Source organism: Pituophis catenifer, unplaced genomic scaffold (genome assembly GCF_029215685.1).
Source record: "Pituophis catenifer annectens isolate HBS135680 unplaced genomic scaffold, rPitCat1.0.hap2 SCAF_7, whole genome shotgun sequence".
NCBI lineage: Eukaryota > Metazoa > Chordata > Lepidosauria > Squamata > Colubridae > Pituophis > Pituophis catenifer.
The window spans coordinates 86,782,422-87,070,779 of NW_027256887.1; the positions used below are offsets into that span (position 1 = coordinate 86,782,422).

General features: G+C 43.0%; 5 protein-coding genes and 1 long non-coding RNA gene across 7 annotated transcripts; all 6 read right to left on the bottom strand.

Annotated features, from left to right (window-relative positions):
• Positions 1–5,831: 5,831 nt before the first annotated feature.
• Positions 5,832–15,453, bottom strand: LOC139319580 (TRPM8 channel-associated factor homolog). The gene is made up of 7 exons (XM_070947483.1): positions 14,837–15,453; positions 12,701–13,716; positions 12,166–12,260; positions 9,454–9,667; positions 7,693–7,936; positions 6,727–7,060; positions 5,832–6,083 (listed from the first exon to the last, which is right to left on the bottom strand). Exons 1-7 carry the CDS (start codon positions 15,451–15,453, stop codon positions 5,832–5,834), a joined length of 2,772 nt encoding a protein of 923 aa, XP_070803584.1.
• A 5,679-nt stretch (positions 15,454–21,132) lies between these two features.
• LOC139319462 (TRPM8 channel-associated factor homolog) lies at positions 21,133–40,786 on the bottom strand. Its single transcript, XM_070947347.1, has 9 exons — positions 40,652–40,786; positions 38,298–38,592; positions 33,098–33,284; positions 31,077–32,077; positions 30,572–30,666; positions 25,571–25,784; positions 24,415–24,654; positions 22,297–22,634; positions 21,133–21,384 (listed from the first exon to the last, which is right to left on the bottom strand). The coding sequence occupies exons 1-9, from the start codon at positions 40,784–40,786 to the stop codon at positions 21,133–21,135; spliced, it is 2,757 nt and encodes a 918-aa protein (XP_070803448.1).
• A 15,606-nt stretch (positions 40,787–56,392) lies between these two features.
• On the bottom strand, positions 56,393–75,821 carry LOC139319863 (TRPM8 channel-associated factor homolog). The gene is given in 7 exon segments (XM_070947913.1): positions 56,393–56,644; positions 57,290–57,627; positions 59,013–59,252; positions 60,182–60,395; positions 62,705–62,799; positions 63,207–64,222; positions 75,205–75,821. Coding segments are annotated over 7 exon segments (2,772 nt in total).
• On the bottom strand, positions 65,134–68,838 carry LOC139319545 (TRPM8 channel-associated factor 2-like). Its single transcript, XM_070947440.1, has 3 exons — positions 68,222–68,838; positions 66,653–67,285; positions 65,134–65,770 (listed from the first exon to the last, which is right to left on the bottom strand). Exons 1-3 carry the CDS (start codon positions 68,836–68,838, stop codon positions 65,134–65,136), a joined length of 1,887 nt encoding a protein of 628 aa, XP_070803541.1.
• An 18,400-nt stretch (positions 75,822–94,221) lies between the features above and the next one.
• On the bottom strand, positions 94,222–100,470 carry LOC139319277 (endonuclease domain-containing 1 protein-like). Of its 2 annotated transcripts, XM_070947063.1 has the most exons (4): positions 100,250–100,470; positions 99,043–99,426; positions 95,802–96,105; positions 94,222–94,754 (listed from the first exon to the last, which is right to left on the bottom strand). In XM_070947063.1, exons 3-4 carry the CDS (start codon positions 96,084–96,086, stop codon positions 94,233–94,235), a joined length of 807 nt encoding a protein of 268 aa, XP_070803164.1. In that variant the 5' UTR covers positions 96,087–96,105; positions 99,043–99,426; positions 100,250–100,470; the 3' UTR covers positions 94,222–94,232. The 2 variants fall into 2 exon arrangements, with proteins under 2 accessions (XP_070803164.1, XP_070803163.1); XM_070947062.1 differs by lacking the exon at positions 100,250–100,470 and having other exon boundaries at positions 99,043–100,195.
• Positions 100,471–108,240: 7,770 nt separating this feature from the next.
• LOC139319698 (uncharacterized) lies at positions 108,241–235,009 on the bottom strand. Its single transcript, XR_011600642.1, has 6 exons — positions 234,418–235,009; positions 224,178–224,343; positions 204,487–205,428; positions 142,847–142,982; positions 111,919–111,976; positions 108,241–108,805 (listed from the first exon to the last, which is right to left on the bottom strand). It is a non-coding gene; the product is annotated as an uncharacterized lncRNA (long non-coding RNA).
• Between the last annotated feature and the right edge of the window lie 53,349 nt (positions 235,010–288,358).

The following is a 288,358-nucleotide window of genomic DNA, read 5'->3' on the forward strand; positions in this document are numbered from 1 at the left end:
CTGTATATATCTTTGACATGCTACAGTCTGGCAAAAAATATCATTTATGGTCATGATATTCTCTGGAATGCAGAATCGGTTTTTCTAAACTGAATCTATTTTTACTCCAGTATAATTATGTATGTATAGTTTTGGAATACGCATTACCAACTGATTTGCAAACACTGATGGAAAGGTAGATTATAATATACGGATGGATGGATGGATGGACGAGTTTTGTAGATCGCTAATGTCAAGTATGGGAAATGAGGAGTCCAGGCAATTCAAATGAATATAAAAGTTTATGGCACGCTTAAGCTCTGTACAAGAATCTGAACTACTAACAGTCAAAGCAAATTGGCGGTTGAAAAGAGACAAAGGAATTCAAGGTGGGCTGGGCTTAAATCTCTCAAGAGACTTGAGACCGATGATGCATTTGACCCCTCCTTCAGGCTCAGCTTGGTCACCTTCTACTTCTAACCATTAAATAGAAATAATTATTGAAATGTATTTACTACTCTCCTTGTATTCATTTGGAACAGTTCTTTTAGGTCACATTCTGCAGGGTATTTAAATTAACTTGGGCTCAGAGGATTGGAAATATTTATGTTTGACTGAGGGGCAGAAGGCTCTACATTGTCCCAGAGGAAAAACTGGGTGATTGGGTCCCTCCATTTTCCCATATATTTGACCATGAAAAGACGGGAAGGAGATCTTTGAGAGTTACAGCCAGGATATTTCCACCTGAGGCCCTTTTCCTACAACAGGTTGGCAGCTAAAGGTAAGGAAAGACAGATGTCCTTTACGTCCATTTTATGATGACCCTTAATTCTATGATATGTTGGGAAGTATTATTCCCACCAGGTCCTTTCATATACAGTACAGGTAGCTCTTCAACTTATGACTGTAATAGAGCTGCCCATTACAGTCATAAGTTGCGACACTCGTAAAATGGGTCACGCACCTGACCATCCTGATTTTACAACCTTTTTATGGCAGTTATTAAGCGAACAGTATAGTCATTAACATTTATTAAGAGCTCACTTAATGACTATAACAAGCAGTTTTTAAGCGCTTGTAATTGTTCATTATGGGTAAAGTTTTGTCCAAAACTGGAAATGCAGGTAGTCCTCAACTTACAACCAGTGGTGGGATTCAGCCGGTTATCTCCGGATCGGGCGAACTTACAACCATTGCAGCATCTTCATGGTCATGTGATCAAAATTCAGATGCTTGGCTGCCGGCGTGTATTTATGATGGTTGCCCTGTCCTTCTGACAAGCAAAGCCCGTGGGGGAAGACAGATTCTTTTAATGACCAATTGATTCACTTAATAATGCAGTGATTCACTTAACAACTGTGGCAAGAGAGGTTGTAAAATGGGGCAAAACTCACTTAACAGTTGTCTTGCTTAGCAATGGGAATTTTTTGTGATCGTAAATTGAGGACTACCCACAAATGCCAGGTTTGGGCTAAAATGTCATAAACAGTGGTCATGGGACCATGGGACACCGCATGCTAGTTTCCAAGTGACTGATATGTGGTCATGGGGTGTGAGCCCTAGTCATCAGAACTTCAGAACCAAGTTGTTCAGAACTTTGGACAGGTCCATCGTAACTTTAAACAGTTGCTAAGTGACCAGTCATAAGTCGGGAACTACCCCTATATGCTGGGTGGTTATCTTCTTATCCAACACACACAAACTCTACAGTGGATAAATTACAGATGCTCCATCAATTCTACCTTGGTTGGGGAGAGAGCAGTGGTGGGTTCCTCCCGGTTCGGCCCAGTTCGGCCGAGCCGGTAGTGGTGACAATATGACGTCACCAAACCGGTTCTCTCTCTTCGGGAGCTGGGCCCTCCCGCCCGCCCCCGTGTTATTCCTACCTTTTATTTCTTTGTTTGTAGCTCAGCTGAAGAGTGTGGCAAGGTGGATTGCCGCACCTCATCTGGGCAGATTTGTAACGCCCTTGCGCGGAGCACGAGTTCAGCACGCATGCGAGCGAAGCAAAGTGCGTGCACGAAGAGAACCTGTAGTAAAGCCGGTTAGAACCCACCACTGGGAGAGAGGGAGGGAGGGGGTGTCCACAGTCTGCAAATGGAATTTGAGGAAGGAAGATCATCCCATCCATTCTTTGAAAGGGGGTCTCCTCCCTCTCATTCTCCCTCCCTGTTCTCTATTTTGTCTCTCCCTTACATTCTTTTTCTGCTGTTCTTCCTCTTCTTCTTTGAGTAAACCTTAAAAAGGTGCTTGTGAGTTTAATTAATTGGTACGGTGCTGCCACCTTCTGACTTCAATTTAATGCCAACAGATGTCCTGGAAAGTGCTGAGTAGCCATTTTTTTATCTGCACTGTATCTTCTAAGGTCAAATCAGGATTTCTAATTGCAGGTTGATGGACATCCACATGGAAACGGCTAACAAGAATGAGGCATTTTAGGCTCAGTGAAATCTTGCATAAGTTTTTGCATTTTGCACAGAGAGAGAGAGAGAGATGAGTGGTTCTTATTGGCTATAAACTGGATGAGAGCACCCAAATTTATCCAATCCCAGAGAAACTCCCTGTCACCTTAGGATAAAATAGAGGGTAGGAATCAGTGGTGAAATCCTCTACGGATTGCCACCGCTTCGCTGCTGGGAACAGCTGTGCAGTGCGATTTAGATTCACTAGAAAGCAGGATTTCCAGTAGCATTTCCGGTAGTATTTCACCACTGGTAGGAGTTCAGTTTACTTTGGATGGATTTATCACCTCAAGAGAGGGACAAGTGAATCGCAGTGGGCCTTGTCTTGCTTTACGTTTGAACCTTCTCAATTTAGAGGTCCTCGAAGCGAGGCGAAATTCACTTGTTCCTCTCTTGAGTTATCCCACACTGAATTGTCCTGCGGCGAGTTGGCCATGGAGAGTTGGCTGTGGCAAGTCAGCTGTGGTGATGCCAGGACAAGTGGGCCGGGGCGAGTCAGCCGCAATGCGTTATCCCAATGTGTTGGTCATCACCTTTAAAGCGCTCCATGGCATAGGGCCTAGCTATCTTCGAGACCGCCTGCTGCTACCGACAATCTCCCATCGACCCGTGCGCTCCCACAGAGAGGGCCTCCTCGGGGTGCCATCAGCCAAACAATGTAGGCTGGTGAACCCCAGGGGGAGGGCCTTCTCTGTGGGGGCACCTACCCTCTGGAATCAGTTGCCCCCAGAGATAAGGAGAATCCAAGACCTCGGTGCCTTCCGCCGTGCCCTTAAAACCCATTTTTTCCAGCAAGCCGGGCTGGTTTAAGAAGAAATTTTTGAATGTTTTTAATTGGTTTGTGATTTTTAATTTTTGAGCCAAATTTATATATATTTTAATTGTTTTTTAATATTTGTATTTCATGTTCTTAATTCTGGCTGTACACCGCCCTGAGTCCTCAGGGAGAAGGGCAGTATATAAATTGGAAATAAATAAATAAATAAATAAATCCTATTCCGAATGTGAGAGGATGCTCCAGAGGCTAGATGTCAGGTTCCGGAATGGCTCTTTGAAATAAGACTCCAGGTAACTTGGTTCCTAGTTGTAGGGATCTTTATCAGGCCCTCCGGCACGTTCCAACAATCACCAACTTTCCAAGTGAGATATTGTCAGCGCTTTCGCGCAATGCTCCCCACCACCGTTTTAAAGGCTCCCGTGCTCTACTTGTGACTCCACCCATTGGCCCCATCCCCATCTTGCATTTCTTGTACAGTTAACCCACATTTGAACAAGCAAGCCAACCTACACCAAACCTAGCCTGCTTTAACTCCGCTTTTCCTCTCGGCTCATCAGACCAGCCGAGGCTCGGCTTGGCTTGTCTCTGCTCAGGCAAGGCCCCAAACTTCAGCTGCTTCTGGGGCCTGCCTCTCAGCTATGCAGCGGCAGTGCAGGCTTTGGTGGCGATCATAGCGGCAGCTGACGCCTAGACTGGGCGACCGGACATACTTCTGAGTGTCGCCAGGTCAGCTCCTCAGTCCTGCCTGAATGACAGCCCCAAGCCACGAGGCGAGATCTCCTGGGATCTCCTGGTGGTCTCCTATGCATGTTCTTCTTACCACAGACCTGCTTTGTTTCTGACCTCAGACAAGTTCCTTCAGCAGTGCCATCTGCTGAGGCATTTTGGAACAATTACACATTTTATAAAATGGTATTTCCAAATTTTCTAAAAGCACACAGAAAGATGAAAGCATTTAAAATTTTATTCTTTACACAGTCATCGAGTGACAATATAAACTGGGGTTGGAGATATAAAATAACATGATAGAATCCAGAATCCACTCAATTCAGGAAAGATCAAGTAAATCAGAAGGAACAAGCCACAAGCCACTGAGAAAGATCAAGCAGATACATTTCTTAAAATAAAATACAGTGATTTAAAGATGCAAAGAGCTTAATAGTAATGTGTGCCATTATCAAAACCAACACCAATTTGGGAACTAAACATAATATAATATTAAAGATTATAATAAAAACATGAGTTTCTCTTTACTTTTAGCTTCATATAGCTAGCAAATACCCTGTTTCCCCAAAAATAAGACATCCCCTGATAATAAGCCCAATCGGGCTTTTAAGCACATGCGCTAAAATAAGACATACACACCCCTGGAAAATAAGCCTTCCCTGAAAATAAGCCCTCCCCAAAAAATATTTAAATGCATGCGCTACTGGTCCTCGCCATTTCCTCTGGTTAGGGTTAGAGAGACAGAGCTGGAAATCAGGTAAGACGGCAAGAGGAGCCTCGTCTTGCTCCATGCGCCCCAAAAGAATAAGACCTCCCCAGAAATAAGGCCAAGTTCAAAACAATATAAGACAGGGTCTTATTTTCGGTAAAACACGGTAGCTCATACGTCCATTTCCTTATATAGAATTAATGATTAAAATAAGGTTAGGTTATGGTTTTTTTCAGGGGTGAAATGCTCCCGGTTCGGACCGGATCGCCCGATCCGGTAGCGATGGCAGCGGGTGATTCGGAGAAGCAGTAGGAAAAATCCCTCCCCCCCCACCCATGCCCAGCTGAGCTGCGCGATCATCAGAGGCTATTTTTTTAACTTTTAAAAGCATTTTTTCTACAACCTCTTTAGAGGTTGTTTAAAAAATGCTTTTAAAAGGCTCTGACAATTCCAGCTGAGTTGCCTGATCGTCAGAGGCTTTTTTTTTCCTTTTAAAAGCAAAAAAATAATAATACTTTTAATAGTAAAAAAAAAAAAAAAAAGTTGGCCATGTCACATTACCCCCCACCAAACCATGCCCACAGAACTGGTAGTAACAAATTTTACATTTCACCACTGGTTTTTTTTTCCCCACTTTAAAAAAAAAACACCACTTTTTTCACTTTCATTTCCACTTAAAAATTCTAAAGATTACAAGAATAAAGATTCCCCTCCCGATTTAAGGCCTAGGGTGTCTGACAATATAAAAGATGCTTTTTAAAAAAAGGTAGCAACCAAATAGTGGAGCTGAAATCCTCAATGTGTAACAGCTAAATAGAAAAATTCATTCATATTATCAGACTCAGTTTTGAGTATAACATCCCCCCCAATAGAGCCTTGATAGTACAGTGGTCTAAGCACCCTGTTATTAACACAGCTGCCTGCAATTACTTGCTGGTTCGAATCTCTCCAAGGCTCAAGGTTGACTTAGCCTTCCATCCTTTCTAAGATAGGTGAAATGAGGACCCAGTTTGTGGGGGCAATAAGCTGACTTTGTATAAATATACAAAAGGATGAAGGCTATTGCTTAGCGCATTGTAAGCCGCCCTGAGTCTCCGGAGAAGGGCGGCATATAAATCAAATTAAAAAAAAAAAATTCCAGTGTTCTCTGATGACGATGATCTTGGATTCTGGTCCTTCAAGAGTGCCGATACTCTATCATGGGATCCTCAGCCCAAGCGGGGTAGAATAAGGCCAGCTTCTCAGAGACAGTGTCCTCAATGGGCCACCCCCAGGTTTTGAAGAAAGGAGCCAGGTTTCTGTTGACTTCCTGAGAGAAGATTTCTGCCCACAGGTTCATCTTGTATCGATTGTCATTTGGGATGTTGCTCATGGTTTGGTATTTCGCTAAAATGTGAATGTAGGAATCCCAACCAAAGGCTTCCTGCAGCTGAAGAAAAATAAGGCAATTGCATAGATCAGTGACAATCTATTACATTATTTTACACTGAATGACCTTATGTTGTCTGGATCAAAGGCCACCAGTATAAAAACAGAGAAGTCACAAACCTATTTTTTACACTTTTAATCAATTGCAGGAATTGACTTCAACTGATAGCATTTTCTTCCCCTTTTTGAGAAAGATTTCCCCCCCAACCCTACAATCCTACATCGAGGTACTCTTTGACTTACCACCACAATTATGCCCCAGATTCCTGTTGCTAAGTGAAATATTTCTTAAGTGAATTTTGTCCCATTTTTTGACTTTGCTTGCCACAAGTAAATCACAGTTGTTAAGTCAGTGACATGGTTGTTAAGTGAATCTGGCTTCCCCCATTGACTTTGCTTCTCAGAAGGTCACAAAAGAGGATCACATGATCCCAGGACACTGCAGTCATCATAAATATGAATCAGTTGCCAAGCATCCGAATCTTCATCAACGGACCATGGGGATGCTACAACTGTCATAAGTGTGTAAAACAGTTAAAAGTCACTTTTTTCAATGCCATTGTAACTTTGGTCACTAATTGAACTGTTGTAAGTCGAGGAGTATGTGGATTACGCCAGTGGCCTCCCATGAACAGCTTTCTTACCTGCAAATAGGGTTCAAGTGCAGTGAACTTTTCAAAGTCGTCCAGTTTAGCTCCATTTCTAATGTAGTTCTCAATCCTCTCCTTTCTTGCATGCAGTTGAAGCTCTGAGTGGGCTATTTCTCGGGAGATGCTCAGCACAGTCTCATTGACGTAAACGGACCAGAGGTTGCAGGTGGCTTCCGTGGTATGGGGTGGGAAATTCCATCCACTTTTCTGCTGGTTATGACCCAGTTCGTGGATTGGGCCCCAGGTTCCTTTGGCGTAGAAATCTTGCACATCTATGATCTCAGGTAGGGCACGTACTTTGCTCATGACTGGATAGCCAGCATGCATCCTACCTAAGGAAAGAGTTGGGATAGATACAGTTACATAGATCCTTCATCACAGAGGGGGGAAAAATAATAAGCTTGGGTGGGCAAACTTTAGCCAAGAACTAACTGATTTGACCTTTGGTCTACTTTCAAGTATCGGCTGCAAATAATCCCTTCAAATTTCTGATAATGGTTATCTATCTGTTCCCTGCAGTCTCCGTATAAACTGAATTTTTCAACAAAATGGAAATGAAAGCCCATGGTACACTTGTGAGTTTGCTGCAGTGTGTTGGGAAACGATGTGAATTGCAACATTAGTACAATAATTATATTATAGCCATAGCACTTAGACTGATGTACCGCTTTACAGTGCTTTACAGCCCTCCCTAAGCGATTTAGAGAGTTAGCATATTGCCCTGAACAATCTGGGTCCTTATTTTACTGACCTTGGAAGGATGGAAGGCTGAGTCAACCTTGAGCTTTGTGAGATTTGAACTGCCAAATTTCAGGCAGCCGGCAGTCAGCAGAAATGGCCTGCAGTACAGCACTCTAACCACTGTGCCACCGTAACACATTTTGACCAGTAAATTAAGAAAGCAGACCAATAATATTTTAGGGTTTTCCTCTAAAATGTGTGATGTGAACTAGTTTATACTTGCCTGCTGCTATCTGAACATCTGCCACAATCCTCTCTGGTCTGGGAAAAATAGAAGGGATGGCTGCTAACTGGGTGATGGCCCTCATCATCTGATCCCAGGTCTGGAGTAGGAAAGCGATCCCATCGTGACTACATACAGCGTCTGATGGCAGTGTGAGGATGATATTTTCGGTTTCTAGTTCCGCCCAGGGAGCAGGATAGTGGCGGATAGTATCTTGCCAATCCTGGATGTTGGTTTCACCTAAAGAAACATTTAAGACAGAACACCTGGGTATAATATTTTCTTAAACCAAAAATAGGTGGAAGGAAGAAAAATGTTTTCTTAATCACAATCATAGATGTGTCCAATGATACATTCCATGAAAAGGCAAAGAAGTACAGAAATTTCTTTAAGAAATCTCTGCTGCATCTATAGTCTTGGGAAATGTTTTTTTTTTTTAATTAATTGTTGGAATATATTTCTCTGCAATACAGTAGTATTCATCCAGTAGATGGCAATGTTTACAAGTTTGATTCTATGCTATATATACTCTCTGCTCTTTTGTTCTAAGTAGAATTTCCAGTTTTTTCTGCTACAGTGTAAAACAGTTGAGCAGTAAAGCACATGGTGACTGTACTCATTGCTCTGTGGTGCTATATATAAACAGGATTTCTAACATTTTTACCATAGAAAGATCAATTGTTTACAATTGTGAGGAATCACCCATTTTTAAAATGAAATTTCCAAGATACCCTGATTAATTTATTTCACTATTTCTAATTTTTCATTGCAGAGCAATGATTGCATAAAGAAATAAAATAATAATTATGCCTTCAAAGGCCTTGAATACAATATTCTGTAGTCTCCTGGTTTAAATATGAACTTTTCAGGATGATATTGACAAAAGTGATGCTTTGGCTACCCTTTCACAACATCTGCAGGCTGTGGGGAGATCTGGGTGGGGGATAATAGGCTTCAGCTGAGCCCTGGTAAGACAGAGTGCCTGGGGGTTTAAGGTGCCTCAAGCTCCTATTGTTTATTATCTTTAGTTCTGTATAGGGTATCACTACCCCAGACAGACCAGCATGCAACCTGGGAGTCTCAGGAATTCTGAGAGTTGAAGTCCACAGGTTGTAAAAGAGCCACATTTGCCCCCCCACCCCCGTCCTAGACTCACGATTCCTGCTCAAAGAGCATGTGGCAGTTGCAGCTATGAGGGCCTTTGTGCAACTTTGTGTTGTGTGCCAGTTACACCCCTATCTGGATCATGAGGCTCTGTGCGCACTGCACAGTCACTCACACCCTGGTCATCTCTCTCAGATGGATTACTGCAACGGACTCTACATGGGACTATTTTTCAGGAGCATTCTGCTGGTGTGCATAGTTCTGGGGCCTTTAGAGTGGTACATAAAACACCACTGTTCAGCACATAAAACACCACAGGTCCAGTTCAAGGTGGTGGTTATTACATTTAAAGACCTATGTAGGAATATATCCTATAACCATCTTTTTATTGTTTGCAAGCCACCCAAAGTCATCTTGCAGATAAGAGGGGCAGCATATAAATTAATTAAATAAATAATAAGCAAAATAAATATTTAAATGGAAGACATACAATGGTGCAGTTTATTTCTTGTAAATATTAATCCATAACATTTCTCTGAATTCCTCCAGAAAGTTTGCTAGCTTCAATGCCTTTTGGAGCCAAATCAGTTCGGAACCAACCAGCAAAGCAGAAAAGTTTTCAACTTCATAAATTGAGGAAGGAGTTGTATTACCATGCTTGAAATAAGGAGCCTGGGTGGCCCCTTTGATGGTGACAGAGAAGTAGCCCAACGAAGAGTTCTCTGGTACAATGATGTACAGGAGGCCTCCCCACAAACTGGAGACTTCCATCCTTTCCCTCTCCACTGGAAACCGCCTTGTCACCACTGGAGGACGCTTCCATTCCTTGTGATTAACTAAACTATCAGTGTGGCACCCAATCTGCACCTGTGGAAAACAACCTCCATTGAAATGAACAAGTCACAATGAAGAGAAATGGCTTAATGGTGACTTTGAATGAGGTGGTGTGTGCTTCGAGCATCTAAAAAAGGAAGGCTAACTCTGATTTTGATTAGAAGTGTTATTCATTTGATTAGAAGTGTTATTTTATAGCTACACCTGGAACTCATATTTTTAGGATAATTCGCTATATATATATGTGTGTGTGTGTGTCGGAGTGGGTTATACTTACCTTTACTACTGGTTCACAACGGGATTGTGTGCGCGTGTGAGCGAAGCGAGCGCACATGCCTTGCTTCTGCACATTTGCAGAAGCTTCTGCACATGCGCAGATCGCCGATGGTGACATCTGGGGTGGTGGGCGGGGCCTCCCGCTGGTTTTACTACCAGTTCTTGCGAACCGGTCCGAACCAGGGGCAACCCACCACTGGGGTGTGTGTGTATGTGTGTGTGTCTGTGTGTCTGTGTGTCTGTGTCTGTGTGTGTGTCTGTCTGTCTGTCTGCCTGTGTGTCTGTGTGTCTGTGTACGTGTGTGTGTATACACACACAGACACACACACTAATATAACTGTATATTATAATCATATTAAAACTATTTTTAATATAAAATATAAATTATATCTAAACTATACAAATATATATATATATATATATATATATATATATATATATATATATATATATATATATATATGTATATATATATATATATATTTCTAATAAATAATAGTCTCCTTTTTCTTGTACATTGTGCCCGCTTCAATATTCGAGCACCTCCAGGTACATTTTTGAAATGAAAAAACATTGGGAAAGAGTTTAAATGCTTTTAGGATGAAGGGCAGAATTTATTTATTTGAGACCTGTAGAAGGACAACATACCTGAGCAGGTGAGAAACACCTGTGTTCCTTGTTGGCCCTCCCCCATTGTCAGGGACATCCAAGCTGCCAATCAAACAGCAGTGACCAATCAAACAGAATCATTGGGCAGGAGGCAGTGGGAAGACAAGATGGCTGCCTGGGAACTCTGCAGCCAAAGGACTCATGAAGACAAGGCCAAATAAACAGAGTCAAAGCTCAGGAGCAGGGCCGGATTTAGATGAAAAGAGGCCCTAGGCTATTCCACTTATGAGGCCCTTTCACCTATAGTGAAAGTGTAATTTTAATTTTGCTAACAATTTGAATGTAGGCCCCTCTTGATCTTGAGGCCCTAGGCTGAAGCCTGGTTAGCCTATAGGAAAATCCGGCCCTGCTCAGGAGTCAAATAAAAAGGCAAATTAAAAGATAAGAGTGCCTTGATGAGGAGAGGCAACCAGGAAGGAGGCTACAACTAAGGAAACTGAGGAGAAAGGGCCGGGTTTTTTTCGTTCCCTCAGGATCTGGAATGAGGGAAACATTTTTCAAGCCATTTCCCTCAGAAGGAGCCAAGATTCAGAAGAGAAAAGTCATAAAGCCCGTCCAGAAGTAAATAAAGAGAAAAGATGAAGCCAAAGACAAGCCAGGGGCCAATTAAATAGAAGTGCCAAGCAGGAGGTGGGAAGGAAGAAAGACAAAATGGCTGCCTAAAGCTCTTCTGTCACAGGCCTCATGAGGATACAACTGAATAAACCAAGACAATGCCAGGAATCAAATAAACAGGCAAATTAAGAATTAGGCAGCTTTGATAAGAAGTGGCAATGGAAGAGCAATTGAGGAAACTGGGGAGAAAAATGTATTTTTCCTTTCCTCAGAGCTGCATGAAGGGAAAATTTACCTTCAGGTGGAACTAAGACTGGGGAGAGGTGAACAATCTTTAAGCCCTGCCAAAAAAGGGCGAAGAAAAAGCCAAAATGTGAATAAAATAGGAAGCAGAAATTAAAAAAAAATGATCAAAGACAGATCAAATTCTGGTGAAAAAGTGTAATTAGAGTGACAAATTAAGACAAGAGAAATAGAGAAGTTGGCCATTAATAAATATTTTGGACATAAAGAAAATATATAAATGAAAACATACTGAAGTTGGACTTTAAAGAATGTTGTGTAAATGTAGTGTAAGAGCCTGTAGAAAAATACTTAAAATAGAAAATCTTTTTGTTATTGAGATTAATTTCTGCTCTACTTGAAAGCACTATAATTGTTTTTGCAAGCTTTATTTTTCAAAAATAAAAATATTCTTCCTTTTTTTTCCCCTGCACTTGCCCTTTTCTCTGAGATGCAACAAAATCTCAACATTCATTTGTCATCAGGTCATCTTTATTTTATCTTCATTTATTTATTCAACTTCTATGTGGCTCTTCTCACCTGGACATGACGTTAAGTGGCTTACAATTATGTAAAAGAAACATTAAAACATCAGGCAAAATGGTAATACTCAATTAGCTTAAAATGGACAAAGATGTGGGAAAAGGAGATGCATGGGAGGAGAGGAGGTGGGGGTCTTATCTTAGTGTGTTAAGGACCTGCAGAATCTTAACTATATATCATGATGTGTAATTTAGAATGAGTATTACCTGCAATTTTGCATTGAGAGTGGAGGATGAGAATAATAAAGTGACTGTTGTTGCTGGAGGAGCATACATGCCAGTGCTTCTCCAAGCTTCATTTCCTAAAAACAAAGTAGACAATTTTTCAGAAAGTCATGTCTATATACATAAATGAAAAATAATTTGTGGAGTGTAAAATGTATGGAGTATATGGAGTGGAATAAAAATGTATATAACATGAATGTAGAAATGTGTAATATTAAAGATATAATTAAAATATATAGATCTCTATGGGGGGAGGGGGGGAAAAAGGAAAATGAGGGGAAGAAGAAGGAGTAATAGATTAAGATATAGGAGAAGAAGAATAAAGTAACAGATGGAAAACCACTATGAAACAATGCTTAAAAATGATAAGATATTTATATGTTGTGTAAATGTCAAATATGTGTTTTAATAAAATTACAATTTTTTTAAAAAAAAAGAAAAATAATGACCTGCACACACAGATCATTATCTTGAAAGAAGAAGCACTATATTCAAAATTAAGAACAACATTTCATACCTTTATTGCTTCCATTTACTTGAATGTTTTGAGGAGGTGCTGTAGGATAAGAGCTTGGGTCAAATGGCTTCAAGCTGGGTACTAAGGCTTGAAACTCTGGCAGAACATTATAGAGCACAGAAGCTATTTGAAGTAAAATGGCTTGGTCTGAATTAGCTTGGATTGGGTTATGTTCACTGACCTCAGGAATCCCTTTAATCTTAACCAACTCTAGAGCTTCTTCATGAACTGAAGAGAAAGGATGGGAGTTCATAGCTGGGATCTCAAGGAATATTGTAATGTCTTGCACCAACTTCTGGAGCCACAAGGAATATGGTGGTTGTAGAATCTCCTTATTTTGAATATGTTCCTTGAACTTCAAGAATGCTTTCCGGAAATGATAAGTGGAAGCTATTTTGCTGGGCTCTCCGGCAGGACAGCTGTTTTCAGCTACTTTCAAATAGTGTTGAATAATCCCAATTCCAAATTTATTCAGGATCTTATTTCCTGGATATTCTGCAATAGCACTGGAATCAGGATTCACAGAAGCCCAATACCAAGACTGACCCCCAATTAGGAGTCCTCCTCCTTCAGAGACAAATTCATGGATGCACTCCCTCTCTTTGGCATCGTAGGCTGTACAACAGTATATGCCTAGGTGTTTTTTAAAGTTGGTTAGCTCACAGGGAATCTTTACTTGTTTTAGCATGGAGTAAAGTTCCTGTAAGTTGTCTCCAATGCCCACCTTTCTTTCCTTTCCAGCAGAAAGCCAACTGATGGCATTGAGGAGGAAAGATTTCATTGATGATATGTTGAGTAAGCCTTCGTGAGAGGCAACTACAATGCGTCCTCGACCGTAGTATGCAGCTGCCAGGAAGGAGTGGTAGGTATCAGTTATACCAACTGGAAATGCCAAGGCTCCATGGATAAGCAAGGGAGATGGAACCATTTTATTCTGGAGGTCATCACCCTTTACATTGAATCTCTCCACTCCTTTCAGAAGAGCTTGTAAATCCCTTTGAATATCTAATCCATGTCTTAAAAAAAAACAGTAAAATTATATTTTTCATGCGTATGATAGTCTTCAGACTAGAATCCTAACATTGGAAGGGTGGCTTGACTAAATATGAGCTGTAATATCAAGTATCAGCAATGCAGAGTGGAGGAGGAGGAGGAAGAGGAGGAGGAGGAGGAGGAGGAGGAGGAGGAGGAGGAGGAGGAGGAAGAAGGAGAAGAAGAAGAAGAGGAAGAGGAAGAGGAAGAGGAAGAAGAAGAGGAAGAGGAAGAAGAAAAGATGCTAGTTTGCTGCTAAATGGATACTAGATGAGAAAAGCATTGAAGATTGAATGGACACTTACTCAGATTTTTGTGCTGAAGCTCCCCAAATTGAAGGCAATGCTTGCTGACATAATTTTATTGGAAGAATTGGATGGACGCCTCATAGATCTTCCATAAAACCAAAATAACCTGTCTGCTTAAGAAGCTACCTGTTGTTCTATTGGTCCTATCTCATTTGTAGTGTGTTTGTCATTTCTGACAGGGAAGAAATATAAATTTTCTTTTAACTCTGAATATGTTTTGTTCAGGTGGAATTTAAAGAATCTGTAGAAATAATTCCAAAATAAATGCATCACATGTTTTTGTTTTTGTTAAATAATTGAGGAATCCAATAAGGCTGGATGCATTTTCCCCAGTCCACTCAGTTCAAGCTGGGTGAATGAAACTAATTTATACAGTCATGATATATGAAACTGAACGTCTTTTCGTTCAGTTTGAGGGACATTGGACTTTATTGTAAAGTTCAATATCTTTGCTTCTAAAGCATAAATAGAAAATACAACAATTAAAACATCATTCTCAATCAATCTCCTTGTTAATGACTAAATTAGATATATGATAGTTTGTCCCTTCCCAGTCTAGAAGTACAATAATCCCATTCTTCATGGAGACTGCTATACAAGTTAGCAGCCAACATATTTGTACAAGCACATGGCATACAATCCAACATTCCCAAAAATAATTTTTGGAATGAGACAACTGCTTAATCTGGGGTAGTCTATTTTGCAAACCTTAAATAATTGGGACATGGGTCACAAAAAAATCCGCTGTTATATATAGGATTAATAACCATAGAAATAGAGATGGAGTAATACTTACTCAGTGATGAGGGGAATCCTGGGAATTTTTTCAGGCACAGAGAAAACACTATTTTCTCCCACATTGGCAGTGAAATACACTCCAGCCACACTGGTCACCAGGTTTCCAGGAAAACGAACCAGAACTGCCTCCTTCCCATGTTGATATGACCAGTGCCAGGCCTGGCCACCAATGAGCAGTCCACCACCTCTCTTTACGAACTGCACAAGGTCATCAGCCTGCACATCATTGTAGGCATCTCTGCAGAATACTCCAAGGGAGTCCCCAAGTGTTGCATCTGGTTGAACTTTAATACCACTACTGTGGAGCAACTCGGAGAGGGCATCCAGGCTTCTATGGACTCCTATGAGTTCCTTTGGGGAAGGCCTGAGCCAGGACAGAGCATTTTTAATGAACGGCAAGAACTGGGGAAACTGTAACATGGCTTCATGCGCAGTGACCACGATCCGGCCTTTCCCATATTGGGATGCAGCTATAAGAACTTGCCCCTTGGAATCTACAAGCACTGGGAATGCTCGGTCTCCTGTGAGCAAAAGCTCACAAGGGTTGAAATCTCCTGTGACATCGATGGACAGAATGCCCCATACTAAAGAATCGTAAGAATGTTGGGAATCCATTAGAAAGTTGTGCTGCTGAATCTGAAAAAGAAAGTTTACATTTCTGTCAATATATTTTATGTTGCATATAATGCTGCAAGAGGTAACAGGACATGCAAACACTCACAAAACATTCAGATACCTATGTGGTATCAAGTGGTGGGCTGTGATTTTTCTTGCAGTATTGCTGGACATTATTGTACAGCTACAGTATGTCGTTTTCTAAACTACTGGCTGTGCTCATTTTCCAACAGATTTTTTTTTTCATTCGGATGGATGTTACCTTAGAGTCCCTTGTTGAGAAGTCAAAGATGATCAATGATTGCAAAAGGCAAATGTTTCTATCTTCAAAAACACAGAAGGGCAAACGCCCAGATAACTACAAAATAGTACGACTCATTGATTGATACCAAGAAAAATTCTGGAAAAAGATTACTTATGAGGCAGTTAGAAAAGAATACAATGCTCTGCATTTTGATTTAAATATGAATGATTTAGCTTACCTTCTCAGAAGCTCTTGCAACTTAGGTATGAGTCTTTCAAGTACCTTCCTGTAAAGTGAGGCTAAGCATTCCTGGGAACATTATTTATAGACTGTTGGAATGAATATTGTGGGTGGATGACACGTTCATTTTATTAATTGGAACAAATGGAGAAGAGTGTTTCAAAATGCAAGGGAGGAGCCCGGAGTTCAGATTTCCACAGAACTGTTTTGAAATCCAAAGACAGGATTTCTGTCTTGATCCTTAGCAAACTTTCCATTACTGTTTTGATTTTACTCTAATTGATTGTGGTATTTTCCTGAGCCAGTTTCCGGGACTGAGAACAGACAATACTTTATTGTGCTGGCTTTACTCCTATCTCCACAGTCAGTCCACTTAGTGTTGATTGAGGGAGTGAGATCCAGCTCACAGCTCCTACATTGTAGGGTGCCTCAGGGTTCGATTCCCTCTCCCCTTCTATTTAACATTTACATGAAGCCGCAGGGTGAGGTGGTCTGTTGTTTTGGATGAGATATCATCAGTACGCTGATGACACCCAGCTTTATATCTCTAACCTGGGCCCCTTGAGTGATGGGGTGAATGTCCTATCCCAGTGTCTGAAGGATGTTGGGGATTGGATAGAGTGAAACAGGCTCTGACTCGATCCCAGCAAGACCGAGTATCTGTAGTTATTTGGACCCTCTGGAGATAAGATTCTTCCATCTTTAGTTCTGGATGGGGTTGCACTATCCCGGACAGATTCAGTGCACAATCTGGGGATCCTCCTAGAATCATGGCTCCCGCTCGAAGAGCAAATAGCAGCCATGGTTAGAAAGGCCTTGGCACAGCTTCATATTATATATCAGTTGTGTCCCTTTATGGACCAAAAGGCTCTACTCAGTCGCTTATGCCCTTGTAACCTTTCATTCAGACGACTGCAACACAGTCTACATGGGGCTGCCCCTGAAGAACATTCGGAAACTTCAACTGGCGCAGAATCTAGTAGTGCAAGTGGTAAATGGTGCCAAATATACAACACAGATAATACCACCACTACTGCATGGGCTGCATTGGTTACTGGCATGTTTTCAGATGGAATTCAGGGTGCTGTTGTCACCTTTACAGCCCTGTATGCCTTGGGAACAGATTACTTGAGGGCATTGGTGGGATCCTGCCAGTTTAACAACTGGTTTGGTGATTGTGCGCTTTGGGCGTGCGCTCTGCACATGTGCGTGCGTGCTCAATTTTACGAAAATTTACCTTCCGCATTACTGCTGGGGAGTAACACAGCTGAGGCGTGGCAATCTGCTCTGCCGCGCGAATCAGCTGAGAAGATGATACAGAGAAGTCAATAAAGTGCAGGGGTAGGCGGGCAGGCCTACCTGATCATCAGAGCGAACCGGTTCACTCCCAGCTGATCGTTGGAGCTACCGGTTTGCGGAACTGGTCTGAAATGGTAGAATCCCACCCTTGCTTGAGGGGCTGCCTCTTTCCGAAAGTCTGTACCTGTCCAATTAGATCTAGCAGACTGGGCATGCTGTTGGTCCCATCAACCAAAGAGTATCCACTGGCCAGAATGCCTATTCTGCAGTAGCCCCTACCTGTGGAATATCCCCCCACCTTGGAGGCTCAGGGCAAAGGACATTGGCTGAAAATCAACATATGAAATATTTAATGTTTGCTCATATCCCCGTACAAACTGAATCCACTTCTGGTTAATAAGATTCATTGTCTGTAAAGAAGACTAGATGAATCTGAGGCAGAGAGAAATCAGTGGAAAATTAAGTTCCTTGTAGGAGACACTTATAATTGATTTTCTGGTGATTGTGAGAACTTATCTATTTTATGTATTCGATTCATGCTTATAATTATATAAATTACCTAATACGTTCTTGACAAATCAATCAATCAATGGCCTATTGTGACCTCTTTAAGTTTCTGTTTTGTGTCACTATCTAGTAACCATCACTGAATTCAGCAAATGCAGATGTCCCTATTGTTTAGGTGTTAGAATGATTCCTGGTGTCACTCACACAAAATATTTAAGATATAAACAAGGTAGGTAATTCATGCAGAACATGGATTTTTGGAATTCTGGAGTGGTGCGGTGGCCTAGAGGTGGAGCTGTCACCTCACCGGAGGCTGTGAGTTCGATCCCAAGTAGAGGCAGATATTTCTCTCTCTGGGCACACTGAGAATAAATCTGTTGAACAAAACTCCGGATTGGTGACAGGAAGGGCATCTGGCCATTAAAACACTCTGCTAGTTCCATTCAGTTGTCCAGACTCTACCCCGCAAGGGATTATGGGGTCATTAAAAGATGATGATGATGATGATGGGTTTCTGGAATTCTCTCTAACCCTTTAACAGCAGTGGCCACAGGAAACCTCTATATATTCCCCTTGTGTAATGAACTAATATGAATGTCAGCCTCAGCTTTGCCTGCTTCAGCTGCCATAAGAAACGGGGGAGGGATTAGTTATGGGGCGAAGGGAGGGGGGAAGATGCAAGAGGTGTTTTTTTTTTCTTTCCACTGTAGGACGTGTCTTCCGAGGAATCGAAAGTGGATCTTCAAAGGGAACGGCTGACCAACTGCCCTACATTCCTGATGAATGACGCTGCCAGACGTGATGCCACCTGACCTTTGGGAGACCTTTGGATTGGCTGATGACCAATGGACACCGGGGGGGGGGGGGAGAAGCTTAGTAGATGCTATTTCGCGCGTTTTGCTCACTTCCAGCTTTACCTGGGTTACTATCATTTCATATTAGTACTAAAGTACTAAATTCTTCTAAAGTACTAAATTCTTCAAAATGCTTGAGTTTGGGGTTTTCTTTCCTGGATACTGAAGGAAGCATACCTGACAATGTTGCATATGCTTTTTTTGTGGCTACATTTCTGTTCTTTCTCTTGAAAGGCTAATCAGTGTGTGTGTGCATTTTACCTGTGTGGGTCTAATCAGAGGAGGTGCATATGCGTTACCTCTGAATGTGGGGATTATGCTCTTCTCTCATGCTGTGTTTGTGTGTATCACCCAATGGAAGACGGGGCAAATGAGGAAAGCAGTGTGTGTGAGCCTTTGCAAGACAAATTCAGCTTTTCTCTGTGTATCGTGGCATGGCACATAGACCCAAAAGGCTTATGCTGTAATGGACAATACCAAAAATGTGGTATAGAATAGAATAGCCTCCTCTGCTTAACATGCTTTCCTTCCTCATAAGTGAAAAGTTATTGTTTCCTCTCTTGCTTTTTTTTTTTCTTCCAGAGAAGTCTGACTCTTTCTTCCAGAGAAGTCTGAGTAAGCCTCCCAAATGTCAGCTGCCAATTTCAAGGGGGAGGAGATGAAGTAAGAAAACATTTCTTTTTTTTTTTCAATGACTTCCTCTCCATGTGCAGCCCGTTGCTTTGAATTGCAGGGACAACTTATGGTTTCCTTATTCACAGGGAGATGACCAACACACTCAGCCACCAGGACATCTAAAATGACAGTGGGCACCCCCCCCCAAACATTATTAGGTTGTGCCCACTGAGTAGGTGGCTCAGTGGCTAAGACACTGAGCTTGTTCGTGGCAAGCAGGCAGTTCGTCGGTTCGAATCCCTAGTATAGGTCTCCTGCGTGAGCAGGGGGTTGGACTACATGACCTCCAAGGTCCCTTCAAACTCTGTTACTGTAACCATATGGCATCTACCCTAGCAGTCATTTTGCTGTGAAAGAACATGACACTCTGCTCTTGTATTTAATTTAAAAAAGTGTTTGCCCTCCAGGCATGGCTAACTGAAGGATGCAAAGGTTTTCCAGAAGAGAGTTAAAGGTAAAGGTAAAGGTTCCCCTTGCACATATGTGCTCGCCGTTCCCGACTCTAGGGGGCGGTGCTCATCTCCATTTCAAAGCTGAAGAGCCAGCGCTGTCCAAAGACGTCTCCATGGTCATGTGGCCGGCATGACTCAACACCAAAGGCGCACAGAACGCTGTTCCCTTCCCACCAAAGGTGGTCCCTATTTTTCTACTTGCATTTTTTTACGTGCTTTCGAACTGCTAGGTTGGCAGAAGCTGGAACAAGTAACGGGAGCTCACCCCATTATGTGGCACTAGGGATTCGAACCGCTGAACTGCTGACCTTCTGATCGACAAGCTCAGCGTCTTAGCCACTAGACCTGCCAATTAGCACGGAAGTCTAAGAATGTGATTCAGTCCTGGGGAGAGCTGGTGGTTTGAGGGCATTCCCTTTACCTTCTTCACCTTTTAGCCATTTGAATTTTTTACCTTTGTTTTAAGAGCATGCTCCAGAATAGTCATTTGATTTACTAGATTTGCACAGCCCTGGGCTTTGCTGGTGGTCTCCCATCCATGTTCTTATTACTCTGCTTAGTTTCTGACCCTAGAGAAGTTCATTCAAGGGCTGCCACCCATGGAGACATTTTAAAACAATTAAACCTTTTATAAAATAGGGTTTCCAAGTTTTCTAAAATCACAAAGAAGGAAGCATTCAAAAATTTATTTCATACATTGTCAAAACGATAGCAGAAACTGGAAAAAAGTAAACTAACATGATAAAATCCAGAATCCACTCAAGAAGGGATCAAGTAAATGGGAGGGCACAAGCCACTGAGAAAGATCAAACAGTTATATTTTTAATAGACACAATTTTTATTTAGAGCAGCAAAGAGCTTAATAATCATCATTTATGTTTTAAAAAAATTAAAAAAAACTTTAAAAAAATAATCATCATTTCAAATGTGTGGCATCATTAGAGAGAGTTCTTTGTGAAAAATACATGAAATGCCAATTTGGGAACTAAACTTAATAGAATATCAGAGGTTTTAATGAAAACATGAGGTTCTCTTTACTTTTAGACTGATATGGCTAGCAAATAGTTTACTAGTCCCATTTCCCCATATTGGATCGGTGATTAAAATATGGTTGGATTGTGTGCGTGAGACATGTGTATTTGTGTTTTCATGTGGGCTTAAAATCTTCACTTCTAAAAATTACAAGAATCAGGATTCTCCTAAGAAAGAGATTTTTTTTTTTAAAAAAAAGGTAGCAACCAAATAGTGGAGCTGAAATCCTCCAAAGGCAACAGCTGAAGAAGACTTGATGCTGCAGCTGAAGACTCTTCCAAGTTCATTCATTTTATCAGGCTCACTTTTGAGTATAACATCCCCCCAATTGCTCCCCCAGTGTTCTCTGATGAGGATGATCTTGGCTTCTGGTCCTTCAAGAGTGCCGGTACTCTATCATGGGATCCTCAGCCCAAGCAGGGTAGATTGAGGCCAGATTCTCGGAGACAGTGTCCTCAATGGGCCACCCCCAGGTTTTGAAGAAAGGAGCCAGGTTTCTGTTGACTTCCTGAGAGAAGGTTTCTACCCACAGGTTCATCTTGTCATTTTTCTCATATGGGATGTTCCTCATGGTTTGGTATTTTGCTAAAATGTGAATGTAGGGGTCCCATCCAAAGGCTTCCTGCAGCTGAAGAAAAATAGGTAATTGTATAGATCCGTGCTCTATACCTCGGTGATTACATTATTTTTTTAATGTTATATGACCTTAGGTTGTCTAGATCAAAGGCCACCAGTATAAAAACAGAGAAGTCACAAACCCATTTTTAACATTGCAGGAATTGACCTCGACTGATAGCATTTTCTTCCCCTTTTTGAAGAAGATTCCCCCCCCCAACCCTACAATTCTACATCGAGGTAGCCCTCAATTTACGGCCACAATTGCACCCCAGATTCATGTTGCTAAGCAAGACATTTGTTAAGTTAGTTTGACCCCATTTTACGACCTTGCTTGCCATAGTTCTTAAGTAAATCGGTGCAGTTGTTAAGTTAGTAGCATGGTTGTTAAGTGAATCTGGTTTCCCCATTGACTTTGCTTCTCAGAAGGTCACAAAAGAGGATCACATGATCCCAGGACACTGCAACCATCATAAATATGAATCAGTTGCCAAGCGTCCGTATTTTGATCAAGGGACCATGGGGATGCTACAACCGTCGTAAGTGTGAAAAACGGTTATAAGTCACTTTTTTCAATGCCATTGTAACTTCAAACAGTCACTAAATGACTTTGCTTGCCACAAGTAAATCACTGCAGTTGTTAAGTCAGTGACATAGTTGTTAAGTGAATCTGACCTCCCCCATTGACTTTGCTTCTCAGAAGGTCACAAAAGAGGATCACATGATCCCAGGACACTGCAACCATCATAAATATGAATCAGTTGCCAAGCATCCGAATCTTCATCAACGGACCATGCTACAACTGTCATAAGTGTAAAAAACAGTTATCAGTCACTTTTTTCAATGCCATAGTCACTAAACGAACTGGTGTAAGTCAAGGACTACCTGTATTACACCAGTGCCCTCCCATGAACAGCTTTCTTACCTGCAAATAGGGTTCAAATGCAGTGAACTCTTCAAAGTCATTCAGATTAGCTCCATTTCTAATGTAGTTCTCAATCCTCTCCTTTCTTGTATGCGGTTGAAGCTCTGAGTGGGCTATTTCTCGGGAGATGTTCAGCACGGTCTCATTGACGTAAACGGGCCAGAGGTTGCAGGTGGCTTCCTTGGTATGGGGTGGGAATTCCCACCCACTTTTCTGCTGGTTATGACCCAGTTCGTAGATTGGGTCCCAAATTCCTTTGGTGTAGAAATCTTGCACATTTATGAAGGCAGGCACGGCCCGCAGATTAATTATGATTGGATAGCCAGTGCGCACCGAATCTAAGAAAAAAGTTGGGAGGGATATAATTAGATGGAGTGTCTAAGGATGGCTAACCTTTTTTTTTTAAAATTTGATTTATATGCCGCCCTTCTCCGGAGACTCAGGGCGGCTTACAATGCGCTGGAGCTGAGCTAGGGCAACGTTCGGGTGCCCACAGATATGGCTCCGTGCGCCACCTGTGGCACTCGTGCCATAGGTTCGCCATCACAGGTCTAGGCTCTGCAAAGGCAAAAAACATCGCGATATGTCACAATACGTCAAGTGACACAATTGAGTTTGACACCCCTGGTCTAGGACAACTCGTTGCAGCCAACGCACCGTGCCCATCTCTCCAGTGTCAACTCACCACGGCCAAGTCGCCACGGGACAATGTGCCGTGGACAATACCATGAGGATTGTCTGTCACTGTTTCTTCGATATTATTTCCACTCTTGTCAATGGAAGTAATGTCAAAGAAACAGTGACCGGATAACATTTAAGGCATTGAGTTATTCGGCATGGAATTGTTCTGCAACAAGTTGTCTTAGTAATTCCAAAATGATGTGCTGCAACCCAAGGAATCAAAGCAAACTCACATGGGAACTGTAAAATATTTTACCAAAGTTTAATAAACAGTCCTTTTAATTCCATTCATTAAGTAGTAAAATATCCCATGGTGCACCTGTCAGTTTGCTGCGGTGTGCTGGAGAATTGTGCAAACTGCAGCATTAACAGAATAACAGAGTTGGAAGGGACTTTGGAGGTCTTCTTGTCCACCCCCACGCCCCCCCCCCCGGATCAAGCAAGAGACCCTATACCACTTCAAACAAATGGCTGTCCAATCTCTTCTTGACCACCTCAAGTGTTGGAGCACCCACAACTTCCACAAGTAAGCTGTTCCACTAACTCAGGGGTGGGCAACTGTGGCCCTTTTACAACCTGTGGACTTCAACTCCCAGAATTCCTGAGACAGCTTGTCTGACACAGGAATTCTGGGAGTTGAAGTCCACACGTTGTAAAAGGGCCACAGTTGCCCATCCCTGCACTAACTAATTGTTCTAACTAAACAAATTTCCCCTTAGTTCAAGGTTTCTTCTCTCTTTGATTAGTTTTCATCCATTGCTTCTTGTCCTGCCTTCAGATGTTTTGGAGGATAGGTTGATTCCTTCCTCTTTGTAGCAACCCCTCAGATATTGGAACATTGATAGAATAGAATAGAATAGAATAGAATAGAATAGAATAGAATAGAATAGAATAGAATAGAATAGAATAGAATAGAATAGAATAGAATAGAATAGAATAGAATAGAATAACAGAGTTGGAAGGGACCTTGGAGGTCTTTTAGTCTAACCCCCTGCCCAGGCAGGAAACCCTACACCTCTTCAGACAAATGGTTATCCAACATTTTCTTTAAAATTTCCAGTGTTGGAGCATTCACAACTTCTGCAGGCAAGTTGTTCCACTTATTAATTGTTCTAACTTTCAGGAAATTTCTCCTTAGTTCTCAGTTGCTTCTCTCCTTGATTAGTTTCCACTCATTGCGTCTTGTTCTACCCTCAGGTGCTTTGAAGAATAGTTTGACTCCCTCTTCTTTGTGGCAACCCCTGAGATATTGGAACTCTGCTATCATGTCTCCCCCTAGTCCTTCTTTTCATTAAACTAGACATTATAGCATTAGAACAATAGTATTAGAACAATAGTTCTATTAAAAGACATTTTGACCTGTAAATTAGGAAAGCAGACCAATGATATTTTATAGTTTTCCTCTACAGAGTGTGATGTGAACTAGTTTATACTTGCTTTCTGATATTTGAACATCTGCCACAATCCTCTCTGGTCTGGGAAAAATAGGAGGGATGGCTGCTAAGTGGGTGATGGCGCTCATCATCTGATCCCAGGTCTGGAGCAGGAAAGGGATTGCATCGTGATTACGTACAGCATCTGACGGCAGTGTGAGGATGATATTTTCGGTTTCTAGTTCCGCCCAGGGAGCGGGATAGTGGCGGATAGTATTTTGCCAATTCTGGAGGCTGGTTCCACCTAAAGAAACATTTAAGACAGAACACCTGGGTACATTATATTCTTAAACCAAACATAGGTTGGAGAAAGAAAAATGCTTTCCTGATCACGATATTTTGAAAGGTGTGGCCAATGATACATTCCAAGAAAAGGCAAAAAGGTGCAGGAATTTCACCCTTATTTTCCACTGGTTTTCTTTAACAAATCTCTGCTGCATCCATTGTCCTGAGAAATATTGATTTTGTTGTTGTTGTTGTTGTTGGAGTTCATTGTTGGAATGTATTTTTATGCAACAACTACAGTAGCATTCATCCAGCAAGTTTGGGTCTACAGTATATACTCCCTGATCTTTTGTTCTAAGTAGAGTTTCACGTTTCCTGTTACAGTGTAAAGAGCAGTAAATCACATGGTGACTGTACTTTTTGCCCTGTGGTGCTATATATAAATAGAATTTCTAACATTTTTGCCATAGAAAGAGCAATTGTTTAGGATAGTGAGGAATCACCCATTTTTAAAATGAACTTTCCAAGATATCCAAATGAATTGATTTCACTATTCCCAATATTTCATGGCAGAGCACTGAGATTTATTAAAACACAGACTGCATAAAGAAATAAAATAATAATAATAATAAGTAAGCCTCCAAATGTCTTGAATACAATATTCTGTAGCCTCCTAGTTTAAATATGAGCCTTTCTTGACTCCACTACAATTTCAGGATGATATTTAAACAGAAGATATACAGTGGTGCAGCTTACTTCTTGTAAATACTTGGTGTGCAACATTTCTCTGAAATACTAATGGATACTAAAGGGTAGCCATTTTTCTGCTGGGTTTCTAAATGGAGATGGACTCCTGACTTTTGGAGCCAGATCAGAATCAATCAGCAAAGTAGAAAAAATTTGAACTTCATAAATTGAGGAAGGAGTTGTGTTACCATGCTTGAAATAAGGAGCCTGGGTGGCCCCTTCGATGGTGACAGAGAAGTAGCCCAATGAAGAGTTCTCTGGTACAATGATGTACAGGAGGCCTCCCCACAAACTGGAGATCTCCATCTTCGCAGTCTCCACCTTAAAATGCCTTGTTACTACTGGAGGACGCCTCCATCTCGTGTCTTTGACTAAATTATCAATGTGGCACCCAATCTGCACCTGTGGAAAACAACCTCCATTGAAATGAACAAGTCACAATGAAGAGAAATGCCTTCATACAAGTAGTCCTTGACTTACAACCATTAGTTTAGTGACTATGTGAAGTTAGAACGGCACTGAAAAAAGGGACTTATGACCATTTTTCATACTTATGACCATTTCAGTATCCCCATGGTCATGTGATTTACATTCAGATGTTTGACAACTGGTTCATATTTATGACAGTTGCAGTGTCCAGGGGTCATGTGGTCCCCTTTTGCAAACTTCTGACAAGCAAAGTCAACGGGGAAGCCAGATTCACTTAACAACCATATTACTAACTTAATGATTACAGTGATTCGCTTAACAAATGTGGCAAGAAAAGTTGTAAAATGGGGCAAAACTCACTTAACAACTGTCTTGCTTAGCTCAATTGTGGTTAGGACTACCTAACCACAACAAAAATTGAGGACTACCTGTAATAAAATTAAGGTTGACTCAGCCTTCCTTCTTTCTAAAGTCAGTAAAATGAGGACCCAGATTATTGGGGACAATACACTGACTCTGTAAACCATTTGAGAGGGCCGTAAAGCACTGTGAATGGTATATAGTCTAAGTGCTATTGCTATAATGGTGTGTGTGTTTTAAGCATGTATGAAATTGAATCACAGAATAAGAGAATTGGAAGGGACCTTATAAGTCCTCTGGTTCAACCGCCTGCTCAAGCAGGAAACCGTATGCCATTCCAGACAAATTGTTGTCCAATCTTTTCTTTAAAACCTCCAGTGTTGAAGCACCTACAACTTCTGGAGGCAAGTTGTTCCACTGATTCATTGTTCTAACTGTCAAGAAAATTTTCCTTAGTTCTAGGTTGGTTTTCTCCTTTATTAGTTTCAATCCATGGCTTCTTATGCTGCCTTCAGGTTCTTTGGAGAATAGGTCAATCCATTCTTTTTTGTGGCAGCCCCTTAGCTCTGATTCTGATTAGAAGCAGTAAATAAATCAGCATTTCTCAACCTTATCAACCTTAAAGTGTGGATTTAAACCTCCAGATTCCTCAGAATGACTGGCTGGGTAATTCTGGGAGTTGAAGCCCACACATTTTAAATTCTTCAAGGCTAAGAAACACTGATATTAATGATAAATTATATATAAGATTTATATGTATAATTTAATTCTACTATATTCATACTAAATACTAAATTACCGGATTACTGTATTATATATTCTATAACAAAACTAATAGTCTTGTAGTTTATTACACTAATACTGGCTATATTTAATATAAAATATAAATTATATCTAAAATTATAAATACACATATACAGAATATAATTCTAATAAATAATAGTCTTTTTCTTGTATTTCATGCACACATCAATATTTGAGCATCTCCAAGTATATTTCTGAAATGAAAAAGAAGTAGTGCTTTTTAGGATGCTTTTAGGATGCTTTAGGTGCTTTTAGGATGGAGGGCACCATTTATTTATTTAAGGCCTGTGGAAGGCCAATATATCCGAGCAGGTGAGAAGCACCTGTGCTCCTTCTAAGCCCTCCCCCATTGTCGGGACAACCGAGCTGCCAATCAAACAGCAGTGACCAATCAAACAGAATCATTCTGGAGAAGGAACTCAAGATGGATGCCTAAGAACTCTGCAGCCAAAGGACTCATGAAGACAAGGCCTAATAAACAGAGCCAAAGCTCAGGAGTCAAATAAAAAGGCAAATTAAAAGATAGACTGCCATGGTGAGGAGAGTTAACCAGGAAGGAAGCTATAACTGAGGAATCTGAGGTGGAAGAGAGAGGTGTTTTTTATTTTTTCTTCCCTCAGGATCTGGCATGAAGGAAACATTTTTTCAAGCCTTTTCCCTCAGATAGAGCTAAGATTGATAAGAAGAAGAGAAGAATTAAGAAGCCCATCCAGGACCAAATAAGGAGAAAAGATGAAGCCAAAGATGAGCCAGTGGCCAAACAAACAGAAGTGCTGGGCCTGAGGCTATAGAAGGAGGGAAGACAAGATGGCTGCCTGGAGCTCTTCTGTCACAGGCCTCTTGAGGACATGGCTGAATAACCCAAGCCAAAGCCAGGAGTCAAATAAACAGGCACATTAAGAGATAGGCAGCCCTGATGAGAAATGGCAATGGAAGAGGAAGGAGCAATTGAAGAAACTGGGGAGGAAAATGCATTTTTCCTTCCCTCAGAACTGCATGAAGAAGAAAGTGTTTTTCAAGCCATTTCCCTCAGAAGGAACAAAGATTCAGAAGAGATAAGTCAAGAAGCCAGTCCAGAAGCAAATAAGGAGTAAAGATGAAGCCAATTCAGATGAATATAAGGAGAAAAGATGAAGCCAAATCCAGAAGCAAATAAGGAGAAAAGATGAAGCCAAAGACAACCCAGGAGCCAATTAAACAAAAGTGTCAAGCAGGAGGTGGGAAGGAGGAAAGGCAAGATGGCTGGCTGGAGCTTTGTCGTCACAGGCCTTCTGGGGACTGAATAAACCAAGCCAAAGCTCAGGAGTCAAATCAATAGGCAAACTAAAAGGTAGGCAGCCCTGATGAGGAGAGTCAAAAGAAAAGGTGGCAACAGCTGAGGAAACTAGGGGAGAAATAAGCATTTCTCTCAGAGCTGTATGAGGGAAAGGTTTCCTTCAGGTGGAATTAAAACTGGGAAGAAGCAAAGAGTCCAGAAGCCCTGGAAAGAAAAGGTGGAGAAGTCCAAAATAGGAAGCAGAAACTAAAAAAATTATCAAAGGCAGATCGAATGGTTGGTCTACAGCAGAGGTGGGTTTCAGCAGGTTCTGACCAGTTCTGGAGAACTGGTAGCGGAAATTTCTCCGAACTACTCAAAATTTCCGCTAAAAATTCTGACTGGCCCCGCCCCCATCTATTGTATGCCTCCCAAGTCCCAGCTGATTGGAAGGAAATGAGGATTTTGCAGTAACCTTCTCCTGGATTGGGGAGGGAATGGAGATTTTACAGTATCCTTCCCCTGGAGTGGGGTGGGAATGGAAATTTTACAGTATTCTTCCCCTGCCATGCCCACCAAGCCATGCCATGCCACGCCCACCAAGCCATGCCATGCCACGCCCACCAAGCCACGCCCACAGAACCGGTAGTGAAAAAATTTGAAACCCACCACTGGCTACAGAGAGTGATAATGGAGGGATTAAGACAGCAACAATAGAGAAGTCAGCAATTAACAAACTGAAGACAAATAAGATAAATATACAAAAATGTACTAAAATTGAATATTAAAGAATGTAGAGTAGATAAAGAGCCTATAGAAAATAGTTAAAATACACTTTTTTTGGTGACTTGAGATTAATTTCTGCTGTACTTGAAAGCATTATATTTATTCTGTTTTATAATTAAGTTATATTTTAATCTTTTTTTGCAACCTTTGTTCTTGGAAAATATAAATAACCTCTTCCACTTCCCCAGTCACTGAGTTGAGTTACAAAAATGCAATCCAAATTTCTGGTACTTTGTGTCTATTGAATCTGAGTCAATCTAGTTATTGGTTGTTCAAAAAAGAACTTGTAACATGGCCAAGACATTGGACAGGAACTATCTGAAATAAGTCACCAAAACCAGGAGGAGATTAGTCTCTTTTGCCCCCAGTCGTGGAGGCATTCAGCCAAATTCAGTTGGCTGTATTTAACTGATAAGAGCCTGAGCAGATGGGAGGAAAGGAATTTCTCATAGGAAGATTTCCCAGAGGACAAAAAAGGCAGAAATTTAAAAAAACAAAAGTTGACTTGAATGGGGGGAACTGGAAAAGGGAGGTGGTGTTGGCCAGCAACTAAAGACGGATTTTGCCAGTAATGGCTGTTGACATTTTCTAGTTGATGTTGTAAAGATCAAGGCTGATAGATGAACCTGAGATGAACTGGGAAATGCTGAAGATTTGCTAATCTGAGTGCAGCCTGTAATGATCCATGGCATCACCAGAGAACAGCTGCAGGTTCAAGTGTGGTCTGAAGACTACAAAGAGGACCTTCTCTATCCTTCACAGAAGGCCTCTGGGGAAAGCTGATGGACTCAGATGGGTTTCAGAGAGAGCCAGGGGTTGTTCTTTCTGGTTTGCTGCAAAATGCATCTGAAACTTTGGTCACTTTGGTCACAGGGTTCCAGTACTGACAAATTCTTCCTTAAGTTAGGGGTGTTGTTTCTTTACCTCTTAAGGAAGCCTTGGTTCACTCCCTCACTGGCCTCCAATATACATGGTAATTTTCATCTGGTATTTAACCTCCCCTTTCTGGGGAAGATGCTTGAAAAGGTGGTTGTGCAGCAGCTTCCAAGAACCTTGGCCGAAGCCAATTATCTGAATCTCTCTCAACCAGGATTCAGGCTTGAGTATGGGACATGGTAAAACCCAATATGATCTTTTCTCCTGCTACCATCTTTGTTTTGCCCTATCATGTTGATAGGTTGGAGATGTGGATCTAAAGCTGGAGAATAAACTGTTTTAGTGCTGCAGGAATCTCAGTGTATGATTATATTTATCTCTTGCAATCTGAAAGGAAACTATTATCCTGAAATTGAAAGTTCTGCATAAACATTTTGATGGAGTAGAAATCTGAACACAATCTTTATAAACTGATAAGAGGCTCCCAATCTTTAAAAACTGATAAAAAAAAACATTAAAACAATAAATAGTAACATTCAATTAGCTTAAAACTGACAAAGATGGAGAGGAAGGGAACAAAAGGCATGAGGGTGGGGGAGACTGGGTCTTATCTTAGTGTATATAAGACCTGTAGAATCTTAACTATATATCATGATGTGTAATTTAGAACTAATATTACCTGCAATTTTGCATTGAGGGTGGAGGCTGGGAATAATAAAGTGACCGTTGATGCTGGGGGAGCATACATGCCAGTGCTTCTCCAAGCTTCATTTCCTAAAAGCAAAGTATAAAATCTTTCAGAGGTTCATGTTTGTATACATAAGATTACTGAAAAGTCTGCATTCTTGAGATTTGATGCTAGTAACTATGTCAAGGATATGCTAAAATAAATGTTCTTTGTGTTATCAAAATGAAAGGATGTCTTCTCTAAAATCAACTCTAACTGCAAAATAGCATAACTAATTTGATCATTTGGATCTTCTTGTAGATTTAGCTTACATTTTATCCTTCAATCAAACAGCTTTTCTCAGTTAACTTACATGCTTGTCTTCCTCATGAATAGTCTAGTATTGGAAGATTTGAAACAGTACTGAATATTGCTTGATAAAAAAGAATGTCCTGCACACATACGTCATTACTCTGAAATAATAACCATTACATTCAAAATTGAGAACATTTCCTACCTGCATTGCTTCCATTTACTTGAATGTTTTGAGGAGGTGCTATTGGATAAGAGTTTGGATCATTTGGCATCAGGCTGGGTACTAAGCCTTGAAACTCTGGTAGAATGTTATAGAGCACAGAAGCTATTTGAAGTAAGGTGGCATGGTCTGTATAGGCATGGACTGAGTTATGTACAGTGATTGCAGGAATCCCTTTAATTTGAACAAACTCTAGAACTTCTTCATGAACTGAAGAGAAAGAACGGGAGTTCATAGCTGGGATCTCAAGGAATATCGCAATGTCTTGCACCAACTTCTGGAGCCAGAAGGAATATGGTGGTTTTAGACCCTTCTCATTTCGGATATGTTTCTTGAACAGCAATAATGCTTTCCGGAAATGATAAGTGGAAGCTATTTCACTGATCTCTCCGACAGGAAGGCTGTTTTCATATAGTTCAATAAATTTTCCAACAATCCCAATTCCAAACTTATTCAGGATCTTATTTCCTGGATATTCTGCAATAGCACTGGAGTCAGGATTCACAGAAGTCCAATACCAAGCTTGACCCCCAATTAGGAGTCCTCCTCCTTCAGAAACAAATTCATGGATGCCTTCCGTATCTTTGATATCGTAGACCGTACAACAGTATATGCCTAGGCCTTCCTTAAAGTTGGTTAGCTCACAGGGAATCAATGCTTCGTCTAACATGGAGTAAAGTCCCTCTAAACTGTTTCCAATGCCCAGATTTCTTACAGTTCCAGCAGAAAGCCAATTGATGGCATTGAGGAAGAAACATATCATTGATGGCATTTCGAGGAAGCCTTCACGACCGGCAACTATAATGCGGCCTCGACCGTAGTATGCAGCTGCCAGGAAGCAATGGTATTTATCACTTATGCCAATTGGAAATGCCAAGGCCCCATGGACAAGCAAGGGAGATGGTAAGAGTAGACCCTTTACGTTGAGTCTGTCCACTCCATTCAGAAGAATCAGTAAATCCCTTTCTATGTCTAATCCATGCCTTTTAAAAAAAACAACAGTAATTAATTTATAATATTTTCCATGAGTAAGATAGACTTCATATGACAGACTTGGATCCTAATATTGGACCTGTGGCTTGACAAAATCGGACTGTAATATCAATATCAGTATCAGAACTTGGAGGGAGAGGAGGAGGAGGAGGAGGAGGAGGGAGTTGTTTTTTTATAAGTCATGAACCTAAGAACTTTTTTCCCCAAATTAAAGACAAGGTTTGCTGATAGTATTTCCTTGGAATAATTGGATGGAAGACTCAGATTTTCCATAAAACCAAAATAATCTGTCTTCTTAATGAGCTATCTGCCGTGGTACTTTAAATTTTTTAACACTATCTTAAGTATGTTTGCCATTTCTGACAGGAAAGAAGTATACATTTTGTTTTAAATTTGAATAGGTTTTGTTCAGGTAGAATTTAAAGAATCTATACAGATGATTCCAGAATAAATGCATCACGTCAGTTTCTGTCAAATGATTAAGAAAAGCAATAAGGCTGGATGTATTTTCCCCAGTCCACTCAGTTAAACTGGGTGCATGAACCTAGTTTATACAGTCCTCACATGTGATACTGGCAAAGTCTTTCAATTTGAAGGATAAAGACTAGTACCCTATTTTGTTATTAATATAGTTTATAGATGACAGGCTAAAATTTTTAAGTAGATTTAGTACCGGTAGTTTAATAGTTTAAAATTCTGTTCGCAAGGAGTGGGAAACCAACATTGCTGTATTATACTAATCAGCATTCAACTCAGGAGGATGCTATGTGTATATATGTTAATCTTTATTTTCTTTCTTAAAGACACTTTCTCTTTTGAATGTCCCTTCTTTTGTTTTTTATTAATTTTTAAAAATATTTTAACATTGTGCACTTTAACCTTCTTTGGATAAACTAAAAGATTCAAAAATGAAAAATAACAATAAAGACCTTGCTTCTAAATTCACCAAAAATCCATGATTGTATATAGGATTAATAACCATTAAAAAAAAGCAGTGGAGTAATACTTACTCGGTGATCAGGGGAATCCTGGGAATTTTTTCAGACACAGAGAAAACACCATTTTCTCCCACATTGCCAGTGAAATACACTCCAGCCACACTGGTCACCAGGTTTCCAGGAAAACGAACCAGGACTGCCTCCTTCCCATGTTCAGATGACCAGTGCCAAGCTTGGCCACCAATAAGCAGTCCACCACCTCTCTTTACGAATTGCACAAGGTCATCAGCCTGCGCACTATCGTAGGCATCTCTGCAGAAGACCCCAGGAGAGTCCCCAAGTGTTGCATCTGGATGAACTTTAATGCCATTACTGAGGAGCAATTTGGAGAGGGCATCCAGGCTTCTGTGGACTCCTATGAGTTCGGTTGGAGAAGACTTGAGCCAGTCCAAAGCATTTTTAATGAACGGCAAGAACTGCTGAAGCTGTATCATGGCTTCATTCGTAGTGACCACCATCCGTCCTTTCCCATATTGGGATGCAGCAATCAGAACCTGCCCATTCGAACCTACAAGCAATGGGAAGGCTCGGTCTCCTGTGAGCAAAAGTTCACAAGGAATGAAAGGTCCCGTGACATCAATGAACTGAATACCTTGCAACAGAGATTCGTAATCATATTGGATGTTGATGGAGCTATTTGTTGGTCTGAAAGAGAGAAAGAGAATGAGATGTCTCCTCCATATTTACTTTTTCCTGTACTGTCAAAATCTTTTGTGGTACAGATTTGAACAAGTTCTATTACTGAAGGAATGTGGCATTGAAAATGCCCTACCTTTCCTTGTCTACTGAAGCATATTTAGAAAAAACAGGTATCAAAACGCACTGCGATCAAGTATTGATGATAGCAATGGCACTTAGACTTATATACCGCTTCATAGTACTTTACAGTTTTCTCTAACTGGTTTACAGAGTCAGCCTTTTGCCCCCAACAACCTGGGTCCTCATTTTACAGACCTCAGAAGGATGGAAAGCTGAGTCAACCTTGAACTGCTGAGGATTGAACCCTTGGCAGTCAGCAGAATTAGCCTGCAATATTGCATTCTAATGTTACCCAGGTTGGGTAACGAAACGTCTGCAAGAAAACCACCAACCTAAGAGCACCAAGGGTCCCTAATTTCAACCTTCAGCTACAAATTTATTTGAATCTCCTTTATTGGCACTGCAACTATTCTGAAACTATTTATTCACACAAGAAGGTTTGATTTCTCTATCTGTCTGATTAGAGTGTTCAAATGTTACCTGTATTTGAAATTGGCAGAGGAAATGGAAGAAAATGAGAAAAAAAAAGTTGGGAATCTGTACTGAAAGTACTTCAGTGGCAGTTGATCCTTTGTCTTAACTGGATGATATTCCCTTTACAATCACGCTTTGATTCCAGCCCCCTAGTGAGATTCTTTGGCACAGCAAATATATATTTGAATCGGAGGACCTGACTAAGCTGATAGATCATTAGGCTAAAATATTTTTTATATGCATAAACATTTCCTTGCTCTTATTTTGCTTTGGGGACTTTGCTGAAAGATGTGAGAATCTTGGGACAACAATCATAGTAAACAAGCTATTTGCAGGTAGGATTATTAAAGGCAGATAAATAGGTAGAATTATACTTACTGGGTGGTGCTGGGATCATTCCATACTTTTTCAGGGACAGAGAAGATCCCATTTTGTCCCTTCTTGGCAGTGAAATACACTCCAGCAACACCAGTGACCAAGTTTCCAGGAAATTGAGCCAGGACTCCCTCCTTCCCATGTTGATGTGACCAGAGCCAGGCTTGGCCACCAATGAGCAGACCCCCACCTCTCTGTACAAACTGGACAAGGTCATCAGCCTGTGCACTATCGTAGGCATCTCTGCAGAATACTCCAAGGGAGTCCCCAAGTGTTGCATCTGGATGAACTTCAATACCACTATTGAGGAGCAACTTGGAGAGGGCATCCAGGCTTCTGTGGACTCCTATGAGTGCCGTTGGAGAAGACTTGAGCCAGTCCAGAGCATTTTTAATGAACGGCAAGAACTGGGGAAGCTGTATCATGGCTTCATGGGCAGTGACCACCATCCGGCCTTTCCCATATTGGGCTGCAGCAATGAGAACCTGCCTATTCAAATCCACAAGCAGTGGGAAGGCTCGGTCTCCTGTGAGCAAAAGTTCACAAGGATTAAAATTTCCTGTGACATCGATGGACTGAATGCCTTGCAATAGATAATTGTAATCATGTTGGATATGGATCAGGCTATTTGTTGGTCTGAAAGAGAGAAAGAAAGGGAAATATCTCCACATTTCATTTTTCATATACATGTAGTCCTCGACCTACAACAGTTCATTCAGTGACCATTCAAAGTTACAACAGCACTGAAAAAGGTGACTTTTGGCAGTTTTTCACGTTTTATGACCGCTGCAGCATCTCCATGGTCACATGACCAAAATTCAGATACTTGGCAAGTGGTTCATATTTATGACAGTTCAATGTCCTGGGGGGAAGGGGCGGTGTCATAGGACCTCCTTATGCAACCTTGTGACAAGCATAGTTAACAGGGTAGCCAGATTTAACAACCATGTTACTAGCTTAACAAGTGCACTGATTCATTTAACAACTTTGGCAAGAAAAGTTCTAAACTGGAGCAAACTCACTTAACATATGTTTCACTTAGCAACAGAAATTTTGGCCTCAATTCAACGCTGGGGACCAGTTAAAGCTAAACTGAGAACCAGTTAAATATAAGGTAAGGAGTGGAGGAAAGCATCCCTGGAAAATAGCATATTATGCTGTGATCCAGCAAAAATAAACCTAGGAGGAGAGAGGAGACATATTGGGGAGCAGTTAAAGCTAAACTGTGAACCAGTTAAATATAAGGTAAGGAGTGGAGGAAAGCATCCCTGGAAAACAGCTGAAAAGCTGTTATCCAGTTAAAAATAAACCTGGAGGAGTGAAGGAGAAAATGCTGGAAGCAGTTAAAACTAACTGTGATCCAGCCAATAAATAAGGTTAGGAGTGGAGGAAAGCATCTCTGGAAACCAGCTAACTAAGCTGCAATCCAGCCAAAAATAAACCTAGGAGGAATGAAGGAGATACTTTTGAAGATGGATATTGACTTTAAAATGTTTTTCAGAAAGGAATGAAATATTTTATATTGGTTATTAGATGTATTTTAAAAGAAACATTGATTTGATTTGGGTCTTTGAAGTACAGAAAATACATGAAATACTGATGGCTTAAAATGATAAATGAATATTATAAAGTGCTGTTTGGATTTGAAGTTTAAGAATTAGGGCGACTACATAAATAAAAACTTAAATGTTAGAATAAGATGTTAGATTGGATGACAAAATTGGGTTTAGATTTGGGGATTTTGTTGTTGTTGTTGCTGTTGTTATTTTTGTTAATTTTTGTTTGTCTTAAGATGTTAATTGATGAAATTGGGAATTTATATCTATGTTATACCGGGCCAAACTCTTGCTCCAAAAAGATGTTGTTTTATGTTTTATGTTTTAAAAATAAATAAAAAAAATTTCCAAAAAAAAAAAAAAGAAAGAAATTTTGGCCTCAATTGTGGTTGTAATTCAAGGACTACCTTGTACTCTAGAAAGCTATTATCAGTGGTGGGATTCAAATAATTTAACAACTGGTTCTCTACCCTAATGACCGGCTGGGTAGGTATGGCTGAGTGGTCATGTGGCTGGGTGGGTGTGGCCAACTGAACATCACTCACATCGAGGGGCCCTTCGCCTCACCCGGCCTCTCCACACCATGCCTGGCCATGGAGGGGCCATGCCTGACCCCTCCCCTCTTGTCACACCCAGCCTTGCCTCGCCTGGCTTCTCTTCAACGTATGACCACAATTGAGCCCAAAATTTATGTTGCTAAGTGAGAAATTTATTAAGTGAATTTTGCCCCATTTCACAACTTGCCACATTTGTTAAGTGTATCACTGCAGTTGTTAAGTTAGTAACACGGCTGTTAACTGAATCTGGCCTTCCCATCAACTTTGCTTGTCTGAAGGTTGCAAAAGGAATCACATGACCTGGGAGACTACAATCGTCATAAATGTGAGACAGTTGTCAACCATCTGAATTTTGATCACGTGAGCATGGGGATGCTGCAACAGTCGTAAGTGTAAAAAATGGTCATAAGTCACTTTTTTCAGTGCCATTGTAACTTTGAATGATCACTAAACAAACTGTTGTAAATCAAGGATTACCTGTACAAAAATACAAGAAGCTGCTCGCAAAAGCTGCCTTAAATACCAATCATTAGATTAGAAAGGGGGGAAATACATGTTAAAGATAAGCAGGATTAACAATACACACCAGAATGCTTCCTTCCTGCCTTCCTGACAGGATTAACCCCATAAAGTGGGAAAAACAAAAGGCTGTTGGAAGGAGATTTCTTCCAACAGCCGGTTTGCTGAATTACTCAGAAAGTTAGCTATTGGTACTTGTGAACCGGTGCGAACCGGATGAAACTGGCTATTATGATATAGAAGCCAAGTCTGAACAAACTCTTATTACTAAGGTTATGTGACAATGAAGATACCTTGTCCGTTGAAGCAGATTTAGAAAGTACAGCTATCAAAATGCACTGAAATAATTTGTTAACACTAATATTGATAACAACAACAATTTGTTATCTAATTGGAGGATTAAAAGTAAAGCTATATTTCGATTTGGTAGAGGAAATTGTGGGCAAGGAGAGAAGATATTGGGAAACTATTTTGAAAGTGCTTCAGCGGTTGTTGATCCTTTGTCTTAACTATGGTAGATGATTTTCCCCTTGCAATCAGACTTTGAGTCTATTCCCATCATGTGATTCTTTGGCACATCAAATGAATGCCTGAATCAGAGGACCTGACCAAGATGATAGATTAGGCTAAAATAGTCTTTATATGCAAATTCATTTCTTTGGTGGGGGGTTTTGTTTTTGAAATTATACCAATAGGCATGATAATCTTGAGGAAAGGACTACAGTAAACAAACCATTTCCCGGTAAAATTATTAAAGGAGGATTAAGAGGTAGAATTATACTTACTGAATGATACTAGGATCATTTCGTATTTTTTCAGGGATAGAGAAGATCCCTTTTTCTCCCTCCCTGGGAGTGAAATACACTCCAGCTGCACCAGTCACCAGATTTCCAGGAAAACGAACCAGGACTGCCTCCTTCCCATGTTGATGTGACCAGAGCCAGGCTTGGCCACCAATGAGCAGACCCCCACCCTTTTTTATGAACTGCACAAGGTCATCAGCCTGTGCACTATCGTAGGCATCTCTGCAGAATACTCCAAGGGAGTCCCCAAGTGTTGCATCTGGATGAACTTCAATACCACTACTGAGGAGCAACTTGGAGAGGGCATCCAGGCTTCTGTGGACTCCTATGAGTGCCATTGGGGAAGGCCTGAGCCAATCCAGAGCATTTTTAATGAACGGCAAGAACTGGGGAAGCTGTATCATGGCTTCATGGGCAGTGACCACCATCCGGCCTTTCCCATATTGGGATGCAGCAATCAGAACCTGCCCATTCGAACCCACAAGCACAGGGAAGGCTTGGACTCCAGTGAGCAAAAGTTCACAGGGAATAAAATCTCCAGTGACACCAATGGATTGAATGCCTCGCAATAGAGAATTGTAAGCATTTTGGATCAGGCTATTCATTGATCTGAAAGAGAGAAAGAGAGAGAGACCTGTAAACCTGTAGATTTAATTTTTCATTTACTGGAGAAAGCTCTTGTGACAGATAACTCTAAACACACTCTATTCCTGAGGTAGTGAGGTGCCCTACCTTTGTCTGCTGAAGCACATTTAGAAAATGCAGATATCAAAATCCAAAGTGACTATTCTGTAATTATTTACTAACACAAGAATGTCCGATTAGAGTGTGAAAATTATACCTCTCTTTGAATTTGCTGGAGGAAATTGTGGGAAATGAGAGAAAATGTTGGGAATCTATACTGAAAGTACTTCAATGGCTGTTGATCCTTTGTCTCAACTGGGCCATGCTCCCACCGCACTCAGACTTTGAATGTGGCCCTCGTGTTCAGTTCTTTGGCCCAGCAAATGATTGTCTGAATCAGAAGACCCAACCAAGCTGATAGGTTAAGCTAAAATAATTTTTATATACATAATCATTTCCATGGTGGGGTGAGATTTTTGTGGGGGATTATCCAAAAAAGTAATAGAGGAAGCGAATGCAATGACTCAGTGGTTAAAGTCGCTGAGCTTCTCAGCTGGAAAACTGACTGCCTGGGTTTGAGACCTGAGTGCCCAAATTAGGTGAACTCCCGTTCCTTGCTCCAGCTCCTGCCCACCTATCAGTTCGAAAGCATGCAAATGCGAGGTACCACTTCAGTGTCAGCATTCCAGTGCCTTTGACATATAGCCATGCTGGCTACATAACCATGGAAATTGTCTTTGAACATAGCTAGCTCCCTCAGCCAAGAAAAGGATATGAGCACCACGCCCTGGAGTGGAAAACTTTTACCTTTTTTATCCATAAAGGTGGAAGAATCTTCGGATAAGGATCAGAGTAAAAAATATAATCTGGACCTGGGTACTTGCAGGACCGCCTTCTACCACCAATAGCCTCCCACCGGCCGGTACGCTCCCATAGAGAGGGGCTCCTCCGGGTGCCGTCAGCCAAACAATGCCGACTGGCGGCCCCCAGGGGGAGAGCCTTCTCTGTGGGGGCACCTACTATCTGGAACGAGCTCCCCCCAGAGATACGGAAGATCCCGGATCTGCGCTCCTTCCGCCGCGCTTTAAAGACCTTACTATTTCACCAGGCCGGCCTGGCCTAATTTTCCCCCTCTTTTATAAAAGATTTTTAATTTTTAAATATCTTTTAGTATTTTATATATTCAATTTTAAATTGGTTTTAAAAGTTTGGGGTTTTAAATTTGTCGGGGCCAAAATTATTTAATTTGATTTTATTCTACTTTTAAATTTTGTATGTATGTGTTTTTATTGTTTGGCTGTGCACCGCCCTGAGTCCTTCGGGAGTAGGGCGGTATAGAAATCAAATCAAATATAAATATAAATATAATCTCAGACAGCATTATTAAAGGCAGATAAAGAGTTAGTATTATACTTACCGGATGATAACAGGATCCCTCCATATTGTTTCAGGGACGGGAAAGATCCCATGTTCTCCCACAGTGGCAGTGAAATACACTCCAGCCACACCGGTCACCAAATTTCCAGGAAAACGATCAAGAACTTTCTCCTTCCCGTGTTGAGATGACCAGTGCCAGGCCTGGCCACCAATGAGCAGACCCCCACCCCTTTCTACAAACTGCACAAGGTCATCCGCCTGCACATCATCGTAGGCATCTCTGCAGAATACTCCAAGGAAGTTCCTGAGTGTTGCATTCGGACGTACTTTAATATCTCTACTGAGGAGCAATTCAAAGAGGTCATCCAAGCTTCTGTGGACTCCTATGACTGTCACTGGGGAAGGTTTGAGCCAATCCAGAGCATTTTTAATGAACGGCAAGAACTGGGGAAGCTTTAACATGGCTTCATGCCCCATGACCACCATCCGGCCTTTCCCATATTGGGCTGCAGCTATGAGAACTTGCCCCTTCGAATCCTTAAGCACCGGCTGGGCTTGGTCTCCTGTGAGCAAAAGTTTACAAGGATTGAAATCTCCCGTGACATCGATGGACTGAATGCCTTTCACTAACAAATCGTAAGAATGTTGGGAATCCATTAGAAAGTTGTGCTGTTGGAGCTGCAAAAGAAAGTATACAATTTTTTTTTCAGGGTATTTTATGTTGCATATAATCCTGCAAGAGATAACAATACATGTAAACTTTCATGAAACCTGTCAGATAATTATCAGGTGTTAGGTGATGGGTTGTGTTTGGGTCTTGCAACATTGCTGGATATTATGTCATCAAAGGAGCACAAGAAAGCATGTTCCTCCTGCGCCAACTCAGAAAGCTCAGACTGTCCAAGGAACTGCTGATACGTTCTACAGAGGAATGATTGAGTCTGCCATTTGCACCTTTATAACTGTCTGGTTTGGCACTGCGGCCAAACAAGAACAGACACAGACTTCAGTGGAAGAAAAAAGCAATTGCTACCAGCCTGCCTTCCATTGAAGAGCTGCACGAGCGATAAAGAGAGCTGTGAGAATATCTACAGACCCCTCACATCCTGGACATAAACTGTTTCAACTTCTTCCCTGAAGATGACACTATAGGGCATTGCACGCCAAAACAACTAGACACAAGGACAGTTCTTTCCCCCATGCCATCGCTCTGTTAAACAACTAATTCCCACAATACTGTCAAACCACCTAGAAGGGCTGTATTATCCTTCTCATCTTTTCTATTATCTATTCCCATGATGGCGAAACTATGGCACGCGTGCCACAGGTGGCACGCAGAGCCATATTGGTGGGCACGCAAGCGTTGCCCTACCTCAGCTCCGGCGCGCGCATCTGATTTTTGGGCCTTCCGGGCCCGCTGGAAGTTGGCAAATGGGCCTTTTCCAGCCTTCAGAGGGCCTCCAGAGAGTGGGGAAGCCTGTTTTCGCCCTCCTCAGGCTCCAAGAAAGCCTCTGGGACTGGGGTGATATAACTCTGATTTTACAGCTCTTTAAGGAATGTCCGAGGTTATGTAGCTCATTTGCTCTCTCAGTATGATTCAGAAACTACTCTTTGTTTTAAAGTCCTAATGTTCAGCCACCAAGCAAGAAACAATTAATTTCTCTTCTAAAATAGGGTTTTTTTCCTCCTATAAGCACTCAGCGTTTTTGTGCACTTGAAGGACATAGTCACAGCACTATCAAGAGCTTCCACTTCCAACCTCCCAACCCCAGATATCTCCAGATATCACTCACAGTGTTGCCAAGTTTCCTTCTTGTTAGTATCTTTTATTCAATGTTATGTTTGTCTCTCTTCAAGCCCATTCTTGTCACATACGTTCTGTTTGGAGAATCACAAGAAAACATAGTGGTTAACAAGCAGGCAGTATCAAAAGCAGGAAATGAAGGAAAATAAACACGAAAAACAGAGAACTCGTTTGATCAGAGCTAGAAAACCTGTTTATTCTACCAAAACTATTTTCCAAATTCCTCTAAGGTCTTCTGCTGTTGCAGAGATGAAACTTTTCCAAATTGGTTGACGGTGTCCCTTTCACGGCAGCAGAAATTAGCAGATAAAATGGCTCGGATAGCTCTTTCAATCAGCTTTATATTATAAGGCCAGTCCCTAGACTCCCTAAGAAATTTCTAGAGAGGGACTCGAATCTCTTCTTGGGCCTCTGAAGAGAGTTCAGTTTCACTAAAAATTATTGCTGACTGTTCTTTTCAACCTTTTGGAGCTTTGAGCCAGCATTTTTACCTGCCCTACACCTGATGGAGCTGGAAGTAGCATTTTGGTGATTTTAAGAAGCTAAAGAAGGCTAGAGGAAGAAAAAAAAAAGGAGCAATGGACTTGCTGTTTTATGGAATTTTCAGTGCTCCTGAAAACCCACTGAACCATATCTATGGGTATTTAGCAAAAGCAGAATACAGGACAAGAAAGATGGATGGGCTGAACCCACTTCAAGGCTCCATGGAAGCACAAACCCCTTCAGAGAGTCAGAGGGGTACCTAGTGGTACATTTGTACACATCAGGGTATGTTTAGTGGCTAGTTTGAGGTTTGTTGTATCTCAGTATATTGTGCAAAGCTGGCCCATTGGATTAGGATTCAAACTTATCGCTCAGTGCATCATGCAAACCCAGAATGTGGGTTAATTCAGATTTCCACAACATGCTAAATCAGGGGTCACCAGGCTCCATGTTACTCTAATTTTTATTGCAACTAGGCTCAAGATCTCACAGGAGGTGCTTGGTGCAGGGACTTCTAGTTTCTGCTCCTGGAACCAGAAGTCCCAGGCCTTTCTCAGGAAGGGGTTTTTCTCTCTCTTCCTGTTGCAGATATGATTGCTACCGTCTTTCTCCTACATGTTCTCCATGTTAGGATCATAATCTCAGGAGTTGCACTTTCTTCTCAGCTCTTAAAAAGCCTGGGCCTCTCACACTTCCCACTTTCTCCCTTTACTCTCTCCACTGAAACTAGTCCTACCTAGAAGGTCAGAGCTGTCAATGGTCAGTTGACCACTAGATGGCACTAAAGATCCCACTGCAGCACCCAACTTTAAGACCCCCATATGTCTTGGGTTTTCAATGCCAGGAGTTGTCATTGCTAAGAGATGTGGGCGTGTAACGTCATGCTTTATGACTGTATCACTTAGGAACAGCAATCCCAGTTTGCGTGCTTGGCAATGGGTATATATTTGTGATGGTTGCAGTATCCTGAGATCATGGAATCACCATTTGCACCCTTCCCAGCCAGCTTCCGACAAGCAAAGTCAATGGAGGAAGCTGGATTCGCATAAGCACCATTGAACAATTGCAGCAATTCACTTACCATGGCAAAAAAACCCGGTCATACATTCAATGTGTCCGACTCTTGGTGATATTCTGGGCCAGGACTCCCCATATCCTCTGATCTTGCATTACTTCTTTGAGTTGTTCTATGCTGTGGCTGAAGTCAGCTTTGATGGTGTCCAGCCTTCATGTTCTTTGGCTGCCTGGTTTCCTTTTACCACTTAATCTTCCTGACAAAATTGATTTTTCTAGTGAATTCTCCTGCACGACACTGCCAAAATAAGTTACAAATATGTTCCTATGATCCTATTTATTTATTTATTTATTTATTTATTTATTTATTTATTTATTCAAATTTATATGCCGCCCTTCTCCCTAAGGACTCAGGGCGGCGAACACAGGTTAAAAACATACAATAATAAAAGGAAGCGTAATTAAAACCAATTTAAAACAGCGACAATAAATAATAAAACCCAGGAATCAGAATCAACCCATTTGTTGAAACAGCCAAGTCTTTAGGTCTCGACGGAAGGAGCGGAGGTCAGGCGCCGTCCGAAGCTCGGTGGGTAACTCATTCCAGAGGGCAGGAGCGCCCACAGAGAACGCTCTACCCCTGGACGTCGCCAGCCAACATTGTCTGGTCGATGGTACCCTGAGGAGGGTAGCCCTGTGTGAGCGGACAGGATGGTGGGAGGCGGGTAGGAGATGGTCCTGCAAATACCCCGGACCTAAGCCATGTAGGGCTTTAAAGGTAAGTACCAGCACCTTGAAGCGGATCCAGAGGACCACTGGTAGCCAGTGCATCTATCTAAACCTATGTAGTTTCAGATTAACACATTCCTGGTTAGCTATTAATTTGCCTTTTTCTCCTTGGGAACACATCATATGCTGCGCCTCTATTCCCTTGTCATTACTCCATTCAGAGGAGAAAATTATTGTTGCCAGAACCATTGAAAACACAAACTGACTTCCAGTAGCCTTGGCATAGCTGACTAACGGATGGAAACTAATCAAGGAGAGAAGCAACTTGGAATTAAGGAGAAACTTCCTAACAGTAAGGACAATTAACCAGTGGAACAGCTGGACTCCAGAAGTTGTGAGTGCTCCATCACTGGAAGTTTTCAAGAAGAGACTGGACAGCCACTTGTCTGAAATGGGTATAGAGTCTCCTGCTTGAGCAGGAAATTGGATTAGAAGACCTCGAAAGTCCCTTCCAGCTCTATTCTGATCCTGATTCCCTGACGTCACTCTGCCCACCCATCCCATCTGTACAGGTAGTCCTCGATTTATGACCACTTTCTGTTGCTAAGCAAGGCAGTTGTTAAGTGAGTCGTGTTCAATTTCAGCTCTGCCTGTCTTGCCTTTGTCCTGTCCTTAATTTTTTTTTAAAAAAAATTATGGTTTAAATTGTCTTTAAAATGCCCCTTCCAGCTCTATTCTGATTGATTGATTGATTGATTGATTGATTGATTGCAGCAGGCCAAAAGTCTGTAAATTATGGTTCTGTCTTTGCTCAGGTCTGGCCATCAAGCTGCCTATTGAAATCATGTGGCATCTGTTTTGGTTGCTTTAACTGAGCCGGCTTTGACCCAGAACCAGGTCCTCACACAAAGAGTGCAAATTACACAGTGGACATTGTTTGCCTGCTGACATCATGATGATGATCCTCTACTTACAATCACTTTCAATTGCTAAGCAAGGCAGTTGTTAAGTGAGTCATGTTCAATTTCATGACTTTTTGTTGTGGTTGTTAAACGAATTACTGTAGTTAAGTGAATCACATGGTCACTAAGCGAATCTGCCTTCCCCTGTTGATTTTTGCTTCTTGGAAGCTGGCTGGGAAGGCGACCCCGGGGATTCTGCCACCGTCATAAATGCATGCAAAGTGCTCAAATTGTGATTATGTGACTGTGGGGAATGCCGCCATGGTTGTAACTGTGAGGACCAGTTGTAAGTCACTTTTTTCAGTGCTGTTGTAACTTTGAACAGTCCCTAAATGAATGATTGTAAATCAAGGATTACCTGTATTGCTTTTGATGGTGGCAGTCAATAAGATTCAGCAATGGTTAGAGCAGGGTTAATAGATTATAAATAGAATAATAACTAGAATAGAATAATAACTTTATTGTCAGTTTGAATGTAGACTAACTGGCATATATTAAAAAGAAATTTTGTTGCATGCAGCTCTCCAAGAGTCACCACCTCCAATATACACTACAGAATAGAATAGAATAGAATAGAGAATGGAATGGAATGGAATGGAATGGAATAGAATAGAATAGAATAGAATAGAATAGAATAGAATAGAATAGAATAGAATAGAATAGAATAGAATAGAGAATGGAATGGAATGGAATGGAATAGAATAGAATAGAATAGAATAGAATAGAATAGAATAGAATAGAATAGAATAGAATAGAATAGAATAGAATAGAATAGAATAGAATGGACGTTGTCTTACCTGAACGTCCCTTTTCTGGGCGCTGCGTACACTATCCATGCATGGGTTAATCCTTCAGTGCTTGGCAACAACTGAGTGAAAACAAAAGGCTTTTGTTCCCCTTTCCGGCTCCCAAGCCACGCCTCTGGTCCCATGATCCCCCAGTCTGAACGAAGGCGCAGCAGACAGGAATCCATACTATAGGTAACTTATAACTCAACTTTATTAACTCAAATCAACTTAAGGAAAGAACGTAAATTCAGCCATAACGGTGGCAGGCAGCCCTAACGGGCGGGATATGGATAGTGTACGCAGCGCCCAGAAAAGGGACGTTCAGGTAAGACAACGTCCATTTTCCTGTGCGCTGCTCCCACTATCCATGCATGGGATATACCCAAGCTTAAACTCCCTGGGTGGGGAGCTGACTGCCTCCAGAGTCCTCTTCTGTCAGTACTTTCTGCAGGACTTTGCGGCCAAAGGATGCCTCCGCCGAGTTGTACTCATCAATCTTGTAGTGGCGGATGAACGGTGTGAGGGACGACCACGTCGCCGCTCTGCAGATGTCCACGATCGAGGCTTGGGTGGACCAGGCCGCCGTGGTGGCTGCACTGCGCGTCGAGTGCGGTAGGATCTTGTCGGGAGTCGCTATGGCATTCAGGTCATATGCCAGGGCGATGCAGGCCTTGATCCATCTGCTGACTGTGGCTGCTGATATCTTCTGACCCATGGACTTCGGGTTGAAGGCGACCAGGAGTCCCTCTGTACGGCGGAAAGGAGCAGTCCGTCGGATGTAAGTACGGATGGCACGTCGCACATCTAGGGTATGCCACTTCTCCTCTCTGGGGTCACGAGGTGAAGGGCAGAAGTCCGGCAGTATGAGCTCCTGAGCTCGGTGGAACCATGAGTTGACCTTCGGGATAAATGCCGGATCCAGGCGCAGGGTCACCGTGGATTCGTGGAAAATGCACAAGTCCTTGCGGACTGACAGGGCTGCTAGCTCTGAGACCCTCCTTGCTGAGGTGATTGCCAGCAGGAAGGTCACCTTAAGCGATAGGTACTTCAGAGATGTTGAATCTAGGGGCTCGAAAGGGGGTCCGGTCAGTGCCCGCAACACTAGAGGTAGATCCCATGAGGGGTATCGGTGCACTGTGGGGGGTCGCAGGTTGGTGGCCCCATGCAGAAACCCCTTGATGCGCGGGTGTTGCGCGAGGGATTGGTATGGAGGGCACGCGATGATTGTTGACAATGCCGCTGTCTGTCTCCGTAGGGTTGCGGGGGCCAAACCCTTGTCTAGGCCGGCCTGTAGGAACCGCAGGATGTCCTGAATGGTGGCTGATGTGGGGTCGATGTGCTGTTGGGCGCTCCATCGACAGAACGCCTGCCATGACGACTCGTAGATGCGGGTCGTAGCTGGGCGTCTGGCCGCCTGGATAGTGGCAACCACCTCGTCTGGTAGGCTGTCCTTCTTCAAGATGACCCGTTCAAGTGCCAGACGGCTAATTGGAGCCACTGGGGCTCTGGGTGCGTGACTGCTCCTTGGCACAGGACGAGCTGCTGTGGTGGGATCAGCCATGGCTGTTCTACGGACAGTGCTACAAGATCGGCGAACCAGAGTCTCCGGGGCCAGTTCGGGGCTACCAGGAGTAGGTCGGCTTTTTCTGCCAGTAGCTTCCGAATGAGTCGCGGGAGCAGCGGGACTGGTGGGAATGCGTACAAGAGACCCTCGGGCCACCTGCAGCGCAGCGCATCGTGGTCCTCCGCTTGTGGTGTCGGGTAGCGTGACACGAAGCGGGGAAGCTGAGCGTTGGTCGGGGTTGCGAAGAGATCTACGACCGGGCTTCCGAAGCGTGAAGAGAGTTCTTGAAACAGGTGAGGATGGAGCTGCCACTCCGCTTGATCTATTGTTTCGCGGCTGAGCCAGTCCGCCCTCACATTCGTTGCCCCGGAAATGTGATCTGCTCTGATCGAGAGCAGGTGTCTCTCTGCCCAGCTGAACAGCTCCACGGACTCCTTCATCAGGGTACGGGACTTCGTGCCCCCCTCCCTGTTGACGTGTGCCTTGGCCGAGATGTTGTCGGTCAGGATTAGGACGTGATGCCCCTGCACCGTCGTCTGGAAGCTGCGGAGTGCCAGTCTGATCGCTCGAAGCTCTAGGAGGTTGATGCTGCGTTGACGTTCTTCTTGCGACCACCGACCTTGTGTGACTAGGTTGTGGAGATGGGCTCCCCACCCCTGAAGGCTGGCATCGGTGGTTAGTATCAGACGGTCTGGCTCTAGGAAGCTGGAGCCCTTGAGGAGCGACGGTGACGTCCACCACCCGAGGGACCTGCGGACCTGTAGAGTGAGGCGAACCTCCCTCTTGGAGTTGGCCCTTCCCGTTCGCTGGAACGGAAGGAGGAACCACTGCAGGGGCCTCGAGTGTCTGCGTGCCCACGGTACGATGCCGAAGCAGGATACCATCTTCCCGAGGAGGGTTGAGAGGTGGCTCAGAGCAACTTTCCTCCTCGTCAGGCCCTGCCGTGTTAGGGTTCGGATGCTTTGGACTCTGTCCGGTGATAAAAATACCTGCCCGCTGGCCGAATCTATCTGTGCCCCCAGGTGGAGAAGTCTGGTGGTGGGCATGAGCTGACTCTTTGCAAAGTTTATGGTGAAGCCGTGATCCTGAAATACCTTGATCACCATCTCCATGTCCTTGTAAGCTTGGTCGGGCGTGGACGACAGGACCAGAATGTCGTCCAGATAGCATAGCACCCGGATCGGGACGGCCCGGAGCTTGGCCGCCACCACCGCTACCAGCTTGGTAAAGGTGCGCGGGGCCGAGGAAAGTCCGAATGGCATCGCCCGATATTGGTAGTGACGGCCCGCGTACGCGAACCTCAGGTACTGCCGGTGAAGCGGGTGAATCGGCACGTGCAGATAAGCCTCCCGGAGGTCGACTGATTGAAGGAGGTCGCCCTGTCTCACTCCCGCAAGGATGGTCTTGAGGGAGTGCATCTTGAACCTGTGGTATTGTACCGACAGGTTCAGGCGCTTTAAATTCAGTATGCCCCTCCAGCCTCCGGAATTCTTGGGGACCAAGAAGAGGGTCGAGTAGAATCCTGAGCCCCGCTGGTTGTGCGGAACGGGCTCTATGGCCTCGACCTCCAGGAGGTGGGCGATCTCCTGCGACATCAGGTCCTGAAGCTCCGAGGATCGAGGGGTTGGACAACTGACAAACCGGTGGGGCGGCTGGCCGGAGAATTCGATGGACAGACCTAAAGAGGTCGTACGCCTTACCCAGGAGTCCGAGGTCGATCTGGCCCATTGTTGATGGAAGTGGATGAGCCGTCCCCCTATGGGCCCCGAGGGCCTGAAGTCATTTCCCCCTTCTGGCGGGCTTAGGGCCGGCCCCGCGGAAGTTGCGTTTGGGCTGTTGGTGTCTTCCTCGGTCTCGGAACTGTTGTCTGTCGTTGAATCTGTCTCCCCCTTGGTAATGGGAGCGATGCGAGAAGGACCCCCTGGGTCCGGCGCCTGCACGAAAGGGCTGATGGAGCGGGTAAGGCGTGTACCTGCGTTCCTGGCGCCTGTAGGTTGAAGGGAGGATCTTCCTCTTGTCCTTCCCTTCAATGAGTAGGGGTTCCAGCGAGGCACCAAACAGATCTGGTGCTTTATATGAGGAAGCCGCCAACTTCCATTTGGCCTTGAAGTCGGCTTTCCAAGGTCGAAGCCAGAATAGCCTCCTCGCTGTAAGGGTCGAAGCCAGCGCCCTTGAGGCGAACTTGGCTGAATTCAGGGAGCTGTCGGCGGTGTATTCGGTAGCAGCTATTATCTTGTTTAGATCCTGATGCAGCCTAGTGTCCTCAGGTGGGAGCCTGTCTTGCAGGTGCCGAAGCCAGATAAGCGAGGCTCTGTTGAAGAAGGACGAGGCTGTCGCGGATCTGATTGCCCAGCCCACGGCCTGGTGCGCTTTGCGGAAGGCCCATTCCATCCTCTTTTCCTCCGCCTTGAGCGAGTCTAGAGGGTCGGTAGAGATCAGGGAGCTGGCAGCTAGGGTAGCCACTGGTTGGTCTACTGAGGGGAGCACCAGCAGGTCTTCTAACTCTGGGGCTGAGCAGTAGAGTTTTTTATCGAGGTTGCTGGGTGTTGCCATGGAGGCCGGCTGCACCCAGGGGTTCTGAATCACCTCTGTAAATAGCTGCGGGCAAGGGATGTAGTCCTTCTGCGGCTTTGAGGACTTGAAGAGGGCGTCGTGAGGGCCCGCCGTTGAGGTGGAGGGCACTGCGATATCTCCTGGCACTCCAAGGTTGGTTGTAAGTCGTGCCTTGTGGAGGAGCGACTTGAAAAGGGCTGGGCGGAAAAGACCTGTAAAGGCCGGGGTGTCCGGCGCTAGTCCTTCGTCCTCGGATAGCTCCATCTCCTCTGGGCCCTCCTCTGCTTGGTCTGATTCGTCTGAAGAAGAGTCCCGACTTCGCTCTGGGAGGGGCTGGGGCTGAGGGTGGACCGGCCGCGCCTGACTGGGTGCGGTTTGTATGGGCACCTGGGCCGCCTGCTGCATTGTTGTGGTGAAGAAGGATGATAGGGCCGCCGAGAACATGGCCTGGAAGTCCACTGGGGGTGGCAGGCCCAGTCCGCCCTGACCCTGTGGGTCTACCCTTGAGGGTGTGGAACTTGCCTCCCTGGCCCGGCGGTGCTGACTTGGCGCAGGGGAGGCTGGAATCTCCCATCCGGCCCTTGACACTGTCTCGTTGCGATGCGTTGTGCGAGCGGGCCCAAACCCCTCCGGGGTATTGGGGGTGAGTGTGATGTCGGCCACAGATGTTAGTCCCCGCTCCGCCTCTCTTGGGGAGAGGGGAGTAGGCTCCCCAGGTGCAGGGTCCCTGGACGTGGTTCCTGCAACCGCCTTGTGCGCCCTCTCCCACTGCCGCTCTAGGGTGTTATGCCTCCTCGGGGCGTCCCTATCCTGGAAGGGTAAGGAGCCTTCTGAGGCCGCCTTGCTGGCCGAGCTGAGGTGCCTCTTTTTTGATTTCTTTTTCCCCCTTTTTTCGTTTGTGCGTGGGGGGCTTAGCTCCAGCTCCATGTCTGACGATGGGGGGGAGTGAGACATGGCTGAGGCGGCTGGGAAATTGAATTAGGAGCCTTGTCCTGCAGCTCACGGGTGATCGCTGAGTGAGCGCCCCAGGGCCTTACCAAACCTCTTCAGACGGTGGTGGTAGAGGCGGTTTGATGCCCCTCCAGCTGTGTGGGGAGGGGGGGTGCAGGTCTGTAGCTGGCTCCCCGTGGGTTGGGGAGGCACGAGCTTGAGGATCTCGCCCAGGTGGCGGCCCGAAGGTCCACCAATATGGCGCTGTCACGTGTTGCAAGGCAGACCTGGCAGCGGACTTACAATGGCGGCCCGAGGGTCCGGCCAGACGCCGCGCAATCCCTTAACGAGGGGCTTTCCGTAGTGCAGGGAGGGCTGCCTCCTTCATCCGGCGCTTTCCCTGTCTCGCGCCCTCGCTCCGGTGCAGCCCAGCGACGCTCCGACTTCAGCGTCGGCTTCGGATCTTCGCCGCGTGGGCGGCCCGCGCTTCCGGCTCCGCCGGCCAGCTGATGAGCGCGGCGCCCTCTATTTGAATTTCGGTGCGTGGGCGGCCGGCGCTTGGGGCTCCGCCGGCCAGCTGAAGAGCGCGCCGCCGCTAGTCTCCACGTGGGCGGCCGGCGCTTGGGGCTCCGCCGGCCAGCTGATGAGCGCGCCGCCGCTAGTCTCCACGTGGGCGGCCGGCGCTTGGGGCTCCGCCGGCCAGCTGATGAGCGCGCCGCCGCTAGTCTCCACGTGGGCGGCCGGCGCTTGGTGCTCCGCCGGCCAGCTGTGATTCCGGCGTGGGGCGATGAGCCACGAGCTCCCTGTAGCTTAGGCTAGGAGGCCGGCGAGCGAGCGTGTGAGCGCTCTGCCCCACTCCCCCTCCTCCGCTCCAATCGCCCCACACAGCAGTCAAGGTAAAAGAAAAAAGGAAAAAACGCGAGGGGGAGCTACTCAAAAATAACAGAAAAAAACTAACGCTCAAAGGAAAGGGAAAAGCCAAGAAGATTATAGAATTAAAAGGAAGGAAAGCCCCCACAGACTCACCAATACCAGCAATCTGTGGAGCTCAAAGAAATCACTACAGTGTTTGCCAGCAACTGAGTGAAGACTGGGGGATCATGGGACCAGAGGCGTGGCTTGGGAGCCGGAAAGGGGAACAAAAGCCTTTTGTTTTCACTCAGTTGTTGCCAAGCACTGAAGGATTAACCCATGCATGGATAGTGGGAGCAGCGCACAGGAAAATAGAATACTTTCTTGGCCAAGTGTGATTGGACACACATGGAATTTGTCTTTGGTGTATATGCTCTCAGTGTACATAAGGAGAATAAAATACATTCATCGAGAATAAAAAGATACAGCACTTATTAGTCAAGGTTACTAATAAGCTATCATATCATACTAGGAAACAAATAAAAACAATATAAATTGAAAGATACAAGTAACATGGTTATACTCATAAGTGGGAAGAGATAGATAGTAGTAAGGAAGAGAAGAATAATAGTAATACAGTCTTTATAAATTATTTGACAGTGTTGTGGGAATTATTTGTTTAGCAGAGTGATGGCGTTTGGGGAAAAAACTGTCCTTGTGTCTAGTTGTTCTGGTGTGCAGTGCTCTATAGTGTCATTTTGAGGGTAGGAGTTGAAACAGTTCATGTCCAGGATGCGAGGGGTCTGTAGATATTTTCCCAGCCCTCTTTTTGACTCGTGCAGTAGACAGGTCCTCCATGGAAGGCAGGTTGGTAGCCATTGTTTTTTCTGCAGTTCTAATGATCCCCTGAAGTCCGTGTCTGTCTTGTTGGGTTGCAGAGCCAAACCAGACAGTTATAGAGGTGCAGATGACAGACTCAATCATTCCTCTGTAGAACTGAATCAGCAGCTCTTTGGGCAGTTTGAGCTTCCTGAGTTGGCGCAGGAAGAACATGCTTCGTTGTGCTTTTTTGATGACATTTTTGATGTTAGGTGTCCATTTTAAGTCTTGAGATATGATAAAACCTAGAAACCTGAAGGACTCTACTGTATGTAAACATAAACATGACAAAATAAATACTTGAATACAAAATTATGTATATACCCACATATATTATATAACATGGAGAAACAACACAGTCTAGTCCATCTGAATAAATGCACATGGGGAAAAAAAAGAATCTTGCGAGTTTACCAGACAGATGGCATATAGGGAACAAAGCTGTTGCAGAATCTGGTAGTCCTGCTAGAAATACTCCGAAACCTCCTCTCAGAGGGGAGCAACAGAAACAGTGGGTGTATGGGGTCTCTAAAATATAGTTTTTCCAAGGACTGTGCAGGCCAATGAAGAACCATAGGTTTTTCAGCAACATGTAGTAGGGAATGCAAGCAGAAAGAGAAATGAACAGGACGGGTTACTCGGCTATGTGCAAAAGAGAATTATTACATACATAGAAAGAAACGTATTAGCAGGCAGGGATTAAAATCAGAACTCGGGACAGCTCCCAGAGATACCAGCATTTACAACTGAGTTTTTAAAAGCGAATATTTCCTGGAGGACATGATAGCACTGTGTTTTCCTTGGCGATAGATTGAAAATCATTTTTTCACTGTTTGCTTTGTAGCTTTGTGGAAACCTTTGCAAGAAGCAATTTTTGGGACTGTCACTAATTCGGGAAGGTGATTTCAAAACTGCTGGGTCAGGAAAAGGGAAGAGTTATGCATATTTTCCCTTTTTTACCCTCATTTGAGAAATGCTGTAAGGATTTGCTGAATTCACCTCATATCTTAGTGCACTTAGGTTGGGTCAGGGGTGAAATGTAAAATTTGTTACTACCGGTTCTGTGGGCGTGGCTTGGTGGGGGGTAATGTGACTGAGTGGGCGTGGCTAACTTTTTTTTTTAACTTTTAAAACCATTTTTTCTACAACCTCTTCAGCCGAAGAAGTTGTAAAAAAAATGCTTTTAAAAGCCTCTGATGATCCCAGCTGAGTTGCCTGATCGTCAGAGGTTTTTTCCTTTTAAAAACATTTTTTCTACAACCTCTTTAGCCAAAGAGAAAAAATGCTTTGAAAAGCCTCTGACAATCCCAGCTGAGCCGCACGATCATCAGAGGCTTTTTTTTTTTTTACTATTAAAAGCATTTTTTTTCGGCCAAAGAGGTTGTAGAAAAAATGCTTTTAAAAATTAAAAAAAAGCCTCTGATGATCACGCAGCTCAGTTGGGCATGGGGGGGGGGCAGGGATTTTTGCCACCGGTTCTCCGAACCACCCACCACCATCACTACCGGATCGGGCGATCCAGTCCAAACCGGGAACATTTCACCCCTGGGTTGGGTGTGTTGTGTGGGATGGCTTCCATGCATACTTTCGCTAGTTTTGGATCTATGGACACAAAGAGTACAGATAGTCTTCAACTTCTGACCACTTCTTCTTCTTCTTCCTAATGTATTGTCACAGGTTCAGGGTCCGCTTTTCGGATCATTGTATGCCACTTTGCACAGTCAGATGCATCTTCAGGGCGCAGGCCCACGACTTCCTCTGCATGTGCAGCCCGTTGCTTTGAATTGCAAGGACAACTTATGATTTCCTTATTGACAGGGAGATGACCAACACACTCAGCCACCAGGACCCCTAAAATGACAGTGGGCACCCCCCCCAAACATTATTAGGTTGTGCCCATATGGCATCTACCCTGGCCATCATGTTGCTGTGAAAGAACATGACGCTCTGTTCCTGTATTTAACTAAAAAAAAATGTCTGCCCTCCAGACATGGCTAACTGAAGGATACAAAGGTTTTCCAGAAGAGAGTTAAGACCTGCCAATTAGCACGGACATTTAAGAATGTTATTCAACCCTGGGGAGAGCTGGTGGTTTGAGGGCATTCCCTTCACCTTCTTCACGTTAGCCATTTGAATTCTTTACTTTTTTTTAAAGAGCATGCTCCAGAATTGTCATTTGATCGACTAGACTTGCACAGCCCTGGGCTTTGCTGGTGGTCTCCCATCCTTGTTCTTATTACCCTGCTTAGTTTCTGACCCTAGAGAAGTTCATTCAAGGGCCGCCACCCACGGAGACATTTTGGAACAATTAAACCTTTTATAAAATAGGGTTTCCATGTTTTTTTAAAATCGTAAAGAAGAAAGCATTCAAAAATTTATTTCTGACATAGTCAAAACAATAGCCGAAACTGGGGGAGGGGGGGAGTAAAGTAACATGATAGATCATGGCATCTGGCCCTCTCAATTCCTGGCAAGTAGATGGGGAAGAAATGGAGGTAGTGACAGATTTTATTTTCCTGGACTCCAAGATCACTGCACATGGGGACTACAGCCAAGAAATTAAAAGACGTTTGCTCCTGGGGAGGAAAGCAGTGGTGGATTGCTACCGGTTCACCCTGGTTCGGGTGAACCTGTTGCGGCGGTGGCAGGAGGCTCCGCCCACCTGCTCAAATGCTTCTGCATATGCGCCCATGAGCAAACCGGTAGCAATGGGATTTGAAACCCACTACTGGAGGAAAGCTATGGCAAATCTAGGCAGCATCCTAAAAAGCAGAGACATCACCCTGCCAACAAAAGTGCGTATAGTCAAGGCTATGATTTTCCCACCTGCAATATATGGCTGTGAAAGTTGGACCATAAGGAAGGCTGAGCGCCAAAGAATGGAGGCCTTTGAACTCTGGTGCTGGAGAAGACTCCTGCAAGTCCCTTGGACTGCAAGGCGATCCAACCGGTCAGTCCTAGAGGAGATCAATCCTGATGGCTCTTGAGAAGGCCAGATCCTGAAGATGAAACTCAAATACTTTGGCCACCTAATGAGAAGGAAGGACTCACTGGAGAAGAGCCTAATGCTGGAAACGATGGAGAGCAAAAGAAGAAGAAGGGGACAACAGAGAATGAGGTGGCTGGATGGAGTCACTGAAGAAGTCGGCGTGAGCTTAAATGGACTCCAGAGGATGGTAGAGGACAGGAAGGCCTGGAGGAACATTGTCCATGGGGTCGCGATGGGTCGGACACAACTTCGCAACTAACAATAACAAACGTGATGGAACCCAGAATCCACTCAATTCAGAAAAGATCAAGTAAATCAGAGGGAACAAGCCACTGAGAAAGATCAAACAGTTATATTTTTAATATACACAATTTTTATTTAGACCAACAAAGAGCTTAATAATCATCATTTCAAATCTCTCTCATTAAAGAGAGTTCTTTGTGAAAAATACAGGAAATGCCAATTTGGGAACTAAACTTAACAGAATATTAGAGATTATAATGAAAATATGAGGTTCTCTTTACTTTTAGCCTCATATTCGTAGCAAATAGTTTACCAGTCCCCTAAGAAAGAGATTTGTGTTGCACATGGAAATCCTCCATGTGCAACAGCTAAATAAAAAAAAAAATTCATTGAAATTATCAGACTCAGTTTTGAGTAATACATCTCCCCAATTCCAGTGTTCTCTGATGAGGATGATCTTGGATTCTGGTCCTTCAAAAGAACCGATAATGTATCATGGGATCCTCTGCCCAGGCAGGATAGATTAAGGCCAGATTCTCAGAGACAGTGTCCTCAATGGGCCACCCCCAGGTTTTGAAGAAAGGAGCCAGGTTTCTGTTGACTTCCTGAGAGAAGGTTTCTACCCACAGGTTCATCTTGTATCGGTTGTCATTTGGGATGTTGCTCATGGTTTGGTATTTCGCTAAAATGTGGATGTAGGAATCCCAACCAAAGGCTTCCTGCAGCTGAAGAAAAATAAGGCAATTGCATAGATCCGTGATCTATATCTCAGCTACTACATTATTTTACACTGAATGACCTTATGTTGTCTGGATCAAAGGCCATCAGTATAAAAACAGAGAAGTCACAAACCTATTTTTTACACTTTTAATCAATTGCAGGAACTGACCTCAACTGATAGCATTTTCTTCCCCTTTTTGAGAAAGATTTCCCCCTCAACCCTTCAATCCTACATCGAGGTAGTCTTTGACTTACCACCACAATTACGCCCCAGATTCCTGTTGCTAAGCCAAATATTTGTTAAGTGAATTTTGTCCCATTTTTTGACTTTGCTTGCCAGAAGTAAATCACTGCAGTTGTTAAGTTAGTGACATGGTTGTTAAGTGAATCTGGCTTCCCCCATTGACTTTGCTTCTCAGAAGGTCACAAAAGAGGATCACATGATCCCAGGACACTGCAACTTTCATAAATATGAATCAGTTGCCAAGCATCCGAATCTTCATCAATGGACCATGGGGATGCTACAACTGTCATAAGTGTAAAAAACAGTTATAAGTCACTTTTTTCAATGCCATAGTCACTAAACAAACTGGTGTAAGTCAAGGACTACCTGTATTACACTAGTGACTTCCCATGAACAGCTTTCTTACCTGCAAATAGGGTTCAAATGCAGTGAACATTTCAAAGTCATTCAGATTAGCTCCATTTCTAATGTAGTTCTCAATCCTCTCCTTTCTTGCATGCAGTTGAAGCTCTGAGTGGGCTATTTCTCGGGAGATGCTCAGCACAGTCTCATTAACGTAAACGGACCAGAGGTTGCAGGTGGCTTCCGTGGTATGGGGTGGGAAATTCCACCCACTTTTCTGCTGGTTATGACCCAGTTCGTGGATTGGGCCCCAGGTTCCTTTGGCGTAGAAATCTTGCACAGCTATGATGCTAGGCACGGCCCCCACATTACTCATGACTGGATAGCCAGAGTGCATCCAACCTAAGGAAAAATTTGGGAGGGATACAATTAGATGAGAGGCTAATGGGAAATCCTGGGTCTGTAGGTTAGCCTAAAAAGTTGAGTAAATATTTCGGAAGCAAGCCATAGCAAACCACTTTGGTATTGTTATAACAACACAACATGGATGTCTCCATGGAGATAACCAGAAGTTCACCTCAAATTTTCCTTAGGAGTTTAATTTAAAGGACACAAAGTGAATTTTGCTCAGGAAGGATGTCAAGTACCAGTCCTATAATAGAAAATTCCCTGAGTGACGTTATGTTTCTTTGTGGGACTTCTTGCTTCCATAATTTTCTGCCCATCCACCTGTTGTCACAGGACGGGCATCATCCAGGTCCCCTTCTTGGCACAATGTCATCTGATGGGATTTAGAGCCTACAGTAACTTAGTAAAAACACTATAGTTTTTATTCGAAGCGTGCAGCCCAAAGCCAAGATTATGCAAATTGAGTAGATATAATTTTTTTGTATGGGTAAAAATAAATGATTTTAATGATGGGTGGATATATCTTGGAGAAAGATGAAATCCTTTATATCCCAGATCCTGAATTGCAGTGGCTCCCAATCTTTTGGGCAGTAGGGACTGGTTCCATGGAGAGAGGTTTTTATGTGGACCGGAGGGGACGTGGTTTTGTGTGCTGCCTGCGTCCCACGGATGGGGTATCGCTTACTTGTGTGGCCCAGTTTCTGGTATGCCGTGGCCGTGTGACAATCCACGAACCAGGGGTTGGGGACCCCTACTGTATTGTATTATGTTTGAAAGGTGAACAGGGAACAGGACTAGACAATATTGGTTCAGCCTTAGAGTGAAATTCTTTCCCACATCAACCCTGATTTGAGGACACTCTTCCATAGGAATCATAGCCAAGGTGAACTCACAGGTGAACTGTAAGATAATTTACTAAAGTTTAATAAACAGTCCTTATGATTCCATTTATTAAGCAGTGAAATATCCCATGGTGCACCTGTCAGTTTGCTGAGGGGTGCAAACTGCAGCATTAACAGAATAATAGGAAGGGACTTTGGAGGTCTTCTAGTCCAACCACCCGATCAAGCAAGAGACCCTATACCAGTGATGGCTAACCTTTTTGTCATCGCGTGCCAAAAGCGGGGGGAGTGTGGTGGGGTCACACGCACATATGCCCACATCCATAATTCTATGCGCCCTGCTTTGCCTATCCAAAGAATAGGTTGACTCCCTCTTCTTTGGGACAGCCCCTTAAATATTGGGACACTGCCAAATAAATAAATATTGGGACACTCATAGTTCTATTAAAACACATTTTGACTTACAAATTAGGAACAGACCAATCATATTTTATGGTTTTCCTCTAAAATATGTGATGTGAACTAGTTTATACTTGCCTGCTGCTATCTGAACATCTGCCACAATCCTCTCTGGTCTGGGAAAAATAGAAGGGATGGCTGCTAAGTGAGTAATGGCCCTCATCATCTGATCCCACGTCTGGAGTAGGAAATCAATCCCATCATGACTACGTATAGCATCCGATGGCAGTGTGAGGATGATATTTTCAGTTTCAAGTTCTGCCCAGGGAGCGGGATAGTGGCGGATAATATCTTGCCAATCCTGGATGCTGGTTTCACCTATAGAAACATTGAAAACAGAACACTTGGGTATATTATTTTCTTAAACCAAAAATAGGTTGGAGAAAGAAAAATGCTTTCCTGATCACCATATTTTGAAAGGTGTGGCCAATGATACATTCCAAGAAAAGGCAAAAAGGTACAGAGATTTCACCCTTATTTTCCACTGGTTTTCTTTAGCAAATCTGTGCTGCATCCATTGTCCTGGAAAATGTTGTTGATTTTTTTTGTTGGAATTCATTGTTGGAATGTATTTCTATGCAACACCTACAGTAGCATTCATCCAGTAGATGGCCGTTTTTACAATTTTGGATCTATGGTATATAGTCAATGCTCTTTTGTTCTAAGCAGAGTTTCCGGTCTCCTGTTACCGTGTAGCACAGCTGAGCAGTAAAGCACATGGTGACTATACTCTTTGCTCTGTGGTGCTATATATAAACAGAATTTCTAACATTTTTACCATAGAAAGAACAATTGTTTAGAATTGTGAGGAATCACCCATTATTAAAATGAACTTTCCAAGATATCTAGATATATTGATTTCATTATTCCTGATCTTTCATTGCAGAGCACTGAGATTTATTAAAACACAATTGCATAAAGAAATAATAATAATTAAGTTTCCAAAGGTCTTGAATACAATATTCTGTAGCCTCCTAGTTTAAATATGAGCCTCTCTAGACTCTACTACCATTTCAGGATGATATTTAAACAGAAGACATCCAGTGGGTGCACCTTATTTCCTGTAAATACTTGGTGTGCAATATTTCTCTGAAATATGAAAGAGTATCCATTTTTCTGCTTGGTTTCTAAATGGAGATGGACTCCAGAAAGTTTGCCAGCTTCAATGCCTGTTGGAGCCAGATCAGAACCAACCAGCAAAGTAGAAAAGTTTTGAACGTCATAAATTGAGGAAGGAGTTGTATTACCATGCTTGAAATAAGGAGCCTGGGTGGCCCCTTCGATGGTGACAGAGAAGTAGCCCAATGAAGAGTTCTCTGGTACAATGATGTACAGGAGGCCTCCCCACAAATTGGAGATCTCCATCTTCTCAGTCTGCACCTTAAATCGTCTTGTCACTACTGGAGGACGCTTCCATTCCTGAAGATTAACTAAACTATCAGTGTGGCACCCAATCTGCATCTGTGGAAAAGAACCTCCATTGAAATGAACAAGTCATTCTAAAGAGAAATGGGTTCATATAAGTAGTCCTTGACTTACAACCATTAGTTTAGCAACCGTTTGAAGTTAACACGGCACTGAAAAAAAATTGACTTATCACTGTTTTTCACATTTACAACCGTTGCAGTATCCCCATGGTCATGTGATCAAAATTAAGACACTTGGCAACAGGCATGTATTTATGATCGTTGCAGTGTCCCAGGGTCATGTGGTCCCCCTTTGGCAACCTACTGACAAGCAAAGTCAATAAGGAAGCCAGATTCACTTTAGAACCGTGTAACTAATTAACAACTGCAGGGATTCACTTAACAGCTGTGTCAAGAGAGGTCGTAAAATGGGGCAAAACTCACTTAACAACTGTCTTGCTTAACAATGGGAATTTTGGGCTCAGTTGTGGCCATAAGTTGAGGACTACCTGTAGTAAAACTAAGGTTGGATGGGCATTCCATCCTTCTGAGGTCAGTAGAATGAGGATCCAAATTGTTGGGAGCAATATGCTGACTCTGTAAACCATTTAGAGAGGGTTGTAAAGGCACTATGAAAGGTATATAGTCTAGGTGCTTTTGCTATGTTGTGGTGTCTGCTTTAAGCATCTATAAAATTGAATAACAGCATAACAGAGTTGGAACGGTCCTTGGAAGTCCTCTAGCTCAACAAGGAAACCCAATGTCTTCCCAGACAAATTGTTGTCCAATCTTTTCTTTAAAACCTCCAGGGTTGAAGCACCTAAAACTTCTGGAGGCAATTGATTAATTGTTCTAACTGTCAATAAATTATTCCTTAGATCTAGGCTGGTTTTCACCTTTATTAGTCTCGATCCATTGCTTGTTATGCTGCTTTCAGGTGCTTTGGAGAATAGGTCAACCCCTTCTTTTTTGTGGCAGCCCCTTAACTCTGATTCTGACTGGTAAATAAATCGGGATTTCTCAACCTTATCAACCTTAAAGTGTGGATTTAACCCTCCAGGATTCCAGCAGCATGACTGGCTGGGGAAGTTGAAGCCCGCACATTTTAAAGTCTTCAAGGCTAAGAAACACTGATATCAATGATAAATTATATATAAGATTTATACATATAATTCAATTCTACTATATTCATACTAAATACTAAGTTACTGGATTACTATATTATATATTCTATAACAATACTAATAGTCCTATAGTTTACTACACTAATACCGGGTATATTTAATATAAAATATAAACTACATCTAAAAATATAAATATACATATACAGAATGTAATTCTAATAAATAATAGTCTTTTTCTTGTATTTGAGCACTTCCAAGTATATTTCTGAAATGAAAAACATTGGGAAAGAGTTTAAGTGCTTTTAGGATGGAGAGCATCGTTTGTTTCTTTATTTAAGGCCTATGAAAGAATAAGCTACCTGAGCAGGTGAGAAGCACCTGTGCTCCTTCTCAGCCCTCCCCCATTGTCAAAGTGACCCAGCTGCCAATCAAACAGCAGTGACCAATCAAACAGAATCATTTTAGGGAAGGAAGACAAGATGGCTGCCTGGGAGATGTCAGCCAAAGGAGAGGCTGAATTAACAGAGCCACAGCCCAGGAGCCAAATAAAGAGGCAAATTAAAAAAAATAGACTGCCCTGGTGAGGAGAGGCAATCAGGAAGCAGGCTGCAACTGAGGAATCTGAGGAGAGAGTGGTGTTTCTCCCACCCACCCACCCTTCCCACAGGATCTGTCATGAAGGAAACATTTTTTCAAGCCGTTTCCCTCAGATAGAGCTAAGATTGATAAGAAGAGAAGAATCAAGAAGCCCATCCAGGACCAAATAAGGAGAAAAGATGAAGCCAAAGATGAGCCAGTGGCCAATCAAACAGAAGTGCTGGGCCTGAGGCTAGAAAGAAGGAAGACAAGATGGCTGCCTGGAGCTCTTCTGTCACAGGCCTCGTGAGGACATGGCTGAATAACCCAAGCCAAAGCCAGGAGTCAAATAAACAGGCAAATTAAGAGATAGGCAGCCCTGATGAGACGTGGCAATGGAAGAGGAAGCAGCAATTGAGGTATCTGAGGAGAGAGAGGTGTTTTTTTTTTTTTCCCCTTCCCTCAGGATCTGGAAAAGGGGAAACATTTTTCAAGCCATTTCCCTCAGAAGGAGCCAAAATTCAGAAGAAAAAAGTCATGAACCAATTCAGAAGCAAATAAGGAGAAAGGATGAAGCCAAAGACAACCCAGGGGCCAATTAAAACGAAGTGCCATGCAGAATCTTAACTATATATCATGATGAGTAATTTAGAACTAATATTACCTGCAATTTTGCATTGAGGGTGGAGGCTGGGAATAATAAAGTGACCGTTGATGCTGGGGGAGCATACATGCCAGTGCTTCTCCAAGCTTCATTTCCTAAAAGCAAAGTATAAAATCTTTCAGAGATTCATGTTTGTATACATAAGATTACTGAAAAATCTGCATTCTTGGGATTTTATGCTAGTAGCTGTGTCAAGGATACACTAAACACTGTGTTATCAAAATGAAAGGATGTCTTCTCTGAAATCAACTCTAATTGCAAAATAGCATAACTAATTTGGTCATTTGGATCTTCCTGTAGATTTAGCTAATATTTTATCCTTAAATCAAACAGCTTTTCTCGGTTAATTTACATACATGTCATCCTATTGAACATAGTCTAGTGTTGGAAGATTTGAATCAGTACTTAATATTACTTGATAAAAAAGAATGTCCTGCACACATAGGTCATTACTCTGAAATAATAACCATTAAATATCAAAATTAAGAACCAAATTTCCTACCTGTATTGCTTCCGTTAACTTGAATGTTTTGAGGAGGTGCTGTAGGATAAGAGTTTGGATCATTTGGCATCAGGCTGGGTACTAAGCCTTGAAACTCTGGTAGAACGTTATAGAGCACAGAAGCTATTTGAAGTAAGATGGCTTGATCTGAATTAGCTTGGATTGGGTTATGTTCACTGACCTCAGGAATCCCTTTAATCTGAACCAACTCTAGAGCTTCTTCATGAACTGAAGAGAAAGGACGGGAGTTCATAGCTGGGATCTCAAGGAATGTCGTAATGTCTTGCACCAACTTCTGGAGCCACAACAAATATGGTGGTTGTAGAATCTGCTCATTTCGAATATGTTCCTTGAACTTCAAGAATGCTTTCCGGAAATGATAAGTGGAAGCTATTTCACTGGCCTCTCCAACAGGACAGCTGTTTTCAGCTACTTCCAAAGAGTGTTGAATAATCCCAATTCCAAATTTATTCAGGATCTTATTTCCTGGATATTCTGCAATAGCACTGGAATCGGGATTCACAGAAGCCCAATACCAAGACTGACCTCCAATTAGGAGTCCTCCTCCTTCAGAGACAAATTCATGGATGCTTTCCATCTCTTTGGCATCATGGGCTGTACAACAGTATATGCCTAGGCCTTCCTTAAAATTGGTTAGCTCACAGGGAATCTTTGCTTGATTTAGCATGGAGTAAAGTTCCTGTAAGCTGTCTCCAATGCCCACCTTGCTTCCCTTTCTAGAAGAAAGCCAACTGATGGCATTGAGGAGGAAAGATTTCATTGATGATATGTTGAGTAAGCCTTCATGAGAGGCAACTACAATGCGTCCTCGACCGTAATATGCAGCTGCCAGGAAGGAGTGGTAGGCATCACTTATGCCAACCGGAAATGCCAAGGCTCCATGGATAAGCAAGGGAGATGGTAACAGTGGACTCTGAAGGTCATCGCCCTTTACATTGAATCTGTCCACTCCATTCAGAAGAATCAGTAAATCCTTTTGTATATCTAATCCATGTCTTTAAAAAAAACAAAAAAAAAACAACAACAGAATGTATGATCGATATTGAGTACACTGTTATCTTTATGTATATAAATCAATATTAGAATTACCAGTTTATGTATAAATGGCAAATTGAAGTAAGGGAGAAAAATGGATATGTAAGAAATGTTTACTGATGCGAAATTGTTGAAAAGAAGAAAATTGTAAAAATTTCTTTTTTTGTTTTTTAAGAAAAACTGTTTAATAAAAATTATTTTTTTTAAAAAAAAACAGTAATTAATTTATAATATTTTCCATGAGTAGGATAGTCTTCATATGAAGGACTAGGATCCCAATATTGGACCTGTGGCTTGACTAAATTGGACTGTTATATCAATATCAGCACTTGGAGGGAGAGAGGGAGGAGGAAGAGGTTGTTTTTGTAAGTCATGAGCCTAAAAACTTTTTTCCCCAAATTAAAGGCAAGGTATGCTGACAGAATTTCCTTGGAATAATTGGATGGAAGACTTAAAGATCTTCCATAAAATCAGAATAATCTGTCCTCTTAACGAGCTATTTGCTGTTAACACTAACTTATTTGTAGAGTACGTTTGCTATTTCTGACAGAAATATACATTTTGAATAGGTTTTATTCAGGTGGAATTTAAAGAATCTATACAGATGATTCCAGAATAAATGCATCACTTGGGTTTCTATCAAATGATTAAGGAAATCAATATGGCTGGATATATTTTCTCCAGTCACCGTATTTGAAAAGCCCATGCCATACGATCTAAAATTCTCAAAAATAATTTTTGGAATGAGAGAATTGTTTAATCTGAGGTAATTTATTACGGACAACTTTGAATTATTGGGACAAGGGTCACCAAAAAAATCCACTATTATACGTAAGATTAATAACCATAGAAAAAAGAAGTGGAGTAATACTTACTCAGTGATGAGCGGAATCCTGGGAATTTTTTCAGGCACAGAGAAAACACCATTTTCTCCCACATTGCCAGTGAAATACACTCCAGCCACACTGGTCACCAGGTTTCCAGGAAAACGAACCAGGACTGCCTCCTTCCCATGTTCAGATGACCAGTGCCAAGCTTGGCCACCAATGAGCAGTCCACCGCCTCTCTTTACAAACTGCACAAGGTCATCAGCCTGCACATCCTCATAGGCATCTCTGCAGAAGACCCCAGGAGAGTCCTCAAGTGTTGCATCTGGATGAACTTTAATGCCATTACCGAGGAGCAATTTGGAGAGGGCATCCAGGCTTCTGTGGACTCCTATGAGAGCCGTTGGGGAAGACTTGAGCCAGTCCAGAGCATTTTTAATGAACGGCAAGAACTGCAGAAGCTGTATCATGGCTTCATGGGCAGTGACCACCATCCGGCCTTTCCCATATTGAACTGCAGCAATCAGAACCTGCCCATTTGAACCCACAAGCAGTGGGAAGGTTTGATCTCCTGTGAGCAAAAGTTCACAAGGACGGAAATCTCCCATGACATCGATGGACTGAATGCCTTGCAACAGAGAACTGTAATCATATTGGATATGGATCGGGCTATTTGTTGGTCTGAAAGAGAGAAAGAGAGTGAAATCTTTTGTGGTACACCTTTGAAAATGTCCTACCTTTTTTTGTCTCCTGAAGCATATTTAGAAAAAAGCAAGTATCATAGCACACTGTAACGAGCACTGAGGATAACAATAGCACTTAAACTTATATATCGCTTCACAGTGCTTTACAGCCCTCTCTAAGCTGTTTACAGAGTCAGCCTATTGTCCCAACAATCTGGGTCCTCATTTTCCCAACCTCAGAAAGATGGAATGCTGAGTCAACCTTGAACCAGTAAGAATTGAACCCGTGGCAATCAACAGAATTAGCCTGCAATACTGCATTCTAACATTACCTAAGTCGGGTAATGAAACGTCTGCAAGAAAACCAGCAAACTCAGAGAGCACCAAGGACCCTTCAACACTAAGCTACAAATAGTCTCCTTTATTGGCACTGCAACTATTTTGAAATTATTTATTCACACAAGGAGGTTTGATTTCTCTGCCTATCTGATTAGAATGTTCAAATGTTACCTGTATTTGAAATTGGCAGAGGAAATGGAGGAAAATGAGAAAAAAAAGTTGGGAATCTGTACTGAAAGTACTTCAGTGGCAGTTGATCCTTTGTCTTAACTGGATGCTGTTCCCTTACAATCACGCTTTGATTCCAGCCCTGTTGTGAGATTCTTTGGCACAGCAAATGTATATCTGAATTGGAGGACCTGACTAAGCTGATAGATCATTAGGCTAAAATATTTTTTATATGCATAGCCATTTCCTTGCTCTTATTTTGCTTTGGGGACTTTGCTGAAAGATGTGAGAATCTTGGGACAACAATCATAGTAAACAAATTATTTGCAGGTAGGATTATTAAAGGCAGATTAAGAGGTAGAATTATACTTACTGGGTGGTGCTGGGATCATTCCCTATTTTTTCAGGGACAGGAAAGATCCCATTTTGTCCCTCCTTGGCAGTGAAATACACTCCAGCCTTACCGGTGACTAGGTTTCCAGGAAATTGAGCCAGGACTCCCTCCTTCCCATGTTGATATGACCAGTACCAAGCTTGGCCACCAATGAGCAGACCCCCACCTCTCTGTACAAACTTCACAAGGTCATCAGCCTGTGCACTATCGTAGGCATCTCTGCAGAATACTCCAAGGGAGTTCCCAAGTATTGCATCTGGATGAACTTCAATACCACTACTGAGGAGCAAGTTGGAGAGGGCATCCAGGCTTCTATGGACACCTATGTGTGCCGTTAGGGAACGCCTGAGCCACTCCAGAGCATTTTTAATGAATGGTAAGAACTGGGGAAGCTGTATCATGGCTTCATGGGCAGTGACCACCATCCGGCCTTTCCCATATTGAGCTGCAGCAATCAGAATCTGCCCATTTGAACCTACAAGCACTGGGAAGGCTTGGTCTCCTGTGAGCAAAAGTTCACAAGGATTGAAATCCCCTGTCACATCGATGGACCGAATGCCTCGCAATAGAGAATTGTAAGCATGTTGGCTGTTGATGGAGCTATTTGTTGATCTGAAAGAGAGAAAGAGAAATATCTCCTCCAGATTTAATTTTTCATTTACTGGAGAAAGCTCTTGTGACAGAAAACTCTAAACACACTCTATTCCTGAGGTAGTGTGGTGCCCTACCCTCGTCTGCTGAGGCACATTTAGAAAAAGCAGATATCGAAATCCAAAGTGACTATTCTGCAATTATTTACTAACAGAAGAGTGTCCGATTAGAGTGTTAAAATTATACCTCTTTTTGAATTTGCTGGAGAAAATTGTGGGAAATGAGAATGGTGGGAATCTATACTGAAAGTGCTTCAATGGCTGTTGATCCTCTGTCTTAACTGGGCCATGCTCCCCCTGCACTCACACTTTGAATCTAGCCCTGTTGTGCAATTCTTGTGTGAATCAGAGGTAATGGATACCAAGATAACCAAGATAATGGATTAGGCTACAATAATTTTTATATAGCCATTTCCATAATGTGGTGCAGCCTTTGTGGGGGATTATCCATAAAATAATACAGGAAGGGGATGCGATGATTTAGTGGTTAAAGTCACTGAGCTTGTCAGCTGGAAAATTGACTTGGGTTAGAGACCCAAGTGCTGCACAATGGGAGTGAGCTCCCGTTCTTTGCTCCAGCTCCTGCCCAGTTCGAAAGCATGCAAATGCAAGTAGATTAATAGGTACCACTTCGATGGGAAAGTATCAGCATTCCATGTGCCTTTGGCATACAGCCATGCTGGTCACATGACCGCGGAAATTATATTCGGACAACGTTGGGTCCCTCGGCCAGGAAAAGGAAATGAGCACCACGCCCTAGAGTCAGACATAACTGACAGGGAAACCTTTACCTCTTTTATCCATAAAGGTGCAAGAATCTTGGGATAAGGATCAGAGTAAACAATATAATCTCAGACAGCATTATTAAAGGCAAATAAAGAGGTAGCATTATACTTACTGGGTGATAACAGGATCCCTCCGTATTATTTCAGAGACGGGAAAGATCCCATGTTCTCCCACAGTGGCAGTGAAATACACTCCAGCCACACCGGTCACCAGATTTCCAGGAAAATGATCAAGGACTGCTTCCTCCCCATAGCGATATGACCAGTGCCAGGCCTGGCCACCAATGAGCAGTCCACCACCTCTCTTTACGAACTGCACGAGGTCCTCCGCCTGCACATCATCGTAGGCATCTCTGCAGAATACTCCAAGGGAGTCCCCAATTGTTGCATCTGGACACACTTTAATACCACTACAGTGGAGCAACTTGGAGAGGTCATCCAGTCTTCTGTGGACTCCGACGACTGCCGTTGGGGAAGGTTTGAGCCAATCCAGAGCATTTTTAACGAACAGCAAGAACTGGGGAAGCTTTAACATGGCTTCATGCGCAGTGACCACCATCCGTCCTTTCCCATATTGGGCTGCAGCTATGAGAACTTGCCCCTTTGAATCCTTAAGCACCGGCTGGGCTCGGTCTCCTGTGAGCAAAAGCTTACATGGATTGAAATCTCCCGTGACATCGATGGACTGAATGCCTTTCACTAACAAATCGTAAGAACGTTGGGAATCCATTAGAAAGTTGTGCTGTTGGAGCTGCAAAAGAAAGTATACAATTTTTTTTTCAGTGTATTTTACGTTGGATAAAATCCTGCATTAGATAACAATACGTGTAAACTATTATGAAACCTGTCAGATAATTATCAGGTGTCAAGTGATGGGTTGTGAGTGGTTCTTGCAAAATTGCTGGATACTATGTCATCAAAAAGGGACAACAAAGAATGTTCTTCCTGCGCCAACTCACAAAACTCAGACAGCCCAAGGAGCTGCTGATCCAGTTCTGAAAAGGAATTATTGAGTCTGTCATCTGCACCTCTATAACTGTCTGGTTTGGCATTGCAACCAAAAAAGAACAGACATAATTCTTCCCAGGATGAAGACATTTAATGCTCAGCAGCCGCTCGAGCAGTTGAAGGATTTGCACTTCTAAAATACTTGTGATTTCCATTTTCAGAAAGGGTTTCTCTTTTTTTTCCCCTGACTGCCACACTGGCCTCTCCTCTACTGTTGTAAATCTCAACATTGCCCATGATAACCCACTCTGTAATTATTTCCCATAACTTGGCTTCTTTTTATTTTTCTTTCAGATAATATCCCTCCTGTCTCCATCCACTGCTTTGGATAATGGAGGTTGCTTCCTTATCGGTTAAGTGTGCAGAAAATTGTCGCCTTTATCTTGGAATAAAGCTGAAGGGTGTTCCAGTCTTTACTGAAAGGTGAGTCAGAAAAATCTTTTTCCTTGACTCTTCCCTTCCCCGTGCCACACCTAACAACCTGTGCATTAAAATCAAGATACAGATTAAAGTGCATTAATTATGTCCAAGGAGCATCAGATAAGGTTACACAGAATACCACATTACCATATTTGTAAGAACTGTCTGCTGAATCACTGGTTCTTCCCTTTCATATGATCCTTCCATACCTGACCACTTCTCAAAGTCAGAGACAATTGTATTATCTCTTGAGATTATTTCCTAGAAAGATTGGAATCTGGTGGTTTCCCAAATTATTTCTAGCTAGGTCTCTCAGTTTGCATTTCTAAGAGATTTAAGTCAGCCCAAGATTTCAAGTACCTGCGGAATGTCTCAAGGTCATCGAAATGAAATAATTGGAGCTTGAGTTATATATCTACTACATTACAGAACAGACAAAACCCAAAACATAATTGAATCTTCAGTATATTCAATGAAATACACGTACTCCTCGACTAAGCGCCACAATTGAGCCCAACATTTCTGTTGTACAAAGGGGCAAAACTCGCTTAACAAGTGATAAGTTAATAATCCGATCGTTAAATGAAACTTGCTTTCCCATTGATTTTGCTTGTTAGACAGTGGCAAAAAGAGGTCACATGACCTTGGGCACTAAATGAACTATTCTAATTCAAAGACTACCTGAACAATATAAAGTAAAATCTTTGCAATTACTTGACCTACTAAAAATAAGGGTAGGGTTGAAGTAGATGTTAAAAAAGCAGAATATTTGCAGCTCAGAGTTCAAATGAGGGGTCCTTGTTGCTCTCTGAGCTTGTTTTCTTGTAGATGTTTCATTACCCTAATTAGGTAATATCATCAGTGCTACAGTAGCACTGATGAAATTACCTAGTTAAGGTAATGAAATCAGAGGTGGGTTTCAGCAGGTTTTGACCAGTTCTGGAAAACCGGTAGTGGAAATTTTGAATAGTTCGGAAAACCGGTAGTAAAAATTCTGACTGGCCCTGCCCCCATCTATTCTCTGCCTCCCAAGTCCCAGTTGATCAGGAGGAAATGGGGATTTTGCAGTAACCTTTCCCTGCCACGCCCACCAAGCCATGCCCACCAAGCCACGCCCACAGAACCTGCAGTAAAAAAATTTCAAACCTACCATTAAATGAAACGTCTGCAAGAAAACAAGCAAGCTCAGAGAGCACCAAGGACTCCTGAAGTAGATATCCCCATGCATTCAGGCCCAGATTTTTCTAAATGACGCTTTGCAAACCCTCTGAAATTCTGGAAAGCTGTGCCCAGTTAGCATAGACAGTATTCACCTATTCTATATTGTTATCATTTTCTTAATACCAAAGATTTAATCTATCTGCTATAAATCAGTAAATTTCCACTGATTTGCCTTACCTTTTCAGCAGCTCTTGCCTCTTAGATGTGAGCCTTTCAAGGGCCTACCTGGAAAGTGAAGCTAAGCACTCCTGAGAATATTATTTATACACTGTTGGGAGGGAAATTGTGAGTGGGTGACATGTTGCTGCTTTCGTTAAATGGCACAAATCCACAGGAGTGTTTCAAAGTGCAAAGGGGGAACCAAAAATTCAGATTTCCACAGACCACTTTTGAAATCCTAAGACAGATAAAAAAAAAATCTGACTTTGTCCTTAGCAAAACTTCCATTTTTACATCCTAGGTTATCTAGCTTGTTTGCTCTCTCAGTATGATTCACAAACTGGCTGTTATCTTAAAGTCCTAATGTTCAGCCACCAAGCCAGAACAATTGATTTCTCTTCTAAAATAGGATTGCTTTTCCCTCCTATAAGCACTCAGCATTTTTGTGCACTTGAAGGACATAGTCACAGCACTATCAAGAGCTTCCACTTCGAACCGCCCAACCCCGGATATCTCCAGATATCACTCACAGTGTTGCCAAGTCTCCTTCCTCTTGTTAGTATCTTTTATTCAATGTTATGTTTCTCTCTCTTCAGGCCCATTCTTGTCACATACGTTCTGTTTGGAGAATCACAAGAAAACATAGTGGTTAACAAGCAGGCAGTATCAAAAGCAGGAAATGAAGGAAAATAAACACGAAAAACAGAGAACTCGTTTGATCAGAGCTAGAAAACCTGTTTATTCTACCAAAACTATTTTCCAAATTCCTCTAAGGTCTTCTGCTGTTGCAGAGATGAAACTTTTCCAAACTGGTTGACGGTGTCCCTTTCACTGCAGCAGAAATTAGCAGATAAAATGGCTCGGAGAGCTCTTTCAATCAGCCTTATGTTATAAGGCCAATCCCTAGACTCCCTAAGAAATTGCTAGAGAGGGACCCGAATCTCTTCTTGGGCCTCTAAAGAGAGTTCAGTTTCACTAAAAGTTATTGCTGGCTGTTCTTTTCAACCTTTTGGAGCTTTGAGCCAGCATTTTGACCTGCCCTACACCTGATGGAGCCAGAAGTAGCATTTTGGTGATTTTAAGAAACTAAACAAGGCTAGAGGAAGAAAAAAGGAGCAACAGACCTGCTATTTTATGGAATTTTCAGAGCTCCTGAAAACCCACTGAACCATATCTATGGGTATGTAGCAAAAGCAGAATACAGGACAAGAAAGATGGGTGGGCTCAACCCACTTCAAAGCTCCATGGAAGCACAAACCCCTTCAGAGAGTCAGAGGGGTACCTAGTGGTACATTTGTACACATCAGGGTATGTTTAGTACCTAGTATGAGGCTTGTTGTATCTTAGTATATTGTGCAAAGCCAGCCCATTGGACTAGGACCCAACTTATCGCTCAGTGCATCATGAAAACCCAGAATGTGGGTTAATTCAGATTTCCATAACATGCTAAATCAGGAACCACCAGGCTCCATGTTAGCCTACTATATTGTGCAACTAGGCTCAAGATCTCACAGGAAGGCTTGGTGCAGGGACTTCTAGTTTCTGCTCCTGGAACCAGAAGTCCCAGGCCTTTCTCAGGAAGGGGATTTTTTTCTCTCTTCCTGTTGCAGACATGATTGCTACAGTCTTTCTCCTATCTGTTCTCCATTCTAGGATCATAACCTCAGGAGTTGCACTTTCTTCTCAGCTCTTAAAAAACCTGGGCCTCTCATACTTCCCACTTACTCATCTTTGCTTTTCTCCAGTCTAGTGAGACTAGTCCTGCTGCTCCAAAGAAGAAGGGGGGGGGTCAAATTATTCTCCAAAGCACCTGAAGGCAAGACAAGAAACAACGGATGGAAATTAATCAAAGACAGAAGCAACCTGGAATTAGGGAGAAACTTCTTAACAGTGAGGACAATTAACCAGTGGAACAGCTTGCCTCCAGAAATCGTGGGCGGTCCATCATGGAGGATTTTAAAAAGAGACTGGACAGTCACATATCTGAGATGGTATAGGTTCTCTTGCTTGAGCAGGGGGCTGGACTAGAAGACCTCCAAGGTCCCTTCCATCTCTACTCTACTCTACTCTACTCTACTCTACTCTACTCTACTCTATTCTATTCTCAGAGCTGTCAATGATCAAATGACCACTAGATGGCACTAAAGATCCCACTGCAGCACCTACTTTAAGAACCCCTTATGTCTTGGGTTTACAATGCCAGGAGTTGTCATTGCTAAGAGATGTGGGCGTGTAACGTCATGCTTTATGACTGTATCGCTTAGCGACAGCAATCCCAGTTTGGGTGCTTGGCAATGGGCATGTATTTGTGATGGTTGCAGTATCCTGAGATCATGGAATCACCATTTGCACCCTTCCCAGCCAGCTTCCGACAAGCAAAGTCAATGGAGGAAGCTGGATTCGCATAACCAGCATTGAACAGTTGCAGCGATTCACTTAACAACCATGGCCAAAAAAAAAAAAAAAGGTCATACATTCAGTGTGTCCGAATCTTGGCGAATCTTTGAGGCAGGACTCCCCATATCCTCTGATCTTGCATTACTTCTTTGAGTTGTTCTATGCTGTGGCTGAAGTCAACTTTGATGGTGTCCAGCCATCGTGTTCTTTGGCTGCCAGGTTTCCTTTTACCACTTAATCTTCCCCTCAAAATTGATTTTTCTAGTGAATATGAGCCTTGGTAGTACAGGGGTTTAAGGCACCCTGTTATTAAGCTGGTTATTAAGACCAGCTGCCTGCAATTACTGCAGGGTTCGAATCTCGCCAAGGCTCAAGGTTGACTCAGCCTTCCATCCTTTCTAAGGTAGGTAAATTGAGGACCCAGTTTGTGGGGGCAATAAGCTGACTTTGTATAAATATACAAAAGGATGAAGGCTATTGCTTAACGCACTGTAAGCCGCCCTGAGTCTTCAGAGAAGGGCGGCATATAAATCAAATTAAAAAAAAATTTTTTTCCTGCACGACACGGCCAAAATAAATTCCAAATATGTTCCTATGATCCTATCTAAACTATATAGTCTCGGATTAACACATTACACTTAATCTTCCTGACAAAACTGATTTTTCTGGTGAATTCTCCTGCACAACGTGGCCAAAATAAATTCCAAATATGTTCCTATGATCCTATCTAAACCTATGTAGTCTCAGATTAACATATTCCTGGTAAGCTATTAATTTGCCTTTTTCTCCTTGGGAATACATCATATGCTGCACGTCTATTCCCTTGTTATTACCGTATTTTCCGGGGTATAAGATGACTTTTTAACACATGAAAATCTTCTCAAAAGTCGGAGATCATCTTATACGCAGGGTGTTGTTCTCCTGTAACCAGGCAGACCAGCCTGAAAGGCTCTGACGAGCCTTAAATGGCTCTGGCGATCCAAGATCTGATGATCTGCTAATCAGGCAATGCAGCTGGGATCGCCAGAGCCATGGAGAAGGAAAAAAGTTTTCCCCCTCCAGCTTGCTTACCTTAGCTGCTAGTTGCAAGCTTGTCTTGCTTCGCTTGCCTGAATCCATTCCATCAGCAAGCCACGCCCTGCCTGCAATCAAGCAGGCAGGGAGTTGTGGACTTCAACTCCCAGAATTCCTCAGCCAGCAAAACAAAGCTGGCTGAGGAATTCTGGGAGTTGAAGTCTACAAGTCTTAAAGTTGCCAAGGTTGGAGAACTCTGTTCTATTGAGTAAGTTTTTTTCCCCTTTGGGATCTTTTAAAAAAATAGTTAATTGGGGGGTTTTTTAGTTGTTCTTTTTTAGACCTAGCCATTTAAAGTTTAGGAAGTTTTAAATTTAGCTTTCATATAAAAATAAAAATAAAATAAAATAATATTTGTGCAGCTTTCTGAGATTTAGTGTGTTTTTGTAGTGTTTCACTCTAACTACACAAACACACAAAATCTCACAAAGCTGTATGTGGAATTTTGTGTGTGTAAAGTGTGAAAGTTGGGTTTTTGGACTTTTTGTGGCTGTGTGAGGTTCCTGCTTGTTGCAGGGGCCATTTTGGGTCTAGCACAGCTGCTTTTACATTGTGGGTGAGCCAGTTGTGTTGTGTTGTGTTGTGTGTGTGTGAAGTGTGAGAGTTGTTTTTTGGGGGGCTTTTTGTGGCTGTGTAAGGTTCCTGCTTGTTTCAGGGGCCATTTTGGGTCTAGCATAGCTGCTTTTTATTTGGTGTGCGTTGGAAGAGGGGTAGTCTTATATGGCGAGAATAGCCCAAACCCTATATTTTAACAGGAAAATTTGGGGGTCGTCTTATACGCCCAGTCGTCTTATACGCCGGAAAATGCGGTACTTACTCGGTGATGAGGGGAATCCTGGGAATTTTTTCAGGCACAGAGAAAACACCATTTTCTCCCACATTGCCAGTGAAATACACTCCAGCCACACTGGTCACCAGGTTTCCAGGAAAACGAACCAGGACTGCCTCCTTCCCATGTTCAGATGACCAGTGCCAAGCTTGGCCACCAATGAGCAGTCCTCCGCCTCTCTTTACGAACTGCACAAGATCATCAGCCTGCATATCATCATAGGCATCTCTGCAGAAGACCCCAGGAGAGTCCTCAAGTGTTGCATCTGGTTGAACTTTAATTCCATTACCGAGGAGCAATTTGGAGAGGGCATCCAGGCTTCTGTGGACTCCTATGAGAGCCGTTGGAGAAGACTTGAACCAGTCCAGAGCATTTTTAATGAACGGCAAGAACTGGGGAAGCTGTATCATGGCTTCATGGGCAGTGACCACCATCCGGCCTTTCCCATATTGAGCTGCAGCAATCAGAACCTACCCATTCGAACCCACAAGCAGTGGGAAGGGTTGGTCACCTGTGAGCAAAAGTTCACAGGGAATAAAATCTCCCGTGACATCAATGGACTGAATGCCTTTCACTAACGAATCGTAAGAATGTTGGGAATCCATTCGAAAGTTGTACTGTTGGAGCTGCAAAAGAAAGTATACATTTTTTTTTCAGGGTATTTTACGTTGGATGTAATCCTGCAAGAGGTAAAAATGCATGTAAACTTTCGTAAAACCGGTCAGATACTTATCTGGTGTCATGTGATGGATTCTTGCAAAAATGCTGGATATTATGTCATCAAAAAAGCACAACAAAGAATGTTTGTCCTGTGACAACTCAGGAAGCTCAGACTGCCCAAGGAGCTGCTGATCCCATTCTACAAAGGAATTATTGGGTCTGTCATTTGCACCTCTATAACTGTCTGGTTTGCCACTGCACAAGCCAGAAGGAGGGCCGTGAAAACATCTTCAGACCCCTCACATCCTGGACATGTTACAGGGCATTTTGCGCCAAAACAACTAGACACAAGGACAGTTTTTCCCCCCATGCCATCACTCTGCTAAATAACTAATTCCCACAACACTGAACTATCTATTACTATTCTTCTTCTCATCTTTCCTATTACCTATCTCCTTATCTTCTTAAGACCATAACTTTGTTGCTAGTATCTTATGATGTATTATTTTATTTAGTATCAGTATGATTTATGGTTGATTGCTTATTTAGTATCCTATGATTATCACTGAGTGTTGTATCTTATGATTTATGGTATTTCATTATTATAATCATGATTTATCACTTGTTGCTTGTATGTACACTGAGAGTTTATGCACCAGAGATAAATTCCTTTTGTGTCCAATCATACTTAATCAAGAATTCTATTTGTCTATTTCTATCTACTTATTGTACAGGTTTTTTTTTTTTTTTTCATTTTCTACAATATTGGCTGTGCTCAGTTTCCAACAGGGAATTTTGTTCAAATGGATGGATGTTAATTTCAGAGCCCCTAACAAGAAATGATAGAAACTCAAAACAAATCTGATCCAGGATATGCTTGTCATTGGTTTATATATGTAAAACAGATTTATTTTAGATAAGAAAAGCTGGGGATTTGAAGTTGTTAAAAATAAATTGGAAATTGTACACATTCATATAATAAATATCTTATACAAAATGTGTTTGAATTTAGAAAGTGATTATGTTAAGTATTGTATGATTCAATTGGCTATAACATAATGCTGGAGTAGTGGGAAATAAAGGACTGAAAAAGTGAATCTTTCACTTCAAACATGGAGTCGAGGGTCTTTCTTTCCCAACAACTGAGTTGGGACAAGTCTGACACAAAAGTAGCCCTTGACTTACAACAGTTTGTTTAGTGACAAAGGCACTGAAAAAAGTGACATGACCATTTTTCAAGCTTATGACTATTCATGGTCACACGATATACATTCAAATGCTTGACAACTGATTCATATTTATGATGGCTGCTGTGTCCTGGGGTCATATGACCATCTTTTACAACTTTTTGACAAGCTAAGTCAATGGGGAAGTCAGATTCACTTAACAACCGGGTTACTACAGGTAGTTCTCGACGTACAACCACAATTGAGCCCAAAATTGATGTTGCTCAGTGAAATATTGCCTTGATAGTACAGTGGTCTACGCACCCTGTTATTAACACAGCTGCCTGCAATTACTGCAAGTTCAAATCTCACCAGGCTCAAGGTTGACTCAGCCTTCCATCCTTTCTAAGGTAGGTAAAATGAGGACCCGGATTGTGGGGGCAATAAACTGACTTTGTATAAAATATACAAAAGAATGAAGGCTATTGCTTAACACACTGTAAGCCGCCCTGAGTCTCCGGAGAAGGGCGGCATATAAATCAAATTAAAAAAAAATTGTTAAGTGAGTTTTACCTCATTTTACGACCTTTCTTGCCACAGTTGTTAAGTGAAGCATTGCAGTTGCTAAGTTAGTGATACGGTTGTTAAGTGAATCTGATTTTCCCATTGATTTTGCTTGTCAGAAGGTTTCAAAAGGTTATCATGTGACCCCAGGATACTGTAACTGTCATAAACACAAGTCAGTTGCCAAGTTTCTGAATTTTGATCATGTGACATGAGGATAGTATCTCCAATACTGTTGTAAATCTCAACACTGCCCATGATAATTAGTAATTATTTCCCATAACTTTGCTTCTTTTTATTTTTCTTTCAGATAATATCCCTCCTGTCTCCATCCACTGCTTTGGATAATGGAGGTTGCTTCCTTATTGGTTAAGTGCAGAAAATTGTCGCCTTTATCTTGGAATAAAGCTGAAGGGTGTTCCAGTCTTTACTGAAAGGTGAGTCAGAAAAATCTCTTTTTCCTTGACTCTTCCCTTCCCCGTGCCACACCTAACAACCTGTGCATTAAAATCAAGATACAGATTAAAGTGCATTAATTATGTCCAAGGAGCATCAGATAAGGTTACACAGAATACCACATTACCATATTTGTAAGAACTGTCTGCTGAATCACTGGTTCTTTCCTTTCATGATCCTTCCATACCTGACCACTTCTCAAAGTCAGAGACAATTGTATTATCTCTTGAGATTATTTCCTAGAAAGATTGGAATCTGGTGGTTTCCCAAATTATTTCTAGCTAGGTCTCTCAGTTTGCATTTCTAAGAGATTTAAGTCAGCCCAAGATTTCAAGTACCTGCGGAATGTCTCAAGGTCATCGAAATGAAATAATTGGAGCTTGAGTTATATATCTACTACATTACAGAACAGACAAAACCCAAAACATAACTGAATCTTCAGTATATTCAACGAAATACACGTACTCCTCGACTAAGCGCCATAATTGAGCCCAACATTTCTGTTGTTAAGCGAGACATTTGTTAAGTGAGTTTTGCCCCATTTTATTACCTTTATTACCTTAAGTGATAAGTTAGTAACCCAATTGTTTTAAGTGAATCTTGCTTTCCCATTGATTTTGCTTGTCAGAAGGTCGCAAAAAGTGATCACAGGACCTTGGTCACTAAATGAACTGAATTGTAAGCCGAGGACTACCTGTATAAAGTAAAATCTTTGCAATTACCTGACCTACTAAAAATAATTGTCCCAGATAGGGCTGACATAGATATCAAAAAAGCAAATTATTTGTAGCTCAGGGTTGAAATGAGGGGTGCCCTTGGTGCTCTCTGAGCTTGTTTTCTTGCAGATGTTTCATTGCCCTAACTAGGTAACATCATCAGGGCTACACTACCACTGATGAAGTTATTTATTTATTTATTTATTACATGTATTTATATGCCGCCATTCTCCCGAAGGACTCAGGGCGGCGAACACAAGTTAAGAAACAAGTACAATAAAATCATAATTTAATCCAAATAATTAATTAGTAGTAAATAATGAATCCCGGAATCAGTCTCAGCCTATTTGTTTGAAAAGCCAAGTCTTCAAGTCCCGACGGAAGGAGCGGAGATCAGGAGCCATCCGGAGCTCGGTAGGTAATTCATTCCAGAGGGTGGGAGCACCCACAGAGAACGCCCTACCCCTGGGCACAGCAAGGTGACATTGGCTCGCCGTTGGAACCCTGAAGAGAGCGGCCCTATGCGAGCGAACAGGACGGTGAGAGGCAGGCAGGAGAAGGTCATGCAAATATCCTGGACCTAAGTCATGAAGGGCCTTATAGGTGAGGACTAGCACCTTGAAGCGGACCCAGAGAACCACTGGTAACCAGTGCAGCTCACGCAGGAGGGGTGTTATATGGGAGTAAGGAGGGGCTCCCATAACAACCCATGCAGCTGCATTCTGGATCAGCTGGAGTCTCCGGGTGCATCTCAGGGGCAGGCCCATGTAGAGGGAATTGCAGTAATCCAAGCGTAACCAGGGCATGAGTGACTGTGCAAAGGTCATCTCGGTCCAGGAAAGGGCGCAACTGGCGCACCAGGCGAACCTGTGCGAAGGCCCCCCTGGTCACGGCCGTTAGATGGTCTTCTAGGGATACCTATAAGTTACCTAGTTAGGGTAATGAAACATCTGCAAGAAAATAAGCAAGCTCAGAGAACACCAAGGACCCCTAAAGTAGATATTCCCATGCATTCAGCCCCAGATATTTCTAAATGATGCTTTGCAAACCCTCTGAACTTCTGGAAAGCTGTGCCCAGTTAGCATAGACAGTAAACTATTCACCTTTTCTATATATATCATTATCATTTTCTTAATACCAAAGATTTAATCTATCTGTTATAAATCAGTAAATTTCCACTTAAGCACGAATGATTTGGCTTACCTTACCTTATAACATTCAGTGTGTCCAACTCTTGGCGATAATCTGAGCCAGGACTCCCCATATCCTCTGATCTTGTATTGCTTCTTTGAGTTGTTCTATGCTGTGGCTGGAGTCAGCTTTGATGGTGTCCAGCCATCGTGTTCTTTGGCTGCCTGGTTTCCTTTTACCACTAAATATTCCTGACAGAATTGATTTCTCTGGTGAATTCTCCTACATGACATGGCCAAAATAAGTTCCCACGATCCTATCTAACCTATGTAGTCTCAGATTAACACGTTCCTGGTTAGCTATTTATTTGCCTTTTTCTCCTTGGGAACACATCATATCCTGCACCTACATTCTCTTGTCATTACTCCATTCACAGGAGAAAATTCTTGTTGCCAGAATTATTGAAAACACAAACTGACTTCCAGTAGCCTTGGCATAGCTGATCCTCCAACTAATTCTACAACAAGCTTATTGATAGAGGTCTACTACTAGTCATGATGTTGTCCTGATAAAAGGGACCTCCTTCCCTGTACACATGAGCCGGATTTACTACCAAACCCCTCATCATACGTGTGAATTGCTGAAAGTGTCCTTGTAAGAAAACATTCACAATAAGCTGACTTGACCCTGGGTGGCAACAGGGAGAAAATAATCAGTCAGGAATCTAATCTGTGGCCCAGTAAATAGAAATATTTAAATTTGCTGATCATATCTCAGCGATAATATAAGGAGAAACAATGAGAAAGTCACCCAGATGGGTTTATCAAAAACATTGCAACCGTCATGCAGAAACATTGCAACATCATGCAAAAAACACTGCAGAATCATGCTGCAGTGTGCTCCAGGTCTGCCTGTCTTGTTAAATTTTTTTAAAAAAATTAAATGTTTACATTGTCTTTAAAATGTCCCTTCCTGCTCCATTCTGATTGATTGATAGATTGCAAGGGGGCCAAAGGTATGTAAATCATGGTTAAGTCTTTGCTTAGGGCTGGCCATCAAGCTGCGAATGATTCGCTGGGAGCCCAGCGTGCAGCGTATGCCTAATGAAATCATGTTGCATCTGTTTTGGTTGCTTTAACTGAGCCAGCTTTGGACCACAACCAGGTCCTCAAACAAATGTTGCAAATTATACAGTGGATATCATTTGCTTGATGACATCATGATGTCACTCTGCCCACCCTTCCCATCTTCACAGGTGATCCTCCACTTACAACCACTTTCAGTTGCTAAGCAAGGCAGTTTTAAGTGAGTCGTGGCCAATTTCATGACTTTTTTGTTATGGTTGTTAAACGAATCGCTGTAGATAAGTGAATCACTAAGCGGATCTACCTTCCCCCACTGATTTTTGCTTCTTGGAAGCTGGCTGGGAAGGCGACCCTGGGGATTTTGCAACCATCATAAATACATGCGAAGTGCTCGAATTGTGATTATGTGACTGTGGGGAATGCCGCCATGGTTGTAAGTATGAGGACCAGTTGTAAGTCATTTTTTTCAGTGCCGTTGTAACGTTGAACAGTCACTAAAGTCGTAAGTCGAGGTTGTAAGTCGAGGATTACCGGTATTGCTTTTGACAGTAGCGGTCAATAAGATTCAGCAATGGTTAGAGCAGGGTTAATAGAATATAAATAGAATAATAATAACTAGAATAGAATAATAACTTTATTGTCACTTTGAATGTAGACTAATCGGCATACATTAAAACGAAATTTCGTTGCATGCAGCTCTCCAAGGATCACCACCTCCAATATACACTACATAAAAATGACAAAATGAATAAATAATTAAATACAAAATTATGTATATTCTATTATATTTTCTATTAACCACCTATAATATTATATGACAAAGAGAAACAACACAGTCTAGTCCAGTTGTATAAATGCTCATGGGTGAGAAAAATGAATCTTGTGAATTTACCAGATGGATGGCCTAGGGAACAAAGCTGTTACAGAATCTGGAAGTCCTGCTAGAAATACTTGGAAACCTCCTCCCAGAGGAGAGCAACAGAAACAGTGGGTGTGTGGGGTCTCTAAAATATAGTTTTTCCAAGGACTGTGCAGGCCAATGAAGTACCATAGGTTTTTCAGCAACATGTAGTAGGGAATGCAAGCAAAACGGAAGAAATGAACAGGAACGGCTCCTAGACTATCTGCACAAGAGAGAATTATTACATACGGTACACAGAAAGAAATGTATCAGCAAGCACGGATTAAAATCAGGACTCAGGACAGCTCCCAGAAATACCAGCATTTATTATTTCCTGGAGCACATGAAGCACTGTGTTGTTTTCCTGGCAATAGGTTGGAAATCAGGGGTGAAATGCTCCAGGTTCGGACCGGATCGCCCGATCCGGTAGCGATGGAGGCAGGTGGTTCAGAGAACCGGTAGCAAAAATCCCTGGCCCCCCACATGCTCAGCTGAGCCTCACAATCATCAGAGACTTTTTTTTTTTTACTTTTAAAAGCATTTTTTCTACAACCTCTTCGGCCGAAAAAATGCTTTTAAAAGTAAAAAAAAAAAAGCCTCTGATGATCGCGCGGCTCAGCTGGGATCGTCAAAGGCTTTTAAAAGAAAAAAAACCTTTTTTTTCTTTTAAATGCCTCTGACGATCCCAGCTGAGTTGCCTGATCGTCAGAGGCATTTAAAAGAAAAAAAGCCTCTGCCGATCAGGCAACTCAGCTGGGATCGTCAGAGCCTTTTGAAAGCAATTTTTTACCACCTCTTCACCGAAGAGGTTGTAGAAAAAATGGTTTTAAAAGTTAAAAAAAAAAATTGGCCATGCCCACCCAGTCACATTACACCCCCACCCCCACCAAGCCACGCCCACAGAACCGGTAGGAACAAATTTTAGATTTCACCACTGTTGGAAATCATTTTTCACTGTTTGCTCTGTGGCTCTGTGGAAACCTTTGCAAGAAGCAATATTTGGGACTCTCGCTAATTTGGGAAGGTGGTTTCCCAGTCTATGTCAGAAGAAACTTGTGAGACAATGAGAGAATAATTTGGCTATATTTGTGAGACTGGGAAAGATAATACTGGCTTTTTAAGAATCGAACGTATGCTGACACATATTTTTCAGGGATTTACATGCATTCAATGTCTATAGTCCAGAGCATGAATTTGTGTGTGTTTATTTTGTACATCAGGTTGCATAAATCCAGCTTAATATGCTATTCCTGGCATGTGATGTTTTGTTTACATACAGAGAAAGAAGCACTCTTGCGATCTTTTACTTTTACGCTTGCTGTCAAACATCAGCCATAATACTAATTACTGTTTTGAACAATATGCAGGCTGTATTACACGAATGGCTATTTTATAAGTGAAATTATGAGTGAAATATTTCTGCACCTATATTGGTTCTCGCTGTCAGGAAGTTTCTTCTTAGTTTTAGGTTGCTTCTCTCTTTGTTCAGTTTCCATCCATTGCTTCTTGTTTTGCCTTCTGATGCTTTGGAAAATACATTGCCGCCCCTTTCTTTCTTTCTGGCAGCCCCTTAAAAGCCTGTTGCCTATCATACCCTTGGGCAAAGCCATTTCCTCTTTTCAGGGGTCCATGAAAGTGCATCTATAGTATGTAAATAATTAAGTTGGAAAAAGGTGAACAACATTTTTACAGAACTATAGATACGTTGAGGCTGAGTGTGACAAGGAATGGCTGGGAGGGGAGGGGCCAGGCTAGGCACCCCTTGACATGAGTGACATTGAGTTGGCCATGTCCACCCAGTCACATGACCACCAAGCCATGACCACCCAGTCACATGACCACCAAGCCATGCCCACCCAGTCACATGACCGCCAAGCTACGCCCACCCAGTCACATGACCGCCAAGCTACGCCCACCCAGTCACATGACCGCCAAGCCAAGCCAAGCCCAACAAGCAAGCCATGCCCACAGAACCAGTAGTAAAAAATTTTGGAACCCACCCCTGGCATTGTTATCTGTGGTGTGCTGATATTTGTCTAGCCTGAGATGAGTGTCCATGATCGTTAGTCATATCATTGCACAAATATTCTGCTATCCCCTCTAGCAAAATTGACACTGACGTTCTCTGCATAATTGAAACAAGGCTTATTAAATACTTGAAGGGCCACCACAAAGAAGAGGGGGTCAATTAATTTTCCAAAGCATCTGAAGGCAGAACAAGAATCAATGGATGACAACCCATCGAGGAGAGAAGCAACCTGGAATTAAGGAGAAACTTCCTAATGGTGAGGACAATGAACCAATGGAACAACTTGCCTCCAGAAATTGTGGGTGCTTCATCACTGGAGGTTTTTAAGAAGAGACTGGACAGCCATTTGTCTGAAATGGTATGGGATCTTCTGCTCCAGCAGCGGGTTGGACTAGAAGACCTCCAAGGTCCCTTGCAACTCTATTCTATAGAGTCAGTGGCCGGAATCAAGAGCCACCTTCCAATCTTGTTCTGGTTGGAGGGGCTGGAAGAGAATGAGGCCAAGCTCCCCTTTTTGTACCCAAGGAACAGCCCACCCCACTTTCGTGCCAATTCTGTGCATCCAGCAGTTCCTGCTGAGGACCTGGGAACCTTGCTCGCTGCCTACTCTGCAGGGCAACTGGAAGAAGCCATGATTTGCAGCAGCTGTTTCACAAGTGGGCTGCCGACTAAGGTGTAAGGTGGGCATCATGCTACCTTCTGGGACTCCACAGATACTTCACACCTCTCCACTTAGACTCATTCAAGAAAACAGGATGGGAAGCCAACCTGCTGCTTTATCTTTTGTTGCCCAAAGAGACTCTGGATTTATGAGGAAAAATAAATGCATACAAGCATCTAGGGGGTGCCAGGGAAACAATTGACTCATTCCCTGAAAGGGATCTCTCTCTTGCTTTCTCCCTGATTCTAGGACATCAGGAGGATTTCTCCCTAAGAGTTTCTGATGTAATTTCTCCTCCTCCTCCTTTTTCTGAGACTATCTTTATCCTTTTTTAAAGGCAGGGTTACACAGTATTTGTTTATTCATATGACCTACCCAGTGGTGGGATTCAAATTTTTTTACTACCGGTTCTGTGAGCATGGCTTGTTGGGCATGGCAGGGGAAGGTTACTGCAAAATCCCCATTTCCTCTTGGTCAGCTGGGACTCAGGAGGCAGAGAATAGATGGGGGTGGGGCCAGTCAGAAGTGGCATTTACCGGTTCTCCGAACTATTCAAAATTTCCGCTAACAGTTCTCCGGAATGGGTCAGAACCTGCTGAAATCCACCTCTGGACCAACCAACATCATTGATAGGTTGACTGGCTGTTTATAATCAGAATAGGGTTGGAGGGAACCTTGGAGGTCTCCTAGTCTAGCCCCCTGCTCAATCAGGAAACCCTAAACAATTTGAGACAAGTGGCTATCCAGTCTCTGTTTAAATACCTCCAGTGATGAAGCACCCACAACTTCTGGTGGCAAGGAGTTCCACTGGTTAATTGTCCTCACTGTCAGGAAGTTTCTCCTTAATTCCAGCTTGCCTCTCTCCTTGATTAGTTTCCATCCGTTGTTTCTTGTCCTGCCCTCTGGTGCTTTGGAAAATAAGATGACCCCCTCTTCTTTGGGGTAGCCCCTCAAATACTGGAATACTGCTATCATGTCCCACCTAATCCTTCTTTTCTCTAGACTGGCCACACCCAGTTTTACCATGAAAAGATGAGAAAATATTTGAGAGATCCAGGCAGGATTTTTCCACCTGAGGCCTTTTTTCTACGACAGGTTGGCAGCTAAAGGTAAGGAAAGACAAGTGTCCTTTACATCCATTTTATGATGACCCTCTGTGCTATGTTGGAATGTATTATTCCCACCAGGTCAGGTTCTTTCATAGATTTGCTCAGTAATTATTGTGTTATGCAACACGCATAAACTTTATGCTGGATAAATTGCAGCCACTCCATCAATTCTGCCGGGTGGAGAAGGAGGGAGGGGGTGTCCACAATCTGCAAATGGAATTGGAGGAAGGAAGACCATCCTGTCCATTCTTTGCATTTTCCCTCCCTGTTCTCCATTCTGTCTCTCTCTTACATTCTTTTGCTGCTGTTCCTCCTTCTTTTAATAGGCCTTTAAAGGACGCTTGTGAGTTTTATTAGACAGTATGGTGCTGCCACCTTCTGCCTTCAATTTAACACCAACAGAGATCCTGGAAACTGCTGAGTAGCCATTTTTATCCACACGGTACTGTATCTTCTAAAATCAAACCAGGTTTGATACATAGACCTTCAGAGGACAGGGAACAGTCAGCTCAGCCATAAAGGGTTTAAAAGGCTAAGAAAAGTTGCTAGGCTGGGGGAAGTTAATAAGAGCAAAGATAGGCTCTGAGATCGAAAGGCAATTGAAAATAAACCCTGTAACAATAACTCTCCAGAAAGAAACTACGTGACGTACTGCCTCTTTGTTCTCTCAAAACTATCATGGTCTTTGTTGTGCTGCCCTCGCGTACCTTACCGTTTTTCCCTAACTGTTTCACCTGTTGTATCGAACAATTTAATCAAATACTTGGCTGTTGCAATCAATCACACATATATTCTGAGTCAAGTTGGAACCGTTTCTGAACCACTTGAACACTTACCACTGTTCAACTTGCTGAAGAACTGGTGGGGAGATATGGGTGAGAAGGAATGCAGACGATCCAAGAATAGACTATGTGAGCCAAGAACCAAGGTCACTATTGCAGGTGTCCGACAAAGAGGGGAACTGCTCTCAAAACAAAAGACTGATTCAGAATTGGACAGTGTCATCCCTCTGGGTGGGAAGAAGGGGAAGCCAATGTTTAACTACGTGGCATTGCGCAGGAAAATCTCAGAGCCGGCTTTTATTCTTAAATGCCGAAATGGTGTGCTCAATAAAGATTCACTTGGGGAATTTTAAAGTTCCTGAGAGTGGCTGCTTTCCTTGGGTGAGCTAATCGGACGGTTGACATTCCAGTCATCCTCAACTTACAGCCATTCATTTAGTGATCATTTGAAAATGCTTACAAGGATCATTTGAGGATGCATCACAGCATCCTCACGGGTCATATGATCCAAATTCAGGCCGTTGGCAACCGGTATATCTTTATGAGGGTTGTGGGGTCATGTGATCACCCTTTGCAACTTTCCCAGCTGGCTTCTGATCAGCAAAGTCAATGGGGGTGGGGAGCTGGATTCGCTTAACAACCATGTGATTCACTTAACAACTGTCATGATTTGCTTAACAAATGTCAAAAAAGTCAATGAAATTGGTCCTGACTCACTTAACAACCCATTTGCTTAGCAATGGAAATTCTGCTCCTAGTAATGGTTGTAAGTTGAGGACTACCTGGACTGTATAGAGAGAGGAATTGCATCCCCTGCTCCTTTTTTTAAATTAGTTTCAGCTGCCTCCAGTACTGAAATAAAGCAATTTGCACTCCAGTGAAATTTATTTATATATTTATTTCATTTCTGTTCTTCCTTTGTTATTTTTGCATCTGCTGTTCTTTGATTTAAATGCATGCATGTAGCTTTTCTTGAAGGTTTTTATAGCAGACGAAGCAAAGGACATTGATAAAGCAAGCAAAAAAACAAAATCATGTGTGAGCTTTCTATGCAGGGTTGTTCTGCTTTAATTTCTCGAACTTCCAGTTACGTAAAACCAGGCAGGCTCAAGACTGGCTCTGTTTTCTGGATGTGAAAGTCGGTTTGCAGAGTCAGTTCAGCTGAAGGAGGAAGAAAAAAGCAGCAGTTCATCTGAGATTGTCAGAATGGAGCTGGAAGGGATCTTGGAGATCTTCTAGTCTAACCCCCTGCTGAAGCAGGAGACTCTATGCCATTTGACACAAGTGACTGTCCAGTCTCTTCTTAAAAACCTCCAGGGATGAAGCACCCACAACTTCGGAAGTCAAGCTGTTCCATTGGTTAATTATCCTCACTGTTAGAAAGTTTCTCCTTAATTCCAGGTTGCTTCTCTCCTTGATTAATTTCCATCCATTGTTTCTTGTCTTGCCTTCAGGTGCTTTGGAGAATAAGTTGAACCCCCTCTTCTTTGGGGCAGCCCCTCAAATACTGGAATACTGCTATCATGTCCCTTCTAGGCCAGCCAAACCCAAATCCTGCAACCGTTCTTCCTATGTTTTAGTCTCCAGGCCTTTTATCGTCTTACTTGTTCTTCTCTGCACTTTTTCCAAACATCTTTTTTGTGGTGACTAAAACTGGATGCTGGATGTTAACCAAGGTAAAACAGCAGGTGGCAGTTCTTCCCATGGATTCCATAGAACAGCTCTTTAACTAGTTGCCCACCAAATCTTGCCCTGAAGAACTTAAACATGCGGGTCATTAGATTCGGTTCCTTATTTCACACACCACAAAGCTGATTTTCTTGTCATTCTAGCAGGATGTTAGTTGAAGGCAATGAGTTGATGCTGTGCAAAATACACTTTTATGACTGTAACATCTCCATTGCTTAATGGGTGGGAATATGCTGCTCTCACAAATAGCAATAGCCCTTAGACTTATATACCGCTTCACAGTGCTTTACAGCCCTCTCTAAGCGGTTTACAGAATCAGCATATTGCCCTCCCCACCCCCAACAATCTGGATCCTCATTTTATCCCCTTCTGAAGGATGGAAGGCTGCGTCAACCTTGAGCCAGTCAGGATTGAAGGAACCGAACTCCTGGCAGTGAGCAGAGTTAGCCTGCAGTACTGCTTTCTAACCACTGTGCCACCATGGCCAAAGAAAACAAAGAAAGGGAATCATGAATGCCAACTAAAAATGCCAAAATGCACAGGTTAAGAAGAGAGAATGGGAATGTAGATGGTTAATGCAATGGTTTTGGCAGTGAAATATGTGTTTATAAAGCAGTTGAAATGCCTGTTAGCTTCTCTTTGCTTCCCCAAGGAATGCAGAAGTAGAAGGATCGAGGGATTCAATTCTTGCTTATTGGGTGATATCAGGATCCCTGCTATCTGCACACTTGGTAGACACCATTATCTGCAACTTCACCCGTGAAGTAGATCCCGGCAGGACCTGTGATTTTGTTCCCAGGGTATGCATGCAACGCGTTGTGTTTTCCATTCGAGTAGGACCAGTACCAGGCCTGGCCTCCGATGAGCAATCCCCCACCTTTCTTAACAAAATTCAGGATTTCGGCAACTTGCGAGTCATCGTAGGCATCTCGGCAATACACCCCTATCGACTCCTCAAGCTTTCCATTAGGGTTAAGCTTCAGGCCATAGCCCTGCAGTGCCTGGTACAAGGAATACATGGTGCTGTGGAATCCCACTGTTGACGAGGAACTCGGCTTCAGCCACTCCAAAGCATTTCTAATAAAGGGCTGCACAGGCTGGCTTGGTAGAATCAATTCGTGGGAAGCCACCACCATTTTGCCTCTGCCATAGTAAGATGCCGCAATGAGTATTTGGCCCTTTGAAGACTTCAGCACCGGGAAGGCGTGGCCTCCTCTGAGCACAAGCTCACCGGGTTGATAATTTCCCCTTAAATCCAGACTATGGATGCCTCTCGTTAGCTGGTCCATTGGAATGAGCTTTAAGGGGGTATCTACCGATGGCTCTGAAAAAGAGGAAAAAGTATCAATTTCTGCCTTTATTGCTGTATGGGTAGTCCTCGATTTATGACCACAGTTGAGCCAATGTTTCTGTTGCTAAGTGCGAACATTTGTTAAGTGGTTTTTTTTTGCCCCGTTTTATGATCTTTCTTGCCACCGTTGCTAAGTGAATCACGGAAGTTGTTAAGCTAATAACATGGTTGTCCTGCCTTCATGATGAGTCTTGAGGACGGAGAAGCAACCTAAAACTAAGGAGAAACTTCCTGTTGGTGAGAACAATGCATCAGTGGAACAACTTGCCTCCAGAAATTGTGAAAGTTCCAATACTGGAAGTTTTTAAGAAGAGATTGGACAACCATTTGTCTGAAATGGTACAGGGTAGTGATAGCGAACCTTTTCAGCACCAAGTGGATCGTGCTCTAGAAAAGATGAACTTCCAAGTTCTGCCGCGCATGTGCACCCGATAATCAGCTGGCCAGCGCACATGCGCACACCGGATTTTGGCACCGCCGCATGCACGAAGAACAGCTGATTGTCACACATGCATGTGTACCAGAAACCCAGAAGACAAACAGGCATGGCCACGCATGCTGGCCGACATGGCTTCGTGTGCCATTTTGGGCACACGTGCCATAGGTTCGCCATCACGGGTATAGGGTTTCCTGAGCAGCAGCTTTCCTGGGCAGGGGTTGGACTAGAAGACCTCCAATGTCCCTTCCAACTCTGTTATTCTGTTCTATTATTCTGACTCCTCATGGAACATCAGGCAAGATTGGAGGAAACGGACTGGCGTTCTCTGCTTCCCAAATGGGATCCTGGAAAACCGATTGGATGGATTGTGGTAAAGTGCCAGATCTCCAGTCCAGGAGTATGACTGGGATAGAGAGTTGGTTAAACACGTGATCATATTTTCCCTCAACATACTTTCTTCAAAACTTTACCAAATGTGGCAAGAAAAGTTGTAAAATGGGGCAAAACTCACTTAACAAATTTCTCACTCACTCTGTTTCCCCCAAAATAAGACCCAACCGGAAAACAAGCCCTAGTGTGATTTTTCAGGATGCTCGTAATATAATCCCTACCCCCAAAAATAAGCCCCAGTTAAGATTGTCAGCAGACGGAGGCATTTAGTACTGTGTTTCCCCCAAAATAAGACCTAACCGGAAAATAAGCCATAGTGCATATTTGGGAACAAAAATTAATATAAAACCCAGTTTTACTTTGGGGAAAACACAGTAGGGCTCAATTGTGGTCATAAATTGAGGACTGCCTGTATATAGGTCTTCTATGGAAGGCAGGCTTGTTGCAATTCTTAACTATTAGCCTTTAACTATCCGCTGAAGTCTGTGCCTGTCCTGTTTAGTTGCTGTACCAAACCAGACAGTAACGGAAATACAAATCACAGATTCAATCATTCCTTTGCAAAACTATATCAACAGCTCCTGTACTTCCTGAGTTGACGGGCAGGAAGAACATTCTTCCTTGTGAAAATAAGAGCCAAAGGGGGAAAAGAGTTTTTATTGGCAAGCCACAAATCAAAGTCCATGCCTCTTAAAGAAACATTGCTTTCAAGCGTATGCTAAGCAAGGATATCTTGCTTTTTCTGTTTTTTTCTGTTTTCTGCTGTGATAGTAAGGGAAAGCAGGAACGCTAGGTACATCTCCCTGCTCGTTTCCCTGGTGTGACAAGGAAGCCGATAATTGAGAAAGGAAAAAGACCCCCAGGGAACTTCATTTAACCCGAACAAACAGGCTTACCTTATTCAGAAGTTCTTGCAAATTGAGGGCGCTTCCTCAGAGCGTCTGGTTTTAATGTGACATTTGATACGGAGGGCTTGGTTCCAGGCTTAGGCAATCAGCAACTTGGAATGGATTTATGCTTGGCTCATTTCAAAGAAATCACACCAAAGAAAGCAAACAGAAAACGAAAGTGTGGGATGGCTTGTGGAAACACCCACAGACACCCAAGCATGCAGGCTTCAGTGGGAGGAGAATTCTTATCCATAGCCTATTCAGCATCTTTTCAAGCAAAGTTTTGTGTAGCTGTTATACAAAAACAGGAAATTCTTTCTCTTTCCACATTCTGCTCTCTTTTGTTAGGGCTTTTCTAATGACAGAGAGATGGCAGAATGGCAGTAATATCTCCAGAGCCACATTTTGGTGAAATGTATAGATTATCCATGTAGTAGGCTTTACTCTTATAGTCATCTTTCTTATTTCTCATCTCTTCTCATCTCCTCATCATCCCTACTATCTTCTCCTGTTGGTATCTTACGATGTAACACTTGTTGTTTGCATCTTATGATTAATGATTGTAACTATGATTTATGATCTATGACCTATTACTTTGCAGTTGTATGTACAGAGAGCTTATGCACTAGAGACAAATTCCTTGTTTGTCCAATCACACTTGGTCTATAAAGTATTTTCTAATCTAGTCTAGTCTAGTCTAGTCTAGTCTATTGTTCTGCTCTGCTCTATCCTATCCTATCCATTTTACTCTACTCTATTCTTATTTTATAGAAATAATATCTTGACATGTCAACCCAAAGTTTAAGTGCAAGTACTAAATAGCTAACTTATAAGCATAATATAAATGAAAGCTAAATGGCTGGCAGAAGGCAAGAAGCCCCAAGCAGTTCCGTTTTCCAGATGATAAATATTGTTTGATATTTAAATAAAGAGAATATTTATAGCTCAGGGTTGAACAACGACTGTCTCCGAGTTCATATCAAGCCCAGACAGCACCAAGGACTCCAAATATCTTAGGTGTCTGCAAGACAAATAGTATCTTTTTTTTTTTTGATCCTCAAGATATTGTAGTAATTTTGAGAAGAATGAAACTGTTAATTTTATTGTCAACCTTTGATACCTTAAAATCATAAATACAATGGTTGGAAGGGATTTTGGAGATCATCTGGCCCAACCTCCTGCCTAATGCAGGAAAATGCTGGAAATATTGATAGGTTAATGGTCCTCTTTTTTTTTTTCCTTTTTTTTTTTTGAGGGATAAATTGGAGAATAAACAGGAATACTTTCAAGTCTCTTTGTTCCAAGGAACCGGGTATCTCTAATTTGTACCTCTGAAGAGAGAATGAAATGTTTTTAATGTATCGCAAACAATTCAAATGATGGTTTGACATTCTCTTCCCTACAATGCTGGCAGTGGTGATGGAAGGAATCAGATCCACCTAATTGTCAGGAACGCTTGCAAAGATCTTTGAAATTGGGAGATCTCTACGTTGAAGGCTTCTTCACCATTTATGAATCCTGGTGCACTTTGCTCTCACGGCATTGATCCTATACACAGATCAAAGATCTCAAAATGTCCTTGTCTCTAATCAGAAGCTGTTGAAAAGGATGATCATTCAAGGGAGGGGACCTAGGTGCTCTTGCAGATGTTTCATTACCCAAACTAAGTAACATCCCCAGTGCTAGTGACTACCTATCCAAGTCCAATCCTCCGTCCACGTCATGAGAGCTGGTAACACGACAAAGTAAGGAATTACTAGGAGTGGGCAAAGCATGGTATGGCCTTCTCCCACAGAGCCATTATAATCCATTGGATTGGATTATATTTTGCTACAGAAATTATAACGAGATACAAACGGATTGATTCCTAGTGTTACTTACAGCAGGAATGTTTGATTTAATATGTAAGGTATAAGCAAGGAAGCTAATTCATGCAGAACATGGTTTCTGGAATTCTCTCTAGCCCTTTAACAGCAGTGGCTACAGGAAATCTGTATGTTCCCCTTGTGCAATTAACTAATATATTGCACCTGCTTTTTTGTGTCTTTCTGCATTTCTGTTCTTCCTTTTGAAGGGCTAATTAGTGTGTGTGTACATTTTGCCTGTGAGGATTTGATCGGAGTAGGTGCATATGTGTTGCCTCTGTCTGTGGGGATTATGCTCCTCTCTCATGCTGTGCTTGCATGCGTCACCCATATGGAAGACGGGGCAAATGAGGAAAGCAGTGTGTGAGCCTTGTGCAAGACAAATTCAGGCTTTTCTCTGTGCATTGTGACACGGCACATAGACTCAAGACGTCTTGAGCTCCCAAACACAAAGACAGGATATGAAAAATAAATAGGTTTTGTGTCCCAAAGTTTCAGACAATGATTGGTGATTGGCAACCAAGACTCTTGTAGGTGATAGAGCAACGATGACATCTTAAAAGGCATCAAATCTACACCCCCACCTGGATCTACCTAACCAAAATAATTTCTGTCTATAAGGTGGCTCTGCTTTGATGGATGGGGCCAGACGAAATGACATTTATAGGCCTGACACTTTGCAACTTCTTCTGCATTAATTCAGCTCTTCCACTGAATGCAGGTGGAGAGATTTTGGAAAATAGTTTCTCACTAGGAAAACGGCAGGCGCAAAGAATCAGGACCACCTGTCAAGTTGCAGTTGAGAATATTTATTGCTCAAGCCTACACACGAGAATAAAGTCGACTAAAGTTCAACTCTTAAATCGGCACTAGAAAGGGTCAACAGAATTGGGGGTGGACTTAGACCATTTGTGGGAACATAATGGTTCTAGGCTGATGACTTGCTTCACTCCATCACCCCCAGCTCTGCTTGCTGGTTCTCCTACAGAACAGTGGCTAATTAAGGACAGAAATTTACTCCTACACATTTGGACTACTTTGGTGTGAAAAAAAATGGTATGGTCACAGCCACCATCTTGAATTTGTTGCCCCCCACCCCCCCATGCACACCCCTGGTCCAGTTGGGTATCTCTTAACAGGAGCCATTGAAGAGATCAATTTTCTCCCGCCCATAGAGGTCAGCAAGAATTTTCTGTAGTTTCTCCAAGCTCCACTCTTTTACTTCATTCTCACTGTTTTTTGCAATGGCCGCCCATGAAGCCCTCTTCTTCTTATCCTTCACGCAGCACGCTGCAGACCAGATGTGGCTCGGTCTATTGACCCGGTGCTCCGAGAGATACTCCTTTCCCGGGACAACCCCTGCAATGACATACATATCAAGGCAGGCCTGAGCTTCCTTTCTGATACGGTTCTCATAGTTTGCCCAGGAATCTTGGTTGAGTTTGCTGAACTGGGGCACGATGTTAGTCAAGGTGGAAGTGGCAGCTCGACTGTCTTCATCAGGCTGATGGCCCACCGGGTTCAAATGTCCTTTTTCAATACTTAAAGACTGGGTGTAATCCCCAAAAATAGCCTGGCTCTTTTTTATCATATCAGCAGGAATGTTGGCTTGACGCTCGTCCTCCATGTTCTTGCCTAAAGTGGGATCTACAAGCTGGAAAACAAACGGAACCGAGTTAGTAGTTCACGGGAAACATGCAACAGCAACGCAGGTTGGAGGATCAACCGAAGAGAGCTTCGAAGGAAGGAATCTGGACAATGATAGAATTTTAGGCTCATAGAAATGATAGAAGTGAGACTATGGAATCCAAAATCTCTTTCAATGCAAGGGATCCAAATTAAAACAACCCTAATCTTCCAGTCTTCACTTGAACACTTCTGATAAAGGGAAGCACATTCTTGGTTGGTGGCATCAGCAATATGACTTTTACAGAGAGGTGTCAAACTCACCGCATCACATTGCGATCATGTGACATCTCGCGACCTCTTCCCCCTTCGCGGAGCTGGGGTGGGCATGGCCTGTATGTGATGCATCTGGCCCGCGGGTTGCCAGTTTGACACCCCTGAGCTGGATGGATGATTGATCTATGTCAGACTCTGCCTTCCTATATTGTAACACCAAATTCTCTGCATGCTGGTTGGGGAAATCAATAAAGGAGAATATTTGTAGCACAGGGTTGAAACGAGGGATCCCTGGTCCTCTCTGAGCTTGCTTGTTTTCTTGCAGGCATTTCATGACCCAACTGGGGAACAGCATCAGAGCATTGATGAGGTTACCTAGTTTGGATAATGAAATGTCTGCAAGAAGACCACCAAGTTTAGAGAGCACCAAGGACCCCTCGTGGCTGGGGAATTCTGGACATCTCCGGAATCCAGCTTAAAGCCGTGGAGATTGAGAACCATTGAGCTTGATGGGTCAATGGTTAGAAACAGTATGAAGTAGACCAGTGGTCCCCAACCCCCGGTCCGCGGACCGGTGCCGGGCCGTGGAGTACCTGGCACCGGGCCGCGCAGCGGCCGGGGGACATGAACGCTGCAGCGCAAAGGCTCCTGGGCCGTGCACAATGGGCCGTGCGCAAAAGCTCCTGGGCCGTGCCCCCACCCCTGCGCGCGCTCAGCGGGCCGCGGCGATAAAAAGGTTGGGGACCACTGAAGTAGACCATCTCTAGAGCCAGAGGGGTGAGGGGGAAAATGCCGTTACCTGAGGCTCAATCATCCAACCTCGGTATCTGGGACCATGTCCGGGTTTGCATTTGTAAGCAGAGTATATGGGGATGCGCTTCTCTCGGTCATACATGGTGGCAAAACGGTAGGCGTTGTTGTAAAACTGGCAAATCCTCGCAGGGTTGCCCGGCGTCAGACCATCTCCGGGTGGTGACTTATCCAAAAAGAACTCAAGGCAATTCTTGAAGTCTTGCACCACTTCAGCGTTTGCAGCCAGGGGAAAGCAGGCAACCATCAAAAGCAGGGATGACAGCGACAACATGGCTTACGAAGCTCTGAGCCTGGAAGAAAGATGGCCATCAAAATCCTCACCAGACCCCTTGCCCTCCTACCTGGGCAAAGTATGGAATAAGACAGGTTATGGCTTCGCACAACGAGCAAGAACCCGTTTCCTCCACCACAGCCTATAGTGCCACCGCTTTCTTTTCTACCCTGTTTCTTGCCGTCCACATTCACACCTTTTTGCTTGTGCGTCTTTCCTGATAGTTAGAGCAATTGATCAATGGAATGGCTTTCCTTCAGAAGTTGCGGGTGCTCCATCACGGCAGGATTTTAAGAAGAGATTGGACAAACCTTTGTCTGAAATGCTATAGGGTCTCCTGCTTGTGAAGGGGGGTTGGACTAGAAGACCTCCAGGGCCACTTCCAACTCAAGCTATTCTGTTATTTGCTTTAACGTAACAAGAGAAGCAGAACATGGATTAACGCCTTCCAATTCTATCTCCCTATGCATACAATGAAGTGGACTGCAGCTCGTGAAAGATGATGCTTTTAATCAATTGTTAGTTGGAAAGGGGGGCTACCAGATTCCTCTGGATTTGTGGCCCCTACGGATTAACACGGCCCTCCTCCTACAAAGTTATCAACTCCAGAACTCTGGGATACTAAGAAGCAATCTCTGAACAGTATCACAATTTAGGGGAAAGATGATAGTATCTGGATGCAGGGAGGATGGTCAAGAATTCCTTTTTATGATCAGACGAACCAAGACAGAAATAAGGAATATGCAGGTTGCAATTCAGAAAAATCATTGTCCTGCCTGTAGAAAGAAGCTCTGCAGCTCCCTAGATTTTGTAAATATAAGGGGAAAGTTCCCGGGGAGGGGGGACGGAGGGAAAGAAAGAAGACTATAAGGATAAATGTACAATTATGAAGTAAAATTGAAAAGAAAGTGAAAAGAAAGTATATATTATTAGAATATTGGAATTGCTCGGATACCGAACAAGGAAAATATTCTACAACAAAGGAGAAAGAAAGGAGAGAGGAGTAGAGGGTAAGAAGAGGAGAGGGAGAGAGAGGAATGGAAGAAAGGGGAAAGGAGAGGAAAAAAAGGCAGGGGACAGGAGGAGAGAAGGTGAGAAAGGGGGGAAAGAGGGGAGGAGCAGGGGAAAGGAAGGGGATGGAGGAAGAGGAAGGAGAGGAGGGAGAAAGTAGGAGAGGAGAGGAGGCAGGGAAGGGAAAGGAGGAGGGTTGTTGTGAAACGAGGGAAAAGAAAGGGTAGAAGAGCAACCCCAAATGTAATTAAAATGCCTTATTTTTATACTTTCTTTAAGAAAAATATGTATATGAATGACCAATTATATATAAGAGAAATGTACGATTATATTATGTGTATAAGAAATAAAAATGAAAAACTTTTTTCAAAAAAAAAAAGTGGGGGGGAGTTCCCAAGAACTGCACAATCAAGGGACAGTCCACCGATGAGGTTGTAGGGTTCTCCATCTCCACCCAGAGAGGTGGTTGGCCTCCCCTTTGTTGGAGTCACTCATGAGAGGCTGGACAATACCCATTGGGGTGCTTTGATTGGGATCCCTGTCCTGACCAGGAAATCGATGGGTTCAAGGGACTCTCCAATTACAGGCTGACTCATATTTATGACGGTTGCAGCAGGGGTGAAATCCAAAATTTTTCCCTAACGGTTCTGTGGGTGTGGCAGGGGAAGGTTATTGTAAAATCTCCATTCCTACCCCACTCTGGGGCCAGCCAGAGGTAGTATTTGCCAGTTCTCCGAACTATTCAAAATTTCCGCTACCGGTTCTACAGTACTTGTTAGAACCTGCTGGATTTCACCCCTGGGTTGAAGGGTCCTGGGTCATGTGATCAGCTTTTGCAAACCTTCTGACAAGCAGAGTCAATGGGGAAGCCAGATTCACTTAACAACAGGGTTACTTACTTAAGAAATGCAATGATTCACTTAGCAACTGTGGCAAGAAGTCTTAAAATGGGGCAAAAACAAATGTTTCACTTAGCAAGATAACTTTTGGGCTCTGTTTTGATCGTAATTTGAGGACTACTACCCGTATAGGAAAGCAGGTCTTCACTCACTGTATAGCAACTCTTTCTCCTGAACCCCAGTATTATCCTTCCTAAATATGTAGTTCAAAACTGACAGCAGCCAGAGGATGGAACAATAGTGCAAGATTAGAAGATGTGGAGGGACCTGGCTCAGAGAATCACCAAGTCAGACATGACTGAATGCATAACATCATAATCAAATACATAGATCCCAGTGACCAAATACCTCTTCTCAGTCACACTAAGATTTAGGCCAAACAGGCTTTGGTTACCAAAAGGCAGGTGCCAACTCCATGTAGGGGAAAAAAAATGACCTGACAGAAAGAGCATTTGACTGTGGGATCAGTGTCCAAAGAAGTTCTAACTTTTAACGTTCACCTGGAGTTGAACTGTCACTCATTCTGGATGCCCTGAACTGAGTCCCAACTCACCCATTCTAGTTCTACAGCTTGTTTCCCATAACATGCAAAAACAGGCCAGTTAAATATCTATGGGCTGCATTCGTACAACTTAGTTTTAGCCTTGGTTAGCTTTCTTGTGGCTTAATACGCTCAACAGAGCTCAAGCAGCTATTTGGTTCGGTTCCGATTCAGGATATCCTGTGGGGAAAAGCCTGTTATAGAAACCCAGCCTTTACTTGCAGAGTCCTGGAAAACCCGAGATGCTCCTCTGTAGAGCTTATTTCTCTTAATTATTTTCTGAATTGCAACCTGGTTTGATTGGCAAGGAAACAACGAAATGGGTCTATCATCAACCCAATTTGCCCCCAAAGGAAATGCTGCCAAACAGTTCAGGCAAAGAATCCATCAGAGTTTGAATATTTATTCAGAAGTACAGGATGGGTTATTATGATATACAGCAGCTATTCCAAACACACCGAAAAAAAACGCTTCCTAAAGCCATTTTTTAGGGTGCAAGACTCACCTTTGGCTGTGCGATCCTTGGAGCAGGAGAAGATGAAGGTGAGAATGGCGTGGACAAGTCCGAAGTTTGAAAAGAAAGTCCAGGCTGTGAAAAATCTCTCCACGACTAGGATTTATAAAGGAACAGAAAAAAATGCCCCCAGGAGCTGAAGCAATAAATGCAAGGATGAGTCTGGAATCTAAATTCTAAAACATCCGTCTTGATAATATTTTATTTTTTTTTAAAGAACGCCCTAGTTTACCTCAGATTTGCAATTCAAGCTGGAGGAGTTTATGTACCAGAATCCCATCTGGATGCGCACATCAGAAAACCTGGGTGTGGTATTAAAAGGGAAGATAGCGCCAGCCTGATTGCGATGCGCCTTGTTTTCCATCGATTAGGAAGCTGGAGGCAAGTGAAATTTTTATTAAGCTTTTGGGCTTCTTAAAAAAAAAAAAAGAACTTGACACATCTGTTTATTTGTAATAAGAGTTTAGACAGGGAAGAAAATGAAATTGCAAAAGGCTCTGAGGGTTTAGCTCTACAATCTTGAGTTTTTCCAATTCAGAATGCAAAGTTCTGGGCTCGTTTGTGGTGCTCACAAAAACTGTCAACTGTTTTTTTGAGAGCTTTCTCGTCTTTAACAATGGCAGCTGAGTCCCAGGGGCCATGCACACTTCAGGCCTGGAGTTAATAAGCCACCCAAACTTTAAGCCAGAGTTGCAAAAGTTGCAAAAGTGATGGCTGGAAGGGGCAGGTTCATGCATGCCACATAACCTTTCCCCTTCCCTCCACTTTTTTTTTTTTGCAATTTTTGGAGTTGAGAAATATGAAGAGCAAAATTAGTGGTAGATTTTGAAGACGTTTATGGCAGCTATTATGCTTCTTAAAATGCAAGAACTACGGTCCCCAAGCTAGTCCTCCATGAGTGAAGTATATGTGATTGTTGAATTTGGTTGGTGTGGATTCACGGGAACATCGTTGGTTCATTTTTAATAATGAATTCATCAATAACTACCCATCTTTCCTTCTTATAAATGGGAAGAATTTGAGATTAAAAATGGATACAATTGTGAGGAAAAAAATCCAGAAATTCACCAATTCCTCAGCGGAGCAGGTTAACTAACCTCTTGCTCCTTGACTGCAGAATAAGCCAGAAATAATATCAATTCCTTCATCACTCATTAAATAAGCCTATTTAAAAAAATGAGAATGTCCAAATACTAACCTATAATCTTACAGTTGTGGATCTCAGAAACTCTGCAAACCAAACGGATGTAATCTTGCGGGCCAGTGTGTGGTTTCATAGGAAGGCAGAAGCACCCCACAAGTTGCTGTTGTTGTTGCCCAAAACCTGTGAGACCATTATGTCTGGAGACACTATGTAGGTATCTTGCTCATGAGATCTCTCTCCAAGAATTTAGTTATTGATTTATTAATCAAATTTATATTGCGGCCCATCTCCCCAAAAGACAGCTCTAGGCAGTGCACAATAAATACATGAGCCAATATAAAATCGATAAAAATAGAAAACGTCTCAATAACAATTAGCAAGAACACAAAACTTCTAACCCTGGGCAAAGGGAGGATAAAAATAGCTCCCTCAACAAAGGAATCATGGGGAGAGATCTTTGGTCCTGGAGTGCCCCAGGCCTGGCAGCAATTCCAGATCTTGAGGACCTTATGAAAAATTCAAGGGAGGGCCAATCTAATTTCAAGAGGGTAAAGGCTCCACAAGGTAGGCATCATGGCAGAGAAGGTACCCACCAGATGTAGACCCCTAACTGAAAGCACCTGCAAGCGTGCCTTTCTCTGCCAGGTGGGATGGAGTGGGCTGGGGAGAGGCAACTGTTCTCAGTCTTGGCAACGTTATACCATCTGCTTTAATCCAGAAATGACGACTTCCACTCGCTAGGATCTTGGCCATTTATAAGAAAGATTTATTCAGTTATGGATGAAACCAGGTCACTAAAGAACAAGGTGGCTGAAGACCATCAAAGGTGACACCAAAGCTGAGCATGGAACAACTCAAAGAAGTAGCGATGTGGAGAGGCCTGGCCCAAAGAATCGCCAAGAGTCAGACACGACTGACTTGGTAACATCATTATCATCCAGCTGCCACAGTTGCTCTTATCAGGTAGAGGACTCTCAGTTGCCAATCACTGTCATAGACAGAAGCCTTGGAAATCAGAAATGGCCTTTGGTTTTGGGAGCTCAGGACACCTAACCTTTCCTCTTCCTCTTCCCACATATTCCCTGTGAAATGGAGCCAAGAGAGACCCATTGAGACCCAAAATCAAGCTGAAGGTAGGCCTGAAGCTGTGTCTGCCAGTCAAGAGCCCACCGGGGCTCTTGACTGATGGGGAGGAACTGGCCAAAGCCCATCATCAGGGGGGTTTCTGTAGTTGAGGGGGCATCACAAACTGGGTTTTCCTCATCTTCGTCACTCAACCTTCTTTTTTTCCAAAAGGGCATCAAGAGAAGAAGACATCTCTGATTTTACACACGAAGATGTAACAAGTAAGGATGGTGGAAAAATTCATTCCATGTAGTTCCCCCCCCCCCTTGTTCTTCTTGTAAGAATTTACAGTTCATAAATGGGACTGAAAAGCATGGAAACAAGAGGAAGTGACCATGGCTGTACCAGAAACAAATCTTGAATAGTCCTTTAGGCAATGTAAGAGGAATTCTCTGCCATTGTTGACAACCCTATTTTCAGTAACTGCAATTTACATAGCTTTTAACCTTCTGCTAATAAATCCAGCCTGGCTCTTTACAATGTAGCCTGTTCTGGCAATCCAAAAAATAATCAAGATTGAATCTCATCCGCATCCATTACAAAGGCGCTCTCTCACTGATATTTTATTCTCTCTAGTATGGCCATTTCAGAGTGAGATAAGGATAAGGATGGACCAGGATAGGCAAATGCATTCGTTTAGAATATCCCCAGGTGGCAAGACATTGAATTCAAAAGCAGATTTCTTCATTTGAGGAAAAATGTGAATAGAACATTTTGGCAGGACTCCCAAGTAATATTTTGATTTTCTTTGCAATATATTTCCTGAGCAGAGTGCTGAATTGAATCTGCTGGTTGTGCAGAAATGGTATAGCTTGAATTACTTGCTCAGCTGCTAAGATCAGTTAAAAAGATGTCCTTTAAAGTCAAAGGATCCTAGAATTACAGACTTAATCTCCCTGTATTTGGATATCCTTACTAAATATCCAGCCTCTACTTGAAGAAACCACCCTACACGGGAGCCACTGACTGACAGCTTTTACTGTCAACTTCTTCCCGATGTCTAATTTGTATCCACATCCTTGACATTTCTTCTGATATCCTCATTCATTGTCTCTATATCAACAATTCACCACCACGTTGTATTTTACTATTTCACTTCTACATTGATAGATCCTTTCTTCTTGTGTTTATCACACATCCTAAACAGTCTTATTTTCTTTCTATATTTCTTTCCTTTCTTCACTATATTCTTCCTGTTCTTTTCTTTTCTGTATTTTTTTTTCTTTTGCACATTTCACTTTCTATACTTTCCTTTTTCTATTGGATTTTATTATTGCGATAAATAATTAAAAAAGGAGAAAGCACAAAACTTCTGACACGCTTTGCTTGGCTGATATTCCTCTTAGCTGGACAATTTGTGGGTTGCAAAAGATTCAGGAGCATCTTGGCTGCCAGTAGAGAGTCTAGAGGGAGGTGGAGAATGAGGCTTGAAGAGCCTAGAGGAGGAGAAATGGAAGAGGTTGGGGCTAGTCTGGTCCAGGAGGAGAGATCAAACCGCCAAGGAGAATGCAATATTGTTCCAGGAAACTTTTTTTCCAAAAGGTAACTTGAATTTCTTGGATTTTTCTTTGAAAACATTTCAAATGAGGAATACACAAGCTTGAAAGGAGGTTGGTGACTGAGGCATCTCCATCCAACTATCCCACTGCCCCCCTCTCCATGATTTCCAGTGAATATAGCTGGGCACCTGTTACAGCCATTTTCATGGGTGGCTACCAACCCTTCTATGGCGGCAGACTACATAATATTAACTGTATTGTCTTGAACCTTCTTGTGTTGAGCTTCTGAAGATGACCCAAGTTCTGATTTTGTGAGAGTAGGAAGAGGCTAAAAAAAGATTTCCTTTTACACTCAGGCCTTCTTAAGAGTGTTTCTCCTTTCCTTGAATAGCCTGATGTGTTAAGTTTCAAGTGGTGGTTGTGATTTGCGGCTTTAATAGTTTCAAAACTTGCCCCGTTCTTAAAAGCCTTAAGATAGCTGACTATATTTCCATGCTATTCATGATCAGTTCTGTATCATCTTCCCTCTTATCTGCCTTTATAATCAGATGCCTTTGATTAGTCACTTGGATAGTGTGAGTGAGTCTGCTTCTGGTTGTTGCCATCTTTTGTTCTTTTTATTATTGCATTGGGGGACGGGGGGTGTTTTCTCCTTGTGAACTACCCGGAGTTGCTGGGAGTTGGGCCATGTACACATTTAATAAACTAATTCCAGATATTGTCACAAACAAATATTCACCATGTTTGCCTATCTCCAATGTGTGCAATTCAAACTAAGGACATGCCGGAAACCATTTGTACCTCCAGCAAATCACAAGGATGCCAACGTGTTGACACATGTACAATGATGTAACTTCACAATGCCCCTGTAACAATTTTCAATGGAGTATGTATTATAGGAAACAGATATTTTAAGCGGGAGTAACACTACAGATTCTTGTCCTTAAAACTATCCCTAAATGCCCCATTCCTGCTCAGTTTTGTTGAATTACAATTGGAAAGCCTATGCTAGTTAAATTGGATTAAAATCAATATGATGCTTAAATGAACTTTTGCCCAGATGCAAAGATTTTTCCACCACTGTGCCAAAAAAAACTCCTGTAGACACTGGATAAATGTCAATGGAGACTCTCAAATCAGGTCATGGTTGTCATGAACTGAAGAAGCTTCTTGCACGAGAAGCAAAACGTTTTCAAAGAAAAAAGCAACAAGAAGAAAGTCAAATTGCCTTTTGGGAAAAAAAAATACCTTGGCTATAAGACACTGACCTAATTTTCATGGCACTCAACCACAGTGTGGTGGTTCAGTCACTGTGGTTTGCAGGCCAGGGTTCAAGTACCAAGGTTAGTGTTAATCTTAGATGATGATGATGATCTTTAGCTTAATGTGTTGCGCCAACTGCTGCTTTGTTCAATGTACTATTTGGATTCAGAAAATGGGTCAGCTTGGTAGAGCTAAACATGTTGTGCGGATGTACGAAGTATGAATTTACACGTATAAACCAGGAAAGTGTGCCATTTTCAGCAAGCCGTGGTGTCACAAGCACACAACCAAGTCAATCTTAAAGCAGGCAAAGGCAGAGTTCACAATCAGGGCTCTCCTATAAACTCTGGCTCCCCCTTGTGCCTAGAGGCTGCAATTACTACCTGAAGTTACGACAGAACAGCCTGCCTTTTGTGCACAGTTCAATTGTGTCCTCTTCGGTGTCCATCTAAAATGTTTATTAGGGATGAAAAAGGAACCAAGGAAATATAGATATATAGTAGTGGCCAAAATTGTGGAAACCTTTTGGGGAAAGTGTATTTTTGAGGTTGGATGGCTAATAACACCACTTTTTTTGGAGTTTCAAGATAATCCTATTCCATTGCTGGAATGGCCTGGGAATAGCCCAGAACTTCACCCAATTGAAAATCTACGGAGCCGACTATAGAAACTGGTTAGTCAGAAGCGACCCAGCAATAAAACCCAATTCATAGAAGCCATCATTCAATCAATCTTGGTTTCACATTAGAACAGCTGCAGAACTCAAAGACTTGGTTCACTCCATGGGAAGACCTTGTAAGGCCGTCATTCATGCTAAAGGTTACCCAACTAAGTATTAATTGACGTGGTGATAATTTTTGTATATCTTGTTTTTCTATGTGTTTCACTTTTCTTCTTTATACTGTAACTGCTATTCTAATAGCAAATCCTTCATAAAAGTTATTGCATTGCATTCTTGATTAAATTATCGCTCCATTGATATATAATTTTATGGTAATTCCCCCAAAAAAGTGGTGTTATTAGCTTGTTTTAGAAAATACGCTTTTCCCAAAAGGTTTCCACAATTTTGGCCGCTACTGTATGAACAGGAGCAGGAGGATTGTGAGGGCAAGAGGATCTGCTTTGCAGGAAGGAAGGAAGTCTTGAACGCCTCATCGTATCTTCAGAGAAAAGCTCTGAATCCTTGAATGCATCTGAAACGGTGAAGTGGCCCGAATCAAGAGCCACCTTCCAATCTTGTTCTGGTTGGAGAGGCTGGAAGGGAATGAGGCCAAGCCTCCCATTTTTGTACCCAAGGAAAAGGCCACCCCACTTTCCTGCCACTTCTGTGCATGCAGCTGTTCCCGCTGAGGACCTGGGAACCTTGTTTGCTGCCTACTCCGCAGTGTAACTGGACCAAGCCAGGATTTGCAGCAGCTTTTCCATAAGTGGGCTACAGATCCATGTAATGTGCTCTAAGGTGAGCATCATGTTTCTCTCCCTCCCTCTTCCTTTTAGATACTTTGGGCCTTGATGATTCAGTCTTCATTTACGCATCTGAAAAGCAACTAAGTAGAAAAGGCTGGGTTACGTCATTCCGCAATACGCTGCTCAGTCTTCCGTCAACACTCTCAGGAGCCGTACCAATGTCCATAAAGTAATGACACATAATAGGGTACAGCCAGACCTTTTCCTGCTGCATGGCTTTGGTGAGGGACACCTCGGTGGAGTGAGTCACATCAACTGGCCCCTGCTGTACCCGTGGCCAGTCACACACATTGTGGAGTGCGGTTATTGTTTTGCTGAATGAGAATGCGTGAAAGCAGAGAAATGTAGAGCTGGAGATATTCCACAGTCGTTTTCTTCCTTCCTCAGCAGCAACCATGAAATCCATTAAATGGTAGAGGCTCTCCTGCCTAACCAGGGGGTTGGACTAGAAGACCTCCAAGGTCCCTCCCAGCTCTGTTATTCTGTTAAATCACTGTTTGTGGCGATGAACGTGTTCCTGGAATGAGACATGGCTGGTTTTCTCCCTGTGTGCACACTCAAGAGAGAAAGACAATCTTCCACTTACGGTTATACTGCTGCAAAGTGCAGCTTTCCTTGTAATTGGTTTCACAACCACGGGACGCTGTGTCGATTGTTTCTTGTGTCCTTTCAAACGGGAGAACCACAACGTGTCCCAGTTGCAACTTTTTTCTCGTAATCCCAAAGGCCGGCTGATGGATCTTAGCCTTCACGTCTAGATCTTGGGTTCAAACAGGGAGACATTCCCCAATCACTATAACCGATTTCAAATGGTGCTAGAAAGAAGAATAGACTCCGAACACCAGAAGAAATCAGTTATCCTTTAAAGGGGTCACTGGAATCTGCGAATCCACGAACTTTGCATGTGTGGCTGCCGAGTATTTTGACAGAGCCACCCTCACTTCCGTATTTAGAAACCCCGACTAGGAAACGGGATATTAATTATACCAATAGAACAAACCCTGCTCTTGTTCGGGATTTCAGGTGTTGGCATGATATACATGGGAATACAAATCCGACAAATTTCCAGCCAGCTGCCCTAAATATTTGCTCACTTAATTTATTTTTAAATGGTGACCATGTGGCACAGAAACCATTCTGGAAAAAAGAGGTTTTCTGCCTAGTCAGCTTATTTAAACTTTCTTGCAATCAGCTCTGAATCTCTCCTATTTGCAATCTTCTGTCAATGACATTCTCCAAGGATGCATAAACACGCTCGCTTCCAAGGCCCAGTATCTTCCTGACTTGCCTAAGACGGCCAGGTCTATTTAGACCATTTCAATGGTCTAACCTGGCTTAATGATTAACTCAGTTTTACTGCTGAGGCTGTACATGAAAGAGAGGCAATAAATCCAATGTAAATGTGCTGGTGGCGGAAGCTTTTATCGGAAGCCTATGGGAACCAAGGTGGACTCCGAAACGGGTCAATGCGTAGCCATTCTTCCCCCAAAAACACTGATTTCAAATGGTGCTAGACATTGTGTACTTAAATCTAAACCACCATATGAAACCAGATTCCTGAAGGAGCTCCAGGCAAGACTTCCTTGTAGCTGGACGTGTTGAAGACCGATATTCCGGCATGGTGGCTATTTCCTTTTCGTTTCAACGGAGCCGAGACGGTAAAGACTCCTAAAGAAAAAGCCATGTTCTTTTTTTTTCCTCCCGCGTCATCCTCTTGAAAAAGCCAACATGTAGTTCTGAGCTTGCTGTGGGAAACCTTTAACCGCTCTCAGGGTGGAAGGAAGCTGCAAGAATAAAAAGAAAGCTGAGCCCACAAGGAAGAAAAAACGGTTGACCTCGCCTCTTTTCCAATCTCAACAACGTATCTTAAGTCTACATAAATTCATAAGCGTGCCGCAAAGATCAAAGTAAAGGAGTCCCTGTGGATTTTACTCCACTAGTCGTTGCTGACTACAGATAGTCCTCGATTTACAACAGTTCATTTAGTGACCGTTTGAAGTTGCAACGGCCACTGAGTGAGCTATGACCCGTTTTTCACACTTACGACTATTGCAGTATCCCCCACGGCCATGTGATCAAAATTCAGATAGTTGGCAACTGACTCATCATTTATGACGGTTGCTGGGTCCCCGGGTCATGCGATCCCCTTTCGTGACCTTCCAAGAAGCAAAGTCAAAGGGAGAAGCCAGATTCACTTACCAACCATGTTACTAATTTAACAACTGCAGCAATTCACTTAATGACTGTGGCAAGAAAGGTCATAAAATGGGGCAAAATTCACAACTGTCTCACTTAGCAACAGAAATTTTTGTGCTCGTAATTCGAGGACTACCTGTATAGGGGGCGGTGCTCACCTCTGTTTCAAGGGCCAATGAGCCAGCACTGTCTGAAGACAATTTCCGTGGTCATGTGGCCAGCGTGGCTATACACCAAAGGTGCACAGAACGCTCTTAACTTCCACCAAAGTGGTACCTATTTATCTACTCGCATTTGCATGCTTTCGAACTTCTAGGTGGGCAGGAGTTGGGGCAAGGAACAGGAGGTCATCCCAGTCAGGTCAAGTGAGGGGGGTGAGATCAGATGAGAAGGAGAGGGTCTGCCCCAGGCCAGGAGACACCCTGAGGCTTGATGGTTCTGGTTTCCCTCAAGTTCCTCCTCCAGATGACAAAAAAATGCAAATGAGGTCTTCTTCCCATTAATAAATAGAAAACACAAGTTCCTTGCTTAATCCTCTTTCTTGTTGTAATCATCAACTGGTTCAGAGATGGAGGCCATCCTGAAGGTATTTCCTCAGCGAATGATAAATTGATTGTCTTGAAACCGGCACATGCGTGAGATGAGCCTCAAGGGCAAGCCCACATGACCCACTGTAGTGTAAAAAAAATGGTCAAACTCTTTTTGGTGGTGACCAACTCCCGATGACTTCTCCACGTGGCTCCCTTGGCAACAGCCATGGCATTGGCACTGACGACTTCCAGGATGTAAGCCTGAGATTTAGGGTCAGGGGGCACCATCAGTTGCTGAACAGCAACACGGAGATTTTTCTCCTCTGCATTCTGTAATCGAAAGGTTCATTCTTGACCAAGGCCAAAAGGCTTTAAAGTTTGAAGGATCTCAATCTGATATCCGCCTAATAATAGCGCAGGTTACAGCACTGATTTTTTTTGGAGGGTGGGATTAATCCTTTAGATGCTGCCTTTCCCTCAATCTCTTATCTTGAAATATTCTTTTTTTTTTCCATTTCCTTTCTTGTCACCTGTAAAAAATAAAATAAAAAATTCAGGTTTTATTTCGCTGCTGGAAAACTTCTTTGTCGTCTCTTCCCTAGGGAAGGATATTTCTTTGACTAAAAATTCTAAATTAAAAACTATCCCTAACAGCAGTTAATGGACATCAACGGCAAAGCATGCAACCTGAAAGTGGGACTCTGAAAATTACTCACAAATAACGTGAACTGGCGAATTCTTTAAGAAGTTTTTTTTTACAGGAGATAACATTTCTTTAGGAAATGTTTAAAAAGATATCAAGATCACTTCCCCTGTTCCTTTCCCTGACTGGTACATAGAAAAATGTGATCTTTAAATTAAATTTAAAAATTAAATTTTTAATTAAAATTAATCCAAATTAAAATTAAAAGGCAGTTTTTGTTCCTTCCTGATCTTGTATCTGGGCTTGACTCAGAATGAAGTGGCTGCAGGAAAGCAGAAAGGGATTCTGATGTCAAAAAACGTAAAAAGTTATTTTTTAATGAAATATTTACAGAGTTGCTCTGCTCCAACTTTCAACCATATTGCCTGTTGTGCTGTGGTGTGGATCTTTTACTGCTCCCACTGCAGGAATCTTGCTCTAAATCTAGGTCTCCCTGCTGTGTATCATACATTTAGTTGTAATTCAGATTTATAAAGGTCACCCTAATCAGCACGCATGTTGGGCGACACACAATTAAAATCGATACAATGGCTAAAAATAAAATATAAAATAACATCACCTTGGAGCTAAATGTAACTGAGGGAACATAACCAAGGGAAGCTCTGCACCAAATGGACAGAACATCGGTCTATTCCAGAATCTGGGGGGGGGGGGAACTCTTACAGAATCTGGGGGGAAAAACTCTTATCTGCGAGACCGCCTTCTGCCACCAATAGCCAGTACGCTCTCACAGAGAGGGCCTCCTCAGGGTGCCGTCGGCCAGACAGTGTCGGCTGGCGACCCCCAGGGGGAGAGCCTTCTCTGTGGCAGCACCCGCCCTCTGGAATGACCTACCCCCTGAGATACGCACGATATCAGACCTCCGGACTTTTCGTTGGGCCCTGAAAACACACCTATTCCATCTAGCTGGGCTGGCTTGATCCCATCCTCTCAGTTTTAATTGAATTTGGTTTTAATTGGGTTGTTTTTAATATCTTGGGCCGAAATTATTTAATTGTTTTTTAAATTGTTTTTAAATTTTATATGCAATGTTTTATCTTGGCTGTACACCGCCCTGAGTCCCGCAGGAGAAGGGCGGTATAGAAATAAAATAAATAAATAAATAAATAAATTTTTAAAGATCATCTAATGTTTTGTAGGATTGGTGAGATCCAAACGTCCAGGCGGATGTTATTCTGAAGGTTATCATGATTTTGCTCATCCTCTGTTTCCCACTCTATTAACTCTATTTAGGCATCAACTGCATAATACAAAGATAGAAGGAGCTGACGGCTATCTAGTCCAACTCCAGAAATTCAGAGCATCCACAGTGGTTTTCTCACTTCTGCTTAAAAGCCTTTGAATGAAGAGGAGGAAATCCTCTTCCCTTCCAGGATGCATCCACTGTCTTTCTGCCACCTTTTTAATTTAACTCATCCCTTTTTTTAAAAAAAAAAAAATTACCTTTTACTAAGCTCCTGAATCACAAGACAGCACCGCATTTAACACCAAATCATGGCCCTCACCACTCTCGTTTCTCATCCTCTTGAGTTCTCAGAATACAATTTAAATTTTGTCCCAGCAGGGGGCAGCAGTTACCCAAATTTGACTGGGTCTTGGATGAGAAGGGAAGCAGGTTTTCAAGGGAGTGAAAAAAAACCTCAAGAAAGTCCAGTTGCCTTTTGAAAAACACACTGGATGGTTGAGAATCTCCATAGACATTGTGAGTGGTGGGACCTGAATGACGTCTGAATGGGGAGAATCACCCAGGCATTCCAGGACTGTAGATGAGACCATAGCGCCAAAGAATTGAGGCCTTTGGAGAAGACTCCCGCGAGTCCCTTGGACTGCAAGGCCATCCAACCGGTCAGTCCTAGAGATCAACCCTGACTGCTCTTTAGAAGGCCAGATCTTGAAGGTGAAACTCAAATATTTTGGCCACCTAATGAGAAGGAAGGACTCCCTGGAGAAGAGCCTAATGCTGGGAACGATGGAGGGCAAAAGAAGAAGAAGGGGACGGCAGAGAATGAGGTGGCTGGATGGAGTCACTGAAGCAGTCGGCGTGAGCTTCAATGGACTCCAGAGGACGGTAGAGGACAGGAAGGCCTGGAGGAACGTTGTCCATGGGGTCGCGATGGGTCGGACACGACTTCGCGACTAACAACAACAGATGAGATCATCTCTATCAAGTCACCACGAATCAAGCTTGTGTCTCTTCCTCTTGGTTCACCTTTCTCAGTGGTTCAGTTCACACAATACTTAATTATTCCCTTGAAGATCTGGAGGATGTGATCTGCACAATGCATGAAGCTTGATTAACGTTAACCTCATTTTGTGCTTCAGCATATGGTGCAAAATAGTATTTCACTGGCAACAGCAGAGAAGTGGATTGCCGTTGCCTTCTTCTTTTCAAATCCCCAGACTACCTAGGGTTCTAGGATTTCTGGGTGGCCTCCATATATAATCTAGTGGAGAGACAGTTTGGTCTAGTGGTGAAGGCACCAGGCTAGAAACCGGAAGATTGTACCGTAGCCCATGAAAGTCGGATGGGTGACGTTGGGCCAATCACCAGGAGACTATGAGTTCTAGTTCTGCCTTATGCATGAAAGGTGCCCAGGTGATTTAGTCCATCGCTCTTAGCCCAAATCACCTCACAGGACTGTCATGGGGAAAATAGGACTTTGGGCCAATCACCAGGTGACGGTGAGTTCTAGTTCCACCTTAGGCATGAAAGTCGGCTAGATGACGTTGGGCCAATCACCAGGAGACCATGAGTTCTCATTCTGCCTTACGCATGAAAGCTGCCCAGGTGACTTTGGGCCAGTCCCTCTCTCTTAGCCCAACTCACCTCACAGGGTTGTTGTGGGGAAAATAGGAGGATATGTTGAATATGTTTGCCGCCTTAAGTTATTATTTATTAATATTAGGAAAAAAGCTCATGTACTGGAAAACAAAACTCACCTCATCTTTGTAACAATCATCTTTTGGTTCAAGACATCCTCCTGAGAAGAGTTTACACCTGAAATTAGAAAGCAGCTTTGTTATTATTCAAAATATGCCAGCAAAAATTCTCTGCAATCATTACTTGTCATCCACTACTTAGACCAAAGAAAATGTGGAGACCTTGAAAAACAGAATTAAGCTTTCTCTCACCCGAACAGTTTGTGCTGCTGTATCGCTGTCCATAAAGTTACCTGAAACAACATTCCTATTGAACGTTAGAAGAAACTTCTAAAGTTTTAACAATAGAAACCAATGATCCAGAGCGATGTTTTTCAACCTTGGCAACTTTAGGAGGTGTGGACTTCAACTCCCAGAATTTGTCAGCCAGCATTCTGGGAATTGAAGTCCACAAATCCTAAGGATGACAAGGTTGAAGATCACTGACCCGGAGAAGTAGTGGGTACCATTGCGCTGTGCATCTATTAAAGCAGAAGAACAAAGTAAGGCTGAAATTGGAGAAGCTTCGATTTGGACAGCAGCACTAAGCAGTGGGTGGGCCTTTATGTCCTCCTTGCCCCTCCCTTCTCTAGAATTCTATTTATCAACTGTGCAATGGAAAATGCAGATTGCAGAACAATTTTCTTGGGACAGAAATCATGGGGCGAAGCTTGGGTTAATACTGAACCACAACTAATCCAGTAAATCTCAACCATGATTGGGACAGCAATGGCTAAAATACATTGAAAGAAATGGAACCGGGATCTTTTTTCCATAAAGAGACTGGATGGAAGAATTTCTACCCAACTCTCACGGGCCCTTAATTTATTCCTCAAGCAAATAAACAGCCACTCTGAAACTAGGGTAGGAAAGCCTATTCATTTATCTCAGTTTGTTAGTTTCCTCATTTGGGTTTGAGAAGAGCGGTTATTTTGAATGATAAATGATGATACCCAGTGGGGAGGTTTGGGCAGGGTCTTCCCTCTCTCCGTTCCAGAAAACAGTCTCAACTGAATTCTCTCATTTGGCATCCTTCAGGTGGCAAAAGCCACGGCCTTCTCATTTAAAGTGCCTTTATTTTTAAAAATGTATGCAAAGAATGATCCTATATAGTCTGACACAGGATTGTCCAACGTTGGCTACTTTTAAGACTTGTGGACTTCAACTCCCAGAATTCCCCAGGGAGCATGAGGTCAAAGCGTCTTATTCATATGCTATTTATGACTTTTATGACCAGGACAATTTTGAGAGAAAGCGAAACCTTGTGAAATGTTGAGACATTGGAAAGAGTGCGGAGAAGAATGATTAAGGGCTGGAGGATAAAATGTATGAAGAACGGTTGCAGTAGTTGGGTAAGTCTAGTCAAGAGAAAAGAAGGACTAGGGGAGACACGATAGCAGTCTTCCAATATTGGAGGGGCTCTTGAAAAGATGAGGGGGTCAAACTATTTTCCAAAGCACCAAAAGCAAGGCAAGAAGCAATGGATGGAAACTAACCAAGGAGAGAAGCAACCTAAAATTAAGGAGAAATTTCCTAACGGTGAGAGAAATCAACCAGTGGAACTATTTTCCTTCAGAAGTCGTGGGTGCTCCATCACTGAAGGTTTTCAAGAAGAGACTGGCCAGCCATTTGCCTGAAATGATATAGGGTCTCCTGCTCACATAGGGGTTGGACTAGAAGACCTCCAAGGTCCCTTTCAACTCTATTCTATGTTCTATTATTCTATGTTCTAAATTGGGGTTACAGATAGAGGACATGTAACTCCCCAGTTTTTCCACAGCTGAGCTACTTCAACTGCCACTCTAATCTGAAATAATCCCTGCACGTCGCCAACCCAAAACAACTGAGCTGGATCCAATGAATTCTCTGTCTGGCTCTTTAGTTTCATCCACTCCAAATGCCCATCGTGAGAAGGAAAGAGGAACTCATGACTGGCCGTCCCCACCCAACAAGTTCTAGAGAAGTTGACTGTTTTGTAGTATTACCCTGTAAAACAATTTATGAAACTCTTTGGAGTTTGAACAAAGGAATGACAGAAAGCAGGCCTTTGGCCCTTTCTCAGAAAACAGCTCTGTACATACCGTACAAAGCTAGTAACTTCTGGAATTTGGTTGATTTCCGTCATCTCATTTAATGAATCAGAGTCATGTTAGCTCTTTCCTTACCCTCCCAATTTTTTGCAAGCCTTCTGGTGAACTGGCATAAAAGAGAAAAAGTGGGGAGAGAATGGAATTGTGGGAAAAGCATTTCTGGGTTTTTTTTTAATGCATTTGTTTTGAGACTTCGGCAGAAAATTGCTGAAAGAAGAAACTACTCTGCTAGCAATTCTAATTCAGACATTTCAAATCAGGGAGCAAACTCGCTTATTGGGAAACGCAGGAACTGCACACTGACGGTACCAATTAAAATCCAGAATCAATTCAGAAAGGAATCAAACCAAACAAATAAAAACCTACACATACAATCATGCCAGGAACCAAAATAATATTTTAAATATGCAAAGGATCATGTTCTAAATAACAGTGTGCAAACTTATGGGTATTTCTAATATTTCTCTAGTAAATTCAGTGATATTTATTCTCAAGTTCTGGTGTACACAAAGGACTTCTTGGTCATTTGGTACAAAGAGTTAATTACAAAGAAGGGCAAAAGTCCTTGACATCTTTTCTCTTAAATTATATGCAAGTTTGCATAAAATCCATATGTTAAGAGGCATTGAATACACAGTAGAATGCAAGATGTGTACAACTATGTATTTCCACCACTAACGGTAATGCATGTGTATTATAAAACTTTATAAAGAATTATATCTCACTGCAAATACATGTCATCACCTAATAAAGGCTGCTGGCTAAATTTACCAAATGGCAGGAGTTTCGTAATTTAGGATTTAGCCTAGTTTTAGGATATGAAAACACTACGGAAAAGTCAATTCATTGTCCAAACAACTTCCCAGATTAGAGCTATGATGAAACAAGAATACAGTTTCAAGTTATGTCAATCCAGCTTTGCCCCAGCTACTACTATCTTCAGATGACAATACTCGGAACGCATAAACCACTGGCAAAACTACTCAGGAGGGTAGACATGTACCCACAGTTATATCCAAAGAATTCTAGATGACTAAGTGTTTGGTCTCTCTATTTTACTATATTGTAAACATTTGTATTTTTTTCCCCTCCTGTAAAATATATTAACATAAACACAGTTGGTATTTCTGCTCACTGGAATTCTCTCATGTTGAATTTGTTGTTTACCTATAGTACATCTTCCTCCTTCTCACCTTTTTAAAAACATACATCAGTGGGATCATGGAAATTATTGTAAGGATCTAACTGCATGGTAGAAAAATATAGGGAAAGTATAGGGAAAAAATTAATATAGAGAAATTCTCCCCTCTCCAAATGGTATGTGTGGAAGTTATGTAAGACTTCATACGTGGGGCATGATATAATATACAGTATTGTTAGTATGTCTCTGCTCTGGCCACCTAAGGGAAGGTGGAGTGTATATATTATTCTAATAGAGATTTCAAACTGACAAGGGATAGGCAAATAGGGATTTCTTTGGAAGAGGGGGGGAGAATACAGAAAGTTTACAGATTTGCAGTTAAATTTCCCAGTCCCTTCCCAAAACAGGGTAGTTGTTTTTGCTTTGCAGACAGTTCTGTAAGGCTGTTTAAACTGAGGAATGATATGCCAAAGGAACAAATGCAGATGATGAAATAGTGTTCACGAAAAGGCCATGGGCAGAGAAAGTTTGCATCCACGGCTAGAGATGGAAGGAGAAATCTGGTGATTTTTCACAAGAACCTATCTTATTTTTGCATTTTTGAATCAAAACTTTCTTCAAAGCGATGAAGTTTGTGAATAATAATAATAATCCAAGAAAGAGTGATACAAAACAAAAATAGTAAGAAAAATTGTTTGCAAAAAATAGGTGTACTTTAAAATACACACATATATATATATACTTTTTTTGTAGCTCAGCACGTTGTACCAATCTAAACTGGTTAGATTACAGTTCAGTGCACTGCGAGCACTAAGAACATGGTTTAATTTCAAAATCTAGCAGAAGACTAGTGTGTGAACCCAAGCACAGTGATCCTGCAAGCCAACCAGATGCCTCGTAGCATCCCTCACCGAGAATCAGAGCCCCTTCTCACCAACAGATCTACCAGCTTCCAGTCCAACCCACGATACAATTTGGCAACGTCCGGATGGAAAAGGCCCATTAAAAATCACCCAAATTCGCTGAAACCCCCCGCAAACAAAAGGGGTTCTCTTTCCCCCATTCCTTCTGGCAAAAGCATTTCCTGGCACCCTGATCCTGGGGTCCAGCATTGCTCTTTGATGCAGAACTATGAGCCCACAGACCCTTTATAGATGTACTACAAAACCCACCCCCAAGGAAAGTATTTCTGATCAATGGTTGCAAAGGACTTGACAGCAGAGGTTTTGGGACCTGTCATTATTTCTAAGAGCTGCATAATTAGCCCTGGAGTTTTGAAAAGCTTGGAAGTCGTGCACCGCAATGTTCTTGAGAGAGAACATGGGCCAGCTTTCGCTAATTGGACGGATTGTCTAAGTGGTGCCAACAGCATTCAGGGCAGCTGTTAGACATGGCAGCTCACACCTCCCAGAGAGAGGGAGGGAGGGAGGGAGGGAGGGAGGGAGAGAGAGAGAGAGAGAGAGAGAGAGAGAGAGAGAAAGAGAGAGAGAGAGAGAGAGAGAGAGAGAGCAGTCTCCCCAGGGCAAGTGTGTGGACTTTGTCTTTGGGCATGTGCAAACAGAAGGATAAAAAAATCCAGAAAAAGTGGGGAGGGAGGGGAATTCGAGAAGTGCTGCTCTTTCTTAAAAACAAACATTAAGCTTCTAGTCCTTAAGCTTAGAAGAAGAAAACCAGTTATTCAGGTGATAAATGAGCTGCCTTCCGCGTGATTAACAACAAAGTGCTCAAAAAAAAATCAATATGCTGAAAAGTAAAATCTTGTGGTATATAACCATTCTCTAGGACGACTCAGATTTGAATTCGCACAATATATACTACTTAAACCTACGCCGGTTAAATAACTGCTGTGTTCACACAACAAGCCATTCCACTCAATATAAACCATTGGCTGTCTAATACGAAGGTTCAATATAAAATAACATGCCATGGCAGCAGCTGGGTGGGTTCTCACAAAATGCTAAACCATAAAGTATCCAACATTTTAGCTTAGCCGAGAACGTAATAAGAATCTAACCAGGGTTTTCTTCCCTGCAAAAAAAAACAAAAGAAGAAGGAATATGTCTTGAGTAAAGAAATACTTTAACACATTTTTGAGAGTTCTATATTTTCCTTACCAAACCAGTGTTTCATGGCCTAAATGAAATTGAGTTTACATCTAGGAGAATCATAGTTAAGTAGCTTTTCCTCCATTCCTCTCCGGAGAAAGTTCTACTCATGAGAAACTAAGCTAACACATCAGAGGAATCTCTTTCCTAAAACTCTCCTCGCTGGTGTACTAAGTTTGTACCTGTGGAAAACCAGGCATGTACGTTTCTTCCAGCCTGAAAAGTAAACCGAACCTAAGCCACATTTGGATACAATGGCTTCGCGTTAAACCACGATTCACTTAGCATTGCAGCCGTTCGAAATTCCCCCGTGTGCTGCTCTCTGGTCCCCAGTTGCAGCTTTGAAGAAGACAAGGACAGCTTTCACTTCCGCTTTTTGTAAGAATAGCAGAAAGAAAGAGCGTATTATTAAAACGCTCTAAAAAAAAAGAAAAGCAGGAAGCAAGAAATACTCTGTGAAAAGAAGGACGAAGGGCCTTTCTGAGGCAAAGGCAAAGGCTGTTTAGTAGTCTGGACTTCCGTGTTCAACAAGGGACTTCTAAAAGTCCACCATCTTGAATGCGAGCCTCCCTTTAGTGAACTAGGGCCTGGTGGCTCAGCAGACTGATAGCATTGTGATTAACACCAGCCGTCTGCAATTACTGTAAGTTCGAATCTCACCAGGCTCAAGGTTGACTCAGCCTTCCATCCTTTCTAAGGTAGGTGAAATGAGGACCCAGATTGCGGGGGCAATAAGCTGACTTGGTATAAATATACAAAGGTATGAAGGCTATTGCTTAACGCATTGTAAGCCGCCCTGAGTCTCCGGAGAAGGGCGGCATATAAATCAAATTTAAACAAAAAACAAAAAACAAAGCTACCCTGCTGACAGGCTCTTTCAAAGGTTCTTCTCATTCTTTTCCAACCGGCTTCACCAACGCCGAAAGCCAAGGCAGCTTGTGGCTTGAGGAACCAACTCCCTTTCAGGATCGTTACCAATGACTCACCCACCCAGTAGTAAAACAGCACAAGGATATAATAGTTTTAAACAGGCCGAAAATTATCAGGGCCTTTGACCGGTTGCAACGATTTCAGTTTGGCTAGATTTGTGTTCCTAAAATGATAATCTGGATTCGCACCATACGTTGAATCACAAACAAGCCACAGAGGTGGGATCTCCATCAGTAGCTGGAGCATAAACTTAGATAACCGTCATATTAAAGCTTATCCTGAATGCCATGTTGATAGTATTCAGTCACTGACTGCATTGTACCTATTTATGCCAGTTTTTCTCACCCTTTGCAACTTTTAAGATGGGTGGACTTCAATTCCCAGAATTCCCCAGCCAACCTAGCTGGCTGGGGAATTCTGGGAGTTAAAGTTCACCCATCTTAAAAGTTGCAAAGCGTGAGAAAGACCGATCTATGCTGTGCTATATCCTTCCTAGGAAAACAATACTATTCTTTTTTCTTTCTTTTTTAAACGTCCCGAATAGTAAAAATGCAATTTTAGGCCACATGAATCAGAAGTAAGTTCTCAATCAGAGTCAATGGTAGTGACTTACAACCGGTGCCCTCTCTCCCTGGCTCAAAGTATTGTGTGGGTGTGAGTGCCACACTAGATTCAGAGAAACCACTACTAATTTTTAAATTTTTAAGTGTTTTAATTGGTTTGTGATTTTTAATTTTTGGGCCAAATTTATATATATTTTAATTATTTTTTAATATTTGTATTTCATGTTCTTAATTCTGGCTGTTCGCCCTGAGTCCTCAGGGAGAAGGGCGGTATATAAATTGGAAATAAAATAAAATAAAAAAATAAATAAAATAGTTGAGAGAAAGGCAATGAGACTGATAAGGTGAGTATGGGAAGAGAGAATAAGGAAATCAGCTTGTTCAGTCTTAAGACTGACAGGTTTTCACAGAGTACCAGAGTTGGAAGGGACCTTGGAGGTCTTCTAGTCCAACCCCCTGCTCAGGCAGGAGACCCTATGCCATTTCAGACAAATGACTGTCCAATCTCTTCTTAAAAACCTCCAGTGATAGAGCATTTATAACTTCTGGTGGCAAGTTGTTCCACTGGTTAATTGTCCTCACTGTTGGGAAATCCTTCCTTAATTCCAGGTTGCTTCTCTCCTTGGTTAGCTTCCATCCACTGCTTCTTGTCCTCCCTTCAGATGGTTTGGAGAATAGCTTCACCCCCTCTTCTTTGTGGCGGTCCCTCAAATATTGGAAGGCTGCTATCCTGTCTCCCCAATCCTTCTCTTCACTAGACTAGCCAGGCCCAGTTCTTGTAACTGTTCTTCATCTGTTTTAGTCTCCAGTCCCCAAATCATCCTGGTTGCTCTTCTCTCAGGCCATAGGAAAGATCTACCACTTGCAAGGAGGTTGTGCTGGGTTCACACCTGGTCTCTCTCCTCCCAGCAGGCCTCAATATAATGGATTTAAGTTATCGGAAGACACGTTCCAACGGAAGCTTAGGAAAGAGTTGGTAATAATGCCGTATAAGCAGTTGGCAATGAAACGAATAATAAGTCATAAGTTACTTTTTTCAGTGACACTGTAATTTGGAGTAGTTGCTAAACGAATGATTGTAAATCAAGGACTGTCTGTATTCTATTTCATATGGAATTAAGAACATTCTGAAGGTTTGTCCAAGGACTCTGAAGACAAAGGAAATGCTACTGATGATGGGTGTCCACAAATCTCCCAAGAGGCTTGCCAAAATTGAGTAATAGTAGCTTTGATCTCAACATTTCTGTCTGAAATATCTGGAAAACCTTAAGACCCCACTACAACCACCACCACCAAATTCTGGATAATCCCCACTCGAATCTTCAAAGAACGTCCAAGTATTGCCACGGTACCACCTAACGATTTCCAGGTTTATTCAAACATTTATTTGTATCTATTTCTACGGCTGGAGAAATTTTGTAGAACTCGGGTATCAATCTGCGCAAATAAGATTATAGCCTTATATCTACTGTAAAAATTGCTCTGCCTCAGACTCCGGGGATGGTGCCGAGGCTGTAATTCTGTCCAAAGGAGTTCCAGCAATGTGGCAGGACGACAATCAATCTTGCCGCCTCAAGTCTTTTTCAATGCAATTTTCCCATGGCAAAAGGTTTTAAGACTTGCTCATGAATAGCGTAATATTTGGTAATACCCAGTGCTCTATGGAAAACACTGCTTAAAGGGGATGGTGGATCGATGCTTTCAGGAATCATGAAACCGGTAGCATGATTCTCTAGAAGAAGGCCGTGCTGATGGCATTTCAAAATACTGTTAACAGAAATTTCAAGTCCATAATCTGGATTTGCTGCAAAAAACAACAACAACAACGGTTTTGTGGCTCCGTTATCTGAGCCTGTGTCATCGGCAGGAGAGGACTCCGAGAGTGAAGAAGAGGAGTTGGCAAGGCCTCCCTCTCCAGGACCCTCCTCTCCGGCAATGCCTTCGGTGTCTGCTGAAGGGCAAGAGATAGGGCCGGGGCCAAGCACGTCCACACAGCCACAGATGGACAGTGATGAGGGTAATGAGTCTTGGCTGGATCCACGCCAGCGTCGCAGAGATAAGCGCGCGCAACAGAAGAAAAGGCGTGCCCGAGATTAGGCTGAGTCACTGGACCACACCCCACAGGATATAAAAGGGAGCATGGTGGCCAGTCAAACCTTGTGACGAACAAAGCGGAAAGCTTCCACACCATTCTGCATTGCTGGACTTTTGGCTATAGACTTTGCTGGATTATCTCTGGACTTGATTGACTCCGTAATTATTGAGCTGTTTCTTTTGATGTATCAGAAGTGGGGAGAAGTTATCTCTCCTCTTTGTAAATAATAAACTCTTGGCAGGCAGCCACTAGGTTGTTGCCAAGTTCCGTTATCATAAGGAAAAGGATTTTGCCGGCTGGTTTGGTCTTTAACTCTTGAACATCTGTTGGTGTGTGTGCGTGTGGTTGGGGACAGAACAAAGTTTTGGGGTATATTGTCCTTTTGTGTGTGTGTGTGTTCTTATTATTGTTCCTGGAAGCCACCCACGGTTATGGCGTATCAGATAGAAAGTGCAGTCATGATGTGAACAAACTGACATTTTGGAAAGTACCCACAAAACATTTTGAAAATTCCCAAAGTGCCACCAGACTCAGCATGCACTCACTGTATGCAGGCCTAACCAAGATTTAAAGCAATTAGTTGACCGACACTTAAAGGAAATAGGGAAATTTGAGATGGAGAAACATGATTTTTAACCTCTTTCTTACCTATTGTTTCTTTTTTTAAAAAAATCAAGTTTTATTGTGTTTTCCCCCCCAATACAAACCCACATATTTTATGAAACAAGAGTATTGACCGTATCATATCATATCATATATAACTTATCATATCCAAATATATTTTACTTAGTTACAATTTCTGCCAAAGTGTTCTTTTTCCATATTGTTAATCAAATCTTCATATTTCTATTCTTATTTCTATAAACAGTATCTTCTTTCGCCCTCAAATTCTATTTTCTCCATTTTTAATCATATATACTCTCTTTTAATATTTAATAATTCATTCTTTATCCTAATATATTCAAACATGTTTGGGGAACCTACTGTTTCTAATTATCTTCCTGCTTTAATTTTTTTTTTTTGTCCCACCCTGGATTAAGCAGGATAAGATAAATAACTACCCTCTGAAAACATATTTCTTTAAAAACAGATTCAGTGACATACACCTGAAGTAATTTGTTGGTATCATGTACAGGTAAAAAATCATAGAGATATTATGGCTTTACCTCTTCATAATTATCTGCATTAAAAGCCTCATTTCATTCCTGCTCCTGGTTTTTTTTTGGAAATCTAAATTTCTAATCAGGCCTATGTGAGCTAAATTGTATACATAACCATTTGGAAAATAACTTTCATCCTTCTATTATTTTCTCTATTGGGAGCTAGAAACATTGGCCAGCTGGATATAAGCTCGAAGGCTAAGCAAGTTGAAGGATATGACAAGCAGGATGCATATAAATAAAATAATAAAAGTATTTTGTTTCTGATTTATGCCTTAAGTTATTTAAGATATGATTTTGCTATTGATATGAAGTTACATTGTTTTATTTTTAAACCATGTAGATTTGTTTGATTGAACCAGCCTAAAAATACTTAAAATCATAAATACAATAAAGTAGTTAATACCCCTTTATAAGGCTTTGGCAAGACCACACTTGGAATATTGCATCCAGCTTTGGTTGCCATGATGTAAAAAATAGATTGAGATTCTAGAAAAAGTGCTTCTAGAAGAGCAACAAAGATGATTAGGGGATTGCAGGCTAAAGTATATGGAGAGCGGTTGCAGGAATTGGGTATGCCAAGGGTAATGAAAAGAAGGACGAGGGGAGACATGATAGCAGTCTTCCAATATTTGAGGGGCTGCCCCAAAGAAGAGGGGGCCAACCTATTCCCAAAACACCAGGGCAAAAAGCAAAGGATGTAAAACTATTCTGTTACAGTATTACTATTGTTACCAGTATATATGTTCTTATTTCCTTTTGTTCTCTCCTTGTTTTTCTTTCGTAAATGATATTTTAATTTAATTTAATTTAATTAATTCAATTTATATGCCGCCCCTCTCCGAAGATTCAGGGCGGCATATACCCTGACAATACACTGTATTCAAAATGTTTATGAATAAAAAATAATAATAAATAAAAAGAAGCAAAGAATGGAAACTAACGAAGGAGAGAAGCAACTAAGGAGAAATTTCCTGACAGTGAGAACAATTAATCAGTGGAACGTCTTGCCTCCAAAAGTTGTGAAGGCTCCAACACTGGAGGTTGTTAAGAAGAGATTGGACAACTGTTTGTCTGAAGTGGTGTAGGGTTTCCTTCCATGGGAAGGGGGTTGGACTAGAAGACCTTCAAGGTCCCTTCCAACTCTGTAATTTTGTATTCTGTAAAAGCAATTACCTATGCATATTTTACAAGATAAGTAATTAGGAAGTGTCTTTCTGGGTAACTCACTTTACACACACACCAGTGGTGGGTTCCTCCCGGTTCGGTCCGGTTCGGCCGAGCCGGTAGCGGTGATGATATGACATCACCGAATCGGTTCCCCCCCGCCCTCCCATTCCCCCCCCACGTTATTCTTACCTTTTATTTGGCCCCACCCCCAATCTATTGCTGCCTCCTGAGTCCCAGCTGATGACTAGAGGGAAAAAAACTGTTCAAACTCTTGCCGCGGGGCTTCAAAGGGCCGTCCTACCGCTGATCAGTGTTAAAAGCAAACAAATGAGTCGGGTCGTAAGTGCGAGGACTGGTCGTAAGTGCGAGGACCTTCCAGAAATGACTCTGACCAGCTAGCCACGCCCACCTAGTCACACGACCTCCAAGCCACACCCACAAAATAAGCCACGCCCACAGAACCAGTAGTAAAAAAAATTAGAACCCACCTCTGACACACACACACACACAAATCTTTTCCTGTCACCTCTAAGACATGCGATGAAAGAGAGCTTATGCATTAGAATTCACAGGCAGTTATTTTCACAGAAAACTGAGGAAACCACCCCCCCCCCTTAGGATCCCGATCCAAGCAGATTGCATGGATAAAATGTTGAAATAGATTTCAGGTGTAGACTATGGCAATGGATATCTTTATGAGTGGGAGAGAAATGCTGGGACTCCCAAAAGCTGTGAGCGGCCAGTGGTTTACTTGTGCAAATCAGACACCAGATGACTTAAGCGCGGACAGAGTCTGATCAGAGGGCAGGAACTGGGGTGTAAATCAAGAGTTCGCATTTGAGCCCAAGCAAATGGCCCAGTTCTCTAACACTCACTTCTATAAAAAAGTGTCCAAGGACTGGCTTGACAGGATGAATCATTTCAGGTCTTGAGTTCCTCAACTGTCCCCAATGGCAGTCTTTTTTTTTTTTTTTTTTTTAATTTGATTTATATCCCGCCCTTCTCCGGAGACTCAGGGCGGCTTACAGTGCGTTAAGCAATAGCCTTCATCCTTTTGTATATTTGATACAAAGTCAGCTTATTGCCCCCACAAACTGGGTCCTCAATTTACCTACCTTAGAAAGGATGGAAGGCTGAGTCAACCTTGAGCCTTGGAGAGATTCGAACCAGCAGTAAATTGCAGGCAGCTGTGTTAATAACAGGGTGCTTAGACCACTGTACTATCAAGGCTCAAGTCTTCTGCTGGCTGTGGATAATGGGACTGCAGGTAGCCTTTGACTTACGACAACAACTGAGCCTCATATGATATACGTGGGTATATGTATATTTATTTATTTATTTATTTATTTATTTATTTATTTATTTATTTATTTATTTATTTATTTATTTATTGTCATGTTTATGCAGTGCATATTGGAGGTGGTGGCCCTTGGAGAGCTGTATGCAACCAGATTTCATTTTAATGTATGCCGATTAGTGTACATTCAAAGTGACAATAAAGTTAGTCTAAGTCTAAGCCCAAAATTTCTAGTGCCTAAGCCAGATATTTGTTAAGTGAGTTTTGCCCCGTTTTACGGCCTTTCTGGCCACAGTGGTTAAAAGTTAAATCGCTGTTGTTGCTAAGTTAGTAACACCCTTGTTAAATGGCACTGACTTTGCTTGTCAGAAGGTCACAAAAGGTGATCATGTGATCCCGGGACACTGCAATCATCAGAAGTATGAACCAGTTGCCAAGCATCTGGACACATGACCAAGATGTTGCAATGGTTGTAAGTGTGAAGAATGGACGCTGGCCACTTTTTCCAGTGCTGTTGTAACTTCAAATGGTTACTAAATGAACTGTTATAAATTGAGGACTAGTTTTATGTATCTATAATCCAGTGGTGAAATCTAAAATTTGTTACTACCGGTTCTGCGGGCGTGGCTTGGTGGTGGTGGGGGTAATGTGATTGGGTGAGCGTGGCCAATTTTTTTTTTTTTTTACTTTTAAAACCATTTTTTACACGTAAAACCATGTAAAAATGCTTTCAAAAGGCTCTGACGATCCCAGCTGTTGCCTGATCGGCAGAGGGTTTTTTAAAAAACCGTCTGCCAATCAGGCAACTCAGCTGGGATCGTCAGAGGCATTTAAAAGAAAAAAAGCCTCTGATGATTGCACGGCTCAGCTGGGCATGGGGGGGCGGGGGCAGGGATTTTTACTACCGGGGTTCTCTGAACTGCACAGAATCTTAGCTAGAGGTTCTCTCGAACCCCCAGCAGCCCACCCCTGGAGACAGGAGCATTATGTTAACTTCAGTTCCTAGAGAAAAGGTATGTTATAACTCCAACCAACCAACCAACCAACCAACCAGAAAATGCTGCAAAGGAAAGGCAGAATGTCACTGATTCAACAGATAATACAGTAGAATATTGAGCTGACAGCCTGCATTTCCCACCTCTGCATAAATATTTATATGTGTCTATTTATTTTATACAAGACAGACAACTAGTTTGTCCAAAAAGAAAGGTTTTAATCACACCCTTGTTGACTGTGCTGTTCTGCCTGCAGGATATTTCTTTTTGAATATCCTTTGGGGAATATTCGTTTCCCTCCCCCCCGAAAAGAGCAATGGTGTCTGTTCTCAGTTGGCAGCAGTGCATTCCACGCCGCCATCTAAGAATTCAACCTCCCCAGAAGCAACGCTCGATCTAACTGGCAGTGCCACAGCAGGGCGTGAAGAAGGAAAGATGATATATACAGCAAGCCCTACCCGGCATATGGCTCTGCTGGCTTAGAGAAGGGGGTTAACTTTGCATCTACATTGGGACAGCCGTTCACTCCGTCTCCCTGCTGGCACCCCGGTTTCTATTAAGCCCTTTTCTACAAGCACATTTCTACCTTGCTTTCCCTCAGGGAGGCTACAGTCAAGTGCTGCTTTATGTGATACACAATTTAAAAGTCACAACAACCAGGCAAACTACTATGGCCAGAATGATGGAGGAAACTAAAATTTCAATTTTGCTGAGAAAGCAGTGCATCTTCTAGGCCAGGGATGGACAATTATGGCAACTTTAAGACCTCTGGACTTCAACTCCCAGAATTCCTGAGCCTGCAGGCTGAGGAATTCTGGGAGTTGAAGTCCAGAGGTTGTAAAGTTGCCCACCCCTGGTCTAGACAGATATGGGGCAGACCATTAAAACATGTACCTGAGGTATGGATGCATCACAGACAAAACCACAAATGGAAAGGATACTTCATTTCTTTGCTTTTCCACAGTATTTTAAAGCCAGCAATGTAACCTGCTAAAAATTATTTGATTGCTTTCAACGTGCCTGTTTATTTTCGGAACAGATGCTTTCTCAGCATTACATAGTTAATGTAAACAGACCGTGTTTTAACTGGTCCTCAGAAGTATCAAATGTTCTTCCTTCCGGACAACATATTTGTATCAGGCTAGAAAATATGAAATATGCAGGACATGGCAGAATAAACAATTGTTTTTCCCTGACTCTGAACAGCTTTGTTACACCTGGTTGACCCTCTGACACAACAATCCACTACAGCAGGAGTGTCAAACTCAAGACGGGGGGCTTAGATCTAGCCCACAGGGCCGCCCTGGAAACAGCGAAGGACTGGCCCGCTGTGCCTTGGCCAGCAAAAACTGAGCTCAGGAGCCCGTTTTCTCTGGCAGAGGGCTCAGTCCACCACGAGCGCCCCCGACATTGAACTGGCCACGCCCACCCTGGCCCCCCGAGACCCAACAAAACCCTAATGCAGCCCTCAATGAAATCGAGTTTGACACATGCCTGCACTACAGGCATAAATGTGCCCCCTTCCCTTGATGATCTTTTGGTTCCTTCCCATTCCCTATTTTGCTTTATATTCTTTTTAATTACAAAACATTAAATGGAAAAGCTATAAGGTATGCAGAGTGTTGGATTCAAAAAGCAAAATTATTTCAAGCATGCACGCACGTACACTAGCAGCTATTAGAACAACTGCGTCTGTTCCTGGGTTCACAACTGCCCTGTTACATCATCCACGCCTTTACGCGTGCATGTAAATCACATGTTTGTTTATTGTATGGACGCCCATCTCAGATGCAACTCTGGGCAACTCACAACAATAAAAACAGTAACTACAAAACCATAAGCCATAATAAAAGCAAAAAAGCAAACCCGAAACCTGGTGTCTCAATCATCCCTTAGGGAAATCCTATTACCAGCTCCAGATATTCCCATTCTACCCCACCACCTAGGGGGAATCTTAGGTCTTTATGGCCTTCTGTACAGCTAAAAGGGTGGGGACTGCTGAATCACTGGGGGGGGGTATTCCATAAGGCAAAGGAAGCCCTGGACAAGGCATGTTTCTGAGATCCCACTTGATGGCAAGATTTCAGGGAAGGGACCTGCAGCGTGCTCCCCCATCAGGCACCAGGAACCAGAACGACTCTCTTGGGCTGATCAAAGTTACCTCTTTATTGCTACGTGCCTATTTACAAGAATCTCACGGGACTTCGTTTTATTAGTCATATTTCTATGCTGCCCACTCTCGGAGGACTCTGGGCGGCTTACACCAAAGACAGTATACTAAATAGCATTTTGCCCCCTAACAATCTGAGTCCTCATTTTACCCACCTCGGAAGGATGGAAGGCTGAGTCAACCTTGAGCCGGTGAGATTTGATCTGCTGATCTGCTGAACTAGCAGTCAGCTGAAGTAGCTGCAGTACTGCACTCTAACCACTGTGCCACCTCGGCTTTAAACTACGTTCTCTTGGGAACAGCCAGATAAAGGGGATTCTAGGGGAGATAAAGCCTGTGTCACTTCCTGCTGTGCAAGGACTCTAAGCTTGCCCCTCTCTTCACACCTCCTACCATTCTAGCTGGAGATTCCACTCACGCTCCTATCGGATCTAATAGGGCAGGCAGATCTCGCAGGGAGAGATGGCCCTGCAAATTTTGCCTTTCAAAGCTGGGTCCCTAGCCCTGGGAAATACAAAATGGCAGCATCACTTCCAACTGCTGGGGGGGGGAGGGGGGAGAGAAGGGCAATGGGAAGACATGGAGGCCTTCTTAAGTAGATGGGACTAGTGAGGGTAGAATGAGAAGCTTCCCAATTCTCATTCCAGTAAATGGGTTTGGGGGGAGCAGAATCACAATGGCACCCATCGGATTAATAGGCAGCCATTTTGTGAGAGATGCCGCAAACACCTCTTTTTTCAAACGTGGGCCACAAGGCTTCCGAAAGAAGCTCAAGGACCATACGCTGCTCCCCTGAATCGGCAGAAGGTCTGCAAAGAACTGGTGACTGGTGTCTCTTTGACAGCTGAGACGTATTTAATGAAGTCTAGCATATTTCGCTCCTGTTGCGCAACCCGTGGCATTCGCTCCCATTCTTTCCCTTCAAAACACCTGCCTCTACAGGTCGTATAAAGATTAGAAGGAACACAATGTTCGCAAGTTATTTCCTTTCCCTAATCTGCAGCAACCTTTTTGTATCTGGAATGAAGGGAGGGGCTGCATTTTTCCCCTCTTTACATAAGAGTCAGAACAGTGCATGTTTAAAAAAAAAGAAAAGAAAAGCAGGAGTAATCTAATGTATTTCTGGATGCAGGATGCAGTGATGGCCATTTGCTTACTTTCAAAAAGGACCTGGATAGACTTACCAATAAACTATTTGTCGTAGCTTAATAAATCATCCTTTTTTAGAGTCAATATGTCCAGTTTAGTTTAGTTCACTTTATTGTCATTGCACCTCGTACAATGAAACTAAATGCCATCTTCAGTGTACATAAGAAAACTATAAAAAATAAAACAAAAACACACATCCTTCATATTTTGTACCATTGAATTGAAAACTCCTGATACCGCATTAATATTACACTATACCATAGAATTCAATACGGTTACTGCCCTGGGATAGAAGCTGTTTTTCAGCCTATTTGTCCTTGTTTCTATTGTCCTGTACCGTCTGCCAGATGGTAACAGTTCAAAAAAAGGGTGCCCAGGATGAGATGGATCTTTAAGAATATTTTGAACTTTCTTAAGGCAGCAGAAACTTTTCCCCTTCCAAAGAGGGGAAAGGGCACCCTAGCTTAATAAATCATCCATTTTCAGTGTCAATATGACCAGGAAGTTGAAAAAGCACTCTGTGCTTCTAGAAACAACAGCTTAAGCCCTGTTGGAAAACTAATACTAGACTAGATACTGATCTGAACAAACAAAACAAATCTTACATAATCCAGTGAATGTCCAATGAAGTTCATTGTGACTTTTTCCTCCCACCTCCAAGCATCTCTGGTCAGTACACATAATCTCAATGTTATTTCATCAATGCAACAATCCTGTTAAGTAGCTGCGGCTGAGAAAAACTGACCCGCATAGGTTTACTAACTACGTAGGAACAAATCACTGGTTCAGTTTCCTAGATACAAAAAAAAAGCTATATTATTTTTGTGCATCCAAGTCTTGAGACAAACAAGTCTACTTGTTTTTCCAAGTCCGAAAGCACACGCTTTCATGGAATCACAAATCGCCCCTCGCCGAGTCTTTCACTCCAATACATAGTGTGCATAACTTAATAACACAATCAAACAGCAGGAAGTTGTAGCCATAACGCTAAAACAATAGATCAATTGTGGAAAGCTTACAGCCACAGTGGCAGGACTGTAACCTTGACGTTCCAAGTTAAACAACAAACAACAACTAAAGCATTAAGCACGCCTAGTGCCGGAAGTTCTCTCCATTTCTAAAGGAAATCTTTACCTATTTAAACAGGTATTCAAACCTTGGCGTCCATTTCCACATCAAAACTGAGAGTGTGGTAGGGGAAAAAAAAAAGAGAGAACGGATTCTTTAGGAGGAAATCTAGCTCTTCCAATGAGAACTGACTTGGTTCTAGAGAAATCACAAGGAACTTGGGAAAATGGAAAAGAACAGTTTTGCTGAAGTCTAGAATGACAACATCCAAAACCCAGATTATTCACTGGCTGGGTAGACAGACTCATAAAACTCTATAAATTGTATTCACAAAGCACAATTCCTACCGCCTCAGAATGTGATATACCAAACATATGGTAAACCCACATCACATTATTCTATTCTAGTGTGCTGTGGAAACCATAGGGGAGTTTTACTTCCAAATTAAGTAGGAATACAGTTACAGAGTTTAGTATTAAATGTAAGTTATATTATCCAGAGGGATCCCTCTTATTTATTTATCCGATTTTTATCCCGCCTTTACGACTTTATAAGGAAGTTAAGGTGGAGAACATACATAATACTCCTTTCTTTCTTTCTTCTATTTTCCCCACAACAACCATCCTGTGAGGTGAGTTGGGCTGTGAGAGAGGGATTGGCCCAAAATCTCCCAGCTGAGACTTTTTCATGCCTAAGGCAGGACTAGAACTCACTGTCTCCTGGTGATTGGCCCAAAGTCACTTAATTGGCTTTCAGGCCTAGGGCAGAACTAGAGTTTACCATCTCCTGGTGATCTGTCCAAAGTCACCCAACCAGCTTTCATGCCTAAGGCAGGATTAGAACTCACTGTCTCCTGGTTTCTAAGCCAGCACATTGGGCATTACAGCAAACTGGCATTCATAACTCTTATAGTCTTAAATCACTGCCTACCTTAGAGACTGGCATCCAATGGCTTCTATTCTGGACACAGTGAGTGAGCTCTAGGTTTCCCAGGGAAGATAGGAAAAAGATATTCTCATTCTCATAGTGCGAGATCTCTACTTTTGTGCAACCTGGGCAATTTAGAGTAGAAGCCACTGAAAAAGATATACTATCTCTGGCTTTCTAAGAATGAAGAACCCACCTGAAAAGGGATAAACTCCATCAGTTAAATACTCCTACAATATTATTTAATGCCCAATAACAAGCCATATGATTTATACAACTATTTTTATTTGTTTTCCCTCTTGCAAGAATCTCTTGGCAATTTTCTTTTTCTCCCTCTCTTTATGGCTGTATTTACACAAGTTAGTTAAAAACTCAGTGGCTCCATTTGTCCAAATTTCTAAACCCGGAGATCTTAATCCTGGTTAGTTTTTTTATTTACCTATTGTGGAAATTTTTTTGAATATTTTATGTGCCAATAAATTTTCTCAATCCTATAAATGGGTTGTTAAAAGTGGTGTGTGAACATAATATATAGCTGTCCCTCAACCACACAACAATTTGTCACCTTTTTTCATGACCCAATCAACTGTTATTTCTGCTTTGACCCCAATAATTTTTTTGGGGGGAGGAAAGATACCCAATTGGGCCATGTAAATTATTTTCTCAGCTATACTACAGCTACGTGCTAAGCTTTAAGTCATAATTAAATAAATAAATAAATGGGGGACAGTAATTAATTCTATTTTACGAGCTGAAACATTTTCACATTTCAATTGGTGATACTTTACCAGGAATAAATGTTATCATGTCATCATGTCTTACTGCTAGATAGTTGTTCCCTTGGGTTATGAAATGGTGGTTCTTCCATAAACGAAGACAATTTAAAATGAAGGAAGAACAAAGGTGTCCAAACAGATACCGTGGAATTAAAAGGCGCCAGATTTAAGTGTAATTCTGGATGCCTCTTGGGGACAAACGAGCCGTTAGGTTTATTGTACAGGTAACAACCACACCTAGTTCTTTTTTTTTTATTATTATTATTTTTATTTAATACTCCTTTCAGGTTGTAATTTTCATGAGGAACACGGGTACAGGGAGTGGAAGCTTAACTCTCCTCCTTCCTTCCACAGTCCCTTCCTTGGCCCTGCTGGAGGGAGGGAGGCCTGGTGTTTGCACCCAGGCAGCCTTGTTGTTCCAGGAAAAAAAGAAGGACTTCCAATTCCTCCCAGAGTTTATTCTTCCCCCTGTATCACTTTGTGAAGGAACCAGGATGGTTGCTAATGAAGTTGGCCCATTTCTGAATTCATGTTCGCCAACTGTTCAACCAAGTGCCTGCTTCTCCCTCTACTTGCCAACTTAATTAACCTCCCACTCACATAATCGCTTGCTCACGCACCCGACACACACATACTTTCCTCTCCGCTTCCCTATTCAGAGTATTGTGTGCAACTTAATTCTTCGACATTTCCAATTCAGTTCCTGGGTCTTGTAACCAGCTGCTACTTTAAAAAAAGAGGTCACCGCTTCCATCTTTCCTGGCCAAAAGCTCTGGAAGGCCTTGCGTGGCTCCCTGATGGGTTTCCTGTGAGCTTCCATATGCCTTGCATGGAACAACCAATTGCTACAAACAGGAGTTGATCAGTTGCATGCCTGGAAACAGCCGACAGAATAAAAAAAAACCACACTTTTTCTTTCATCTCTGTGTAACAATCTTTGAGTCCAGATGCAAATTTATACTGTGATTGGTTTAGGTTCAACTGCAGACTTTCTCCGTGGGGGTGTCTTTCAGAAGTGGATTGCTACTCCCAGAATTCCCCCTTCAGCACAGCTGAGACTAAGAATTCTGGGAACTGAATTCTGGGAGAGTAGTTTGGCCTCTTTTATTCTGTGAACTCAGATTGTTGTTAATTGTGTTTTATTGCTTTGTGCTCCATATCATCATCATCCTCTTTTAACAACCCCATAATCCCTTGCGGGGTGGAGTCTGGGCAAGTGAATGGAGCTAGCTGAGTGTTTACTGGCCGGATACCCTTCCTGTTGCCAATGTGGAGTTTAGCAGATATATTCTCATTGTGCCCAGAGAGAGAAATAACTGCCACTACCTAGGATCAAACTCACAGCCTCCTGATTGTGAGGCGAGCTTTATGCACCATATGACTACAAGTTAATTGTGGCTTATTCAACAAAGCGTGGTCAAACAAACCATTACTTAGTGCAACATGTGAATCAGGTCATATGATACATCTAAATAATGTTGCATAGAGATCTTTATAAATAAAGTAAACTCCCTTATATTACTCAATTACTGATCCATCCTATTGAATGAATCACTTTTCCTTAGTATCATCTACTTTCCAAAATGCTAATGGATGTTTTCACCTAAGCATGCCTTACCTGAACAACAGAATTAATCAAATTTTCTGAGTTCCATTAGCCAATGAACTAACCAGACAGGCTGGGTTCTCACAAATTGCTAATCCACAAAATAAAATAACCAAGATTCAAAACTCAGCAAGGTGCTCATGTTGTAGAGATGGAACAGCAAGATCTGTAATTGATTTGGTTTATTGTTCTTAACTTTTATATTATATGTATTTTAATTTCGGCTGTTCACCGCCCTGAGTCCCTAGGGGAGAATGGCGGTCTATAAATTCAAATATAAATAAATAAAATAAATAAACCCAACTTCTCCTTCAATCTTGATCCCTAATCTAATCTACCTAATACCTCTGCACAACATTATCCAGGGTTGCTAGGGAATGCTCAGTCTGATCTGTAATATATTTGCTAACTCAGCTGGGAAAGATAAGCCTTAGTATCCTATGGCTGAAACCCAAAGATCTGGCAGACTGTGACAAAAGTATAATAAGTATAATAACTTAAGTATAATAGCTCAGTTCATGCTGGCTGAGCTGTGTAGGCCACAGTATAACAGCATTTGGCCTGTAACTCAAGTACACTAAAGCCTAAGATTGCTTCCTGCCATGCTTTCCTTCAGCATCTGTGATTAGGATCGCTTCTGATAGTTGGCTTCTTGCTCTTTTCAGCAATTTTAGCACTCTCAAATTTGCCAGTATTGGACATGGGCATTGCTGTTTTGGCTAGATCCATGTGAGCATTCCAAAATTTAAATTGATATACGAAAATCGAAGCATTTCATGACCTTTCTTTTACATTTTCATTTAGAGAACACATGGCCCTGTGAATGGTCCAAAAGGTGCTTTTGCAAAAGGCAACTAGACTTGGTTTTTTTCTTGAAAACATTTGAAATCAAAACATCTCACTTCTCATCCAAGAAGCTTCTTCAGTTCAGAACCTAAGAAACTTCTTGGATGAGAAGCAAAATGTTTTCGAGGAAAAAAAACACCCAAGAAAATCCAGTTGCCTTTTGCAAAAGCACCTTTGGGAGAACCATGACCTGGATCTCCATAGACATTGGTCCTGTGAATTGTCACACTATAAATGTTGAAGTCTCATTCATATCACCTTCTTAAACACTTCATTTACATTCTAATGATATTACCTGGTTTGGGTAATGAAATGTTTGCAAGAAAACAACCAAGTTCAGAGAGCATCAAGGACTCTTCAGGCCTTCCTGAGTCATATTTATGCGATGGGCAACTACATAAATACAATAAATAAATATATAGCTGCTTCGCATGTACAGCAGAACAAATGATGGTGGAGAATCCAAGACCCATGCCAACAGGCCAAGAAATTTTACACTTCCTAAAGGTATCGGTGCCGATAGAACCTTTGCCAAATAAGAAGTCTCAAAAGAAATTGGGCAAGGGTCAAACGCACCTTAATGACAAGAATGCAGATGTTACACATATAAACCAGACGCGCTTGCCTGTACTGGAATTTACACACATACATATATCCGCCCCCACGTATTGTTTTGGTGAATCCACAAAAACCAACCAAACATACCTTCCCTCCAATCTAATGCATTCTTCTCTAGCATGGTATTTTGGCAACAAGATTTATCATGTTCTCCAGTAGAAGCTTGTGGTAGCATGTTTACAGAAAGAAAGAGAGGGCTGGTAGTAGCTTTGGTTATGAATGCTTTCTTATTGCCCCGTATTGCTCAATCAACAGCAATTCCTCAGCACTTGGTTGACTTTTTTCCCCCATTCCACCTGGAGAAGTGAGGATAAGGTCTGAGTTCATCCGCCTGAAATCTACTTTCCAAAGCCCTTGTGGATATCAGCACCTTGGACAAAGTTTTTTTGTGATTTCTTACAGCTCCTCTATTGTGTATTTCAGGTTGATAGACTAGAGAGAGGGTGCATGGCAATCATTACTTAGCAGTCTGGGGAAAATTCTGTAAAAACATTAATATACTAATAACAATAATTGGAGAAAAATCTAAGTTCTATCACTTCTACATCATCATCATCTGGGAAAACTTCTAAGGGGTACTCTAAAATACTCTAAAAACTCCAAAATAGCCTGATGAAGATCCAGTTACGTTGAGATGAAGACTTAAACAGAGGGGAAGATGGAACAATCGGGTTGAATTCAAACAGAACAGAACACATTTTATGCTGAAAGAGTTTGGTGCTTGTCCTCTATATTATTTAATCATACACATCCTTCCTCACTGCTGGTTGTGGCACTCTCAGACTTAAGAAAATCCAGGTAGGTTATGCTGCTAAACAGCTGCAGAGATATAATGCATGGCTGGCTGAGGAATTCTGAGAGTCAAAGCCCTCCAGTCTTAAAGTTGTCAAAGTTAGACACTCCTAATGAAATGGCTCACAAGCTGATAAGAATCCAGGAATCTGTTTTGTAAACAGTTACCTGCAATTCCTCTGTTATCAGTGAAAATAATTGCTTCCTTGTCGTTAGAAGTAAACTAAGAGCATCTCTGTTTAAGGTACTAGAGGGATAAGCTAGTAGGTTTGAAATGAGAAACAGTTCCACGGCTGAAATCCTTGTTACCCCCATCCTCATTCTCTTAAGTTTCTCCCTCAAGAGGCTGAGAATTGGGCTTGGAGAAAGAATTAGTTTTAGGCAGAGGCCAAGAGGCTGACAATGGCATGTCTACCTCTAGATACAGACCCAGATTGTTGGGGGCAATACACTGACTCTGTAAACTGTTTAGAGAAGGCTGTAAAAGCATTGTGAAGACGTGTATAAGTTTAAGTGCTGTGGCTATTGCTACAGCTGGTGCTGAATGCAGCATTGTGCATAGTTCTGAGGGCCCCGAGAGTGACACAGATAAATCCCACCATTGCATGAACTGCACTGGTTACCAGTTTGTTTCCAGGTCCAATTCAAGGGGTTTGCTTGTTTGTTGATTAGTTGTTTGGTTGTTTGGTTGGCTGGCTGGCTATTCATTCATTCATTCATTCATTCATTCATTCATTCATTCATTCATTCATTCATTCATCCACCCATCCATCCATCCCATCCCATCCCATCCCATCCCATCCCATCCCATCCCATTCCTATAGCTGCCCAACTCAACCAAGTGGCTCTATAGGCAGCTTACAAAAGGTTTATTACCTTAAAAGCCCTATATGACATGGGTCCAGGGTATCTGAGGAGTCATCTCACCCCAATGGGACTAACTGGCTCCACTCGCTCCGGCAGAAAGGGCCTGCTAAGGACCCCATTTGCTTAGGAATTCCAATAGGCAGATTCAAGGAGAAGAGCCTTTTCCATAGTGGCCTCCCACTGGAAGTGAGAATTGTTCCCATCCTTTTGACCTTCCCGGAAGAATATCAAAATTAGTTTTTTCCAAGAGGGGTGCCCACCACTGGAGATGGTTGATGGGGTAAGAAGTTCTCATACCCATGTCGTCCGTCTCATTGGTTCATTTAATAAATAAAAATAATTAACCTCTTCCAATCTGGTATTCTTCTAGATAAGCTCTCTCTCTCTCTCTCTCTCTCTCTCACACACACACACACACACACACACACACACACACAAAATAGCAGCTGCATTGGTTTCTTCTTTTAAAAAGGCTACACTAAAGCTCTGGATTCATACATGTTGATCTGCTTCCTGAACCAACCCATTTTCCTGAGTAACATCAACCAATCCAAGGGATTAGGGTTTGTAGAAAAAAATGCCAAGAAAAAAAAGGGGGGGGGACCTCTTTGAGATTAATATGAATCTAATTTTGCATATTTAAGACCTACAGCTACATTTACAGACACATAAAGTTTTATTGGTTTTTTAATAACTAGGGTTTTTCAATGGCATATCATAGGGAGAAAATCCAGCTTTTGGGGTTTGTGATGGGGATGGGGTGACAAAGATCATGATTCAATGTAGTGCATGAACTTAGAAATTAAATTAAGTCAATGTTTCACTAATGTTGAGTCTATTGCAAGATACTAGCCCGCACCTGTCTTAGAGGAATGAGATCAGATTCATGTGTGTTCTTTCGTGTGAACGCACTGACACCTCCAACAGAAAACAATATTTCCCTTAATGCAATTTTATGTGCCAAATCCAGCAAATCCAAAACAATAACTGTTAGCTCTCATTTGCTGAGAAAAATTAATACTATAAAGCCATGGCAGTAAACCAATCCCGAGGGCTGTTTCTCCCCCATCGTGCAGGTGGATGGGTAGCAATTGGCTGCAGATAGAGTTGCCTTTTTTCCTTTGATGTGATCGGCTTTGCCTTTCTCAACAATTAAGCTCCACTGGTCTCAGCTGGGAGAAATCTGATGCCGGACTATTGTGCTTCGGGAAATCTAACAGTTACAAATCACAAAGCCGTAAAACTGGAGCACTTCCTCCGTTCCCTAAGATAAGAGTAAACCGCATTTCTCTTGGAATTGACGAAGTAGCTGGACTGGAAGATTTAAGGGGGAAAACAAAAAGTCCCAGGTGAAAACAGATCCTGTTTCTCTATCCGCGCTTTTTCCTTTGATGAATTCGAGCAACGTATTTATCTCCACCCTCTCCCCCTTTTTTATTTGGGGTGTACCCACCTCCACAAGCACCACCATAAAGTGACTCTTTCTGTGACCTTGACTCCCAGGTCTTTCAAAAACTAAAACGTGGCAGGTACGTTTGAGGATTTTATGTAATTTATTGGTAAGTTTTGTTGATAAGATTTCTCCCAGTGAATCTTAAGAGTCTGCTACAGGTAGTTCTCAACTTACAATTATTTGTTTAGTGACCGTTTGAAGTTACAATGGCACCAAAAAAAAAAAAGTGATTTATGACCATTTTTTTTCACATTTACGACCACTGCGGCATCCCCATGGTCACATGATCAAAATTTGGACCCTTGGCAACTGGCTCATATTTATGATGGTTGCAGTGTCCTGGGGTCATGTGATCGCTTTTTGCGACTTTCTGACAAGCAAAGTCAACGGGGAAGTCAGATTCACTTAACAACCATGTTATACTTAACAACTGTGGGGATTTACTTAATAACTATAGCAAGAATGGTCATAAAACGGGGCAAAATTCATTTAATTGTCTTGCTTAGCAACAGAAATTTGGGGCTCAATTGTGGTCGTAAGTCGAGGACTACCTGTACAGGAAACATCTTCGGCATATGGCTCTGTGACATCTAAAAAGCCGCCCTGAGTCTCCGGAGAAAGGCTGCATATAAATTGAACTAATAATAATAATAATCGTAAAACTCCAGCAATCAAAAAAGTGGGGCAGCAGCTACTTTGTATGAAATGGTCCTGGGTTCAATTCTAGACAGAACTGATAGGTTTCTCTGCCTGAATTCCATGCCTGTCATAGTCTATGGAAATTCTCAGTCATCCAGGTCATAGCTGTCCCAAAGGTGCTTTTCGAAAGGCAACTGGACTTTGTTGAGTTTTTTCGTTGAAAACGTTTCACTTCTCGTCCAGGAAGCTTCTTCAGAACTTTGAAAACTCTATCTTATTTCCTTCAGAACTGAAGAAGCTTCTTGGATGAGAAGCGAAACGTTTTCAAGGAAAAAAACAAGGAAGGCCAGTTGCCTTTTTGGAAAAGCCCCTTTGGGACACGCACGTCAAAGCCAAACCTCCACGGAAGTTTCATTTACCTTCTCTATTCCATTCCAGATGCCTGGACTGCTCTTCCAAGATTGCACAAAGAACTGTATTATTATAATTGTACATCACCCCGAGCCCTTCTCTGAGGAAGATAGGCAGTTAAGAAATATAAAATATAAATGGATCAATAAAATATAAATAATTGTTGAAGACCCAAGTTTGCTTTAAGCAATCAGGTCTTTTTTTAAAAAAAAAACTCTTAACAGGCCACTCATAACCTTAAATCAGTTCAGTCTTTTTTATAAAAAAAACCTCAGCCATTGTCTTAGTGGGATAATCAAACCAGACCCTCGAGTTAAATTATTCATTTTGTTCAATCACTATACTTTTCTTCCCAAAATGTGCTTGCTGCCAATTCACTGGTGGCTTACTTATCCTGAGGTTCAAGTTTATAACGTGTTGTAAGAAATGAGCCATTGGCTAGTTCTCTTTTCACGGCATAATTTGTACATGCCGCCACGGTGGTTAGAATTTTTCCAAGGCGATAACCTCTGGAGATCATCAGACTGACCACACTTAATTGAAAAGAATCCTTCAGGATCCCAGAGGGAATTCAGCCTCCCCACTTTGTCATCCTCAATTTCACATGACATCTTAAAGCTCTGAAAACCTTATTTAACTGCTCCACCATTTGATCTTAAATTCAATGTTTGCCCCATGACAATATGCTGAGAGCAATCATACTGGAATCTTAAGGAAGTCTGCTTAAAATTAAATCCTAGTAAATTCCATAGGAAAAAATTGCATTCCTCTAGAGAGTGATCTGTCTTAATGAGCTCAATGGGCTATTTCTGAATAAACATGTCTGTAATTGTACTCATCTCCTTAATAAGCCAGCTTCAAATTGCAGTGATAGAGAAACGGATCTGACAACTTTTTTAAAAAAAAAAACAGAGGCGAAAATAGCTAGCAGTGTGTGATATATATCATCAGACATAGTTACACTGCTCTGGAAACAACCATTATCCCAGGATGTGGGAGGAAGAAAAAGAAAGTTGGGTGTGGTTTTCGCTTTGGATTTCAGGACAAACGGAACCACAAAGAATTATTTCCAAATATATTTAGAATTTCCTAAACCACTCGATTTTGCTGCTGAAGCTAGCTTCAAATTGATATAGGTCGTCCTCAACTTGCAACCATTCGTTTAGTGGCCGTTCAAAGTTACAACGGCACTGAAAAATGTGACGTGATCAGTTTTCACACTTACAACCACTGCAGCCATCCCCGTGGGCACGTGATCAAAATTCGGACATGTGCAACAGCTGCACTGTCCCGGGGTCATGCAATCACTATTGGTTACCTTCCCAGCCAGTATTCGACAAACAAAGCCAATGTGGGAAGATGGATTCACTTAACAACCATGTGATTTACTTAACAACTGCAATGATTTGCTTAACAATTGTGGCAAAAGAAAAAAACCAACAACATGAAACAGCATAATATAGATGTAAAAAAAATCGTACTACTGAGATCCATAATAATCCAAAGATTCACACACATTGGCTGCATTCACATAATATACATAACCCTATTCCAAAATGAACTCATGTTCTTAATTTATGTAGTGTATCTAACCATAAACGAAATGGGATGTGTTAGCACAAACAAGCTAAAAAACAGCAACAAGGATCCCTACCTCTAACCATAGTTAAAACTAACAAAGCTCAGTATCTTGTGTGAATGTGATCTTCCACTTGACTCGATTAAGCATATCACGTAATTGCAACCTCTTTCTTCTTCCTTTCCCTTTCTATACTTTTGAAAGAGGAGTGGAAACAATGGTTCAAATGGTCTTTTTATTGTATTGAGATTTTTGTTGTTCACTGTCCAGAGTTCCTTCTGGTATATGGGCAGCCATGTAAGTTTGTTTAATAAATAAAAATAATTAAAACTAGCAGGCTTAGAAAATTGCAGTCACGCAAATGCAACAAAATGCCTTGCTCCTTGTACAACATACAATATGCTACCCTTGGACCCCATTTCATTGCAATTTAGAAGTAGAAATGTCCCATTTTTAATGGGATTTTTTAAATTTTATAGACTTGGGGTTTTAAAATGGGAGGCTGATTGATTTAATATTTTTTAATTATCTGAACTTTTGTATTGTATGTATTTTAATTTTGGCTGTTCACCGCCCTGAGTCCCCTTGGGAGAAGGGCGGTATACAAATTAAATAAATAAATAAATAATCACGATGGTACTCAGGAGCACCAAGATGTCCAAAGATGGAATGTGGTGGACATACTGGCTCTACTTGAATGTATAATTTGGAGATTCGGGTTTAATGATTCCTTGACAAAAAGTAAATAGGAAACTTTCTAGTAAAAACCAAAGCATTTCCTTCCAGACTGATCTTTATTCATATATTCAAGCATTCCACACCTGTTCATTGTTTTTTTTTTTTTTTGGAAGTATGCCCAAGTCCTAACAACAACAACACACACACACACACACACACAAAGTAGAGGGAGATATAAGAAACATCAAGGTTGTGTGTCTGGGGTGAGTCCATGTATGGATATGGAATGACAGGGAGTAACTTCACCAGTTTATCTTCTAGTAAAAGGGTATTTCCTGATAAGAGTCATGTTCCCATTGAATCATTTTGTATGAATACCCCCCCCAGGGGGGTTTTCTCATCTCTCTTTGATCAAATATCCTTGATAGCATACAATTAACTGTCAGAATGCCAGCTATCCAATACAACCCATGACTAAACTTCACTGCAAACGAGCTAACCGTCTGTCTTCTTCCGAATGAATCACCTGTAAATTCTCAAATTCCAAAAAATCATAAGATTGTCAAATATTTAATGTCAATCGAAATGCCAATTCAAATATTTGCCCAGTTATTCCCACAAATATTTGACTGGGTAGGTAGGCCACTGCCAAAGACTCTTCTGGGATCACAAAACTGTGACGGAAGAATTTTGGCAAAGAATTTGGTCCATCTCTTTTCTGAAGCAATTACACAGAGGCTCGACAACACAACTTAAAATGTCCACCATTACCATCCACATGGAACAATAAGTAAATCACAGAGAGTGAGGCAGTTCTCAAGCAAGATTGGTTTCGGTGATACAAGCTGATGCCGGCCACGAGGTACGATACAAACCACAAACAAATTAAAATGCCTTACAAGGATTCAGATTATTCATGTGGACAACACACAGAGCCCCTTTCCAAGGAGACGGGCGGTTAAGAAATATGAAATATAAATAAATAAATTTGCCTTTGTCTCTTTCTCCCTAGAAATGCCAAGAATCAAACTATATGCAATATCAGAAGGTAAGTAAGTACGTTGTTCTTCAAATGCAAACCTTCTCTTTGCCCTAAACTCACCAGCTAGTCACCATCTCTTAGCATCCACCCCACTTGTCCATTATGTGCTATGAAATGAAATGAAAATACAGACGGGGTTACAATGGCAGTAGTAATCTATGAGGATTGTACACCGCCCAGAGTTGCCTTTTGTGAATTAGACAGATGTACAATTTTGATAAATACAAATGATAGTAAGCATTCATAATCCTATCGCATTATAACGGTTCCAAGAGATACACGAGAAACGATTTCCTATTTTAGATGGAATGAGAAAGGCACAATCAGCCTAAAGGCAAATCATGGGATAAGGTGAATTAAGAATGATTTGCCTAGGGGGGTTTTGAACTAGTACCTATTTTTCCCCAAACTGGGCTTGGGGTATCCCTCTTCCAACTTAGCTAAGGAGGAAGAATGGTCAGTTGGTCATGGTCCTACACACTCTCAGTTCTTTAGCTCTAAAATGGGAATAGTAATAAAATGGCCTAGGTAGTGAAACATGTTAAAAACATAATACAATAAAGCAGTGGATCTCAGCCTTTTCTTCACCACGGACCCCCTTTAAATACCTTTTGTGGCCAAGGACCATGGCTACAGACCACCCAGACTTAACTCAAGAGTTAAATCATAACATTTCTTCAAGCCTTTGCAGGCCCCCTGTGACAACCCCCCCCAGGGGTCCATGGACCACAGGTTGAGAACCACTATAATAAAGGATTAAAGAAAGACTGTGTTTAACTTACCACTCGGGCTAAACTATCAAAATCTCATATAGTCCTCAACAAGGAAGAGGCTAAAATCATCCCAAGCATCAAATCCATTTGCAGTCAGGAACGTTGCAGCTTTCTTTCATCTGCTACTGGAAGACTCCTGAATCAGCTGCAGGCAAATGAAAGGAAGGGGTGGGTGGGAAAAACACGCCAATGAAGCTTCCATTTCCAATTCATTCTGCTCTCTGAGTGGGGAGGTCAACAATTTACACAAAGCAATTCTCCCAAAATATTTATTTGGGGGGTGGTGGTGGTGTCTTGTCTTGTCTCTTCCGCCTCCTTCCTACCAATGGCAATTCAGCAGATGTCGTGAAAAGACCAACAAGCTCTTGAGAACTAAGCATTTGCTGTGGATGCCAGTCCCGGATCGGTACAAAAAAGGTTATAAAAGAGACATTTCATTTTTTTTTAGTGAAAATATTTCTTGTTATATTCTCCTTTTCCAAGCACAGGTGCTTCCATGTTTTTCCCCAGAAGCAGAGTGGGAAAGAAAAAAATATATAATAAATCCGGTACGAACTGTTTGTGCTGTACAAATTGCAGAACTTAGCACATACTCCTAGCTGTAACATAATGAGGCTGCTTCAACTGTGTCCGTATCCTTTCTTGCCAATCTGTGATGCAAGAAGCTGCCTTGAATCCAGTTTCATAACAGGTTCTCAACTCCACACCTACTCACACAGGAAAACCCTTTCTGTTCCCAATCAATCCAAGAACAGTATTCCCTTTTAACGATTAGTACAATAATCCTTGCCTCTTGTGGCCCAATTCATATACTGCCTGCATCCGTATATTTTAATAAGGTAATAATTTGACTCAAAGTTCTTTTGAGTTAAACGGAAGAAACATTCCACCTGAAAACTTACAGAACTGTAAAACAGAACTACATAAACTCACAACTTGTCAAGCAGAATAATTCTTATTTTCTTAAAACTACCTATTGTACTCCCAAACGGATGTGGATGGGGGAACTAGTATCTAAACAGATCTGGAAGACAGGAGATTCCAAAAGTCCAAAGTATCATGAATATCCATTCTGATTTCTTTCATTTGCCAGATGCTCTAAATTCCGGATTTATTTTTTTCCCCCTTTCATACACTGTAATTCCCAGTGAGTGAATAGCTAGAATACTAAGGCTGAGGGAAAAACAACAGCTTGATGATGGACCCAAAAGTCAAGTTTGAGATTTAGAGTCAAATCTCCCAGAGGCAACCTGGCCCGTGGTAGACATCAAAAAAGCAAGGTGTCAAGAGTGCAGAAAAGAGCAAAAAAGATGATTAGGGGATTGGAGGCTAAAACATATGAAGAATAGTTGCAGGAACTGGGTATGTCAACTGTCTAGTCTAATGAAAAGAAGGACTAGGTGTGGCATGATAGCAGTGTGCAATATCTAAGGGGCTGCCACAAAGAAAAGGGGGTCAACCTATTCTCCAAAGCACCTGAAGGCAGAACAAGAAGCAATGGGTGGAAACTAATCAAGGAGGGAAGCAAGCTAGAACTCAGGAAAAAATTCCTGGCAGTGAAAACAATTAATCAGTGGAGTGACTTGCCTCCAGATGTTGTGGATGCTCCAACACTGGAGGTTTTTAAGAAGACATTGGACAACCATTTATCTGAAATGGTGTAGCTTTTCCTACCTGAGCAGGGAATTGGACTAGAAGACCTCCAAGGTCCCTTCTAACTCTGTTATTCAGCAATGAGATAGATATCACCCTCCTGAGACTCTGATCAAGACCAAGGAAAGTTACTCTACAACATCAAGAGGATCAAATAATAGAAAACCAGAAATCTGCTTTCAGTCATTCAGCGGAGACTAGCCAGACAGCAAGTGCATGTAGCCATATATGTATTCTAACCAGAAAAAAAAAAAAAAATCTTCTGTCTCCAATCCTTTTAACTAGAGACAACACTGATCAAATCTGAGCCACAGTGAAGGTAAAAGTGTGTTCTGCCAATGGACTCCAGCCCTCGTCCTAGGCACACATACATGTAGAAACCCATTACCTAGCAAAGAAAAGAAAATAACAAAGCATACAATCAATCACCCGCCTGGTTCAAAACACTCACATACAGCAATGGCTCCAGCTTTCAATCTTGGTTTTCCTGAGCAATCCATTGATTCTGCCCGCCAACATGGCCCAACAATGGGGAATGAACTCTCCTGGGTATCTTCTTCTTTGGAAAAACAGGAATATTTGTATTGTTATCCATTTCTTTGTGCCTCCAAGGAGCCTACATAGTCTATCTGTAGGCTGAGATATTCTATCCTAGAGTAGTCCTGACTTCCAAAGTTGATTGACAGAAAGAGAGAGAGGGAGAGAGAGAGGGAGAGGGAGGGAGAGAGAGGGGGGAATCAAAGAAGGCAGGTGTCAGAAAGAAGAGGACAAGAGAAATAAGGTGTGACCTACAGCACTTTCATTTTTCTTCTTTTTGGAAAGTTTCGTTCTTAAGTGACAAAAAAAAAAAAAATCTAGAAAACTTGCCTGCCAGATGAGACCGGTCTCCTGTACTATTCATAGCAAGCAAGAAACTCAGCTCTCTGAGTCTTGAAATCATTCACTAAGAATAGAGGGAAATGTCAATTCCCAGCAAGAGACCTCGCCTCCTATTAGCATACTAAGGTGGCCACGTGCCCCTCTGATGGCCAAAAGCACATCCCCGACTCATCCAAGCCATACGGAGAATTGCGGAGAACGAACAATTTCCTCTCTGCCCAAACCCTGTTGTTCATTGTAAATGGGACAGAGTGGGGGTATCCTGCTCGCTTTGATGGTAATTCCAAACCAAGATCAACTTTGCTCAGCATTGCAAGGAGGTGGCCAAATCTGAGCTTTGAGTCAGCCCTCAATTATACACCGAAGGAAATTAGTCAGCAGCACGCAGCACATGTTTTGCAATGAGTAGCTGTTCAGGCTCTCATGCAATGTTGCTTCTGACAAATGCCTGGCAATGCCCGAAGCCCAGGAAAATTCCATAGACCAAAAGAAAAAAGAAAAAAGAAAAAAAAAGAAATGAAAGACAGCGGGGGAAGCGAAGACGAAAAGAGAAAAAACAAAGTGGCTGATTTGTAAAAGTATCGTGCCCGAAACCATGTTCAACTCGATCTCATTCTACAGCCTGTGTATTTATTTATTCGCTCAATTTATATAGCTGCCCATCTCTCCCATGTGATTGTGGGTAAGCTCACGACAATTAAAAAGAACGGAAGGAATAAAAAAATATAAATAAAAGCAACAGACGCAAAAGCAACAAAACATACAGAAACCTGCAAAACATAATAATCACAGCAGGTAAATATGATCAATACATCTACTTCACTGTGATCTGACTTGAAACACCATGCAGGGTTAGGGACGGTGGAGAACGGAAATATTCTCTCTTATATGTACACACACAAAAAGGAAACGAGACCCTTTCTTGTGCGTGCTGAGAAAAATAATTGGACAGAGAGTACAATCAGCTACTGATGGCATGGTGGTAAAATTAGCTCCTTTCAGGATTTGCTAAGATACAGAATGAAAGTTCTTCAGCTTTTCTTGAACCATCACACACTCCTTGGATTATAAAAAAAAAAACTATCAACTGGATAACAGAAGGAACAGCAACTGCGGTGACAGACTGAAGACAAGGGCATGCTCCTTTGGAAATAGATTAGATTGCTACATAAAGGATAAAAATCACCTCAAAACTTTGGGTTGAGAACACAAACAAATTCTAATACAGATACAGGACTCCAGGGGAGATAGATGTCCATGAAAAGTTGTCCGGATCTGACTCCAAGGTCTCCTTTTGTGCAGATAAAGAGTGGCAGATTGAATATCATCAATGTATCTATAAACTGTATTCACCCATTTCAGCTGATTCTTGATTTAATCCATTTTCCTAGGTGACAGCACAAAAATATATAAAACTATTTACTGCCATCTAATGATTGGCTGTTTACAGTCCAGATGTAGTAACCCTAATGTGAGTTCACAGTTTATAATTCATTGAGGATGAGTTTACTATAAGCTATTATATGAGAGAGAGAGAGACAGAGAGAGAAAGAGAGAGAGAAGTGTAGTGTAGTTGAGTTACCAGAATTGGACCAGAGACATCACCTTACTCAACCATGGAGCTCAGTGGATGGCTGTGGTCCAGCCCATCTCTCTTAGTGGAGTCTTCTTCACAAGATGGCTGCAATTGCCAATGAAATAATGGGAGACTGATCCCGTGTAAGGTATCTTACATCACACCAAAGGAAAACAAGACATAAATCTGAAAGCAAGCAACAAATAAATTGGTTATGCCACCCTGCATTTTTCTGTGCTTTTTTGTTGTTCAAAGTCAACAACACTAATCAAGAATGGGAGAAACTGAAATAGTGAAATAATTTTTGGCGTTAAAGATAGCCTCGTAGCCTCTTCTCTATATGAGAGATAACTCTGATTCGACGCAGGGCTGTTATCAAACAATACTACTAGCCAACACCTTTATCTCAATTTCTATAAGAAAGTACCTGAAAGCCTTAGCCACAATTTGTTCACCTTTAACTGAGTCAAACATTCAGAATAACAAGCTGATCTTTATGCATTTGCACATTCATACATATATATACATAACATACATACATACATACATACATACATACATACATACATACGTATGTGCGTATATGTATATATCCCCAGGCTGTGAGCCATTCAAAACCCGGCCGTGGAAGCAGTGGGTGAGGGTATGTGTGTGCATGCACATCCCCCCTTGTGGAAGCTGCGCACGTGTGCTCACACTTGCAGACCGCTTGCACAGAAACATCCCCTCTCCTCCCCGACGGTCCACAAAATCAGAAAGGTTGGGGAACTCTGACATAACAAGACTTAACCAAATCAGTTAAAGGCCTAGAAGCTGAATTCATAGATTACTCAAAGCTTAGTTTCACCTTGATTTTGCAAGCAAAGGTTCTGACATCTATCCATCCATCATTATCCCGGCACTCCAAAACCATTTAAAGCAGCTCCTTTTAATGAACAGCAACGAAGAGGAAAACAAAGAAATTGTCATTTTACCTTCCAGCCTGGCCCAACTAAATGCAAAATGTAAACCACGGCTGTAAGTTCCCCAGCAGGTCACAAACAAACTGTGGTAGCAGGAACCAAATCGAAAATCTCAGAAACCACTGTTCCTCATAACGTCACATTTGATTGATTTTCCTTGACGCATGGAGAGAAAACCATTCCTAAGCAATGCTTCAAAAGCTCACTTTGGAAAACTGCCAAATTCTGGGAAGAGAATGCCTAAAGCTGGAAAAGTCTGATCAGTTTGTAGGTCTCAAAGCACTAGGTATCACTACCCATCTCTTTAAAAAAAAAAACCCAACCCAGTCCTTTGAACATAGATGAAAGTTAGATGAGATTATTGTACTTGACTCAGAAGGCGGAGGGGAGGGCAAAAGAACACCAAAAAAAGGCTGCCAATCTCCAGCCCATAACCCATAAAACTGGAATGTACAAAGGGGTCAACCATTCATACTGTATCTGTATTAGTCAGCTGCAGCCCAGACCAACCTCACTGACTAAGAGCACGGGTAGCATTACAAGTAGCTGTTTCACTCACACCTGCTGCAAAGATAAACCCTCATTTTGTCTAACTGGCACTGAACTAACAGAAAAGGATGTTAATGTTATAGATGAGAAACCAGAGTTTTTTCAGCATTACAAATCTTTTTAGCGCGTTACAAATGCTGTTTTCCGGGATTCCCCCTTAAGCATGTTAAAGCAGAAACATTCCTTCTCCATTTTTCAAGCAGCAGTATGTCTAGCGCACAGAGAAAATGAGCTGAACAGATACTGCTCTAAGAGAGCAACAGCATATGACAGTTTCCTAATTCCAGAAATTATTTGAAAAGTTCCGACTGCTATAGTTATCAGTTAGAATTCGGAGAAGAACAAAAAAGATGATTAGGGGCCAGGAGGCTAAAATACTGTATATGAAAAACGGTTGCAGGAATTGGGTATGTCTAGTCTAATGAAAAGAACGACTAGGGGTGACATGATAGCTGTCTTGCAATATTTTGACAGGCTGCCACAAAGAAGAGGTGGGTCAAGCTATTCTCCAAAGCACCTGAAGGCAGGACAAGAGGTAATGGATGGAAATGGTATAGGGTCTCCTGTTTGAGCAGGAGGTTGGACGAGAAGACCTCCAACTATTAACACTGTGCATTAAATCAGGAAAGTAAATGGCATTCGTTTTTATAAAGAATTCTATTCTAATCTATTCTGTATCACATTTCTTCTGCTTATTTTTTTTTTCTCTTATATTTTTGATTTGCTAATAGATGCTTTCATTGTCTCAAGAGTAAAGTGCCTCATAGGTAATAAATTTAAACAGAAAACAGAAATGTACTACAGGTAGCCCTCAACTTACAACCATTTGTTTAGTAAGCATTCAATCTTACAATGGCACTGAAAAAAGCAACTTAGGATGGTTTTTAACACAACTGTTGCAGCATTGCCATTGTCATGTGATCAAAATCTGAATGCTTGGTAACTGGCTCATATTTATGGCGGATGGTCATGTGATCACCTTTTGTGACCTTCTGACAAGCAAAGTCAAAGAGGAAGCCAGATTCACTTAATAACCAGGTTACTAACTTACCACCTGCTTAACAAGTATGGCAGGAAAGGTCGCAAATATGGGGCTAAACTCACTTAACAACTGTCTTGCTCAGCAGAAGAAATTTTGGGCTCAATAGTGGTCACAGGTCAAAGGCTACCTGTCCTTTCCTTCTACTAATAAACTGGCTAGAGTAAGAACTATTTTTATAGCAAGTCCCACTTCAGAGGCTTAATGTGACAGGATAAGCAAATGAATATCTAAAGTATAGTTTCCATCAAAATTTCTCTCTCCATGCTGGCATCAAGACACAGTCACAAAACGATAAAGATGCCCTTCAATTGAGTTCAATTCTTGACATTTATGGACACATTCAGGTACTTTCCTTTCCTACAGAAGCCATCTTCTACTTGTAGGGTGTTTTTTAACATCCTAGTCTAGCCTACAGCCAGGATTTCCTATTCTCCTACCCAAGGGCTAACCTTAGGTTCTGAAGCTAGGCAAATATCAGGCAATTGTTGCTACCTGCTGAAACCAAGTTATATTGAGAAAAAAAGGCTAAAACTGAGCAGGCAGAGAAGTAGGCTGACTGTAAGAAAATGATGATGGGATGAATAGTGGTTGAAATGGACAGAAGGCATCTGTACCGCCAACGTCTATGGAGATTCTCAGTCATCCAAGTCATGGTTGTCCCAAAGGTGCTTTTTCAAAAGGCAACTGAACTTACTTCGTTTTTTCTTGAAGACCTTTTGCTTCTTATCCAAGAAACTTCTTCAGTTCTTCTTCTTCAGCACAGATAACCCTCTAAGTGACGTCAATGAGTCTCAGAGAGAGTACTAACGACCAGATGACTGCAGGGAAACAAAACCCTTTCATTCTCCACCATTCTGTCAGAACTAAAGAAACTTCTGGATGAAAAATGGAACATCTTCAAAGAAAAACAAAGAAAGTCCAGTTGCCTTTTGGAAAAGCACCTTTGGGACTGACTGTACAGTCAACATATCTGAAATCTGGGCAGTATCGTATAGGATACTGGACCACAAAATAGAATTTTTTTAAAACTGGTACGTTGTGTGAACTTAGCCTGCAGTTAATGGTCTAATGCAGTGTTTCTCAACCTTGGAAGCTTGAAGATGGGTGGACTTCAACTCCCAGAATCCCCCAGCCAGCAGCGCTGCTGGCTGGGGGGATTCTGGGAGTTGAAGTCCACCCATCTTCAAGCTACCAAGGTTGAGAAACACTGGTCTAATGTATCATTCAAGCCCAGGAAACTGGATTCATTAATTAAATCATGGTTTAGCTAACAGAAGGTAAATTTTCTTGCAAACACAGCATTGTCCTAAATTCCTGTTTGGTTAGCTATGGCTTGGTGAATATTTAACAACTGCTGAGTTTCACATATCACACTAGGTGAAAAGCAAACAAACCACATCATGGCTTAGCAGGTGACGTGAAACAGGTGATAAAATAGTTTATGGGAAGAGGAAATTCAGCTCTAAAAAGGCACATACTTTCAGAAAATTGTTTTTTTTTTAATTTCATGGACAATGAGGATAAAATAGTAATAAGATATCCTCTACTGTCATTTTTCTGCATACACAAAGGCACACATTAAAATGAAATTTCAATCTCCTCTCTCGAAGGAAAAAAATTCCACCCATCGAAGCGTGTCACCATCTCAAGGATAACAATAATAATAATAATATAATAACAGCCACGGTATCCAGAAAAGTGCCAAGTTATATATGTTCATTTTGAATACATAGCAGAAAAAAAGAGCTTTGGGAGATAATAGCAGATAATAACACACCTGAATGATCCCTCAGAGTCAATTTGGCTTTGAGGGGTCCTTGGTGCTCTCTGAATTTGATTGTTTTCTTGCAGATGTTTCATTACCCAATGAAACATCACAGTGTCAGGACTAGGACCAGCACTGATGAAGTTGCCTGGTTTGGGGAATGCAAGAAAACCACCAAGGTCAAAGAGCTCCAAGGACCCCTCAATTCCAACCCTGAGCTACAAATATTCTTCTTTATTGGTACAATAGTCTTTGTCAATGTGGGCTGAAAACGTAGAGGAGAAAGGGGTACAAGAAATATATGGCTCACATTCTCTCCAAAGATCAATTCAGAGTTTATGTTCCTGGTCCTATTTTACTCCCACAACAATCTTTCAGGTTGATTAAGCTAAGATATAGAAAATGAGTCCACAAAAGCAATCCACCATTATTAACTCAATTCACTCTAATCCAGTGTTTCTCAGCCTTGCAACTTTCAGATGTTTGACTTTCAGCGCCCCAAATTTTCTAGACATGACCACAGCAGAGAACTCTGGGAGGTGAAGTCCACACATTTGAAGTTTGTCCAGGTCTAGAAACTCTTTTTTGACCATACACAGGGGCCTCCTGAATCCACCCACGCATTTAACTACCCTCTCAAATGCTCAGATTGTAGTTATACAACTTCAGCAAGGTCACAGATTCCACAACTCCTGCTCTAATGAACTACCTCACATTGGCTCCATTTTTCCAGCTTTTCTAAGGTGTCCCAAAAAACCCCAACTTCTCTGAGATACAACAAGCCACCATTTCCCTAGGCACTCAGAAGACAATCTGATGGGACGCAGGATAAAAAGTTGTCTTTCAAGGAAATAACGAATATAAATAACAGGATAGCTTCAAAAATATAAATCCTTGTCTTGGAGCAAGGGGTTCTTTATTTCTACTACTGTGGGACCGCATTTCTTTGACGTTTGATTGCTGGGACTTACAAGAAACTGCGACTCACTCAGATGATTCATTCCAAGATGATGTTTTTATTGTGAGGCCCCTTCTTGGACAGTTTGCTGCTGCAGTTTGACCTCCTCCCTGAAAGATCATGGAGGACTCAGTGCAGTGTGGTTGGAGGGTGAGAAAACGTAATTCAGTTAAAAAAAGATACTATATTCTCCATGAAAACCTTACCAGAAGTAAATTCTAGCTGGGAAAAATCTCAATCCAGAATCACTCTCCATCACTGCAATGCAAATTCAGCTAGAGAAGAAGTCATATAATGATGTTTCCCATTTCTTGCCCTCTAGCATGGAAGGTTTCTTAGTTTCTGCTTCCCCTAAGCTTCTTCCTACAGTCACCTGAGGTAGATCCTAAGCAATTGATGTACTTGAGAGACTGCTTTCAAGAAGAAGAAACAAATACATCAAGGGCAAAGTTTTGTCATGGTTGCTATGGCTATTGCTGAGCATTCCCTACACCTATAATCTTCAATTCATAGGGCTTCACGTTTTGTTCAGACAGGTGCTTAGTGGAACTGGTCCCCAAAGCTGGCAAAACAGACTTCATTTTGATTTTGACAGCAAGAAACACAACATCAATATAACAGGGTGGTGGTGGGGGGAATGGATTTAGGGCAGTTTCTCCACCTGATCTGCTCTGTATAAACCATCCCCTTGGCACAAACCATGGTGGCTTGCCTCTGGAGGGCACCAGGATCAGGGAAAGTTGTTCTATGATCTGTTATATTCCTCCCTTTCTCCCAATAAAACCTTCCAAGCTTAGCCTCAAAAGGGGATAAATTTACCTCTTATGTACAAAGAGGCTAGCTGAATACACAATACATAATTTTTGGCAGACAGCCCCACATTCTTGGATAGATGGACAAGAAGACTGAACGGTAGGAAGCTGGCACTAGAAATAGTATTAATTTAAACTGGTACGGCCCCCAACTCTCAATGGCTTTGTAAATCTGGGCATTGTCTACAAAACCAATAGAGAAGCTAGCAAGTCTAATAGGCAATCTTCCTGGCACCCTTTCATTGAATTCCTACTAACCATGAAGGAAATCTTTAGTCTCTGCATCTGACTTCCTAGTAGTTTAGTAGAAAGGCCAGATATCCTTGCTAGGAACTCAACATCTTGATAGCATCTATTAGTGAATGGTGTTTTGCCTTCCCCTCGTTATGGTCCCGTCCCAGGTAACACAGCAAGAGAACTAGAAATTGTCTTAATTTCCCTTCTCTACTCTAAGATATTAGGAAAGTCAAGAGATGGCTGGCCCCAGGGCTGCTTGGTAAATAGAGCAGGACGAACTGGCTGATAACTGCCCCAGGAGAGTTGGCTGAAGCTATCCTGTGAATTATTAGTAGCCCCACATTTATGGACGGCTGAAAGAATGTTCTCATCGAGAAAAAAAATTAATTTATTTGTCCATCGTATTTATATGGCCACCCATCTCATGAGAAAGTGACTCTTTTTTTTTACTATTTTTATTTCCTGGTGTTATTATCTTGATTTGATAGGTTTGGAATAGGGGAAGTATGTTCCTTTATTTATTTAGTATCCCACCTTTATTATTTTTATTATTTTAATAATTTTAGAAGAAAATTTAGACCGAACAAAACCGGGATGGAGATGGACATGCCTGCAACGTATTAACCAAACAAAAACAATTAACCAGCGGAACGACTTGCCTCCAGAAGTTGTGAATGCTCCAACACTGGAAGCTTTTAAGAAGATGTTGGATAACCATTTGTCTGAAGTGGTGTAGGGTTTGCTGCCTAAGCAGGGGGTTGGACTAGAAGACCTCCAAGGTCCCTTCCAACTGTTATTCTATTCTATTCTATTCTATTCTATTCTATTCTGTTCTGTTCTGTTCTGTTCTGTTCTGTTCTGTTCTGTTCTATTCTATTCTATTCTGATTATGCTTTTCTTTAATCCTGTAACAAATATCATTTTGATAGGTTAGACTGAGAAATCATGATTAGCTAAGACCCAGGGATTTAAACCCAGATCACCCATATTTAATATTCTATCTATTCCATCTCAACTGATTTAGTGGAAGAACGTGGGTTTGTGCAATCCCTAATTTCTAAGAGATTTGAAGACCAATATTCTATTTCCTGCCTGTGCGTGCACTGACTTTTAAACTATGGCACTGCAGAATTTCCTATGAAGCTTGCAAATTCAAAAGCAACAGGCCGGCCCCACTTTGCTTTAGAGGACACCCAGATGATTGTAGGCTATGTACACTATACAGAAGACGTAACAGCACAGAAAAGGATAGAGGAATTGCTACACAGCTTTTCATTGTCTGGCTGCTCATAGCAACAGATAAAAGCTTCCCTGTTTTGGGTTTTTTTTTCATGATGTGCCAGGAGAGATGCATGTAAAGCAGGCCGAGTTGTATAGAGTAAAAATATGGGGCACCCTGAATCATGAACAAGAACGGAAGGTGGAGAATGTGTTTGTCGTTTAACTGCTGCCCTGAAGGATAGGGACTTTTGCATTCCTGAATAAGTGCCTAGGATTGAGAGGGAAAGGAGAAAGGCTTAATGCTGTTTATTTAATGTTTCTCCTCTGCTTAATGCAGCAGCTCTAAATGGGAAACGAGCATGGAGCCTGGGCATGATCCAACTTCCTAAATTTCCGTTGTTGTTATTCAGTCGCTGACTCGTGTCTGACTCTTCACGACCCCCATGAATCATGGCATGCCAGGCCCCATCATCCTCCACTGTCTCCCAGAGTTTGCCCAAATTCATGTTTATTGTGTTGATGACACTATCTAACCATTTCAACCTCTGTCATCCCCTTCTCTTTTTGCCTTCCATCTTTCCCAACATCCGGGTCTTTTCCAAGGAGTCCTCTCTTCTCATTTGGTGGCCTTTGAGCTTCAGCTTTGGTATCTGTCCTTCCAAAGTGTTGGTTTCATTGATTGACCGATTGGATCTCCTTGCAGTCCAAGGGACTCTCAAGAGTCTTTCCAGCACAATTCGAACTTTACTACACTTTTTAAAAAACTACACTGTAATTTTACAATCCTAAATTATATGACACAGTTTTCTGATTCTGAAACAATACTATAGCCTGCAAATGTACAAGAATTGTGTCATGATGAAGAGCAGAGAATAGACTATGCTGAAAACTTCATTTAATATACCTGTTTTAGTGGGATGAGAGATTTCCATTTGAATAAACCCTCCACCTCAAAGCAACAGACAAATTTGTGTTTCTGAACAGTCTAGACAGTGCGCTTGTATTTACATTAAATCACACAATATTCATTTTATTTATGCACTATGATGCAAAACTGCATTAATTTATGGCAAATCCATTATATGCCAAAGAGTGTTAATCTTCAGATGATGTACAGTAAAATGCTACAGCGATGGACATTTGGGAACAACTAATAATTCCTTACTCTCAACTAGTTTGTTAAATCAAAACTTCACTATAATGTAGAAACACTAGATCAGAGGTGTCAATTTCATTGAGGGCCACACCAGGGCTGTGTTGACCATGTGGGGGGAGGGGCAGGCAAGTGTGGCTGACTAGGTGGGTGTGGCTGATTGGATAGGTGTGGCCAGCTTGATGCCACTCCTCAAACTGCTGGCATGTTTCCTCTTCACTCTGGGTAGACCGGGCCAAAGCCACGCTGGCCTGATCTTTCCTCTTCACATTGGGTAGACCAGGACAGCCCCAAGGGCCGTATCCGACGACATTGCAGGCTGGATCCGGCCCGCGGGCCTTGAGTTTGACACCTCTGCACTAGATTATGATGCTAGGATCCTTGGGATGATAGCTTCCTCAGGAGTTAAACATTTAGTGGATATAGTACTGAATGCTGCCTGGAGCATACAATCTGAATCCAGATGAACAAAAGTTCTTTCTGCTGGAAAATGCTTGAAGCACATAATGCAAATGGAAACTGAATGGAACTAATGATGGAGAGAACCGACCTAGAACTAAGGAGAAATTTCCTGACAGTGAGAACAATTAACCCATGGAACAACTTGACTCCAGAAGTTGTGGTGCTCCATCACTGGAGGTTTTTAAGAAGAGGTTGAATAACCATTTGCCTGAAATGGTATAGAGTTTCCTACTTGAGCAGGAGGTTGGACTAGAGGACCTCCAAGGTCCCTTCCGACTCTGCAATTCTGATTCTGCAAGAGTGTTTATCCAGTTGCTGGAAAGAGCATTCTAGGTGTCTAATAGTCTTTAGGATCTTGATCTATCTCTACTTCCATAGCTTCTTCATTTCTTTCAAAGCCATTAATCACAGTCTTGATGTTAAGAATTTGACAAGGAGGTTAAAGAAATTGACTTGTGGAGGTAGAAAGCGTGTTTCCCATCATTGATACTAAGCCTAACAAAAACATTAAGTGATATACACATTCTTTACATGCAGAAACTAAGATCACATATTATTCATCATGTACTGAGTAAATTGCAATTCTCTAGATTTATATCATATGCCAGGTCATCACCACAGAAACCACATTACCGCTTAATTGATCTGTGAACACAGAGAAAAAAGGTAACTAATAAATTTATCCTCTTGGATTACAACAGAACAAAAATATAAACAATTTTCACTCATTCATGCCTTTCACTGCCCCTCTCAAATTGAAATGGACCATCTTTTAATATATTGCTCTACTGCCACTTTTCTGTGTATAAAGAAGAACATTAAGAAAAAACAGCTAGTAGGATGACAAATTCTACCAAAACTGTTCAACCAAAATCTATCACTGTAAGCCTAGTCTGATGAAATCATTCACCCAAACTACTTTTGTAAGGTGGGGGAGGGGAAGATCAGGGGTGGGTTCTAAATTTTTTTTACTACCGGTTCTGTGGGCGTGGCTTATTTTGTGGGCATGGCTTGATGGTCATGTGACAATTCTTTAGGATTTATCAGAGGTACTGGTCTACCAGGCTTTTAACTGCTTGAAGAACTGTACCGGTCTACCCATTTGTTTTTGGAGGCACCGGTCTACCCATTTGTTTTTCAAGCGCACTAGTCTACCACCACACTGCCTTTTAACACTGATCAGCTGTAGGGTGGCCCTTCGAAGCCCAGGCAAGAGTTTAAACAGTTTTTTTCCTTCTAGCCAAGCAGCTGGGACTCAGGAGGCAGCAATAGATTGGGGGTGGGGCCAAATAAAAGGTACGAATAATGCGGGGGAGTGGGGGGGGGCAGAACCAGTTCAGTGACATCATATTGTCACCGCTACGACTCGGCGGAACCGGGCGGAATCCACTACTGGAAAAGATGAAAATATTGTTTCACTGACAGGAATTCTGTTTTCTCTTCATATCATATAATTTTTTTAACCTTCTATACCAGGGGTCTACAACTTTGGCAACTTTTAAGACTTGTGAACTTCAACTCCCAGAATTCTGGGAGTTGAAATCTACAGGTCCTAAAGTTGCCAAGGTTGGAGACCCCAGTATTTAGAGTCATTGTGAAATAGGCAGCAGTGGTGGGATTCTATTGGTTCTACCCAGTTCAAGCAAACCGGCAGCGGTGGGAGACTCCGCCCACCCACCCAGACGTCATCACGGACGCTCTGTGCATGCACAGAAGGCTCTGCGCATGCGCAGAGGTGGACCGGTAGCGAAGGTAAGTGAATACCATTACTGATAGGCAGCTATAGGAATCGAATGAAAATTGAATAAATAGCCACTTGCAGCTGTCTGACTAAATAGAAGAAAAATGAAAAAGAAAAAAAAAACCCTCACATCTTTGAGGATGAAAATCCTAGTTTCTGGATGTCTTTTCAACACTCCTAAACCAGGGACTTGAGACATTCAGTGATTAACGTAAAAAGGAAAAGCAAATATGATTTCAGTCCTTACTGAATTCTCATTCTTGTATTCTCTTTGTAAAGTTGTAATAGCATGTGGATTGGCTTGATTAAGTGCCCCAAAAGGGGAAGGGGAAGGGGAAGGGGGAGAGAAGAGGGAAAAGTGGGAAAGAAAGCAAAAAGGAGAGGCAAAACAGAATAACAGAGTTAGAAGGGACACTAAAGCAGAGGTGAAATCCAGCAGGTTCTAACAGGTTCTGGAGAACTGGTAGCGGAAATTTTGAGTAGTTCAGAGAACCGGCAAATACCATCTCTGGCTGGCCTCAGAGTGGGGTGGAAATGGAGATTTTGCAGTATCCTTCTCCTGCCACACCCACCAAACCACGCCCACACAACCAGTAGTAAAAAAAAAATTGGATTTCACCACTACACTAAAGGTATCAGAGAGAATAACAGAGCTGGAAGGGACATTGGAGGTCTTCTAGTCCAACCTCTGCTCTAGCAGGAGACTCTATAATCCTCAATCAGGAGACTCCTGATTGAGCAGGGGGTCGGACTAGAAGACCTCCAATGTCCCTTCCAGCTCTGTTATCCTGTTCTGTCGCTCCCTTTTTCTCTCTCTTTCCCACTTCTCCCTCTTCTCTTCCCCTTCCCTCCCTTTCCCCTTTCCATTTCAACAACAATTTGTCTGGACTCTATGCCATTTCAGAACAAATTATTGTCCAAACTTTTCTTAAAAAGGAGGAGAGATGGTACTGCAGTGGGGATAGGGGGGAAAGGACGGAAAGGGAAAACAAAGGAATGGAGAGACTTAGGAAGCTAAGCTGAAGCTTGGGCATCTTCTTCTGGGCACCAGAAGGCCAAAGAAGTTGGGGGGGGAACCACTTTTAGGCTGAAAAATGGGGGAGGGATAGTATTCAGATATTCCTAGTTAAAGTTACATTTTAACACTGCTTTGAAATGTATGCTCATATTGTATATATGCCATTTTATTTTCAGTTGAATAAAATAGCCTCATTATTTTTAATAATTTGAAAGCTTATCAATGTAAAGTACATTAAGTACTTTTTTTTTTCAAAAAAGGTCATCCGCTCGCCTGGTATCGCCTGGTCCAACCCAAATTGCTGCTCAGAAGACGAGATTTGTGCATCTGCTTCAGAAGAAGTACTGAAAGCATATTCTCGTACGCAGATGGTGCTCCGTTGTTGGCTGGAACCCAAACGGTTTCCAGGGAATATTACACAAACTGTAAGATGCAAATTAATGTATTGAAGACCAAATTAATCTATCAAAGCAAAAAGACCAAGGCAGTTATGTCTGACAGGAAAAAGAAAGAACTGCAAGTTATACGCAAATGTTGCGAGAGCTCGAGCAAGTTGACAAATATATGCATTGTGGTAGCGCGTTTATTGACTTGGATAAATTTTAATATGTGCAAATGTTGATGGAAAGTTAGTACACGGTTTTTTTTGAGAGGGATGAAAATTTCTGAAAGAATCCAAAATGACAATATATAAGATTATGTTCCTGGCCACTTTGTTCTATGGAAAGGAGTTGGGTGTAGGGTAAAAATGGGATGCCCCAAAAACTGTGTGTGGTAAAAACAAGATACAACGGGGCCAAGAATGAATGAACACTAACTAAATTACTATGGGGTGATTAAAAAGTGAATGGCCAGTAAAAATATCTAAGGATGGTTTGGTCATACAGAGAGAATGTATGAAGACTGAATCATAAAACAAATACATTATATGATGGAAGAGTGAATGGGTCAAGGGAAATGAGGGGAGGGAGGGGTGAAGATGAGTAATGAAAACCTTAAAAACTGCCAGTCCTCCCAGGTAGACCACACAGGAATCACAACCAGATGAGCTAATGCTACTTTATCGTAAAGGTTACATTAACAGAAATCTTGCAAGAACTTGGGAGGTGTCCTTTCTGATCTCTGCCCATTATATAGCTATGGGCTACGGCTTCTCTTATCTGACTGTTCCCTAGGCAGCACCCTCCTCTTCCCTCCCCCCCGCCACCATCTCCCAAGGCTGGAATGGGGCAACGTTCACCAGGGGACAACTTGGCCATGGGACAATTCAATGAATACAATCGTTAAATACAACGGAACCATGGCCAATAATAATAAAATTAAGAAAGTCAATCCAGAAATACAAATTACAATATTTTTGTGTTAAATTTATGTTTTACCAACAAAGAAATAAAGGGAGTCTAGTATAGATCTATTTCAAGCTATTTAGCTCTCATCAGCTAGCAATACCCCCAATAATTGGGGGGAGGGGCATGGTGGCTCACATGGTAAGATGCTGAGCCTGCACTCTGCTGAGGTCGGCAGCTTGGCGGCTCAATTCCCTCCTACGTAGGGACAGGAGAGGAGCCTTCCCCAGTTGCCTACTGGCAGTCAGGTATCCCACGGGTAAGATACCACCACCAGAAAAATTTCCTTTCACAGAGGCAGCCAGTGACCTCGGTGATTCCTGGCTAATATGTGCCATACGCTAAAAAAACCAACCCCTAATGGGATTCAAACCCGAACCCAGAAGGGTATGGCTTGCTCATGACAGCTTGAAATAGATCTATACTAGTCTCCCTTTATTTCTTTGTCGGTAAAAAACCAAATGCAATCATGACATAAAGGAAATATATCTAAAACAAATCCACGATATATCTAAAACCACTAACTTATTTCTCTCTCCTGGCAAGCCCTCCTCATTTCAACCATATCCATCAACTGCTTCGTTCATTGCCTTGGGAGAGTCTAGCACAGGGGTCAGCAACCCGCGGCTCTGGAGCTGCATGTGGCTCTTTCATCCCTCTGCTGCAGCTTCTTGTCGCCGATCGGCTCCACAATTGATAGGGCTTTCGGTTAGGACAGGTAGAGGAAAAAGGATGCCGCACTAGGAGACTTTATGGTGGAGAAACCGGACTTCCAGTCAGCAGAGGAAAAAAGACGCCGTGCTAGGAGGACACTCTATGGTGAGGGAACCGGACATCCGGTCGGCTCCAGAATTGAACAGGGAGCTTCCGGTTAGGACCTTTGTGGCTCTTTGAGTGTTTAAGGTTGCCGACCCCTGGTCTAGCACAACTCACCGCAGCCAACTCGCTTTGGCCAACTCTCCGTGACGAACTTGCCATAGGACAACTTACTGCGGGACAATTCAACTCTGTATCGTTTCTTTTCACTACTTTTATTTTTGAGGACCATGTTTACGTTGAAATTATTGTAACTCTTAAATGTTTCTTTTTTTCTCCGGTGGGACTGGTCTATCAGGGCAACCTGGTCTACCCAATGATGGGACAGAGCATACTGCTTCCACTTTCGTCTTTCAGCCCCAATCCAGGAGCCTTCGCAGGCAGTCGCTTTCGCGACAAACTATTTTTGTGTTAAATTTATATTCTATTTCTTTTTCCTTTTCTGTGCCGTGCATGATTTTCCCTAATCCAAAAGGGAAAAATGTGTTAGGCCTATATAAGTATATACGTATGCATATATAAAAAAGGAAACCAGGCCGTCAAAGAACACGGTGGCTGGACACCATCAAAGCTGACACCATCCAGAACATAGAAAAACTCAAAAGAGGAAGTGCAAGATCAGAAGATGTGGAGAGACCTGGCCCAGAGAATCGCCAAGTGTCTGACAAGACTGAATGGATAATGTCGTCATCATCATCATCATCATCATGCATACGTGAATCCAATCACTGTGGCTTATTAAATTTGTTATTTTTCTTCTCGCTATAACACATAGGACGCGATGAAGAGATTGCTATTTTTTAAAAAAAAAAAATCAGGAGTGCTCCGATTGCTCAAAATCATGTGATTTTCTTCCCTTTCCCTTCCACCTAATTTTCAGAGTATGTTGTAGAACAAAAACTATTTATCATCAGGGGAAATGCCTTAGGGATGTTTCATGACGAATCATTGATCAGAGTGTGTCGCTGCTTTTTGTGGGGAGGTGGGATGAGAGTCCAACGAAATAACTCATGGACAAATCAGGCAGGTTCCACAAAAGGCAAATCCTTCTGTTGTGTTGGGAAGGTCTGAATATTTCAGATTAAAGTGGTACAAGGACCTGGATTCCATCACCTCCTGCCCCCCATGATTGAGACTGACAGAAAATCTGCAAGGTGAAATAGCACATGTATGTCCTTCGTTTGCTTTCTTACAACACACATGTAAAGCTCGCAGCATGCTGGTACAGTTGTTCATGCAATGAAACTTAATTCCACCTCAGAAATGGTGAACCACTAAATAAATGCATGTATTCATATATCCGTGTAAACAAATGAAAAAGCAAGGGTACACTAGTAATTATCTTCCAGGCATTTTCCATACTCGTTCCTGTCATTTATCAAGTTGTGCTTTAACTAAAGTTATACAATATTTCAGGATAAAGCCAGAAAATTACTGGGTTAAGTTGGTATATAATAGTGTAGCAGTAAGCGTCAGCTTTATAGGCATCTTCCCAATGTTACACTTACATCAGCACAATTTGCTCTAACTAGCAAACGAACTCAGTGCACAGCCCTATTATTTTATACTCATTTTTGCCTCTCAAGCTGCAAATACCAGATGGCTACACACTGGGTTCCCATATTTCACAAAGCAAAATGTAAATTGTTATAGCTTAAACATGTTGTTGGAACCCAGCTGCTATGTTGGTTATAAACCATGATTTATTTATTTATTTATACAGTCACCCATCTCACATGAAAGTGACTCATGATTGTTTATGCCCTAGAATGATGTACAATTCTAACTGGCTTATCAAGTAATGATGGTTAACCAAACCAAGCCTTGTTGTTGTTGTTAGTTGCGAAGTCGTGTCTGACCCATCGCGACCCCATGGACAACTTTTGTCCAGGCCTTCCTGTCCTCTACCATCCTCTGGAGTCCATTTAAGCTCACGCCGACTGCTTCAGTGACTCCATCCAGCCACCTCATTCTTTGTCGTCCCATTCTTCTTTTCCCCTCAATCTTACCCAGCATTAGGCTCTTCTCCAGCTTTACTATCATAATGAAGATATAGTAGGTACACCTTATAATAAGATTATCATCCCCTTCTTTTTAGGAGACTGGATTATAGGCATAGTGGCTCTATTCCGATAGATTTTGGTTCATGGTAATCTTTTTAGCGCTTTTGTTTTGTGTGTGTGTGTGTGTGTGTGTGTGTGTGTGTGTGTGTGTGAGTGTGAGTGTGTGTGTGTGAACATTTTATGCAAACCAAGCCCATTTAGTTGGTTTACAGCTCAATATTTCATACATACCCTGAAAATGGGTAATTGCAGTTCCTCTACAAATACAATGTTCAGGCATAAACTTTGAGTCAGCTGATCCTAATAGCCAATAAACATTCCCTTAGCCTGAAAAATGTGCTGATCATAAAAAAACATGCTTTCCAATGGGAACAAAAGTCTCTGCTTCATTATCCTGAATGCTTGGATTTCTCAACCCTGGCTTAATTTTGAAAACGCACCTGTTTTAAGTTCTTTTGATTCCACCCTATGGCTCTCTTGGAGTCACAAGCAAAGGTTCTACGATTCCTACCTCTGCATCCAAGTATGAGAGAATTACTTCCCTTAATTAATTTTCATTACTATTTTGGTTTGTTACGGTCAGTACCATTTCTTTGATTACCTCACCACAGTTGCATTTCGTTTGATATATTTGATCCATACGCTTCAAACTAAAAAGAAAGGGCAGATTAAAATACAATTAAATGTGCATCCTTGGGGGAGAAAAATGAACTCTGGAAAAATTTGTTTCCCTTTTATAATTGTTTACTAATGGTTTTTTTTTAAGTGAATTTTTAATACAAAAGAAAGGTGGAAAAGATAAAAAGAAACCTCAAGAATATACCAGTACTTGTCATATGCTAATCAAAATCCAGTCCCATGGAAAGGTTCATATTATATTACACAAGCTACAGTTAAAACAACATGGGAAATTAAAGATAAACCCTTTATATACTATACATTCCAAACGTTTAAATAACCTTCCAACTGAGTATTGTGATCAATGCTTGCTGAAGTATAAAAAGAAAAGCCAGTTCTGTGAACACCTTGAAACAATATGGTAATTACCAAAACTCAGCATGGATTTATCACTAGTGTGGTCATGCCACACTAACTTTGTCCTATTTTAACTGGATATTACTGAAACTTTGGTTAAAGAAAGGGGGATACCCTGACTGAGATAGGATCACCTGGGTTTCAGCTCTTGCATCCGTTTTGTTCCACTGAAGGCCAGATGTGAGCTCTGTGTGTATTTGTGCGGGGGGAAAGGGCAAGCTACATCAGCTGTCCTATCCTCTGACCTGCCCTTTTGTTGATAAAGTTAAACGTAAGTGACCTAGGGATGGGGCATAGTGCTTTGACAATGGCTTGGGTGCCATAAAGCTTGAATAAGTAAACTATGTTGCTGACTGCTTTCAGTTGCCACCTCTGGAGGGTAGGATCTGAAGTGGCCTTGGATTTCATGACCCCCGTAATAATCATAAACTACCAACATGTCATTGTTGCATGGCCTCCCCAGTTGGCTCTGGAGACGGTCATGTTCCCTCCAAAAGACCAGGTCTGCAGACTGTGCATGGTGTCTCATGTTTTGCTCAGCACCTTTTGATTTGAATCTTCTCTCATCTTTTTTTTTTTTTTTTTTTTTTGGGTGGGTGGGTGGGTATGTGGGTGTGATTCTCTGGAGATACGTAGTAGCTCAGTAAGATCACTGGTTCACCTCCAGGGTAAACCAGACCGGAAACACAACTAGATAAGCTAATTCTACTTTATTGTAAGGCTACATTATCTTGCAAGTCAGAAGGCACAAACTCCCCACCATCACTTTGAATTGACCTCCCTTTGAACTGTCTGATAAATTAGGGCAGATCCTTCCTAAGTTTTTTTTCCTCTTACCGTTAAGCCTTGGGGCCCCCCCTTCTTTTGTCTAATTGTTTCCTAGGCCGCATCCCTTTCCTCAGTCCCCCAAGGTCATCCAAACATTCCATCACACAATGTGACTCCAAAATAATTTCTTTTCTTTCCCCTCTTTTAACAAAGTGAAGATTATTCTTGGCTCGATCACTTTCTAAAAGATGAGGAAGGGCGTAACCTCCATAGTCACACGTTTAAAGAAGGGTTTTCCAACCTTGGCAACTTTAAGACATGTGGACTTTAACTCCCAGAATTCCCCAGCCACTCACCCTCGCAATGTTCCCTGAAAATCCTACACTCTTACGCAGAATGAAAACAAAAAGGAATTAAGCATGTAGCTTGCTCTAACTCACGAGGCTGAAGGAAATGCTGGTTCATGAATTATAGCTTCTCCTGACATTCAAACATAGTAATTGAGCAAGGCCACAAAGTTGGGTTATTATTCACCGTTGTAGGCAAGGAAAGCTTGTACCAAAAAAAGTTTAATTTATCCATATTTTTGTTCTGCCTTTTCAGCTAAAGATTTTACATGCGAGTCCCAACAGCACTCCCAAGCTGTTATAAAGGACAACTGCCCACAATTTTTCTGGTCCATTTGTATTTTAGGCGTCCTCTTGTTTAAATTGGAATTATATCAGGCACTTTATTACAAGTAATCATACTCAATAGAATTGAAGACTAAAAGCCAACAGTCCTCTTCACATATATAATAAATCACAGATAATGTTAATGTGGAGAGTGTGCAGTAGCTTAGTGGTGCAGCTGAGTTCTACTGCCAGTGGGACTCTTGTTTATCTTTACATTTGGCTGGGAAACTTTTGAGTGTTGCAACTCACATATTGGCAAACACCTTGTGGAAGGCTGAGACAGATGACAAGAACAAGGGCAACTTGTAGACCCAGATCCAAATTCAGATTTGGCCATGGTGACTTCAGGCCACTCAATCTTTCTCCGTTCAGCCAGTCTATCGTGGGATGAAATGAAGAGAGATGAGCCCCATGTGAGCTGCAGGGAGTTCCCAGAGGAAAGGTGGAATATTGTATTAAATTAATAAAACTATCAGTGGTCCATTACGTAGGAGCCTGTTTTCTGTACTCCAAATTATTGATAGCTATTGCAAAAACAGAGTTCAGACGTTCTGGCTATGTATCATAGAATAAATCACAGTTATGCATAACCATTTCAAGAGATTGACTTAAATGCACATACCGTGTTTCCCTGAAAATAAGACCCTATCTTATATTTTTTTGAACCCTGAAATAAGCACTTGGCCTTATTTTCGGGGAGGTCTAATTATTTTGGGGTGCGTGGAGCAAGACGAGGCTCCTCTTGCCGTCTTACCTGATTTCCAGCTTTGTCTCCCTAACCCTAACCAGAGGAAATGGCGGGGACCGGCTGTGCATGAATTTAAATATTTTCAAGGAGGGCTTATTGGGGGGGGGGTTATTTTAGTGCATGCGCTCAAAAGCCCGATTGGGCTTATTATCCGGGGAGGTCTTATTTTCAGGGAAACAGGGTACCTTCTCTCGCTATTTTACAAACATCAGACCCAACCGCATATCATCTCTTTGCCAATTGCTACTGACTTGTGTAAATACTTAAAATTGTGCAGTATCGGGCAGAATGGAACTGTTGGGTCTAAACACTTAGAGGGTCTGTCATGGGGTTCACAGGGTCATTATCAACCAATCCATTACAAGGATCCTGCAAAATCATGGTAGGGCTTATTTTCCGGTTGGGTCTTATTTTCAGGAAAACAGGATATTAATTTATTTAAATCTATATCTGGACTATCTGTCGTTTTGCCAAGATCTCTTTCAGAAATCAGTAAGTTGCCGCACAGGGCGGACCTTGGCTGACCTTGGAAAAAGTTAAGCAGATTTGGACCTGATTAGCAGGAAATCACCAGGAGAATCGGGACTTCAAAAAATATATTGTGAATGTTAAGTAAAATCCAGATACTCCCGTAATACTGCCAAAGAACAACTTCTCAGACTCATGTAATCACTAGAAATCAACCCTGCCTTTAGCTTTTTAGTTCCTTTGGTTTAAAAAAAGCCTGAGTGAGTTTATGTTATAGTTGTTAATGACTTCCGAACTCCAGGAAAGGACTTTTTTCCAACCTTGTTAAAGCCGTAAGGTTCGCTTGTATTTATCTTTTTGCTGCTTTCTCTTTAAAAAAAAAAAATCCTTAATCAGAGCATTGCTCTCCTTTCCCAAGCCAAACAGGAACACTCTGACCTTATTTACCTGCTCTGAATGATTGTTCTGGACTACCTCACCCCCCTTGTATGTAGAAAAATGTGCATTTGTTTTCCTGCTACAAGCTTTGCTCTAGTATGCCAAGACCTACCTACAGCTCTGCGCTTTGGTCCGCTTTTGGAATTGTATAATAAGGGTACACCCTCATGCCAGCAGAATCTCTTCCGTGCCCCACTGACTACAATAAAGGATTATATCAAAATAACACTGTGCCACAAATCAAGTTGACGCAGTGATGAGAGTTTTACATTCCCTGGCTAAATGATATATGCTCAACTCCAGCTAAAACAGGGGGCCAGAAATTGGAATATTGCCTGTGTTTTTATTCCTCTGGAGTTGGGCGGAGTAAATGGCCAATGTTTAACTACCATAAACCTTGGCCATTACCTGTGACTATAGTTTAACAGACCAGATTTGATAACACATCAGTTTCAGCAATATGACAACCTGTCATTATATAGGTGTTTAGACACCATAAACATCAAGTGTTCTTCTCTTTACTAGCCCAAACCTGCCACATTTCTGTTTCAGTAGCTTTAATCTGGGCTGCCAATGAGGCAAAGCAGACGATTATACTCCTAATGATATCGTTCTTTTTCTACTGATCTTCCAGTTTATGTGTGCAAGGGTTTAAAACCATAGATCTGGAGAAATCCACTAGCACACATGAAATGCCAACCAGCTCTGCGATGAAGGAAACACAACGTGAAAAGCAGCAACATCAGATGGGATACCTCACCTCAAGAGGGTAGAGCAGATGCATAGAATCTTAGAGTTTGAAGTCTTATAGTCCCGGGATGTCCAAACTTGGCAACTTTTAAAGACTTGTGGATTTCAACTCCCAGAGTTTCTCACAGGTGGCTGGGGAATTCTGGGATTTGAAGTCCACAAGTCTTAAAAGTTGACAGTTTGGACACCCCGGGACTCCAACCCCCTGCCCAAGACAGGAATTCTTCATACCATTCTAGAGGAATGCCCATCTGATCTTTTCTTGAAAACCTCCAGTGGTAGAACACCATGATTCTAAAAGGCAAGCTGCTCCACTCTCCAACAGCTCTCAAATAAGGAGAGATTTCTCCTTATTTCAAGATTGGTTCTTGCTTTGCTGGTCTCTTCTACTATCCTCAGGAATTAGGGAGAATAAATCCATACCCTCTTCCTTATGGTATCTCTTCATCTATTGGCAAAGTGCTATCACTTCTCTCTTTAAACCTCTCTTCTTTATACTAAATATATCTGGTTCCTTTAAGCACACTTCACAGGATTCCAATAATAGTACTCATGGGAAAGGAATTGGAACAGCAGTTATTTGCAAAGTCAATGATGGAAGGTACAATAATAGTTTGGCTTTATTCTTTACCTGTCCAGACTCCACCCTCAGTATCCTACCTAGTTCTGGAGAACTACTTCTCTAAAGAAGTAGTTTAGAGAAAGTGGAACAAAGGAGGAAGTAGAAAGCGCTATAAAAAGAAATGGAAAGTACTGGATATATTTATACTTGAGAAGGGACGATAGACAGTACTTTCTTACACTGAGCAGCTTGAGAAAAATTGCTATATAGGTAGTCCTCAACTTACAACACTTCATTCAAGGAACGTTTGAAGTTACAGCAGAATTGAAAAAAGTGACTTATGACCGATTCTCACACTTACAACCGTTGTAGCAGCTTCATGGTCACGTGATCAAAATTCGGACACTTGGCATGTATTTATGACTGTTACACTGTCTTGGGCCCATGTGATCACCGTTTATAACTTTCCCAGCCGGCTTCTGACAAGCAAAATCCATGGGGGAAGCTGGATTCGTTTAATGACTATGTGATTCACTTAACAACTGTGGCAAAAAAAAAAGGTCATCAAAAGGGGCAAACGTCACTTAACAACTGCTTTTCTTAGGGATGGAAATTTGGGGCTCAATTGTGGTCATAAGTAGAAGCCTCCAGAAGTTGTGGGTTCTCCAACACTGGAGGTTTTTTAGAAGAGATTAGACAACCATTTGTCTGAAATGGTAGGTGGTTTCCTGCTTGAGCAGGGGGTTGGACTAAAAGACCACCCAAAGTCCCTTCCAGCTCTGTTATTCTATTATTCCTGTAGTGTGTTGTGTGAATTTAGCCTATTATGACATGATTGCTAACCAGATCCTTTTCAAAAGCTCAATCCTCAACAATCCATTTAGGCAGGTAAGAAGGAACAGACGGAAGCTAAGGGAAGCCCGACAAAGGCAACTGAATACAGTACATTTATAGTTGAAGTGAGATGAAAACAAACTTTTCTGACTGCACTCACAGCAACCACTTTCTACCAGCAATACTTCCGGAAGATATTTCTAATACTTTCTCCTCAAGCAATACCCTAGCAAGACATACTACTACTCTCCCTATGCCTTCACTGCAAAGGAGACAAAACACTCAACTGTATTTTCTTCCAAAAGCAGCATCTTGCCAGATTTAATCTAACTAATGATATGCTACAAATCAATTTAAGCACATTTTAATTGCATGACTATGTAATAATGCATAATGAGTTTCAAGTTCGGAAAGTTTTATATCAGTACGGTTCCCACACATCTCCTTATACATTCAGCAAAGAAAACTACAAAAGAAGACAAAGGTAAAGTAGGCAACGGGGCGATCTCCATTTATTTAATATTATAATTTTAGGAATTCTTGACCATTAGCCATACTGGCCAAGACAACCTCTATACATCTGAATTCTAAGAATTACTTTCCAGCAAAGGAATGTTACTATAAAGGTTATGTACTACTTACTTCAAAGGCACCAAATCAAAGCACAAAAATGTCTGTGTGAAAATAAAATCTACCAACCTGAACTGGGAACCATCTTTACTCTCTCTAATTATAAAGGAGAAGTTAGCTCAGAATTACAACTTTTAATCACAAAAGTAAAGGAAAAAGGGAAGAGAAAACAAAAAAGAGTCAAAATCATCGCAGGGGGAGAAAGATAATTGAAAATAAATCATCCTCTGGACTAGGTTTTAGTTTATTTTTAGAGCTGAAATAAAGAATGCATATGCAGGAATGCAAATGGCATTTCCCATGATAAGATTCTAAAACAGGGCAGGAGAGCAGGAGAGAAAGCAAATACACTATGCAATTGTAGTTAATTCTTTTTTTAAAAAAATGATAAACAGGTTTCCAGGTTTAAACACCACAGTGCAGAAGGGCAATTTTAAATTCTGGGTTAATGCTCTTATGCACCCTCCCTCCCCACTTTATTAGCTCATGTGCATTATTTCACTTACCTGTGAAGTAATCGGTGAGGTCAGGCCCACCAATTCTGATTGGACCCCCTCCTACCCATCCGGCTGAAGGCGCTTCCCTAACCTTGAAAGTTCTCCCCTGCAGCTGTTAAGAAAAGAGCAAGCAAAAGCAAAAAAAAAACCCATCGTCCACATGATAGGACGAGTCCTGGGGCGGCTGCCACAACCCACTTAAGATTTAATTTGCATGCTCGATTTAGAAGGAAAAGCAAAGTTCAGGTCAGAATCAAGGTGGGAGGAGACTTGAAACCTCGTATCCTTGATCGAACTTCGTGCTCTTGCCATATTGTACAGAAGAAGGGGAAAAAGAAAAAGAAAGATTTCTAAAATGTGAGGTGGGAGGGAAGAGAAACCAGTGATTACAGGAATTTACCACCACCACTCCAACCTTTTTATACATTATTATTCATGCATACTTGATATAATCTTAATGACAAGAGAACTTCAGAGCGACTTCTAAGGAACTGAGGTTTTCAGCAGAAAACTTCAGTTCATATATATGTATATACATATACACACACATATATATCCTTCCCAGAAGGATGAGGAGGAGGGGAGGGGAACAGGAAATTAAATGACAAGAAATAATTTGACATCTGCCCATTTTTGGTCCAAGAAGGAAAGCGTAGTAAGGAATCTGGCTTTGCAGACGGTGATATGTCCCTAAAAAATGAAAGATGGATTTCAGAAAGAAGCCGAGCTTGAAAAATATTGGAACACTTCTCAGAATAGCTTCTCTCAGATTAATTTTTACATCCAGCGCCTTCTTTCTGTAGTTTCTGCACAGTATTTAAAGGAACTGCATCAACAAGACACTCCAAAAGGGTTGAAACTTTAAAAAAATATTCTAAACAAGATGTGTGTGTTTGCTCTCAGCATTTGCAGCTTATAGGACTCAAGTATCTTTATAGTCCTGTTTTCTTTCATCCTACATTGCTCATTCAGAACAATATAGTTTCCATAAATAGGATAATATGAGGGGCCCTTGGTGCTCTCTGAGCTTGGTGTTTTTCTCACAGATGTTTCATTACCTAAACTCGTTACCTAATTTAGATAATGAAATGTCTGCAAGAAAACCACCAAGCTCAGAGAGCACCAAGGACCCCTGATTTCAACCCTGAGCTACAAATATTTATTATATTTATTTATTATAAATATTTATTATAAATATTTATTAGTAACAGGGTAACATTCTGAAGTGTTCCAGTCTGAACAATACTGTATGTAACAATGCTGTGTGAATAAAGAAAGTAGCACATGAAAAAGTACAGAATGAGATGGGAAGATCGGCATTTAGAGCAGGGGTGTCCTACCTTAACAACTTGGGACCTGTAGACTTCAACTCCCAGAATTGAGAGTTGAAATCCACAAGTCTTAAAGTTTGAGGATTCAGCTTCTAACGCGTTTTTAAGGAAATTTTGATGAACATAATTAGCAATTTTTAAAAAAGGTATCACATATGCATGGAACAGGCTCTCAGAACATCTATGAATATTTCCCCTTTTATGTTCTTGGACCACCCCCTTCCCACCTCGCTAATCCTGGTTCCCAGCAGTTTACTGCCATGTAACCAAAGATCAAATAGGTGCTGAAGTCATTGCATATTCTTCCCTCTGACCCCATTTCTCCAGCCTTCCTCTGCTTGTTCATGATATCTATTTCTAGACCACAAGTTCCTTTTGGCAGCAAACCATTTCCTCTTTCTTTGCAAAATGTTACACACTATATTGAAGCCTGCCCTAGCTTTCATAAAAGCCTTCACCCTGTCACTGCTTTTTCTGCCTCTTTCACAAAGATTGTTTGGAATATGGGAGAATTTCACACTGGGGTGGGGGGGGGGGGGAGTGGAAAATTTCACTTGCTTTGGAAAACGGATGATAAGACGTATACAGCAGTGGTGGGTTGCCTCCCCGGTTCGCACCGGTTCTATAGAACCGGTAGTAAAACCGGCGGGAGGCTCCGCCCACCGACCCTGACATCATCAAAACGCTTCTGTGCAGAAGAGCGCGGGCGCAAGCGAAGCAAATGCATGCATGAAAGAGAAGCGTGCGCGCACGGCCCCGCTGCGAACCAGTAGTAAAGTTAAGTAGAACCCACCCCGATATACAGGGTCTTGTGTTTCCAAAATGCTTCCTCTCGTGCTCTCGGTCTTATGGGCCCTTTTTTTCATATAGCCAACAAGGGCCTGAAGGGACAATGTGGCCATCATATCTACAGAGATTCTCAGTCATCCAGGTCATGGCTGTCCCAAAGGTGCTTTTTCGAAAGACAACAGGACGTTCTTTGTTTTTCCTTGAAGTCATTTCGCTTCTCTTCCAAGAAGCTTCTTCAGTTCAGTTTTCAAGGAAAGAACCAAGAAAGTACAGTTGTCTTTTGGAAAAGCACCGTTGAGACAGCCATGACCTGGACGGTTGAAAATCTCCATAGACAAGATGTTGAGATTCTAGAAAGGATGCAGAGAAGAGCAACAAGGAAGATTAGGGGGCTGGAGGCTAAAATGTATGAACAGTTGCACAAATTGGGTATGTTTACTGTAATGAAAAGGAGGACTGGGGTGACATTATAGCAGTCTTCTAGTATTTGAGGGGCTGCCACAAGGAAGAGGGGATGAAACTATTCTCCAAAGCACCTGAAAATAGAACAAGAAGCAATGGATGGAAACTAATTGAGTAGAGAACCAATCTAGAATTAAGGAGAAACTTCCTAATAGTGAGAACAATTAACCAATGGAACGGCTTGCCTCCAGAAGTTCTGGAACTGAAGAAGTTTCCTGGATGAGAAGCGAATGTCTTCAAGAAAAAAAACGAAGAAAGTCCAGTTGAAAAAGCATCTTTGGAACCGTGGCCACCATTTCCCAGCAATGTTACACATGGACCTTCTTTAAAAGTGCTATTTCCTTAAGATTTAATCACTGTGAAGGTGAGAGGGATAGTGGCCAAAAGGCAGGCCAACACTTCCTCCAGAGATAGTTGGCCTCTTCACTCTGGGCCTGGACTTCCTTTTTCAAAACACATTTGATCTGAGCTGATCAACAAAACGTTAAGTAGGATTTGCCTTACTTAGTACCCACAGTAAGTTGGCCCATGGCGATTTGGCCGTGACGAGTTGGCCATGGTGAATTGTCATGTTACTGGTAATAGCAACTGAGAAGATGCTGCTGCCAGTTAAATCTATTTAGAAGCCTTCCATTATCCAGTCTCTGTAATCTTGACCCTTTTAGGCAGTGGTGAAATCCAAATTTTTTTACTACTGGTTCTGTGGGTGTGGCTTAGTGGGTGTCGTGTGGCTTTGTGGGTGTGGCTTTGTGGGCATGGCAGGGGAAGGATACTGCAAAATCCCCATTCCCTCCCCACTTCTGGCGGAAGGATATTGCAAAATCCCCATTCCCACCCTACTCTGGGGCCAGCCAGAGGTGGTATTTGCCAGTTCTCCAAACTGCTCAAAATTTCTGCTACTGGTTCTCCAGAACTTGTCCGAACCTGCTGGATTTCACCCCTACTTTTAGGTCAATCTGATCCTAAAATGTGTGTGTGTGAGTAACAAAAAACTAGAGAATAGTGTGTGTGTGTGTGTGTGTGTGTGTGTGTTTGTGTGTACACCTTCAGAAGCTAAACTAATCTTTATATTTTTTACATAATTTTTATTGAAGATTTTTTAGCAAAGTAAAAGTAGTACAAATACTAGAAAAGAAACAAAGAAAAAAAAAAATAGCAAGTAAAAAAGTAAGTAGAAATAAGAGAGAGAAAAAGAAAAAAAAGAAAGAAAGAAAGAACTTCCAGTCTTTTTCACAGCTATAAATGCTTTTGTATTTCTCTAAGGTTACTTCATAATTTCCTTTTTCCGCAAGCCGCACTTTCTAATCAGCAAACCCATAAATCACAAATTCATTTCTTTTTCAACAAAAAAAGCAGTGAGGGGTTTCCAGTCACTAGCAAATGTAATATCTTTATTATCAAAGGCAACGTATCATGTGCAAACACCTCTCCCCATTGCTTAAATCATGCGAGACTATGAAATCCCCATGAGAGATACTGTGGGTGTTTTAAAGCTGAAATCTCATGAAATACAACACTTTTTTTGTGAAATATCCTTACTTAAGCATGATTGAGGCCTGATTAGATTTGTCGACTAAATTTAAATGAAATTTGAATTAAATGTAATTTTTAATTTCTTTGGGGAGTGGGTCTAACACAGGGATCACCAACCCCCGAGCCACATCCCACTACCAATCCACAAAGTCAGAAAGGTTCTTTGGTTTAACTTTGGTCTAACAGGTCAGTGATATTGCAAATGCACTGATGGTCAGGCGCATCCTCCAGAAGACATTATACAAAATAAAATAATATAGAAGGAAACCAATTGTCTTGCATGCTACTAACCAAGCACTGTAAAACAGGAAGCAATCGAGGAAATGAGTAACCTATGCCTTGTGTTTTAATTATCATCCCACTGGTTGTCTATAGGAATAGCCATTCCTTCCATTAAAATATTTTTTTAAAAAAGTGAGATATAGTTCTTCCGAATAACCAGATCACCTGTGTTTCCTCTGCTGCAATTATTCAAGGACGTTCAAATCCCATTTCTTAGCTATATGTCGCATCTATTTATTTCAAATAAATATCCTCTCTGTTAGAATGAACAACTATTTTGCTCTCACATTAATAGAGGAGGAAATTAGCCATGCTTATTTGAGCCAATTGTAAACTATGAATTATTTTATATGACACAGGTATTTCCTTGACTATGTCGCCTTCTCTGGAAATGTTAGACTATGTATAAATGTTTGTGTATAACTTACCATAAATGCATTTTTATTACTCCAAAAACACTTCATTTACAGGCCAGGTTTACACCACGTGCTTAATTTTAAAGGCAGGTTTATAAAATACAAGCACAAGTTCAGATGACCAGCAATGCTAAAATAAATAAATCATTTTAGGGTTAAACATGATAGACTAGGTTACACAATGTCCTAAGCCTGTGATGGCGAACCTATGGCACGCGTGCCCAAAGTGGCATGTGGAGCCATGTCAACTGGCACGCATGGCATTGCCCGTTCCTCTTCCGGGTTTCTGGTGATCAGCGGCCTTTGTGCGTGCAGCAGTGCCAGAAATCGGAAGAGCTGGTCTTCTGTTTTCTGACATGAGCGTGCGTGCCGGCCAGCTGATTGGCACATGTGTATGTGCGGCAGTAACCACAAGACTTGCTTGCTGGAGCGCATATGCGTGCTGGAAACCGGAAGTACTTTATCTGGCGTGCGCATGCCCCCTGGGCAGCTCCTCTTCAGGTCGTGGCCCTGATGATGTGCACAAAGTTGGTGCCAAAAAGGTTCGCTATCACACACGCCATCCTAAGGTATTTCTCACATCATAGATAACTAAAAACTACTAAAAACTACTCAACCCCATTTAAATCTAGTTCAATGCATTGTGCAAGTCTTAGAATTGGCAACTGTTAAGTTGAACAATATAGCTCAAGTTCTCTATTAGGACTATTTTGTGGAAGCCCTCTGATCACACACATTGCCTTCTTGGAAAGACACAAGCCTAGAAAAATGCATTTTGCACCAGCTGAAGTTTCCAGATGCTTTTAGGGGCAGCCCCGGGTAGTGTGCATCGCAATAGTCCAATTACCCGTGGGCATGAGTGACCATTGATCCGAGCACAACTGGCACTCAATAAAAAGTTGTGCAAAGCCCTCCCCCAAAAATTCAGTTATTAGTCATGTAAACCAATACAAAGGTAAAGAGCCGCATGAAGAGGCCTTTTTCTTTTTCTTTACTTGCCTAATAATGTATCAAACAAGATGGCAAAAGGAAAAGTTAAACCAATAAAAAATAAAATGCTGCCCATTTGCTAAACTCCCCTAAGGGAAGGCAACTGCTTCCATGCCTCCACAACACTGAGCAGAAAGGATGAAAGCGTGTTTGAAGAGACCTACCATCTTTGCACATCATTAAACAGGTTCGCTTTGGAAAAATTATTTGGCTTATAAATGGAATTTTATATGAAGGATAGAACGTACAGACTACGCCAGGGGTGAAATGCTACTGGTTCACTCCAGTTCGGTGGCGCGTGATTCAACCCACCCGCCCATCGTTACTTTTCCTGGTTTACAGGAAGTAATCTGTTTTTGGCCCTCTGTGGATGTACAGAAGGCTTTGCGCATGCGCAGAGGGTCTAAAATTGGACATGAAGATGGCACACACACTTCCAAACTGGTAAGGAAGGTAAGTAGACTTCATCCCTGGACTATGCTCAACTCTAGCTATAAGATAATCCATATTTTTTTAATCATTGGTGACTTTGCTTTCTCCAATTAGAACACTAAATACTTAACATTCATTTGATCAACTGCGCAAACTGCAGAAGTTACAGATTTAGAAGGTAGATCTAAAAAAACATTTTTAAAAGCATTCCTCTTGCAGTTTGAAATCGTGACTGTTGCCTATACAGTAGACCCATCCCAAATTCTTTTTAAATGCAATTTGAGGATTATAGGGATGAAATGCTAATACATGGCTTTAAGACACCACTGAGCACAGCCAAATTCCCTATTCTTCTCTCCCTGGGGGCTCTGCTTTGCATTTCAAGCACCTTTTCTGGTGCTATTTTGGTTGGCCCATTTACATACATCTCTGCCCCATTCCTGTAACAGTTCGGGCACTGAGCGAGGTGAAACAACTTGTTCAACAAGGATCCCAGCAAAAGCTGCCATTTTAAGTTTCGGTTTCAAAAAGAACGCTGCATCCATCAGGCCTCCTACAGTTTTTCCCATCCTCGCCAATCGGCTACAAGGGACCCAGCAGAGATAAAATTTAGACGAACTTTCCTGAATCACTGTAATACGAAATCTTCAACTTTTACAGCACAAGGGCTCATCAGAAACACCAAACTGCCTCCATGACAATGCCAAAGTTCATTCAGTGATGGTGACGAAAGTGAAAGTGACGTGTCTTGCATGGGCTCAGAAAATTTGACTATCAAAAAAGAGAAAACACCCAGAGATTTGAGGTGTAAGGTGGAAAGCCCCAGATTCAGATCTCATAACTATTTTGAGTATTATTTTTTCTCAGAGTTCCTGGTTTTCTTCCTACCTGATCTCTCTAAATGAGGTAAAGGTCAACATTCTCTCAAGTCAAGCTCAATGCCTCAAAACAGTTGCTTTGCCATTCTAAAAACCACCCATTTGTGTAACTTTCTTCACATGGAAATCCAAGAATATAGAAGTGGACTGCCTTATTCTGAGCTACTTTAACTTCCCTGTTTCATCTACTCAAATCCAGAGGTTTGAGCTGGTTTACACATTCAAGTCCTAAGTCTCACCCTGCTTATCACTTGTTCTAAGATGGGCTAAAATCAGCTGGGTGCTGCCATCTGCTGTGACCAGGAATAATTCTGCACACCTCTCCCACTTAACATTTCTTCAAAGCTAACATGACCAAAATTGTTCTACAAAGAGACAGACATCTGTCTGGCCTATTTATATTTTCACTGTCCTTTTTTTTTTTAGATTTTTTTTTTTTTTTGACGTGCAGAAAGAAGAACGGTACATAATATTTCATGTACGTGATGCATTACAGTCCACGTGTACCAGGCAATTTATTTTTGGCTTTGTAACCCTGGCATTTTACTTTCAAGCACTTTTTAAATATCTGTTAGTATATGAAGTTTTCTTTAGTTACACAGCTGCAAACTATCTGCCACAACCATAACCATTTTTCCCTGGATGCTAAATGCCGGTAGTTTCCGGTCTATATTAGCAGCTCAAACAGTAAATGCAACAGATACAGGTAGGTTTCGCTTAACGAACATTCGAAATTATAACAGATGGCAATACAACCGAGATTTGAAGTTCTGACAGCCATACACACACACACACACACACACCTGTCAAGTGACTGTATTTTGGGTGCTCAAAACTGACCCACATTTACAGCCATTTACAGTATCCAGTGGTCACATGATCAAGAGTTAATTGGCATCTACTTCAGTTTCCAGCAAACAACACCCATTGTGAACAATAAATTAACTTAATGACTATGGCATTCATTTTACGACTAGTACGTTTGGTCAATGACCACCCCAAAAGCGTCATAAAATCATAGTCACATGACTTGCTGCTTAATGACCAGCATGACCTACAACCACAATTCTGGGCTCAATTACAGACATAAGTCAAGGACTATTATGTATTCTACTGAATATATCCTGAGATGCAAGTCAGTTTGCTTTCACTCCTATAGCCCGCCATATTGTATGTGCCTCTTGGTTAAAGCAAGATATTATATTTCTGGTAAAAAGTAAGATACACCCCATGAACTAGAAGAATGGTACATCTAGGCTAAAACACAAATTCCTTTGCAAAAGCATTTTTGGCAAGTAAATCAGCATGAAATGGAAGATCAAAAAATTCATGGAGATGTACTTATGTAAGACGAGCGGAGAGGTTGCCGTATAGAAACTGGTCTAACTGCAATGATTTGTGCACTCTAGTTAGAATTCTCTTGACTGAACCCAGTAATTTTATCCCCAGAAACATGCTAAAAGAGGAACGCACATTAAATCAGGATTATATCATTTGCATACAACGTGAACATGACAATGTTAATATTTTTAGCACTGACTACAAATATATTTGGAACACAAAGCAATTAACAAAACATTCTAAAAGAGATTTTTTTTCATAACTCGATCTTCTCCAGTCTCCCTTTGCAAAGAATAATCATAATACCAGCAAGCAGCCCTTGTAAAAATAAGTACATTTTTGGTTTCTTTAGAATCCTGAAATAAAATGAAATTTTGTGTGTGTGTGTGTGTAAATGTGTGTATATATATATATGTATAAAGTTATTTACCTTAAAACCAGCGCAGTCAAAGAAAGAGTTCTGAATCAAATAGGGAATCATCTGCCACTTGAGTATCTAGCAACCGCAACGACTGAAGCGATTTCACAGAAGCTCAGCCTGTAAACTGTGACTCATCATACTCCGTCCACAATTCCCAAACTGTGTGCAAAGCATGATACTGAGATACGCACGGGTTAACTGATGAAAGTGAGGCAATGAGATCATTTTAGATTTTAGACTTTAGTAATTCAGGGTCCGATTTCTTTCTAGAGTAACTAAAACGATCATCCATAGTTGAACGAACCAGTGGTGATCCATATGTCCTGTTTGAGAGTTAAGGGCTACAGATATTACTCTTAAGAACTTTACAGTTATAAGCTTTCACTGATATGAACAAACCCTTCTGCAATTTCAACTTAGAAGGTCCGAGAAGTCAAGAGAAGGCAGAAACGAAGCCCTTTCCTGTCTTCTTGTGACTTCTGTTTGCATATTGTTTGTAGAGCCACTCGGATACTGTTCACTGTTCAGTCGTATGTGGTATATAGTGACTGTGAACGCCTTCAATTAAACACAAGAATGACAATGGGGAATGCAGATAGCAATGGCAGTAGCTATAGCACTGAGACTGGATCCCATAGTGCTTTACAGCAGCTCTCTGGGCAGTGTCAGCATCTTGACCCCCCCCCAACAATCTGGATCCTCATTTTACCGACCTCGGAAGGATGGAAGGCTGAGTCAACCTTTGAGGTCCATCAGGATTGAACTCCAGGCTGGCGGCAGATGAAGATGGAGATATTGAAGAAAATAGTGGCAGGAGGTGGGGAGAGAAGATGGTTAGCATGCAGCATGAATCGTTCCACAATTGGAATGATGACTAAGAACATCATTAAAAAGGTTTCAAGGTTTCCCCTGTCCATGTGTGACTGACTCAAAGGGGAGGTTCTCCCCTCCGATTCTCAGCCTAGGGAGTCTGCATTGTCTGAGAGATGCTTTTGTCATCACATGGCCACCATGAAAGTATGGAAGGCAGTAAACTTTCCCACCAAAGCGGTACCTGTAGAGATTCTCAGTCATCCAGGTCATGGTTGTCCCAAAGGTCCTTTTTCAGGAGGCAACTGGACTTTCTGGTTTTTTTCTTTCGAAGACGTTTCACTTCTCATCCAAGAAGCTTCTTCGGAGCTGAAGAGGTACCTATTTATCTACTTGCATTTGCATGCTTTTGAACTGCTAGATTGGGAGGAACTAAGGCGAGAATGGGAGCTCACCCCATTGCATGGCACCGTCTCAAACCCAGGCTTTCCAGCTGACACTCATCCTCTTAAACTGCAGAGCCGTCATACCACCCCTTCTAAGAACATCATGGAACGTGTCAGAAGCGCCTATGCAATCCACAATGATAAGCAAGAGGAGAGGAAAAAGGATGGAAGAGATGGAGATGTTGCTCAGCACGTGGATCCGTAGCATGTAGCGCTTAGCCTAAATGCTGATCCAGGAGGAGGGTAAGAGCTTATTCCATGACTTGCAACAAAAGGCACTGCTGAAGACATGTTCCTTGCAAGTCATGAACGGCTCCTGAATTTTTCAGATTCATTCAAACCTGCATAACCTGAAAGTCAGTGGAGAGGCGGCAAGTGTGGACAAGGATGCAGTCAAGGAGTTCCTGGAAACTCGCAAAGGGATCCTCGAGGAAGGTGGTTATTTACCCACCGCAAATATTCAACTTGGTTTTATTGGAATATGGTTTTATTGGAAGGAAATGCCAGGCAGAACTTACATCATCAAGGAGAAGCAAAGGGCACCAGGCTTCAAAGCTGCAAAGAAGAAGTTAGCTGTGCTGCTAGGTGTCAATGCTTCTGGTGACCTGAATCTAAAACAGAACATCTCAAAGAGCTTCACTTCGTATTGTGTGGAAAGCTAACAAGAAAGGTTGGGTCACCCTTCTCTCATCTTTGAAGACTGGTTCTTCCACCGTTTCATCCCGGAAGTAGAGAGGTATGGCTCTGAGAAAAACATTGGCTTCAAGATCCTCCTCATGTTGTATACAGTGGTACCTTGGTACTCAGCTGCTCGGAAACTCATCACCTTTGGTACTCAAAAGCATTTGGACGCAAACATTTTGTCTCAAAACTCATCGTTTGTTTGATGCTCAACGCACAAGCTAGAACAGCGTCCTTGTCAGTGTCAGCTGCATTATTCCTCATGAGAAAAATTTATTTGGTACTCATCGCACCTCCCGGAACCAATAACAATGAGTGCTGAGGTACCACTGTAATAATGGTCACCCACCTTTCCAGGATGATAGAATAGAATAACAGAGTTGGAAGGGACCTTGGAGGTCTTCAAGTCCAACCCCCTGCCCAGGCAGGAAACCCTACACCACTTCAGACAAAGGGGCGTTGGTCCTACCTGAGACGCACCTTCTCGTTGGGTGGAGACAGCAGCCAGGATGGGGTGTGGTCATCTGCTAGGCCGATAGACTGAGCCCATCAAATTTGCTAAGTCCCGCCCTTGTTACCGGGCAAACCCAGCTTTTGGCGAGGGCAAGAAGACAGGCTCGGCGTGTGGGACACCAATAACAGAACAAAGAACAGAGACAGATCAGAAATAAAGGGCCAGACTGGCGACAGAGAGGGAGGGTCTGGCTGCTGTCTCCACCCAACGAGAAGGTGCGTCTCAGGTAGGACCAACGCCCCTTCTCCATTGTGGGTGGAGACAGCAGCCAGGATGGGACATACCAAAGATACACATCCCTACAACTGGGTGGGACCAGTCTGGTCCGAAGTACCCTCCCCGGAAACAACCCTCTGTAACACTCTACGCCCAAAAGCGGCATCGGCCGAGGCAAATTTGTCCAGTTTGTAGTGTTGGATGAACGGAGAAGGCGAAGTCCACGTGGCCGCTCTGCATATTTCAAGCAACGAGGCCTGAGTTGCCCAGGCCGCCGAAGTCGCAGCGCTTCGAGTAGAATGCGCCGTCAGCCGAGGCGGTCTCGGTAGAGAGCGTAATTCATAAGCTTTGGCTATCGTCTGACGAATCCAACGCCCAATAGTCGATGAAGAGACCTTGCCGCCCAGGGATACCGGAAGGAAAGAAACAAAAAGGGATTCTGTCTTGCGGAAATCCGCTGTCCGCTTAATGTAGATCCGCAGGGCCCGTCGAACATCCAAAGAGTGCCACCGTCGTTCTAGTCTGTGCGTTGGACGAGGACAAAAGTTGGGGAGGATAAGTTCCTGCATGCGATGAAAGGTGGTATTAACCTTGGGTACAAAGGTTGGGTCCAGACGGAGAACTACGCGGTCGGTATGGAAGACACAGAGGTCCTCCCGGATTGAAAGGGCAGCCAATTCGGAAATGCGACGGGCCGAGGTGATTGCAACCAAAAAGGAAACCTTGCACGTCAACAGGCGAAGACTAGTCGTACGCAAGGGTTCGTATGGTGCTGACGTAAGGGAGTTAAGAACAACAGAGAGGTCCCAAGTTGGATACCTGTGCAACACCGGGGGGCAGAGGTTTGTCGCCCCTCGCAGGAACCGACGAATCAACGGGTGCTGTGTCAAAGAGGACAAGGAGCCAACGGTAAGGACCGATGAAAGCGCCGCCACCTGTCTTCGCAATGTGTTGGGAGACAATCCTTTGCGAAGACCTTCCCGTAAGAAAACTAAAATATTAACAATTGAAGCCTGTAGGGGAGGAACCCCCGTCTTATCGCACCAAGAACAAAAAGACTTCCAAGTGGCCGAATAAATCCGTTCCGTGGACGGCCTCCTCGATGCCTGAATCACGGAAATCACGTCAGCAGGGATGCTGACCTCCCCAAGCGTAAACCGCTCAAGCGCCAAGCGGTCAGACGGAGCCACTGTAAGTCTGGATGCGTCAAGGTCCCTTGGGTTAGAGCGTCCTGTGGCTGAGGTAACTGCCAAGGTTGGGTTATCGACAAAGACACGAGGTCCGCAAACCAAGGTCTGCGAGGCCAATGTGGGGCCACAAGAATGACTTCCGCCTGTTCCAACAGCAACTTGCGAATCACCCGGGGAATCAGAGAGACAGGAGGAAAGGCATATAGGAGTCCGGGTGGCCACGGGGAACGGAGCGCATCGACGGCCTCTGCCTGAGGCGACGGGAACCGTGAGATGAAGCGAGGCAGCTGAGCATTGTCCGACGTGGCAAAGAGGTCGATCACCGGAACCCCGAAATGTGTCGTGATCTGTTGGAAGAGACGAGGGTTGAGACGCCATTCCGCATGATCCAGATGCCGACGGCTGAGCCAGTCTGCTTGTAGATTGGTGACACCGGAGATGTGTTCTGCCCTTAACGAAGCCAGATGGATCTCCGACCAGAGTCCCAGCCGCAACGCCTCCGACATCAGAGAGAGAGACCGCGTGCCCCCCTGGCGGTTGACATGGGCTTTCGCTGTGGTATTGTCCGTGAGGACCATGACGTGAGAATTGGAGACGAGACGATGAAAGGCCCGAAGTGCCAGGAAGATTGCCCGCAGTTCCAGCCAATTGATGGACCGACGGGACTCTGCGGGTGTCCAGATACCCTGGGTCAGGTGGCCGAGACAATGAGCACCCCAACCCTGGAGACTGGCGTCCGTTGTCACCACCACTCTCTGTGGATCAAAGAAAAAACAACCTCGGGAAAGTGCTGGAGACCGCCACCACCTCAGGGACCTCATCACCCTCCTAGGAACAGGAACCCTCGCGAGGGAAGAACCTCTACCCGCCTTTTGCAGGGGCAAAAGGAACCACTGAAGTTCCCTGGAGTGCAATTGGGCCCAAGGAACTATTGAAATGGCAGAAATCATCTTGCCCAGGAGTTGGGACAGGATCAGGGGAGAGGTAGAAGAAGTCCGTTCAACAGTGGAAACAAGGGATCTCAGACTCTCCTGCCTGTCTTTCGATAGAAAGACTCTTCCCGTCACAGAATCTATCAGAGCCCCTAAGTGGACCAAACTAGTGGATGGGATTAACTGGCTCTTTTCCAAATTAACTAAAAACCCATGGGTGGTAAGGGAATGGAGCGTTAAATGTAAGTCAGAAACAGCTTGATGAGGAGTAGAAGATAAAATTAAGATGTCATCAAGATAACATTGTAAACGAATAGATCTAGCCCTAAGGGAAGCTGCCAAGGCAGCCAGTACTTTGGTGAAAGTACGAGGGGCAGAGGAAAGGCCAAAGGGCATGGCCCGATACTGGTAATGATGGCCCCCATAAGAGAATCTAAGAAACTTCCTATGGGCAGGGAGGATGGGGATGTGGAGATAGGCCTCTGTAAGGTCTATTGAAGAGAGGAGATCGCCCCTCCTGACACCGTCCAAAATAGATTTAAGGGTGTGCATCTTAAACTTCCGGTAGCGGACATACCGGTTGAGTCGTTTGAGGTCCAGAATAGGTCTCCACCCCCCCGATGACTTGGGTACAAGGAAGACTCGGGAATAAAATCCCTTGCCCCGCTCCAACCAGGGAACCGGCTGAATAGCCCTGATTGAGAGGAGGTGCTGAACCGCCGAATCCATAAGGGATCGCTTCTGGGTATCGTTAGAAAGCGGGCAGCAAACAAAGGACCTCGGAGGGGGGGAGATAAATTCAATGGCCAACCCGGATCGAAGGGTGGCCAGAACCCATTTGTCTGATGTGGAACCTTCCCAAGCGGGGACGAAAAGGGCCAATCTGCCCCCTATGGGAGGATCCGGGATGCACTTAACGACGGCGACCGGAGAAACGACCTCCTCCCCCTCGAAAGGGCCGTTTGGGCGCAAAAATCCTACCTCTGGAAGGACTGTCCTGACTGCCCCGTTGTCTAGGTTGAAAGTTCCCCTGCGACCTAGAGAAGGAAGAGGAAGTGGAAGGGCCGTCATAGGGTCGAAATTGGGGGCGAGACGGGTATGGGCGAAACCTGGAATCCCCCCTACGAAAAACAACCGGAAGGAATTTCTTTTTGTCCTTTGTCTCAGAGAGGAAAGGGTCGAGGGAGTCCCCGAAAAGTTTGGAGCCCGCAAAAGGGACAGACGCCAGGCGCCATTTATGCCTGGCATCGGCCTGCCAATAGCGTAACCAGACCAATCGGCGTGCAGTAACCGCAGAAGCTAAAGACTTGGCCGCAAAGCGAGCAGTATTCAAGGTCGCGTCCGCTGAAAACTGTGTGGCGGCAATAATCTTGCTTAGATCTTGTCGCACCCGGACGTCCTCTGTAGACAACGACTCTTGCAATTGATGAAGCCATAAAAGAGTTGTCCGATTAAAAAAGGAGGCCGTAGAAGCTGCTCGGATGGCCCATGAAGCACTTTGGTGAGCTCGTTGTAACACATGTTCAGCGCGGCGCTCCTCCGGACGAAGTCCTTCCTCAGGGTCACCGGGAACCGCCGAGTGAGGTAGGAGGGCAGCCACGGGAGCATCCACAGACGGAATCTGGAGGAGCGAATCTAGGTCAGGAGCGATACTAAAGTTCCGACGATCCGCTGCCGTAGGCGTCGGCGCAGAGCCCGGCGCAGACCACTGTTTCTTAATAACATCAAGAAACAAAGGAGGAATAGGGATGGTATCTACAGTCCTAGATGGTTCTGCGAAGAGAGGACTCAAGGTTCCCTTGGGGTTCGTAGTAGCAGTTGGCAGCGGTGAAGGGGAACCAAGCTGGGCCGTAGCAATGGCCTTATGTAACAGCGATTTAAACAAGGCCTGGGGAAAAAGACCCGTAAAGGCGGGCTGCTCGGGAGGAAGGTCATCATCCTCTGAAAGCTCCAGGTCGTGGGGCTCATCAGTCACCTGGGAAGGAGACCCGCTCGCCATAGAAGAAACAGGAGAGTCCGGAGCGTCAATAGACAACGCATCATCCTGCTCCCTATCCTCCCTAGAAGGGGAGATGACTGAATGGATCGAGGCCGCCCTACTAGAGGGCTGAAAATGCGATGCCAACGACTGTTGAACCGCTGCAGTGATCATCTGCTGTATCTGTTCTGGGGATGGAAAAGGATAATGTTGCCCCCCAGCCGGCCCAGTTTCCCCAGAAGATGGAGCTGGGGGTAATTCCGTTGGAGGGGCCGCAGTCGGTGTCGCAGAAGAACCCCACAGATCAGTTGTCTCAATGACCGCAGGGCAGTCCTGAAGGGAGATATGATCCCCGTGTGCACCAGAATCACGTCCAGTAGAGGCATGCGGCGAAACGGAAGGGGCCTCCTTGCCTGCCGACTGAGCACCACTAGCCTTGGCGCAGATCTTTTGTAGAACCTTGTCCCTGCGAACTTCCGCCCGGGAAGGCAAAAGATGAGTAGCCGCCTTGCTGCGAGGGCGAGAAGAAACAGAACGATCCGGTCTGGAGGAAGATCCGGAGGTAATGTCCTTAGCAGTAGGAGAGTCCCCACGATGATGGTGAGTATTGGAACCGCCTGCCTTGCGGCCATGCTTAGATTTGTGGGAAGCCTTGGGCATAATGACAGAGAATGGGTGTCACAAGCAGCTGGATAGTTGCCAAAGACCAGTTCCTGAAGGCCTCAGGGAGCGTAGGGAAACTCCACTTGCAATGGGCCAGAACGCCCTGAATGACACCGGGGGCGTGCAGGGAGCACCAATAACACCCGCAAAGAAAGACAAAGGCGGGGGGGAGGGGGGCGCAAAGCCCCACTTCAAAGCGCACCTTTAGCCCAGGCAATAACAGTCTACAAGTATGAGTAGGGGGGGGCGCGAAGCTCCGCTAGAAATATTTCCCACAAATAAGGCCAGGCGAAATAAATTTAATGAATATCAAGATCAGTGACAACAGTAAATAGCGCGCAGCTTTGTAGACTTCCTGATCGAGGTTTCGCGCCAGAAAAAAAAAAGGCTCCGTCGCACAGGCGACCCAGGAGGGAATGGCGCCAAGCCGATGGGCCCCACCAGCTGTCTTGCGCGAAAAGATAGAGCCCCAGAGCAAGCACGGTCATTAAAGGCGGCGGTGGTCAAAGGGAAGAGGCTTGCTGCTTCCCTCAGTGCCGTCGGGAGCGTTAAACTCCACCAGCACGCTGCAAACGCTACCAACAAATTCAAACGGTGAGGAGAAAAAAAAAAAAACGGGGCACTTTGAAATTTAAAATGGCCGCCGGGCGATGTAGGAGGGGGCGCGAAGCTCCACAGCCGGCTAGAAATGACCTGGAGACCCGAAACGGCCAGGCGTGGGAGTAAGGGGAGCGCAGGCACTCCACGAAAGTCCAAGGGATTCCCCCCAAATTAAACAAAAGGGAAAGGAAACGTCTAATTCCACCCCCCCCCCAGGCAACCGGCAAAGCCAGCTACTGGGGAATGGGAGCAACGATCCCTTCCCTTGCTTACTGAAGTGTGAAATCGAAAAACCAGAGAAGTCCAGGACACAATCCGAGTCAAGCCGAGAATAGCAATCGAAATTCTTTGTCAGAAAGGCAGGAAAGCAGCCAGGAAAGGAAGAAAGGATCAGAAGGATCAGTCCCACACGCCTGTCTAGGCTGACAGACTGAGCCAAAAGCTGGGTTTGCCCGGTAACAAGGGCGGGACTTAGCAAATTTGATGGGCTCAGTCTATCGGCCTAGCAGATGACCACACCCCATCCTGGCTGCTGTCTCCACCCACAATGGAGAATGGTTATCCAACATCTTCTTAAAAATTTCCAATATTGGAGCATTCACAACTTCTGTAGGCAAATTGTTCCACTTATTAATTGTTCTGTCAGGAAATTTCTCCTTAGTTCTAAGTTGCTTCTCTCCTTGATTAGTTTCCACCCATTGCTTCTTGTTCTACCCTCAGGTGCTTTAGAGAATAGTTTGACTCCCTCTTCTTTGTGGCAACCCCTGAAATATTGGAAGATTGCTATCATTTCTCCCCTAGTCCTTCTTTTCATTAAACTAGACATACCCAGTTCTTGCAACCATTCTTCATATGTTTTAGCCTCCAGTCTCCTAATCATCTCTGTTGCTCTTCTCTGCACTCTTTCTAGAGTCTCAACATCTTTTTTACATCGTGGCGACCAAAACTGAATGCAATATTCCAAGTGTGGCCTTACCTTCCAGATGTGATTTCCTTCCAGATGTGAAGTTTGTGTATCTGTGTGACCATCTCAACTTTAGAGCTGAAGGAGAACTTCACAGTTAGCAAAGCATTGAGTTTGGCCCCACAACATACTTGTAAGCTGAGTCAGTGTTTGCTGCCTGCTTCTCTGAAATGTGCTTTAGGTTTTGTCGGAAAAAGTCGTATGGAGAGGCCTCAATTCCATTTCCTGATTCCATTTGGGTTAGTCAGTGATCTGGTATGAGTACCATCTTCTTGACAGTCATTAATGCTCAATTACAGGAATCTATCGTATCAAGGTAGAAAAGTATATTTATGGCCAGATGATATCCAGTATGACGTTCCTCTCAATTAGCTAAGGAGATTACTTGTAATCAATCCATTCTCATCGAAAAGAAAATATCAGCAACACCTTCATCATAAGGAAAAAATTAATCCATATCATAATCACTATAGAAACTGGCTCTCAAATGTCTGATTTTGATTAAAATTGAGTTAATTGGGAACTAATTCCACTATGATCTCTAAAATGGAAACTCTATTATATCTGAATACCAAGAAAATATCAATTAAGCTAATATTTATCCATACATGCAAGACTATAATGGTTTTGTAAATGCAACAGACAACTTATATTTTGTTTCAGTAGAGAAACCATTGAAACCTGACACAGATGGACTCCTGAAATACGAAATGGGATACAAACATTAGTTGACCTCAGTCATTTGCACTTCAGCACGCAAATGGCCTCTAGAGATACAATGCTTTCTTGGAAAATATCCAGGATATATTTAAGTATCTTTTTAAGATGCAAGAATTGATTGATTCTTTTTGGGATAAAAGAACTGAAGGCATTTCAATTAAGTTGCATCCTTTTGGATGCTGTTTAACATTTCAACACCAACACTGAATCTGCTCAGGCAGAGTTGCGGAGGAGGAAAAAAGCAGAGAAAGATAATGAATTTCTGCACAAACTGCCACCAAAGCACAGAAGAGAGGTCTTCCTGGTAAAGTCATAGTTCCTGATTAATGACAAATAAAGTAGCTGGAAACAAGATGAACGCTGCAATTCCATCAAGGACTCCGTTGCCTTGGAAACTGTTTCTCTGCAAGTCAAGCAAGTCCGCAACTGCTAAATTATCTGCGCGCTTCCATATCTGTGTATTTCAGAAATAAGAATGCTTTCCATCACTTTTTTTTTTATTGAACATAGACAAAGAACTGAGCATCCATATTAGCCTCCTGACTCAGAACTAGCATTGCATAATACTTAAAAGATCAAACTAGCTTTCCCCACAAAAGCTGGGGATTTGAGTAGCAGCTTTTAAGCAGCCAAGGCAGAAAAGATGGCTTGGATTATAACTAGGATCACAGGGTTCAAATCCCAATTTAACCATGAAAGCAACTAAATGTGATCAGTCCTCCTTTCTCAAGCCAGCCTATCTCACAGTTATTATGAGGAAGAAAATTGGCTGATTGTCAATTTTTCCAACCATACACTTGAACCAAAAGCATATACATAAATAGCATGGATTTCCCATTTACAGTGGTACCTTGGTACTCAACAGCTTTGAAACTCATCGAACTTGGTACTCAATGCATTTTGACACGAATATTTTATCCTGGTACTGATAAGTTTGTTTGGTACCCAACGCACAAGCTAGAATGTGTCAGTGTCAGTTGCCTTGTGATTTACTACATTATTCCTTATGTGAAAAAACTGTTTGGTACTCATCGTTTTTGGTATTCATCGCATCTCGCGGAACCAGTTAATGATGAGTACCGAGATACCACTGTATTTGTGACTCTGGGTAGTATACAATAGAAAAAAACAACAAACTGGGGGGAAAAAAATATGCAAAGTTAAAAAAAAAGAACGAGCCAATATGAACAAATTACAACTATTTGTTTAATGACCATGTGAAGTTACAACACTTACAACAGCCGCAGCAGCCACATGATCAAAATTCAGATGCTTGGCAACTGGTTCATATTTACAATGGTTGCATTGTCCCAGGATCATGCGATTACCTTTTGTGATCTTCTAACAAGCACAGCCAATGGGAAAGCCAGATTCGCTTAGCAACCATATTACTAACAAAAGGGGGCAAAACTCACTTTAACAACTGTCTCGCTTAACAACAGAAATTTGGAGCTCGGTCATGGTCATAAGCGAGGGGTCCTTCATTTCAACCCCGAGCTACAAATATTCTCTTTTATTGGTGGTCATAAATTGAGGATTACCTGTATAACATTTAAAATAGTAACCAAAGAAGATAAGTAGGCAATTAACGTGGGACTCCCCCAACCAAGTGGGATTCCCTTCAAATGCCTGGGGGGAAAAGCCAGGTTTGGGCAGATTTTCTAAAGGCAAGCAGGGGTGGGACCTGACCTATATCAGGGGAGGCAGGGATCATTCCACACCGCAAGCCAGCCAGGCCCCATAAGATGGCAATGTCCAAATGAGGGGCCTGCAGCAGCCCCTCTATGGCACAGGCAGGTGCGCTTGGGAGAAGGCAGTTCTTTTCATGATACCTCTTATGTTTTGCAAGGTGAATTAAAATATCAGGGATAAAATGTTTTGTGTTCTTATTGTAGTGGTAAAGCAACAACAGATCTTAGCCAGCGCAATGGAACAATCTGTTTCTTCCATGCGGGCTGGACAAGTACAAACACAGCACAGAATTTAATGTTCTTTCTTCATTCACCAGCAACCATCTGGAGAGGAGTCTGGGAAGCTAACCGCTGCCCTGCCAGCTCTCTTTGCAGGCCAGGACAGCCAAATTTCCGCTCTGCTGAAATAACTGCAGAGATCCGATCATCTATTTCCCAAGTTTAAAAAGAACACTGCCCTCGGGTAGCTGGATTGCCCCGGAAAAGGTGACTCCAAAGGAATGTGAAGCTGGGGAACCTCTTTTGGTGGGCCAATCTATGCACTGGGAGGCAGTTTTGATGCAAATAGGAAGGAGATGCTTCTTTTGGCTATTATGAAATATCAAGGGGAGGGGAGGGGGGAGGGGAGAGGAGAGAGGAGGAGAGTCAGTGTAACCCCAGACACTGCAACTGTCATAAATACATCTGAATTTTGATCATGTGACCACGGGGATGGCTGCAACAGTCGTAAGTGTGAAAAACGGTCACAAGTTACTTTTTTCAATGCCATTGTAACTTTGAACAGTCACTGAATGAATGGTTGCAATTTGAGGACTACCTGTACCGTGACCCTGTCTTATATTTTTTTGAGCCCTGAAAAAGCGCTTGGCCTTATTGCCATGCATTCAAAAACTCGATTGGGCTTATTATCAGGGGATGTCTTATTTTGGGGGAAACAGGGTAGTTGTAAAATTCTCTTGGAGGGCCCAAATGTTTTTTTTTTTTTTTTAATTTGATTTATATGCCGCCCTTCTCCGGAGACTCAGGGCGGCTTACAATGCGTTAAGCAATAGCCTTCATTCTTTTGTATATTTTATACAAAGTCAGCTTATTGCCCCCACAAACTGGGTCCTCATTTCACCTACCTTAGAAAGGATGGAAGGCTGAGTCAACCTTGAGCCTTGGAGAGATTCGAACCAGCAGAAATTGCAGGCAGCTGTGTTAATAACAGGGTGCACTAAACCCCTGTACTATCAAGACTCTATTAAAGACTTAGGATCTCAAGGACGTCCATTTCGTTGCTAAGTCAGCCCTCTCAAAGAGGACATCCCACATGAGAAATACTGCAGCCAAAAATGCCTCCTCCTTCATCAATATCAGCAGATGTAAGGAGATAGAGAAAAATTTTGACAAGGATACATTTTGAGCAAGCTCAGTTGATTAAAGCTCATCCTTTGTTATGTCAAGGAGTGAACAAAGGAATGCATCAGAAATACTAGTACTTTTCCCTCTAAGCATGCAGCCTATGAGTAGACTACCACACTTAAATCACCCTATTTAAAGTATCTTCAGAACACAAGTGTTCTTTACAGAACAAATATAATAATCTTTTTATTTAAAAAAACACGGATCAAGTTTACCCCATACTCTGGCTTTATTTAAAGCTGATTCTAGCTGAAGTACTATGTCCAGTTCTGGGTGCGTGCCTTTGGAATTATTCAGAAAAAACTGGAACAGGTTCAAAGAAGGCCAAGGGTTGATCAAGGGATTAGAAACTGCCCTATGAATAAAAAGACTGCAGGAAATAGAATATTTAGACCTGAGAAGAAAAGACTGAGGAACAGATATAATAGCAACTCAATTACCGGACAAGTTGTTACACAGGTCAGTTCTGTTCTCTATAGCTCACAAAGTGCAACACACAAAATAATGGATTCAAATTACAGGAAAGGTGAGATTCTGTTTAAACTATTTGGCTCTGTAATGAGAGGTTGTTTATGGTTTGCAACCCAAAAGTTAGGAATAGGACCTCACTGCCTAGAGCCATCTGAGGGATAAATAGATAAGACAGACAGACAGACAGACAGACAGACAGACAGACAGACAGACAGACAGACCGGACGGACGGACGGACGGACAGATATAATTGTGATCTTAATTTGCCTGACTGTACTGCTCTCTCCCGGAATCGTATGGATTAAAAAACTATCCATAACTGATTCTGCCTGTATGGAGCTACATGCAGTGGGAGGGAGTGACTTCCACCAAAAGCAGCAAAATAGCCTTTGCTTTGAATACTTTCAGATCAAAAAACTCCTAATGGGAAAAGTCTTTGACCATGCACTTAAAAACTGTTATAAAGAAAGGAAATTGTAGTGTTGCACTCATTTGAATATGTGCTGAATTATTATCATTTCTGTCTCTCTCTTTTAAATGCCTTTTGCAGGGAAAAAAAAAACCCTAAGGCAGGGGTGAAATCTACTTACCTTCCCTACCGGTTTGGAAGGGAAGGCATGCACAGAGGATAAAAAACAGGTTACTTCCTGGTTAAAACCAGGAAGCCAATAGTGATAACGGTGGTTCGGAGAACTGGTAGCAATGGCGGCTCAAGGCTCCGCCTACCCATCCGGTCGTCATTACTTCCTGGTTAAAACTGCTACCGGTTCTCCGAACCACTGGCCATCATCGCTACTGGTTTGGCCAAACCGGTCCAAACTGGGAGCATTTCACCCCCTGCCCTACGGGCATTTTTCCCTTCAGCTTTTATATTTTTTTGTTTTGACAGTGAGTCAGAAAGAATGAAATTTTGCCTAGTCTTCTCACTTTACTATGTACAGTAGGAGAAAACAGATCCTGTAACTTTTAAATATGGTTGGGAGAACATGGAAACAACCAACACAATGAGATAATGGAGTTTATACCTTATTATATTGTACAATCACAAGATGTACTTTCTCATGTTCCACAACACAATTTCAAGGCCACCACATTGCTTTTCTTGTTTAAAAATGTTGGCATACACAACTAAATGTTCTACCCTCTGTTATCTCTTAAGTAACCAAGGCCACCAGTGGGAGCTTTATTTGAGCTCTTGATCTGGAAGCCAGACATCTTACCAAGAGCAGAACAAAAACAAATAGGCAGAAATTTGCAAAAACATCCGAACAATTAAACACGCAGGTGAAAACTGACTCTTGCTTTCTTACTACATTCCAAAGAGATGCAGGATTCGTTTGCTTGTTTCTTTTCGAGAAATAATGGCAAATCAATTTCTCTGCCACAAATTAACCAGTGCCTGGTTAGCAGAATAGCTTCATGCTGAATGCAGAAACATGTATTAGTTTTAACAAGAAAATTAATGCATAGATATGTTGTGCCGCAGGAAATCTTTCCTGACTCAATTTATATTACACACTAGTAGATTCATTTCAGCACAATGCTAAGTTTGATTAGAGTTAGGATGGTGAACCTGCCATAAAACATAACCATTGAGCTATTAATCTCAAAGAGTTGCATTCTAAGTCATTAAATTGGTGCTAACTGATATCTGTATGAACCCATTTCCTGCATAAATCAAGTGAACATTACTAAGAAAATATTTTTTTTATGGGAACAGACAATGCAGTCCCTAGATGGGGTCAAGGACACATTTGATACTAATCAGAAAAGGCAAAACAGGCTACGTTCCTTTGTGCAAAATATCTTACTTTGTTTCTCATGCCAAGTGATTTCACAACAGAAAGACTAGGAAAGATTCTTGTGTCCAAAAAGACATCAAGATGAGTAAGTGCATGAAAGCAAATGTTAAAATCTCCCGATATATTTGTGTTTCCTGGCACACAAAGCCCCTCCCTGCCACATTTAAAAAGTATGACTTGTTTTACCTAGGGCAGAAAAGTGAACTCTCATAAATGAAGAGCAGCTACTGAGAATGTAGGGTCAAGATTTTTCAGCTCAATACTAATAATGTTATCCAGGTGGCTAGCTGACAAAGTATGCAGAGATGGGCTTGGTTTAATATTTGGATAAGTCACCAGGAAATACCAGGGCTGTACAGTACTGTAGCCTTGAAAATTTTTTTAAAAAAACTTTAAAGAAAGGAATGGCTAACCACTTCCATGTTGCTGCTTTTGTGGTTTCCAGAAGTAAAAATTAATTTAAGGGAATGTTGACTACTGTTACCAACAAAGACTGTGACTGGGTAAACCACTAACTTTGATATTCACAGCAGGCTATTCTACATGCTAGATCGACTTGGGCAGAATCTCTAAGTAAGGTACAATTTTTGGTCATATATAAAGCCACCTTACTCCAGTCCTTTCCTCTGTTGGATATAGAAATGGTAAACTACTGTTAAATCAAGAGGAAGTAGGAGGGCACTTGGACAGAAATGTGTGTGGAACAAGACTGGACAAAAGTGAGATTTACTGAACAGCCTCAGATCAATTTCACTTGGCTAAATAAGACTTGGTTCAAGTTAACTCAGATTGCAGGCTGCACGGCAGGAGGAGGCCTAGTACAGAAATGTGGATGGAAAAGGTTTGTATGAGCAGCAACTTGAAAAAAATACACAATGGTTTCTATCCGATCTGTTCATGCCTTCTCTTTCATATTGGGAAAGGATCAGTTTTAAAGCCATATTCATTTACTGTCCTTGATAATTATTTTTACACCCCCCCCCCCCCAAGAAAATCCTAGTCAAAACAAATACATGTCCTCTTAATCAAAAGAAAAAGAAAATCCATCACTGAAAGCAACTGAAGCATTCTTTTTTCTTTTTTTTTATGGTGAAATATAAATCATTGTTTCCTTTCTTCTCGGAATGTACTATGACACAGCAGGAACATTTTCCAAAACAATCCATTATTATTCTAATATCTTGCCAAAGCAGTCTTAGAGCCAGAAAAGAAAGACGAAAAAATAAAAACAACAAGAGCACCAGGCATTATGAAGTGTAGGTAGAAAGCAAAAAAAGAGCTGGAGAATGAGACCTATTTATTGATCCACTGGGATTCTGTTTTCAGTAATCCTGAAGGAAAGCCAAAAGTTATAAATCTCACAAGCGGTGGCTATTAAAGGGGAAGCTGAATAGAATGTAACTTAAATAAGATATACAGAGTACCTAATTCAGCTGTGGAATTTACTATCACAAATATGTCACTACCAATCCACCAATTTGAGGGACGTGGTGGCTCAGTGGCTAAGACACTGAGCTTGTCGATCGAAAAGTCAGCAGTTCAGCGGTTTAAATCCCTAGTGCCGCGTAACGGGGTGAGCTCCCATTACTTGTCCCAGCTTCTGCCAACCTAGCAGTTCGAAAGCACGTTAAAAATACAAGTAGAAAAATAGGGACCACCTTTGGTGGGAAGGTTAACAGGGTACCATGCGCCTTCGGCGTTTAGTCATGCCGGACACATAACCGCAGAGATGTCTTCGGACAGAGCTAGCTCTTAGGCTTTGAAACGGAGATGAGCACTGCCCCCTAGAGTCAGGAACGACTAGCACATATGTGCAAGGGAAACCTTTACCTTTATCCACCAATTTGGATAGCAACACGCTTGTTGGAAGATATTACTGTTATTGACTTAGGTAGTCCACATTTAGCAACCCACAATTGTGACCAGCAACTTGGTCGTTAAATGGTCACTAAATTCGGCTTGTAAATGAACTGCTAGGCCAGGGATGTCACGGCGGCATCACATGACGTATCGGGACTTTTTTCCCCTTAGCTAAACCGGGTGTAGGTGTGGCCAGCATGTGACGCATCCGGCCTGCGGGCCGGGAGTTTGACAGCCCTGTGCTAGGCTAAGCCTGTTCGCGGTCACTAAGTGAAACTGCCATTTTGCTTAAACTGTTATTTCAGCTTTTGTTTGCTTTACAGATCTATAAGGTCATAGATGCAAAGACCGGTCATACTTTTTCATCACCATCGTAATGCTGAATGGTCACTAAAAGAGGCAGTTGCTAAATGAGGATTACCCGTAGATAGGTGGTTATTGCTTTCTATATGCAACACATACCAATCCTTCAGTTGGAAGGGGCCATTGAGGTCACAAAGTCCAGGCTCTATTCAAATGAAAGCATCTCTTAACAGATGGCTATTCAGCCTCTGCTTGAATGATTCCAGCCAGAGAGAGAGGTTAACATTCAATCAAAATCTGACTTTTCTGTAATTTTCTGTGCCATTATTGCAAGTCTTTGTACAAAAAAGAAGAGACCTTTGCTCATTTCGGTTTACATAGTCAGAGACAAAGGAAACTGGATTTCAGGAGAAAAAGTTGGGATGTTACTTCCTGGAATCATAGAGTCTCGGAGCCCGAAAGGGTCCTTGAAGCTATGGAGTCCAAACTCTTGCTCAGTGTAGGCATCTCTGACACATTACTGCCCAGAAGTTTGTGGAACACATTGAATGAAATGGAGACCCAATTCTTTGAGTCTTTCTTTCTACTGCCAAACGGCTCCTGAATGTGATGAATCCTTTTCTAATAATGTACAGGTCGTCCTCGACTTAAAATAGTTCATTTAGTGATTGTTCAAAGGTAAAAGAGCAATGAAAAAAGTGACTTATGACTGTTTTTCACAGTTATGATCTTTGCCGCATCCCCATGAGATCATGTGATCAAATTTTAGATGCTTGATAACTGGTTCATACTTAGGACCATTGCTGTGTCCAAGGTCACGTGATCCCCTTTTGCGGCCTTCTGACAAACGAAGTCAACGGGGAAGCCAGATTCACTTTAACAACGAGATTCACTTAACAACTGTGGCAAGAAAGGTCGTAAAATGGGGCAAAACTCACTTATCATATGTCTCACTTAACAACAGAAATTTCGGGCTCGATTGTGGTCCTAAGTCGAAGACTACCTGTATGTGAATACCAGGAGTTGAGGAACATGAAAATAATGTTCTTCTACCCATTTCAATATGAGAGTTTCCATAGACGCACGCTTGACTACTGCATGAAAGAGACTATATCCACACAGCCCCATACATCAATGCCATAGTTGGCTGAGCATCTTATCTCAGCCTGAATTATGGTCAGGTTATGGGACAGCCTAATGTCTTATCATCACAGCCTGATTTGATTAGATTTTCTTAACCTCATCCAACATGTCATGCAAACCAAGACAGGAAGAATCAATTCCTGTGTAGACTCCAGATATAAAGCCACATCTACAAAACGGAGCCATTCCTTTATCTCTGTTGGGTTACCCTCAGTTAATCTCATAAGGCTGAGCAGAATTGGTTAGTAATTTGCTAGGAGACCACCAGGAAATCCCAAGGCTATATGCCAAATTTGAAAGACACCCCAGAAGGCAGCCCAGTGGCATTTTATAAAGTATAATATAATATAATACCTGTATACTACACAAGCCAGAAAAAGGGCTGGGAAAATATATCTACAGACCCCTCGCATCTCGGACATAAGCTGTTTCAACTTCTTCCTTCAAGACAATGCTACAAGGCATTGCATGCCAAAACAACTAGACACAAGGAGTTCCCCCCCCCTCCCAATGCCATCACTCTGCTAAACAACTAATTCCCACAACATTGTCAAACTATTTGTATTGGTATTATTTTTCTCATCTTTTCTATTACCTATCTTTATTATTTTTACCATAAGAAAGGCTGAGCGCCAAAGAACTGAGACCTTTGAACTCTGGTGCTGGAGAAGACTCCTGCAAGTCCCTTGGACTGCAAGACGATCCAACCGGTCAGTCCTAGAGGAGATCAACCCTGACTGCTCCTTAGAAGGCCAGATCCTGAAGAGGAAACTCAAATCCTTTGGCCACCTGATGAGAAGGAAGGACTCCCTGGAGAAGAGCCTAATGCTGGGAAAGACTGAGAGCAAAAGAAGAAGGGGACGGCAGAGAACGAGGTGGCTGGATGGAGCCACTGAAGCAGTCGGCATGAGCTTAATTGGACTCCAGAGGATGGTAGAGGACAGGAAGGCCTGGAGGAACGTTGTCCATGGGGTTGTGATGGGTCGGACACGACTTCGCAACAAACAACAAATCTCCTTATCTTTTTATGACTCCAACTTTGTTGCTTGTATCTTACGATTTACATTGTTTTATTTAGTATCCTAGTATAATTTATGTTGATTGCTTATTTCTCATGTCTATAAATTTACCAGGAATGAAGCTTGACTCAAAAACTAACATCCTGAGAGATTTAGACACACCTAGCTATAGTTTACTATTTAAGGTAGATACTTTACTTATGTCTGTAAGGTAGATATTTCACTTATGAATAATGCTAAGCCATGCTTAGTACATGGTCAAAGAACGTTGACTAGATCAGTCACTGATCCAGCCCAGTTTTATGCTCCAACAATACCCTCTTATACAGATAGTTTTGACTTATGATTGTTATTGAGCCTAGTGATTATGGTTGTAAGTCATGATGTGGTCATAAAGCAGGTCATCATGTGACTGACCTGATTTTACTTTTGTGAAGTGAATGGCATGGTCATTTAATGAACCCATTGTTCACCATGAATGACTTTCGCTGGAAACCAGAAGTAAATGCAGAGTTTCAGCAAAAATGTTGTAAATGGTAATCACATGACTACAAGACACTGGAAAGGGCTGTAAATGCAGGCCAATTTCGATTTAATTTCATCATGAAGATTTTCCAAGAATTGAAACTTGTTCACAGATATACAAGAGTTGCCCAGAAATAAAAGTCAGCGGGGACTTGCTGTGGGAAATCAAGAGTTCACTGTCACAAGATGTCCCACTTAAAAACCTCTAAGTGATTTACTTAACAACCACAGTCCAAACTGACATTGAAGTCAGTGCAGTCATTTGCAAAAATATGACATTTCACTTAATGACTGTGCCATTTAGTGATGGAGTTACCGGTCCCAATTGTGTTCAGTAAGTGAGGACTACCTGTACAGGGAAAAATGATATAAATAGATAATTGCCTGGGGGAGGGGGAACATTTATCTTATGACTGATGATTGAATGAATACTATCCATATAGCATTATTTTTATCACTTTGTGCAGCTTGGTGCCCTCCAAAAATGGAATGGAAGTCCTAGCCAACATGCAGAAATTGAGTCAGTACTAACTAGCTGCTGGCTTCGCAGTTTCTGGCAGAGAAACCTCTTTCTCATCACCCACTAACATTTTTAAAAACGGTGAACCCAAGGACTCCACCAGCAATCTACCATAGATTTCCCCCTCTGCCAAGTCACATCAGCAATTCAACAGGTTAAGTCCTAGCCAGCCATTTAAAGTTATACATCCAGAAAATATCTCTATTTTCTCAACTACTCTGAGAACTTACAACCCCTTTAGTCCAACTAAAGCTCTTTTCAAGGAAGAGGAGAGGGTGGGAGAAACTGGCAAAGTTCCAGATGTTGCTGAGATTCAACATCCTTCATCCTTGACCAGAGCTGAGGTTACTTTGGAGCTGTAGCCCAGCTACATCTGGAGGGTTCATGTGTCTCAATCCTGCTCTATTCAACAGGCCATCCTCAGTTTGACTACAACAGAAAAAAAGAGCGAGCAAGACAGCTGTGATGACATGTGTTTCCTTTTCCAGAAGGCTAGCCCTGCTTCTGTTTAAGAGGGAAAGTACACAGAACTATATCTTAAACATCCTCTTGTGTCAAGATGGTTTACTCATGCATACGGTATTGATTTCTTGTAAGTTGAAACGAGCACGCAGAACACTTTCAACAAGTCGCCAAGCGGCTGAATCATTAAACCAGCCGAATGATTTAACAGCTCCCTTCCTCCCAAGGATATGTTTCCCCTACCCACCCACTCACTTGCTGCTACGAGAAACCAAAGAGCATAAATTATATATGTGACACATTGCAACACATATTTTCTTCTTTCTTAAAGGGGCCCAGCATTGATTTTTTAAAATTTTTTTAAAAAACCCTCATTTTATCTATCAGAAACTTGCTTATAAGTAATTTAGCAACTAATCACTTACAGTTAAACTGGAGGTGCCAATTAAAGGGCAGAGTGGATGTGAGCTCTTACCATACTGTGGCATTTGATTTTTTAATTCCATCTCTCTTTTTTACAGCTTTTCACCATGTGCCAGAAGCTCAGCTCAAATGGAAAACTGACATCAGTTGAAGTGGAGTGGAGTGCAGAACAAGGACGATTAATTGCACAAACATTATTTGCTTTGCGCCTTCTATAAACTGGCCTGGCCTACCGGCACATCAGAATAATTATTAATGTTTTTATTGTTACATTGAGGTATCAGCCAAGTTTCTACACAAGAGAAATAAATCAGTGCTTCCATAAAGTATACCTCTTAAAAAGCCCTTTCCTTCTCCCAAATAAAACACTGTGTTTTAAAAGATCCATAGAAAACTGCATTAAATAAATGTTTATGAGCATTAGCATGGCAAGCAGCCAAACGGTGAGAAAACTAAGTGGTTTTTTCACCAGCCAATAGAAGGTAAGTAAGGATGTTTCTTGGCCAATTTCCCTGGCAAGACGTTCTATAAATGTAGATTTACATTTGCATGTTCTCCATAATTTATTCTGCTTCCAGGGCTTATATTTTTGCATTATTTTGTTCTTGCAATGAAGAATTAGATTAAAAATGGTGTTGCATTAATAGAAATGGATCCAAGCACATTATTCTGCTCAAAAGTAAGAACCACTGAATTCCGTGAACCAATTCTCAAATAACTGTGAGACCTTTCTCTGGATGCAACGCAATGCATATAGAGGGGCTTAGAAACAAGAGTTTCTATTCTACTTTTTAAATTTGATTAGTTTCCCCTCCCCCATAACAAACAGAATTCAGTCTACCAGATTTAAAAAAAATCAAGCAAGAGTAGCAAAACAAAAATAATGAAAGCACCAATGTACAAGAGGAGTAATTAAACTCTCATAACAATTCTCAAAGAACAAAGTCAAAATAATCTACCAGCAAGGCTCTCTTTTCAAACAAAATAAAATACCTTAAACTGGCACTTAAAACACAGTACAGAAGATGCCAGATGACTAAATGTATAGCCATAATAATCAACTTTAATTAGTCAAAAGAGGGACAAATTCATGAACAACAAAGTTAGCAATGGTTTGAAGTTAAAAGCTAATCTTTTAACTTCAAACCAGTGGTGAAATCCAAATTTTTTTACTACCGGTTCTGTGGGCGTGGTTTGGTGGGCATGGCAGGGGAAGGATACTGCAAAATCTCCATTCCCTCCCCACTCCAGGGGTAGGATACTGCAAAATCCCCATTCCCTCCACACTCCAGGGGAAGGATACTGCAAAATCCCCATTCCCTCCCCACTTTGGGGCCAGCCAGAGGTGGTATTTGCCAGTTCTCCAAATTACTCAAAATTTCAATCAAGCCTATCTCTAATCCAGTATGGCTTGTATCAAATTCTTATAAAGATATTTCCAAGCAAGTAAGCCACAAAAAAAGGGACACGGTGGCTCAGTGGCTAAGACGCTGAGCTTGTCGATCAAAAGGTCGGCAGTTCAGCGGTTCAAATCCCTAGTGCCGCGTAACAGGGTGAGCTCCCATGACTTGCCCCAGCTTCTGCCAACCTAGCAGTTCGAAAGCATGTAAAAAATGCAAGTAGAAAAATAGGGACCACCTTTGGTGGGAAGGTAACAGTGTTCCTTGTGCCTTTGGCGTTGAGTCATGCCGGCCACATGACCACGGAGACGGCGCTGGCTCTTTTGCTTTGAAAGGGAGATGAGCACTGCCCCCTAGAGTTAGAAACGAGGGGAACCTTTACCTTTAAGCCATAAAAAGATCTTTCACCCCATCTCTGAAATTCAGGGCATGCAGGTAAGAGCCTCTGAAGCAAATAATATCCAGGTAAGAACAAGTAAGAGTTCCTTGTCCTTCAACAGACAACAAGGAAAAATAAGGTACAAATCACCAGTATATTCTTTTTTTAGGTTTTGGGTTTTGCTATATAGGTAGCCCTTGACTTATGGACTTCCTTACAATGGAGCCCAAACTTTCTGTTGCCAAGCGAGACAATTGTCAAGTGAATCATGCCCCATTTTACACTGTTTCTTGCCACAGTTGTTAAGTGAATCACTGCAGTTGTCAAGGCTGTAACACGGTTATTAAGTGAATCTGGCTTTCCCAATGATTTTGTCAGAAGGTTGTAAAAGGTGATCACATGATCCCGGGGACACTGCAACCATCATAAATATAAGTTGCCAAGCATCAGGAATTTTGATCACATGACCTTGGGGATGCCACAATGATGATAAGCGTGAAAAAGGGCTTAAGTCCCTTTTTTCCATGCCATTGTAACTTTGAACAGTCACTAAACAAAGTGTTGTAAGTTGAGGACTACCTGCACTACAGTATAAACCCAGCTCAGCTCTTTTCCTATGGGTTTCTAAGATTCTCCGAAAATATTTAGGAGCAATGCTGAAGGTGCTAAAAGAGGAGACGGATACAAATAATAGCAAACTTTGTACTGCAATTCGCTTAGATATTACAATCACATAGCCATATCATTATTTTTCAAACAAATCCCTCCCCCCCCCCGCCACCAAGGCTGAATCCTAACAAGATTGTACACAAGTCTTGGCAGCAAACCTTCCTTATATAAAAAGAGCACAGATGGCAATTCCCAAAATACCAAATTTTATCTGAATCTTACATAAAATGCTGACACCCTCCGGTGTTCGACTTGACAGGAGAAAAATTCCAGCTATTTAGCCTTGAACACAAAGCAATGATACTAAACCAAGAGAAAGCATAAAATCTTCTCACCCGGCATCTTATAGAGCTTCAGCTGGTATTCTGGTCTTTATAAAATCAGGATTGGCAATGGGGTTTGACCCCAGCACAATTCCCGCCTACCCTTATTATTAGCAGCTTTCTCTCTTTTGACTCCTACGGTATTGTGTAATAATAGCAACAACGGTTTTGGTAGAATTCTTTTCTGGTAAACCTAAAGCAGCTGAGAATACACATTTTTCTTCATTTTGGAGTTCTGACTTTGGCAGAAGAGGTTTAAAAAGAATCCTGGTTGTCTTTGTCTGCAAGAGAATGAAAGCATTGGGAAAAGACAGCATTGGCTTTCTATAAGGCAAAAATATAGTGGTATCTTGGTACTCAACTGCTTTGAAACTCATCAAATCTGGTACTCAATGCAGTCTGACATGAACATTTTGAGCCAGTATTCATCGTTTGTTTGGTACTCAATGCACAAGCTAGAACTTGTCGGTGTTGGCTGCCTTATGACTGACTACATTATTCCTTATGGGAAAAAATTGTTTGGTACCTATCGTTTTTGATACTCATCATGCCTCCCAGGACCAATTAAGGATGAATACCAAGATACCATTGTACATCTCTATTCAAAATGAACTGATTATCAAGGCCTTCCCCCAAATATGCTGGGTCTGAAACTTCAGAACTCCCAGTTTGCATGATGAATTCTATTAGACATGCTAACTGGGGATGCTAAGCAGAACAGGGCCAATATATCTGGAAGCATCACACTGAGGGAAGTTGTAGTAGAAGACAGAAATCAAGCAGAAAATCCCAAGCAATCTAAGTGCTAACAATCCCACTGAGTTGAGAAGCCTTATAAATTTAATTAATAACCTGCAGCATACCATTTAGACAACGAATTCCAAGTAATGAACTGCTCTTCATAAATACATCTTTTCTCAAGCACGCCATTCTTTTAGTTTTTACTGTATTGGGAAACAGTTTTTCTTCCTAGCTTGCAATTCTAAGGAAAAACATTTTAAAGACTTACTGTGAGTTTGTTTACAAGATGACCAAAACTGACGGCTATCTTCAGAGTTTAAAATTATTATTCTTCATACTCCAAACGGTGACATCTCTCCTTCCAACTACAAACAAGAAACTTCTTCCACTGGACTGCCATAACTTGTTTTATATAAAGGTCAACAACGCAGCTGGATACATCTCCAGGGTGAGCAGTATTACATGGTGACATGTACTCCTGAACCACAACAAATGCCTTTTTAAGATAAGTCTAAGAACCCATCCGTTCGGTTTGGAAAAGATTGAGGAAAAAAAATTAAATAACTGATGGGCTGACTTAGTACATGAATAATATAGGTGACCAGTTGCAGAAAAGAAACAGCAGGCCCAAGTTGTAGCCAAATGTTTTAGTATGGTGATTAGGATGAACTTCTGAATTGCAAATGTGGTAGAATTCTAGAATGAATTTCCTATTCATGGCATTGTTATTGGGGAAAATCAACAAAACAGGTTTAAGAAATGCCCAGGTGGAATAGTTTTAAATTACAGGTCATTTTTGTTTCAGGATTGCTCACCAATTAAGTTAATGTGATTAGGATGTATTCTTGTTCCTGCAGGATCACTCAGTCTTGATGATTTCACTGAAATTCCGGTCAACTTTTCATCCAATGATCAACCAATCCTAAAGTTTTAAAGTATTTTAAAGGGAATTTTAAGTGCCAAAAATGAACATGTTTTTGACGGGAAGCAAAGCAAATACGAAGAACAACGAAGTAATTCGGTACAACGTGTTGCCTTCTATAACAGCCTTCTGTCTTTTGAAAATGATTTTGTAGGTAGTTGCCTAAGAAACCACAATGTAGCTATTTCCTGAGCGAAATCTTTTCCTCAGTGTGAGTCGATGATGCTTTGTTCAGGATGACACCATGAGTTGGAAGGAGAAAAAACCTGAACTGATCCATTCTTGAAGCTGAAAAGGAAAGAAACGCAATTAAATACAAAGGGAGGGGGAAAAAATCCCACAGCTACACAAAGATAAAATATATCATATCATCTGGGGTTTGAAGATCTATTTACAGCCCGCTTTGAAAAATAATTTTCACTGATTACCGGAAACTATTTTTCAAATGCTACAATGACCATAGCAGATTTTAAAGTCTAAAATGTAGAACTGACAGAAGACACAGATTTGATGAAGCATTACAGCCAAAGCTACCGATTGTAGAGCAACAGAAAAAGGCCATTCCATTATATGATGTTCTTTTATTATCTCTCTTCAAACCTTGAAATAGTTTCATTATATGCTGCATAATGGCTGGGTTTACATACTGAGCTAAGTCATAATCTGATTCAGCATCTCATGTGAACTTAGTCATTGTGATTCAATGGGTCTCAATAGCCCAACTCAGTGCAATACAGTTCTAAAAAAAAAGTTTATGATGTAACATGTTGAATGAACAACCAAATCAGACTTAATCAAGAAACTTAGTTAAGGAAGTTTGAGTGAGCTGGAAACATCACTTGCAGAAAGCTAGGCCTTTAAAACCCTCAGCTGCTCCTGGGTAGCAGAATACAATCTATCTCTATGAATCTTAATTGCAGTGGCACAGAAATTTAAAATACTTCAATATTGCCTATTAATAATTGAATCCAAAGCCTGGATAAATGGGGTAGGTTGAGGTAAGACCTGGAGATCTATTTTGTAAAAACCTTGCCAAGAGATTGTTATGGAAAGGCTCTCAAATGAATCAGACATACTGCCCAATGGTAGAACCTACAGGTCAGAAGGTACAATCTTCGACTCACAACCACAATTGAGCCCAAAATTTCTGTTGCTTAGCGAAACATTTATTAAGTGAACTTTGCCCCACTTTATGACCTTTCTTGCCACAGTTGTTAAGCGAATCATTAAGTTAGTAAGATGGTTATTAAGTGAATCTGGCTTCCCCGTTGACTTTGCTTGTAAAAAAGTCGCAAAAAGTGTTCACATGACCCTGGGACACAACAACCGCCGTAAGTATGAGTCAGTTGTCAAGCGTCTGAATTTTGATCACATCATATGGAGATGCTGCAACGGTTGTTAAATGTGAAAAACGGACATAAGACACTTTGAACAGTCACTAAATGAACTGTTGTAAGTCAAGGAGTATCTGTATTGCACAAGAGCAAAGACCTGCAATAAGTAGTCAAATCATTAATGATGCACTTGGGGAAAATTCACTAGGAATCCCAACCCTAATGCAGCCAAAGAGTCTGCACTGCATGAAGACACATCAGATAGCAACGTGGAATAAACCAGGGTAAACTGGATATATCATCAAATGAGAGATGACTAGGTTGAAAATCAACCAATTATCTCCACTGTGAAGAATTCAGCATTCTTTGGGATAGGACACCAGGAAAATAAATGGAGTGGCATTTATTGCAAGCAAGAAACTCACCCCAAGAAATGGAAAGCTCCTCAATGGTTAGTGGATCACATTATGACCGTACAAATCTGGGCCAAAGCCCCTCAAAATTCCAGGAGTTCAAGTCTACGCCCCAACAATTAATGCAACGGAGCTTGAAATAAAGGGTTTCAATGCCAGCACTGACAAAACTCTGAAGCAAGTGCCCCAAAAAAGACATTATTTACATACTGGGTGATTGTAATGTGAAGGTTGGCAGGCGAACAAAAGCAGGCATCATTGGAAGTGTTGGACAATGGAAGCAGGCAATTGTTTGGTTCCATTTTGCCATGAAAACCAATTTTGAATCACAAATTCCTGGTTCAAACAGGACAAGTGTCACTTATATACTTGGACCTCAACGAATAAACTGCACCATGATCAGATCGACTGTATCCTGAGCAGCCATTGATGGTCCAGTTCTGTTCCTAGCTGTCAAGACATATCCAGGCACTGATTGCAGTTCAGATTATGAATTGTTGGTAAAATCAGATCAGAGTCAAATTATGCAGCATCAAAAAAGGTAACACCCCCAAAGAAGTTTGATATCACCCAAATCCCTTCCACGTTTGTAATTGAGATGAAAAATGGGTTTGAACTGCCGGATACTGCTGGGAAGATGACAAGCGTAATGTGGCAACAAGTTCAATCAATTATGGTTAAAACAGCAGTTGAACACACATACAAGAAGCACAAGGAAAAAAATGTTAAGTGGCTCCCAGATGAAACTAAACCAGAATAGTTGAACGAAGAAAAGCAAATGGGAGGAAGAAAGGAGATTGAATGCAGATTCCAACAGAACAGCAAGGGAAAAAAATGAAGTTTAGTAGGACTAGCATAGCAAGCAGCTAGAAGAGGACTGCATGAAGGGCCCACATCAGGAATCCATTTGTACATGTCAAAAGGATCCAAACACCATTTACTGCTCACAAAAGCATCATCACAAACAAGCAAGGAAAAGAACTGCCTGACCAACAAGATGTCAAGGACAGATGGCGAGAATATAGGGAAGAGCTGTATGCCAGCAATAAAGAGGTCCAGCCTCCTCAGGATGAGGAAAGGGAAGCAAAAAAAGAAGCAGTCATCCTTCAGGAAGTTGTATGGACAATGAGGCAACTGATGACAAACAATAAGGGCCAAAATGTTGATACCATCCTCACAGAATTCTCAAAGCCAGAACCACCACAACCATCACAGTCCTGTGCTAGAAAATTTGGGAAATGAACATATGGTTGCAGGATTGGAAATGAACATTCTCTTGCTAAAAACAGCGACTCCAAAGATTGTTCTAATTACCGCAAAATTACCCTGATTTCTCATCCTAGGCAAGATTCTCCTTAAGATCATCTGGCACCAGCCATCAAAAGGTAAGTAGCAGATGATCAAGCTGGCTTCAGAAGGAGTCATGGCACTCGTGACCATATTGCAAATCTATGCTGGATCATGGAAAAATCTCAAGAATATATTTTTAAAAATCTACATCTGCTTTATTGACTACAAGAAAGCCTTCCATTGTGTCGATAATGATAAGTTGTGGAACACTCTAGAAGCCTGAGGTGCCAACACATCTGGTCAACGTGATGCAGTCGCACTGTCACAAATCAGGAAGCCACTGTGCAAACACCATATGGAGACACTGATTGGTTCACGCTAGAGAAATGAGTCCGGTGTGAGGAAGCTGGAACCTGAAGAATTAAAATTTGAAGTAAAGATTGGAGGAAGAACATCAACAATCCTTAATATGTTGATGGCGCAGCTCTTCTCTCAGAAACCTCTGATCAAAAGGATGAAAGAAGAAAGTAAAAAAATTGGTCTGTTCCTGAACAGTCAAAAGAGACCAAGCTCATGACCACTGCAAAGAACAGAAATATTTGAAATAACAATTGACAGTGAAGATATCAAAATGCGTGCAAGAATTTCTCAGGATTGCAGATGGATTGATTGAAGCAGCAAATGCAGTCTAGAAATAAAGTGTTGAACTGGATCACACAGCAATGATGAATAGCCCCAGCCCCCTCACTATGGGAGCGCAAGACTCCACAATCCCTCAATCACACCAAGAGGAGGGGTATAGGACTGAGGGAAAATCCCCTCAGAAACTAGCTAGGCCAGTCACTGAGGGCCAAAGTTCTTACTGTATGAAATCCATAGCAGAAACGTAGTCCAAATAACAGTCCAGATCAAACCAATGAAATCCAGAAGTAAGAGGAAGGGAAGTAAGGAAAAAAAGGGGTTAGAAGTAGTCGGAAATATCCAAAGTAGCCAGAGAACCAGTCCCACATGCCTGTCCAGACTCAAGGACTGAGTCAAAAGCTGGATCTGCCCAGTAACAAGGGCGGGACTTAACAGCTATGACAGACTCAGTCCATCAATCTGAACTGGCGGGTACAATCCATGCTGGCTGCTGTCTCCACCCACAATGGAGAATATGGAAAACCAAGGACATCAGCTTGGTAACTAAATTCAGGTTAGTCCACTTTATCATGTTTCCCAGAGTTACCTACAGTTGTGAAAATTGGACCATGAAAAAAACTAGACAGGAGGAAAAGCGACTCATTTAAGCTGTGGTGTTGAAGGCTCCTGCACATTCCCTGGGTAGTAAAGGTGATAAACTGGGGCATATAAAACTAGACATATTGTTGAAAGGCAAAAATCACAAAATTCCATCTTACTTATTTTAGCCATGTCATGAGAACAAACTCATTGGAAAAGGCAGTTATGCTTGGTTATGCTCAGAATGATCAGTAGTAAAAGGAAACATGGTCACCAAAAAACGCGGTGCCTAGACACCATCAAAACCAACACCAGCCAGAGCATAAAACAATTGAAAGAAGCAGGATAAAATTGGAAAATGTGGAGTTGGTCCACAGAATTGCCAAGATACAACTGAATGGATAGCATCATTATTAATAACTGAAGGAAAGAAGATCATTTCTGGGGATTTAAAAAATAGATGATCCTTTAAGGATAAAGGTAAAGGTTCCTCTCGCACATATGTGCTAGTCATTCCCAACTTTAGGGGGCGGTGCTCATCTCCGTTTCAAAGCCAAAGAGCCAGCGCTGTCCGAAGACGTCTCCATGGTCATGTGGCCGGCATGACTAAACGCCAAAGGCGCACAGAACGCTGTTACCTTCCCACCAAAGGTGGTCCCTATTTTTCTACTTGCATTTTTTACACGCTTTTGAACTGCTAGGTTGGTAGAACCTGGACAAGTAACGGGAGCTCACCCCATTATGTGGCACTAGGGATTCAAACCGCTGAACTGCCGACATTTTGATCGACAAGCTCAGTGTCTTAGCCACTGAGCCACCACGTCCCCTTCCTTTAAGGGTTCCTTAAAGGTTCCTTTAAGTGTCCCCTTCCTTTAAGGGTAGAGTCTTGTATAAACCTACCATAAAAAAGGCAGCCTCAACCTTATTCCGTTGACAGTTGCAAAACAAAATGGCAGCTCAGAGCTGAAACTCCGAGGCTAGGAGGGAGATGTTTTGACATTTTCAAGAGTGTGGGGGTCAATTAACCATCCACAGACCCCCCTCCCAGCAAGCTGAGGTATTTTCGGCTCAATAGAGCTGTGGATGGAGCCCAAGGATAAAACCCGAGCCGAGCCCGAAGATCAGCTGTTTGTCAGTAAAAAGACTGAGGGCGGTGGGGAGGATGTCAACATGGCTGGCTGCCATGACCGGGTCAACCACTGAGTCTAATATAGCTGGTGAAATGGTTGGCGAGACGGTGGCAACAGCGACTCCAGATAGGGTGTTGATAATGATGCCTGGGCTAATAGGCACTGCTTGTAGCAACATGGCGGCGATGATGTCTATGGCAAGGGGGGTTACAATGGCGAGGGGAATGGCGCTAATGACAGCGACGGCGACGGCAACACCAGGAGGCTGCAAGGAAGCCCTTGTTGTTAATAGAGGAGAGGGCAATGCTGCAAAGGCTATAAATGTTAGGATCCCTTCAACCTCTAGGGATCTGTTGCACTCCTCTTTCTTGAAACTCTGAGGACTTATTAAACTAATTGAACTAAGTAGCCTGAGCAAGGTGATGGATAGGGACTGAGGATTACAAACTGGAGATGATGACTTACTCTCCCCCTCAACTGTCCCTCTCTCCTTTATCAGATCTAGATCTATTACGACCACTCAGCGTTAACTTGCAATCTTAGATCGATCTGCAGCTTTATTTACCACCTGTTCCCCCAAGATTACCCTGATTATTTAACCCTAAATACTTTGTCCAGTGGCTCTGCCTTACTTTTTTGATCTAATCCTCGGCCATCGCTGGTATCAGGACTGGAGGAGATACAGACATCGAGAGTCTTGGATTATGGGGAGATAGACCACCTTCTCTTTGTTTGTTTCAAATGGTTTGGTCGCTGTGAGAGGACGACCTTTTGAGACCTCTACCCCCACCTCCTTTGGATGGACTTACTACAACCACAAGACTTCCCATCGTCGTGAGAGGGCGATGATGTTCCGATGTATTGACATTTGTAACTTACTGATCTCCCTTTTACATCTATTTCCTCCCTTATTTTAAATTACCTGTCTTAACCATCTCTAACACTCTTAGAAGAAAATGATCCTTCATCTCCTTCAACTCGCTCCTATCTTTGATGTATTCAACTGCGGAGCTCCTTGCACTGCGAGATTCCCCCCTCTCGCATGTCTGGCCCTCTCAGTTATCAAGGGCCGCCCTTGAGGACGGGTTTTGGAACCCTGAGAGGTGGTTTGCAAAAAACCGACGGCTTTGGGGGTTTTTAGATAAATCTTTAAGTTCTATTTTAAGGGGTTCTGGGAGGGATTGTGGGAATGGATCTGGGGGGATCCATAAATCCACTGAAAGGGGTAATGGGTCTGATAATCATGGTGGGGAGGATGGGGACAGAAATCTGACAAGGATGCAGGGGGATGAAGCAATGGGCATTAGTATAGTAAGTGGGAGGGGCAGATATGATGGCTGCAGGGGGCCATATTATGTTTCGGGAGTGCGCACTCGATGTTTACGAGCGATTGTCCACTCCGACCCCCAAAGCACTGCTCGTTTCCCGGGTTGTTCAGAGTCTCAGACCCTGGGTCTACGGCTGATGTTATGTAATGCCAGGTCAGTGGTAAATAAAGCCCCCCTCATTCATGATCTTATTTCAGAGGGGGGTGCTGACCTGGCAGGGATTACGGAGACCTGGTTAGGCCAGGAGGGAGGAGTTCCCCTTGTGGAAATGTGCCCGCCAGGTTTCCGTGCATTCCATCAGCCAAGGGCTCAGGGAAGGGGTGGGGGAGTGGCAGCAATCTTTAGAGAAAGTCTTTGCCCGAGGGAGGCCACTGTTCCTCAGATAGCCGGATGTGAGTCCCTCCTTGTGAAGTGGGGTCAGGGGATTCAGATGGGCCTACTGATTGCGTACCTGGGTCCCTGCCACGTAACAGCGGTCCTGCCTGAGCTGCTCGACATTATAGCCGGGGTGGCGGTGGAAACCCCCAGACTTATTGTTATGGGGGATTTTAACCTGCCATCTGCTGGTGAGATGTCGGAGACGGCTCGGGAGTTCATGGCTTCCATGACGGCCATGGGCCTGACCCAGGTAGTTCAAGGCCCCACCCACTTGGGGAATCACACTCTGGACTTGATTTTTATCTCTGATCAGTGGCTGAATGATCTAAGAATAGGGGATATAGACATCAAGCCCTTGTCATGGTCTGATCATTCTCTCCTTCACATGGACTTTCAAGTCACTTCCACCCACCGCAGGGAGACGGAACCAACCAAATGGTTCCGTCCCAGGCGCCTGATGGACCCCGAAAGGTTCCTGATGGAGCTTGGGCCATTTCCTGAGACTCTGGCTCACGACTCGACTGAGGACCTGGTGGTCGCCTGGGACAGGGCGGCTACTGGGGCCTTGGACCGCGTCGTGCCTTTGCGGCCTCTGACCCGATGCCGATCTCGTCTAGCTCCTTGGTTTTCCAAGGAGCTGAGAGAGATGAAGCGTCGGAAAAGACGCCTGGAGAGTGATTGGAGGACAAGCCGATCTGAATCTGACCGAACACAGGTGAGATCTTATATTAAGATCTACCTAGTGGCGATAAGAGCGGCGAAGTCTAGCTACTTCTCCGCTCTTATTGCATCTGCAGAGAACCGCCCAGCTGCGCTGTTTAGGGTGACCCGCTCCCTACTTCAGGTGGGGGTACGGGAAGATCCCTTAAAGGGTCGAGCTGAGGATTTTGTACAATTCCTGCATGATAAAGTCGCTCAGATTCGGGAAGGCCTGGACTCCGATTGGGTAGATCCAGGGGAGGAGACGGGGGCAGGTCTTGAGAGCGTTATCTGGGAAGAGTTTGACTCTGTGGCTCCTGAGGACGTGGACAGGATTCTGGGCAAGCTTAACGCTGCCACATGTTTATTGGACCCGTGTCCCTCCTGGTTGGTACTGGCCTCCCGGGAGGTTACACGAGGCTGGCTCCAGGGGATTATAAATGCTTCTCTGAGTGAGGGTGTCTTTCCCGCCGCCTTGAAAAAGGCGGTTGTGAAGCCCCTCCTCAAGAAGCCTTCCCTGGACCCGGCTATATTATCAAATTATCGTCCAGTCTCCAATCTTCGCTTTGTTGCGAAGGTTGTTGAGAGTGTGGTGGCGCGACAACTACCCCGATACCTGGATGAAGTTGTCTATCTGGATCCGTTCCAGTCGGGCTTCAGGTCACGATACAGCACAGAAACGGCATTGGTCGCATTGGTGGATGATCTCTGGAGGGCTCGGGACAGAGGTTGCTCCTCTATCCTGGTCCTATTAGATCTCTCAGCGGCTTTTGATACCATCGACCATGGTATCTTACTGCACCGGCTGGAGGGGTTAGGAATAGGGGGCACTGTTCTTCGGTGGTTCTCCTCCTTCCTCTCTGACCGTTCGCAGTTTGTGTTGGCAGGGGGGCAGAGGTCGACCTCGAGGCACCTTATTTGTGGGGTGCCGCAAGGGTCAGTCCTCTCACCCCTTCTGTTCAACATTTATGTAAAACCGCTAGGTGAGATCATCCGTGGTTTTGGGGTGAGTGTTCATCAGTATGCTGATGACACACAGCTATACATCTCCACCCCAGACCACCCCAATGATGCCCTTGCTGTGATGTCCCGTTGCCTGGAGGCCGTGCGGATCTGGATGGGGAGAAACAAGCTCAGACTCAACCCCTCCAAGACCGAGTGGCTGTGGCTTCCGGCGTCCCGGTATAGTCAGCTGGTACCATCACTGACAATAGGGGATGAGATCTTGCTCCCCACAGAGAGGGCCCGCAACTTGGGTGTCCTCCTGGATTCACGGTTATCTTTAGAAGATCATTTGACGGCCGTGGCCAGGGGTGCCTTTTATCAGGTTCGCCTGATCCGCCAGTTGCGTCCCTTTCTGGATCGGGACGCCTTGCGCACGGTCACTCATGCCCTAGTTACCTCCCGTATGGACTACTGTAATGCTCTCTACATGGGGCTCCCCTTGAAAAGCACCCGGAGGCTCCAACTGGTCCAGAACGTAGCCGCGCGGGTGATTATGGGCGCAGCTCATTACGCCCATGTAACATCTCTCCTACGCGAGCTGCACTGGCTCCCGGTGGTCTTCCGGGTGCGATTCAAGGTGTTAGTTATCACCTTTAAAGCGCTCCATGGCTTAGGACCTGGGTACCTACGAGACCGTCTTTTGCCACCAATAGCCTCCCACCGACCAGTTCGTTCTCACAGGGAGGGACTACTCAGGGTACCGTCAGTCAAATTATGTCGACTGGCGACTCCCAGGGGGAGAGCCTTCTCTGTGGGGGCTCCAACCCTTTGGAATGAACTGCCCCCGGAGATACGGAATATCCCTGATCTCCGTGCTTTCCGCCGTGCCCTCAAGACCCTGATGTTCCAACAGGCAGGGCTAAACATACAAACATGCAAATGATTTTTTAAATGTTATCTAATTCTGGGTTTTATTTAATTGACCAAACTAAGTAACAATTTTAATTAGCAATTTTATGATGTTTGTGTGTCTATATTTTTCTTGACTGTACACCGCCTTGAGTCCTACGGGAGAAAGGCGGTATAGAAATATAATAAATAAATAAATAAATAAATAAACCTCTGAAAATGGCAAATCATGGGCTATTAGATCTGAGCTGCAAATATTCAAATAATCACTAGGTGGCAACAGTGATACAGAAAAACATAATTGTCACGCTAGGTCAGGAGTTCTTAACCTATTTATGCTATGGACCTCTTAAGAGAATCGTAAAATCTAAGGAACCCCTGTTTAATAAGGAATATATTTAAATGCATAAATAAAATGTATGTGGACTATATTGCAAAGTACATCAATTATCCTCAAATACAGTTATCAAAATACTAAAAAAAATAACACATATAACAGTAAAAATATATTATCCCATTAAATTAATAGCAACACCTTATTTTAGGGTATAATCATTTTAGACTTATGAGATTTATTGAAAGGCATAAGTAACTGTGCTGCCTATATACATTATTGAATGAAATGCCAAATTTCCATCAAAGGTTAGTGAGAACGAAGTTGTCATTTTTTTCCTGCTCAACCTCACATAGGTTAAGAACCCATGATCCAGGTGATTATCTGGATTAATGAAGCCCAGGTATAATACTGTAGCCCTAATGTATCAGAACATCACTTCTAAAGATTGATTGAACCAGTTCACACAGAAACAGGCTGTCATTTTAAGTAGGTATATTATTAACATTTACTAGACCGTATTTCCTAAGGACTATAATATCATCACAACAAAGTTTATGCTGCTTTCACAAGCGCAGCAAACTGCACCCTTCTCCAGGTGTCTATGAAATAGGCTTAAAAATGGAGAGAGGATGGAAGAAGGCAGAAGGGACAATGCAACTGCACCACACTGTGGTCTCTGCATCCATCTAGCGATAGGTACTTAACACTGCAGCCCTGTTGTATTTAATGGTATTTAAATTACCTTCTAAACCAGCCTTTTAAATCTTTTTTCCCCAGATGACCTCTTGAAATAATTTTCTCTCTCAAGCCTATATCAATAGCTTAAAGCACATTGCTATGATCAGTAAAATATGCATATAATAATCCAATAATTGTCAATGCTCTTTGGAAAAGAGTATTTTTTTCTGTGGATCTGTTTATTTTGGTCATCTTAGCCAATCCTCTTTGTTTGGGTCTCAGTCACCCAGAGAGAATATTAATGATCTCAGTTCAAAAATAATGTTTATTTTTTTTCCAATTACAACTCTAGAGTCCAGCAAAAATCCAGTTGAGAAAGGCTGATCTAATCTAACAATCCATCATTCTTCAAATGTACTTTTATTTACAACTGTTTAGTTCTATGTGATCCTTACACATACAATCTGATGTGCTCGAGACAACACATATGATCACTCTAATCTAGGAGCTGCTTCCTAATTTACCAAAGGATTTTTCTTGCATTCCACTTGTGTGCAAAAACATGAAAAGAAGCTCAGAATATCTCACCCATCAGACTGTCTAAACAACTTGGGCCTCAAATATAATAAGACACCCCCATGTATGTTCGCTAATAGTGCTCTTCATGTCCTTTCTGAAGGAAGCTGACATTTCAGCAGCTGGTAACATCTGTTTGACATTTTCTTTCCTGGCAGGTTAAATAGGATCATACTAGCTAGCCTCCATGCAAACAACATTCTTGTGAACAAGTAGAAGTCATAACGAAATTAGATAAGTGGCAAACCGATTTTGAACAGCTGCCAGAAGCCAACATGAATTTACGTAGAACTGAGCTGGAAAAGGAACTTTCTGTTATCAACCAAGTCTTGGTATCAGTCTTTATGTCAATGTACAGTAAAGCTCAATGCAAACGTGAATTTACACTGCAACCACATAGCAGGATCTAGAAGACTTAGCTAACAGCAAAAAAAAAACAAAAAACACAAACACAAACACAAACTAAGCAGGACTGCACTTGGGGTTAGTACCTGTCAGCTTTTCAAGATATGCCAGAGAGGAAACTAAAACCATAAATACCAACGCTGGTTTTACAGTAACAAAATTTTGCAAGTCTGAAAGTTCTTTCCCTCCCTCTCTTGCCTTTACTTTCTAGAGAATTGGGGTGAGTCCTTCTGAGGCAATTTCTCCACTCTCAGGCCTCCTTTGGACTCTGATTTCTCTTATCAGGGCGTTCTCTAGGCTGCAGCTCTTCCTCTTGTCGCCTAAGCCAATTACTGTACAGTGCACGAATGGAAGATCATAAGGAAACCCCAGAGCTGCAGGCTAGACAAGGAACATGGACAAACATCCCAGAATAGAGCAACGACAAGTCACTGCCATCACCAAAGTAACTACTGTATTTAAAAAAACCTTCCCTTTTTACAACCCTGTAGTCTCTATTCGGGGTAGAGTCGGGGCGAACTGGATGGAGTGGACAAACTGACTTCTTTGATTAGGGAAAGGACAATACCTAATTATTTATTGGTGGATGCAAAGCTCTGATGGACTTTTTGTGTAAAACTAAAAAAAAAATGAGCTGGTGGTTTATGGTTTTGGCAATTAGAAAGGATAGATTATAAAAAGAAGAGAGTCATGATGCAAGTTTAAAGAGAAAGGACAAAATATAGCTGTACTTATAACTACTGTAAAGAATATCGGAAGCAAATTTCTTTATATCCTTATATCTTTCTTTGTATCGTTCACTTTTTAATTTTCTTATTGCACTTTTAACTTTTTCAGTTATTTCTTTCTTTCGTGTTTTCTGTTTTTATTTAGCTCGTATTAATGCTTATTATTGCTTTTAAAACTTTCAATTAAAAATTATATTTAAAAAGTCAAATAACAACTGCAACAAGGAATTCATTGATGGGTTACTTAAAAGACAAAACTGTCATACCTTCCAAAAATTAAGGAAGGCTAAGGAAGTAAGAATGAAATTCTAGATCTTAGAAATACCTAAGAATCAAGCTATTTAATGACTGCAATGAGAGGGATCTTAGAAGTTCTTGGACTGTAAAAGATAAAAAAAACCAGGAGTTGATTCAAGTTACAGTGATAAATTGTCACAGAAATACTACGGGAAATAGGGAGAACAGCGCTGTTAATACATGTCCTTCTACCTTACCTTCTTTTCAATAATATATATAACTTCAGGCAACTCACTAGTTGCAAAGTCTGGATTTGCACACTGCACCAGGCCAGACTTGATTTAACCGTGGTTCATTGGCCACCCCTGTGTGACAGACTAAAGTATAAACCTGGCTGGATCATAATTCAATATCTGGATCTACATAGCACACCTAGACAAAACACATTTTGGCTCACAAGGAACAATCTTAACACCACTGTTGATCCTAGCGTTGTTTATCGGATCTCTTTCAGGTCAAGAGAGAAAAGGGTAGTTGATGCTCACAACAATGGAACTTTAGACCTTCAACCAAACCTAGAATGTTACAGCCTTCATTTGTTTTAACATTGCTCTAATATTTAATGTGCTGACTCAGAGTTGACTCAACATTCCAAGGCAGTCACATGAATCTGAGTATTCCACTTATAAATCCAAGATTTATGGAGTGTGACAACCATAAATGGGGAGGAAAGAATGTTGGAAAGACAGGGGAGGGCACAGTAGCCATAGTTTGAATGTAGAACTTTTAACAGCGGTTTCCAGATAGAAAATCAGCAGTGACTCCTATCACAGAAAGGCCGTCACAGGAAATGCTTCTGTCTGCCCAAGCGGAGGAATCTTAACCAAAGCAAACAAAGAGAGAATAAATGCGATTATATGGTAAAGAATGAACTTTCCCCTGAAAGCTTCAGAGATCTTTGTTCATTTGCTCTTCGTATTTAAAGATGCAAGGGGCATAACCAGAACTGCTTCAGAACCCCTTATCTGGATGCCCTCTTTGGAACCCTTTACTGCCAGAAGTACCTATTAGGTTTTTTACTATGAGATGAGATGAGATGAGCAGAGCAGAGCAGAGCAGAGCAGAGCAGAGCAGAGCAGAGCAGAGCAGAGCAGAGCAGAGCAGAGCAGAGCACAGAACAGAACAGAACAGAACAGAACAGAACAGAACAGAACAGGACAGAATCAAATACTTTATTTGGCCAAGTGTGTTTAGACACACAAGGAATTTTCTCCAGGGCAGAAGCTTGCCATGTACATGCAAAGCCACAGAATGATGATGATCATCATCATCATACCAACAAGAGGGGGTAGTAAAGAAGATAGTAAGGATAATGGTAATACTACAGACATACTACATAGACATTAGACAGCACTGTGAAAATTAGGTGTTCAGTAGAGTGATAGTCCGAGGGGGGGCAAACTGTCCATGTGTCTAATTCTTTTGGCCTTCAATGCCCTACAGTGCCATCCCAAAGGGAAGGCGTTGAAACAGTTCATATCCAGGATGTGAGGGGTCTGCAGATGTCTTCTCAGCCCTCCTTTTGACCCACGGTCTTCTATGGAAGGCAGGCTGGTTGCAGTTATTCTTTCTGCAGTCTTAACTATCCATTAATTTATTTATTGAGTCTTTTTGTAAAAAACAAACATACACTACATTTTTATGTACAGCACTTTTTCAGAAGAATCATGACAGATTAGAACAGGTTCACATAAAGGGACTTGGGGGCAGGCTGAAGGACTTGGTACATATTCAGCCTGGAGTTTAAAAAAAAAAAGATTGAGGGGAGACATAATATCAATCTTCAGGTGTATAAAAAAGTACCACATGGAAGACAGCCAGGAATTATTTTCTTAACATTTAATTTTTATTAAAGAAGTTTTTCCATAAAACAAAAAGAAATTTTAAAAATATTTGTCCCATGCTAACTATGGTTGCTATAAATCGAAGGATTGCTTTTGTCTTTTTAACATCAGGTTTTTGGAAAATGGCCCACTGAATTTAAGACACATTTTGGAACACATAAACGCAATGCTTGAAAATGTTTCCAAATGTAGGCAATTAAGCTATTATCTTTTTAGTGGTATGAATCTATAAAGCAAAAAAAAAAATGAAAACTTCTTGGAAGTGTGAGGCCAGTGCACATCATCACCAAGATACAGAAATTTATTCCAATAGTAAATATTTTATATTTGTTATCTGCTAGTCAGCAGCATCCATAAGAATGACAATGTCAAAAATTATACATATGATATTATCAGGGAGGGAAAGACATTAAGTATTGTAGTTAATTGTCCAGCTATAAGTTACTATAAGTGGCTATATAAATATTATAATGTATAACAAAATAAAATTTCATGAATGCCTAATACTCAAGGTTAACGGACTGTGGAGTCCATTGTCCACTCCAGTATAAATATTAGGGAAAAGCTTTGGATCTGTGGTATAATGCATAATTCCTATGTTCCTGTTCAGGGTGAACCCTAAAATGAATAGGGTATTATAAAATGAGAGCATATGTCACACTCAGCTTCTGATCACTTCATTGGTCCATTCTTTTAACTTTCTTGGCAACAATACCAGGCAATTTACCATTGACTTGAAATATCTTCTTCTGATTAAGCAATAGAAGTTTCAAACCTGGTATCTCCTTCCTTCCAAATACAAACCAGATCCAGGCCTGCATATTTCTTAACCCCAGAGAACAAGGTGCTACAGGAATCCTCGACTTACAACCACAACAGAGCCCTGCATTTCTGTTGCTAAGCAAGGCAGTTATTAAGTGCATTTTGCCTCCTTTCTTACTACATCACTGCAGTTGTTAAGTTAGCGACACGTTTGTAAAATGAATCTGGCTTCCCTTGACTTTGCTTGTCAGAAGGTCACAAAATGGTGATCACATGACCCCAGGGCACTGCAATTGTCATATGAACCAGTTGCCCAAGCATCCAAATTTTGATCATGTGACCAAGGGGGATGCTGCAATGGTTGTAAGTGTGAAAAATGGTCAGAAGTCACTTTTTTCAGCGCCATTGTAACTTCGAATGGTCACTAAATAAACAGTTGTAAGTTGTGGACTACCTGTACTGCCACTTGCTCCCATGTATTCATGTACTCACTAAATCTGTATTCATGTGCTAAAATCCCAATTTTATCTACAGATTCGTAAACCATATGTATTCTCCTTTGAATCAACTCCTACTAACCATGTGGTTTGCAACTGCATTTTTTATGGATGGTTTTTCAATTTCCCAGTCTAGTTTACAGTTTGGGATTTCCAGTGGTCTCCCATCCAACTCCTATCCAGATCTGATTCTGCTGCGCTGCAGAGTCCAGACACAGCCTGCCAAGTGCACCATCTGCTGAGATCAAATGACCAGGCATATTTTAAAAAAAACAAAATATACCGTACTTACACCTACTTTTATCATTTTCAAATCGGCTTACATGGGAAACTATTTTTAAAACACTAATACGTAAACTGAGAAGCAAAACATGTTATCTTTTCCGCTTGTGACACAGCCTTATCAAAACCATAGCAGTGAGTAGGATTTTTTTTTTAAAAAGATACCATCGGTTTAGAGGAATCATTAAAATAATTCTGCTCCAAACTGTTATTACGTGAACCTGCCACAAATTCAACACAGAAAAAGCACCTTGAAGAAATATCAACTGACACTCAATTGACACTCCTTAAGGGATTGGTCATTAAGGGTGCCAAAGAATAACCTAATCAATCAATAAAGGTAAAGCCAGTCTAGAAATACAAAAAGTTAATATAGAAATATAAAAGACACTCAGTCTTCACAACATTAATTAGAAGGCTTCACTCAGCACCATTAGATACTTTGGACTTTTCAGCAAAGGCTGAATGCAGTACAATGCAATAATAAAGCAACTGTTTAGAGAAACATTTCTTTGTGCAGCATTGTCTGCCTATCTATGTGCAAGGGAACAGGGACGGAAGGATGAAAAAGAAGCATCTTTATTATAAACTCAAGGAAAAAAACAATATTCCTAGCAATACATTTGCTTCTTGGGAAGCCAAGAGGCATCTTTTTACCTGTTACGAAGTGCAAAAAGAAAAAAAAAGAGTATCAGCAAATTCTCCCTTCCTAAACAAATACACACACATAGCACATGGCAAATTAAACATGCAAAATGACTGCCTCCTAACGGAACAAGTCTAAAAGAACAAGAGCTCTGTTCATCTTTGCATCTGGTCACCCAAGTTGATTTTGGCACCAAAATTGTTATTTGACAATCAAAAGGATGCTCACTGGATTGTTGGCTGGTTGGCTCTTTCCTGCCCTCTGAATTTCAATCAAGTTTCACACTTCCTCTTCTACACAGAGCCAAGGTTTGTTTGAGGAGATTGTGGCTTTGATGTAAGCATGGCGAAGCCCATATAAAATTGATCTGATATACGGAACTGGCTTGGCTATTTATTTTTAAAACACTCATACAGAATTTATTTGAGTGAATCGTGCCCTACCAGTGCACTCACAAGTTTCTGATTCCTTGGGGACTCCACCGAGAACATACCATAGGCCTAAATAGATTGTATAATTGAACAGCTGTGATTAAATGACAAGCTAACCCATTCTTTAACAGGACATGAAATACTACTGCCTGCTTTAACTTGGTTACTCAATTAAGCAAACTTGATGGGCTTTAAATTCTGAACCAGATCCTCACAGCATTCTAAATTTTAAAAAAAGTCCAAAATTAAGATTAATGAGGTTTAGCTTGTCATGTGAATGCAGTTAAGTGATCTGATTTGGTTAAGCGAACAGGTTAATAGGATGTTAGGCACACGTTCTTTTGAATCTATAATGATGCTATTGTCCCCACCCCCTTAATTTGATTGTGCATGAACAAATCACACATTTATTAAATTGGTTTCACATTTGTGAATACATTTAACTGGCAACTGTATGGGAGGGGGTCACCTCCCACCCAATCTGTGGCATACATTCTGATGAAAACAATTCCTTGCAAACTCCAAGAAAGCACCCGACCTTGACAGAAAATGCTTTACTCCTAAAGTAAATAACAAAATCAGATATAGTAAATGAATTTTATTGACTCTCGGACATAGGGCACTGGATTAGCCTCTCCCTTTCACTTCTATAGTCATAATTTTCCTTAAAAGACAGTAGCAATGTATAAATGTAAAGATACATCATTCCATTTGCAAAAGTTGAATATTGCTGTATTGTAAAACAAGAAGAGACAAATCTATGTCTATTGGCTATGAACATTGTAGACTTCAACAAAATGAAACAGATCAATTATTTTCATTATTAATTATGGTTCTTCTCTCTCTCTCAACCCTTCCTACCTAATAACAGATACTAAGCTATCATTGATCACTAAGCAATGTACCAGTCCATTTTGAACCTCTTGGCTTTTCTGCCCTTTTAGGATTTTTTAAATTAATGGTTTGTATTTCTACAAACCTGTACCATTAGAGCTGTGATAGTCTATAGGAGAAAGAAAAAATCAGGAGTCTGGCAGCAGCTTTTCCAACTAGCACCATTCATTAAAATATGTAAGCTTTTTATTAAAATATACAAACTTTTCTGATTAACAATTTTTTACCACAAAAGACATAAGCTTCAAGTTGAATTTTAGGTAAAAGCTTATGCCTTTTAATCAAATATGCTAATCAGAAATGGTGTTACCAGACTCTTCCTAATTCTAAACCTTAAACTTCCCTCTTGAAAAAGGATGGCATAATCCCCCAAAAGGTCATTCAATGCATGAGGAAACAGAGAAAGCTCTAAAGATACCCAAGAGAAACAATCAGAATCAGTAAAATTGGGTTCATATAAACATGTTAATCCAAGTTAAGCAAACACAATTGCTGTGTTCACGAAACATGTCTTGCCCAAACAATTATAATGGCTAAATAGGAAGAGATGGTTCACGCAATATGCTGTTGATGGTTTTCACCACACAATCACAAACAAGCATTCTAATCCATTTTACCTTATCAATAGCATGTTGTGCAAACCCACAGACTACCAAGGAGGAATCTTGCCCAAATCCAGTGAGGCTTCCAAAACGGCTCAGTGGAACATAGCTGGAAACATAAGGATTCTATGGTACTTGGTTGGATCCCCAGATCTTTTTAATCCAACTTGGTTGCAATCCACAAATCTCTTAATAGTTCTCCTTGCACGTCTGATGATTCCGATTTTAGAACTGGACTTTCATTCTTATATTATTCAGCCCAATGGATTAAGATGTCGGTTTCTAAGCAATTTGACACATTAAAGATTGTGGTTTCCTCTGCTGTGGGAGTGCTCACAGCATCTGCGTAAACACCAGAGAAAAATGTACAGAACATTCTATTCCTAATAGGTAAATTCCCCTTCTACTTACATGTCTAAGTTCTCAGTTATCCCATACCGGGCCTCTGTGCTTTGCCCTACTTCCTTAAAGGACAAGCCAGTAACTTCAGCTGTTTTGTTTTTTTTAAGGCAGAACAAGGCTCTTATCACCATCAGCTACGTAACAGGGTGAAATCAACTGCTGAAGACTTTTACCCCTGTGGATGAAAAAAAAAATACTTTGTAGGCATTCTCCACAGGATTGATGGTAAACTCTTTATCTAATACTGTATATCCAGAACAGAACTCACTGGACTTCTAAGGCTATGTGTTATTTATTTACATTTATAAACACACACACATTAAAAATAAGAATGCCATAAAACATCCTGTTGAAAACCAGGCACAATGAAAACAGAGTAAAAAGTATAAAATTGGCACACAGCTTAAATTATGAGAATTCCTCTTACTCCCCTGTAAATAACTGTTTTTGGCATTTTCCTAAAAACCAGCGGAGAGAAGCCTAGCCTAATCTCCGTTGCAGGTTCAGCAAATTGCTAATATGCTTAGAAGGAAGGCTCCCAAGAACCCAATGGCTACTGGGGTAAAATGGGAGATAATTTTTACTTTTCAGTAAGCATTAGTTTCTTGTCTCTCGTTCCCCCCCCCACACACACACACACACTTTTCTCTTCCCCCTCCCAGCTAACTCATTAATGAAAATTTTTGGCACGTAGGGAACAAGGCAGTAGATCAATGCTACTCTAAGATTATCAATAATGACACAGAAAAGCCTCAATTGATGCCTGCAGTTTGAGTATCTGCTTCAGCAGAAAGATGGGAATTTCTGAATCCTCTTGCCATTAGGTTTTCAATCTCTGTGTTTTAATCCAATTTCTGTGGCCTGGTTCATTCATTCTTCCCCAATCTCTGTAGCCTCCAGATATATGGACTTCAGGACCCAGAAATAGTAGTCTGCATTGTTTTAGTGCAATGTGTGAATCCAACTAATAAATCAGTTACTAATCTTACAGAATTTTTCAGATGTGACACTTAACAAATGTCTTATTTGCTATACAAATGATAGTTGTAATTATCTATACTGTTGTAAATCTGATCAACATGGCTAGTTTTCTCCAATTTACACTGCTGTGGGATCAAGTGATTTACTTTCGTGTATATATAAAAAATTATTTGGATACTAAACCAAACTTTAAAAGAGAAAATTGCTTTGTGTTAGCTTTTAGATGTCATGATTTAGAAGGCACGGGGTTGCTTTGACAGCTTTCTAAATAACCACAGCTGGAGCCTTCATCCTCTGTAATTTGCAAATCTTAAAACTTTTAACTCTGATGAACTATATTGTGGCAGACATTTGTTAAACAAATACTTTTTGGTGAAGGCTTTCTCAGTATAAATGAAGTTTTCATATTGTTGCAAATTCTGATTACAACATAAAATTCATTACCTTCAAGATGGATTTTAAATATGGTTATCAAATCTGGGCTGCAAAAATATGGACAATCATAGGTAAAACTTAACTTTCTGAGCTCAGTGCTCACCTGGATTTTGCAACTGAACTTGAAATTCTTCATTTAAAATGAAGCAAAGCAAAACAATTTTGATTATTTTTTTTAACATTCTTAAAACTTGGCAAGCCCTTAGTTCCTCAAAATGAAACCACAGGCATTTGTTATGTAAGTAGATTAATAAATATTTCCATAATTTCACAAACAGCACAATAGTTATTATGGCCCTTTAATATGCAATCATTCACAATCATAAAGGTGCCATAAACCAATACATTACATACTGTGATACCGATTATAGCAGAAAACCCTAGCTACTTCAAAAACTGGCAAGTTTTTTCTTTGTAATCGTATTAAATCGTAATAAAAATATTAACAGCAGTAATTGGGCAGGACAATAAAATAAATGTCTTGATGGACTTGTCATTATCATACATTACCATACTTAGTCAAAATGGAGCTGGCCATGAACAATTGCAAATATTAGCTTTTAAGTGCCTTTAGAATAGAAAGGAAAAACATAGCAACATTTTGCCAAGAATTTATCCACAATAAATTGCTTCCTAAAACTTTCTATATCACCTTAAAGCTAACAGACTGGATATACCAAGAAAAAAATTCGGCAACATCATCAAAATTGAAGCATTCTTCTCCCATGAAAAATCAGAGAAGCCTGCTACCTAAATTCCGAAAATATTATTTTTAGGAAAACTACTTATGACATCCTATTTGCATATATTGATAGGTACCTCAATCCTATATATTCCTATCATGGACTTCTGCAAATTTACAAGACTTACAGTACTGATCCAACTTCTGAACAGATGTCTCAATCTCATCTGCCAAACTGCCCTCTGCCAAACTGTTAGCAAAGGTGCAGAAAGACCTTTATTTTCCTTAGGAACAGTCCATCGGTCTGCCTGTCACCAAATATGCACAGTCGGGTACTCTTTTTAAAAAAATAAAATAAAAAGGCTTAGTCTGGAGAAAAAAAATTGCACGTATTGAAAATCATTAGAATTCCCCTAGTAGCAAAAGTAACATGCTTTTATATTTTCTGCAATACGGAGCCTGCTGTAGTTGTGGTGAAGGATATCTGAAAATGAAGGGTTAATTTAAAGAGCTGGACAGCAAAAGTCCAAACACCACAAGATGGCAGCAAAAGGATCTCCTTAAAGCCATTTTGTCATTGGATTTTCACAACAGATCACCCTTCAAGCGATCACCTGCCCATTAACTCCCACTGTTGTCAGTGAAGCACTTTTATTGCATAAGCAAGAGTTATGTTCCCTCCAGGTAAACCAAGTTATTGTCACACCTCTCCTGAATTAAGAGCAACTCCCGCTGACTTCCTACTTACACCCACGGTATTTTTCTTTGAAAAACAACGGAAATTATTTGTCACCATCTTCTTCCAGGACATGTTCTGACTTCACATACTAGCCTACAGCCCAGAGGTTTTTGACAGCCTATTCTCCTGATAGTTAATACACTCCTAACCTGCTTAAGAGTTAAACAAAGTTGGAAGCTCCTGGGCCACCTTGCTGGGTGGCAAATTCTCTCTCCTGATGACCTTCTGGACACATCCATGGTGCTTTCTTACAAACAACACAAACTGCTCTGCTGTCCTGATCCAGGAGGGATTTTTCCCCCCTGCCCAACCGTGATCTCCAAGTGATCTTCCATCCCAATGCAACACAAGCCCAACTTTTGCTGAGCTTTTTCCAAGATCTGCCAAAGTCACCTGGCTGTTTCCCACCCACTCACATTATTCCCAACCCATATTCCTATTATTTTTATTATTATTTATACCACCCATCTTCTCTCCTACGAGATGTTTCTGGGCCGCTTATAAAACAAATTCAAGAAGTTGTGAATGCTCCAACACTGGAAGTTTTTTAAGAAGAGGTTGGATAACCATTTGTCTGGAGTGGTTTAGGGTTTCCTGCCTAAGCAAGGGGTTGGACTAGAAGACCTCCAAGGTCCCTTCCAACTCTGTTATTCTATTCTATTCTATTCTATTCTATTCTATTCTATCCTATCCTATCCTATCCTATCCTATCCTACTCTACTCTATTCCCATTCCATTCTATTCTATTCTATATTCTATTCAAATTAAAAAACAATACAGCGTCCCAGATTAAAACATTATTAAAACCTGTACAAAAACTCTACTTAATTAGCTGCCTCTCCTTGACAGGCAGAAGTCGGGCAGGTGCAGCTGCCCTAACCTCATCAGCCAGCCCTGCAGAATATCTCTTTCCCTGTGGAATTGCAGCCTGTCCTAACCAGAGTTAAACCGTCAACTGTTCTGACGGGAAAGGGAGAAGTGGGGGAGGGCTCAGGGAAGCTCTGAACGGCTGCGGCTTATGGGTCCGTGAGTCCAGCCTTTCAAAGAGGAAGAGGCCTGCGAGGGATTTTGAGGAAGGGCTGGTTCTCAGCGGCCTAACTACAAGTCAGGTTGACCTCGGCAACCCGTCGCGGGCCGGTTTTATCCCTTCGAAAAGCCGGAGGTGTTTTGTTTTTGTTTTTTTCGCCTCAGCCGCGGATCAAAAGGCCTGAAGGGAAAGTAATGAGGGGAAAAGGGGGGGAGGGGGGGAAAAGAGAGAGAGAGAGAGAGAGAGAGAGCAAGGGCGCCTTCCCGCCAATCAGAAGCCCGCCTGCAAGGGCGCGCGCGGACGAGTGGGCGGGGGGGAGGAAGAAGCACGAGGCCGAGGGGGGAGGGAGAAGGAGCGGGAAGGGGCGTGGTGAGGGCGGCGCGAGGCCCAGCCGCGTGACTAGGGCAGCCGGCGGCACGAGGCCGGACCATAACAAACCCTGGGAAGGGAGGGAGGGAGGGAGGGGGGGGAGAGGAAAGGAGGAAGGAAGAGAGGGCGTGGCGAGGCCACCCCGGAGAGAAGCGCGCCGGAGGGTGGGGGGGGGAGCCTAAATCGGGAGAAGGCGATTGGCTCGAACGCGGAGGGAGGGGCGGCGCCGGCAAGCCGCTGTTTTGGCTCGAGCCGCGTTTCTATTGGCTGGGAGGGGAGGGGAGGCGCCTAGGAGTCAGGATCCGGAGCCGGGGGGGGTGGGGATGGAAGAGAGAAGAGGAGGAGGAACCCGGCTGTCAAAACAAACCTCGCGCGGCTGTTCCCGGATTGGCACGCGCGCCCTCCTCGCTCTCCCAGCAGCGTTTCCCGTCGGTCACCCGTGCGAATCCTGCGCGGGGCTTGGCTTAGCCAGGTTTGGAGGAACGGAGACATCCACTGTGCCCGGAAAACAAGCTGCCTGCACCCCCCCCCCCAGGACTTGGCTTGCCCAAGCTTAAACCACAAATCCTGGTTTACCAGCACACACACCCCAAGCAAGGACTTGGCTCGCCCAAGCTTAAACCACAAATCCTGGTTTACCAGCACACACACACCCCAAGCAAGGACTTGGCTCGCCCAAGCTTAAACCACAAATCCTGGTTTACCAGCACACACACCCCAAGCAAGGACTTGGCTCGCCCAAGCTTAAACCACAAATCCTGGTTTACCAGCACACACACACCCCAAGCAAGGACTTGGCTCGCCCAAGCTTAAACCACAAATCCTGGTTTACCAGCACACACACCCCAAGCAAGGACTTGGCTCGCCCAAGCTTAAACCACAAATCCTGGTTTACCAGCACACACACTCCAAGCAAGGACTTGGCTCGCCCAAGCTTAAACCACAAATCCTGGTTTACCAGCACACATACTCCAAGCAAGGACTTGGCTCGCCCAAGCTTAAACCACAAATCCTGGTTTACCAGCACACATACTCCAAGCAAGGACTTGGCTCGCCCAAGCTTAAACCACAAATCCTGGTTTACCAGCACACACCCCAAGCAACGACTTAGCTCGCCCATGCTTAAACCACAAATCCTGGTTTACCAGCACACACACCCCAAGTGCCCAAGCTTAAACCACAAATCCTGGTTTACCAGCACACACACCCCAAGCAAGGACTTGGCTCGCCCAAGCTTAAACCACAAATCCTGGTTTACCAGCACACATACTCCAAGCAAGGACTTGGCTCGCCCAAGCTTAAACCACAAATCCTGGTTTACCAGCACACACACCCCAAGCAAGGACTAGGCTCGCCCAAGCTTAAACCACAAATCCTGGTTTACCGACCCTGTCTCAACGCAGGGTGGGCTCAACAGGCTGAGCTGCCAACTACCAAACCTCCTCCTTCCCTTCCTCCTGGAAAGCAAAACTCTGGCTTGCCACAAAAATATTACCAGCCCAAAACATGGTTTCTTGGCCAAGGCACACAAGTCCTTGAGCCAAACGTCCCACATCACAGGGCTGAGTCAGAGGGACAAGCCCCTTCCAGCCAAACAAATTCAGGAACAGGACTGCCCGCCTCTCTGCAAAATAAATAAATGCCTAAATAAAATGGGATGCCTCAGGCAAGAGTTCCTCCTCCAATGTGAAAATGAAAACACCAAGTTCAAGGCCTGTTTTTTTTAGTATAGGCCCTGGAGAAGATATATATACTGTATATAGATATATAAACGCTTTCTCATCTAACTAAAAAGAAAAGGGCCATATTGTGGGTTCTAGGCTCCAATGCTTGCTTGCCCAGGAAATCAAAACCTTCTGTGCCAACAGAATAAGGAAACACCCTATCCAAGGACCATGGTCTGAGAAATTTACTATGTCTTCCTAGGAGTCTGAGATTCAAGTATGTTCAGAACAGTGTCAGTTCCCTTAATACACTGCTTTGCAACCATCTCTCTACACAACCTGCTTAATACAGAGGTATACCCTATGTGTTTTCAGAATTCGCACAGGCACCCAAAAACAACGTCATTCTTAGTTGCATTCCCTATCATGGTCAGATGCTCCGTACATCTCTGTTCATCGCCGCTGCTTGTGATCAACCTGAGTAGTAAAATCTTCAACCGTGTGCACACCCCCATCGTTTCATTCCAATCTGAATTGGAAATGGATCCGATCGGATCCTGCGATCAGATTCGACACCCCTTCCGCGCCTCTAAAACAAGCCTCTCTTGCCATCAAAACCCAGCACTCCCGAAATAAAATCCCTCACGCAAATGCCATGACGTATGCGTACTGTAAATTCTGCTCTTTTTAATCCAGCCCAGCTATAGACGGCTTTTTTTAAAAAAATGTAGAATGCAATTACCATTCCGCATTTCTTACATAAGCTTTCACCGTGCCGATTTGCAGCTACTGGAACACGCTAGAAAGCAACGTGGCTATAAAGGGATGTGATCTTGCATCTTGTCATCCCAATTTAAGACACGTCCTTCTAAGCTAGGGTCCACATCCATGAGGCTAAATGGGATTTTCTCCCATTTAGCCCATGCTGCGTGCTTCGGTTAGGCCTTAAAACTTTATCAAGTTGCATTCGACACAACCGCTTAACCGTTTACAGCTCCTGGGTATCCCCTTTATTTTTGCTCTTAAGAATCGCTGTGAGGTCATTATTTCCATTCATCCCCAGAACTGGATTTACAAGACCGGCCCACAGTTAACTCTCTTTAGTGAGTCAGCAGTTGTGTTATAAAACTAATCCTAACAAATCAAGATGCCTGTGAGGTTGGAATGCAATCCTGAATTCCATTCACATTTGGCTCCGTGTCTTCTCGGTTCAAGCTAATCCGTTCATCCGAAAACAAATACCTCTATACTCTCTCAAGATTATTCTGGACCCAAACACCACCGAGTCTCAAAACCGCCCATCCCTAACGAAGCGCCTTCCAAATTTCCTGAGAATTATGAGTGTCGGTTTACATCGGCAAAACGCCCAACCAGAGAAGAACGTTCTAGAACACGGTTTCTGCGGCACGTTCTCGGCTACCCAAGAGTTCTGGCACCTTCTATTTTTTTTACTGTTAACACTAGACGCCAATAAAAAAACTTGTCCTTGTTAGCTGGTTTGTTATGCTCAATAGCACCCCTCTTTATGGGAAGAGAATTATCTGACATAGATGAAAAATTAAAAGTTGAATCGAGGGTTTTTGAAGGCTGTTTTTCAAAGCTATCAATGGCCGGAATATATAGTACTTGCTTTTTATTCTTGACGGAGTTTCACGATTATATGAATACAGCCATATGCAACTCCTCTCTTCATCCTAAATATGTTCATCGACTTTTATGACTACATTATATGAATACAGCCACATGCAACTCCTCTCTTCATCCTAAATATGTTCATCGGCTTTTATGACTACATGTTTTCTTATCTTCGGTCGGATACGTAGAAACCTAAAATTAATTCCAATTCCTTTTAAGGAGAATGAGGACGGCAAAACCCAGTGCTAATATTTAGAGACAGGTTTAATGCGTAATTTCTCCGCTTTGGAAAAAAATAACAAATCAATGTATCATCTCTATTGAAGAAAAAAAAATACAGGGAAAACATCTTTCTGACCTTTTTTTAAAAAAAATCAATCGGCTGCTTCTCCAATTTTTTTCACTAGTCCTTTTTTAATGATACGCAATTACCTGCTATCACTTTTAGGGAGTCAAATACCTAAGGATCCTTATAAGCAACTATTTATCGAACGTGAATGATGTAGTTTAAGTGTAGAGCACATGTATAAATATAGAAAGTCTGTGTCATAATTATAGGCAAAGAGGGAGTCAAACATTTAATAACGTATTTTACTTTCTGCATTCCCTCCACCCTTCTGTTTATATATAAACCCGGAAGACATATTCTGTCTGGCTTGCCACACTAACAGACCAAGTCTTCAGGCCATCACAGCCAAGAACTCTCGCGAAGAAAAGCTGAACCTATTAATTTTGAAAACGGTCAAATGCTACGGGAGCTGCAAAACTGCACAGGAAACCCAAATCGACACGAGAAACAAGTTTAAGCATACGCAAACCTTGAAAAAGAACCCAAGAACCAATTTGTTTACGCCGGCCTTTAAATCAGTCACTCTGGTTACTTTAGTCAGTTACACTGACCCATATTGATGTTGCTGTATAGGTAGTCCTCGACTTACAACCGTTCGCTTAGTGACTGCCCGAAGTTGCAACGGCACTAAAAAAAAAGTGACTTGTGACTGTTTTTCACTCTTACGACCGTTGCCACATCCTCCCCCCTCTCCCCCCCCGGTAACACGATTAAAATTCAAACGCTTAGCAACCGGCCTGTATTTATGACGGCTGCATTTTCCCGGGGTCGCATGTTCTCCCCTTTTGCAACTCTTCGGATGAGCCAAGTCAACGAAGAAGCCAGATTCGCTCAACAACCGTGTTATTCACTTAACAACAGCAGCGGTTCACTTAACAACGGCGGCAAGAAATATTGCAAAACGAGGCAACGCTCACTTAACGGCCTTGGTTTTAGCCATGGAAATTCTGGGCTCCGTCGCAGTCGTTTCCATTATTACTTTGGAACTCCCGTTGCCCTGTTATTAATTATTGCTTCTGTTAACCCCTGAAGGAGGAGGCAGGTGGACTTCAAATCTGATCATAAATGAAAATAACATCTCCAGTTCCGCTCCCCCATATCCTTCCTCCCTTCTCCATCTGCAGTTAACTAATTCCTTCCCTTTGCAACTCAAATCCGTCTTCCTGAAACTCAGACAGGCAGAAATGGAAATCCTTTCTTATGTCAGAAGAAACCTAACAGGGGGTGGGGGGGGATCTCAGATCGGCTCTGCCAAAGGGAGACACTCCAACCTCATCATCATCGAAGCCCCTAAACAGCTGGCCAGGGCAGCCATTGGCAGGCGGGGGAGGGGGGAGTCACTCACATCTGGCCCTCAACTTTTCCTTCACCCCCCCCCTTCCCAAGCAACACTGCAGAGCCGCCTAAAACCAGCTGACAGCCCTGTCTCAACGCAGCAGCTGACCCGGACACTTTTAACACTTCGCACATCCAGCGCCCACGCATCAAAAAAAAAAAAAAATTGGGGGGGGCAGATTAAGACAGTTCTCTTTTGCATTTCAGAGCTGGGAAGGGGATTTCAGCAAGAGCCCCCCCCCCCAAATCCTCTCCCCGACGACCTGCCAGAGGCTGCTGTCCCTGCTGGGGCAAAGGAATGAAAATTGCACCTGCCTTTATAAAGCTCTTTTCCTGGCTGGCAAGAAGCCAAAATGAATCAGCCTTCCTCCTGCCCTTTTTCTTAAGCCGCCATCACCTCCAGCTGGATCTGCTCTTCACCTCCACTGGAGGAGGAGGAGGAGGAGGAGGAAGAAGAAGTCTTGGGGGGGGTTGAAGATGGAGAAGAACATTCTGGCAACTTTCTTCTTTAATCTAAGACACATTATTCCCATTCAGTCCTTCCAAGAGCGCCTCTGCTAAGGAACTTGCTTAGCCTCCCGACTTTCCCCCCCCCCTGACTTTCTCCCCATTTCCTAACTTAAGACGTTCACCAAAAAAAAACCCCTCTCCTTAAACATTCCAGGTCCAACATTGGTCAGTCCTTGGCCTACCTCGCAGGGTCGTCGTTTGCAGCCAGCCAGCCAAAAGGTCACTTGCGTGTGTCCCCCACCCCCAACGCTAAGTCTCTTATGTAAAAAAAAAAAAAAAAGCCGGTGATTATGAAAGGGACCGACTTTCCCCCCCCACCCCTAAAAGGGGAAGAAGCCAAACTGCTTCTTCACTTCTTTCTTTCCCCCCCCCTCCACCCTCTCCTGTTTGCTCTGACCACTAGGCGTCACATCCTGAAACTTTGCCGTGGGGGGATCCCCACCCCCACCCCAACCTCCCACCCCTCCACCCACCCACCCACCTACCTACCTTCCAAACCCCGAAGACTAAAAAGTAGCTTTACCTCCTCCGGCCGCTCAGATCCTTTTTGGTACCCAAAGCAAAACCAAAAAAACAAAATCCTCCGTCCGTGGGAAAAAAAAAAAATTCGGAAAAGGAGAATATATATATATATATATATATATAAATATAAACAGGCGTCATCATGTCCTTGGAAGGCATCCAAATCGGAGGCCGGATCTCCCGAGGCTCTCGGGGCACCTGAAGCGGACCGTTCCCGGACTCCGGCGAGGAAGACGCTCCGGTGATGAAGATGAAGAGGAGGAGGAGGAAGAAGAGAAGAAGGAAGAAGAAGCGGAGCGGCTCCATCTCGCCGTCTCCCCATTCCGATCCTGAGCCAAGTGTCCCCCGGAGATGTCAGATCCTGGACCGGCTGCGGCATCTGGGCTCCGGGGCGAAGAGAAGCGGAGCAAAAGACCCCCGGAGCAAGCAGGGTCTCCAGCCGGGCGGGTGTTATTCCTCCGGGGCTTCGGGTGGGAGGTGAGATCGGAGGCTCTGCGAGTGGGTTTTGGGTGGGTGGTTTTTTTTTTTTTTTTGTTTTTTTTTTGTGCTCCTCGCCCGCTGCCCCTCCTCCTCCTCCTCCTCCTCCTCTTCCACGTCTGTTTACCTCGAGTTTGAATTTTATCTGCGCAACATTAGCTGGAATGCGGACATCAGAGGCGGGGTGGAAGCAGGCGACGCGCACGCAGCCCGGAGGGAACCGCGGGGAAGCTTCCCGGCCGAGACACGCGGGGCAGCGGGGCAGCAGCAGCAGCAGCAGCCGCCGGTGCTGCTCCTCCGCCACCTCGACGCGGCGCGATCGCTCGGGCAAAAAGAGGCGCTCAAGGCGAGTGTCCCCCCCACCCACTTTCCCGGGTGGGGGTGCTAAGAGACACCCCCCCACATCCACTCAGATCCCCGCCAAGGAGGGATTTTCACCCCACCCGCGCCAAAGCCACTCGGACTCTCAAAACCGATCCCGTTAAAAAAAGGAAAGATTTATTTATTTATAAAGAAATAGAGAGAAATCAAGAGTTTTCTTCATTCGGGAGGGGGGGGTTCAAAGGAGAGATCGCGCCCCTCCCCCACCCCACCCACCCACCCACTCAAAAGCATCTCAGCATCTTTCTCCTCCTCCTCCTCCTCCCCATTAGAATCACAACTTACCTCCGTCTGGGCCACCCCACGACGCGCGTGCTTTTCCTTCCCGGCGTGGGAATGGGGGGAAAAAAAATAAAAATAAAATAAAAAAGTAGCCCAACGTCCCCGCGTGTCCAGAAATCGCAAAAAAAGAAAAAAAAAAACCAACAAAAAAAAACCCTTCTTCTTCTTCTTCTTCCCCCGCTCCCACCCACCCACCCACGGGCGATCGTGTTCCCGGGATCCCCCCGCCCCGAAATCTTCTCTGCTGCTTTCTGTCCTTCTTCCCCCCCCCGTCTCAAAAAAACAGAAAAGCAAAGAAACTCGGGGGGCGACGTTGGGGGATGAGTGGGTGGTGGAGGGGAGAGAGGAAAGAAAAAAAAAACTCGGGTGGAAGGAAACAGGTGCAATTCCCACGCAGGCTGCTTTGCGCTGGAGAGGAGAGATCGCAGGGAAAGAGGGGGTGGGGGAAGGTGGGAGTCCGAAAGTTGGGAGGGGGAGGGGGGTCTCCTCCTGCAAAAAAAAAAAAAAAAACCCTTCCCTTTTGCTGCCGCCGCCGCTCCTGCGCAAGTCGCCCCGGCCAAGGAAGCGAAAGAAACGCAGCAGTCCCGGAAAGTTCCTGCGCGCTGCCCGCCCGCGCACCGCCAATGCTCCTCTCGCTACAATGTTGTTTCATTATATCGTGGCCATCATGTGACGCCCGGAGGCCTCGCTATGGAAACTTCGGGGACTCCCACGTGACTCCGCAGCGGCGGCGGCGGCGGCGGAGAAGCGAAAGAGAAGCCGAAAGGAGACGCGGATGCCGGAGATCCGCCGCCGCCCGCCGCCGCCGCGGGACCCTCCGCCTCTGAACGGGATACCCCCGCCCCTTCCCCTCCTATATGGTTGCAAGAAAACCCCGTTTCTCCAACCCTGGAGATTTTATCATGGGTTTCCCTTCATTTAATTTAATCTTTCGTGTCGTATATTGGGTATTCCTCTCTCTCTCTCTCTCTCTCTCTCTATCTATCTATCTATCTATATATATATATGTAATTTTGTCGATGTTTCATTGAAATTGCCCCATTGGCGCCTGTATGGGTCATGTGTTTGATTAGGGTTGTTAGGTTATGTCAGCGATGGCATGACCTCCGAAGATGCCTTTATAGGCTAAATAAATAAATAAACTCTCTTTTCCAAGCTGGTGCAAGGAGTCACTGACTGGGCCGTGTGTTCCTGCAGTGCCCCAGATGGATAGATAGATTAGATAGATAGATGATAGAAGAGAGAGACAGAGAGAGAGAGAGGATAGTAGATAGATAGATAGATAGATAGATAGATAGATAGATAGATGAGAGAGAGAGAGGAGAGAGAGAGATGAGAGATATAGATGGTAGATGATTGAGAGAGAGATGAGAGAGAGAGAGATGAGAGAGAGAGAAAGAGATGATAGAGAAATAGATGATAGATAGATAGAGATAGATAGATAGATGAGAGAAAGATGAGAGAGATGATAATGATTGAGAGAGAGAGATGATAATGATTGATAGATGATAGAGAGAGATGAGAGAGAGATGATTGATAGAGATGATAGAGAGATTGATAGATAGATGATAGAGAGAGATGATAGAGAAATAGATAGATTAGAGATAGAGATGAGAGAGAATGAGAAAGAGATGATAGAGATGATAATGATTGATAGATGATAGATGAGAGAGAGATTGATAGAGATATAGATAGATGAGATATATAGATAGATAGATAGATGATAGAGATAGATGAGAGAGATGAGAGAAATAGATTAGAGATAGAGAGAGATGAGAGAGAGAGAAATAGATTAGAGATAGAGATAGATGAGAGAGAGAGATGAGAGAGGATAGATAGATGATGATAGAGAGAGATGATAGATAGATGGATGGATGAATGGATGGATAGAGAGACAAGATAGATATAGATAGATAGATAGATAGATAGATAGATAGATAGATAGATAGATAGATGAGAGAGAGAGGAGAGAGGAGAGATATAGATGGTAGATGATTGAGAGAGAGATGAGAGAGAGAGAAAGAGAGATGATAGAGAATATAGATGATAGATAGAGATAGATAGATAGATAGATAGATAGATAGATAGATAGATGAGAGAAAGATGAGAGAGAGATGATAATGATTGAGAGAGATGATAATGATTGATAGATGAGAGATGAGAGAGAGATGAGAGAGAGATGATTGATAGAGATGATAGAGAGATTGATAGATAGATGATAGAGAGATGATAGAGAAATAGATTAGAGAGAGATGAGAGAGAGATGAGAAAGAGATGATAGAGATGATAATGATTGATAGATGATAGATGAGAGAGATTGATAGAGATATAGATAGATGAGATATATAGATAGATAGATAGATGATAGAGATAGATGAGAGAGATGAGAGAAATAGATTAGAGATAGAGAGAGATGAGAGAGAGATGAGAGAGAAATAGATTAGAGATAGAGATAGATGAGAGAGAGATGAGAGAGGATAGATAGATGATGATAGAGAGAGATGATAGATAGATGGATGGATGGATGGATGGATAGAGAGACAAGATAGATATAGACAGAGATAGATAGATAGATAGATAGATAGACAGATAAAAGTCCAGGGGGGCGTTGTTGTGGGGGGGGGTGATAGAGAGAAGGAAATGTAACTGCAACCCCAGATTTATAAAAAGCTCCGGGGGGGGTGGATTGTTGTGGGGGGGTGGAATAGAGAAAAGGAAATGTGACTGCAAGGCCAGATTTATAAAAAGTCCAAGGGATGGGGGAGAGATTGTTCGGGGGGGGGGAGGAGGATAGAGAGAAGGAAATGTGACTGCACCATATCTGGTGAACAAGGCCAGATCATTGCCAGGGCTAGGAGGGGTGGGGGCGAAGGGGCGGAGGCTCCTCCAGCGAAGATTTGGCGAGTTGAGGATCCAGAAGTAGGTCGGTCCGAGTTTCTTCTTTGCTGGCGCAACCCGGATCACCGAAGAGACAACAAGAGGGAAGGGGGGAGGGCATTGCAAACAGGGAGGGGGAGACAACTCCTCCGGACACGAAGCCAAGCGGCTGGGCTAAGACTCAAAAGTGCCAACCTCGCAGCTCGGTCTCTGGGCTGGCTGGCGAGGAGATGCCAGCTCCTCTGGGAGGGAAGAGGAAGGGAGTTGGATGGGTGGAGGAAGAACGGTTTAGCTTTTCTGCAGCTTCGATACTAGGTCTTTGGGGGGGGGAGGGCTGATAATAACGTTGGGAAAAGTTTGGGTCAGGATGCTGAATTTGTGCGAACTGTCAAATTGGCAGAATGGGTCTTCCCTGCCCATAAACTCGTTTTAAGGTGCAAGACTTAAAACAGAGGTCTTCAAACTTGGCAGCTTTAAGACTTGTGGACTTCAACTCCCAGAATTCTCCAGCCAGCTCCCAGAGCTGGCTGGAGAATTCTGGGAGTTGAAGTCCACAAGTCTTAAAGCTGCCACGTTTGAAGACCTCTGACTTAAAACATAGAATCCCAGGGCTGGAAGGGACTTCAAGAGGTCTTCTAGTCCAAGGCAGAATACCTATAATGAAGGATTATAAATTGGACAAGCAAATAACGGAAGATTTCAATTGAGCATAAATGTTTGTATTATTATTATGATTAGAATTATATCAGCTTGTTAAAAGTAAGAAATAGGATTCGTAATATTCTATTCGTATTAAAAGGTATGGCACTTAGAATAGGGTGATTGGCATAGGAACGACACACTGAAATATTGAATGATTAAATAAGGAAAGATTATAATTTAATAAAAGTATGTGTATTATTATAAGGATTATATAAGCTTGTTAAATTTATTTATTTATTTATTTATTTATTTATTTATTTATTTATTTATTTATTTATTTTTATATGCCGCCCTTCTCCAGAGACTCAGGGCGGCTTACAATGCATTAAGCAATGAATTAAGCTAATTAATTAATTAATTAATTAAGTTAAGCAATGAAACAGATATGATTAAATACTATTTTATTTGTATTAAAATGTATGACACTCGGGTGCCACGCTGTTTGCGCATTGATATGTTTGTAAAAAAGTAAAAAACTTTTTTTTAAAAAAAAAAAAAGGCAGAATACCTTTTACCATCTTGATCAAAGGGTTGCCCAGTCTAGTTTTTGAAAACCTCCAGTGATCACTTACAAATGCTGGAGGCAAAAGCCGTTCTACTGATTAATTGTTCGCCCTGACAGGAAATTTCTCCTTTATTTCTCCACTGGATCTCTCCGTTGTGGTCCGCCAGCAGCCTGCTGAGCTGGCAATAGAGTCAGACAGTGAGGAGGCTGGGGGGGGAACATGGGCCAGTCCTGGAGTCTGGGGAGGGCTCGGACAAGGGCTCTGCGTCAGAGGCAGAGATGGAGCCAGGGCCATCTGGGAGTTATATGCAGACTCCGGAGTCTCCAGAGTCGGACATCAGAGAGGCAGAGGAACAGGGGGAGCCATGCATGCACAGAGCTGCCAGAAGGCAAGAACAGTTAAAACAAAAAGGACGACTCGGGAGTAAGGCTTGGAGATGATTGGCCCCTCCCATAAGACATAAAGGAAGAGCAAAGGCATGTGGGCCTTTGCAGGAAGCAACGTTGTGGATGGTGTCGGTTTGTACTTTGAAGCTCCGTTTTTGACTCTGTGTTTCCGTCTGGCCTCACCAAGATAATTGCCAATTAGCTCTTTGGCAGCGTGTCAAAGAAGACAAAGGTGGGTGTTTACCAGCCTTATCCGAAGAACTGTGGCAGACTTCTGTTGGACTATTTATAAACTCCTGGTGATTCAGCAAGTGCTGTGAATGAAAGGAATTCACAGCCGTTAAAATTTTAAAAAGGGGTTTTGGGGACTAATTGTGTGCTTTTTACTATATCAGGAAGTCTAGGTCAGAGCAATCTCTTTCATGAGCTTCTACCTGTTACTTCTTCTCCAGCCCTCAGGTGCTTTGGAGAGCAGGTTGACCCCTCTTCTCTGTGACAGCCCCCTCAAATAAAGTAAAAAAGAAAGAAGACCCCTCTGAGGAAAGAGGAAGCACTTAAGAATTTATGATACAGGCCACAAGGGTTTGGATCTCTACCGGATCACTTTAATTGCCGAGGTCAAAATGCCAGACAAAGGGATGATCCAGGCAACTTTAAAAGTTTGTAGGCTGGAGATTTAGACAGAAACCCTTAAGGGTACAGTAAATGGGAATTACAGAATAGATATAAGAGCTGGCTTCCAAAAAAAAAAATTCCTGAACTTAAGGAAACATAACAAAGACAAATAATATTATATTATATTATATTATATTATATTATATTATATTATATTATATTATATTATATTATATTATATTATATTATATTATATTTATTATATTATATTATATTATATTATAATATTTATATTATATTATATTATTATATTATATTATATTATATTATAATATTTATATTATATTATATTATATTATATTATATTATATTATATTATATTATATTATATTATATTATATTATATTATATTATATTAATATAATATAATATAATATAATATAATATAAGAACAGTTATATTGCTTCTTGTCCTGCCCTCAGATGCTTTGGAGAATAGCTTGACTCCCTCTTCTTTGTGGCAGCCCCTGAGATATTGGAACACTGCTATCATGTCTCCCCTGCTCCTTCTTTTCATTAAACTAGACATACCCAGTTCCTGCAATCGTTCTTCGTATGTTTTAGCCTCCAGTCCCCTCATCATCTTGGTTGCTCTTCTCTGCACCCTTTCTAGAGTCTCCACATCTTTTTCACATCGTGGCGACCAAAACTGAATGCAGGATTCCAAGTGTGGCCTTACCAAGGCCTTACAAAGTGGTATTAACACTTCCTGTGATCTTGATCCTATCCCTCTGTTAATGCAGCCTAGAACTGTGTTGGGTTTTGGGGCAGCTGCTGCTATCGGCTGGCTCCTATTTAAATGGTTGTCCACTAGGACTCCAAGATGCCTCTCACAGCTACTACGGTTGAGCAAGGCACCCATATACTGTACCGTACTGTGCATTTTGATAATGTGCATAATGTTGTTCCTTTAGCAAACAGGAATCAAATACTGGGGTTTAGGATGAGGAAAACCCATCTCAGTTACCATAAATCACCTGGAAAAAGAAGGTAGAAAGGCAATTGAGCAAGAGCCCGCCCTGTTTGGTAGCTGCAAACAAATCCAATGCGATTTTAGGCTGCATCAACAGAAGTTTCATTTCGATATTCTAATCCAAATACCTTATTCTGTTCCAAGCCCCATTTAGGAACAGTGGGAATTCTGCTTCCCCTTTAATAAGATGCATTTAAGCTCAAGCTGAACAGCCATCTGTCTGGTACGCTTTAATTTAGATTCTGACCCTGAAAGGGGTCAGACTCTATGACCTCAAAGTCCTTTCAGACTAAAGCATTCTATGAAAGAGATCCTTGCATAAACTTTCGGCAGTTGTTCCCATTATGTTCTTGGTAAGCCTACATACATATGCATCTACCTATAATGTACATATGGATATATATAGACCCTGTTTCCCCAAAAATAGGACCCATCTGGAAAATAAACCCTAACATGATTTTTCAGGATGCTCGTAATATAAGCCCTACCCCCAAAATAAGGTCCAGTTAAGATTGTCAGCCAGATGGATGCATTCAGTACCGTATTTTCCCCAAAATAAGACCTAACCAGAAAATAAACCCTAATGCGTCTTTTGGAGCAAAAATTAATATAAGACCCGGTCTTATTTCAGGAAAACACAGTACATACCGTGTTTCCCCAAAAATAAGACCCTGTCTTATATTTTCCTGAACCCCAAAATAAGCGCTTGGCCTTATTATTTTGGGGTGCGTGGAGCAAGATGGGGCTTCTCTTCCTGTCTTATCTGATTTCCATCTCTGTGTTTAAATATTTTCTGGGAGGGTTTATTTTCAGGGTGAAGCTTATTTTAGCGTATGTGCTCAAAAGCCTGATTGGGCTTATTATCAGGGGATGTCTTATTTTCGGGGAAACAGGGTACATTCTTTAGAATCACAAATAAAATATGCCTATTTTGAACTAATTTCCTTGAAGGTCGGGGAGACTTAACTACCAAATGATTAGCCTGTCAGCACTTCAGTCTGCATTTACTCTAGTGCTGACATAAGAAGGAGAAGCGGAGGCGTCTGGAAAGGGACGTTTGACTTTTCACCTACTTATTTTCCCTGGAGATAATATCCCCTAGGAGATGGGATGGGAGGGGGGAAATTCCTTTGAGCTGGAGCAGTAGATTAGGGGTAGAGTGACTTGGAAGATGGCCAATGAGTGCAGAGGAGTGGGGAAAGGAAAGGGAGGGTTTTGGGTCTGGAAGTCAGTGTTGGCTGCGATGGAGTCGGAGTAGAATGTCGTGCTTAATAAATGGAAGTTTTTCATCAAAGACTTTGTTTGAAATGCAATTTATTTGAGACGACCTCGAAACCTGACATAGCCTCTCTATCATCTTTTTTCCTGACTTTTATCTTATTTATGACTAATGGGTACATACCAGCTCCTTTATAAAACTACAATATATAGCTGAATTTGCATAGGATGCTTGAGCCTGAATCCCTATTAAGCAAGCGTAATCAATACTCAAATACTGTAAGCAAGGAAAGAATATCAAAGCTTACTGTGTCTTGGGTGCCAAGACAGGGTTAGGGGTGGGATGAGGTTGTTTCTACAAGGTAGAGAACCATAAATTTATTTATTTTACGGTTCTGGACACAAATAAATGGAAGGGAAAGATAAAGGATACAGCTATTTATTTATTGAAGTATTTATTACATTAGATTTAAGGGCTGCCCAATTCCAAAATGATTTATTAGGAAAGGGCTTAGATTTTAAAAGAATAAAAAAGAAATCACTGAAGAAACGATATATGCAAACTCCAAATATTATTATTAATAATTATTCTTTTATTCATTAAACTCAGTCAGTTGAACATTTAAAAATGTGTCACAAATACCATTGACTGATGCTAATGGCTGATACGGGTTGCTGCCAGCATCTTAGGTATCAATCAAGTATCTTCTTAAAATATACGATGTTCCGAGTAGCACAGCTTTTTGCAGTTCCGTTGGTGTTATTTCAGGAAGCTGCAATTTCTTGATGTATTTTATAAAATTCTTGGACATGGTATCAAGTGCCCCGATGACAATGGGCATCACTGTTACATGTTTCATCCATAATCGCGTAGTTTCAATGGCCAGGTCGCGATATTTCGTGATTTTTTTCCAGTTCTTTTTCTTTGAATTATTATTATCATCATCATCATTATCATCATTACTATTAACCTTCTCATCGTTCCTATCACCCATCTCCTCCCACTTATGAGTGTATGACTATAACCTTGTTGCTGGTATCCTTACGATTTATATTGACTGTTTCCTAATATGATTTGATTGCTTATTTGTTCCTTAGGACTATCATTAAGTGTTGTACCTTATGATTCTTGACGAATGCATCTTTTCTTTTATGTATACCGAGAGCGTATGCACCAAGGCAAATTCCTTGCGTGTCCAATCACACTTGGCCAATAAAGAATTCTATTCTATTCTATTCATTATTATTATCATTATTATTATTTAGTCTAGGACTGAGAGGAAACAGAAAGCAAAATGGTCCATCAAGACAAAAACGAAACAAAACAAGAGAAAGGCAGATATTTAAGATAGAGGAAAATACTTACCCTTTTTCTCTCTCTTTCATAATCGTCTTGCAGTGTAGGCCTAGTAGAGATGGAGTGGCTCAGGATTTCTGGGAATTGAAGTCCAACAGGTTGTAAAGGGGCCACAGTTGCCCACCTCTATAATAGAGGCAAATCTGAATCACTCATTTCTCCCAGGATTTAAAAAAATAATAATAACAACTTGGAAGCTGTACAGTCAGATGAGTTCATCATGTCCTAGCACATCTGGAAAGCAAACACTGAAGAAAGAGTGTTCTAATAAATTATTTTCTTGGAGCTCACAGCTTTGACTCCATGTTGAATCCATTAGGATAATCATGACAGTATCCCATTAAATACCAGGCCCCAGGGCAGCATAATTTTTCATGTGAAGAAATAATAATACAGTCCCAATAGAAGAGAATATTGTAGCTCAGGATTGAACTGTGGGGTCCTCGGTGCTCTCTGAGCTTGGTAGTTTTCTTGCAGATGTTTCATGACCCAACTAGGTAACAACATCAGTGCTAGAAGGGAGTGGGCTTTGCTGTCTCTCTTTAAAAAAAAAAAAAGAGCAAAACACATTCCGTTCTAGCACTGATGATGCCACCAAGTTTGGTAATGAAACGTCTGGAAGAAAACCAGCGAGCTCAGAAAGTGCCAAATGACCCCACAATAATATAGTTGCTACTGTTATTAGTATTCTTATAACCATCATTTTTATTCCATGGGACTGATGCTGTGCCCAATATTGGCCATATCTTCCTCTGAAGAGGAAGAAAGAATCAGCTCTATCACAGGCTGAAAGAAGGTTGTCTGGATGACATCTAAAGTCCCTTCCAATTTCCTATTTCAATTGAAATTTCCAATTTCAGGCAATCATTTGTCTAAAACAGAGGTCTTCAAACTTGGCAGCTTTAAGACTTGTGGACATCAACTCCCAGAATTCTCCAGCTAGCATGGCCCAAAACAATTTGGGTGAGTTAGGTTGGCTTCAAGTGAGGCTTACCTTCAAAGCCCCTTCTCCAAGTAGGGCAAAATTTGGGAGCGGTACATGTAGAATCCCGATTTGCTGAAATCCTTCCCGGCTGCAAGCCAAAGGGGAGTGGGCTTCCGACTGGAGCCAAGCTCTTCCTTCGCTTGGTGCTGTTCCCATCTAGTGCTGAAGCTAGTGGCTGCATTTCTGTATGTACTACTGGCGCAGAAAGAACCACGGTCTGTATTTTTAAGCCCGATCTGTTGTATCGGCCTTCTTCTCTCTGCTCCTCCTCTGGATTGTAAGATGCTGAGCAATTTGGGAAGAAGTTTGGAAAGTTGGAAAAAAGAGAAGCCAGCGGGAAGCATCTAGAGGAGTGAAGCGTTAATACCACTTTATAAGGCCTTGGTAAGGCCACACTTGGAATCCTGCATCCAGTTTGGGTCGCCACGATGTAAAAAAGATGTGGAGACTCTAGAAAGAGTGCAGAGAAGAGCAATAGGGGACTGGAGGCTAAAATATATAAAGAACGGTTGCAGGAACTGGGTATGTCTAGTTTAATGAAAAGAAGGACCAGGGGAGACATGATAGCAGTCTTCCAATATCTCAGGAACTGCCACAAAGAAGAGGGAGTCAAGCTATTCTCCAAAGAACCTGAAGGCAGGACAAGAAGCAATGGGTGAAAACTCATCAAGGAGAGAAGCAACTTAGAACTAAGGAGAAATTTCCTGACAGTGAGAACAATTAATCAGTGGAACAACTTGCCTCCAGAAGTTGTGAATGCTCCAACACTGGAGGTTTTTAAGAAGAGATTGGATAACCATTTGTTTGAAATGGTATAGGGTTTCCTGCCCAAGCAGGGGGTTGGACTAGAAGACCTCCAAGGCCCCTTCCAACTTTGTTATTCTATTGTTTTGAGTGCTTCTCAACCTTGGCAGCTTGAAAACACGTGGACTTCAACTCCCAGAATTCCCCAGATAGCATGGCTGCTTGAAGGCGCATGGATTTCAACTCCCAGAGCTCCCCAGCCAGCATGGCTGCTTGAAGGCACATGGACTTCAACTCCCAGAATTCCCCAGCCAGCATGGCTGCTTGATGCGTGGACTTCAACTCCCAGAATTCCCCAGCCAGTGTGGCTGCTTGAAGATGAGTGGACTTCAACTGCCAGAATTCCCCAGCCAGTGTGGCTGCTTGAAGATGAGTGGACTTCAACTGCCAGAATTCTCCACCCAGCGTGGCTGCTTGAAGGCGCATTAACTTCAACTCCCAGAATTCCTCAGCCAGCATAGCTGCTTGAAGGCATGTGGACTTCAACTCCCAGAATTCCCCAGCCAGCATGGCTGCTTGAAGGCGCATGGACTTCAGCTCCCAGAATTCCCCAGCCAGCATGGCTGCTTGAAGACACGTGGACTTCAACTCCCAGAATTCTCCAGACAGCATGGCTGCTTGAAGGCGCATGGACTTCAGCTCCCAGAATTCCCCAGCCAGCATGGCTGCTTGAAGACACGTGGACTTCAACTCCCAGAATTCCCCAGCCAGCATGGCTGCTTGAAGACACGTGGACTTCAACTCCCAGAATCCCCCAGCCAGACATGCTATGCCAGTCCCCCACACCTGTGCTATGCAGGCTGGGGAATTCTGGAAGTTAAAGTCCATGTACCTATTGAGAAACACTGGTCTGAAATTTCTAACAAAACCACATATTTGATCTGAATAGCTTCCATCCTCTCTTCTGGGCAAAAATCAAAACGGAAACCATTAATGCGCCTTTAGCATCCATTGAATAACCGGTGTCACAGCTGGGTATGTCACGCGCCGCACACTCTTCGAGCCGCACCAATGCAACGTGGAGAACAGTCTGTCATCACCCTGTCGAACCCACCGCAGTGGTTCCTTCTGACAGCGTCACAGTTTTCTTTTGTTTTTCCTTCGGCTATGAAAAATGTATAGCTTTTGGCAGCTCCATCAGCGGCAGAGCCTGGAGCTGAAATATCTGATTAGAAGAAGAGAGAGAGAGAAAGAGAGAGAGACAGAAATCTGTTTATTGTGTAAAATATCTTTTTTCATAATTTCATCTGGCAGGGCAGTAAAACCAAAGTTACTTTCTGGGTATTTCAGCGTCTTTCCGCTGCTCAGTTCTGTCAAAAAGAGGAAATACCCTTTTTATTCAGCTCTTGGAATCCTAGATGTGGTTATAAAAAGGGTTTGGGGTTTTTTTTGTAAAAAAAAAAATAAATCAGAACTGATATCAAACCTCCAGAGAAATGGGGGCTGCCCCATTTGTTGAAATACCCTCCAAGGATGTTATCGTTAAGAGCTCTAACTAATGTTGCACATATACAGAGATAGTCCTCAATTTACGACAGTTCGTTTAGTGACCGTTCAAAGTTACAACGGCGCTGAAAAAAAGCGTTTGCTTTTCACACCGACGACCGTCGCATTCCTCGTGGTCACGTGATCTAAATTCAGGCATTTGGGCAACCGACTCATATTTATGACAGTTGCAGTGATCCGGAGTCTGAGCGATCATCCCCTTTCGCCTTCTCCTGGCAAGCAAAATCGATAGGGAAGCCTGATTCGCTTAACAACCGTGTTACTAATTTAACAAATGTAGCGATTCACTTAACAACGGTGGCAAGGAAAGTTGTAAAACAGGGGGAGGGGCAATGCACATAGCAACTGTCTCGCTTAGCAACAGAGGTGTCGTGGTCATAAATCAAGGACCAACGGTATGCAAGGTTTGTTATACGTTACAATTTCCAAGGTTTTAAAGGCGGCGTTTAAAAATGTGAGAACTCATAGAGGATGCATCATTTTTTTGATGTCAAACCTTGGGAACAACAGAGATTAAACCAAATAGATCAGAGTAGAATTAGAATTAGAATTAGAATTAGAATTAGAATTGAATGGAATAGGAATGGAATGGAATGGAATAGGAATGGAATAGGAATATAGAATAGAATAGAATAGAATAGAATAGAATAGAATAGAATAGAATAGAATAGAATAGAATAGAATAGAATAGAATAGAATAGAATAGAATAGAATAGGCACCTTGGAGGTCTTCTAGTCCAACCCCCTGCTTAGGCAGGAAACCACTTCAGACAAATGGTTATCCAACCTCTTCTTAAAAACTTCCAGTGTTGGAGCCTTCACAACTTCTGGAGGTCAGTTGTTCCACTGATTAATTGTTCTCAATGTCAGGAAATTTCTCCTTAGTTCTAAGTTGCTTCTCTCATTGATCAGTTTCTATCCGTTGCTTCTTGTCCTGCCTTCAGGTGCTTTGGAGAATAGCTTGACTCCCTCTTCTTTGGGGCAGCCCCTGAGATATTGGAAGATTGCTATCATGTCACCCCGATCCTTCTTTTCATTAAACTAGACATACCCAGTTCCTGCAACCATTCTTCATGTGGATGAGAAGCGAAACGTCTTCAAAGAAAGGGGAAAAAACTCTAAGAAAGTCCAACTGCTTTTTGCAAAAGCATCTTTGGGCCAGCCTGAATGACTGAGAAGCTCCATAGATGATAAGGGATAAGGGATAAGGGATAAGGGATAAGGAATAAGGGATAAGGGATAAGGGATAAGGGATAAAGGATAGGATAGGATAGGATAGGATAGGATAGGATAGGATAGGATAGGATAGGATAGGACAGGACAGGACAGGACAGGACCAGGACCAGGACCAGGACCAGGACCAGGACTAAGAATAGAATAGAATAGAATAGAATAGAATAGAATAGAATAGAATAGAATAGAATAGAATAGAATAGAATAGAATAGAGCTGGAAGGGATCTTGGAGGTCTTCTAGTCCAGCCTAGTCCAGGAGATCCTTTACCATTTCAGATAAGTGACTGTTTTAGTAGTCTCTGCTTTAAAAGCCTCCAGTGATGGAGGGCCCACGATTTCTGGAGGCAAGGAGTTCCACTGGTTCATTGTCTTCACGCCTTAATTGTCTTCACCCCTTAATTCCAGGTTGCTTCTCTCCTCGATTAGTTTTCCATCCGTTGTTTCTTTTGTCCTGCCTTCAGGTGCTTTGGAAAATAATTTGACACCCCCCCCCCTCTCCAATCCTGGAAGACTGCTATCCCGTCGCCCCTAATTCTTCTTTCCTTCAGCTTCTTTATATATTTCGGATTATTCCTCCCCCCCCCCCCCGTTTATCGTGTCCCCCACGAGTGTGCAAACTTCGAAAACGGGGAGGCTTCGGGAAGCCCGGGTGGAATAGATCGTGTGAATGCAACGCAAACCCATCGTGCTGGGCGCCGCGATTGCCTTGCACGTAAACGCCGTTCTCCGTACGGAAGGGACTCGCTGTGCTCTTTCGTTTCCTTGCAGAAAGGCAAGGCTTGCGCAGGACAAATTACTCCCGGTAGATGCCTACTCAGCTTTTCCTTTGGAAATAAAAGCTAGCGGGGCTTCAAAGTTGCTTATGCATCGTCTGCTCTTGTTTCTCTCTCTCTCCTCCCCCCCCTCCTCCTCCCCCCGCCTTTGAGGGTGGGGGTGGGGGGGATGGAGGAAGACGAGGCTTCAAATATCCTCCACCGGAGTCAATTATGCCTTGGAGACATCATCAAGCCAGATCCTGCTTTCTACCTGCACCGCTCCAGCCGCCTCCTCCTCCTCCTCCTCCTCCTCTTCAGTTCTGCTGTGTCATTTCAGAAAATGACTTGGTCACAAGATTAGAGAAGGGGAGGGGGGGGAGGAGGAATGCAAAGTGAAGGGCTGGGAGCCAAAGAGAGAATTCCAGCCTGCCTGCCTTCCCTCCCTCCCTCACTCACTCACTCTTTCCTTCCTTCCTTCCTTCCTTCCTTCCTTCCTTCCTTCCTTCCTTCCTTTTCTTTCTTCCTTCCTCCCTCCTTCCTTCCTTCCTTCCTTCCTTTTCTTCCTTCCTTCCTTCCTTTCTCTCTCCCTTTTCTTTCTTCCTTCCTTCCTTTCTCTCTCCCTTTCTCCCTCCTTCCTTCCTTCCTTCCTTCCTCCTTCCTTTCCTTCCTTCCTTCCTCTCTCCCTCCCTCCCTCCTTCCTTCCTTCCTTCCTACCTTTCTCTCTCCCTCCCTCCTTCCTTCCTTCCTCCTTCCTTTCCTTCCTTCCTTCCTCTCTCCCTCCCTCCTTCCTTCCTTCCTTCCTCCTTCCTTTTCTTCCTTCCTCCTTCCTTTTCTTCCTTCCTTCCTTCCTTCCTCTCTCCCTCCCTCCTTCCTTCCTCTCTCCCTCCCTCCCTCCTTCCTTCCTTCCTTCCTTTCTCTCTCCCTCCCTCCCTCCTTCCTCCTTCCTTTCCTTCCTTCCTTCCTCTCTCCCTCCCTCCCTCCCTCCCTCCTTCCTTCCTTCCTTCCTCTCTCCCTCCCTCCCTCCCTCCCTCCTTCCTCCCTCTCTCCCTCCCTCCCTCCTTCCTTCCTTCCTTTTCTTCCTTCCTCCTTCCTTTTCTTCCTTCCTTCCTTCCTTCCTTCCTTCCTTCCTTCCTAAGCGAAAGGTTGATGATAATTGCTTCTATTAGAGAAGGAGAAAAAGAAATGTAGGATTATGGCGAAGCAGGGCTAGGAATCTGCCTGAAGATGGATGAGTAAATCGGAGGGAGGAAGGGAGGGGCGCAAGGAATTCAGCACCAAAAGATGGAAAGATGGGATCTGCGCAGCCTTTTATCTTGCTTTCCGAATTAGCCAAATTAAGAGGGGAGGGGTGAGGGGGGGGAGGGAGAGGAAAAAGGGAGAGAGGAACCAGACAGGAAAGGAAAAGGAAGGAAGGAAGGAAGGAAGGAAGGAAGGAAGGAAGGAAGGAAGGAAGGAAGGGAAAGGGGAGGGAGGAAGGAAGAAAGGGGATGGATGGGATGGATGGATGGATGGATGGATGGATGGATGGATGGATAAGAGGGAGGGAGGCAAGGAGAGATGGAGGGAAAGAGAGAGACAGGCAGGCAGGCAGGAAGAGGAAAGGGGAAGGAGGGAGAAAGAAAGGAAGGTGGATGGATGGATGGGAGGGAGGGGAGGGAGGGAGGAAAGGAGGGAGGGAGGGAAAGAGAGAGACAGGCAGGCAAGAAAGGGAAAGGGAAGGAGAAAGGAAGGAAGGAAGCAGATTGATGGATGGATGAGGGAGGGAGGGAGGGAAAGAGAGATAGGCAGGCAGGAAAGGGAAAGGAAGGAAGGGAAGGAAGGAAGGAAGGAAGGAAGGAAGGAAGGAAGGGAAAGTGGAGGGAGGAAGGAAGGAAGGGGATGGATGGATGGATGGATGGATGGATGGATGGATGGATGGATAAGAGGGGAGGGAGGCAAGGAGAGATGGAGGGGAAAGAGAGAGACAGGCAGGCAGGAAGAGGAAAGGGAAGGAGGGAGAAAGAAAGGAAGTGGATGGATGGATGGATGGGAGGGAGGGAGGGAGGGAGGAAAGGAGGGAGGGAGGGAAAGAGAGAGACAGGCAGGCAAGAAAGGGAAAGGGAAGGAGCAAGGAAGGAAGGACGCAGATGGATGGATGGATGGATGGATGAGGGAGGGAGGGAGGGAAAGAGATAGGCAGGCAGGAAAGGGAAAGGGAAGGAGGAGGGAGGGAAGGAAGGAAGGAGGGAAGGAGGAAGAAGTTGGGGAGGGAAAGGGAAGAAGAAGATAGGGAGGAAGGAAAGGCAGAGAAAGAGGAAGAAAGGAAGAAGGAACAGAGAAGAAAGGAAAGAGCGAGTCAGGGAGAGAAAGGGAAAGAAGGAAGACAGGGAGGGAAGAAAGGAGGAAGAGGAATGAGGAAGAGAGGGCAGGGGGGAGGGGAAAGGAAAGGATAAGAAATTATTCTTTATCCCCAAATCAGATATATCCCATTAAAGTTCTCTGCATTTAATGCTTAGGTTCTAGGAAGCAGAAAAGAACAAAGAACTTTGTTACATTTTCATTTCAGGCTGTTACAATCAGCAAATTTCTCCAACCCACTTCAGATCGTTCCTAACTATATTTTTATTTTATAGGATATATAAGATTTGGGCCAGTCACAAAGGTGAGAAGCATTCCTTCCACCTTCCTATCCACCTTATTAATAAAAACAATGAATACTCTGACACAGTAACACTATCTATGAGATCTCCCTCCTGGCTTGATGGGAACCATGGATGATCCATTATTCAGACTGATTTTTCAGCCGTTTTTGTAATCAACTTTATCCTCGTGCCATCCAGCTCACTTCTAAAAGGTTGTGGGTCCGAATTTACTGTCATGCTTTTTGCCCAGTAGGTAGAGAGAGTTAAAGCTATTCAGATCAAATATGTGGTTTGTTGGAAATTCCAGACCAGTGTTTCTCAACAGGTGCATGGACTTCAACTCCCAGAATTCCCCAGCCAACATAGCATGGGCATGGGGGACTGGCATAGCATGGCTGGCTGGCTGGCTGGGGAATTCTGGGAGTTGAAGTCCACACATCTTCAAGCTGTGAAAGTTGAGCAGTATTCAGAAACACAGAATAACAGAATTGGAAGGGACCTTGGAGGTCTTCTAGTCCACCCCCCTGCTTAAACAAGAAACCCAATGCCATTTCAGACAAATGGGGGTCCAATTTCTTCTTAAAAACCTCCAGTGTTGGAGCATTCACAACTTCTAGAGGCGAGATGTTCCACTGATTAATTGTCCTCACTGTCAGGAAATTTCTCCTTAGTTCTAGGTTGCTTCTCTCTTTGATTAGTTTTCATCCATCCATTGCTTTTTGTCTTTCCTTCTGGTGCTTTGGAGAATAGCTTGAAGTTGACTCCCTCTCCTTTGGGGCAGCCCCTGAGATATTGGAAGACTGCTATCATGTCACCCTTACTTCTTCTCTTAAACTAATCATTCCTAGTTCCCTTAGTCGTTGACCATCATGGTATTAACAGAATGACAGAGTTGGAAGGGAGCTTGGAGGGCTTCTAATCCAGGGGTCACCAACTTTTCGGACCTCAGGGACCTCTAAATTCATAATTTTAAATCCTGTGGACCACTAATATGATCTGCTTAATGGCTGGCTGGCTGGGCGTGGCTAGGTGGTCATGTGACTGGGTGGGCGTGGCCAACTTGATGTCACTCATGTTGAGTATAGTATAGCCTTTATTGTCATTGTACATCATGTATACTAGGAGTCACCAACCTTTTGGACCTCAGGGACCACTAAATTCATAATTTTAAATCCCGTGGACCACTAATAATGCTTAATGACTGGCTTGGTGGGCGTGGCTAGGTGGCCATGTGACTGGGTGGGCATGGCCAACTCGATGTCACTCACATTGAGGGACACCTCGCTGGCCTCTACTCACCCCTCCCCTCCCAGCCACTCCACGCCTGCCCACTCGGGCTCCTTAGGGCCCCAAGAGAAAGCAGTTGTTGTAGAGCTAAGCAGCCACCACGAAAAAGAGTTGGCAAAACAGCTCAGTTCCAATTGGATCTGACCAAGAAGGAGGCTCGGCAGAAGCACCTCACTGAGGACTAGGAGCATAGGCTTTCCATGCAGAGGGAAGACCTGCGGGACTGCAAGGCCAGGTAGCGGCTCCTGGAGGCTCAGCGGGCTGAGATTGTCAGCCAATTCCAGGCCATGATGCAGTCCCACTGGAATAAGGCCCTCCGGCTCTTTGCCACCAGTGGCACTTCCCTCCAGCCTTTGCCCAAAGCCCCACACCAGGAGGTCAAAGCAGACCCCAAGTCGGAATTTCTGTCCCCCTCTGACCCACACAAAAAGACCCCGAAGGGAGAGACTCTCTGCAGCAACACAAACGTTCATTGCACATATCTGTCCCAGGGGCCGTAGTTTGAGGACCCCTGATTTAGTGCAATATAAAAAATGCAAAGAATTTTTCTGAGGACCATCAAAATTTTCTCACGGACCACCAGTGGTCCACGGTGACTGCTGTTCTAGTCCAACCCTTTGCTCAGGCAGGAGGCCCTTTCTCTTCTTGAAAACCTCCTGTGGTGGAGCCCCCACAACTTCCGGAGGCAAGTCGTTCCACAGAGTAATTCTTGGTCCGCAGATTCTGCTGACGCCAAAATATATTATTCCCATGATAAACTTCCGGTAATAATCCCCGAACAAAATGTTACATAAGTGTAGACATTTGGCAGGGTTTCCAGATGCCGATTTAAAATGCCCATTATTTTTAAAGGAATGCCTCCTGGGAAACAAAATTGTAATGCAAGAGATTGTATTTTCCAGCAGGTTAGGTGAAATAATAACATGGCAAATATTTCCAACACCCCTTGCTTTCCATCGCTCCATCCTGAATTCTCAAAATAGAACAATGTATAATAATAGAAATTGCTAGACTCAGGATGAATCCTGCAAGCAATTTGAAACGACAAGGCTGTTCTCCCAAATATGTTTCAATTTGCCTTTCTTTTTAACGGAATAGAATAGAATTAGAATTAGAATTAGAATTAGAATTAGTTATTAGAATAGAATAGAATAGAATAGAATAGAATAGAATAGAATAGAATAGAATAGAATAGAATAGAATAGAATAGAATAGAACAGGAGTCCCTTGGGAGTTGGGCGGCATAGAAATTTGATAAATTAAATAGAATAGAATAGAATAGAATAGAATACAGAATAGAATAGAATAGAATAGAATAGAATAGAATAGAATAGAATAGAATAGAATAGAACAGGAGTCCCTTGGGAGTTGGGCGGCATAGAAATTTGATAAATTAAATTAAATAGAATAGAATAGAATAGAATAGAATAGAATAGAATAGAATAGAATAGAATTCTTTATTGGCCAAGTGTGATTGGACACATAAGGAATTTGTCTTTGGTGCAAATGCTCTCAGTGTACATAAAGAAAAAATAAAACATTTGTCAAGAAACATAAGATATAACACTTAGCGAGAGTCATAGGATACTAATAAGCAATCAAATCATACTAGGAAACAATAAAAACAGTATAAGTTGTAAAGATACAAGCAACATGGATGTAGCCATAAGTGGGAAGAGATAGGTACTAGTAAGGATGAGAAGAATAGTAATACAGCCTGAGTAGTTAATTTGACAGTGTTGAGGGAATTATTTGTTAAGCAGAGTGATGGCATTCGGGGGAAAAACTGTCCTTGTGTCTAGTTGTTCTGGTGTGCAGTGCTCTATAGCATCGTTTTGAGGGTAGGAGTTGAAAAGTTTATGTCCAGGATGCGAGGGGTCTGTAGATATTTTCCCAGCCCTCTTTTTGACTCGTGCAGTAGACAGGTCCTCCATGGAAGGCAGGTTGGTAGCCATTGTTTTTTCTGCAGTTCTAATGATCCTCTGAAGTCTCTGTCTGTCTTGTTGGGTTGCAGAGCCAAACCAGACAGTTATGGAGGTGCAGATGACAGACTCCATAATTCCTCTGTAGAACTGGATCAGCAGCTCCTTGGGCAGTTTGAGCTTCCTGAGTTGGCACAGGAAGAACATTCTTCATTGTGCTTTTTTGATGACGTTTTTGAGGTTAGGTGTCCGTTTTAAGTCTTGAGATATGATAGAACCTAGAAACTTGAAGGTCTCTACTGTTGATACTGTAGATACTCAATAGAGCATGGGTGTCAAACTCAAAGTCCGGGGGCCTGATTCGGCTTGCGGGTTGCTTAGATCCAGCCTGGAAACAGCAAAGGACCGGCCCATGAAAACAGAGCTCAAGGGGCCATGCGCATCCCCCCATCCCATTTTTGGCCGCGGCGGCCTCCTGTAGCCCTCTGACAGCGAAAACAGGGCACGGAAGGCTGCAGTGGCCCCCTCCCAAGCTCCATTTTGGCTGGCAGAAGGCTATGAAAACAAACTAAAAGCAAAACAAAAGGAGAAATGTTTCCCCTTTTGCATTTGAGCATGCAAGAAGGGAGAGGAAAGGAGAAAGGGAAAGAGGAAAGACGAAGAAAAAGAGGGAAAGACGGATAGAGAGCAAGGAAGGAAAAAGAAGGGAAGAGGGGAAGGAAGAAGAAAGGGGAATGAAGAGGGAAGGAAAAAGAAGGAAGGAAGGAGGGAGGGAGGGAGGAAGGAGGGAAGGAAGGAGATTATTATGAGAGCGAGGGAAAGTCTCAGAGAAGTCCTGCCTTAGCACTTGGTCACCAAAGGTGCCCCCCCGAAACGAGTCCTGTGTCACGCCCACCATGGCCACGCCCCTCTCGGCCCTCCAAGGTCAAATACAACCCCAATGCACCCCTCAATAAATTCGAATTTCACACCCCTGGAATAGAGCGTTCCAGGATCAGTTTTATTAGGGGTGAAATCTAGCAGGTTCTAACAGGTTCTGGAGAACCGGTAGCGGAAATTATGAGTAGTTCGGAGAACCGGCAAATACCACCTCTGGCTGGCCCCAGAGTGGGATGGGAATGGAGATTTTGCAATATCCTTCCCCCAGGAGTGGGGAGGGAATGGGGATTTTGCAGTATCCATCCCCTGCCACGCCCACCAAGCCATGCCCACAGAACCTTTAGGGAAAAATTTTCGATTTCACCCCTGAGTTTTATCCATTTAGGATTTCAATCTTTTTCTCAGTCTATCATTTCTCCTTTCTATTTCCCCCCCTTTTTTTTCCGTTTCCAGAGGCATGATTTACCCAGAACCTAAGCCGTGATTTATTCTAAGCCATTAGTGTGTTCACCAATCCATCATTGGCTGATTCACCTGTCACACGAACTCAGCTTGAACAAATCAGATAACAAATCCCAGATAATTAGTTAGGCTAGTTATCACTGGAACAATCCACCTTGCAACTGTCCTATAATGCAGGTCATCCTCAATTTACAACAATTTTTAGTGAAGTTAGGAACGGCACGGAAAAAAGTGACTTATGACCGTTTTTCACACTTACGACCGTCGCAGCATTCCCCGTGGTCACGTGATCAAAATTTCTCGGGGTCATGTGATCCCCTTTTGCAAACCACCTGACCAGCAAAGTCAATGGAGTAGCCAGTTTCATTCAACAACCGTGTTTGACCGACTGCAGTGATTCACTTAACAACAGTGGCAAGAGAGGTTGTAAAATGGGGCAAAATTCACTTAACAAATGTCTCGCTTATCAACAGAAATTTGGGGGTCGATTGTGGCCATATGTCCAGGACTACTATTACTATGAGAGGGCCAGTTGAATGTAGAGGATAAGGCACCAGGATAAAGTTCATGAGACTGGGAGTTGCAGTCCTGTCTTGGCACAATGCCAACTGGGTGACTTTGGGCATCCCTGCCCTCTCTGTGTCCAGGGCAAACCACATCCAAAAATGCTCTCTCCAAAAAACTGCAAATTTCTGTTGATAAGCGAGACATTTGTTAAGTGAGCATTTCCCCCCATTTTACAACTTTTCTTGCCACCGTTGTTAAGTGAGTCACTTCAGTTCTTAAGTTAGTAACACGGTTGTTAAGTGAATCTGGCTCCCCCCCCCATTGTCCGAAGGTCGCAAAAAAGGATCATGTGACCCCGGTACACCGTAAACCGCCATAAATATGAAACAGTTGCCAAGCGTCTGAATTTTGATCCCATGTTGCGGTGGTCGTAAGTGTGAAAAATGGTCACAAGTCACTTTTTTCAGTGCTGTTGTAACTTACAACTGAAATGAAACTGTTGTTAAGTCAAGGATTATAACAGTGGTTGCCCGGATCCAAGTCTGATTTGAAGCAGAGGTGGGCTTCAGCAGTTTCTGACCAGTTCTGGCGAACCGGTAGCGGAAATTTTGAGTAGTTCGGAGAACCGGTAGTAAAAATTCTGACTGGCCCCACCCCCATCTATTCTCTGCCTCCTGAGTCCCAGCTGATCGGGAGGAAATGGGGATTTTGCAGTAACCTTCCCTGAAGTGGGGTGGGAATGGAGATTTTACAGTATCTTTCCCCTGCCACGCCCACCAAGCCACACCCACCAAGCCACGCCCACAGAACCCATAGTAAAAAATTTTGAATCCCACCACTGATTTGAAGGCATGCACACAAACACACATACACACTCACGCCCACAGGAAAACAATCTTCCTATTTTCCTCCGTCCACTCCAAATAAGGATTTCCCGTCTCTTGGATTGCTAAATCCATGTTTGTGTGTGTTTGTGTGTGCCAGGGCTTCCAAGAACGAAAAGGAACACCAGCGGAAGAGTTCAGCCAGCAGACGGGCATTCCAGATATCTTGGTGCTTGTTTACAGGGTCAGCAATGCTGAAATAACAACCCTGGGATGTATGTCTACTCCTGTTTGGTAACAGGATCGGAGGTTAATCAGAGGTGGAAGGCAGACTGAGAAACAGAGGCTGGGGTGGGGGAGGGGGAAGGAGAGAGAGAGAAGGAGACGAGAGAGAAGGAGACAGAGAGAGACAGAGAGGAGACAGAGAGAGAGAGAAGAAAACAGAGAGAGAGAGACAGAGAGACAGAGAGGATAGAGTGAAGAAGACAGAGAGAGAGAGAAGGAGAGAGAGAGAGAAGGAGATGAGAGAGAGGAGTAAGAGAGAGAGAGAGAAGGAGACAGAGAGAGAAAAGGAGAGAGAAGGAGACAGAGAGAAAGAAGGAGAAAGAGAAAGAGAAGGAGAGGAAGAGAGGAAGGAGAGAGAGAGAGAGAAGGAGAGAGAAGAGCAGAGAGAGAGAGAAGGAGACAGAGAGAGAGAAAGAGAAAGAGACACAAAGAGAGAGGAGACGAAGGAAACAGAGAGAGAGAGAAGGAGAGAGAAGGAGACAGAGAGAGACAGAAGGAGAGGAAGAGAGGGAGAAGGAGACAGAGAGAAGGAGACAGAGAGAAGGAGACAGAGGGGAGACAGAGAGAGAGAGGAGACACAAAGAGAGAGGAGGCAGAGGAGACAGAGAGAGACAGAAGGAGAGAAAGAGGAAGAAAGAGAGAGAGAGAAGGAGAGAGAGAGAGAAGAAGACGAGAGAGGAGACAGAGAGAGAGAGTGAAGGAGACAGAGAGAGACAGAGAGGAGACAGAGAGAGAGAAGAAAACAGAGAGAGAGAGAGAGAGAGAGAAAGAGACAGAGAGGAGAGAGTGAAGAAGACAGAGAGAGAGAAGGAGACGAGAGAGAGGAGTAGGAGAGAGAGAGAAGGAGACAGAGAGAAAAGGAGAGAGAAGGAGACAGAGAGAGAGAGAAGGAGACAGAGAGAGAGAAGGAGAGGAAGAGAGGAAGAAGGAGAGGGAGGGAGAGAGAAGGAGAGAGAGAAGAGAAGAAAGAGAGAGAGAGAAGGAGACAGAGAGAGAGAAAGAGACACAAAGAGAGAGGAGACGGAGGAGAGAGAGAGAGACAGAAGGAGAGAGAAGAAGACAGAGAGAGACAGAAGGAGAGGAAGAGAGGAAGAAAGAGAGAGAGAGAAGGAGACAGAGAGAGAGAGAGGAGACACAAAGAGAGAGGAGACAGAGGAGACAGAGAGAGACAGAAGGAAAGAAAGAGAGGAAGAAGGAGAGAGAGAGAAGGAGAGAGAGAGAGAAGGAGAGAGAGAGAGAAGGAGAGGCAGGCAGGGAAAAGAATCAGCTGAATGAGTCAGCAATGCAGACAAGGCATAGAAAAGCAAAGCCATGAACCAGTTGCATTAATTTATCCCTGTAACTCTCCCAAGACCAGTTTCCCTGCTTTAGAAAAAGGGCAAACAAACACACACGGACACACACACGGACACACAAGGACACTAATATAGCACCCCGGGCCCCAGTTGGATAATGCTTTCATTCTTCTGAATTCAGATGTATCTCTTCTTCTCTTGTTTTGGACAGAAACTCCGTTAAGAAACAAAGCAAAACAGAAAAAAAACCATGCAAACAAGCAAAAACACCCATTGTTCCTGCCGCTTTCTGGAAGAGGTTGGGGTTGGAAGGCGGACAAAAAAAGAGCTAAAGCTTCTCTCTCCTTTTCTCTCTCTGTCTCCTTCTCTCTCTCTCTCTCCTACTCCTCTCTCTCATCTCCTTCTCTCTCTCTCTCTCTCCTTCTCTCTCTCTCTGTCTTCTTCACTCTCCTTTTCTCTCTCTGTCTCCTTCTCTCTCTCTCTCCTACTCCTCTCTCTCATCTCCTTCTCTCTCTCTCATCTCCTTCTCTCTCTCTCTCTCCTTCTCTCTCTCTCTGTCTCCTTCTCTCTCCTTTTCTCTCTCTGTCTCCTTCTCTCTCTCTCTCCTACTCCTCTCTCTCATCTCCTTCTCTCTCTCTCATCTCCTTCTCTCTCTCTCTCTCCTTCTCTCTCTCTCTCCTTCTCTCTCTCTGTCTCCTTCTCTCTCTCTCTCCTACTCCTCTCTCTCATCTCCTTCTCTCTCTCATCTCCTTCTCTCTCTCTCTCTCCTTCTCTCTCTCTCTGTCTCCTTCTCTCTCCTTTTCTCTCTCTGTCTCCTTCTCTCTCTCTCTCTCCTACTCCTCTCTCTCATCTCCTTCTCTCTCTCTCTCTCTCCTTCTCTCTCTCTCTGTCTTCTTCACTCTCTCCTCTCTGTCTCTTTCCCTCTCTCTCAGCCCAACCCACCTCACTGGATGATTGTTCTGGGGGAAAATCGGAGGAGAAAGGAGACCGTTGGCCCCCTCTTGAGTTATTTATAAAAACAAGGCAAGGCAGGATATAACAACAGTGGACAACCACTTGCCTGAAATGGTATAAGGTCTCCTCCTTGATAGAATCACAGAGTTGGAAGGGACCTTGGAGGTCTTCTAGTCCAACCCCCCGCTCAGGCAGGAAAACTTATACCATTTCACACAAATGGTTGTCCAATCTCTTCTTAAAAACCTCCAGTCTTGGAGCATCCACAACTTCTGGAGGCAAGCAGTTCCACCGGTTAATAAATGAAGAGAAGGACCAGGGGAGACATGATAGCAGTCTTCCAATATCTCAGGGGTTACCCCAAAAGAAGAGGGAGTCAAGCTATTCTCCAAAGCGCCTGAAGGCAGGACAAGAAGCGATGGGTGGAAACTCATCAAGGAGAGAAGCAACCTAGAACTAAGGAGAAATTTCCTGACAGTGAGAACAATTAACCAGTGGAACAACTGGCCTCCAGAAGTTGTGAATACTCCAACACTGGAAGTTTTTAAGAAGATGTTGGATAACCATTTGTCTGAAGTTGTGTAGGGTTTCTTGCCTGGGCAGGGGGTTGGACTAGAAGACCTCCAAGGTCCCTTCCATCTCTATTCTATTCTATTCTATTCTATTCTATTCTATTCTATTCTATTCTATTCTATTCTATTCCATCCCATCCCATCCCATCCCATCCCATCCCATCCCATCCTATCCTATCCTATCCTATCCTATCCCATTCTATTTTCTATTCTATTCTATCCTATCCTATCCTATCCTATCCTATCCTATCCTATCCAATCCTATCCTATCCTATCCTATCCTATCCTATCCTATCCTATCCTATCCTATCCCATTCTATTTTCTATTCCATTCCATTCCATTCCATTCCATTCCATTCCATTCCATCCCATCCCATCCCATCCTATCCCATTCTATTTTCTATCCTATCCTATCCTATCCTATCCTATCCTATCCTATCCTATCCTATCCTATCCTATCCCATTCTATTTTCTATTCTATTCTATTCTATTCTATTCTATTCTATTCTATTCTATTCTATTCTATTCTATTCTATCCTATCCTATCCTATCCTATCCTATCCTATCCTATCCTATCCTATCCCATTCTATTTTCTATTCCATTCCATTCCATTCCATTCCATTCCATTCCATTCCATTCCATTCCATTCCATTCCATCCCATCCCATCCCATCCCATCCTATCCCATTCTATTTTCTATTCTATCCTATCCTATCCTATCCTATCCTATCCTATCCTATCCTATCCTATCCTATCCTATCCTATCCTATCCCATTCTATTTTCTATTCTATTCTATTCTATTCTATTCTATCCTATCCTATCCTATCCTATCCTATCCTATCCTATCCTATCCTATCCTATCCTATCCTATCCTATCCTATCCTATTCTATTCTATTCTATTCCATTCCATTCCATTCCATTCCCCCTCCTATGGAGCTCCTGATTAGTGAGCCAACAAACCTCAGATCAGTTTTCTTTCAAAACAAAAACAAAACACGAGGATTACAGACGGGTGGTTAAAAACTTCGGCTAGGAAAGAAACTCGCTAAAGAAAAGCCTATATAGTTTCCTTGGAACGCTAAGGATAATTTGTAAGGCGGTATTGTCAATCGTTCTGAAAAGGAAAACCAAGGCTTTTAATACTTTCATAACGACTGTTTATTATTTTTTTAATAATAAGAGGTGGTTAGTAGGCTGCATTAACCACTCTGCTACTCTCGTTTCAGGACACGCTTTTCTGATCGGGGGAGGGGGGGCGGAAGCCATCAGGCCTGGAAGCCATCTTTTTTGTTGGCCCTTCAGGCCTGCCACATTTACTATTGTGGGAAACTGGGAGGGGGGATTGTATGGAGCGAGGGTGATATGTGTAGTCAAAATAACATTCCTTTCTCAGAGAGTCAAGGACATCTTGCCCTGCACCTAGACGCATGGAACTGAGAGGCATCTCCAGTTGAGAGGGTGTATTGATTGGACCATGTGATGGACATGTGGGTGCAGGGGAAGGGACTTGAACTTTCTTTTGGGTGGGGGAAAACCTGGAAACTTTCAGATTCGGGTTTTCCCAGATGTGCCAATATGACATCTCTAATAAAATGGAACTTTGAGGAAACCGAAGACTCGGAATTTTATTTCGTTGGGGATGTTACTTGGAACCCTGACATTGAGTGGCTTATGGTTCAGAGGTGGGTTTCAGCTGGTTCTGACCAGTTCTGGCGAACCGGTAGCGGAAATTTTGAGTAGTTCGGAGAACCGGTAGTAAAAATTCTGACTGGCCCCGCCTCCATCTATTCTCTGCCTCCCGAATCCCAGCTGATCGGGAGGAAATGGGGATTTTGCAGTAACCTTCCCCTGGAGTGTGGGGTGGGAATGGAGATGTTACAGTATCCTTCCCCTGCCATGCCCACCAAGCCATGCCACGCCCACCAAGCCACACTCACAGAACTAGTAGTGAAAAATTTTGAAACCCACCACTGTTACGGGTCCACTCCACAGCAGTCCGCTTTTTGTGAATCGGACAGCCGTAATAAATCCGACGAACAAATGAATAAATAACTACAATCGACTGCAGTCAAGGCGGCCACAAGCAGCTGAAGAAATGCAAAGGGGTTAAACAATAGGGGGAAAAAATCATTTTCAAAGGCTTATTTTGCTTTGAACAGGAGCCTATGGAGGAAGTCCTCGACCTACGACCACAATTGAGCCCAATTGCTGAGCGAGATGGTTGTTAAATGGAGATTGGCCCCCATTTTACGATCTTTCCTGCCAGAGTTGTGAAGTGAATCGCACTGTGGTCGTTCAGTTAGTCCCACGGACGTTAAATGGAGCCGGCTTCCCCATTGACTTTGCCTGTCCAAAGATTGCAAAAGGGGATCATGTGACTCCCCCTGGGACAATTGCAACCGTCATAAATACGAATCAGTTGACAAGCATCTGAATTTTGATCTCGTAACCATGGGGATGCTGCAAACGGTCACAAGTGTGAGAAATAGTCATAAGTCACTTTTTTCCCGTGCTGTTGTAATTTCTTTTTTCTTTTTAATATATGTTTTATTGATATATTTTTCTTTAATAAACATAAAAAACTCAATATCTCTATGAACAGAGTGTTGTCTAGAGTACAATTCGTTTTGAATAACAAAAAGATAGTAAACCTAATAGCAATTATAATATGCATATCGTTGATAATGGTCACTTAGTAATATTGGCATTAGCTTATCCATACTGGAAAAACTTTTATTGTATTATTCATCATTCTCTTCTGCGCTGTTGTAATTTTAAATGGTCACTAAACGAACTGTTGTATCAATGGTGGGTTTCAAAAATTTTCACTACCGGTTCTGTGGGTGTGGCTTGGTGGGAGTGGCATCGGTTTGTGGGCGTGGCTTGGTGGGCGTGGCAGGGGAAGGATACTGTAAAATCACCATTCCCTTCCCAATCCAGGGGAAGGTTACTACAAAATCCCCATTTCTTCCCCATCAGCTGGGACTCGGGAGGTAGAGAATAGGTGGGGGCGGGGCCAGTCAGAATTTTTAGTACTGGTTCTCCGAACTACTCAAAATTTCTGCTACCGGTTCTCCAGAACTGGTCAGAACCTGCTGAAACCCACCTCTGCGTTGTATGCAGTAAAAATAAATTATTTTCAAAGGCTTATTTTCTTTGATTTTCCTTCAGTTGTGTCTTCGAGTCAGCCTTGACTCCAAGCGACTTGCCCAGACTGATCCTTTGCCAATTTTCTTGGCAAAATTTTCAAAAACGGGTTGTCATTGCTTCGTTCTGAGGGCTGAGAGAAAGTGGCCGGTTCAAGGTTGACTTCATTGTCCAAGGTAAGACTCGAACTCACTGCCTGCTAATCTCGAGGCCGGTGTCTTAAATCAGGGGTCACCAACCTTTCGGACCTCAGGGACCACTAAATTTTTAATCCCGCGGACCACTAATATGATCCGCCTAATGACCGGCTGGGTGGGCGTGGCTAGGTGGTCATGTGACTGGGTGGGTGTGGCCAACTCGATGTCACTCACGCCGAGGGGCGCCTCGCCGGTCTCTACTCACCCCTCCCTTGCCAGCCACTCTTCGCCTCCCCGCCGGGGCTCCTTAGGGCCCCAACAGGGAGCAGTTGTTGGAGCTAAGCAGCCACCACGAGAAAGGGTTGGCAAAACAGCTCAGTTCAAATTGGATGTGACCGAGAAGGAGGCTCAGTAAAAACACCTCACTGAGGACTAGGACAGTGATGGCTAACCTTTTTGCCATCGTGTGCCAGGAGCGGGGGAGTCATACGCGCATGTGCCCACACTCATAATTCTATGTGCCCTGCCCCTGCGCACGCAACCTCCCCCACACTCCTGGCATGCGATGGCATGGTAGGCCCATTTTTTGCTCTCCTCAGCCTCCAGAGCCTTTCTAGGAGTCTGGGGAGGGCGAAAATGGCCTTCCCCACCCCCTGGAGGCCTTCCGGAGGCCGAAAACAGCCCATTTGCCAACGTCCTGCCGTTTCTGGCCTCCAGAGGGCCTCCAAGAGGTGGGGAAGGCCGTTTTCGCCCTCCCCAGACACCTAGAAAGGCTCTGGAGGCTAGGGAGAGCAAAAAATGGGCCTTCCCCACCACCCCTCGAGGTCCTCCGGAAGCAGGAAACAGACTGTTTCCCAACTTCTGGTAGGCCCAAAAGGCCCGAAAATCAGCTGGAGCTGAGCTCCCGTGCCCACCGATATGGCTACGTGTGCCACCTTTGGCACGCGTGCCATAGGTTCGCCATCACGGGACTAGGAGCATAGGCTTTCTAAGGAGAGGGAAGACCTGTGGGAGTGCAAGGCCAGGTACAGGCGCCTGGAGGCTCAGCAGGCTGAGATGGTCAGCCAGTTCCAGGCCATGATGCTGTCCCACTGGAACGAGGCCCTCCGCCTCTTCGTCACCAACGGCGCTTCCTTCCAGCCCCACATCAGGAGGCCGAAGCAGACCCCAAGTCGGAATTTCTGCCCCCCTCCGACCCGCATAAAAAGACCCCTAAGGGAGAGACACTCTGCAGCAACACAAACGTTCATTGCACGTATCCGGCCCAGGGGCCGTATTTTGAGGACCCCTGATTTCGTGCAATATAAAAAATGCAAAGAATTTTTCTGCAGACCACCAAAACTTTCTTGCGGACCACCAGTTGGGGACCGCTGTCTTAAATCACTTTCTGTTATACTAAACTTTCACTTCCTTCACCCAAGAGCTATAACGGTATAAAAGCCAAAGGAAGCATAACTGAGTCGGAAGTTTGTCTCCTGAATGTGAAATCCCCTGGATCCAATAAGACAGACTTCTTGCTTTATTTTTATTTTTTTTTTGCTTTGTTTGGCTGTTTCCTCTCGAGATGTCTATCAGGAGACCAGGAACACAGGGAGTGTCTGAAGCTGGCACCAGCCGAAGGCACCAACCTCAAATCTTGGCGCCTTTGTCAGGAAAAAGTTGGGAAACATTTAAAAAAAAATAAAAGAAAAAATAAATTTTTGGTTGGACGCCGCTAAACGGGCAAGAGAGAAGGATAACAGAAACAAACAGAATGGAGAAGAAAATAGAGACTGCAAATTTAACAGGCACCATGGTAAGTTTAATTTTAAAGAAGGAAGTGTTTTTCTTTCTTTTTTTTCTCTTTCTCTCTCCTCCCTCCCTCCCTTTTTTCTTCCTTCCTTCCCTTACTTTTTATTCCTTCCTTCCTTCCCTTTTTTCTTTTTCTTTCTTTCCTTTCTTTCTCCTTTCTTTTCCCTCTCATTCCCACATCCATCCTTCCTTCCATCTCTTTTTTCCTTCTTTCTTTCCTTTCCTTCTTTCCTTTTGGTCTTTTCTTTCTTTTCTTTCCTCCTACTTTTCCTCCTTTTCTTTTGTTCCTTCCCTCCCTTTTCCTTTTCTTCCTTCCATCTCTTTCTTTTCTTCTTTCCTTTCCCTTCTTTCCTTTCTTTCTTTCTTTCCTTTCTTTCTTTTTCTTTCTTTCCTCTTCCTTTTCTTCTTTTGTTCCTTCCCTCCCTTTTCCTTTTCTTCCTTCCATCTCTTTCTTTCCTTCTTTCCTTCCTTCCTTCTTTCCTTCTTTTTCTTTCTTTCCCCTTCTTTTCTTCCTTTTCTTCTTTTGTTCCTTCCCTCCCTTTCCCTTTTCTTCCTTCCATCTCTCTTTCCTTCTTTCTTTCTTTTCTTTCCCTCCCTCTTTCTTTCTTTTTCTTTCTTTCCTCTTCCTTTCCTCCTTTCCCCCTTTTGTTCCCTCCTTTTTCCTTTTCTTCCTTCCATCTCTTGCTTTCCTTTCCTTCTTTCCTCCTTTTCTTCCTCCCTCTCTCCTTCTCTCTCTTTCTCCCTCCCTCCCTCTCTTTTTTCTTTTTCTTTCTTTCTCTAGGAGAATTCTGTTTAATCACTCTCTTGTGAATAGTTCTCTCCCCTCCTCATCTCCCAAAGCAGAGAAGCAACTTGGAGAAAAGACAGACCTCCCTCGGGTAGCCATTTTGTGAGAGCAGCCACAACTTGTCCCTTCCTCACCCCTAAACCCACCCCACCCCCAGAATTGCAAAAGAGCCTGCTAAACAAAACTGGCCGTCTTTTCTAGCTGTGTATCTCCACCTCCTCCACTTTCAAAAGAGGGACAGGCTTCAATTCCCAGAATTCCTGCCGGCTGGGGAATTCTGGGAGTTGAAGTCCACCCTCTCTGAAAGCGGCAGAGGTGGCTCAGTGGCTAGGACGCTGAGCTTGCCGATCAGGAAGGTCGGCAGTTCGGCGGTTCGAATCCCTAGCTACAGATCTCCTGTGTGAGCAGGGGGTTGGACTAGATGACCTCCAAGGTCCCTTCCAACTCTCTTACTGTTACGCTGGCTTAGAGAAACAAGAGTTTTGCGACTATGGGGAAAACCACCGCCTTGCGGGTCTGAAAATCCCAATCCAGATGGATTTCATCAAAGGAAACGACAATCATCCGCCGTGCCAATTCTCTGAACTTGAATCGGGAAGCAACTTCAGAAACAGCTACAGTTAAACAAAAAACAAAAAAAACCACAAACACAGAGATAGACACAGACACAATCACACACATACACATACACACACAACAATCTGGTTCCATCCATCAAAATAGGGATTGTGTTTATTCCCAGCCTGCCGTCCACCGGGTAGCCAAATCCCGTTCTCTTTCTATACAGGCGAAGAAGGGCGAGTTTGGAGCTGATGATGCTGAGATGGTGACGCAGCAGCCACCGAGGCAGAGCAGAGCGCGGGGTGGGGAGGGAGCCGCTGGCCCGCTGGCCGTTGCATCAGCTTCAAGTTCGGGGTAGGGAAGGAAGGAAGGAAGGCCTTGGTAAGGAAGGTGAAACGAGCTTTCCCTTCCAACCCGAATATGCTCAGTCATGGCCTGGAAGCCTTCCAGGTTCAGTGCAGTTGCCACGCGGGCCAGTGCTGAATATCAACTCTCTTGTCACCCTGGAAAATTCCTTAAATTGCTCTTTTTCTCTCAATCCTCTCTCTCTCCCTCCCTCTCTCTATTTGTGTGGTTATCTCTCTCTGTGTGTCTCTATCCATCTGTTTATCTATTTGTCTCTCTGTCAACCTCTCTCTCTCTCTCTCTCTCTCTGTTTCTCTCCTTTTCTCTTCTTTCTATTTGTTTATCTACCTCTCTCTCTTTCTCTCTCTCTCTCTTTCTCTGTCTACGTTCCCCTCTTTCTCTCTCTCAATCCTACCTTTTTTCTCTCTCAATCCTCTCTCTCTTTCTCTCCCTCCCTCCCTCTATTTGTGTGGCTATCTCTCTGTCTCTATCATCTATCTATCCATCTGTTTATCTATTTGCCTGTCAACCTCTCTCTCTCTGTGTGTCTCTGTTTCTCTCCTTTTCTCCTGTCTTTCTATTTGTTTATCTACCTCTCTCTCTTTCTGTCTCTGTCTCTCTTTCTCTGTCTACGTTCCCCTCTTTCTCTCTCTCAATCCTACCTTTTTTTCTCTCAATCCTCTCTCTCTTTCTCTCTCTCTCTCCTTCCCTCTATTTGTGTGGCTATCTCTCTGTTTCTATCATCTATCTATCCATCTGTTTATCTATTTGCCTGTCAACCTCTCTCTCTGTGTGTCTCTGTTTCTCTCCTTTTCTCCTGTCTTTCTATTTGTTTATCTACCTCTCTCTCTTTCTGTCTCTGTCTCTGTCTCTCTTTCTCTCTTTATTATCTGTATGTCTACCTGTCTGTCTACCTGTCTGCCTCACTCTCTCTCTGTGTCTGTCTACCTATCCTTCTTTCTTTCTCTCAATCCTAGCTCTTTTTCTCTCAATCCTCTTTCTTTCTTTCTCTCTCTCCCTCCCTTTATTTGTGTGGCTATCTCTCTCTGTGTCTCTATCATCTATCTATCCATTTATCTATTTGTCTCTCTGTCAACCTCTCTCTCCCTGTCTCTGTTTCTCTCCTTTTCTCTCCTATCTTTCTATTTGTTAATCTCTCTCTCTCTCTCTCTTTCTCTCTTTCTCTGTCTACCTACCCTACTTTCTCTCTCTCAATCCTACCTCTCTCTCTCTCTCTCTCTCTCTCTCTCTCTCTCTCTCTCTCCCTCCCTCCCTCCCTCCCTCCCTCCCTCTATTTGTGTGGCTATCTCTCTGTCTCTATCATCTATCTATCCATCTGTTTATCTATTTGTCTCTCTGTCAACCTCTGTCTCTCTGTGTCTGTTTCTCTCCTTTTCTCTTCTGTCTTTCTATTTGTTTATCTACCTCTCTCTTTCTCTCTCCCTCTCTCTATCTTTATTATCTGTCTGTCTGTCTGATCTAATCACTTGCTCTCTATTTCTCTCTCTGTCTCTCCTCTCTCTGTCTCTAATGATGCCTCTCTCTTTATATATCTGTCTATCTCTATTTTGTGTGTCTATCTGTCTAGACACTGACTGTGAAAACAATCAGTCATAAGGCAGCATCAAGCTCACGGGTTTGACAAATGGGGAGAAGCAAGAGTCCTAGAAGAAATTTTGTGCAGATAGTCCTCGACTTACAACAGTTCATTTAGTGACCGTTCAAAGCTGCAAAAAAAGTGACTTAGGATGCTTTTTCACACTTGCGACCGTTGCAGCATCCCTCCGGTCACATGATCGAAATTCAGACGTTTGGGCAACTGACTCATATTTATGACAGTTGCAGTGTTCCCGGGATCATGTGACCCCCTTTGGCGACCTTCCGACAAGCAAACTCAGTGGGGAAGCCAGATTCACTTAACGATCGTGCTACTAACTCAGTGATGGCAAACCTTTTTTTTTTTTTTTTTAAATTTGATTTATATGCTGCCCTTCTCTGGAGACTCAGGGCGGCTTACAATGCGTTAAGCAATAGCCTTCATACTTTTGTATATTTTATACAAAGTCAGCTTATTGCCCCCACAAACTGGGTCCTCAATTTACCTACCTTAGAAAGGATGGAAGGCTGAGTCAACCTTGAGCCTTGGAGAGATTCGAACCAGCAGAAATTGCAGGCAGCTGTGTTAATAACAGGGTGCTCAGACCACTGTACTATCAAGGCTCTTGCGTGCCAAAAGCGAGGGGAGTGTGTGTGTGGGGAGTCGCGCGCGCATGTGTCCACACCCATAATACAATACTCCCTGCACACGATCCCCCTCTGCACTGCTCCGCCCCCCCCGTGCATGCACCTACGACCCTCCCACACCCCCGTTTTGGGCCTAGCAGGCCTCTCTGAAGCCTCCGGAGGCCGGAAATGGCTTGTTTCCGGACTTCCGGTAGGCCTGTTTTCCGCCCTCCCCAGGCTCCAGAGGCTTTCCTGGAGCCTGGGGAGGGCGAAAACGGCCACCACCGGCACTCCGGAGACTGGAAACGGCCAGTTTCCAGACTTCCAGAAGGCCCATTTTCTGCCCTCCCAGAGCTTCCACGCGAGCCCTGTACTTACCAGGCATCCAAACGGGGCCGCATGGAGATTCCTGGGAGGGGGAGGGGCAAAGTGGGAGGGGCCAGCCAACAATCAGCTGGCTGGCGGGGGCACGCATGCGCGGTGGAGGTGATCTAGGGCAATGGCCCGCGTGCCCACAGAGATGGCTCCATAGGTTCGCCATCACGGTACTAACTTAACAACCGTGATAAGAAAGGTCTTAAAATGGAGCAAAACTCACGGAACAAATGTTGTCAGTTAGCAACAGAAAATTTGGGGCTGAATTGTGGCTGTAAATCGAGGATTAACTGTAGTAAATCAGAATCACAGTTGCTCTGAAGTTCCTGCAAGCATTGGGCCCATTCTTAGCCTGGTCAACGGATCAGCTGTGCCATCGGTCCTTCCGTCTTTCTAATACACAAACATTCATTGGGTTGCAGCTGCTATCAACAGTACCAAAACAAACATGCAAATGTGTTTGTGGTTGCCCCTTTGTGTATGTGTGTGTGTTGGGGGGGGAAGGTGTTTTCATAGGCTGTAGGTCTAATGTGAAAATTTAAAAATAGCAACAATTAAAGAAGAAAAGAATGGGAGGCAAGCTGTGATGTCTCACTGCTGAAGGAAGGCAGGGACTCTGTGAAAGGAAAATTCAGAACGCCTGAAATGGCAGAATAAGGTTTTATATGGCCACAAGGAAGAAGTCCATGGTGACATTTGCAGCCAGTGCTGTTAGAATACAATCTAGACACAGAGGAGGAGGAGGAGGAGGAGGAGGAGGAGGAGGAAGAGAAGAAGAAGTAGAAGAAGAAGAAGAAGAAAAAGGAGAATAGGAGAAAAAGGAGAGGAGGAAGAGGAGGAGAAAAAGAAAAAGGAGAAGGAGGAAGAGGAGGAGGAGGAGGAGGAGGAGGAGGAGAAAAAGAAGAGGAGGAGGAGGAAAAAAGGAGAAGAGGAGGAGAAGGAGAAGGAGAAGGGAGGAGAAGGAGGAGAAGAAGATGAAAAAGGAGAAGAGAAAAAGGAGAGGAGGAGGAAGAGGAAGAGGAGGAGGAGAAGAAGAAAAAGAAGAGGAGGAGAAGGAGAAAAAGAAGAAGAGGAGGAGAAGGAGAAGGAGAAGGGAGGAGAAGGAGGAGAAGAAGACGAAAAAGGAGAAGAGAAAAAGGAGAGGAGGAGGAAGAGGAAGAGGAGGAGAAGAAGAAAAAGAAGAGGAGGAGAAGGAGAAGGAGAAAAAGGAGAAGAGGAGGAGGAGGAGGAGGAGAAGGAGAAGGAGAAGGGAGGAGGAGGAGGAGAAGGAGAAAAAGAAGATGAAAAAGGAGAGGAGGAGAAAAAGGAGAGGAGGAGGAGGAGGAGGAGGAGGAGAAGAAGAAGAAGAAGAAGAAGAAGAAGAAGAAGAAGAAGAAGAAGAAGAAGAAGAAGAAGAAGAAGAAGAAGAAGAAGAAGAAGAAGAAGAAATGTTGTCATTGAATTTTCCAGCAGTCACTGGCAAGAAAAAAAAAACGCATGCCAAACATTATTGGTTCAAGAGATTTATTTTTTTGAAGCATTCCTATCTTACTTTGCAGCCTAGAAGAGTTCCAGATTAGCTTACATATCAATAATAAAAAAAGAGAGAATGTATTCCACTCATGATTTAAGAGTTGTAAGAGATCAAACGAGAAGACGATAGGTTGATTCCCACAGCATAGACTGCAAGAAGAATACCGTGTTTCCCCAAAAATAAGACCCTGTCTTATATTTTTTTTGAACCCTGAAATAAGCGCTTGGCCTTATTGCCATGCGCTCAAAAGCCTGATTGGGCTTATTATCAGGGGATGTCTTATTTGGGGGGAAACAGGGTATATAAGGCAACCAGATTCCAGGGATCGAGTGGAAAATTTGCTAGGAGAGTTTGAGCCACGCTTTCAGGGAAAGTGAAACGATAAGAATTTATCTGTTGGACAAACAATCAGAATCAAAAGTTATAGAAAAAAAATTCTGTACAGATAGTCCTTGACTTACAAGTTCATTTAGTGACCGCTCCGAAGTTACGTCATCGAAAAAAGTGACTCATCATCCATTTTTCACACTTAGGACTGTTGCGGCATTTCCAACGGATCAAAATTGAGACGCTTGGCAACCGACTCCTATTTATGACTGTTGCCGTGTCCCGAGGTCACATGATCCCCTTTTACGACCATTTGACCGGCAAAGTCAATGGGGGAAGCCAGATTCACTTAACAACCGTGTGACGAACTTAGCACCTGCAGTGATTCGCTTAACAACAGTGGCAAGGAAAGTCATCCAGTGGGGGCAAAACTCGCTTAACAAAGTGTCTCGCTTAGCAACATTGCAGTCGTAAGTCGAGGACTACCTGTACTGTCGGGAATCAAAAACTCAGAAATGTTCTTTAATGTTAAGGGGGAAGAAAAAGAATAGGAGACGGGAAGAGAAGAAGCTGTAAAAGTAAAAAAAAAAAAAATGAGCAAATAGCACTAAGGGAAATTAAAAATGAAGCAAATGTTGAGGCATGCAATACAGACTCTGAAAGAGTTTTTTAACAGAATAACAGAGTTGGAAGGGACCTGGTAGGTCATCTAGTCCAACCCCCCGCCCAAGCAGGAGATCCTACACCATTTCTGACAGATGGCAGTCCAATCTCTTCTTGAAAGCCTCCAATGATGAAGCTCCCACAACTTCTGAAGGCAACTTCTCTTCCATGGGTTGATTGTTCTCACGGTCAGAAAATGTCTCCTTGTTTCCAGGTTGAATCTCTCCTTGGTCAGTTTCCATCCATTATTCCTTGTCTGGCCTTGGAAAATAGCTTGACCCTCCTCTTCTCTGTGGCAGCCCCTCAAGTATTGGAAGACTGCTCTCCTGTCTCCCCTGGTCCTTCTCTTCACTAGACTAGCCATGCCCAGTTCCTGCAACCGTTCTTCGTATGTTTTAGCCTCCAGTCCCCTAATCATCCTGGTTGCTCTTCTCTGCACTCTTTCTAGAGTCTCAACATCTCTTTTTATAGTGTGGTGACCAAAACTGGATGCAGGACTCTAGATGTGGTCTTGCTAAGGCTTTATAGAGTGGTATTAGTCCCTCCCTTGATCTTGATTGTATCCCTTTGTTGATGCAATTTAGGATTGCATTGGCTTTTTTGGCAGCCACTGCACAATGCTGACTCACATTTAATTGGTTGTCCACTAAGACTCCAAGATCCCTCTCACAGTTGCATCCGTTAAGCCTGGTTTCACCCAGTCTATAGGTGTCCTTTCTTGGTTTTTCTTGCCTAAGTGTAAGACTTGACTTTTCTCTACATTGAATTTCATTTTGTTAGATAGGACCCGGTGTTCAAGTCTCTCGAGATCCATCTTGCAACCGTCCAGTCCCTCAGTTTTGGAAGCAGTAATGGTAAAAAAAATAAATAATAATAATCAAAAACCTTGCTATAGACCACTTTCATGGAGGAGCCGAAATAGAAATGTCAGTTTTAGCATCAGAAGAGGCAAAACAGATGGAATGCTCTGAGCCCTTCACAGAACAATCCCCGTTATATAATTTCCTGCTTGTGCATTCGTTTAGATTTTTTTTCCCAGCCAAATCCGACATGGGTTTCCTGTGCAGCCCGTTGCATTTCAAAAGGATTCTTACCAGTGGTGAAATCTAAAATTAGTTACTACCGGTTCTGTGGGCGTGGCTTGGTGGGTGGGGTTAATGTGACTGGGTGGGCGTAGCCAATTTTTATTTTACTTTTAAAAGCATTTTTTCTACAACCTCTTCGGCGAAGAGGTTGTAAAAAAAATGCTTTCAAAAGGCTCTGACGATCCCAGCTGAGTCGCCTGATCATCAGAGACTTTTTTTCTTTTAAATGCCTCTGACGATCCAAGCTGAGTTGCCTGATCGTTAGAGGCATTTAAAAGAAGAAAAGGATTTTTTTTTTTCTTTTAAAAGCCTTTGATGATCCCAGCTGAGCCGCGCGATCATCAGAGGCTTTTTTTTTACTTTTAAAAGCATTTTTTCGGCCGAAGAGGTTGTAGAAAAAATGCTTTTAAAAGTAAAAAAAAAAAAGCCTCTGATGATTGAGCGGCTGAGCGGGGCATGGTGGGGGGCAGGGATTTTTGCTACCGGTTCTCCGAACCACCCGCCTCCATCGCTACCGGATCAGGTGATCCGGTCCGAACCGGGAGCATTTCACCCCTGCTCCAAAGCACCTGAAGGCAGGACAAGAAGCAACGAATGGAAACACATCAAGGAAAGAGAAGCAACTTAGAACTAAGGAGAAATTTCCTGACCGTTAGAACAATTCATCAGTGGAACGGTTTGCCTCCAGAAGTTGTGAATGCTCCAACACTGGAATTTGTAGAGATTCTCAGGATAAGGAATAGATTTCCAGAGAAAAAAGTGTAGACTACACAACGATCCTCTAAAAGGATGCAAATGACCAGCTGTCTGCAAGGAATATAAATCCTTCCATTCTCCTCCATCCTGACTGAGCTGAAGAAGCTTCTTGGATGAGAAGGGAAACGTCTTCAAAAGAAAAACACAAGGAAGTCCAGTTGCCTCCATCCCTGGAGGTAACAGTAACAAAGTTGTAAGGGACCTTGGAGGTCATCAAGTCCAACCCCCCACTCACGCAGGAGACCTATTCGAGGGATTCGAACTGCCCCGACCTTTCTGATTGGCAAACTCAGCATCTTAGCCACTGAGCCACTCAGGGAGATTTTTGAGAAGAGATTGGACAGTCACTTGTCTGAAATGGTACAAGCCAGGGCAGTGGTGGGTTCCTCCCTGTTCGGCCCGGTTCCGCCGAGCCGGTAGTGGTGACGATATGACGTCACCGAACCGGTTCTGACCCCCCACCCCACTCCCTGCGTTATTCTTACCTTTTATTTGGCCCCACCCCCAATCTATTGCTGCCTCCTGAGTCCCAGCTGATGGGCTAGAAGGAAAAAAACTGCTTAAACTCTTGCCACGGGGCTTCAAAGGGCTGCCCTATAGCTGATCAGTGGTAAAAGGCAGTTTGGTGATACACTGGTGCCTCCAAAAACAAATGAGTAGACCAGTGCCTGCAAAAATAAATGGGTAGACCAGTGCCTGCAAAAATACATGAGTAGACTGGTACAGCTCTGCAAGCAGTTAAAAGCCTGGTAGACCAGTACCTCTGCTAAATCCTAAAGAATTGTCACGTGACCATCAAACCACGCCCACAAAATAAGCCACGCCCACAGAACCGGTAGTAAAAAATTTTAGAACCCACCCCTGGACCAGGATCTCCTTCCTGAGCAGGTTGGACTAGAAGACCTCCAAGGTCCCTTCCAACTCTGGTATTCTATTTTCTATAACACTTTTCGGGATAATTGTAAGCCCTGGTTCTCCAGCTCAGGCTGATTTGCCAAACAGGCCAGCCAAATCTGACACAGCGATGTCTGCTTTTGGAAAAAGCTGGATTGAAAATGTTTCATACTTTTCTGCAAGTCTAATGGCAAGCAGAACGGGGGCTGGGGGGGAGAGAGAAAAGGGAAGCGGTGTTTATTGCTGCTTCTTCTTCTGCTGTCTGGCATGACTACGGCTTCCATTCATGAAGGGCCTGACCAGGATGTCTTCTCCACAAACCACTTGAAACAGACCCAGCTGGGCTTACAGGCTGGCCTCTCTGCTCCGTCTCATTCTTGAAAGGCGGAGGCACCCGAGGCTGTAGTTTCTCTGCATTGGGGATTGCAGACGGGAGTACTCTCGGTTCTACCATATCTCAAGACTTAAAACGGACACCCAACATCAAAAACGTCATCAAAAAAAGCACAACGAAGAATGTTCTTTCTGTGCCAACTCAGGAAGCTCAAACTGCCCAAGGAGCTGCTGATCCAGTTCTACAGAGGAATTCTTGAGTCTGCCACCTGCACCTCTATAACTGTCTGGTTTGGCTCTGCAACCCAACAAGACAGACACAGACTTCAGAGGATCATTAGAACGGCAGAAAAAACAATGGCTACCAACCTGCCTTCCATTGAGGACCTGTCTACTACACGAATCAAAAAGAGGGCTGGGAAAATATTTATAGACCCCTCGCATCCTGGACATAAACTATTTCAACTCTTACCCCCAAAACGATGTATAGAGCACTGCACACCAGAACAACTAGACACAAGGACAGTTTTTTCCCCGAACACCATCACTCTGCTTAATAACTAATTCCCACAACACTGTCAAACTATTCACTAAGTCTGCATTACTATTTCTATTAATCTTTTCATCGTTCCTATCACCCATCTCCTCTCACTTATGACTGCATGACTGTAATTTTGTTGCTGGTATCCTTATGATTTATATTGGCTGTTTCCTAATATGATTGCTTATTTGTACCCTATGACTATCATTACATGTTGTACCTTATGATTCTTGACAAATGTATCTTGTCTTTTTATGTACATTGAGAGTTTATGCACCAAAGACAAATTCCCTGTGTGTCCAATCATACTTGGCCAATAAAGAATTCTATTCTGTTCTGTTCTGTTCTGTTCTGTTCTGTTCTGTTCTGTTCTGTTCTGTTCTATTCTATTCTATTCTATTCTATTCTATTCTATTCTACTCTACTCTACTCTACTCTACTCTACTCTACTCTACTTTACCCTACTTTACTGTATTCTATACTATTCTACTCTTGCTTGCTTCCGGCTCTGTGGCTATTGTGTTTCCAGGGATCTTTGAAAATATGGTTGCTCTTTTGCACTCTGCAGTTGTTGGGTTTCATCTCTGTGAGATTGTGTCAGATGCATGTTGCCCAGGGCACACCTGGAAACCGACACTGGTTGTCCCCGATCCCCTCCTTTGGGTGTTCTTCCTTTTTCTCCCCCTTTCCTTTTCCTCCTGCTCCTCTCTTTCTCCTGTCTTCCATTCCTTCCTCTTCCTTCCCCCCTCCCCACTTCTGTTTCTCCTCTTACTTCCTTTCTTCTCCCTTCCCACTCCTTTTTCCTTCCTTCCTATTTTATCTCTTTCCTTTTCTCCTTCCTGTTTCTCTTGCCTTTTCTTTTTCTTTCTTCTTCCTTCCTTCCTTCCTGTCCTATTTCTCTTCTTCCTTCCCTCTTCCCTTCCCTCCTTCCTGTCCTATTTCTCCCTTCTTCTGTTCTCTCCTTCCCATTTCTCTCTTCCCTTCCTTCCTGTCCTATTTCTCCCTTCTCCCTTTTTTCTTTTCCCTTCTTTCCTTCCCATTTTCTCTCTTCCCTTCTTTCCTTCCCATTTCTTTCCTTCCTTCCTTCCTGTCCTATTTCTCTCTCCTTCCTTCCCTCTCCCTTCCCTTCTTCCCATTTCTCTCTCTCTTCCCTTCCTTCCTACCTTCCCTCTTCCTTCCCACTCTCCCTTTCTTTCTCCTTCTGCTGCCTTTCTTCCCTCCCTCCCTTCCCTCCCTTTCCTCACTCTCTTCCCTTCTTCCCTCCCTCTCTGTTTGAAGCTGGTATTTTTTTATATATTTTTTTTCCAAAGGAGAGGGAAAAAAGGTGAGTAAATGTTTGCACTAAAATTTATTTATTTTTTTATTAAGACATTTTCAGTCTTGTTTAAAACAATAAAAGCACTGGCGATTAAATTGCATGATGAATGATTGAGGGAACTGGGTATGTCTAGTTTAATGAAAAGAAGGACTAGGGGAGACGTGATAGCAGTGTCCCAATATCTCAGGGGCTGCCCCAAAGAAGAGGGAGTCAAGCTATTCTCCAAAGCACCTGAGGGCAGGACAACAAGCAACGGGTGGAAACTCATCAAGGAGAGAAGCAACCTAGAACTAAGGAGAAACTTCCTGGCATAATAATCGATCAGTGGAACAGCTTGCCACCAGAAGTTGTGGCTGCTCCACCATCACTGGAGGTTTTCCAGAAGAAACTGGACAGCCATTTCATTGGGGTGGTATAAGATCTCCTGCCTTGAGCAGGAGGTTGGACAAGAAGACCTCTGAGTTCTCTTCCATCCCTATGATTCTATGTTCTAAAATTGTATTCGATTGAGAGTTAGTCGCCAGTTGCGTCCCTTTCTGGATCGGGACTCCCTACACACAGTCACTCATGCCCTCGTCACTTCCCGCCTGGACTACTGCAACGCTCTCTACATGGGGCTCCCCTTGAGGAGCACCCGGAGGCTCTAACTGGCGCAGAGTGCGGCCGCGCAAGTGGTGATGGGAGCAACATGGCGCTCCCGTGTGACACCTCTCCTGCGCGAGCTGCACTGGCTCCCGGTGGTCTTCCGGGTGCGCTTCAAGGTTCTGGTTACCACCTTTAGAGCGCTCCATGGCTTAGGACCTGGTTATTTACGGGACCGCCTACTACCACAAGCAGCCTCCCACCGGCCGGTACGTCTCATAGAGAGGGGCTCCTCCGGGTGCCGTCAGCTAAACAATGTCGACTGGTGGCCCCCAGGGGGAGAGCCTTCTCTGTGGGGGCACCGACGATCTGGAACGAGCTCCCCCCAGAAATATGGAGCATCCCGGATCTACGCACTTTCCGCCGTGCTCTTAAAATTCTTTTACATCGAAATTGTAATTTGTTTTAAATTATTGGGATTTTTTTTTAATTGTCTTGGGCTAAATTATTTAATCTGGTTTTAATTATATCTTTTAACTTTTGTATTTATGTATTTTATTTTGTGCCTGTTCACCGCCCTGAGTCCTTCGGGAGTAGGGTGGTATATAAATCTAATAAAAGAAAGAAAGAAAGAAAGAAAGAAAGAAAGAAAGAAAGAAAGAAAGAAAGAAAGAAAGAAAGAAAGTTAACACCATCTGTCTTGTTTCCTTTAAAAGCATATTTTTTTCCCTTGACTCCAGCTTGGTGCTTCTTCCCAAATAAAATATGTCACTCTCTCCCCAAGGGCGAAGCCTTCCCGTTGCATACCCAGCAGCCCCAGCCATCATGACCAATGATGAGGGATGTTGGGAGGTGTAGTCCGTCCATTTTTAGGAAGGTCACCACAATCCAGAGAAGAGAATGCTGAGGGACTTGGCTGAATCCTATAAAGTCTGGTTGAAGGAACTTTCCACTTTCAGCCCAAAGACCAGAAGGATGAAAGAGGGACGTGATGCCTTGAAGTCCTTTTCCAAGTCATGGAGGGCCATCACCGAAGAGGTGGGGGTGGGTTTATTCTCCAGAGCTCCCAAGGGTAGGTCAAGAACCAACGGACAGGAACTTCACAGAAGGAGACCCAAACTCAGAATACAAGTTAGAAGGAATTTCCTGACCGAGTTAAGAAGGGACGGACGGAAGAGTTGGCCTCCTGAAGTCATGGGTGGGCTTCCATCTCTGGAGGTCTTCAAGCAAAACGTTGGACAGACATTTAACTGGGGTGGTCTGAGGATTCCTGATCTGGACAGAAGGTTGGATTAGTTAGAAGGCCTCCAAGGTCCCTTCCGAGCTCTCGGTCCATGTCTTCCTTGGGATGGGCGATGGATGGACGGACAGCCAGAGGTGGGAGAGGAAGAGAAGATCTTGCAGCTGGAAAGGAAAACGGTCTCTCTCTTTCCCTTTCCCTCCCTTGCTTCCCACTCTCTGTCCCCCTCCCTCTTTTCCTCTCCCTCCCTCTCTCTTTCCCTCTCCTCTCATTTCTCTTTCTCTTTCCCTCTCCCTCCCTTGCTTCCCACTCTCCCTCCCTTTCTCTCTTTCCTTCTCCCTCCCTTCCTCCCTCTTTTCTCTTTCTCTCTTTCCCTTTCCCTCCCTTGCTTCCCACTCTCTGTCCCCCTCCCTCTTTTCCTCTCCCTCCCTTTCTCTTTCCCTCTCCCTTCCCCCCTCTTTTCTTTCTCTTTCCCTCTCCCTCCCTCCCTCCTTTTCTCTTTCCTTCTCCTTCCCTCCCTCCCTCCCTCCCTTTCTCTCTTTACCTCTCCCTTCCTTCCCCTCTTTCTCTTTCCTTCTCCCTCCCTCCCCCTCTCTTTACTCTCCCTCTCTACCCCTCTTTCCTTCTCCTTCCCTCCCTTTCTCTCTCTCTTTACCTCTCCCTTCCTCCCCCTTTCTCTCTCTTTCCTTCTCCCTCCCTCCCCCCTCCCTCTCTCTTTCTCTTTACTCTCCCTCTCCACCCCCTCTCTTTCCTTCTCCTTCCCTCCCTCCCTCCTTCCCCCTCCCCCCTCTTCCTCTTTACCTTTCCCTCTCACCCCTCTCTTTCTTTCTCCTTCTCCCTCCCTCCCTCTTCATCTCTCCCTCTTCCCCCTCCCTCCCTCCCTCTCCCCCCCACCCCCACACCCAGGCCACGTTAAAAGCCGGGGCTGAACCCGGAGCAGTCGGATGGACCGGGAAATCCACCTTTCGGCCAGCTGTTCCTTCTCCTCCAGATGCGGGAGTCCAAGTCGGGCGATCGGCCGCGCCTGGTCCCCCCTCCCCTTTCGGGACCTGGCAGCCGGACCCTGCTCAGACCGTCCCCGTCCTTCCCCCCTCCCATCCTTCCCGCTGCGTCTCTCCGGCCCGGCCGGGGACTCTGCCGGACCCCGAGGGAGGCGGCGGGCACGGCTGCTGCTCCCCTGCGTCACGGCAATCGTGAGTCAGCGCGCCCGGCCGACGGAGCCCGAGCCAAGGAGCCGGGGTGGAGGGTGCGGGGAGGAACGGAGGCTGCGGACCGGGAGGCTGACCCTGCCCGGGATCCCTGGCGCGACCCCCGGCAGCCCCCACGGCCCTGGGAGGGAGGGAGGGAGGGAGCGAAGGCTTCGGACGGCTGGCCCGGGAAGAGGAGGAGGAGGAGGAGGGGAATTCATCGGGAGCCTGGCAGCCGTTGGTCGGAATCGCCCAGTAGCTGAGGGTCTCTCTCCACCCCCGACTCCCTCCCTCCCTTTCTTTTCTTTCTTTCTTTCTTTCCTTCCTTCCTCCTTTCCTTTTCTGTTCCTCCTGCAATCCTTTTCTTTCTGCTTCCTCCTGTTCCTTTCCCCCTTTCCTTTCCCCTTCCTCCCTCCCTCCCTCAGTTTTCTTTTCTTTTCTTTCTTCCTCCTTTCCTTTTGCATTCCTTTCTTTCTCCTTTTCCTTTCCCCCTTTTCTCTGCCTTCTTCCGTTTCCTTTCCCATTCCTCCGTCCCTCCCTCAGTTTTCTTTTCTTTTCTTTCTTTTCTTTCTTCCTCCTTTCCTTTTCTGTTCCTCCTGCAATCCTTTTCTTTCTTCTTCCTCCTTTTCCTTTCCTCTTCCACCCTCCTTTTCCTTTCCCCTTCCTTCCTCCCTCCCTGTTTTCTTTTCTTTTCCTTCCTTCTTTCCTTCCTGTTTTCTTTTCTTTCTTCCCTGCCTTCCTCCTTTCCTTTCTGTTCCTCCTGCAATCCTTTTCTTTCTTCTTCCTCCTTTTCCTTTCCCCCTTTTCTCTTCCTTTTTCCGTTTCCTTTCCCCTTCCTCCGTCCCTCCCTCCGTTTTCTTTTCTTTCCTTCCTCCTTTCTTTTTCTGTTCCTCCTGCAATCCTTTTCTTTCTTCTTCCTCCTTTTCCTTTCCCCCTTTCCTCTTCCATCCTCCTTTTCCTTTCCCCTTCCTTCCTCCCTCCCTCAGTTTTCTTTTCTTTTCCTTCCTTCTTTCCTTCCTGTTTTCTTTTCTTTCTTCCCTGCCTTCCTCCTTTCCTTTTCTGTTCCTCCTGCAGTCCTTTTCTTTCTTCTTCCTCCTTTTCCTTTTCCCCTTTCCTTTCCCCTCCCTCCCTCTGTTTTCTTTTCCTCCCTCCCTCCCTCCTTTCCTTTCTATTCCTCCTGCAATCCTTTTCTTTCTTCTTTCTCCTTTTCCTTTCCCCCTTTCCTTTCACCTTCCTCCCTCCCTCCCTCAGTTTTCTTTTCCTTCCTTCCTCTCTCTCCCCCTCCTTTCCTTTCTGTTCCTCCTGCAATCCTTTTCTTTCTTCTTTTCCTTTTCTCCTTTCCTCTTCCTTCCTCCTTTTCCTTTTCCCCTTTCCTTTCCCCTCCCTCAGTTTTCTTTTCTGTTCCCTCTGCAGTCTTTTCTTTTCCTTTCCTTTCCTTTTCTCTCCCTTCCTTCTCTTTTCCTTTCCTCTCCTTCCCTTCTTTTCCTTTTCCTTTCCGTTCTTCTCCTTCCCTTCCCCTCCTCTCCTCTTGTCTTTTCAAAGGTGGTTTACAAAAGCACCTCCTTCCCTTTGTGTTATCCTCACAACATCAGCCCTGTGAGGTAGGCTGGCCAGGATGAGAATGACTGACTTAAAAGTCCCCTAAGGAACTCTGTAGGTGGAGGTGGGGAATGACATCAATCTGCTCTCAGCCCATCATCTTCACAATGCGCCCCACGGTCGGAGATCTTATTTGCAAAGTGGATCCCAACCTCCGAAAACAATTCTTACTAAAGGGAACATTTGAGCAGCTGGGCCTCAGTACTAAACTACAGTCTTGTGCTCACATATTTCTTGGACAGAATTGCAAAGAGATGGAGAACTTCTCTCTGGAATGTAACCACAGTCTCCAATTCCTTCCAAACATTTTGTTTAAAAATTAAAAAAATTCATTTATGCTACAGTTGTTCTCTATTGCAGGGGTCTTCAACCTTGTCAACTTGAAGACTTGTGGACTTCAACTCCCAGAATTCAATTCCACAAGTTGAATTCTGGGAGTTGAAGTCCACAAGTCTTCAAGTTGACGAGGCTGGAGACCCCTGCTCTATTGCTCTGGAGGCAAATGGTTCCCCACCCCCACCCCCCAAAAATTATAGGCAGCCCTCCCTCGGTGCCATATCAGGCAACAATTTCTCCTACCTGATTGAAAACCCCAGCACTCACTTGCAGGTCATTTCCATCAAACAGGGCCCACCGATGTGGGAGACTTCAGTTCCCAGAATTCCAATGTCTACACTAGCTAGGAATTCTGGGTAATGAAGTCCAGCACACCTAAAAGGCACAAGGGTTGGAGAAGATCGATAAGCAAATAAAAGTCAGCAGGTCATCCAATTGGGTGGAAGAAATAACATTTTCTTGGCGGTGGCGCAGTGGTTAGAGTGCAGTACTGCAAGCTACTTCTACTGACTGCCTGCAATTTGGCAGTTCGAATCTCACCAGGCTCAAGGTTGACTCAGCCTTCCGTCCTTCCGAGGTGGGTAAAATGAGGACCCAAATTGTTGGGGGGCAATAGGCTGAGTCTGTAAACCGCTTAGAGAGGGCTGTAAAAGCACTGTAAAGAGGTATATAAGTCTAAGAGCTATTGCTAAGTGCGAAGGAAGGAAGGAAGGAAGGAAAATACAGGGAGGAAAGGAAGGAAGGAAGGAAGGAAGGGAAATACAGGGAGGAAAGGAAGGAAGGAAGGATGGAAGGAAGGAAAATACAGGGAGGAAAGGAAGGAAGGAAAATACAGGGAGGAAAGGAAGAGAAATACAGGGAGGAAAGGAAGGAAGGAAGGAAAATACAGGGAGGAAAGGAAGGAAGGAAGGGAAATATAGAGAGGTAAGGAAGGAAAGAAGGATAGAAGGAAGGAAGGAAGGAAGGAAGGAAGGAAGGAAGGAAGGAAGGTGGCACAGTAGTTATACTGCAGTACTGCAGGCTACCTGCCGACTGCCGACTGCCTGCAATTTGGCAGTTCGAATCTCACCAGGCTCAAGGTTGACTCAGCCTTCCATCCTTCCGAGGTGGGTAAAATGAGGACCCAGATAGTTGGGGGGCAATAGGCTGACTCTATAAACTGCTTAGAGAGGGCTGGAAAGCACTGTGAAGCGGTATATACGTCTAAGTGCTATTGCTATAGCTATTTTCTTCCTGTTTGCCATGTAAGGCTACCAGATTAGCTTCTTTCCGTTCTTTTAAAAAAAATATTTCAAATGCTTTCCTTCCTTAAAATTTCTTGGCTACCATTCCAGAACCTCTCCAGGTAGCCCTTGACTTACGACAGCTTGTTTAGTGACCATTCAAAGTTACAATGGGACTGAAAATAAGTGACTTATGACAGTGTTTCTCACAACCGTTTAGCATCCCCACGATGACACGATCAAAATTCGGACGCTTGGAAAACGGCATATATTTATGACGGTTGCCATGTCATACGATCCAGGGGTGAAATCCAGCAGCTTCTGACAGATTCTGGCGAACTGGTAGCGGAAATTTTGAGTAGTTCAGAGAACCGGCAAATACCACCTCTGGCTGGCCCCAGAGTGGGGAGAGAATGGAGATTTTGCAGTATCCTTCCCCCAGGAGTGGGCAGGGAATGGGGATTTTGCCGTATCCTTTCCCCAGGAGTGGGATGGGAATGGAGATTTTGCAGTATCCTTCCCCCAGGAGTGGGAAGGGAATGGGGATTTTGCAGTATCCTTCCCCCAGGAGTGGGGTTGAAATGGAGATTTTGCAGTATCTGTCCCCTGCCACGCCCACCAAGCCACGCCCACAGAACTGGTAGTAAAAAGAAATGGATTTCACCACTGATACGATCCCATTTTGCGACCTTCTGCCAAGCAACTTAACGGGGAAGCCAGAGGCACTTCACGGACGTGTTACTAACGTAACCACTGCAGTGATTCACTTAACGGCTGCGGCAAGAAAGGGCATTAAAATGGGGCAAATGTCACTTAACATCGGTCTTGCTTAGCCACAGAATTTTGCGTTCCATTGTAGTCCTTAGTCCAGGACTACCTATACTTGCCATTGCAAATTAGTAGCCACATGTCATCTTGTTCATTAATCAGATCACGTTTTCAAGAAGAGTTTGGACAACCGTTTGTTTGGAACGGGATAAGATCACCGGCTTGAGCAGGGGGTCAGACTAGAGCAGGGGTCACCCACCTTTCGGACCTCAGGGACCACTAAATTCATAATTTTAAATCCCACGGACCGCTAATATGAACTGCCTAATGACCGGCTGGGTGGGCATGGCTAGGTGGTCATGTGACTGGGTGGGGGTGGCCAACTCGATGTCACTCACGCCGAGGAGCGCCTCGCCGGTCTCTACTCACCCCTCCCCTCCCAGCCACTCCTCACCTGCCCACCTGGGCTTCTTAGGGCCCCAACAGGAATCAGTTGTTGGAGCTAAGCAGCCACCATGAGAAAGAGTTGGCAAAACAGCTCAGCTCAAATTGGATCTGGCCGAGAAGGAGGCTCAGCAGAAGCACCTCACTGAGGACTAGGAGCATAGGCTTTCCAAGCAGAGGGAACACCTGCGGGACTGCAAGGCCAGGTATTGGCACCTGGAGGCTCAGCAGGCTGAGATGGTCAGCCAGTTCCAGGCCATGATGCAGTCCCACTGGAACGAGGGTCTCCGGCTCTTTGCCACCAGCGGCTCTTCCCTCCAGCCTTTGCCCAAAGCCCCACACCAGGAGGTCAAAGCAGACCCCAAGTCAGAATTTCTGTCCCCCTCTGACCCACACAAAAAGACCCCGAAGGGAGAGACTCTCTGCAGCAACACAAACGTTCATTGCACGTATCTGTCCCAGGGGCCGTAGTTTGAGGGCCCCTGATTTCGTGCAATATAAAAAATGCAAAGAATTTTTCTGAGGACCATCAAAATTTTCTCACGGACCACCAGTTGGTGACCGCTGGACTAGAAGACCTCCAAGGTCCCTTCCGTGCTTGTTATTCTATGTTCTCCTGAGTGGACAGAAAACTGGAACACCGAGGACAGAGGAAAGAAAGAAAGTCTTCAAAGAAAAAACCAGAAAATCCAGTTGCCATTGAAAAAGCACCTTTGGGACAGCCATGACCTGGAGGACTGAGAATCTCTACAGACTTTTAGCAATTTTACAATTTGGGATGGACACCCTTTGAATGGTGCGGGGGTGGGAATGGATTTCCAGAGGGAAAAAAATTGCAGACTACAGGAATCGGGAGCACCACTCAGGTGACCTCTGAGGACACAGATAAATCTCCAAGTGGCCTCAACGACCCTCTTAAAAGAACGCAAATGACCAGCTGTCTGCAAGGAATATTAATCCTTCCATTCCCCACCATCCAGTCGGAGCTGAAGAAGCTTCTTGGATGAGGAAGCGAAACGTCTTCAAAAGAAAACCCGAGGAAGTCCAGCCGCCTCCAGAAAAAAAAAAACACCTTTGGGATAACCACGGCCTGAAGGTTGACTCAGCCTTCCATCCTTTCTAAGGTGGGTAAAATGAGGACCCGGTTTGTGGGGGCAATAAGCTGACTTTGTAGAAAACATACAAAAGTATGAAGGCTATTGCTTAATGCATTGTAAGCCGCCCTGAGTCTCCGGAGAAGGGTAGCATATCAAAATAAATAAAAATAAATAAAATAAAATAAAATAAAATTGGCTGAGAATCTCTACAGAGGAGGTTTATAAACTGGGGAAGAATTAACATCTCGGCTCGGATAAGAAACTCAGCTGCGCCTCGTTCCGTTGGCAGGAACTCGCGAAAGAAGTCGGCAAACAGAAGCTGCTATCCTTCCTGAATCATGAATTATTTAATATCCAGGAAGAGAGCGCGTGATTCCCCACCCCCAGCCGGGCACATCACGAAAAGAAGCATCGCCTTTGATGCGGTAATTGGAATTTTCCATTCTTCTGCCGAGAAGCCTCGCTTAGGAGAGGAGAAAGCCTAAGCATTAAAAAAAAAAAAAAAAAAAACCCCAAATCAAAAGAAGATTAAAAAAAAAAAAAGAAGAAGTGTAATGAAAACCTTCTCTCCCCCTCTCCCTCTCCCAGGAAATTTCCATCCTGGAAAACCTTATCACTTCGCTATTTTTTTTTTTTTTTAAATGAGATCCAGGTGAAAGAAAAATCCCAGTGGCCGATTTGGCAGATTAACATAAGGAGGGTTATTCCCAGTAGTGGGATTCAGCCGATTCAGGGAAACCGGCTGAGTCCCTTTTGGGAGAAGGGCGGTATACAAATTAAATAAATAAATAAATAAATAAATAAATAAACCGGTAGTTAAATTTCTGGCTGGCCCCTCCCCTCCCCACCTTTTCCAGGAGTCCCCACACGCCCCATTTTGGCTCCCAGGTAAGTGCAGGGAGGCCTACTAGGCCCAAAATTGGGCACAGGGCAGGAGTGGGTTCTTCTTACCTTTACTACCGGTTCGCAACGGGATCGTGCATGCGCGAACAAAGCAAGCAAATGCACCTTGCTTTTGCGCATGCGCAGATCGCCGATGACGACATCCGGGGCAGTGGGTGGGGCCTCCCGCCGGTTTTACTACCGGTTCTTGCGAACTGGCCTGAACCGGGGGCAACCCACCACTGGTGCAGGGGGTGTGGCGCATCCCCCCGCGGCCAGTTTTCACTCTCAGGAGGCTTCAGAGAGGCCTACTAGGCCCAAAACAGGCCATGGGGGGATGCGCCCCCCTTGCTCACGGGGTGCAAGGAGGCCGAGTGCCGCCTGTCACACCTCCTGGCCACGCCCACCATGGCCACTCCCACCCAGCCAGTCATTAGGGCAAAGAACCGGTTGTTAAATTATTTGAATCCCACCACTGGTTATCTGGTTTGGGTAAACGCTTGACGAATCGTGGTTTGTGATAGGAAGGAAATACAGGACTGCAATCGAGGCCCAAATTTTCCATGGCTAAGTGAGGCAGGGGGTGGGGGGATTCAGTGAGGTTTGCCCCCTTTTACGAGCTCGCTTGCCGAAGTGAGCCACTGCAGTCGTTAAGTTAGCACCACAGTTGTTAAATGAATCAGGATTCCCAGTTGATTTTGCAATGGGGATCACATGAGCCTGGAGACACTGCTTCCTTCCTAGGACCAAGAGGCAGTACTGACCCAATCTGGTTCCGTGCCTAAAATAGGATTAGAACCTGTGGATTGCTGGCTGCTAATCTGATGCTTTAACCACTGCACTAAACTGTCTCCCCCAGATGTTCTGTAGAACATCTCTATTTGAGTCTTCCTAAATATCAGTTGGCAGGGGGTTGGTTTACATCTGTAACCGTGGAGTATATCATAAGGATCAAGCATGTAAGTATGAGTAGTCCTTGACTTATGACCAAAACTTTTCGTGGCTAAGCGAGACAGTTGTTAAGTGAGTTCTGCCCCATTATGTATTTAATATATAACTTA

Coding starts and splice junctions, on each gene's coding strand:
- LOC139319580 (XM_070947483.1), bottom strand. CDS start 15,453: ATGGATTCCCAACATTCTTACGATTCTTTAGTATGGGGCATTCTGTCC. Junction 9,668..12,165: donor CTCTCAATGCAAAATTGCAG/GTAATACTCATT, acceptor TGTTTTCCACAG/GTGCAGATTGGGTGCCACAC. Junction 7,061..7,692: donor GTTCAGATAGCAGCAGGCAA/GTATAAACTAGT, acceptor TTCCTTAGGTAG/GATGCATGCTGGCTATCCAG.
- LOC139319462 (XM_070947347.1), bottom strand. CDS start 40,786: ATGGATTCCCAACATTCTTACGATTTGTTAGTGAAAGGCATTCAGTCC. Junction 32,078..33,097: donor AGGATTCCCCTGATCACCGA/GTAAGTATTACT, acceptor TTTTTTTAAAAG/GCATGGATTAGACATAGAAA. Junction 30,667..31,076: donor AGTAAATGGAAGCAATGCAG/GTAGGAAATGTT, acceptor CTTTGCTTTTAG/GAAATGAAGCTTGGAGAAGC.
- LOC139319545 (XM_070947440.1), bottom strand. CDS start 68,838: ATGGATTCCCAACGTTCTTACGATTTGTTAGTGAAAGGCATTCAGTCC. Junction 67,286..68,221: donor AGGGATCCTGTTATCACCCA/GTAAGTATAATG, acceptor TCTCTCTTTCAG/ATCAACAAATAGCTCCATCA. Junction 65,771..66,652: donor AATGATCCCAGCACCACCCA/GTAAGTATAATT, acceptor TCTCTCTTTCAG/ACCAACAAATAGCCCGATCC.
- LOC139319277 (XM_070947063.1), bottom strand. CDS start 96,086: ATGTTGTCGCTGTCATCCCTGCTTTTGATGGTTGCCTGCTTTCCCCTG. Junction 94,755..95,801: donor GTTGGATGATTGAGCCTCAG/GTAACGGCATTT, acceptor TTTGTTTTCCAG/CTTGTAGATCCCACTTTAGG.